Below are 208,581 nucleotides of genomic sequence, written 5' to 3'. Positions count from 1 at the left end.
TCTGATCAAACTCTTAATGAGATATAGCTGCTGTCATGCCTTATTTGTAATTGCATCAATATGTTGAGCCCAGTATAGATCTTCAGAGATTTTGATATCCAGGAACTTGAAACTGCTCAACCTTTCCAATGCTGATCTCACATTGAGAACTGGTGTGTGTTCCCTCGACTTCCCCTTCCTGAAGTCCACAATCAATTCACTGGTCTTATGGATGTTGAGTGCAAGGCTGTTGTTGTGACACCACCCAACCAGCTGATCTTTCTCACTCCTGTACCTGTCCTTATCACCATCTGAAATTCTGCCAACAATAGTTGTGTCATCGGCAAATTTATAGATGCCACTTGCACTGTGCCTAGCCAGACAGTTGTGGGTGTAGAGAGAGAAGACCAGTAGGCTAAGCACACATCCTTGAGGTGTGCCAGTATTGATTGTCAGTGAGGAGGAGATGTTATTTCCGATCAGTACAGACTGTGGTCTCCCGATGAGGAAGTCAAGGATCCAGTTTCAGAGAGAGGTACAGAGGCCCAGGTTTTGTAACGTTGATTAGAACTGAGGGTATTATTGTGTTGAATGCTGAGCTGTAATCAATAAACATCAGCCGGACCTAGATATTATTATTGAGCAGTGATCTAAGGTTGAGTGGAGAGCCAATAAGTTTGCATCTGCTGTGGACCTACTGTGCTGATACGCAAATTGTAGCCGGTCCAGGTCCTTGCTTAGGCAGGAATTGATTCTAGCCAAGATCAACCTCTCAAAGCCCTTCATCACAGTAGGCATGAGTGCCATTGGACGATAATCATTAAGGCAGCTCACCCTGCTTTTGGGCTCTGGTATGACTGTCACCTTTTGAAGCAGGTGAGAACCCCTGACAGCAGCAGTGAGAGATTGAAGATGCCCTTGAACAGTCCTGCCATTTGGTTGGCATAGTTTTCAATGCCCTACCATGAACACCATCAGGGCCTGGAGAGGGTTCACCCTCATGAAATATGTTCTGATGCTGGCCTTTGAGCCAGAGATTATAGGGTCACCAGACGCTGCAGGGATTTGCACAGGGATAGTTTTATTCTCCCTTTCAAACCACGCATAAAAGGCATTGAGTTCATCTGGGAGTGAAGAAACACAACCATTCATGATGTTAGGTTTTGCTTTGTAGCAGTTAATGGCCCGCAAATTCAGCCAGAGCTGATGTGCATCCAATTCCGTCTTTAACCTCAACCGAAATTTTTTATTTGCTCTTAAAATAGCCTTCCATATGTCGTACCCAGATTTCTTGAATAGTTCTGGTTCACTGGTCTTGAATGCCACAGATCTAGCCCTCAGCAGACTATGAATCTTATACTCCATCCACATAGGTCTTGATGAAGTCGGTGACAACTGTGGTGTATTTATTCAGAATCGAAGATTAATTCCTGAATATTGTCCAGCCCACCAACTCAAAGCAGTCCTATAAACAGTCCTCTGTCTCCCTTGACCGTAACTTCTTGGTCCTCACCACTGGTGCTGCGGTCTTTAGTCTCTGCCTATACACTGGGAGTAGTAGTACAGCCAGTTGATCGGACTTTCCAAAGTGTGGGTGTGGGATGGCAAGGTAAGCGTCCTTGATGGTGGTATAAGTGGTCAAGTGTGTTGGCTCCTTTTGTTCCACAGATGATGTGTTGGTGGTAGTTGTTTGGTGATTTCTTCGAGCTGGACTGGTTGAAATCCCCCACAATGATAGGGAAGGCATAAGAGGGTTACACTGTGGAGGCACACGTCAAAATCTCCCTGTACGTGGAAAATGCCACTTTCTTCTGCTTGGATCCATGGTCATTTTGCAGGTTGATCATTACCTGTGACCAGTTTGGGTTGACATCTGGGGCCAGAGTAAACCACAGGAAGAGCAAAGCAATGTCCTTCTGCAACTGATCTGACCAATCCAACATGCCCTTCACCATTAGGGCTGACCACCCGAAGGTGCTGGGGACCTAGTTTGGTGGGACTGGGGCACGTAACAAGATTCGCTGGAAAAGATTGAAAGTGGGTCCGTGGCAATGGTGTTCTTTGTCAATAACTAGAAAGAGCTTGGTCATCAAGTGTGATCTGCCCTCAAGGCTGTTGTACTCGATATGGGTATAGCTTCCCCCTGCTCTTCTGCTTTGATAATCACGGGTCCAACATGGTGCAAATTTGATGGGTCATGACGTACAAGTTCCCTGAGAATTGGGGGGGGGGGAGCGTACTCAACATTGCTCTCATTCGATGACCACCTTTATGTGCAGCTGTATTGTTCAGTGTGTGGAGCAAAAGTACCTGGGCACCAGCTATCACTATGTTCTGAAGTTCTACCTGCCTCTGGTGTTGCAGAAGGTACCGCACAATGCCGCTGTCAGTTGGACATTACTACACTGCCTATGTTTTGTGGAAGAATTCTTCTGAGTAAACATCTTTGACCACAAGTCCATCGGGCAGTGGTCAGGATGGAATGTAATGTAGACACTGTGGGACAGAGATATTATGGACTCTATGACTTTGTTCCTTGAGCAAACAGTCCAAATCATTTGGCAGAACACCTCATTGCCGGATCTGACCTCTAATCAACAAGGTTATGCTTGGCCGATGGTGAGATGAGTCCTCTCAGTCAGAACTTTCCTGTGCAGATGAGATTGCCTCCAATATACACTGCCCTCGGGACAGCTGTGGTGGGGGACAAACGGCCACCCAGCTCTTTGCAGACTGTGGATTTGTTAAGAAGGAGTGAAGAAAGATTCAATGGTCCATGACCCAGTACATCTCCAGCAGCTGCACCACAGAGGACTCTGATCTGTGGGCTGTTTTTCAGGGACACACACTGAGACAAACATCAAGTTGCACGGGGAGGTCATCAGCTCAGTGAATGACACCCTTTGGTCCAAACGAAGCCTGTTGGTTGTCCGACACTGTGAGATATATGTAAAGGAATACTGTAGACTGGCAAAGTCCAAGCTGCAGCTGTACGTGTAGGGGGCAGACTGAAGCTTGTGAAGCCAATACTAAGGCTTTGTGGGGAAGGATCACAGTCTAGGCTGCATTCATGGAGGGTCCAACTGGGGAGGGGGAAGCCCCATAAACAGTCAAAGGGTGTAACACTTAAGAGAGTTTGTTTGTTTTGTTCACTGAAGTTCACACCACTGAATCTAACAATGACAAATATAATGAGTTTTGCACTGTTTCTTCCTTTGCATATATTTTTATCATGAATAAAGTCTTCTTGAAATTAAAAAAAAGAAAAAAGAAGAGGTTTCTCAACTGATTCAATATCTACTGCAATGAGTACCCATAGATCAAGAGAGTGAGGTTGAAGTACAACCAGAACTTGAGAAGCAGCCCCGACAAATACTCAGACAGGTCCTGGACAAACGTAATCATTCACAGACCTAAGCAATGGGCCATCTGTGTGTGCTGAGTGCCTGCTGCTAATCAGAGGTTATGGTCATGCCAGAGTGTTCTTGGAGAGGGAGCACATGGTGCCTGCTAGACTGCTGGAACCACAGGGGTTGAGTGCACCCTGGACACAAAGGCCAACATTTTAATTAGTTTACTTTTTTTTCAAACATCTCTTTATTGTTTTTACGGAATAAAAAAACAATATATATCATTCATAAGTTGAAAATATAACAAAGTTGAAGAAAAAAAATTGGAAAACAAAAGAAAAAATATATATATCAAAAAAAAGATGCAACCATCCCACTGTGGAAGAAAAAGCAGTCAATTTGGTTCATTACTTTCATCATCTTGAACATTATTCTCCAGGAACTTGTAAAAAAATGTTCCATATTTCTCAAAATTTGTCAAGTTTGTTTTTTGTAATGTAGCTTATCTTTTCCGGAGCAAGTTAAGAAGTCATTCCTTTCAACCATTGTGAGAGTCCACTGGTTGATGGTTTCTTCCATGAATAGGCTATGCAGCATTTAGCTTCCAAAAAACAAATGTTAAGCAGAGACCTTACATTTTTGGAGGTTACAAAGTCATTTGGATAAATATTCAGAATACATAATTTAGGATTTCCCAATAATCTGACTAATCCAATCCAGCACCTTCTTCCAGAAACAAATTATCCGGGGGCACTCCCACATACAATGAAACAGAGATCCCTTTTAGTTTACTTTTGATATTTTGATGAGTTTATTTTAAACAACCAAAATGTATTAAATGTGGACTTGGGTTGGGGGGGGGGGAGCCAAAGAGTAATAATTAGTAAATTATTGTCACAAGTACTGAGATAGAGTGAAAAACTTTGACCTGCATTCCATCCATATAGATCATTTCATTACAAGAGGATAGCACAAGGGAAAACAATAGCAGTGCAGAATAAAGTGTTGCAATCAGGCAGACAATACTGCGATACAGGCAGATGATAATGTACAAGGCTAAAATGAGATAGATTGTGAGGTCAAAAGTCCACCTTATACTAGGGAACCGTTTAATAGCTTATAACAGTGGAGCTGAAGCTGCCCTTGAACCTGGTGGTACGTGCTTTCAGACTTTTGTACCTTCTGCCCAATGAAAGAGGAGAAGAAAGAAATATCCGGGCTGATTCAATGTGGCTGGATGCTTTCCTGAGGAAGCAAGAATTATAGATAAGAGTCTATGGAGGGGAGTCTGGTTACTGCAATGTGCTGAGCTGTGTATATAACTCTCTGCAGTTTCATGTGGCCTTAGCCAGAGCAGTTGCCGTACCAAGCCCCGGTGCATCTGGATAGGATACTGACTATGGCACACTGATAAAAATCGATGAGGGTTGTAACTCCATGAAACAAATCAAAAGGGAAACAAAGAGCTGGGAATAACGTATCTACTCTTGGTTTCATTTTACTTTTAGTGAGGTGTGCCCTTAGGACACGGTGGCGTGATGACGCATGCCATTCACGTACTTTTACATTTAACCCATAGGTAATCGATAATCGATGTGCCATCACCAGATGATATCAGACACAATCTCCACTATGCAGGAGAGTGGTCCAGTTCTGTGCTTAATCTTCCTAAGTACCCACTTTTGATCACTTTTGTAGTCCCTCACCAGGACACCAGGACTTCCACATGAACCCTCTGCTCGGGCAATGCAGGCCATTCCCAGAGATGGAGAGATGCTGAACAGTGCATGGCAAGCTGTTCGAGCTGCTGATCTATCCCAGACCACTAGACAAAGCTTCGGACCAATGCTTTCATTCTGACCAGCCTTAGATGACCAGCATGTAGTTCCTCCAACGCTTTAGCTCTCAGCTTGGTTGGTGATGCACCATCAATAACTCTCGGAGACGAGAGGCGAGATATAGGCTTTTATTGGCTGGAAGAAAGAACAAGCAGCAATTGACCACCACACTACATCCTGGAGACTGAGGCCGGGGCTCAGGCTCCAATCGCCTTTATACCGGGGTCTGTGGGAGGAGCCACAGGAGCAGTCAGCGGGGGGGGGGGGGGGCATGTCCAGACAGGTATATGTAGTTCACCACAGTTGGTACAACAACTCTCAAGCACTAATTAAGGCAACCTCTGTCAAGGACAAATTTTTCCTGGTGCTGGTGAAAATAAGGTAAATAGAGTTTCTCCTGCGCATTTCTGATATTTTAGTTTGCTGTGTAGATCTGAGACAGTGTGGGGCCCTTACTGGTTTTCCTTTGGGTCATCTCTGTTGAAACAGCGAGACCTTCAACTTACTTTGAGGAGAATATGTCAAGTGAATTGTCCTCTTTTGTAAATTTTTCAGGATCTCCTTTTCTAAGGGGAAATGAAATAATTCGTCAGCATTTCCATGATTAGTCATCTTCTTGAATTCGATCTTGTAATTATGTCCTCTGAGAAACCAAGCCCATCCATGCAATCGTGCTGCTGCTGTTAGTGGATCACCTTCTGTGGATTGAAAATGGACACCAGTGGCTGATGATCAGTAATGAGGTTAAACTTCCATACAAATACAGACTCAAATGTTTTACTCCTCAAACCAGACTCAAGGCCTTTATCAATCTCTATGTAGTTTTTCTCTGCAATGGTAAGGGAACGTGATATAAAGACTAGGGGGCATTCACTTCCATCACTCATAACATATGGCATGACTGCACATGCCGTAAGGCAAACTTCAGTGGATGATGTGGATCATAATTTATGAGTATAATGTCTCGTGTCACCATTTACTTTGTCATTTGGAAAACCAGCTCACACTGCTTTGTCCATTACCATTTCTTCCTGATCTGTGGTAATGAGCTCAAGGGGTGGAGCACAGTAAAACAGATTTGGCAGGAACCTTCTACAATAATTGACAATCCTAAAAAGGACTGCAACTGTGACATGTCCCTTAGCCTTGGGGCATCCCACCACTGCTTGAATATTCTCAGCACACTTTTGTAGATCTTTATGCATCAATGGTATGACCACTGTAAGCGTTGCTTGGTTTGAAGAATTTTTACTTGTTGCATCATGCTCTGAGACTATAATCTTTTTTTAATTGATTTTTAATGCATTTTCTACAACACTACAAATAGAAAACCAAAATAAAAAATTAATACAGTGCAAAATAAACATACAATAATAATATAATACAAAAAAGATCATTGAGAAAGCACCCAAATTGAAGTCATGTAAAGTTAGTATCGTCCCCAAGCCCCACAACAAAAAAAAACTCCAGCCCACCCACAACACAATATAGAGAATATAAATCAGGACATTCAAACCCCCAAAACTGTAAATACACTTGAAAACAGAAGATAATAATGCCTACTACCAAAAAAAGAGCTGAAAGTAAGGGACTGATAAAAAACCTTAATTAAGAGGAAAGTTATGAAAGTACTCAATAAAAGGTCCCCAGACCTTATGAAACTTTATATCTGAATTAAGAATTGAATAATGAATTTTTTCAAGGTCTAAACAGGACATAATATCATTAAGCCATTGAGCATGCGTGGGCGGGGCAACATCTCTCCATCTCAGGAGGATTAAACGTCTAGACAGGAGAGAAGCAAAAGATAATATTCAACACTGAGTCGAACTCAAACGTATATCTGTCTCACCCAAAAAACCAAAGCCCATAATCTTATAGTCGTTTTAACACTGCCTTGAGATTTCAGATATGTTCCTTGTTATCATTGCTGGTAACACCGAGTGCCTGAACACCATAGGGCACCTGGTCCATAGCTTTCTGCCAGAGTGCAGGTGCAGACGCTCCTCCAAAAATAAGCCTATTATAGTGATAAAACCCTTTGTGAGTGATTATGGTGAGAAACACTTTGGACTCTACTCCCGTCCTTCTGTAGGCAGGCCTCAGCTTTGTCCACTTTGCTGAAGTGTTTTTCTCTAGAAAGGTTTGCAAAGATATCCCCCATCCTGAGCCGAGGGTATTGATCTACTTTCAGTACTGGGGTGATCATCAACACCAGAGATCCTGATAGACACATCTTTCTTGGCTGCTAGAACCACTGGCAATGCGCATGGGCTCCACTCAACATTAAAAAGAATTCCTTCAGCCTCTCTGTGATCTAACTCACTGGATATTTTATCATGAATGGTATAAGGAACCAGATGATGTTATGGTCTGGTCCGGAGCCCGCATTCCGAGTCTTGATCCGGTCCGCAGACTCTGGACTCCGGGTCTTGTAGCCATCCCTCCTTTCACCCTTAAGCCCAAATAGGATCATCTTGGCTTAAGGAGGCGCACCTATCAGCTAGCAAGTGTATATAAGGGACTCTGGGACTGAGACCAGTTGGGGGGGGGGGGGGGGGTTGTTCTGTTTTGTCCTGTTCCTCTGTTTGTCTTCTATGTGCTGGTCCTGCTGTTTGCCTGTCTATCCCGTTTTGACCCCAGTTTGGAGTACCCACTGTTAATCATCTAGTTCTGTAAGTCTGTTCTTGTAGTCACCCTGGACTGAGCTCCCTTCCGATCCTTGCCTCTGTTGGGCAAGCAGGCTGGGCTGCTATTGCCTGGTGGGGGGACTCTGACCCTTTTCTACCCCTCACCTCTGATGGGTTGTGCCCTGCCCAGGTGCTCTGTGACCTGCCCAGGCCCCTGTGTTCCTGCCTGGGAGGCCGGGCCCAGCCCAGAAGTTATGCGGCCTGCCCAGGGGGCTATCTGTGGTGAACTACATATACCAGTCTGGACACGCTGACTGCTCCTGTGGCTCCTCCCACTGACCGTGGCTCCTCCCATGGACCCCAGTATAAAGGCGATTGGAGACACAGCCCCGGCCTCCGTCTCCAGGATGTAGTGTGGTGGTCAATTGCTGCTTGTTCTTTCTTCCAGCCAATAAATGCCTATATCTCACCTCACGTCTCCGAGAGTTATTGATGGTGCATCAATTTTATTGGCTGGAAGTTTTAAAACATGGAAAGCATTTTATGTCTGGAAAAACTGAACATTGATCCTCAAGATTCAGAAGCAGCTCTTGACTTTGAACTCTGGCTTGCATGCTTCCAATCATACTTGGAACAGATTCCCGTGACTGAGCCTGCTATTATGCACAGAATCCTCCTTTTGAGGGTCACCCCGAAAGTTTACTCCCTTATCAGAGACCTGGCGACCTACCAAGGGGCACTGGACACCCTTAAAAGACAGTACCTGTGGCCGGTGAACACCATCTACGCAAGACATTACATAGCGACACAGCGGCAGCGACCCGGCAAGTCGAGCGGGCAGTTTCTCCGAGCCCTACAGACACTCGTGCGAACTTGCGATTGCAAGGGACTGACGGTGGAACAACATTCAGAGCTGCTGGTAAGAGACGACTTCGTTACAGGGATCAGGTCAGTGTATGTGCATCAGTGGCTGCTGGAAAATGCCGATCTTACTTATGCTTGGCGAACGAGACGGCCGACATGCTGGAGGCTGCTCTGCACAACGCTGACACTGTCCAACCACGCAATCCCCCGCCGGTTCCATGGTTGCTGCAGACCCCGCTGCCCGCGAGTGAATTCACCACCGCTGCTGCCAGTCGCGAGTCCACGATCTCCCCGAAACCGACCACAGCTGCTGCCAGTCGCAAGTCCACACGGTGTTACTTCTGCGGACTTGAAAAGCACCACCGAAAACGTAGCCGGCCCAAGAAGTGACCTGCTCCAGCTGCGGAAAGAAGGGCCCTTTCGCCAAGGTCTGTAAGTCTAAACCACGAGCGGGGTCGGGCAGTGCCGTGTGTGAGGCATGGGGGACAGCCATCTTGATCGCCGCCATCTTGCCTGCCCACCTTGTGTGAGGCATGGGGGCCGCCATCTTGCCTGCCTGGATGGGGGCGGCCGTCTTGCCTGCCCGCCTTGTGTGAGACATAGGGGCAGCCATCTTTGTCGGCGCCACCTCGCCCCACCCCCGACCCACCGGTGCTTGCCGGGCACCAAGACGGCGGTTCAACTCTGGCCTTCGTAACCCTTGATCAAAGTGCCCCACACCAGCTTGCAAGGTCAATGATGGACATCCTGGTAGAGGGGCACAGGACTAGCTGCCTGTTTGACACAGGCAGAACTGAGAGTTTTATTGACCCGGACACGGTGCAACACTGCGGACTCGTGACACGGCCGGTAAGCCACAGGGTCACCATGGCTTCTGGGTCGCATTCCACAGACACCCGGGTGGGTTGTGTAGCGACATTGGTGGTGCAGGGCACAGAATATCGGAACTTTGCGTTACTGGTCATGCCTCAACTGTGCGTGCCTGTGCTATTGAGGCTGGACTTCCAGAGCCACCTCGAAAGTGTGACTATGGCATATGACGGGCCCCTCCCACCACTCACTGTCAGGAATCCTCAGTTTTATGGGACTTCGTCATATACCCCGCTACTGACCACACAACCACACCGACCCACACATCCCACCCAGCACCATGCCGACAGCTGCGCTACTGACACCACTTGCAGCCTCTCCACCCTCAAGATCCCTCCCCCAATGCTGTTCGCCAACCTGACCCCCGACTGTAAACCTGTGGCAACTAAAAGCAGGAGGTACTGTGTGGGGGACAGGGCCTTCATTCAGTTGGAGGTGCAGTGGCTGCTCAGGGAGGGGATCATTGAGCCAAGCACAAGTCCTTGGAGGGCCCAGTTGGTTGTTGTTCGGACCGGGCAGAAAAATAGGATGGTCGTGGACTATAGCCAGACCATCAATAGGTTCACGCAGCTTGACGTGTACCCCCTACCCTGCATCGCGGATATGGTCAATCAGATAGCTCAGTACAAGGTGTACTCGACAATAGATCTGAAATTCGCTTATCACCAGCTCCCCATCCGCCCAGAGGACCGCCCCTATACTGCCTTCGAGGCGGGCGGCAGGCTCTATCACTTCCTGCGCGTCCCATTTGGTGTCACAAATGGTGTCTCTGTCTTCCAGAGGGAAATGGACCGGATGGTGGACCAGTGCCAACTGAAGGCCACTTTTCCCTATCTGGATAACATCTGTGGTCACGACTGGCCGGATCACAACGCCAACCTCCAATGATTTTTCCAAGTGGCCAAAGCCCTGAACCTTACTTATAACAGGGACAAGTGTGTGTTCGGAACCACCCGACTCGCTATCCTTGGGTATGTCGTGGAGAACGGGGTCATTGGCCCTGATCCCGACCATATGCTCTTAGAACTCCCTTTTCCCACCACCCTCAGAGGGTGCCTGGGCTTCTTTTCCTTTTACGCCCAATGGGTCCCCCATTACGCAGACAAGGCCCGCCCCCGGTCAAGTCTACCACATTTCCCCTCTCTGCTGAGGCCCGCGCAGCCTTCAGCCGCATTAAAGGGGACATTGCCAAAGCAACGATGCATGCGGTGGATGAGACCATTCCCTTCCAAGTAGAGAGTGACGCCTCCGATTTCGCGCTGGCTGCTACCCTCAATCAGACAGGCAGGCCAGTAGCATTCTTTTCTCGTACCCTTCAAGGCCCTGAAATTCGGCACTCCGCGGTGGAGGAAGAAGCCCAGGCCATAGTGGAAGCTATTAGGCACTGGAGGCACTATCTCGCCGGCTCATTTGCATTCATGTTCAGCAACCAACAGCAGGGCAAAATCAAAAATGATAAGATTTTGCGGTGGTCAATGAGCCCCCTGATGCCCTATCCTGGGGAGCGTGTGCCAGCGCACAGCTCGACCAGCTATATGCCCTCCATGCAGATCTTTGCCACCCGGGGGGGGTCACCCGATTTTACTAGTTCGTGAAAGCCCGGAACCTGCCTTACTCCCTTGAGGACATCAGGAGATGACCAGGGACTGCCAAGTCTGAGCTGAGTGCAAACCGCACTTCTACTGTCCTGAAAAGGTGCAACTTATCAAGGCCACCTGCCCCTTTGAGCAACTGAGTGTTGACTTTAAGGGCCTCCTTCCCTCCACCGACTGCAATGTCTACTTTCTCAACATTATCAACGAGTGCCCGCGGTTCCCCTTTGCCATCCCCTGCCCCGACACCACTGCCAGCTCTTCACACTGTTTGGATATCCCTGCTATATCCACAGTGATAGAGGGTCCTCCTTTATGAGTGACGAGCTGCGCCAGTACCTGCTGGCTAGGGGCATTGCTACTAGAAGGACCACGAGCTATAATCCCCGGGGAAATGGACAGGTGGAGAGGGAGAATGCCACAGTGTGGAAGGCCACACTTTTAGCCCTTAAGTCAAAAGGGTTGCCGGTCTCTTGATGGCAGGAGGTCCTCCCCGAGGCACTCCACTCTATCCGCTCTCTGTTATATACGTCCACCAATGCCACCCCTCATGAGCGCCTATTTTCTTTTCCCAGGAAGTCTGCCACTGGGACCACCCTACCGGCTTGGCTGACGTCCCCAGGGCCAGTGCTGCTCTGGAAACATGCGCGGAGCAATAAATACTTCCCGCTGGTCGAGAGGGTTCACCTACTTCATGCGAACCCCCAGTATGCCTACGTGGTCTTACCTGATGGGCGGGAGGACACGGTCTCCATCCGCGACCTGGCGCCCGCAGGAGCAGCAGACCACTACCCCGAACACTCCACGGTAACTATGAACCCTGTACCCGAGGTGACACTGCGCACACCAAGCCCGACACAGACTCCTCACAACACTCCTATACCGGGTGTCTCGTACGCGCATATACCAGGCGCCTCGCACACGCGTGAGGGATCACTGACGCCTAGTGGGCTGACACCTCCAGTTAGGCCGGAACCAGCACAACCACTGTCTCTGGTGCAATCACCACCGGTGCTACGTAGATCGCAGCGACAGATTCGACCACCTGATAGACTTAACCTGTAAATATACTTGTAAGAAATTTCGACCCATGGGGACTCTCTTTTAAAACAAAGGGGGGGGGGGGAGTGAATGTGGTGAACTACATATACCTGTCTGGACACGCCCCCCCCCCCCCCCCCTGCTGACTGCTCCTGTGGCTCCTCCCCTGGACCCCGGTATAACAGCAATTGGAGACACAGCCCCGTCCTCAGTTTCCAGGATGTAGTGTGGTGGTCAATTGCTGTTTGTTCTTTCTTCCAGCCAATAAAAGCCTATATCTCGCCTCACGTCTCCGAGAGTTATTGATGGTGCATCACTATCCTCCCAGCATTCCTTGTCCCATGGACCCATCCTCTAGCCTAGCCGAGATCCTGCCTTCGCCAAGAACTCTCTCTGAACCCCAGGATCACCTTTGCATGCCATGGTCTCCCCATCTTGTTCTATCCTTTAGTTGTTCCTGTCCTGCCCCTAGTACTTCAGTGCCTGTGTCCTGCATTTGGGTCCAGTCTCCATGTCTCCATGTGACAGATGAGCTTTGTAAACCTTGGGTCTGGCATTTTCATTTAATATTATTTTACCCTTGATATGTTTGAATTTTCCAATGCCATCCTTGAACTCTTCTGTAGCATCATTCAGTAACTTTCTTAATTCGCTTTCAGTTGACTCTATTGCAGGACATGTGGCATGCAAATGGTGGATGGATCTCCAATCAAGTTGTAGATGTTTCAGTGAATCATGCCCCCTTAATTCCTGCCCTCCTGTTATACCACATACAAGCCCAAGTGGCTTGTTGGTTGTTGTATTTCACTGTTACAAATGTCATTCCCTCAGGAATGATCTCTTCTCCAGTATAGGTTCTTAATTCGATATCTTCAGGCTTCAGTTCAGTATATTTGAAATGCTGTTCAAACTCATTTTGTGGAATAATTGTAACAGTTGAATCAATGTCCAATTTCATTTGAATTAATTTGCTATTCTCTTCTGGTGTAAGCCATATTGTTTGTCTCTTGTTAGTTTTTGCATTGTAAGTCTCAAGGCTAGTCATTCCTGTGTCACTCTCATCACTAGCAGATTTTTCATCAACAGCGTGCAGATTAGTGCTCTGTTTGAAACTGCAACTTGACTTTTTCTTTTCCTCTTCCCTGTGCAGTCCAGTTATTTTTTTGTCTTCCTGTCATGCTCTTTGTATGTGCCCTACTTTGTTGCATTTTCTGTAAGCTTTGTCTTTAACCCGGCAGTTGTCTGGTGTATGTGAGCCTCTGCCACAATGGTAATGCAATTTGTTCAGCCAGGAAGGTTCCTGTTCAGAAGTTACACTTTTGTTCACGCTCATGTGTATTTCTGATTGCAACCCAATCGTGTCTTTGATGGCAGTTTCCATTGACACAACGATTTCAACTGCTCTTTTAAATGAGAGTTGTGCTTTAGTTAGGAGGCCATTTTGAATGCTTTCTTGCAAGATTCCACAAACTAAATGATCTCTCATAGCATCTTTAAGACTATTATTGAACTGCCAATGCTCAGACAATTTCTTCAATCAGGCCATGTAAGCTGAAATCGACTCTCCTTCCTTTTGATCCCATTTATGAAACCTAAAGTGTTCTGCAATCAACAGTGGTTTCAGCATTACTGTACTTGTTCCTGCATTACCTTCCTAGTATCAACAAAACACATTTCGACTGGTTTGGTAGCAGACAATCTTCTAAGCCAACCGTATGCTTTTTCACCTACTGCACTCAGTTACACTGTCATTTGTTTCTCATTAGCTATTCCATTTACTTCAAAATACTGCTCAAATCTTTCTGTATACATCACCCAGTTACCTTTTGTGCAATCAAATGCATCTCTCTTTCCAGTGTAGCCAGCCATTTCTGCTTTTTTTAAAAAAAAATTATGATTATAAAACAAAAACAACAGTCAAAAGTTTTGGATTATATTTCTCAAATATTACTGAAATATTAAATATGCAACAAAGGTCAAAGGTCAAAGAACATTCTCTTAGCCTTCTGAGGAAGTACAGGTGCTAATGCACTTTCTTGGACATAGCACCTACACAGCCGGACTAGTTCAGTCTATTGTTCACTTCTAGAGGCTTTCAGCTGTCTCAACCTCAGCACTGTTGGTGTGCACAACCCTCTTCCTGAAGCCATGATCAGCGGTTTTGTTAACATTGAGGGAAAGAGTGATGCCAAGATACCATGCCACCAGGCTCTCTATCCACTTCCTGCACTCCAGCTCATTGTATTTTGAGATACTGCCCAAGCATCAGCTACAACCTTGTAAATGGAGTTGGAGCAGGACCTGGCCACACAGTTGTGGGTGTGTAAGGGAAAAAGTTGAGGGCTGTGGACACAGCCTTATGGCCACCAGAGTTGATGCCTTTTCCTACTTATCACTGTCAGTCATGATCAAAGATCCATTTGCAATTTTGATACCCAGGTTTAGGCATTTGTAGGTGAGTTTGCTTGGAAACGTACTCTGAGGGAGCGCTGCAGAAATTCATCAGACTAGTTCCTGGGATGGCAGCTCTGTAATCCACATTAGAGTTGAGGTTTGTTTGCATCTATTCTCTAAAATACAGAAGAACGGGAGACGATCTAATTGAAACACACGGTTCTTAGATGGCTTAATGGGGCAATTGTAGGAGAAATATTCCCCTGTCTGAGGAGAAGGGCACAGCACCAAAAAGAAGAGGTTCCCTCCATTGATGCTGCCTGACTTGCTGAATTTCTCCAGCATTTTGTGCGTGTTTCAGAATCAGGTTTAATGTCACTGGCATATGGTGTAAATTTTTTTTGTTTTGCAGCAAAAGTACATTGCAATACTGTTACGAACCCCGTAACTGGGTCACTTACCAGCAAAGATAGAGAGGTCCATTGAAGTCTGATGGTACTATTTTTAACAGTATTTATTTGTAAAAATACACAAAAATAATATCAATGCAAACATACAGATGATGTACGTCGTCAATACTAAATCTAAAAGTGTGGGTATAATAATAATCAATAAGAAATAGCTCTATCGTTGTCTAGGGGATAATGTATTGTCCGATGGAAATATAAAAGTTACTCAGTTCATGCAGGCTGCAGCCTTTGGTTGGAGAGAGAGAGATATTTTTGGGAGAAGAATTTGCCGGCTTTTCCTTTTATGATTTTGATCCGTCGGGAGTCCCGTTGGTGTGGCCGCTCACTCGTGGCCTCTCCTTTAGCTGAAGCCGTTCTCCTGTGGCAAGGCCCGCCAATTCCGAGGCAAATTGAAAAGGACATACGTGGCTTTCCACCGGCTTTCGCTATTAAACGCTGTTACAGGATTTTGAGCGTTTCTTCCAGTGCGTCTGAAGGAGCTATTCCCCAGACCCTCTTTTATCCTTACTCACGGGGTCTCAGATGTCAGTCAGGTTGGGATGATGCAATCCCTCCACCAGCCCACTCTGGTCATCCCCTGAGGGGCTTCAGTGAAAAGTACAGTACTCAATACACAATTCCGTCTCCAAAATCAGTGGCTTTGTTTCGCTGAGGCCAGGACACATTTCAAACCTTTTGGATTCTCTCTCTCATTTCCTGGGTCACAGACACGAATTAATAGCGATCTTGCGATTCTCAAAAAGGAGGGGGCGACTTCGTCCCCTTCGGCCCCTCAGAGTTGTGGCACATTCGTAACAATACATAATAAAAACTGTGAATTACAGTAATTATATATGCAATAGTTAAATTAATTAAAATTGATTAAGTAGTGCAACTGTTTCAGATTTCCAGCACTTACAGCTTTGTTCATTGTCACTTAAAGATGAATGCTTAAGCCAGTGGATGGGTTTGTCCTGGACAGTGTTGAACCTCTTGAGAGTTGTCAAATCTGCACCTATCCAGAGAAGTGAAGCATATTTTCCATCACATTCCTTCTTCTTGCCTTGGAGATGGCAGAGAGGCATTGGGGGTATCAGAAGACAGGTCACCACCATGAGATATACAGCCTCTGACCTGTTCTTGTAGCCAGAGTATTTATGCAGCTGACCCAGCTGAGTTTCTGGCAATGACGACCCTCCAGTATTTTGATGGTGGGGGTCTCAGTAATGACAATGCCATTGAATGGTAAGTCATCAGACAAAAATTCTGTGGTGCAAATGTCACTTGCTTTTTATCAACCCATTCCTAAATACTGTTCAGGTATTTTCCCCTTAGGAATTCCCTGAAAGTTGAAAATGACTTAGTTCCACTCCAGTTCTGTGGGTTCCAAGTGGATTGACAAAACCAATGTAGGATCAACAGATTCTACCGCAGGCTGGGTCAGACTTTGTTCACTGGCTGGGAAGACGTGCACTTACTTCACCATGTTTCCAGGTGCTCCTGAAAAAAGGTAGACAAGCGAAGCAAAAATAACGTAGGAAAAGAGTTCAGTGGGATAAGAACAGGATAAACAATGAATCTGCCAATAATGTCTCATTTTTCAATCTTAGGGAGGAGGAGAAAATGGGCTGTTGGGAGGGAAGATTACTTGAGAAAATTCTATCTTTTACTGTTGTTACGTATCCCGTAACTGGGTCACTTACCAGCAAAGATAGAGAGGTCCGTTGAAGTCTGATGGTACTATTTTTAACAGTATTTATTGATAAAATACACAAAAATAATATCAATGCAAACATACAGATAATATACGTCATCAATACTAAATCTAAAAGTGTAAATCAATAAGAAATCTAAAAATCTAAATCAATAAGAAATAGCTCTATCGTTGTCTAGGGGATAATGTATTGTCCGATGGAAATATAAAAGTCACTCAAGTTCATTCAAGCTGCAGCTTTTGGTTGGAGAGAAAGATGGATGTTTAACTTGCCCATTCCTTTTATGATGTCAATCCTTTGAGAGTCGTTGGGGGTTGATTTCCCCTTTGTTGTTAGCTAAAGCCGTTCTCCTGTGGCAAAGCCCACCAATTCCGAGGCAAACTGAAAAGGACGCACGTGGCTTTCCACCGGCTTTCGCTATTAAACGCTGTTACAGGATTTCGAGCGTTTCTTCTGGTGTGTCTGAAGGGGCTGTTCCCCAGACCCTCTTTTATCCTGACTCACAGGGTCTCAGATGTCAATCAGGTTGGGATGATGCAATCCCTCCACCAACCCCCCCTCGGTTCATTGCCTGGGTCTCCCGACCTGACTTAATAACGATCTTGCGATTCTCAAAAAGGGGGGGGGGGGGGGAAGCACAGGCGTAACACTATCCATGAAATCAGGGTGAATGAGAGGGAGGTAATGAGGAAGTATCACAGAATAAGCTTTCAAAGCCTGCAAAATAGACACCGTTGTTTCAAATAACAATGGCATTGCCCTTGCAGCCCACAAGACTTAGGCCACTTGGCCCATCGCACCTACTCCGCCATTTGACTATGGCTGATTCATTATCCCTCTCAACCCCTTCCTTGTGCCTTCTCCCTATAACCTTTGACACTTACCAATCAAGAACATATCGAACTCAGCTTTAAATATACCTAATGATTTGTCACCTGTGGCATTGTATTCCATAAGTTCACCACCCTCTGGCTGAGGAAATTCCTCTTCATCTCTGTTCTAAAGGGATATCCTTCTATTCTGAAGCTGTGCCCTCTAATCCTAGATTCAGGCACTTTAGGAAATATCTAATCCACTTCCACTCTACCTAGGACTTCCAATATTGAATCAGATTCTGTGACGACAGTGTTGTGCTTGTTCATTAGAAACGGTCACATAGAAAACCTACAGCACAATACAGGCCCTTCAGCCCACAAAGCTGTGCAAATCATGTCCCTACCTTAGAACTGCCTAGGCTTTACCCATAGACCTCTATTTTTCTAAGCTCGGTGTAGCCATCCTGGAGTCTCTTAAAAGACCCTCTCATTTACACCTCCACCACCACCCGCCGGCAGCACATTCCACACAGTCATAACTCTCTGCGTAAAGTAACTCACCCCGGACATCTCCTCTGTACCTACTTCCAAGTACCTTAACACTATGCCCCCTCATGCTAGCCATTTCAGCCTTGGAGGAAAAGCCTCTGACTGTCCACGTGATCAATGCCTCTCATTATCTTGAACACCTCTATCAGGTCCCCTCTCATCCTCCGTCGCTCCAAGGAGAAAAGGCCGAGTTCATTCAACCTATTTTCATAAGGCATGCTCCCCAAACCAGGCAATATGCTTGTAAATCTCCTCTGCACCCTTTCTATGGTTTCCACATCCTTCCTATAGTGAGGCAATCAGAAATGAGCACAGTACTCCAACTGGAGTCTGACCAGGGTCCTATATAGCTGCAACATTACCTCTCAGCTCCTAAACTCAGTCCCACGATTGATGAAGGCCAATGCACCATATGCTTTCTTAATCACAGAGTCAACTTGCGCAACAGCTTTGAGTGTCCTATGGACTCGGACCCCAAGGTCCCTCTGATCCTCCACACTGCCAAGAGTCTTACCATTAATACTATATTCTGCCATCATATTGACCTACCAAAATGAACCACCTGACACTTATCTAGGTTGAACTCCATCTGCCACTTATCAGCCCAGTTTTGCATCCTATCAATGTCCCGCTGTAACCTCTGACAACCCTCCACACTATCCACAACACCCCCAACCTTTGTGTCATCAGCAAATTTACTAACCCATCCCTCCACTTCCTCATCTAGGTCATTTATAAAAATCACAAAAAGTAGGGGTCCCAGAACAGATCCCCGAGGCACACCACTGGTCACCAGCCTCCATGCAGAATATGATCTGTCTACAACCACTCTTTGCCTTCTGTGGGCAAGCCAGTTCTGGATCTTCAAAACAATGTCCCCTTGGATCCCATGCCTCCTTACTTTCTTAATAAGCCTTGCATGGGGTACCTTATCAAATGCCTTGCTGAAATCCATATACCGTACACTACATCTACAGCTTTACCTTCATCAATGTGTTAGTCACATCCTCAAAAAATTCAATCAGGCTCGTAAGGCATGACCTGCCTTTGACAAAGCCATGCTGACTATTCCTAATCATATTATGCCTCTCCAAATGTTCATAAATCCTGCCTCTCAGGATCTTCTCTATCAACTTACCAACCACTGAAGTAAGACTCACTGGTCTATAATTTCTTGGGCTATCCCTACTCCCTTTCTTAAATAAGGGAACAACATCTGCAACCCTCCAGTCCTCCAGAACCTCTTCTGTCCTCATTGATGATGCAAAGATCATTGCCAGAGGCTCAGCAATCTCCTCTCTCGCTTCCCACAGTAGCCTGGTGTACATCCCATCCAGTCCCGGTGACATATCCAACTTGATGCTTTCCCCAGCACATCCTCTTTCATAATATCTACATGCTCAAGCTTTTCAGTCTGCTTCAAGTCATCCCTACAATCACCAAGATCCTTTTCCATAGTGAATACTGAAGCAAAGTATTCACTAAGTACCTCCACTATTTCCTCCAGTTCCATTCACTCTTCTCCACTGTCCCACTTGATTAGTCCTATTCTCTCATGTCTTATCCTCCTGCTCTTCACATACCTGTAGAATGCCTCGGAGTTTTCCTTAATCCTGTCCGCCAAGGCCTTCTCATGGCCCCTTCTGGCTCTCCTAATATCATTCTTAAGCTCCTTCCTGTAGGCCTTAAAATCCTCCAGATTCATATCATTACCTAGTTTTTTGAACCTTTTGTAAGCTCTTCTTTTCTTCTTGACTAGACTTACAACAGCCTTTGTGCACCACGGTTCCTGTAAGCTACCATCCTTTCCACGTCTCATTGGAACGTATCTACTTAGAACCCCACGTAAATACCTCCTGAACATTTGCCACATTTCTTCCATATGTTTCCCTGAGAACATCTGTTTCCAATTTATGCTTCCAAGTTCCTGCCTGATGGTCTCATATTTCCCCGTACTTAAATTAAACGTTTCCCTAACTGGTCTGTTCCTATCCCTCTCCAATGCTATGGTGAAGGAGATAGAATTGTGATCACTATCTCCAGAATGCTCTCCCACTGAGAGATCTGACACCAGACCAGGTTCATTTCCCAATACCAGATCAAGTACAGCCTCTCCTCTTGCAGGCTTATCTACATATCATCCACAACATCATAGCTCCAAGTGCTGATCCACGTTCTAAGCTCATCTGCTTTATTCATAATACTCCTCGCATTAAAATACTGTAGACACATCTCAAACCATCGGTCTGAGAATGTCTCTTCTCTATCACCTGCCTATCCTCCCTTTCGCACTGCCTCCAAGCTTTCTCTATTTGTGAGCCAACCTCCCTTTCCTCCGTCACTTCAGTTTGGTTCCCATCCCCCAGTAATTCTAGTTTAAACTCTCCCCAACAGTCTTAGCAAACTTTCCCACCAGTATATTGGTCTCCCTCGGATTCAAGTGCAACCCTTCCTTTTTGTACAAGTCACACCTGCCCCAGAAGAGGTCCCAATGATCCAGAAATCTGATTCCCTGCCCCCTGCTCCAATACCTTAGCCACACATTTATCCTCCACCTCATTCTACCCCTATACTCACTGACACATGGCACAGGCAGTAATCCTGAGATTACTACCTTTGAGGTCCTGTTTCTCAACTTCTTTCCTAACTCCCTGTAGTCTGTTTTCAGGACCTCCTCCCTTTTCCTACCTATGTCATTGGTACCAATATGTACCACCACCTCTGGCTGTACTTCCTCCCACTGCAGGATATCTTGGATGCGATCTGAAACATGGACCCCGGCACCTGGGAGGCAAACTACCATCTGTGTTTCTTTCCTGCATCCACAGAATCTCCTATCTGACCCTTTAACTATAGAGTTCCCTATCATTGCTGCCATCCTCTTCCTTTCCCTACCCTTCTGAGCCACAGGGCCAGACTCTGTGCCAGAGGCACAGCCACTACTGCTTACTCCAGGTAGGCTGTCCCCCCCACCCCCAGCAGTACTCAAACAGGAGTACTTATTGTTAAGGGGGACAGCCACTGGGGTATTCTCTAGTACCTGCTTCCCTCCCCTGATTGTTACCCACTTCTCTGTCTCCTGTGGTGTTGGGAATCCCATAGGCTCAGGGGGTAGTAGGTTGAAGTGAGTAATTAGAAAGGTAAAATTAGATTATCAATGTGCTCCCTAATACTGATTTAAGTTCACCAGCTGGTGGCTGCAGAAATGAGTTTTGGCAAATAACATCACACTTCAGAAGGGAAATAGAAAGCAATGAAGGTCAGCTAGCAAGTCAGTGAACAGAGTAGAGTTTCTTCAAAACTGGTGTTCCTGGAAGTGAAGTAACAGTTAATTCCCCTGTAATCTAATAGTGGACTACTGCAAATGTTTGAAATTCAAAATAAAACAGGAAATTCGTCAGGTCAGGCTGAGAATTTGGTATTCTGCTCCGCATAATTGCACCACAGTAATCTTTACCATGTCACTAGTTATGTATCCTTCAGTCTCTCTTAAAGTGAATAGTGTCCTTTATTTTCTCTGCCTCTCCATGTTAAAAGTCACATTTCCATCTTTATAAAGTTATGATGAAAGGCCATGGCTTTGAAATGTTAACTCTTTCCTTGCTGCCAGCGACCGTGCTTTTGTTGTTCTGCAGCTGTTTAGTGTTGAAAGACATGGAGCAGTGTTATTGGCAATTGCTGGCCGTGGCTAAAAGATAAAGTCTGAATTGATTTATTCGGACCTCCACTGTCTCTGTATGTTTTTGCAGTCATCCTCAGTAATCCATTATCCAGTCATCCATTCCTCCCAATTTGGGGTCATCTTCAAATCCAGAAATTTGTGTTTGATCCAGGGTGACACTGAGCATAAATATGAATGGGATCCAGCCCTGATATTTGTGAAACATGAGGAAAAATGTGATGCTTTGAAGTTCTGAATATGCCTGAAAACAAATTTAATAGTAAATTTCAAAGGGGAATTGTGTAAATTCTCGAAGGGAAATCATTTACAGGGGAAAGAAGGGACTTGGATCATGGATGGTTCCCTGCATCAGTCCCACACGCCACGACGTTATTCTGATTGACTGTACTTCAAGAGTACTTCACTCATTGTGGGACTCGAGATAACTAAATCTTTTCATTTAACAATTATTCTTGTACCATTAAGGCAATAGAATCGGTTCCTGATGGTTTATTTAACATGAACCTGATATCCTCAACCCGCTGTCCTTGTCCGGTCCCTCCGAGACCCGGCAAAAGCAATTGATCTGTCCGTCAAAGTCGGAGTGAGTTCTCCGCCCGCCTCTTTATGCTCCGCCGCGTCTGGCTGACTGACTGACGGCTGCACAGGGAGTTCGCGGCTGGCGCAGTGGCAGTCCACGGTCTCGATGGGTGATTGCCGAGTGGGGAACGTTTACCTTCTAGGTGTGGGCTTTATGCTCATTTTCACCGCGTTCACCACTTGTGGGAACGTAGAGGTGAGTTTGATCACGGTTTAATGAAGTGGCATGTCAGTACTTACATAGATTTAGAGTGACTGTATTAAGACTACAGGATTAGGATATGAATTAGATTAATACTGGAATAGATTCTTACTGTGCTAATTTATGAAATTAATTAGCGGTAGAGGCTGTGAGATTTACAGAGTGGGCCAGAGTGGCTGAGTAATGGGACTGAAATAATGCATTGTTACCAAATTTGAATTCAAGTAACGGTGTATGTAGTAACTCTGTGTCCAGAGTGTATAGTTGAAGTAATAATCGATAGTTTGATAAATCAGTTAACAATGTATCAGTTACAGTGATACTGTACTGACTAAAGTAATGACTAAGATAAGTCAAGTTTATTGTTATATAACTACATACATGTATATAACGTACATAACCATATAATGTATATAGAAACAAGACAATGTTTTCTCCGAACCAGGATGTAAAACACATACAGTAACTTATGATAGTAAGGATAAAATCTACAGATGAATTACGCATAAACAACAAACTAAAGTGCATAAATTAAATATTGTGAAGTACGGAACAGATTCACCACTAACTCTGCGAAAGCAATGCGACAGAGTTGAGAGCCTGACGACCCGCGGAAAGAAGCTGGTTCCCATCCTGACCCTTTTTTATGCATCAGTCTGATGGTAGAAAGTCAAAGAGGATGCTGGATGGATGGGTGGGACCTTAATAACACTGAGGCCCCTACGTATGTAGCGCTTCTGATAAATGTCCCCGATGGATGGTAGGGAGACCCCCACGATCCTCTCGGCTGTTCTCTCAGTCCCTTGTAGGGACTTCCGGTCCGATGCTCGGTTGCTCCCACACCCGATGGAAACACATCGTGCCAGGACACCCTCAGTGGGGCTCAAAGAAGGTACGATGGTATTAAAGGTAATAACCCGTATATTAGCTTAGCAAGAAGCCGGGTAGCTTGCCGTGACCTGGACCGAGTTGCATCGTACTGAAAGATGCAAGACTCCAGAGTCCAACTGTTCACTGATACTCAACATGCAGGCTAATGAACTGAGAGGGTTAACAAAGGGAGAGCTGGAGAGGGGGAATGAGAACAACACAGCAAAAACACAGCGACCAGTTGCAAAGACAGAAATAATTGCTATTTACTCATAGATTTACAGCATGTGATTCCAGGACTGGGGCACAAACGGAAACTTGTTCTTCGGATAACTTTATCTCCAGCAAGTAACCCATGATCATGAACTAGCTTCAATCAACTCTCTGTTCTGAAATGTTTACAGCACAAAAAGGGCAGTTTCCCAACTACGTCTTCAACTGCCATTAGCTAATTACTTCTCAGAGACTTTTACCAATCTGAAACAAATCCTTCTGTCATTCTCTCTTCCCCTAGCCCTATATCAATTCTGCTACCCCATTCTCCCTAGCTTGGTATCAAAGCCAAAGGAATCCTTTTGTGCTAGTCCCAGAGTCTATGCAATCCAGACCATGACTGCTTCTTAGGCATGCCCTTGGGGGCAAGCTTGATGTAGCCCCAAGATAATCCCAGTGCACCAGTGTTTAGCTTTGTATCAGTCTTAGGCTATTAACACTGCCCTTTTCTCTCCTTATAAACCTGCATGAACCCCAAATCACTCACCGTTTTCCCATTTTCTATCATTTCTGTATCAATCCCAAACTGTTCCCATCGTCTCACTTTCTACATTGGAGTCATAAAGTTATTCAGCTTAGTAACTGAGCCCACAGCCTACTGTAACCATAAAACCATAAGATATAGGAGCAGAATTAGCCATTTGCTTGGTCCATGGCTGATCCATTTTCCCTCTTAGCCCCAATCTCTTGCTTTCTCCCCCTATCCCTTCATGCCCTGACTAATCAAGAATCTATCAACTTCAGCCTCAAACATACCCAATTACTTGGCCTCCACAGCCTTCCATGGCAACAAATTACACCGATTCACCACTCTCTGGCTAAAGAAATTCCTCCTCATCCCCATTCTAAAAGGACACCTCTATTCTGAGGCTGCATCCTCTGGTCTTAGACTCTCCCACCATAGGAAACAACCTCTCCACATCCACTCTATTTGTGCCTTGATAGGTTTCAATGAGGTCACTTCTCATTCTTCTCAATTCCAGTGAATAGAGGTCCAGGGCCATCAAATGCTCCTCAAATGACAAGCCTTTCAATCCTGGAATCATTTTTGTGAACTTCCTTTGAACCCTCTCCAATGTCAGCACATACTTCCTTAAAACTAGGGGCCTAAAACAGTTCACAGTGCTCCAAGTGAGGCCTCACTAGTGTTTTATAAAGCCAAATCATTACATCCTCTCACAATGAATGCTAACATTGGCCCTGTCTTCCTCACCACTGATTCAACCTGAAAATTAACCTTGAGGGAATCCCAAGTCCCTTTGCACCTCAGACTTTTGAATTTTCTCTCCGTTTATAAAATAGTCTACCCTTTTATTTCTTCTACCAAAGAGCATGACCATACACTTCCTGACACCATATTCCATCTTCCACTTCTTTGTCCATTCTCCTAATCTGTCTAAGTCCTTCTGTAGCCTCTCTGCTTCCTCAAAGCTACCTGCCCCTCCACCTATCTTCATATTGTCCGCAAACCTGGCCATAAAGCCATCAATTCTGTCCATTGATGTATAATGTAAAAAGAATTGGTCCCAACACGTTAGTCACTGGCAGTCAATCAAAAAGGCTTCCTTTTATCCCACCCTTTGCCTCCTGCTAATCAGCCAATGCTTTATCTATGCTAGTGTATTTTCTGTAATACCACAGGCTCTTATCTTGTAAAGCAGCCTCATGTGTGGCACCTTGTCAAAGGTCTTCTGAAATCCAATTACACACATCCACTGATTCTCCTTTGTCTATCCTGCTTGCTACTTGTTCAAAAAATTCCAACAGATTTGTCAGGCAAGATTTCCCCTTAAGGAAACCATGCAGACTACAGCCTACTTTATCATGTGCCTCCATGTACCCTGAAATCACATACTTAACAATCAATTCCAACATCTTCCTAACTACTGAGGTCAGGCTAACTAGTCTATAATTTCCTTTCTTCTGCCTCTCTCCTTTCTTGAAGAGTGGACTGACGTTTGCAATGTCCATTCCTCTGGAACTATGACAGAATCAATTGATTTTTGAGTGAACATTACTAATGCCTCCACAATCTCTTCAGCCATCCTCTTTCAGAACTGTATACCATCTGATCCAAGTGACATATCTACCTTCAGACCTTTCAGTTTCCTAAGAACCTTCTCCCTAATAATGGCAACTTCACACACTTGTTGAACTTCTGGCATACTGCTAGTGTCTTTCACAGTGAAGACTAATGCAAAATATTTACTCAGTTTGTTGGGTAGTTCCTTGTCCCCCATTACTACCCTCTCCAGCATCACTATCCAGTGGTCTGATATCTACTCTTGCCTCTTTTTACACTTTATGTATCTAAAGAAACTTATGGTATCCTCTTTAATATTCTCGGCTAGCCTACCTTCGTATTCTATCTTTTCCTTCTTAATGACTTTTTAAATTGCCTTCTGTTGGTTTTTAAAAGCTTCCCAATCCTCTAACTTCCCACTAATTTTTGCTTTATTATATACCCTCTCTTTGGCTTTTATGTTGGCTTTGACTTTTCTTAGCCATGTTTGTATCATCTTACTGTTAGAATACTTCTTCCTCTTTGGAATGTATATATCCTGCACCTTCCAAATTGCTTCAGGAATTCCAGCCATCGCTGCTCTGCCATCATCCCCACCAGGGTTCTTTGCCAAACAATTTTGGCCAGCTCTTCTCTCATGCTGCTGTAATACCCTTTACTCCACTGTAATAAGATACATTTGGATTCTCCTCAAATTGCAGGATGAATTCTATCATATTACGATCACTGGCCCCTAAGGGTTCTTTTACCTTAAGCTCCCTAATCAATTCTGGTTCATTGCACAACATCGCATCCAGAATAACTAATCCCCTTGTGTGCTCAACCACAAGCTGCTCTAAAGAGTTATCTCATAGACATTCCAGAAATTCCCTCTCTTGGGATCCAGCACTAACCTGACTTTCCCAATCTACCTACATGTGGGAATACCCTATAACTGTTGTCACATTGCCCTTTTGGCATGCATTTTCTATCTTCCACTGTAATTTGTAGACCACATCTTTGTTATAGTTTGATGGGCTGTATACAAGCTCCATCAGGGTCTTTTTACTCTTGCTGTTCCTTAGCTCTACCCACAATGATTCAATACCTTCTGACACTAACGATTTTTCTAATGATTTGATTTCATTTTTTACTACAGATCCGCGCCACCCCCTCTGCCTACCTGCCTGTCCTTTCGATACAATGTGTATCCTTGGATGTTAAGCTCCCAGCTATAATCTTTCGACCATGATTCAGTAATGCCTATGGTCATCATGCATGTCCATCTGTTACTATACTACAAGTTCATCTACCTAATGCTGTCCATGCTGACCGTTTTTGCTAATCCACCCTCATTTGCTGTATTAGGACAATATACTTACATACTTTGCATATTTAAGTACTTGTCTAAATGATTCCCGTCAAACTTTACTTGGGCCACATTTGGGGTGCTGTGTGCAATTTTATTTGCCTCATTACAAAAAATGATACGAAGGCTTTGGAAAAGATGTAGAAGAGACAGTGGGGTAGCCACTGGGTGTATGTTTGAGGGCTTCAGCTGCTGCAGCACCTTCATTCCAAGGTCTGATGTGTTGTGCATTCAGAGATGCTGTTCTGCACACCACTGTTGTAACATGTGTTATTTGAGTTACTGTCGCCTTCCTGTCAGCTATAACCAGTTTAATCATTCTCTAACTTCTCTCATTAACAAGACACTTTGGCCCACAGTACTGCAGTTCACTGGACATTTTTGTTTTTTGCACTATTCTCTGTAAACTCTACAGACTGTGTGTAAAGATCTCAGGAGATTAGTAACTTCTGAGATACTCAAACCACCCCGTCTGGCACCAATCATCATTCCGAAGTCAAAGTCACTTAGTTCACATTTCTTCCCCATTCTTATGTTCAACCTGAACAAAAACTGAACCTCTTGACCATGTTTGCATACTTTTATGCATTGAGTTGATGCCACATGATTGGCTGATTTGTTTAATGGACAGGTGTACCTAAAAAAGTGACCACTGAGAATATGTCGGTTGTTTTGTCTGGAGCATCAGAGGCTGAGGGGAGGTCTGTCAGTTGTTTATAAAATCATAAGAAGCACAGTAAACATTGTAAGTTGACATAAGAGGCATAGTAAAGTTATAAGTAGATAGATTTTTTACACAGAGCGGTATGTGTTTGGAACAGGCTGCTGGGGGATGGATGAAGAAGTGGTGGAAGCAGATACAATGGTGAAATTGAAGAGGCTATTAGATACAGTATACAGGAATGGGAAGATATGGACCATATACAGGCAGAAGGGAATTGATTTATTTTCCCATCATGTCAGGTGCAGATATTGTGGGCTGATGAACTTGGTCCTGTGGTACACTATTCTATATATCAATCCCAATTTAATCTCACTGGCCTATAACACTTCCTATAACACTATATCAATTTTAACTAATCTACTATTTTGTTTTCTCATATTTGCAAAAAAACTGTTAACAAAACCTGAAATAAATGTTGTCAGCCATTTAAATCTAATTGAATTTGTTACAATATCTCTAACGAGAATCAGATTTAGTATCACTAGCATGTGTCGCAAAATTTGATGTCTTTGTGGCAGCCGTAGAATGTGATACAAAATAATAGAAAAAAATGTGAATTACACTAAATATATTAAATAGTTAAATTAAGTAGTGCAAAAACAAAAATAAAAAGTAGTGAGGTAGTGTTCATGGATTCAATGTCCATTCAGAAATTGGATTGCAGAGGGGAAGGAGCTGTTCCTGAATCATTGAGTGTGTGTCTTCAGGCTCCTGTACCTCCTCCCTGATGGTAATAATGAGAACAAGGCATGTCCTGAGTGATGGGGGTCCTTACTGATGGACACTGCCTTTTTGGGGCATTGCTCCTTGAAGATGTCCTGGATACTATGGAGGCTAGTGCCCATGATGGAGCTGACTAAGTTTACAACTCTAAAATCTCAAGAAAACAAAGTAAGATCAATCTGGCCTAAAAAGTGTTTTGAAAAAAAAGCTCTAAAAATCTGAGAAAGTTGCAATATAACTTCCACCAAAATTACACCAGAGATGACAGATCTGAGCAAAAGTTTATAAAATCTCGAAGATAAATTCTATGAGTTTAGAAAGTTGGTTATTTTAACAATCATAGAGAACTCTGAACATTGAAATGTTTATTGGTAAGAAGGCATGCTACTTAGGATTCATTCTGGTACGTAAGTAGGTCAGAAGAACCACAACTATTGAATCTGATCAGAATTTACTTCAGAGTTTAAATGATTCTTCTGCAGAATTTTGCATTCCTAATGCCGGTTAATTTGTAATAAACCAGTGTCAGTTTATACGGTAAGTTGGTGACCAACTTCATGGATTGAGCACGTAATCTAGAGTGTATTGCAGCAATGATGTATTGACAGAGGCATTGTTCGCTCTAAGTGATATTAAACCAAGGCCCAATCTACTAGATGGGGTGGATGTCAAAGATTGCTTGACCATTATTGAAACAGAACTTTCCCCAGTCCCTGGTTAAATATTCTTCAACGATGCAACACCCTCAAAAACAGATGGCACTGCTGTTCGATCTTGCTTTGCATTGCGTGACTGCTGTGTGAGTCTTTGAAGCAATATAAGAGAGTACATTTTAATATGTAGATGTTTATAGGAGAGGAATAAAAATAACCCTTTCAATGTTCTTCTTTTGCAGCAAACAGTAGTACGGAGTTTGACCAACACCAGTTTCTCTGGCAGTGGTTATGACAGGTACTGAGGATTGTATCTCTTTCCTATTGATTGGACTGATTTCCAATGTTTTGTATGCACTGATAGATCAAAACCCCTACTCTTATCTACCTGCTTTCTCCACTGCTGCCTCAGTCAATCTATGCAAGTTATGGGAAGGGAGTGTGGTTAGATTTTTTTTGTCCAAAATTGGTAGTTCCCACTGCTCTGAGTTTACTTGGCATCAATCCAAGTGTGCTTCATTATCCTGTTTCTTCCTATATGGTAATCTGGTTTTGTACTAGTTCAGTGAATCTGAAGACCTTGCTTTCAGAGCAGAGGAACTCTTTGCTGTGTGTATGCATATTTAGTGAGGCCATGTTGAACATTTATAACACTTTCCTACCTCTGTTAAATAATTTTCTGATCGGGTAACATCACTGGAGATAGCTGCTTTTGCTTTATGGTAAGGCGTCCATTTGCATCTCTATGGTGCTTTTAATACAGTAAATATCCCAAAATGATTTACTAATTCATTTTCAGACAAACATGACATTGAACATTGAAAGACCAGAGGTGGTTTGAGGAGAATCTTGAGTCAAGAAAGATGAACAGAGGCATAAAGAGGAAATTCCAGTCCTTTGGACCTAGGCATTGATGGAATGGCTTTGAAAGGTGCAGAAGATAGCAGGAATCAGAAATCTCAGGGTACTGGAAGACTGCAGGAAGTTAGGGAGAAGGAGTGGAAGGAGATTCCGTGCATCCATGATGGGAGAGGATATAAATAGAACATAGAAGGAGATTCAATATATGTGTGGAGTCCACGACAGGGCGAGTGTACACTAGGCATGAGGGGTGATTCAGTGGGTGGGTAGAGTTTATGATGGGAAAGAGTGTGCATTGGGTGTGGGTGGAGGTTCAGTAGGTAGGTTGAATCCAAATTAGCTTCACCGGTGCATAGATAGTGCAGGATGAAGAAATGAATGGAATACTCTAATATTACATTATCTTGTTTTCTTTCCAAGTCTTGCCATTATCTATGGAGTGTTTTCAGCTTCTAACCTCATTGCACCATCTGTGGTCGCAGTTGTTGGACCAAAGCTGTCTATGGTATTAAGTGGAGTTGTTTACAGGTAAGGCCAGTCCATCATTTTGTTTCAGTTTCTTGCATGGAATCAATAATAAAGTTTGTCACTGCATGGTAGATTCCCCTCTCAACCCCATCCTCTCGTTGCTTCATCCTTCATCTCCCTTTATTCAGTTAATGCACCACTGGCTTTTACTTTCAAAGCTTAGAACATTATTCTGGTAAGATGACAGATGCAGACGCAGCAGTTGCACTAAGCCAACCAAAGATGCTACTGTCTTTTAATGTATTTTTTACGATCACAAGACCCTTCTGGAGATTAAGAACTTACAGTACTGCGGGTCTACCCCATCAGCCAGTTGTTTGTTGGCAGAGAAACTGAAGGAGTGGGACGTGGTGTGGATTGTGATTTTGCCTACGTCAGAGAGGCATCGAAGGAGTTGGTGAGCCAAGGCAGTGTGCAGTCTAACAGCGAGTCTCAACAGTGTGCAGTCCAACTGTCTGAACTTAGTCACTTTTCCTGTGATCACAAGACCCAGTTGGACATTGCTAATGTGGAAGGCTGCAAGTCCGATTTATTGGTGGGTGCAGAAGGCAGGTGAATTCATTGTGTCAAGCAACATCTACAAAGACAAAGGGATGATGCAGGGCCTCAGCCCAAAACATCAATCATCCTTTTGCATCCACAGATGCTACTTGACCTTCTGAGGTCTTCCAGTAGTTTATCTTTGTTAACTTTGTGTATCCTGATCCCACTGAACAGCACCATTGTGTTGTTACACTTTAAATGATTGTCTGCTTTTCTATCTTACTAAAGTGGATAAATCTATGAGTTTCACCCACCACCTCCTCCTACCCATAATTTACTGTGTATTAACTGTTCAAAATTATAAGTAGCATTGGTAAGGTGGATGGTAACAGTCTTTTCCCCAGGGTAGGGAAGTCCAAAACTTGGGTGCATGGTGTTAGGGAGAGGGGTAAGATTTAAAATGGACCTGAGGAGCAACTTTTTCATTCAGAGGCAGATGGGTATATGGAATGGACTGACAGAGAGAGTGTTTGAGTGGCCTGGCTTAGAGGGCTATAGCCTGAACACAGGAAATTTGGACTAACTGAAGGGGTATTGTGTTTGGCTTGGACTCGTTAGGTCAAAGGACCTGTAATCATAGTCTATGCTTTATCTATACATTCTTTTACATTTTTCTTCTGCTCACTCATTTAATCTGTTTGTATCTCTTTATGGACCTTACAATCTTCTTTGTCTTATTTTCTGGAAAGCTAACTACAAGACCCTTCACCGAGGTCATTTATATAAATTATAAGTAGCCAAGCCTTCTTCTGGAACGTCACCAGTCACAATTTGCCAATTTGAAAATTTCTCATTCATTCCTTACTCCCTATTTTTTTGTCAGTGAAACAATACTATTCTTGCTAATTGATTACCTTCAACGCCAAGAATACCTTCTCGGCCTGAAACATCAACAGTGCTTCTCCCTATAGATGCTGCTTGGCCTGCTGTGTTCCACCAGCATTTTGTGTGTTGCTTATACCTTTTTAATGTGCTCTTTATCAAATGCTTATTTGTAGTCCTACAACACTACATTCACTAGGTCCTCTTCATGCAACTTGATAGTTACATACTTAAAGAACAGTAATAAGTTTCTCAAACACAACTACTCATTAACAAGTAAACACGAAGAAATCTGCAGATGCTGAAATTCAAGCAACACACACAAAATGCTGGCGGAACACAGCAGGCCAGGCAGCATCTATAGGGAGAAGCACTGTCAATGTTTTGGGCCGAGACCCTTCCTCAAGACATTAACATTAACTCATTAACAAAATAACGACTCTGTCCATTCATTTTCTAGATGACCTATTACTACTTAACTAAATATGTATTCCAGTGCTTTCCCAGTGATCGATTAGTTCTCTGATTTCTTTATGTCTCCTTTCTTGAATAACAGTGTTATGTCCTTGGATTTCTGCTCTGCTGTTCTGGGATTGAGGGAATTTTGAAAAATGAGTATATCAACTTCTTTGAGAACTATAGGATGAGGCCATCAAGTTCAAAGACTTGTCAGTGTTCATCCTTTAGTTGGTATGTTTTCTGTTGTGATAATTGTTTTAAATTCCTCCTTTCACTGTTACAATAGATGAAAATAGTTGTTTACTATTCCTCATTACTTTTACTGTCCCTTCTGAGGGATCAGAATTTATTTTTGCTTTAGAATTTTACTTTCTCTTAATCTGTATTAACATTTTTAAAGTAATCCTTTGGTTTCTAAATAACTCCCAATTCGCAGGCCTGCTACTTTTGTTTTGCAAGATTCTAAGCCTTTTCTTTCAGTCTAATACCATTCTTAATATTAGTTAGTTATGAGTGAATCCTTTTTTGTGAAGATTCTTCATTCCTTAATAGCTCCCATTATTTCTTGAGCAGTATTCTATCCAGTAGTATGGGGTTGGGATAGTGGCCATAGATTTCTCTTATTGTTATTTTCTTTCTTTTGTTAAATACATTAATTTTTGTTGTTTATAATACTAGTCAATAAAATTCATTAGTTTCATTTGGTCTTTGTATGTCCAATGTTTGTCCAAACATTGTCTAAACTTGTCCTATGTTACAACTAACATAGGAAGACACATGCTGATTTATTATGACTGTATTGACTCTCAAGTTGTTAACAAAATTATGCCATGAATTAAAATGCTCTTTTTTTAAAAAAAAAGAGAAATCCCTACCACTTTCAGACATTGTGATGGGTCCCAACCTTAACTCCACTTTCAAGGAAATGGTGTATTTCATTATTTAAGTGACTGGTTGAAGCAAGATTGTAATCTTCCAGGAACTGGATTTAGCACCAGAAGGGGCATCAGACACAAAATCTGGCTTTTTTTCCTTTTTCCAAGGCTTTTAATTGAAGATAAGACATCATTCACCAAATTTCTGCACCACTTCACAGCTGCTGGAGCAACACTTCCCAAACTGAAATTGATGGCAAAGTCTTAATTTTATTCATTTAATCGTGTACAGCTTTTAATTTTTGCCTCATTTTGCCTTTCCCTTTTCTCTGCACCATTATAACCCTTTGGACAAGTGGAATTAATCAGTCATCTATGTACACAACTTGGAAGCTTTGCTCACCATCTTGAGAGCCAAATACAAATTATCTGCTGTTTTCATTTATAGCCTGCATCAAGTTTAAATGTAGAAAAATGAAGCTTGCCCAAATATAATCTGGGGGGTGGGGGAGAACACAGAATGGCTATTTGACTTTTATCAGTTAGAAGTTAAAAACTGAAGCTTCACCTACACTTTTTTTTCCACCCAAGTTGATCCGATTTCTGATTTACTGATCAAGATCATTCACCGTTTCCCTAGATATGAATAATTTTTGTAATGATTTGTCACTGCATTGGATTTGCAGTCCCTATTTTCTTACACTGTGCATTGTAAATCAAAATTCTTCAGTTTTTATGTAATGGTGGAAGTGGGGAGGTTGCTAGAGATGTGGTGTGGAAACAAAGAGGGCTGATAATTTTAGTAAACACAATACAGTAATTGTTGATTACTCGAATTGTCTGGATAAATTATATATGCAAAGATAGTCTTGTGGATAAGTTACGGAATGCATTCGAGAGAATTTCCTCAGACAATAAACTGTGGACAAAACAAAGGTCAAAATATTTTAGATGTGATCTTGCATGGTACTTTGAAGGATGATCATAACATGGTAGAACTTCACATTTAATTTGAGAGTGACTACAATAGGTCCAAAACTGGCATCTTACAGCATCTGCAGATTTCCTCATGTTTGCACTGGCAACCCAAAGAAGTTTGGAAACCATTGTCCTAAATCCATCCTTTATTATTGGAACCACTCCATCTCCCATTTCCTTCTATATCTTCTCTAAAATGTTAAGTAACCTGGAATATTCAGTTTCCAGCTTTGTAGCTGCACCACGCTGATGGTTTTAAGTTCATACCCATTTCTTTCTATTTCTACCACCTATAATTCACCTGCATTCACTAAGAATCCCAATCAGGTTTATTATTATTGACATGCTGTATGTTGTGAAATTCATCATCTTGTGGCAGCACCACAGTGCAATGCATAAAAAATTCTAAGGGTTGCAATAAGAATATAAAAATAAATAAATAGTGTGAAAAGAGGGCAAAATCATGACATAGTGTTCGTTGGTTCATGGACTGTGAGAAATCTGATGTTGGAGAGGAAGAAGCTCCTACTAGAGAAGAGGCTCCTGTACCACCTCCTTGATAGTAATGAGAAGAGGGAGTGTCCTGAACAGTGAGGATCTTTCATGATAGATGCTGTCTTCTTGGGGCACTTCTTGGGGCCTTTTGAAGGTGTCCTCAATGACTAGTAGTCACAATAGGTTACGGGTCTTGGCAATGGGAATGCTACTAAATATCTAAGGTGCTCTAGATGGGCAGATTCTTAGATGTCCTCAATGGTGGAAAGATTCGTGGCCACAATGGTTAATGGGACTTGACGATGGGAATGCTATTAAATATCTAAGGTACTCTAGATGGGCAGATTCTCTCATGTTAAAGATGTCATTGTGTAGTGCTTCTGTGTTGAAAATGTTAACGTACAGTGGAACATAGAACTGCACAGGCTATTCAGCTCACAATATTGAGTGACCTTGATGTCTTGTGCATCACCTATATTCCTCCATTCCCTTCATATTTATGTTTCTATCTAAAAACCTCGAGCTCCACCAAACTGTCTGCTTCCACTATTACCCCATGTAACCCATTCCAGGCACCAACTGCTTTGCTCTGTGTAAGAACTTGCCTCTCGTGTCACCTTTCAACTTTTCCCCTCTAATCTTAAAAGCAAGTCCTCTGGTGTCTGACATTTCTACCGAGGAAATGATTCACACAGAGTGGTGAGTGCGTGGAATGCACTGCTAGCGATGGTGGTGGAGGCGGATACAATAGGGTCTTTTAAGAGACTCTTAGATAGGTACATGGAGCTTAGAAAAATAGAGGGCTATGTGGTAGGAAAATTCTAGGTAGTTTCTACAGTAGGTTACATGGTTGGCACAACATTGTGGGCTAAAGGGCCTGTAATGTGCTGTGGATTTCTATGTTCTATCATTCTGACTGTCTACCCTATCTATGCCTCTCATAATTAAAAAAAAGACTATTCTGTCTCCCTTTAGCCTCTGACACTCCAGGGAGAACAACTCAAATTTGTCCAGCCTTACCTGATAGCACGTGCTCTTTAATCCAGGAAGCATCCTGGTTGGAGCATGGTAGTGTAGTGGTTAGCACAATGCTTTACAGGTGTATGTGACCCAGGTTCAATTCCCAGTGCTCTCTGTAAGGAGTTTGCATGTTCTCCCTGGGACCATGTGGGTTTCCTCTGAGTGCTCCAGTTTTCTCCAACATTTCAAAGACGTACCGGTTAGTAGGTTAATTGGTCATTGTAAATTGGCCCGTTATTAGGCTAGGGTTAAATCTGGGGATTGCTGGGTAGTGTAGTTCGAAGGGCCTATTCCGTGCTGTATCTCAAATAAATAAACCTCTTTTGTATGCTTTTTATACTGAAGGTACAGCATGACTTCCTTACTCATATAGTCAACACCCTGCTATTGAATGCAAGCATTCTGTGCACCATCTTTACCAAGGGACCTACCATGACTTTCCTTTCATTTGACCTCCCAATATGCAACAGTTCACACCTGCCTGGATTAAATATCTGCTGCTTCTCTACCCATATTTATAATTGATCTATATCCTGCTCTATTTTTGATAGACTTACAACTCCTCCAATCTTGGTGTCATCCACAAACTTGCTAATCCACCCATCTACATGTTCATTCAAATTATTGATACATATCACAAGACAGGTCCCAGCTTCTTTCCACTTGTGTCTGAACAATGTCCAGGTCTTGCTGCATGCAGCCCATAAACTGCTTCATTTGCTGAGAAGATGCAAATGGAATTGAAAATTGTACACTTATCTGAGAGCATCCCTACTTCTGATGTTATGAAAGTCATTAATAAAGTAACTGAAGATGTTTGGGTCTGAGGCATTGTCTGGGGAACTTTTTGAGTGACATCCTGGAGTTGGGATGATCGACCTTCAAACATTGGAGTGTTTTCCCCTTGATGCCCAGTTACCAGGGATCCTCAGTGTCAATGTGTCCCTCCACATCTGGAATGTAGCTCTTTAATCCAAGCTTGTATCAAAGCTGTAATGAGGTCTAGAGCCAAAACTCAAACTTGCCATTAGTGGGGAAGTATTTTAATAAGAAGTGCTGTTTGATGCCACTGTAGTTGACACCTTCCACCACTTTGTTGATAATTTGGGAGCAGATTGGACCTTTTCTGCTCTATGTGAACTGGACACACGTGGACATTTTTGTTCCACATTGTAGGGCAGATGCCAGGATTGTAACTACAACTAAATGCACATCTATTACTGGAGCACAGATCTTCAGTACTCCAGCCAGACTAGTCCTGTAGACTGCAGTTTCCAGGGTTCTTAGCCATTTCTTGAAATCATGTGAAGTGAATGAAGACTTGCTGCAGTGACATTGACGAGGTGGACCATGAACTTAACATTCCCAGAAGACTGGGTAAGGATGCATATTCTCTCCCTGAAGAACATTAATGAACCAGATTGTACAGTTTATTTCAGCTTGTTCAAACTTGCTAGCAGGGATTTGAACTTGTGATTTTACAACTTCGGACGAGGCTCCTGGATTATCTCTCCAAAACTGCAATATCTTCACACTCATATTTCTATGGAGTAAATTACTTTCCCTTATTACTAATTGAACAGGATCAGTGGCTCAGTTTCCTCTTTCTTGCTTGCAATGAGCTCAATTGGCTGAATGGCAGTCACTTATTTTAATGCAACTGTCTCCAAGAGCTAATGATCTTCTCCCATTCTTCTGTAACATGGTCTGAGGGCTGGACAGCCTCTCTCTGTTCCTTCTACCTGGTTGAGAGGCTGAATAGCCACCTTTCCTAATGTGAGCTGGAGGAACTGAAAGGCCGTCTGCAGTTGCTGAGGTAGACTCGGTGAGAAGACCTGTGACGAAGCCCTCATGTTTATCTATTTGCAGTGGTTATGTGATTTCCTTCAGCCTGCCAATGACATGGTCCGTATACATTGCCTCTATCCTCATTGGATTTGCAGCCGCTGGTGAGTATTATTTGCAAGTCTCAGTACCTATATATTTTCCTTTCTACCCTTTAAAATTCTTCCACCCCCATCAACTGTCCTTCCAACGCGAAAAAAAAACACTTCCAACTCCACTGTTCCCTCTTTACTAAAAGTAGGCGCAGCTGGTAGAGGTGATATCTCATAGTTCCATAGACCTGGTCTCAATCCTTATGCCTGGTGCTGTCTGTGTGGAGTTTGCATGTTCTCCCTGTCACCATGGGTATCCTCTCATATTCCTAAGAAGTCTAGATTAGTAGTTAATTGACTCTAAGTGACCAACTTGTAGGTGAGTGGCAGAAGCTGTTCTAAATTGTGGGACAATCTGATGGGCTGGCTGGCTTTTTACTGAGCCTATGTACTCACTGCATCAGCACATTAGAACAACGATGACTGGTGGGCTATTGAACAGTGACAGGAGAGAGTGGGCTGGGGTTTGTTGGGCCTGACCATGACCTCCTCACCCATCCCCAGCTGCCATATGTGCACACTTTTCATTATTTGAAACAGCAGCATTGGTAATACTAACAATTTTGCTGAAGCTCTCTCCTTAAGTCACTTTGTAGAAGGTTGTAATATCTCACTTCAGTTGAGCAAAATCATCACTGGCTGGGGAAAGAACTAAGGGCATTTCTCCTCTTCTGCTTCTCTTTCAGTACTGTGGACAGCCCAGGGGACTTTCCTTATCTTGAACTCCGACTCCAACAATATCAACAAGGACACTGGGATCTTCTGGGCTCTCTTGCAGTGCAGGTAAGGGAAGTGTGGTGCCGAGTGATCTAAACACAAAGGGAAAACCTCTCCAGACATGGCAGTCCTGTGGTTGTAGTAACCTGGTGAGCGTGAGATCCAGAACCCGGCAAGGTTGACCTCAGGAAATGCGGCTGCTTTTTAGATGGATTGATGTCTGTAATTGGGCCATATTAGGGTGACGAGAACAAGCTAAAGGTGAGTGAGTGACAGAGAGAGAGTGAAAGAAAGGTGAAGGTAAGGGTGTGAGAGAGAATGGCGTGAAGGGAGCATGAAGATGAGTGAAGAGGAGGGACAATGGGTGAAGCTGAAGATGAGGAGGGGAAGCCAGGGTGGTGGTGAGTGAAAGAGGGGGAAGCACAGGACGAAGCTGATAAACACAGATGGAATGAGCATTATGTTAGAAGTGGTGACATAACATACAGTATGTAGGGAGTGGTGTGAGAGAGAGACGGTGGACGATGTTTTAGGGGTAAATCATGGTCAATGCCTCCTGGTGAAGTGAAGTCTTTCCCATCCCACCCATGGTCTAAATGTGAAGGGCAGACAGACAGCTGTCAGGTGACCGACCTGAGTGGGAGGAAACGTGTGTTAGCTCAGTGTCAGAGGCCCAGTTTTGCTGGGAAACTTGTTTCTAGGTTGTGAGTGCCCGAATATTGATCCCCAACACACCACCAGTATGGTGGTGTTGATTTTACTGCCTCACCCTGTCTGGGACTGCTGTTCTCCTGGGGTGATGGTTCTGATATTCTCTGGGTGCCCAATGCTGTCAATCTGACTGGGCAATGCTCTTTTTGTTTTTGCAGCATGTTGTTTGGGAATCTCTACGTTTACCTGCAATGGAGAGATGTGATGGTGATTTCAGGTAAATACGGACTCTGATTTGTGCTTTATCACATTGCAGGGGAGAGGTGGGTTCCCCAGAGGACTTGGCAGGCTCTACACTGGGCAGCACAACAGTACCAGCAAGAGCTATCTCATAGCTCCAGTGAGCTGGGTTCAGTTCTGACCTCCGGCACTGTCTGTGTGGAGTTTGCACGTCGTCCACGTGACTGCATGGGTTTCCACTGATTGTTCTGATTTCTTCCCAAGTCCCTAAGACGTGGGATGGTAGGCTGGTCAGTCACTGTAAAATTGCTGCTCGTATAAATGGGTGGTGGCGTTGAAGGGAAAGTGAGAATAGGTTACAGGGAATGAGATTACAAAAACTGGGTGGGCCACATTGATTCCTCCTCTACATTAAAGTTTCAGTTTGGAATTCAAAGCATGATTAAGTTGAACTGGGTCTACGTGGCCACATTATTCTGGATACATTCAACACTCAGCAGTCTACAAATTCCAACCTCTCGTAGTGTAGTTGGATGATTCAGTCAGAACCTTCGGCAGTTTGGGTGCTTAGAGATGTGTGAGCAAAAGGCACTTGTTAACAGGTGAACTCCACAAGCTGAAGTTTGGGGCTTGTGTCTTCGGAGCCCCGAATTCATGGCTTTGAGCTCAGCTCCAAAGACTTCAGCCTGTAATGCAGTTCTGAGGGGAATTGAAGTTGAAGTTTCAAACTGAGATTCCATCTAAAGGATTCTGAAGCACCATTTTGAAGATGATTTTTTTTTCTGTTGTCCTAGCTGTCACTTATTCCTTAATGATCTTTGATAATGTGGTCATCAACAAATTGCTACTTGGGGTCTTGCTGTGCCCAAATTGTACACTGCTTTCTCACCATCACATGTCGGTCAACACTGTAGAGTGTTTTAGGATGTTATCAGATGATGGAAAACATGAGAGAAGTGCAAATCCTTTGTTCTGTGCTGTCAGATGATGACGGGAGGATATTGTTCATCGTGCTGACTGTGATCTCTCTTGCTGGCACGGCCATTATACTAATGCTGAAGAGCACTGGTCATGAAGACACCAGCTATGGAATCACTGAGCCTTTGCTTCCAACTCGGACATGGTAAGTTAGAGAGTGGAATAACAACAACTTCAGTTATAAGGGACTTATAATTTTGCAAATATATTCCAGGCTGTACCCAGGTGTGGTTTAAAAAAATTTAAAAACAATCTTTTGGCTTGGAGGCTTAGATGTTTTGGGAGATTTCTGGAGTCCAAGATTTTGAACATCTTCGGGTATGCTGAAGAGGAGAAATTGGTATTCAATAAATCTCCAATAGCCTGGTATGCTCAAGACCTTGGTGATGTTGGATTGGTGGATTTTTAGAATATTAGACATTATTTCTAATAATACCACCAAAAAAAATTTAATTCACTTTTTGTTTAGATATTACACAGTACAGTACTATAACAGACTTGGTGAACTGGCCACTTTGGACAAACTAAGGTTGTTTACATGGCTGATATCTGAATCCCAAACACTTAACTCTAGGAAGAGATCGCTAGACAAAGTAAAGGATTCAAGGATGTGCTTAGAATTTCCTTGAACACGCACAAAATCTCCACTGACCCCTGGGAACCTTTCACCTATGATCATTCAAGGTGGAGAAGAAGCACTGGGAACCTTGAAGCCATGAATAGAGAGCCTAGAGAAGCCCTGTATTAGTAGTAGACAGATTGCACCATCACTCACTAACACACCCACATACCTTGTCCAGTAGCAACCTCCTGTGAGTCTGTGGTTCCCAATGTTGCCTCACCTCATTACCTCAAAATCAGATTGGAATCAAAGTCACCATCCATTTCAAGGGAATGCCGAAGAAGAATAGAGTGGCTGCAAAAAAAACAGGCATGCAAATTCAAACCAAGTATAAATCAATATGCCTACAAGAAACTATTGCATCTTTCCCCAGGGCTTTTCTGAGTCCTTACTTCTGTGTTACAGTCCATCTCTGGCAAGCTTCCTGTGGAATTGAAGCTAATTTTCAGCACGAATTTGAAGCTGTTCGACACTCTAAAACTAAAGTCACATGAACCTCGGTAGTCAAGCAGGTATATACTGTACATACGAGGAAAACTGCAGATGCTGGAAATCTGCCCTCATCCCATCCCATCGGCCCACCACCCCACTCGGGATAGGGTTCCCCTTGTCCTCACCTACCACCCCACCAGCCTCCAGGTCCAGTGTATAATTCTCCGTAACTTCCGCCACCTCCAACGGGATCCCACTACCAAGCACATCTTTCCCTCCCCCCACCTTCTGCTTTCTGCAGGTATCGCTCCCTACGCGACTCCCTTGTCTATTCGTCCCCCCCATCCCAATCCCTTCCCACCAATCTCCCTCCTGGCACTTATCCTTGTAAGCGGAACAAGTGCTACACCTGCCCTTACACTTCCTCCCTCACCACCATTCAGGGCCCCAGACAGTCCTTCCAGGTGAGGCGACACTTCACCTGTGAGTCGACTGGTGTGGTATCCGGTGCTCTCGGTGTGGCCTTTTATATATTGGTGGGACCCAACGCAGACTGGGAGACCGTTTCGCTGAACACCTATGCTCGGTCCGCCAGAAAAAGCAGGATCTCTCAGTGGCCACACATTTTAATTCCACGTCCCATTCCCATTCTGATATGTCTATCCATGGCCTCCTCTATTGTCAAAATGAATCCAAACTCAGGTTGGAGGAACAATACCTTATATACCAACTGGGTAGCCTCCAACCTGATGGCATGAAAATTGACTTCTCTAACTTCCGTTAATGCCCCTTTTTCCCTTCTTACCCCATCTCTGACATACTTAGTTGTTTGTTTTTTTCTCTCTCTCTGCCCATCACCCTGCCTGTTCTCCATCTCCCTCTGGTGCCCCTCCCCTTTCTTTCTTCATAGGCCTCCCGTCCCATGATCCTTTCCCTTCTCCAGCTCTGTATCACTTTCGCCAATCACCTTTCCAGCTCTTAGCTTCATTCCATCCCCTCCGGTCTTCTCCTATCATTTTGCATTTCCCCCTCCCCCCACTACTTTCAAATCTCTTACTATCTTTCCTTTCGGTTAGTCCTGACGAACGGTCTCAGCCCAAAACGTCGACAGTGTTTCTCCTATAGTTGCTGCCTGGCCTGCTGTGTTTCACCAGCATTTTTTGTGTGTTGCATATACTGTACATGCCAAGAGACCTTGGTTTCAAACCATTGTCAATGCTTGCACTGAGGCATATGAAATTATGGCCCTTACACTAGCTATCCACAGGACAGATGTCCTCTACCAATCTACCCTGGCTGCAACACTCACATTCTGACAATTAAAGTTCACATCAAGCCCTGAGAAAAATGTGGATGAGTTCCTCAATGGTGGGAGTCATATTTCACTGAAAACAGACATCAGTGATTGGATTCTTCCCTGCCTTCAATGTATCAGTACAGCTTTTATCCCATTTTGGGGAAATGATGTTTGAAGAACTTAAGGCCTAGCACAAAACTTCAGGCTTGGTATGAAACTCACTGTATGCTACACAGCAGTAATGCCTGCTCTCCTGTTTGCTTTTGAGACCTGGGCTGCCTACAGCAGGCATGTCATGGCACTTTCATTAGAAGGACAATTGAAAATTCCTAATACCGCGGCCCTGATTACAATCTATGAGCTATTTTGTATAGTTCATACAATTTGCATGCCTGATACAAACTCCTGAGACACATTCAAGTCATGGGAAGAGATGACCAGGTGGACAGAGGAAAAAAATACAACAATCTGCTCACGGCTACTTTCAAGAAATGGAACATCTCCCTGGTTCATGGCCACTCGAGGTGGAGAAGGAACATCCTGCATGATACTGAGAACTTTAAATCTATTCATTGGGAACACACTGGACTCTGATGTAAGTGGCAGAAAAAGTGTCATTCATTCACTACCCCCGCCCCACTCTATCTGGTAGCTCCTATCCTATCGGAGGAAGGGTCTATAGTTCCCTCATTAGCCTCATCAGCTCCCACAAGGAAGGAAGTTGTGCCCATTTCTGAGTAACTCCCTAAGAAGAAGACAAAGAAGGTGAAAAGGACTGAATTATCAATGAGACTGAGATTATGGGTTCAAATTCCTCTCCACATGCTTGAGGGCAAATTTAAGATCAACTCCTAGTGTAGTACAGAAGGAGTACAGCAGTGTTGGAAAGACCTTCTTTATGATAAAACTAATAACTGTCTGCTTTACCTTCTCAAATGATATAATATCCAATGGTGCAATTAAAATATTGCTCTGCTCAATATCTATCACTCATACGGTTAAAGCAGACCACCTGGTGATGATCAGATTTCTGTTTGTGGGGCACTCAGGTGCCCTGACAGGTTGTTGCTCTTCCTAGAATAAAGAACATAGAAATCTCCAGCATAGTGCAGGCATTTCGGCCTACAATGTTGTTCTGACCATGCAAGCTACTCTAGGAACTGCCTAGAATTTCCCTTCTGCATAGCCCTCTATTTTTCTAAGCTCCACGTGCTTATCTAAGAGTCTCTTAAAAGACCCTGTTGTATCCTTTTCTGGCAGTGCATTCCACGCACCCACCACTCCTTGTGTGGAAAAACTTACCTCTGACATCCCCCTTGTACCTACTTCCAAGCACCTTAAAACTATGCCCCCTCATGTTAGCCAGTTCAACTATGGGGGGGTGGGGGGGGAGCCTCTGACTCTCCACACGATTAGTGCCTCTCATCATCTCATACACCTCTACCAGGTCACCTCTCATCCTCCATCGCTCCAAGGAAAAAAGGCCACGTTCACTCAACTTATTCTCATAAGGCATGCCCCTAATCCAGGCAACATCCTTCCGGTAGTGAGGTGACAAGAACTGAACACAGTATTCCAAGTGGGGTCTAACCAAGGTCTTGTACAGCTTATGTTATATCAGTGACTACAGTCTTTATGGAAAGTGTTTTCAACATTTTGAGGTCATGACAGTTGCTTTCACTTTTGAAGTCATCACAGTTTTAAAATTTACCTCTTTTGCCTAGGTTTAAAGAGAAACTGACCTCAACCATGAATCAGATCGCTGCAGAGTTCAGTAAGTTCCTTTAATGCTGGCAAGGCTGAGGCTGCTGAGCTTGTATGCTTCTGGTATGGAGATATATTTTGCATCATGCTGTGATTAAGGGAGGGGCTACATAGACTTGGATGTGTGGAGAATGTATAGGTGGGAGGGGTGTGTAGGGTAGTAGGGTGTGGACTAGGAGGTGCAGTGATTAATGATGAGGGATTAAGGATCGTGGGATATGATGAACAGTGCATTTGATGGTGAGGCAATTCTATTTCTGGAACCAAAATCAACAAACTGTTTTTGCAATCCGACTTTGAGAATTTGAATTCATTTGGGATGAATCAGAATCAGGTTTATAATTACTGACATATGTTGTGAAATTTCTTGTTTTGTGGTAGCAGTACAGAGCAAAACATGAAAAATTACTATAGGTTACAATAATATTACTATAGGTGGTGATACAGCCATTGTTGGTAGAATCTCAGGTGGTGACGAGAGGGTGTACAGGAGTGAGATATGCCAGCTAGTGGAGTGGTGCTGCAGCAACAATCTGGCACTCAGCATCAGTGAAACAAAAGAGCTGATTGTGGACTTCAGGAAGGGTAAGATGAAGGAACACATACCAAACCTCAGAGGGGTCAGAAGTGGAGAGAGTGAGCAGTTTCAAGTTCCTGGGTGTCAAGATCTCTTAGGATCTAACCTGGTCCCAACATATTGATGTAGTCATAAAGAAGGCAAGACAGCAGTTATACTTTATTAGGAGTTTGAAGCGATTTGGCATGTCAACAAATATGCTCAAAAACTTCTGTAGTTGCACTGTGGACAACTTTCTGACAGGCTGCATCACTGTCTGATATGGAGGGGCTACTGCACAGGACCAAAAGAAGCTGCAGTAGGTTGTAAATCTAGTCAGTTCCATCTTGGGCACTAGCTGATGCACCATCAATAACTCACTCTGAGACGTAGGGCGAGATATCGGCTTTTTCCAGCAACCTCTGACGCACGTACACTGACCTCAGTCCTGTCACAAAGGTGTCTCGTATTAGCACCTCTGCATGCTGTTCTGCCGTGAGCGTTTTGCAGTCACAAGTTCGGACGAGTGTCTGTAGTGCTCGGAGAAACTCGGCACTCGATTCTCCAGGCAGCTGTCGCCGGGTAGCTAAACGATGTCTTGCGTAGACGGTTTTCACCGGCCGCAGGTACTGTCTTTTAAGAGTGTCCAGTGCCCCTTTGTAGGTCAGCAGGTCTCTGGTAAATGAATAAACTTTTGGGGTGACTCTTGAGAGGAGAATTCTGTGCATAACAGTGGGGTCAGTTGCATGAACCTCCTCCAAGTATGATTGGAAGCATGCAAGCCAGAGCTCAAAGGCAAAAGCTGCTTCAGGGTCTTGGGGGTCCAAATCCAATCTTTCCGGACGTAAAACGGTTTCCATGTTTTAAAACTTCCAGTCAATAAAATTGATGCACCATCAATAACTCACTCTGAGACGTAGAGCGAGATATCGGCTTTTATTGACTGGAAGAAGGAACAAGCAGTGGTTGACCACCATACTACATCCTGGAAACTGAGAGGCCGGGCTCAGGCCTTGATCGCCTTTATACAGGGGTCTGCGGGAGGAGCCACAGGAGCAGTCAGCAGGGGGCGTGTCCAGACAGGTATATGTAGTTCACCACACTAGCCTACAAAGTACCCAGGACATCTTTAGGAAGCGGTGTCTTAGAAAGGCAGCGTCCATTATTAAAGACCTCCAGCACCCAGGGAATGCCCTTTTCTCACTGTTACCGTCAGGTAGGAGGTACAGGAGCCTGAAGGCACACACTCAGCGATTCAGGAACAGCTTCTTCACCTCTGCCATCCGATTTCTAAATGGACTTTGAAGCTTTGGACACTACCTCACTTTTTTTTACTATACAGTATTTCTGTTTTTGTACATTTTTTTAATCTATTCAATATACATAAAGGATTTACTTGTTTATTTAGTATTGTTTTATTTATTATTATTTTTTTTCTCTCTCTCTGCTAGATTATGTATTGCATTGAACTGCTGCAGCTAAGTTAATGAATTTCACATCGCATGCCGGTGATAATAAACCTGATTCTGAAGAAATGTAAAATAAATAGTGCAACAGAGGGCAAAATAGTGTGGTAGTGTTCATGGGTTCTTGGACTGTTCAGAAATCTGACAGCAAGAGGAGAAGAACCCATTCCTAAAACAGTGAGTGTGCGTCTTCAGGATCATCTAGCCCTTCCCTGACGGTATTAATGAGGAAAGGCACGTCCTGGATGGGGGAGAGTCCTTCACGATGGACGTCACCTTAGGAAATAAAATGCTGGCCTCAGTAAAAGTAATGTGAGAGTGTTCTAAAATCTATTTGATTCATTGTTGGAGAAGGCAACCTTAAGTTGTTAACTGGTGACCCAGTGTGTGTCCTGTCTCCTAACAACATGGCTGGCTTTGTCGATGCCCTTTGTTGTTGTCAGGGAAGACATTTTAGGCTACGTCCACACTAGACTAGACAATTTTGAAAACGCCGGTTTTGCGTATATAAAAAAAAGATAGGTGTCCACACCAAATGTTTATGAAAATACCTCCGTCCACATTAAAACGGGTATTTGGGCGATTCTCCTCCTACCGGGCATGCGCAGGACACATCTACAGAAAACAAGTGAAGAGGAAACAGTTTCCGTGGCGGCGTTGTGTTATTTCCATTGCTCAAACACTAGAGTACCTACAACAACAGCGAAAGGAAGTTTTCAACAATGTCTTTGAGGAATACAAAGAAAACGTCCGCTGGAAAAAGCAATCCGGACTTCTTCGTTTGGACAGACGATGAATTCGAGCTGCTTCTGTGAGCTACAAATGACTACAAAGTTAGCAAAGCAGTGGAGAATGTGGACTGGGAGTTGTGCCCAACCAAATACAACAACATCCTCGACCGCTATAAAGAATAGTACCTCGCGGCAGAGCGGTCGGAATCTCTCGGTAAGGACTATCTGCACAAATTGGACAATATAACCAAGACAATTATTGTAACCAAACTTAAGGCGACTCGCCACAAATACCAGCACATCTTTGGTATCAAATCTCACCGTGAAAGACTGGATGCACGTTTGTCCAGTTACAGACTAGAAAAATTTAAAAGAAAATTGCCAAACGATGGACAGCTGTTGGCTGTCATGCAGGAGGACTTAAGACTTAAAAAAAAACAAATACTGGGGTGTATGGAGGCAACCAACAGGGAGTTCATGGACAGTATGACCCGGCTGATGACAAACATTGAAAAACTGCCTCACTCCATTGCAGAGGGGTTTGCAATGATGAGGAAGTTGATGGCTCCCCCCAGTACTTTTCACCGCCACAATATCAGCCACACAGCCACTACAATAGCTACACATACGGATACACAGACCCCGGGGTGGCCCCACCAACATCTTCCCCACTCCCACAGAGGGGAGTTTTTCCTACAGACATTGTCTCTTCAGCAATGAAAGGGACGACAGCTACAACTAAATGCAAGAAGGCTTGTTACTGGGCAAAAGTGTAATTTGCTGTTACCTCATTTGTTTGCCTTTACTTTTGCCACGTCTTTCTGTACTTAAAATGTGCAATAAAATGAGTTACTGGGCAAAATTGATTTTATTTTTACCTGAGTAAGAGTGAAACTTACAATTTTCCTTTTTTGGCCTTAACATTTTCATGTCTATGCCAGACATAAGCTACTACTTAAAAATGACATTTTGGAAGTAGCAACAATTGCATCTATTGAATGTTTACACAAGCACTACATTAATAAAGCACTTTGTTAAATGTATAAAACTTGTCTGCATCAGTGTTATCTTGCATTTCCATACAATGTTACATTAGGCTGTTACACATCTATTGTCAGAGAATTACTTGCATAAATAGGTAAACCACCTTCATACAAGCAAGGACAGAAAACAGGGCAAAGTGAGTATACTTACTTATTTAGTAAGTTATGGGTCAAAGTATTTGGTGAGTACATTTCTAACTCTTCTGGCTTCAGTCTCGTTGCTGTCTGTCCTGAAATTGTCAGGTTATGTGGGGGGTTGAAATTCTCTGTCATACTGCAAAGCTGCAGCAACATTTTGCTCAGGGACAGTCTCCTTGTTTGTCTCACAGAAACTGCGCAGCACAAAGCATGCATAAATAACAAAGGGAAGGTCCTCCGTATTTATGTCCATTGCTCTGCACAGAGCACCAAATCTTGCCTTCAAACGTCCAAGAGAGCATTCAATTACCATTCTCGACTTGCACAAGGACATGCCAAAGTACTGTGCCACCGTTAGTGCACTCTCTCATAACATAAGGCATTAGTGGGTATGCAGGGTCTCCCAGCAAAAAGACAGGAATGGCATGCTCACCCTCCACCACAACTCGTCTGTAAGAGGGGATCCTCTCGTCTTTCAAGTAGTCATTAATTTTACAATTTGCAAATACAGGAGCATCATGGACACAGCCTGGCCATTTCACAACAACGTCCATAAAGCAGTAATTGTAATCACATGCAGCCTGTACGTTCAAAGGAAATCTGCCTTTTCTGTTCAGGTAATCTGTGGAGTTTGTTGTAGGCTGTTTCACTTCAATGTGTGTGCAATCAACCGCCCTCAACCACTGTGGCATTCTGTGAGCATGGTGGAAATTGGTTACAAGGTACTTCACCTCAGACTCTGTGCGTGGGATCTTGATATATGCAGGGCCCAGATGTAGTTATAGCCTTGCATACTTCTCTAATTATCTTGCACACCAGCTGCCTTGATAATCCAAACTCGTTAGCCATTTTCCTGAGCATTCCTTCGTCACTTAGGTAGTCCAAAGTGTAAGCAACGTTTTTAACCACATCCACTGGGTGATCTCATTCGTGTTGTCTGGCCTTCGATTTGAGGACGTAATAGTTCACTTAGACGAAGCAAGGAGCTCCTGGACAGTCTAAAGTTATCACACCATTCTTCAGGAACCACAACTTCATTTGCAAAATTGTCCCACCACTCACTGGTTTGGCCGGGTTGTCTCCAAAACCACCAGTCTTTGTACGGTTGATAACGATGTTGGCGTTGTGCAGATCCATTGCAGACAACTGTGAGTACAAAAGGTGCCTTTTTGTATGTAGATATACTACCTGTACATGGTAGATAGCTATGTTTAACTCCAAACAAGCTATTGACGTAGACAATAAAGTAAACAACACACGCATGAAGCTGTCTGCCATTGTTGTTGTGGAGTTGGAGGTTGCGTTCAAGAAAACAATGAAATGCCACGCTGCTGCCACCATCTGTTCCAGCATGTCATGACAGCGTTTTTAAAAAGCTCCGGTTACCCCGTACACACTACATCACCCAGCCGGCGTTTTCAGATTTACACACTCTGGAGAGCATTTCAGAAAAGCTCTGTTTTTGGGGAAGGATGGAGGGTCAAAATGAAGAGAAAAAGCTTTGGTTACGGATTTACCCGGTCTAGTGTGGACGTAGCCCAGCCACCAAACCTGGGCAGCTAAATGCAGACAGTGAATGTGAAACTTCTCAGCAGAGCCTGAATTTGGCTGTGTTAACTACTGCTAAACTACACACTGATTCCAGTATGCTCCTTCAGTAGACCAACTTGGAGGCAGCAGTGGGAATATGAGATTGATCCAGCTCAAAGGATCACTTACCCAACAACATGATCACACAATGAAAGGATATTTGTTAAATTTATTTCCCAGGTTCTGCATATCGGTGCTGGTTAATGCCTCCCACTTATTGCTCAGTAACTGAGATGATTGCTTAGGCTATTTGTTCCCATGTGTAAAAGTCAACTGCAGGGCAGATTTCCTCCCCAGAAGAACATTAGTGAACCAATCGGGTTTTCACAAGTTTTGTGGTCATTATTCCAAATGTGTTTTATTTATGTCAAATTTTAATTGAATTCAGAACTGCTGCAGGGCAATTTGAAATCAGGGCTTTGGATTAATGGTCTGGTAATTTTAGCTCTGTTGTCAACATGGGCGTAGACTTGTGTTTAATAGGTGTGGGGTATGTAAGCCTTAGGACAGGCTTGGCCCTGAATAGAGAATTGCAGGTATACCACCCTCTGAGTGAAGACATTTCTCCACATCTGAGACATTATTAGACCATAAGATACAGGCACAGAAACAGGCCATTCAGCCCATCGAGTCTGCTCTGCCATTCAGTCATGGGTGATCCAATTCTTCCAATCATCCCCACTCCCCTGCCTTCTCCCCATACCCTTTGATGCCCTGGCTAATCAAGAACCATCTATCTCTGCCTTGAATGCACCCAATAACTTGGCCTCCACAGCTGATTGTGGCAACAAATTCCAGATTTACCACCCTCTATCTAAAGTAATTTCTCCGCATCTCTGTTCTAAATGGACGTCCTTCAATCCTGAAGTTGTGCCCTCTTGTCCTAGAATCCCCTACCATAGGCAATGTCTTTTCCATATTTAATCTGTTCAGGTATTTTAACATTCAGAATGTTTCTATGAGATTTCACCCCCCCCCCCCAATTCTCCTGAATTCCATTCCTGAAACCAATATAGTGAATCTCTGTTGCACTCCCTTTAAGACAGGAACATTTGTTACTTAGGTAAGACCAGACTATCCATGATATTCTCATATAGTTTAATAGCTGCAGTAAGACATCATCGCTCCCATACGTAGATCATCCTGTAATAAAGGACCATGTACGATTTGCTTTCCTAATTGCTTGTTGCACCCATATGTTGCCTTTCATGACTCGACGTACACGGGCACCTCTACCATTTTGAACATCAATATTGTCCCTTCCATAATGATTGTAAAATATTCTGCTTTCCTGTTTTGTGATGATGTGATATTTTCCATTTTTTTTACCATCTACCACATTCTTGCCAAGTCAACTAGCTTATCTGTATATGTTGAAACCTCTCTACATCACTTAATTTCATGCCACCATCGAACTAGGAAGTGTTACATTTGATCTCCTCAACTGAATCGTTGATGGAGCTTGTATACTGTTCAAAGATCAAAGTACGTATGCAGTACACAACTGTGGTGAACTACATACACCTGTCTGGACACCCCCCCCCCCCCCCCGCTGACTGCTCCCGTGGCTCCTCCCACAGACCCCGGTATAAAGGCAATTGGGGGCCTGAGCCCTGCCCTCAGTCTCCAGGATGTAGCATGGTGGTCAATTACTGCTTGTTCTTTCTTCCAGTCAATAAAAGCCGATATCTTGCCTCCCATCTCAGAGAGTTATTGATGGTGCATCAACAACCCTGAGAATTGTCTTCCCCACAGATAGCCATGAAGCAAAGAAAACCGTGGAACCTATTCAAAGAAAAACATCAACCCCTCTCCCGAGCAGGAAAAATAAATCACACAAACAGCGACAAAAAGAACAAGTGAAAAACACAGAATAGAAAACACAAAACTGAAAGAGTCCATATTCAGTTCGGCTCAGTGTTCATGACCTGGTGGCCACCTCGCCCAAAGTAGCAACAGAAAATGGAGTGACCAGAAAACACAAAATGTGATCTACAGTCCAATCCACAATCTGCAGACCCAGAAAAGATTTAAAACATTCAATCCTTTTTTGTACTCCTAGTACAGATGGTCAAACATCAGGCAGGAAACTTTTCTCACTACATTCAGATCTTTTTTTTTCAGGGTCGATGTTAAGGCTGTTACACACAAAGAACATGTTGCTGCTGAGTGTGACCATAGTGTACAGTGGTGAGTGTGTTTATATATTGCAAAGAATTTGAATGTGTGCACATGGAGTGGCACAGTGGAGCAGCTAATAGAGATGCTGCTATGTAACCCGAGTTCAATCCTAACCTTTGGTGCTGTCTACCTGCAGATTGAACCGACTCCCTCTTGAAACTAATGGGAATGTAAGGGGAGTAAACAATGGGATTAATGGAGAGTTGGTGTAAATGGGTGTTTGACAGTGGATGTGGTCCTATTTGGCCAAAGGGCCTGTTCCCATGTTGTGTAACACCATGTTTCGAGGACATGTTGAGTTTGAGTGACTGAATGTGTTTAGTCTGGTGGATTATTGAGTTCATGAATGTTGCAGGTGGGGAAAGCTTGTGGGAACATTGGTGATTGAATGTTACCAAAATAAGCAGGGCGGATCACATGGCCACTGTTGTAATTATGTTTTCTGTATAATGCTTTTCATGATCTGCATCTTTAGTACTCTTTCACTATTTGTAGTGATCTTCCTGCTTCTCTATTTGAGACAGGAGTCACGGGAGAAAGGAAATGTGTCAATGCTTGATCCTATTTCATTTCATATTTTTTTGAATCTTTGGTTCTCTATTTGAGACAGGAGGCCAGGACATAAGAGGTGTAGGGCCATGCTTGATCCTATTTCTTTTCATAAGCTGAAAATTGAAATGCTTAAACTATAGGAACACCTTCACAGCAGGACAAAAATGGTCCAAGAAGGTCACTCACTAACACCTCAGAAACCATCATCTATAACCACATTCCACAAAATGTAAAAGAACGTGTCTTTGATGTGTGAGTGAATGCACATCAGGCATGTGACAGTATGAGTTTTTAATGTTGATAAGTAATGAACTTGAATACAGCTGTGACTATGCTTGTGAATTTGGAGGATTCCACAGGAATGTTTGAGTGTGTGTGCTGTTGAGTGATTATGTATAACTGTGACTGCATTCATAGCTTGAAGCTGAGAGGGAGTGTGTGACAGTTTCATTCATGTAAATGTATTCTGCACTCTCACAAAGGCAGTGCAAGTCAAATACAGTATATTAGCAGAACAAATCCTAGTACTGAAGGCAGTCAAACCAATTCTTCCTATACTCAGTGTAACCTTTGTCACTTTGTACTCATCTTCCCATCCAGTAAACATTACATTGTCCCAAATGTAACATCTACAATGGTTATCATCTGAAAGGCACTGCACAATAACATTAAACAATTAGGGTTACACAGCAATATCTATGCAAATGTTCAGAAAGCCACAGTACTAAACCACCAGAATAGTCCAAAAGTTTCTATCAATTGAGAAGTGAGTGTGCTTGGCTATATCCGTCCCTCAGGTGTTACCAGCCTGAGATGAGAAATAACAAACAAACAAACAAACAAACAAATAAATATTATTATTAAGCAAAAAGTTAACCAGTAGAAGAGCATGACCCTCCATGGAGCTTATCCTGTAATCTGAGCAGACGACAGGTCGACAAGGAAGTGTCGAACACTTGACTCAGAACTGAGACCTCTTCCGAGAAACAGAGGGGTTCCTTGTGGCAATACAGGACCATGTACTCAACACACAAAAAAAATCAAAAATGTATAATAAAAGAGCAACAAATTCAAGATGATGAATGCACAAAATGCCAATAGAAATCAGAAACAATCCAACACATGACAGGATCCTGCAGCAGTTTAACTCAATCTGATTAGTTACAAAGCACAATCATGTGGCAAACATCATTCACCAAAATCTTGCCTTAAAACACAAACTCATAAAGGACACCATATTTTACAATAAGTACAAGCCTGATCCAGTTTTAGAGTCAGGGTCCTTTGAAATATTTTATGACTGATTCATTATTGAAGATAGCACAATCTATAATAACCATCCAGTTATAATATTTCTGGATAAACAAGCAATTCCAAACACACATAACATTTAGAAATCAATAAGGGAAAATCACCAGAAATATGCTGAATTAGAAGAGGAAATTGAAAGACTACGAGAAATGAACAAGGTATACGTTGCCCTGATAGTAATATCTACGAGTGGTATCATCCCAAAGGCACTACACAATAGCATTAAACAATTAGGGCCACACAACAATAGTAATGAAGACCTCCAGAAAGCCACAATACCAAATACCACTAGAACAGTTCCTAGCAATTGAGAAATGAGTGTCCTTGGCATTGCCTGTATCTCAGGTTTTACCAGCTTGACCTGAGAAAAAATTAAAATAATAACTTATTTCTAGAGCTCTTTTCATGCAGACAGTGTAGTTCAAAGTGCTTTACAGTGGGATAAAGTGCAAACATGAAAATACACGACAAAATGTCAGTTAAAAGCAGGAATAAATGAATAGCTTTTGAGCTGGTGTCTGTAAGTGTCAACTGAGTCTGCAGCCCTTATATTGAATTCCACAATTTAGGGGTGCAATTCAAAATAGCGGACCTGCCAATTATCTTTTGAGGAGGATTATTTAAATTTAAGAGACCGGGGTAGAAGAAGACCTGAGAGCTCAAGCAAGATTAAAGAACAAAAACATTAAAACAAAGCCAATAATATCCCTGTATTGGAGCAATGAATTATGTATTGGAAGAAGTTGATAGCTGCTGTGGTTAAATACCTCAGATGTGATTTATGACATTTTTTCAATGTATGGTATATAAATGCTAAATTAGTATAACCAAATTTTTCTCTCATCCAGAAACAGTTAATAAAATAAATAACTTCCTTCTACAAATTAATCTATAATGCAGTCTAACTTTTCCCCCGAACTTTATCATGCAATTTAGGCAGTGCCTGAGGCACAACCTCCCTTCACAATTCCAAGCCGGCCCTCTCTGATCAACCGCAAATTTAAAGGATCTTCAGTCCTTCTAATCTTTCTTAAGTATGCTAGAAATTTCTTGATGATAGATGTTTGACGTCTGGTGTCATTTTCCCTCTATATTTTTCTCAAAATCACTGTGTAATATAATTTTCCAAAATAAATTTTTCCTGAACTGAGAGGAAAGGGACCTGCAATGTTCTTACCAATTTCCTTAAAGTCTTAGTGAGGGACCTTAGCGCCATACTGGAAATGTATGATGAAATGTTGTAGAAGGAATATTACTTTGTGTCTACAGGTCCTCCCCAGAATACCCGACATACGTACATACGAATGAGTGTTTGGGTGACTGGTGGGATGGAGTTGTTGGCTACTACAAGGCTGCAGACATCCTTACTGGGTGCAAACTCTGAGCCAACATCATTGCATCTTACAGAGAATTCTGAATGTTTGAGTTACATGCCTTGCTTAATATGCATTGGCTTATAATTTTACTTAAGTAACTTACAAATTGCTCTGCTTACAAACATTCCTCAGGAACAGAAAAACTCAAAGTTGGGGAGGATCAGCCTTAGAAGCCCTTTGTTTGGACAGTTGGTGCATAACTCTTGTTCTGGGGCTTGTTGTTGTTCCAGGACTGATGTTGACTTTCTACAGTGGTGTGTACGGGACATGTATTGGAGCTACCAGAGAGTTTGGGACTCAAGCTAAGGGCCTCATTGGACTTTCAGGGGTATTTATTGGCATTGGAGAGATTCTTGGTAAGTGTGAAAATATCTATAAGATTCAATAAACTTTGGCAACAGCTGCTGACCAGAATCTTCCCGGGGCACATTCCATAACAAACACTGTCATGGATGTAAGGTGCCTGTGAGAGGAAGGTGTGTTTGAGGTGTCTTTTAGAAGGTGGTGTGCGGGATGTATCTCTCAGAGGAAGGTGTGTTGGGACCAAAAATGGAATTAATTAGAACCTGCTACTCTTAGAAAACGGGGATTAGTACAGCCTTGAACCTCCTCCCCATAGAAATATACAAATTGCTACTGATTGATGAGTACTGAATCGCTCCCTTGCAGGAGCCCTTTCAAATCTGAAAGGAGCCCTTTCAGAACCTTGCTGCCCTGAAAGGGCTCCTTTTGTTCCTATATAACAGTGTATATATAAGTAGAAGGCATACTCTCTTGTAAGCCTCCTACTTCCACAGCAGGGGTAGGGGTTTACTGGCTGGAGAACAGTGAACCACTGCTCTAACTCTCAGACCTTCAGGCAGTAGATTCCTTGCCAGTTTATAAGTTAAGTGATCACTGTAAATTGCCTCCGTGTTGCCAGGTGGCGGGAGAATAATGCAAAAGGAAAAATAGGATGAGAGCAGCTGAGCGATCTATGCTCAGTGTGGCCACAGTGATCTGGATGGCTTGATTGATTCCACATCCATGACTCTATCGGTTTATGGGGGCTGATGGAGGGTCATTATTTGGCAGGTTTGAGCGAGACAGTGGGTGTCCAGGTGCTCACAACTAAGCTCCAGCAGTCGCCCTCCTTGCCACACCATCTCCAGCTAGAAAGGAAGAAGGTGCTGTGGGAGTTGATGTCCTGTTGGTTTTTGAAGTGTTGTTTTGGAGCTGGTGAATAGGAAACCTGATGCACTGGCACATTTATATTGTTACATTTGGAGCTCCGGCCAGTGGGTGACTGGGGGGTGGGGGGGCAACAGCCTGGGAATCTGAATCCTGTGCTTCTCTCATTTGCAGGGGGTGGGATTTTTGGGTTGCTCTGCTTCAATAACCATTTCCGACGCACCTCTGCCATCTTACTGGGAGTCATCGCGCATCTCCTGGGATTCTATCTAATTTTCCTCATGATACCAGATGATGCTCCGATCACCAGTGCCGACAGCAGTCACGACAAGCCTTACCTGTTTCCCAGGTAAGTCACCATTGTGAACCTTTGGTCATGGCTAGGGCCATCCTTTCCCAGCACCTCTTCCCAACTCTGTACACTGTGCCCAATTTCTAACCCTTCAGTTACGCAGTAATGCCTCAAGATCCACATTGCCTGATGTGACGTAGACCAAGGTTTGTCTCAACGTTCAGTGGAGAGGAGCAGAGGTTTGATGGGACAGTGCTGTGGGCAGAACAACGGCAGCAACAGTAGAGCTGCTCCTTACAGATCCAGTGACCTGGGTTCAGTGCTGTCTGTGTGGAGTTTGCACATTCTCCCTGTGTATAGGTTTTCCCCCACATCCCAAAAGTGTGTTCGTTTGTAGGACAATTGCCTCTGATGGTAGAATCTGAAGGCAGTTGGTGAGAATGGGGTTAGAATAGTCTACAGGGAAAATTACTTGGGGAATGGAATTGCTCTGGGACCTGGATTAAACTCAAAATGGCATCTTTCTAATGCATAGGTGTGGCAATCTGTAATGGAGTGTGGAATGGTGGCAGGATTAGGAGAGGCAGTTGTGAGCTGGTCAGGCTGGTGAGAGCTGCAACTGGAGGGAATGGGGACAGATTCCCTTACTGGGCGAAATGCCCACTACAAGTTGATCACAAATCCCTCTGTTTGAAAAAAAATGCTACCTTGTTCACCCACATCCTTCATTAAAGAAAATCTGCAATTATTCCAGAGCCTGGGTGCTTACCTGGCTTGTAGCTGAGAGGACGGCCCATTGCGAAGTGACCGAGGGTAGAAGTCACATTATCAGACCAGTGCAGTGGGTCAAGTATAGAGCTTAGCGTGACTATCACAGAGAAAAAGCTGGACAGTATCACCAAACGGGCCTGTATTTATAAAAAGAGAGGCAGATGCTGGAATCTGGAGCAATTCGAAAGGTGCTGGAGGAATTTAACATGTCAGGCAGCATCTATGGAGGTAAATTGTTGAATCTCTTTTTCCCTCCATAAGTGCTGCTTAATCCGTTGAGTTCCTCCAGCACCTCTTTGTTATAAAATAATTCTAGAAATACTCTACAGGTCAGCTGGCCTGTGAGGAGGGAAGTTGAGTTAATACTTAAGGTCTGATTATCTTTCACCTGAGGCAAATGTTATTGTTTTCACAGTCCTGCTGTGGCATTGGTGATTAGCTTCCTGCTAGGCCTGGGTGACAGCTGCTTTAACACCCAGCTCTACAGCATCATTGGTATCCTGTACTCTGAGGAGAGTGGGCCTGCTTTTGGCATCTTCAAATTTATACAGGTAGAGTGAGTGGAGATATAATCTGTGAGTATACAGTTACTGACTTCATTCTCATTGGCGCATGATGCTAACAACAATATTGCTACAGCATCTGGCATACACAGTCCCAGGAAATGTAGAGGAGGGTTGATCCAAAACAGAGCAGCAGCGATGATTTAGCGGTGAGTGATAACTTGAAAAAAAAACAACAAAATAATAAGCCCGAGGGACCACAAAACAAGTGAAAAAAGGTATTAAACACCACGGGCAACAAGGTGAGGAGCAACTGGTAGAGGCTGGCCGGTTCATTGGGTGAACAAGGACTGTGGATGAGAGCTGGGTTTAAATAGGTTGCAGGTGATGTGCCAGGTGATTCCTGTTATCTGGGTACAGACTGTGAGGGGCAGGCCTGACCCATGACTTGCCGATGTGTGATTCACATTCATGCTGTGTTATGATTCCTATCACACCAAGCTGAGATGCATATCTGCAAGGAGGTTTGCTAATGCTATTGGGGAGGGTTTAAACTAAATTTGCAGGGGTTGGGAACTGACATGAAGAGGCAGAGGATGGGGCAGTTGGAGCACAAGTAGAAACAGCTTGTAGGGAGTTTGTGAGGAAGGATAGGCAGATGTTAGAGCAAAGATGCACTCAGCCTGATGGTTTGAGATGTGTTTATTTTAATGCAAGGAGTATCATAAACAAGGTGGATGAACTTAGAGCGTGGATCAATATGTGGAACTGTGACGTTGTGGACATTACAGAGACTTGGATGTCTCAGGAACAGGAATGGCTGCTGAGTGTGCCAGGCTTTAGATGTTTCAAAAAGAACAGAGAAGGAGGCAAAAGAGGTGGGGGGGGGGTGGCATTGCTGATTAGGCAGTGTGTCACAGCTGCAGAAGTCATGGAGGGATTGTCTGCTGAGTCAGTGTGGGTGGAAGTCAGAAACAGGAAAGGGGCAATAATTGTACTGCGTGTTTTTTGTAGACCCCCCCCTCCCCCAATAGTAACAAGGATATCGAGGAGCAGGTAGGGAGGCAGATTCCGGAACAGTGCAATAATAATAGCATTGTTGTGATGGGAGGTTTTAACTTTCCTAATATTGATTAGCATTTCCTTATCGCAAGGGGTTTAGATGGGGTGGAGTTTGTTAGGTGTGTTCAGGAAGGTTTCCTGACACAATATGTAGATAAGCCAACAAGAGGAGAGGCTGTACTTGATCTGGTATTGGGAAACAAACCTCCAGGTCTCTCAGTGGGAAAGCATTTTGGAGATAGTGATCTCAACTCTATCTCCTTCACCATAGCATTGGAGAGGGGTAGGAGCAGACAATTTGGGAAAACGTTTAATTGTGGTAGGGGGAAATATGATGCTATTAGGCCGGAACTTGGGAGCAGATGTTCTCAGGGAAATGCACTGCGGAACTCTTGCACGGAGCTCTGCAAATGTATGTTCCATTGAAGCAGGGAAAGGATGGTAGAGTTAAAGAACCATGGTGTAAAAAGTATGTAGAAAATCTAGTTAAGAAGAAAAGAAAAGCTTACGGAAGTTTCAAGAAACTAGGTACTGTTAGAGCTCTAGAAAATTACGAGGTTGCTAGGAAGGAGCTTAAGAATGGAATTACAAGAGCCAGAAAGGGTCATGAGAAGGCCTTGGTGAGCAGGATTAAGGAAAACCCCAAGGCATTCTACAAGAATGTGAAGAGCAAGAGGATGAGCCGTGTGAGAATAGGACTGATCAGGAGTGAGAGTGGAAACGTGTGCGTGGAACCGGAGGAGGTAGTGGAGGTACTTAAAGAATACTTTGCTTCAGTATTCACCAGGGGAAAAGACCTTGTCAATTGTGGGGATGACTTACAGTGGATTGAAAAGCTTGAGCAAATAGACATTAAGAAAGAGGATGTGCTGGAGCTTTTGAAAAGCATTAAGTTAGATAAGGCACCAGGACCGGATGAGATATACCCCAGGCTACTGTGGGAAGCGAGGGAGGAGATTGCTGAGCCTCTGGTGATGACCTTTGCATCACCAATAGGGGTGGGAGAAGTACTGGGGGATTGGAGGGTGGCAAATGTTGTTCCCCTTTTCAAGAAAGGGAGTAGAGATAACCCAGGAAATTGTAGACCAGTGAGCCTGACTTCAGTGGTGGGCAAGTTGTTGGAAAAGATCCTCAGAGGCAGGATTTTTGAGCACTTGGAGAGACATAATCTGATTAGGGATAGTCAGTATAGTTTTGTCAAGGGCAGGTCGTGCCTTGCGAGCATGATTGAATTATTTGAGGAAGTAACAAAACACATTGATGAAGATAGAGCAGTGGATGTAGTGTATATGGATTTCAGTAAGGCATTTGATAAGATTCCCCATGCAAGGCTCCTTCAGAAAGTAAGGAGGCATGGGATCCAAGGAGACCTTGCTTTGTGGATCCAGAATTGGCTTGCCCACAGAAGGCAAAGGGTGGTTGTAGATGGTTCATATTTTGCATGAAGGTCGGTGCCTAGTGGTGTTCCGCAGGGATCTGTTCTGGGACCCCCTCCCCTTTGTGATTGTTATAAATGGATGAAGAAGTAGAAGGGTGGTTTGCTGATGATACAAAGGTTGGAGATGTTGTGGATAGTCTGGTGGGTTGTCAAAGGTTACAGCGGGACATTGATAGGATGCAGAACTGTGCTGAGAAATGGCAGATGGACTTCAATACAGATAAGTCTAAAGTGGTTCATTTTGGTAGGTGCAGTTTGAAGACAGAATATAATATAAATGGTAAGACTTTAGGCATTGTGGAGGATCTGAGAGATCTTGGGGTCCATGTCAATGGGACACTCAAAGCTGCTACGCAAGTTGACAGCGTTGTTTAGAAAGCGTATGGTGTGTTGGCATTCATCAACCATGAGATCAAGTTCAAGATCTTTGAGGTAACGTTACAGCTATATAAGAGCTTGGTCAGACCCCATTTGGAGTACTGAGTTCAGTTCTGGTCACCACATTACAGGAAGGATGTGGATACTATAGAGAGAGTGCAGAGGAGACTTACAAGAATGTTGCCTGGATTGGAGGGAGTACCTTATGAGAATAGGTTGAGTGAACTCGGCCTTTTCTCCTTGGAGTGATGGAGGATGAGGGATGACCTGACAGAGATATATAAGATGATGAGAGGCTTTTTCCCAGGACTGAAATGGCTAACAGAAGGGGGCGTAATTTTAAGGTGCTTGGAAGCAGTTACAGAGGGGATGTCAGGGGTAAGTTTTGCACACGGAGAGTGGTGGGTGCATGGAATGCACTGCTGGCAGCGGTGGTGGAAGTGGATACAATAGGGTCTCTTTAGAGCCTCTTAGATAGGTACATAGAACTTAGAAAAATATAGGGTTACGCGCTAGGGAAATTTTAGGCAGTTTCTAGATTAGATTACATGGTCGGCACAACATTATGGGCCGAAAGGGCACCTAATGTGCCGTAGATTTCTATGTTCATATCAAAGTGAACTATTACATTGTACACTGAGTGATTTTTTTATATCACTCAGCTGAAGTATGCAGGACTCTGAGTTTTAATAAATGTCACACTGAGCCGAGCTGGAAGACTCCCCACAGTGAGGAGACATTTCAGAGCTTAAAAAGGGGCCATGCTGAGCAACAAGACAGGACGCTCTGATCTAAGCCAGGAATCACACTGAACTATGGAGGACAGCATATCTCAGTATGATCTCTATCAATTCTCAGTTAATCAGAGCACTGTGAACGAAGGTACATCTCACAGTGCTCGAACACTTATCACTGAGCTATCACATATACCACACTGTGCCACTACTGGTACCAGAGTGTCACAGAACTACAGAGCAGAGAAACAAGGGCCTTTAGCCAAACTTGTCCATGCCAACCAAGGTGCCTGCCTCTGTGAGTCCCACTTGTTTGCTTTTGGCCAATATCCCTCCAGATATTTCCTCCCCATGAACCTGTTCAAATGTATTTTAAATTTTGTAGCTGTACCTCCCTCCCAGTTCCACTGACAACCATACACCTACCACCCTATGTGTAAAAACTTGCCCCTCAGATCCCCTTTAAATCTTTCCCCTCTTTCTTAAACCTATCCCCTCTAGCTTTCACCTCTTCTACCCTGGGAAAAGGGCTGTGACCATCCACCTTATCTCTGTCTCTCACGATTTTATAAACCTCGTGAGATCATCTCTCAGCCTCCTATGCTTCAGGGAAAATTTATCTCCAGCGTATCTACTGTGGTTTCTGCTTAGAATTTAAGTCCTCTAGTCCTGCCAACATCTGTGTCAATCCAGCTGTGTCCTCTCTGGCTGATTCACATCCTTCCTAAAGCACAGTGACCAGTACTATGTACTCCAAGTGCAATCTCACCAGTGTATTATACAATTGTACTCTATGTTCCCATCAAACACAGTACAAGTTAAGATCCCTACCACACTGGACTACAATACATGTCCAGTAACTGCTTCCTAGGTTGATATCTTCCTGCTGTACCTGGAGATGATCTGTTATTATTTAGATTATTGCAGTGACATATCAGAAAGAAACCATTTTTAGCTTCCTGCCAGAGTGGGTTTATGATTTTAGGGGTGAACTGCATTTGTAAGGTTTATGCCTCGTCGGAGGATTTTCTGTTTGGATGATGATGCTTTAAGTGTTGAGACTTTATATGGCCGTGTTATATCTGGATATCCTACACTTATGGCAGCACAGTAGTGCTGTGGTTAGCACAACACTTTACAGTACCAGCTACCTGGGTTCAATTCCCACCACTGCCTTTAAGGAGTTTGTACGTTCTCCCCACGAGCATGTGGATTTCCTCCCAGAGTCCAAAGGTTGGTAGGTTAATTGGGCATTGTAAATTGTCCTGTGATTAGGTGAGGATTAAATCGGGGAATTGCTGGGCAGCATGGCATGAAGTGTTGGGAGGACCTATTCTACATTGTGCCTCAATGAATAAATACAGGTTAGTGGATGTGTCGTTGGCTCCGGGGTGTGTCGTTGGTTCCGGGGTGTGTCGTTGGTTCCGGGGTGTGTCGTTGGCTCCGGGGTGTGTCGTTGGTTCCGGGGTGTGTCGTTGGTTCCAGGGTGTGTCGATCGCTCCGGGGTGTGTCGTTGGTTCCAGGGTGTGTCGTTGGTTCCGGGGTGTGTCGTTGGTTCCGGGGTGTGTCGTTGGTTCCGGGGTGTGTCGTTGGCTCCGGGGTGTGTCGTTGGCTCCGGGGTGTGTCGTTGGTTCCGGGGTGTGTCGTTGGTTCCGGGGTGTGTCGTTGGTTCCGGGGTGTGTCGATAGCTCCGGGGTGTGTCATTGGTTCCGGGGTGTGTCGATCGCCCCGGGGTGTGTCGTTGGCTCCGGGGTGTGTCGATGGCTCCGGGGTGTGTCGTTGGCTCCGGGGTGTGTCGTTGGCTCCGGGGTGTGTCGTTGGCTCCGGGGTGTGTCGTTGGCTCCGGGGTGTGTCGTTGGCTCCGGGGTGTGTCGATGGCTCCGGGGTGTGTCGTTGGCTCCGGGGTGTGTCGATGGCTCCGGGGTGTGTCGTTGGTTCCGGGGTGTGTCGTTGGTTCCGGGGTGTGTCGTTGGTTCCGGGGTGTGTCGTTGGTTCCGGGGTGTGTCGTTGGTTCCGGGGTGTGTCGTTGGCTCCGGGGTGTGTCTTTGGTTCCGGGGTGTGTCGTTGGTTCCGGGGTGTGTCGTTGGTTCCGGGGTGTGTCGTTGGTTCCGGGGTGTGTCGTTGGTTCCGGAGTGTGTCGTTGGTTCCGGGGTGTGTCGTTGGTTCCGGGGTGTGTCGTTGGTTCCGGGGTGTGTCGATAGCTCCGGGGTGTGTCGTTGGTTCCGGGGTGTGTCGATTGCTCCGGGCTGTGTCGTTGGCTCCGGGGTGTGTCGATGGCTCCGGGGTGTGTCGTTGGTTCCGGGGTGTGTCGTTGGTTCCGGGGTGTGTCGTTGGTTCCGGGGTGTGTCGTTGGCTCCGGGGTGTGTCGTTGGCTCCGGGGTGTGTCGTTGGTTCCGGGGTGTGTCGTTGGTTCCGGGGTGTGTCGTTGGTTCCGGGGTGTGTCGTTGGTTCCGGGGTGTGTCGATAGCTCCGGGGTGTGTCATAGGTTCCGGGGTGTGTCGATCGCTCCGGGGTGTGTCGTTGGCTCCGGGGTGTGTCGATGGCTCCGGGGTGTGTCGTTGGTTCCGGGGTGTGTCGTTGGTTCCGGGGTGTGTCGATAGCTCCGGGGTGTGTCATTGGTTCCGGGGTGTGTCGATCGCTCCGGGGTGTGTCGTTGGCTCCGGGGTGTGTCGATGGCTCCGGGGTGTGTCGTTGGTTCCGGGGTGTGTCGTTGGTTCCGGGGTGTGTCGTTGGTTCCGGGGTGTGTCGTTGGTTCCGGGGTGTGTCGTTGGTTCCGGGGTGTGTCGTTGGTTCCGGGGTGTGTCGATAGCTCCGGGGTGTGTCGATCGCTCCGGGGTGTGTCGTTGGCTCCGGGGTGTGTCGTTGGCTCCGGGGTGTGTCGTTGGTTCCGGGGTGTGTCGTTGGTTCCGGGGTGTGTCGTTGGTTCCGGGGTGTGTCGTTGGTTCCGGGGTGTGTCGTTGGCTCCGGGGTGTGTCGTTGGTTCCGGGGTGTGTCGTTGGTTCCGGGGTGTGTCGTTGGTTCCGGGGTGTGTCGTTGGTTCCGGGGTGTGTCGATGGCTCCGGGGTGTGTCGTTGGTTCCGGGGTGTGTCGTTGGTTCCGGGGTGTGTCGATAGCTCCGGGGTGTGTCATTGGTTCCGGGGTGTGTCGATCGCTCCGGGGTGTGTCGTTGGCTCCGGGGTGTGTCGATGGCTCCGGGGTGTGTCGTTGGTTCCGGGGTGTGTCGTTGGTTCCGGGGTGTGTCGTTGGTTCCGGGGTGTGTCGTTGGTTCCGGGGTGTGTCGTTGGTTCCGGGGTGTGTCGTTGGTTCCGGGGTGTGTCGTTGGTTCCGGGGTGTGTCGATAGCTCCGGGGTGTGTCGATCGCTCCGGGGTGTGTCGTTGGCTCCGGGGTGTGTCGTTGGCTCCGGGGTGTGTCGTTGGTTCCGGGGTGTGTCGTTGGTTCCGGGGTGTGTCGTTGGTTCCGGGGTGTGTCGTTGGTTCCGGGGTGTGTCGTTGGCTCCGGGGTGTATCGTTGGTTCCGGGGTGTGTCGTTGGTTCCGGGGTGTGTCGTTGGTTCTGGGGTGTGTCGTTGGTTCCGGGGTGTGTCGTTGGTTCCGGGGTGTGTCGATAGCTCCGGGGTGTGTCATTGGTTCCGGGGTGTGTCGATCGCTCCGGGGTGTGTCGTTGGCTCTGGGGTTTGTCGATGGCTCCGGGGTGTGTCGTTGGTTCCGGGGTGTGTCGTTGGTTCCGGGGTGTGTCGTTGGTTCCGGGGTGTGTCGTTGGTTCCGGGGTGTGTCGTTGGTTCCGGGGTGTGTCGTTGGTTCCGGGGTGTGTCGTTGGCTCCGGGGTGTGTCGATCGCTCCGGGGTGTGTCGTTGGCTCCGGGGTGTGTCGTTGGCTCCGGGGTGTGTCGTTGGTTCCGGGGTGTGTCGTTGGTTCCGGGGTGTGTCGTTGGCTCCGGGGTGTGTCGTTGGCTCCGGGGTGTGTCGTTGGCTCCGGGGTGTGTCGTTGGCTCCGGGGTGTGTCGTTAGCTCCGGGGTGTGCTTGGCCTAAATGTAACCACTGTCCTCAGTGATGTGACTCTGTTTCTTTGACTTTCAGTCCGTTTCTGCCGCAGTGGCTTTTGGATACAGCAACTACCTGGCATTGTCGCTACAACTGCTCATCCTCACCATCTTCTGCTTCTTTGGCACAATCTCCTTTTTTATCACAGAGAAAATTGAAGCCAACGCGCCGGACCTGCTAGATTTCTGACCTTAACTATGCAGCCATTAAGTGCAAGTGAAAGGCACGGCAAGAAAACAGGGACTTCCAGGGAATAAAATGGGGAAAATTCTCTGAAGCAGATTGTCAGGATGTATCAGCTCTCTGGCTGTAGTGGGATCACCGATGCCCACTGCTGGCAGAAAGAGCATTTCCAACCAACATTTTGCAGACACTCAATTGATCAAGTGGTCTGGTGTCTCTGTTTATAATGACGAAGCCAGAAATAAGTAGTAGTTCAAAGCATCTGAACTGTTTTATTATCTTCCCTATTGCTGGAAGGGACAGGAAAACTGAAGGACATAGATATATGGTGTTTGCTAAATGGTGTGCAACAACAGAAAATGCTGTCAACACTCAGCAGGTCAGGCAGTATCTGTGGGAAGAGAAGCAGAGTTAATGTTTCAGGTTGGAGACCCTTCATTGGAACTGGGGAAGAGAGAAAACAAGTTAGTTTTAAGTCTCAGAGAATATTAAGGGGCACAAAGTAGAGCAAAGGGAAAGTGAGGGTGAGGTTCGGGTTGCTTGATTTTGGATTACTCCAGCACATACATAGCTGACAGGCTAACGTTGCAAGTTGAAAACCCTTCATCAAAACTCTATTTCTGTTTCTACAGATGCTAACTGATCTGTTAAGTGTTACAGCACTCTTCTTATTTCAGATGTCAATGTCTTTTAACAGCCTCTTCGATAGGTACATGGAGCTTTGTAAAATAGAGGCTATGTGGTAGGGAAATTCTAGGCAGCTTCCAGAGTAGGTTACATGGTCAGCACAACATTGTGGGCCGAAGGGCCTGTAGTGTGCTGTAGATTTCTATGTTTCTATGCTTTATTTCCATTATCTGCAGCTTTATTTTAAATTTTCACTTTAAGCAGTGAGTAGTTACAATCTGGAACCCTGTCTCTGCAAAGGAGCAAAAAGCAGATTATTAGCAGCCTTTTTTTAAACTTTGTTTGTAGAGGGTACAACAAGGAAGATCACCATGTTACAAGTTGGAATGATTGTATCGAGATAAATTATAACCTGGATTGCTACTCCTTTCAAGACAGCAAATAAATATACACTGTTGTAAAAGCTCCAAATTACCATGTTTTACTGTCAAGCACAGCTGTGTATTGATGGTCACCTTTCCTGTGGATTCAGCTGACTATTGCTTATTATGTGACTTAAATAACACATTCAGTTAACTAAGTTCGCAAGTTATAGAATAATATTGCATTTGTTCCTGGAATGACCTCCAGGGTCTGCTAGGCAACCCCACAACTTAAAAATTCTTACTTTTACATAATTCAAATCTCTCCCTCGCTCTGTAATCTCCCTCAACCTGACAATCTCTGAAATATATCCTCCACCATTTGTCCTCTATCACATTAGCTATTGTAATCATGGCGCTATTGTTGCCTCATTTTACAGAGGAGCTTTTCATCATTAGTGTAAGGTTGTTGCTGCAACACCATCCAATTGGACAATATACCTCATTCCTGTACACCCTCTCGTCACCATCTGAAATTCAGCCACCAATAGTTGTATCGTCAGCAAATTTATAGATGGCATTTAAGGATACAGACTCAGTTTTTCCAACCTTACCTCACAAGTCTACCTGTCCATACAAAATATTAGTTCAGTAGCCTTTTCTTAACAGCTTCCATCACATTAACATCCTTCCCTAAATAAGGAGACAGGTATTACACACAGGAGTAATCACACCTAATGCCCTGTATTCATACGTCACATCTAATCTCCGATATTATTGAAGCATAACTTTCCTACTTTTGGATTCATTTCCCCAGTGGTAAGCAATAGCATTTTGTTACTTCTTGTACTTGCCAATGAGTCTTTTGGTGAATCATGCACTGGATTATCCTGACCCTCTGCATCTCAGGGATTCGCAGTCTCTCACTGATGACATTAAAAGTTTTTTTATTTGGTTGGAGATCCCTAGCACCGAAGGCCCCAATGGTAATCATTCTGTTCCTTTCAGGAAGCCAAGCAATTTGTGTTGCGTGATACAAGACTCTCCAAACAGACATTGCATTCCGCATCCTGCTGCAGCAAGAGCTTAGCAGACCTTCTTGGAAAAGTGCTTTATCCCTGCTGACTCCTAGGAACCCGATTCAAAGTGAGCGAGTGGATATTTCCATTAGTGGGGGAGTCTAGGACCAGAGGGCACAGCCTCAGAACAGCAGGATGTCCTTTTAGAACAGAGGAGGAATTTCTTTAGCCAAAGGGTGGAGAATGTCAGAGTCATAGAAAAGTGCAGCACAGAAGCACATCTTTTGGCCCTTCTAATCTGTGCCAAACCATTTAAGCTGCCTAGTCCCATCAACCTACACCCTGACCAGAGCCCTCCATAACCCTCCCATCAAGTACCTATCGACCTCACATGTCCCACTTGCACTGACAGCTTGTTCCACACTCTCATGACCCTCTGAGTGAAGAAGTTTCCCCTCATGCTTCCCTTAAACATTTCACCTTTCACCCTAAACCCAAGACCTCAAGTTGTAGTCCCACACAACTTCTGTGGAAAAAGTTTGCCTGCATTTACCCTATCTATACCTTTGATAATTTTGTACACCCCCATCAAATCTCCCCCCAATCATCTACATTCCAAGGAGTAAAGTCCAAACTTATTCAATCTTTCCTTACAAATCAGGTCCTCCAATCCTGGAAATGTCCTTGTAAATTTTCTCTGTACTCTTTCGACTTTACTTACATCTTTCCTGTAGGTAGGTGACCAAAACTGCACACAGTACTCCAAATCAAGCCTCACTGACATCTCATAGAACTTAAACCATATGATCCCAACTCCTGTACTTAAAACCTTGATTTATGAAGGCCACTGTGCCAGAGGTTTTCTTTACCCATCTACCATTGACACCACTTTTCAATGAATTATGGACCTGTATTTCCAGATCCCGTTTGTTCTACCACACTCCTCACTGCCCTACCTTTCACTGTGTATGCCTACACTGGTTGGTCCTACTGAAGTGCAACATCTCACACTTGTCCGCATTAAATTCCATCTTCAGCCCATTTTCCAGCTGGTCCAGATCCTGCTGAAAACTCTAATAGTCCTCCTTGCTGTCCACTACATCCCTAATCTTGGTGTCATCTGCTGATCCAGTTAACCATATTATCATCCAGATCATTGATATAGAAGAGGACAAACAACAATGGACTGGACAGCATTGATCCCTGTGGCACACCACTAGTCACAGGCCTTCAATCAGAGAGACAGCCATCTGCTACCACTCTCTGACTTCTCCCACAAAGCCAATGTCTAATCCGATTTACTACCTCATCTTGAATGCCAGGCGACTGAACTTTCCTGACCAACTTCCCAAGCGAGACCTTATCAAAGGCTTTGCTGAAGTCCATGTGGACAACATCCACTGCCCTGCCTTCATCAACTTTCCTGGTAACCTCCTCGAAGAACTCTATAAAATTGATTGGACATGACCTATCATACACAAATCCATGCAGACTATCCTTCATTTGTTCCTACCTATCCAAATAATCATATATCTAGTTCCTCAGAATACCTTCCAATAGCTTCCCATTACTGATGACAAGCTCACTGACTTATAATGTTTAGGGGCTTTCTTAAAGAGTGGAACAATATTAGCCATCCTCAAATCCTCCTGTATCTTACCTGTCACTAGAGCCCCTGCATTTTCTGCACTTGCCTTGCTCTGGGTCCAGGGGAACATTTTGTCAGGCCCTGGGGATTTATCCACCCCAAACTGCCTCAAGACAGCAAACACCTCTTCCTCCGTAATCTATATAGGGCCCAGGAAGTTGAAGCTACTTTGCTTCACTTCTATAGACTCTGTGTTTGTTTCCTCAGTAAATACAGATGCAAAAAGCACTTAAAGTCTTCCCCATCTCTTTTGGCTCCACACATGGATTACCATTCTGATCTTCCATCCAGGGGACAAATTCTGTCCCATCAATCCTTAAGATATCTGTAGCATCCCATGGGATTCTCCTTCACCTTGTCTGCTAGAGCAACCCCTTCTTTTAGCCCTTCTGCTTTCTTTCTTAAGCGTTCTCTTGCTGTCACAACCACGGATTCGGCAGCACAATAGATACGGCAATTGCGCTTGTGAATTTGCACGTCAGCTAATTATTATTTCTTTGTGATAGTATTTAACTCCATACTTGTTGTCGTGGTGCTTGTCGAGACTTGGACAGAGCACAGCAACGCTTCGCTGCCTGTTTGCCCTCGGCCTTGCCTGAGAAATTGGACTGTCGAGGCACTGACTCTGAAGACCAGTGGTATTCGTTTAATGTTCAGTTCTTTTCAGTCGCAGTGTAGGCTTCGTTTCCCATTTGAAGGTTTTAGTTAATGGCCCTGTTTGGCATAACGTTTATTGTTTTAATTTCCCTTTTGATACTGTTCGCATTAAAGTCTGTGAACTATCGACCTGCTTCAGTGTCTCTCACTCCGCACTTGGGCCGTATCCGAACTTGCATTTCTTACACTCCATAAGCACCTCATTATTTCTGACCTACCTATACCTGCAATGTACCTCCTTTTTTTCTTAACCAGGGCCTTAATTTCTCTTGAAAACTAAGGTTCCCTAAACCCATTATCCTTGCCTTTTATTCTAGTAGGCTTTATACGCTCAAAATTTCACTTTTGAAGGCCTTCCACTTAGCAAGTACACCTTTGCCAGAAAGCAGCCAGTCCCAAGCCACAGTAGCCCAGATCCTTTCTGATACCATCAAACTTGGCCCTTCTCCAATTTAGAATCTCAAACCTTGGACTGGACCTTTCTTTTTCTACGACAAACCTACAGACTCCCACAGCCACTTAGACTATTCTTCCTCCCACCCTGTCTCCTGCAAAAATGCTATCCCTTTCTCTCAATTCCTCTGCATCTGCTCTCAGGATGAGGCCTTTCATTCTAGGACAAAGGAGTTGTCTTCCTTTTTTAAAGAAAGGGGCTTCCCTTCGTCCACTATCAACTCTGCCCTCCATCGCGTCTCCCATATTTCACACACCTCTGCCCTCTCCCCATCCCCCTGCCAGCCCACCAGGGATAGAGTCCCCCTGGTCCTCACCTATCACCCTACCAGCCTACAGATCCAACGTATAATCCTCCGTAACTTCCGCCACCTCCTACGGGATCCCACAACCTCCCCCCACCAACTCTCAGCTTTCCACAGGGATCGCTCCCTACGCAACTCCCTTGTCCATTCATCCCTCCCCACCGACCTCCCTCCAGGCACCTATCCCTGCAAACAGAAGTGTTACACCTGCCCCCACAGTCCTTCCCTCACCACTATCCTCAAGTGAGGCACCATTTCACCTGCGAGTCAACTGGGGTGATATACTGTATCTGGTGCTCCCAATGTGGCCATCTGTACATTGGGGAGACCCGCTGCAGACTGGGAGACCGTTTCGCTGAACACCGGCGCTCAGTCCTCCAGCAGTGGCAGGATCTCCCTCTGGCCACACACTTCAATTCCACAGACCACTCCCACTCCGATATGTCTGTCCATGGCCTCCTCTACCGTCAAGATGAGGCCACACGCAGGTCGATGGAGCAGTACCTTATCTCCTGTGTAGGTAGCCTCCTACCTGCCGGCATGAATATTCAACTCACAGACCTCCGTTGATACACCTGCCCCCCTTACCCCATCCCTATCTATAATTTTAGTCTGGTTCTCTTTCTCTCTCTTTCCCCCCTCACTATAATCTCCCCCCAGCCCTACCTTTCTTTCTCTTTCATTTCCCATAATTCTCTAGCCATTTCCCTTCCGCCTATCACTTCCCAGCTCTCTACTTTATCCCTCCCCCCCCCTTCTTATCCCCCCTCAACCATCCCATGTTACTTCACTCCTGATGAAGGGTTTCCGCCCGAAACGTCATCACTACCTCCTCCCATAGATGCTGTCTGGCCTGCTGAGTTCTGCCAGCATTGTGTTTTTCTTTCTTTTTCTATATTTACTTTGCAATTAATGGCATTGTGATTACTTGATGCAAAAAGTTCCCTACACAAACTTCTGTCTCCTGCCCTGTCTCATTCCCTAATAGCAGATCAAGTCTCGCACACCCTCTTGTTGGGACTTTTATATAATGATTAAGAAAACTTTCCCAAACACATTGAACAAACTCTATCTAGTTCTTTTACAGTATGGGAGTCCCAGTTAATCTTTGGAAAGTTAAAACCACCTACTATAATAACCTTGTTTCTTGCAACAGTCTGTGATCTCTCTACAAATTTGTTCCTCGAAATCCCACAAACTATTGGTTGGTCTGTAATCTAGCCCCATTAATGTGGCCATACCTTTTGTTACTTCTCATTTCCACCCATAAAGCCTCACTAGACAGTTCTCCAGTCTGTCCTGACTGCGCACTGCCAAGACACTTTCCCTGACTAGCAATGTCACCCCTCCTCCTTTAATCCCTCCTGCTCTGTTGTGCCTAAAACAATGGAAGCCCAGAATGCTGAGCTGCTAGACCTGCCCCTCCTGCAACCAAGTCTCACTAATGGCTACAATATCATAATTCTATGTGTTACTCCATGTCCTGAACTCATCTGCCTTTCCTACAATACTTTTGATTCCTGACTTCATCTAATGCAAGGGTGTCAAACTCATTTTAGGTCATGGGCTGGATTGAGCAAAATGCAGTTTCATGCGGGCCGGATCAGTCGGACACGTGCGAACGCAGCTTTCGTTGCCTCCATTTTTTCAGCCTGCTCTCATGTGTCTCAGTCTCTGCTATAACTACAAAGTGTTTCACTTTACAAATTCCGTTTCTTATGAAGAAGACTGCCGAATAAACACTAAAAACCCTGAAAACCTGGTACCTGAATAAACTCAGCATTAGCCATATCATACGCCATAGGCGCTTCGATTACTGGGGCCAGCTTTAATAGTAATTAGATATTATCTCGCGGGCCAAAGATAATTCCACCGCGGGCTGGATTTGGCCTGCGGGCCTTGAGTTTGACATATATGATCTAATATCTTAACAACTCGTCTCCATTCTGGCACTCTGGTTCCCACCTCCTGCAACTCGAGTTTAACACCCCTCTGCCCCAGTGAGTCTGTGGAATTCCTTGCCAGAAACAGCTGTGGAGGTCAAGACATTGAGCATACTTAAAGCAGAGAGTAAGTTCTTGATTAGCAAGGTGGTCAAATGTTACAGGGAGAAGGCAGGAGAATGGGGTTGAGAGGGAAAATAAATCAGTCATGAGTGAATGCAGCAGATTTGATAGGCCAAATGACCTAATTCTGTCCCTACTTCATATGGTATTGTTAAATACCTTATGACTGTTTGTTTGGGATATGGAGCCTCACAAAACACCCACCCACACTGCCCGGCTAAGCAGCAGCACTGGCATTGTCTGTGAGCCCACGATGGATTCACCAGCTGCATTAAAACCCATAGAATGGAAATGGAAGCAAGCCATCCTTGACTTCAAGGGACTGCTCAAGAAGAAAGAGTAGCCTAAATATAGTAAACTTTCCACAAGCACCCAACAGTTGTGGTAACAATCAATATCTGCAAATCAAAAGTCTTTTATCAACTTTCCCTAGCTACCGTGCATGCTCCGATGACAATAATAGTTCAGAGTGAGGAAATAGAAATTATGGACTACTTACCATATCACGGAAACTATTCCTCAATGAAGACAGAAATTTATTAGTTTTCAGTGTAACAACACAGCCATGGTCAATTGAGGAGAAGTGTTTCAAGATCAGGACTTTAGATGTGGTTGAAAACTCATAGTCTACCAGATAGTGGTGATCCCTGCCTTCCTATATACTCCTCAGACCTGAATTACCTGCAACAGGCACCTTAAGGAACTGGAAAGATACCATCTTTAAAATGTCTCTAAAATGTCTTCCACACCCATTGAAACTATAAAGAAATTTCCCAAGTAATTCCTCCTCGACCAACATCCCCAGTGATCTGTCCTGGGCCAGAAGTCACTTGCTTGACTTCAATCTCCCAAATCCACCTCTTTATTCCAAGTTCTGTCATGGGAGGAAATAAGAGTTGAACTGAGGATTCAAGGATGTTCAAAGTAAATTTATCATCTGTCCATATGTGTCACCATATACAACCCTGAGATTCGTAATTTCCCTTTAAGCAATGTGCTTTTAAACTGCCTTAGTGAACTAGCGATTTCACGATCTTCTGAAGGACCCAGTGGACATAACTCTCAGGCATGCAGGTACAGCACCTTTAAGGTGGTTGAAGATATGTTGCCATGGCTGAAAGAGACGGAGAAGGAGAGGACTCTGAGCCAGCCTGAAACACAGATGAAGGAGTGTCCCTCTATACAGCATCTTGTTAGCAAATGTACAGTTGCTGGAGAAGAAGATTAACGACCTTAAGGGCAGTATTGCTGTATTGGAGGAAATGAAGAATTGCTGTGTTCTATGTTCCACAGAGACGTGGTTCACTCCAGACACATCGGATGCATCAGTAAGGATGGCATCCGTTAGTCTCGCGAGTCCCTAGATCTGCACCTGGAAAGTCTTGCTTCAGCCTCTCCAGGGTGCAGACCTGGACAGGGTTGTATGGAAGACCGGCAGTTGCCCATGCATTGAGTCTCCCCTCTCCACGACACTAATGTTGTCCAAGGGAAGGTCCAGGGCTGATACAGCTTGGCACCAGTGTCGTTGCAGGAGTTGCCAGAGTGAGGTGGAAGACAATGCTGGACTGCCTTAGGGACTCCAGCTCCAGATTTGTCCTCAGGGTTTACTCCCGAAGCTTTTCCCATGAGTGGGAATGGCCACAGGGCAGTGGAGTTTTGAAATCAGAGTTTTCCCTCTCTTAGATGGACTGCCTTCCCAGGCTGATGAGCTCCGTCTACCCAAAGATTTCTTAATACACAGAATGGATCGAACTGCTGATTTGGAGAAGGCAAAAGGTGGGGGCCTGTGTTTCATGATAAACTCCTTCTGGTGCTTGAACAGAGTGGTTTTGCCATATTCTTGTTCCCCCAACCTGGAAAATCTAACAATTAAGAGCTGACCATTCCACTTACCTAGAGAGCTCCGGCCACAGTTTACATACTGCCAAAAGCTGGCATAAATTAAGCACTCGAGATTTCGAATGCTGCCATTACCAAATGAAAAACAGACCACTCTTACACATTTCAAGTCATAGTCAGGGACTTCAGTCAGGCTTGTTTGAAAAAAATCTCTGCCTAATCATCATCAGAATATAACTGCAGCACCAAGGATTGCAACACTGGACCACCGCTCTCCCACAATAAGGAATGCCTATAGTTCTATGCCGAGACCGCATTTCAGGAAATCTGATCACTTGTCTCTCCCACATTTCTCGATCTCTCTCACCATTTATCTCATTCACAATCTCTTCCTCACTCTTGGTTTGCTTCAAATTCTTCACCTTTCTTAATATTTCTCTCTCATAGTATTTGGCTCTCTCTTCTTCGTGTAAAGCTTAATGGCATTTGGCAGACCAACACAAGGGCATTACCGACACCTACTGAGCTGGAGTGAGGAACAAACAGGAAATAAACCCATTAAATTTCCCCCTAGAAAAAAACAAATAATATTAAAACATCTCACACAAAATGCTGTGGAACACAGCAGGCCAGGCAGCATCTATAAGGAGAACAACTGTCGACGTTTCGGACCGAGACCCTTCGTCAGGACTAACTGAAAGGAAAGTTAGTAAGAGATTTGAAACTAGTGGGGGGAGGGGGAAATGCGAAATGATAGGAGAAGACCGGAGGGGGTGGAAAATTCCCCCTAGAAAAAAACAAATAATATTAAAACGTCTAATGCTTTTCAGAAAGTCAAGTATGCTCTGATATAATGTACATTATGTTTACAGTGATGTAACAACCGTTCTATATGAAACACCTCATTGGAACTGCATTCTAATATAGAGCATGCTGTACTGTTTCTTGATAAGTGCACTCCCTACAAAAGCCTAGATCATGAATATTAATTCTGAACAAGGAAGTATTCAAACTAGTATGTCCAGTAATGTAAACATGTAGGTATTACTTGTTTCCTCCTCTTACACCAGTTGGGTTCCCACCATCCTCTGAATTTTATATAAATGCTGCCCTTCCTTTATCTTATCCCAACTTTATTGCCACAGTGACTGAACACTTTTTAATTTTGGCTTTCACCTCCCCTTATGCAACTATATGTACATGCGACACACACAAAGTTCTGGAGGAACTCAGCAGGCCAGGCAGCATCTACAGAAAAGTGCATTGTCGACATTTCTGGCCGAAAACCTTTGGCAGGACAGGAGAGAAAAGAGATTTTAAAAGGTGGGGGTGTGAAAGAGAGAGAGGGAAACACAAGTTGAGAGGTGAAAACTGAGGGGGAGAGGATGAAGTAAAGAGCTGGGAAGTTGATTGGTGTGTAAAGGGGATTTCTTCTTTTTTCTTTGTTACTGTGTATGTAATCAAAAGGGCTTCTTTTGTTTTGTTAAAAGCAGGAATGTTTCTTTGTTGCGAGAGAGTGCTGGGAGAATTGTATTCCTTTGTAAACCAAATGGGGATTAATGTTCTTTCTTCTGAGTATGTAAACTTTTGTTGACGGGCTTTTGGGGAGATCGGCGCGAGGGGGTCGAGAGAGAGGACGCAATGCTGTAAGCTGGGCGAGGATCGGACCCCAAAGGGGGGTCCGAGGCAGGGAGGTACTCCGAGGAGGGGGGATGAAGCTAGATGTGCTTGGTTGACCACTCGGAGGGCCCTGAGCTGCAAGTCGAGGAGTTCGGAGGGTCCTGAGCTGCGAGTCAAGGAGTTCGGAGGGGATTGAATGGTGGCCAGAAGACTTCTGAAATTGAGCTCCAATGGTTGTGCACGAAGTGGTTTGGACTTTGATAAGTTTGGCGCCTTTTCTTTATTTTTTCTCTTCATATATACTGTATCGTTATTAATCACTTAGTTATAGTAACCTTCATAAATTGTACTCATTTAATCGCATATGGTGTACTGTCTGTTTTTGGGCGAGGCGGGGACATCACACAGCATCCACACCAGCTGATTACCCAGTTTGGCGGGGCCGAAGGCTGCTCCCCCTAGACGAGAACGAGCTGAGCGAGCCTGAGGTGACCCAGGGGGTTACAGGTGGAAGAGACAGAAGGCCATGGAAGAAATAAAAGGAGGGAGGAGCACCAGGGGGGGGGTCGATGGACGGACGAGGAGACAAGGCGAAAGGGGGAAAAGCGGAATGGGAAATGGTGAAGGGGGGGGGAGGCATTACCAGAAGTTTGAGAAATTGATGTTCACGCAAACAGGTTGGAGGCCATCCAGACGGAATATAAACCTGAGCGTGGCTTCATCACAACGGTGGAGGAGACCATAAATTGTCATATCGTAATGGGAAGTGGAATTACTGGGAGGTCCCGCATGTTCTGGCAGATGGAGTGTAGATGCTTTGTGAAGTGCTCTCCCAATCTATGTCAGGTCTCGCTGATGTACAGGAGGCCACACCGGGAGCACCAAATACAGTAAGTGAGCCCAATAGACTCACAGGTGAAGTGTCACCTCAGCTGGGAGGACTGTTTAGGGCCCTGCCTGGTAGTGAGGGAGGAGGTGTAGGGGCAGGTGTAGCACTTGTTCCGTTTGCAAGGATAGGAGCCAAGAGGGAGATCAGTGGGGAGGGACAAATGGACAAGGGAGTCACGTAGGGAGTGATCCCTGCGGAAGTGGGAAATGGGGCGGAGGGGGGAAGGGGAAGATGTGTTTGGTGGTGGGATCCCCTTGGAGATGGGAATTACAGAGAATTATGTGCTGGACGTTGAGGCTGGTAGGTGAGGACAAGAGGACTCCCATCCCTGGAAGGGTTGCAGGAGAGTGGGGTGAGGGCAGATGTGTGTGAAATGGAAGAGATGCGATTGAGGGCAGTGTTGATGATGGAGGACGGGAAGCCCCTTTGTTTGAAAAAGGAGGACATCTCCTTTGTTCTAGAATGAAAAGCTTCATCCTGAGAGCAGTTGTGGCAAAACAGAGGGATTGACAGAAGGGGGCTGGCGTATTTACAAGTAACAGGGTGGGAAGAGGTATAGTCTAGGACGGTAGCTGCGGGAGTCCGTGGGTTTATAATAGGTAGCAGTGGATAAACTGTCTCCTGAGAAAGAGATTGAGAAAGGGGAGGGAGGTGTCGGAAATGGATTATTTCTACATTTACATCGCTATTTGAAGTGATTGCTTGCCTAGGTTTGGCACCTTGTTTCCTTCAAACCCAACATGGGCAGGGGACCATGTACAAGCCCAGACACTGCAGCCTGTCTGGTTTACAATCTGAAATACCAGTATCAGGATTTGTCAAATCGAGAATCAGAACATGGAAGTGCTGAATAAGGGTGAACTTCTTTGACCCATTTTAAGGCTGAAATGAGAGCAGCCATCTCAACTGTGAATGCTGAAACTTTTGTCTAATGTTCTATCTTGCTATTCACCTGAAACTGTGGAACAGAAACACCTGACCGACCCGTCACTGGATCTTTTGAACCATCTGTGCAGATATGCAAGAAGCCATAATATTTGCTCTACATGTATTGCTGAACTGACTATGCTACAGATATACAATCACTCCATTTTGATCTTTTCTTAACCTTTTAAGTTACCAATAAGGGGGAAAACTTCCATGGAGGAATGACAGAAAGGGGAACACTGGGATCATATTCCACATTAAGCAAGCCAAGATTCCTCGCCCATTCATTTCCCATTGACCTAAAACTGAAGACTTTACCAAAGCGGTGCTCCGAACCGTTCCCAATATTGGATGACCGATTTTATGTCCTCTTACATTATGTCACCAGGTTTGGATATGGCCCAAGTGAGAGATAGTTCACAGACTTTAATGTGAACAGTGTTAAAGGTAAAGAAAACAATAATTGCTAGGCCAAACAGGGCCGTTAACTAAAACTCTCAAATGGAACACGAAACCTACACTGCGGCTGAAAAGAACTAAGAATTAAACGAATACCACTGGTCTTCAGATTCAGTTGACGCGACAGTGCAATTACTCAGGGAAGGCCGAATGCAGACAGCCAAGAGTTGCCGTATCCAAGTCTCGACAAATAGTACGACAGAATGAATGGAGTTAAATGCTATAACAATGAAATAATAATTAGCTGACACGTGCATATTCATGAGCGCAGATGCCGAATCCGTGGTTGTGACACGTTAACCCAATAAACCATTGCTAACTGTAACCTGCATAGGTATAAAGGAAAACACAAGGAAAGTTGCAGACGCTGGAAAGTTCAAGCATTCTGGGGCCGAAACGTCGACTGTACTTCTTCCTATAGATGCTGCCTGGCCTGCTGCGTTCCACAGGCATTTTGTGTATGTTAAGTGTAAAGGAATTTCGCCCACTTCTACCCAAAAAAAAGAAATTGGGGATGATTTAAAACACCACAACATAATCTCAGTGCCTGAGCTTGAACTTTATCCAGGGGATTTAAGGCTGCTGGTGAGGCTGACCCATAAGCAACACATCCACAAACACCAATCTGATTAGAGCAACATACATTTGTTTGAGTGACCTCATAATCGCATCCCAATCACACTCATCTAACCATATCGGTACATTAAAGGATTTTTTACACTTGCCGAGATTTTTATTCACACGCACCTTTCATGTCTGCCTCGTGTCCACCCACGTGCCTAGAAACTTTGCCACTGACTCCTAAGAAATTTACCATATAACCTGGATCAACTCAGAAAGAAAAAACAAATAAATAGAGCCTTTGCAACAGAAAACTTAACCCCCCCCCCGGATCCCCATTCCTCTGTTTAATAATCTGGCTCTTTCTCTTCCTTGTCCCCATTCACAATTTCACAGAGCCAGCCTCCAAGGGGCGTGACCGGTGACGCAATGCCGCCGAAGCCTCGCCCACCCGTGCGCATGACCCGGAAGTTGCTGCCGCGCCGCGGACCGTGAGCGCAGCGATGTGGCTGAATGGACTGAGTCGCCGCTGGCGGTTGCTGGGCGACTGGGCCCGCGTTGTCGGGCCCGCGGCGCGGCGGAGGACGGTGTGCAGGCAGGGCCTGTGCGGGGTGGCCTCCCGTGTGGGGGAAGCCGGCAGCGGGGTGAGGGTGCGATTCGGGCCGAGCCCCACAGGTACCACGGTGGGAGGGTAACAACTGTAATAGGGCCCGTTTGGCGTGTGAATGTTTGATGGATACTCACCTTTGACCAGAAATGCTGTTCCTCGTAATGGATGTGCAGTCCTTATTTTCAATATTAACCCAGTGTCCACATGGAATCATCCTGGTCTTTGTATAAACCTTCCCCGGGAATTCTCCCACCATACATACTGCCCTTCCCTGATTAATCAGCATAGCTCTCTCCCCTTCCCTCTGCACATATTTCCTAATTTCCACCTTTCCCTTTGTCTCCTGTATGCTTTTCCATCCCGCCGCCTTCGTTTCCGCCAGCTGCTTCCCTTCCCACCATGGCGTTTTCCCCTCAAATCTCGATTTTCATGCTGTTCTCCCCCATTTTCCTGGCAGTTTTCATTCTTCCTGTGATCTCCCTGATGAAGAAAACTGGATGCAAGTAATGTTAAACACAAACGAGTCCGCACGTACTGGTAATCCAGAGTAACACATAATGCAGGAGGAACTTGGCAGGTCAGGCAGCATCGATGGAGGGGAATAAAGAGTCGAATTTCAGGCCGAGACTCTTCAGCTGCACCGGAAAGGAAGGGAGGGGAAGCCAGAGTAAGAAGGTGGAAGAGGGGAGGAGTACAAGCTGGAAGCCAGGTGAGGGAGAAGGTAGGTGGGTGGGGAAGTGAGAACTTGAAGATGACAGGTGGAGAAGGTAAAGGGCTGAAGAACCAAGAATCTGATTGTGGACTATGGGAAAGAGGTAGGGGACAAGAGGGAGGTGAAAGGCAGTTTAGGACTAAAAGGAGCAGAATTAGGCCATTTGGCCCATTGAGACTGTTCTGTCATTTCATCATGGTCGATCCATTTTTCCTTTCAGCCTTGGTCTCCTGCCTTCTCCTTTCATGTCCTGATTAATCAAGAATCGATCTGCCTCTGCCTTAAATATACTCAATGGCTTGGCCTCCATGGCAGCTCATGGCAACAAATTCTGCAGATTCACCACTCTGGCTCCTCCTCATCTCTGGTCTAAATGGATGTCCCCCTAATCTGAGGCTGTATCCTCTGGTCCTAGATTCCCCCACTCCAGGATACATCCTCTCCACATCTACCCTATTGAGTCCTTTCAACATTCGATACATTTCAATAAGTTCCCTCCTCCCCATTCTTTTGAATTTCAGTGAGTACAAGCCCAAAGCCATCAAATGCTCCTCATACAATAAGCCTTTCAATCCCAGAATAATTTTCGTGAACCTCCTTTGAACCCTCCCCAATGTTAGCACATAATTTCTTTGATAAGGAGCCCAAAACTCTCAATATTCCAAGTGAGGCCTCACCAGTGTTTTATAAAGCCTCAGCTTTGCTTCCTTGCTCTTGTATTCTAGTCCTCTTGAAATGAATGCTAAAATTGCATTTGCCTTCCTCACCACCAATTCAACTTGTAAATTAACCCCTTTTGACATGCATCTTCTATCTCCTGTTGCAATTTGTAGCCCACATCTTTGCTACTGTTCGGTCAATGTATAACTCCCATCAGGGTCTTTTTACCCTTGCAGTTTCTTAGCTCTTCCCTCAATGATTCCACATCTTCTCATCTATGTCACCTCTTTATAAGGATTTGATTTCATTTTTTACCAGCAGAGCTATCCCACCCCCTCTGCTGACTTGCCTGTCCTTTCAATACAATGTGTATCCTTGGATGTTAAGCTACTAACAGTAGTCTTGTAGCCATGATTTAGTGATGCCCACAATGTCATACCTGCCGATCTCTGACTGCTCTGTTCATTTACCTTATTCCATGTACTGTGTGTATTCAAGAATAAAACCTCCAGTGCTGTATTTGTCCCCCTTTTACATTGCAACTCATTGACTGCAATTTTGCCCTGTCCTTACTAGCAGTCTCACCACACGCTGCCTTTGTAAAGCTACTGCCGCATGCTCAGGCCTCTCACACTAATTCCCATCCCCCTGCCAAATCAGTCTTAACCATTCCCCCCTGAACAGCTTTAACAAACCTGCCCACAAGGATATTGGCCTTGCGCTCCCCCTCCCCCCCCGGGCTTCAAGTGAACCCATCCATTTTACAGGTCGTACCTTCCCCGGAAAAGATCCCAATGATTCAGAAATCTGAAACCCTGTCCCCTGCACCAGTTCCTCAGCCACACATTTATCTGCCAAATCATCCTATTCTTATCCTCATTGGCACGTGGCTCAGACAGCAATCCAGGGATTACTACCCTGGAGGTTCTGCCTTGCAGCTTTCTACCTAGCCTCCTAAAATCTCTCTTCAGGACTTCCTCGCTTCCCTACCTGTGCCATTGGTGCCGATATGTACCAAGACTTTTGGCTTCCCCTTTGGAATGCAGTGGATCCAATCCGAGACATCCCTAACCTTGACACCTAGGAGGGAACATACCATCTGGGTATCTATCGCGTCCACAGAATCTCATCCTTGCTCCACTAACTATGGAATCTCCTATTGCTTCTGCAGTCCTCTTCACTTCTTTTCTCTTCCAAGCCACTGCACCAGACTCAGTTCCAGAGACCTGGTCGCTGAGGTCTCTCCTGGTATGCCACTCCACTCACCAGTATCTCTAAATTTGTATACTTGTTATTGAGTGGAATGAACGCAGGGATACTCTGCACTGGCTGTGCAGTTCCCCTCCTGACAGTCACCCAGTTACTTGCCTTCTGCAACCTACTTCCCTGTAGCTCTTATCTGTCACTTCCTCAGTTTCCTGTATGAGCTGAAGGTCATCGAGCAGCAGCTCGGTACATCTGCTGCAGATGTGGTTATCTGGAAGGCTGGAGTTCTCCCAGAATTCCCACATCTTACACAAAGAACACAATACAGCCCCTGGAGCCGTTCTTACTTCACAAAACTGAAGGATGAAGAGGTAGTAGTCACCAGGTACTTAGCTTGTCTCAGCCTGATGAGCCAAAGCCAAAACCCACCCACTCTTAACACTGGCTCACTCACACAATGGCTGTTCTGCCTGCCCCTGCCTTATTTTTATTTGCCCATGTTCACTGATTGGGCGCTGTTCAAACTCCAAAAACTGCCGCAAAGCACTGCTTTGTTAGTCTTCAGTTTTCCCAAGAGAAGTGGTAAGAGAGGAGCCAGAATGTGGAATGGAAAAAGATAAGGAGGGGTAAAAGGGATGAGGGGGAGAAATTGCAGGGAGTTAGAGAAATCGATGTTCGTGCCATCAGGATGGTGGCTACCTATTTGGAATTTGAGGTGTTGCTCCTCCAACCTGAGAGTGTCCTCATAGTGACAGTGGAGGATGGACTGTGAATGGGAATTGGAATTAAAATGGTTGGCCAACCAGAAATCCTGCTTCTTGTGGATGCAGAGCAGGTGCTTGACAAAGTGGTCCCCCTTTCTATGTCAGGTTTCACCAATGTAGAGGAGAGGGCATGGGAGCACTGGATACAGTAGCTGACCCTGACAGACTTGGAGGTGAAGTGCTGCCTCACCTGGAAGGACTTTTTAGGGCTGTGAATGATGGTGAGGGAGGAGGTGAATCGGCAGGTACAGGTCCACAATCCCTTATCGGAAATTCTGAAATCCAAAAAGCTCTGAAGACCAAAGTTTCTTTCGCCAACAGCTGACGTCACTCAGGTGTGATGTGGCAGCACTAGCAGAGGCCGCCAGACGTCAGTTGTGGCTCAGCGCTCGTACTGGTTACACGTGCATTTGCTGTTCACTGATATTTGTGTTCACTGTTGACTTTGTGTTTAATTTCACTGTGAAAATATCAAAAAGAGCTGCAGGTACCCCTATGGGTAACAATGAGGAAAAGAGAAGGAGCATCTATCATTATCAAAAATGCAGAAAGTGGAGTTATTGCAGAAGCTTGATCGTGGTGTGTCGGTGCAGCATCTTACTGAAGAATATGGTGTCAGAACTACCACTGTATATGATTTAAAGAAACAGAAAGACAAGTTACTTAAGTTTTATAGTGACAGTGACGTTCTACATTTATTCCAATAAGTCATTTACCATGTGTTTGATTCAGTTCGTTTGAAGCTGTATATTTTTATGTTTTATTGAATGTTTTTATTGGAAATAATTTTTTCTTGTCATTATTCCCCAAACAATACAGTATAACAGCTATTTACATTGTATTAGATATTATAAGTAATCTAGAGATGATTTAAAGTATACGGGAGGATGTGAGTAGGTCTGGAGCTCCGCTGGGTCCTAAAGTCCACCCGCACTGTTACAGGTTAAATAATGGACTTGAGCATAGGTGTTTTTTGGTATCCGTGGGGGGTCCTAGAACCAATAAGGAGGGATTCTGAATTCCGAAATGCAACTGGCCCCAAGGATTTTGGATAAGGGATTGTGGACCTGTATAGCATTTCTGCTTGCAGGGATAAGTATTAGGAGGGAGATGAGTGGGGAGGGAGGAATGGACAAGGGAATCATGAGTAATCATTAGTGTGTGTCACCATGGCTGTTCCATCATGTCCCTTACCTGGCTTGGCTTAAATCCAGATTACATTGACTTGAATGGATAAGGTTGGCTAGCTAAATTATTTCTTCACTCCAAGATCAAGTGAAGCCACTTGTTTATTATTCCAGGATCTAGCTAAAATGTAAAGGTAACCCTCATTTTTTTCTCTACTGCAGTTTCTTCATAACATCTGCCTCATCTCCACTGCTGCTACTAAGAGAGTTCCTGTTCTACTGCCTCAATTCTCTCACAAATAAACTTTTGACTTTGTTCTTGTTAACCATTGCCCTACCCTTGGTATCCCATTTCTTTTCAAGCTATTGTTGTCACTATCTGTGCAGATCTTTTCCAGAGATCCATGTTTGAATCTCTCCAATCTAATTTTTCCCCAGTCCTAGTACAGAATCATAGAAAATGGGGTGGAGATACATCTCTACCAAAGGAGGTGTAAGGCGCTCCTTCCCTCCGCTAGCCTGCAGGTCACCTTTGGACAAGGTGTATAACCTGCTTAATCCCCTGATCAGGGTTGTGTGAAGCCATGGGAGCAGGTAGTTAGTTGATGGTCGCATGAGCAGATGGTGCACATCACAAGTCCTGGTTACGTGATCACTGACGCCAGATGGACAATCTCTGAAGTGTTTTGATAATGGCTGGGGTCACCCACCTTGTAAAGACACAGGCCAGAAGAAGGCAATGATAAACCACCTATGTAGGAAACTTTGCTGAGAACAGTCATGATCATGGATAAAGCAATAGCGTGAAGGGAGTTTTACCCCACAGTCGGTGATTCCTCGCTCGGTAGACAGATGGAAAACCATGATTGCCGATGTCATATGACATAGCATATATTGAGTACAGAATCATTTCTCATGAGACTGTTAACCAATTCCTCCTCTTCCTTGGCATGCTTGTCCATACTGTCATTTATCCAGCTGGGTGGGCAACAATCAATTTCTATGGTTTCTCTTACCATCAGGGAGCTCTCTTCGGTTGCCTTTTTGGCAATGTCATTTAACAATAATGAACATCAGTATGTTGATGACTCATGCCTGTCCCACACTTTCTAGGTGACTGTGCTGCTGTCTGAAGTGAGCTACTGTGCAGTCCTAGGTACAACATGGGAACAGGCACTTTGGGCCCCTGTGGCAATGAGCTGTTTTACCTTACCCCACCCTCAATTTTACAGGCCAATTAACCTACTAATCTTCATGCCTTTGGTATGTGGGAGGAGGCTAGAGCATCAAGAAAAAGAAACAATGGTCCTGGGTGACTTACAAACTCCACACAGGCAGATTCATTGGACGTCATTCTCTGGTCTGTGAGGCAGCAGCTTCACTAACTGTGTCACGGTGCCAGAGGAGTGACTGCCTCTGCAGACCTGGGCTGTTGCAACTGTCCTTGGAGCCTTCTGGAGGATGGTCTCTTGTCTTTCCTTTCCATTGATCCTGGTAATTGTTGGTATTCTCTATCCTTATCTGACCCCGGAATGAAGTATGAAGCATATATGCTCCCTGATGACCCACACTTTGATGCTTTGCCGTGACAAAAGGTTTAATGTAGACTCTCTAACAAATCCATGTTCATAAGGTTGCCTATACGTTACTCAAAGGTGAATCAATCAATTAATACGCTGCTCTTCTTGCTTCCCTGAGCAGGCTTCCTGCACCTTGGTGGACTCCGCACAGCCCTGTACAATTACTTATTCGCCAAAAAACACAGAGGCCAGTTTATCTTACGTATAGAAGATACTGATCAGAGCCGTCTTGTACCTGGAGCAGCAGAAAATATTGAGGATGTTCTGGAATGGGCAGGTATGGCGCATAACTCTGTGGTTGTAGGGTGTAATAGTCTCCCTTGGTATCAGTTAGATCTCTCGCTCTCTCATATATCCTGAACTAAGCATAAGCTTTCAATTATATTAGAGCCTCTCCCACCCAGCGAAAGAATCTCACTTATAACCCATTTTCAGTTTACTGCCTTAGGCCCTTAGTTATATCATTTTCTTTCTTATAACCTGCATTCAGTTTAACATCCTGTTGCATATTTGTACTATGGTGCAGTTGACCTTGTGTTATAAGACTCTTGTCAAATTTGTTCTATTACACATCCTTATATAAGTCCCACACATAAAACTTCAATATACTCCACCCTCATTGCAATTTAAAGAACGTAAGAGGTAGAAACAGGAGTAGACTCCATCCATCCTGCTCCATCATGATTGACCTTTTACCACTTTTCTACCTCATCCTTAAGTTCTTTAATATCTAAAAATCTATTAATCTCTGAATAGGGTCTTGCTGTCTGAATCAGATTAATATCACCAGTATATGTTGTGAAATTTATTGCTTTGCAGAATCAGTACATTGCAATTCATAGTATTAAAAATTATAAATTACAATAATAAGTATGTTAACAATAAATTAAATAAGTAGTGCAAAAAGAGTGCGTAAATATTGCCAAAAATACTGAAGAAGTTTTCTTGGGTTCATTGTCCATTCAGAAATTTGATGGCGGAGGGGAAGAAACTATTCTTAAAATATTCTATCACTTGTTATACAGGTATCCCTCCTGATGAAAGCCCCCGTAAAGGCGGCCCCTGTGGACCATATCAGCAATCAGAGCGACTGGATCTGTACCTGAAGGCTGCTGAGACTCTAGTGGAGAGGAATGCTGCTTACTATTGCTTTTGCACTCCCTCACGTCTGGAAATGCTGAAGAAAGAAGCACTGAGATTGAGGCAAACACCGAAGTAAGTTTAAAGTGTGTGTTTAGAGGGACGGCATCCATGTTGAAGCACGTGCCTTTCCTCCAAATAATGGCTTTTAACAGTTTCTATCAGTGCACACAATAGGTATTGTTCCATGTGAACTCTGTTGTTTACTTGCTCATGAAAGTATGCTCTGCCCCCTGATAATCCCTCTGCCTTTTATTTCCGAAAGTTAGAAATTCTTATAGCACCTCCCGTTACCCTGAGATGCCTGAAGTTAGTTTACAACCAGTTGCAGTTATTGTTAAAAAGTAGGAAGCTGATTTGTGCTTAGCAAGCCCCAGAAAACATTCTAGAGGTACTGATACAGTCGGAAATTTCCACCTGTTTCAAAAGGGCAGCAGTTGTAGCAGTGCCCAAGAAGAGCAGTTTGATCTGCCTGAATGACAATCATCCAGTTGCACTCACGTCTCCAGTGATGAAATGCTTTGAGAGTTGGTCATAACTTGACTGAACTCCTCACCAAGGACCTAGACCCACTGCAATTTGCCTATTATCATAATAGGTCTATGGCAGGTGCCATTCATTGGCTCTCCACATGGCTTTGGATCACCTGGACAAATCAAATACCTATGTCAGGATGCTGTTTATTGACTATAGCTCAGTGTTTAACACTATCATTCCCACAGTCCTGATTGAAAAGCTACAGAACCTGGGCCTCTGTATTTCTCTTTGCACCTGGATCCTTGACTTCGTCTGTGCGTGTTGGTGATAACATCTCCACCTCGCTGACAATCAACATTGGTGCACCTCAGGGATGAGTGCTTCGCCCACTGCTCTACTCTCTCTTCTCCCATGACTGTATGGCTGGCCATCGCTCAAGTGCCATCTAAAAATTTACTGATGGTACAACCATTGTTGGCAGAATCTCAGATGGAGACGAGAGGGTGTACAGGAGCGAGATATACTAGCTAATTGAGTGTGTCGCAGGAACAACCTTGCACTCAACATCAGTAAGACCAAACAGCTGATTGTAGACTTCAGGAAGGGTAAGACGAGGGAACACACATCAATGCTCATAGGTGTGGAGAGACTGAGCAGTTTCAAGTTCCTGGGTGTTCATATCTTTGAGGACTTAACCTGGTCCCAACATATCGATACAGCTATAAAGAAGGCAAGACAGTGATGAGTTTGAGGAGACTGGTATGTCACCTAAAGCACTTGAAAATTCCTACAGATGTACTGCGGAGAACCTTCTGACTGACTGCATCACTTCCAAGTATGGGGGGGGGGGGGGCTACTGCACAGGACCGAAGTAAATTGCACAGAGGTGTAAACTTAGTCAGCTCCATCATGGGTACTAGCCTCCATAGTATCTAAGATGTCTACAAGAAGCGGTGCCTCAAAAAGATAGCGCCATCATTAAGGACCCCCATCGCCCAGGACATCAGAAAGGAAGTACAGAAGCCTGAAGGCACACACTCAACACGTCAGCAACAGCTTCTTCCCCTCTGCGATCTGATTCCTGAATGGCCATTGAAACCATGAACAGTACCTCACTACTACGTTATTTCTGATTTTGCATGACTTAATTGATTTAACCATTTAATTTATACATACACACACACACTCTCTCTCTCTCTCTCTTAGTGTAATTCAGTTTTTTTTGTGTTATGTATTTCATTGAACTGCTGCCACAAAGTTAACAAATTTCACAACACAATGCTGGTGATATTAAACCTGATTCTGATAAAGAAATCCAAGTTAGAGATGGCGAAAGATCAATATTAGTGGCGACATGGGAGATTTCTTTGCATGAATAGTGTCACAGAATCTCTTATCTACTTGAACATTGATTAACAGATTACTATCTCGTTTATAAAGTATATAGTGCAGGACTCTGTCGTTAACATTGCAGTATCTCTTCAACAGGGGAATGCTCTCTCAGCACCCGTGACAGTGAAGCATTCCTCCGGTACTTCTCCTTCATCAGTGCAGTGTTCCCTTCATACTAGCCTTCCATAGTTAACATTTATTCAGTTCTTGCTCTCTTAATTTATATATATGTTATGTTGTCTGAATCTACATGCCTGTGATGCTGTGGCAAGCAAGTTTTTCATTGTACTTGTACCTATGTATATTGTACATGTATGTGTACGTGTCATATTCTCAACTGTGCTTGCGTATCTGATAATAAACTTGACAGTGCAGTGCTCTCTGAAAGAGTGATTGATTCCTTCACTAAGCATCTAAAAGTGCAGCATTCTCTTGGGGAATCTTGTTTTACATAGAACCATATAACAATTACAGCGCAGGAACAGGCATCTCAGCCCTTCCAGTCCGTGCCAAACTCTTACTCTCACCTAGTCGCACTGACCTGCACTCAGCCCATAACCCTCCATTCCTTTCCTGTTCATATACCTATCCAATTTTTTTTTTAAATGACAAAATCGAAACTGCCTCTACCACTTCTACTGGAAGCTCATTCCACACAGCTACCACTCTCTGAGTAAAGAAATTCCCCCTCGTGTTACCCCTAAACTTTTGCCCCTTAACTCTCAACTCATGTCCTCTTGTTTGAATCTCCCCTACTCTCAATGGAAAAAGCCTATCCACGTCAACTCTATCCCCCTCATTATTTTAAATACCTCTGTCAAGTCCCCCCTCAACCTTCTATGCTCCAAAGAATAAAGACCTAACTTGTTAAAACTTTCTCTGTAACTTAGGTGCTGAAACCCAGGTAACATTCTAGTAAATCTCCTCTGTACTCTCTCTATTTTGTTGACATCTTTCCTATAACAATATAACATAGAACAATACAGCACAGTACAGGCCCTTCGGCCCACAATGTTGTGCTGACCCTTAAACCCTGCCTCCCATATAAGCCCTCACCTTAAATGATAATGTGCTCAAGCCTTTGGAGTAGGACTTAAACCCACAGTCTTCAAACTGTTAAATGAACGTTCTCCATTTTCAGGTATGACAATCGCTGCAGGCACCTTACTTCAAAACAGATCGAGGAGAAATTGGTACAAGGGTGCCCATATGTTATCAGATTCTGCTTGGACAAGGGTACAGTGTCCTTTGAAGATCTGGTGTATGGAACAAACAGGATGGAGCCGGCCAGTGTGGAAGGAGACCCTGTTATCATTAAGGCAGATGGATTTCCGACCTATCACTTGGCGAATGTTGTTGATGACCATCACATGAATGTCAGCCATGTTCTGCGGGGTACCGAGTGGCTTACTTCCACTGCCAAACACGTGTTGATGTACAGAGCCTTCGGCTGGGACCCACCAATTTTTGCTCACCTTCCTCTCCTCTTGAACAAGGATGGCAGCAAGCTGTCGAAACGTCAGAGTGATCTGTTCATTCAGAACTTTTCCCAGAATGGCTACCTCCCAGAGGCTTTACTGGACATGGTTACGAACTGTGGGTCAGGCTTTTCAGGTATTGTTCTGTTCCGTTTGGATACCTTATACAAGGGACTACAAATCGACTGGGCTATGTTGAGGGAGGGTTGTGCAGAGCCTCGAGTGTGTCAGATAGAGGATGTTTTAAATTGAGCCTGTTGCAGGCAGGTTTATGTACAGAATGGACTGAGTGTTTACAGGTTTGGCATATTATGGACAAACTGGGGTATGGTGTATGTAGGAGTGAAATGATAGTAGCGGGGTCTTGTTCTTCTGGGCACTCATGAAAAGGATCAGTAAAAAGAGTCAGAGAGAGCAGCTGGAAATCAAGGAACAGGCTTAAAGCGAGAGAGAAATATTTAAGAGAGACCTGAGGACTAATGTTTTCACACAGAGGATGGAGGGTGTATTAACTGAGCTGCCAGAGGAATCTGTAGGGGTGGGTACAATGACTCTGTTTAAAAGATAGTCTGACAGTTATATGGTTTGGAAAGGTTTGGAGGGATGTGGGCCAAAAGGAGACTAATGGGACGAGCTAAGTTAGACAATTTGGTCAGCATGGATGAGTCAGGCTAATAGCCCTGTTAAGCTGTATAACTCTATGACTCTTTGTGTTTGTAGGAAATCGGCCTGGTCGAACTCTAGAAGAATTAGTGAGTGAGTTTGATGTGACCAGGATCATAACTCACTCTGCACTCCTGGACCTTGACAAACTACCGGAGTTCAACAGGTACATAAGGATCCAAGTGTGAGCACACACATGCTCGTCAGTGTACTTGTACTAATAGTAAAGCCATTTTGTACTGTGGTGAACTTAATCTTTACTCTATCAGTAACTTTGAAATTTGCAGCCTCTGATAAAGTTCAAATGGCCCTCCCAATGTGGTACAACATTAAACAGAGTCTAAAGAGGAGGGTGTCAGATGTTTCCTGTATTTGAGGAAGTGCAGGGAAGCTCTCCCAGCCAGTTGTTTAATGGATTGACGGATGGTGTGGTAAGGTGCAGTGGAGAAACAAGTTTCTTGCTGCTGAGCTACTCAGACCTTGACTGCCCCAAGATTGTCTCAGTCTGTTCTGAGCTGGTCAGTTTTGCTGGGGCATCATATCAGCCAGCATCCTTGGTTTCAGGAGAGTAAAAGTCAGCCAGGCAGAACTGATTGGCATGCAATACTTAGTGTAGTTGATGAATAATATGGAGGTAGAGACACAACTAATGAGTTAGGTATAGAGGAAGTGGTGACAAGGAGAGAGGGGATGCTGCTGGTGTTTATTAGTGTTAACCTATGAGAAGGTGCACACAGCATTGACAGGACTCCAGCTGAGATTAGGTTGATATGTTACACTGCAGACAAATGATTTGGATATATGACTCACAACAACTGAACCTGCCCACTCAGATCCTTTCCATGCTCTTCTCATTTGGCAGGATTCACTTGTTGCGCTGCATCGAGAATAGTAGCTCAAGGCAGCAGTTGGTGATGGAGCTACAAACGCAGTTAGAGAAGGTGTACAAGGACAGACTGCCAGAGGGTAAACCCCTGAGCACAGACTATGTGGAACAGGTGCTGGTACACCGGAAGGTAGGAATAATACTGATTTATTCCCAGTTTCAGCTCCGACTGAGTCTCAGTAACTATGAGTTGGGATGGGTTGCCTGTTGTTGAGTAGTGGCTGTGTCAACTTCCCACAGGGAGATTGATACTAAAGAACTGTGGGTTCGAAAGGAGAAAGCCCGTGTAGGAGCAGACCAAGAGGCCACACAGAGTTGGTATTTGAGAATACGGGCAATTTATTAAAAACTGGTCTGCGTCATTAGACCAGTCAAAGTTGATCTACCTGAATATGAACTGGGTACAACTCAGTTGACAACATTACCAGTGAAACTACATTTTGATTTTAATTAAGTAACAGACTAGGTCCTGATTACAGAATAACATGGTTATCCACAGGTCTAACAGTAAATGTATTTTTCTGTTACAATGGATGCATGCTATAACATAATCAGTGAAGTCCCTGAAACTTGGGTGTTGTTACTGTTGCATTCCATGCCTCGATTTCTAGGCTTTGTCCGTGATTCCCTGTTACAATATTAGCACCATCCACATCCCTATTTCCAGTTATTAGCCCTCACTATCACTCCCCTACAAGCTGAAACCTCCGTTAATGAACTGTAAGACACAACCATAAGATCCTGTATTTGACAGGGGCACATCACTTCTTTGCTGGACTTACTAAAACCCGACTACTCTTACCTGTGGATCCGCCCTCCTGTGCCGCGAGAGCAGATGGAGGATCTGACCACAGAGGGAGAGAAAATCTGCAGCATGGTGTTAAGGTAAGCATCTTCCTCCCCTCCCTATCCTCCTAACCTGTCTTCCCATTCATTCTCCCCTCACCTTTTCATCTCACTCTTCTGTCCTCCCCTTTTGCCCTCTCGTTTTGCTATTGTCTCCTGTCTCACCCTTTCTCCTGTTACCTCTCTTGCTCTTTCCCTCTTAGTCCCTCCACTCTGTTGCCCCCACTGACCTGCCAGTTTACTCTTGCACTCCCCCTCATTGCTTAGCCCTCTCCTCTCAACCCAGAGCTCTTCCCTATGGTCTCTTGTGGTCCTCCTGTCTCACCTGCACCCCTGCTGCCCTTGATCCCTGCCTTTGCCCCCCCCCCTCCAATTCCCTCCCTCTTCTTCCCCTAAGGCTTGGCCTTCCTTCATCTCATCTGGTTTCTCACCCCACCACCCACTGTCACCCTCATTCTCAGCTCTCTACTCTTACCCCTGCTGTACCTTTTTCTGCATACATCTCCCACCACCACCTTCTCCTCTGTCACCCTTCCCTAGTGCACTTACCTTTTTGTCCAAACTCTTGCCCTCCTCGAAGTCCACCCTGGCATTTCACAGTACCAACTTTCCTTTCTGCAATCCACGCTCTTCGACCCTCTCATTTTCTTTAATCTGTCACTTTGAAACTTAATCTTACAAAGAAATCTATTAACATTTTGCTGCCTTGGATTCCAGCCTATACCAGAACTGTCCAAATGCTCATGGGACCCCAGCAGATCTGAATTCAGAGCTGAGATCATTACAGACACAGTTGACAACCACCAAATACAGTGCCATGATGAAGCTCCTTCGACTGGCTCTCAGCGGGCAGCAGGTAAGGAGCATCAGGATTAATAGCACCAGTGAAGAGGGATAGAATATTTGTGGAGACTGAAAAGTCTGGGGTAGTTTTCTGAAAGACTGAGCATGTGCAGAGGAGATATAATACATGACTGATAAATTCTGAGAAGTTTCCTCAGGCTAATGATGGAAATACTGCCTTCACTGTTGGCAAGTTAGGTATCCAGGCAAAAGCGATTTGTTAATTGGAAAAAGAGCTTTAAGGGGAGATGAACACAATGTCTTGTTACCACGTGGAATTTGCAGGGCTGTCATTGGCAGTGGGTGGTGGGATTGGAGCTCCCTTTCAAAGTCTTGCCTTTCTGCAATGTTTATTCAAGTGCCTAGTGTTGGTTCTGGGGAAGTAACCTATATCGTTTTGGAGTATTGCAGAGAGCGGACCTAATGAGGGAATTTTAATGGGGTAAATTTGGTGTTTTAATGCTTTTCCTATTTCTTTTGGAGGATCTGATAGTATGTTGCTTTCTCCACAGCAGGGACCAAGTGTAGTTGAAATGATGCTGTCCTTGGGACCTAAAGAAGTGTGCGCGCGGCTGCACCGAGTGATTGCTGAGTGAATGCAGGTGGCCTTCTACCAGCTGTACGCTTGACAGGTTGTCCATGATGTATGGCCATACTTCACTGCTGACAGAATATCCAGGAAGGGAAAACGTGAATGTCCAAACAGTTTGGGCTTCTGGGTAAATCTACCTGGTGCGATGAGAAGCTCCATTAACGGCGCTGCTTTGTGATTACAGCACACTGGTCAGGGGAACTGAGCTTCAGCTGGATTGGAGTCTGGCAGAGAAGGGGAAGACTTCCATTCCCACAGGGTAATCCTTATGTTACTCCTGTTCTTGGAGGAGCCTCAGACCCACGACTTCAGGATCACATGTTGCTCATGGGGCTTTGATCGTCTGATAACCAAGAATAACAAATTACTTGCTCTGAGGACTATCGGTATCAATGGATTAACAACAGAGATAAATATCATTTAATGCAGCTGTTCTGTGCTCCGCACCAGCCTCCTGCTTCACATTGCCTTTTATTTATTTCTTTCTGTTCTTTTTTCCCTTCTGTCTTCCTATTAAAGACATTGTTACCATTTCTAATGCCCTAAACACCAGCAGTGTAACAGGCATAAACGAACTAACTCTCTGTAAAGAGAAACACAAACTTACCATGCTTTGAGTTAAATAAGTGTCTGGTGAATTCCTTACTGGATTTATTATAAATAATTTATATTTATTATCTGTGTTTTTCTCTTTTTGTGTCACTCTCACCCTTCCCACTAGTGAAAATACTTTCTCAAGTTCAAATTTATTGTCATTCAGATGTACACGTACACTGCCAAACGAAACAATGTTCCTCCAGACCAGGGGTCGGCAACGTTTACCACTGAAAGAGCCAATATGGACCCATTTCCCACAGAAAAGAAAACACTGGGAGCCACAAAATGAAATAACACTGCATACAACGGTTTTTTTTTGCCTTTATGCTATGTATAAACAAACTATAATGTGTTGCATTTATGAAATTGATGAACTCCTGCAGAGAAAACGAAATTACATTTCTGCATGCAACAAAAACATTTTGAACTCCGAAAAAAAGACGTTGGGTTGAAGGTTACTCCATAGTTAGCCTACCTTGGATCGAAGAATTAAAAGAATGCGCGCACTGGCGGGTGTCAGGCATTGGCAGTTGTGATGTATATTAATAGCGATAAAAAAACACGTTGTAGCGGTGTAGCGCTACACGCAGCGCTAAAATAAAGACTGCAGTCAAAGGTAACTTTATTCGAACTAAACAGCCTTGCTTTAAAGCCTCCCTCAACCCGTCCCCGTAGGCGCGGATGCTCCAAAAGACACGTACTCACAAACCCCCGTAGGCTATCTCCTTTAGCCGGAACGGTGGCTAATTGTGAGCTGGTTCGGATGTGCCAGGAAACGGTGTCTCCACAAAGTTTTCAGATTGTACAAGATCACCATAATCTTCAAATTTCGAATTACATTTCAAAAGCTAACAAACCACGGGGAGCCGCATCACAGAGATCAAAGAGCCGCATGTGGCTCCAGAGCCGCAGGTTGCCGACCTCTGCTCCAGACCAAGGTGCACAACGCAGTACTAATAATTCACATACAACATATAAAGTAATATTAGCACAAACAAATTAACAAATAATAAAGTGCAGTTAAATCACAACTAAAAAGTAACCAGTATAATGCTATTGCTGCTTCCTGCGTGGTGACAGCTCGGTGTTTGCAGGAAGTTCAATAGTGTTACAGCCGGGAGGAAGAAGCTGTTTCCCAACCTAACAGTTCTTGTCCTAATGCTCATACCTCCTGCCTGATGGAAGGGGGTCAAAGAGATGGTTGGATGGATCATTGACAATGCTAAGGGCCTTGCATAAGAAGTGTTCCTGTTAAGTATCTGGTGGGTGGAAGAGAGACCCCAATGATCTTCTCAGCACTTCTCATAATCCTTTATAGGGTCTTGCAGTTTAATGTCCTGCAATTCCTCACCCAGCTGGTGATGCCAGTACACTTGATTTACACAGGCAGTCCTGGGTTTTTGTAAGTGTGGTTATTTGTGGTTCTTGTAATTTCAAGAACTTGAAGAAGGCCAGTCTGCAGCTTTCCTTCCATAAAGAAAAGAGCCTCAGGTTAATCAGATAGCTGATAGTTACATCCTTCCAAACATAAACATTGGAATGAATGAAACGAGTAAGTTTTATAGGTGGCCTCTTTAGCATGTATCAATGACTTACAGATATCCAGGACTATGGAATTAGGAGTAAAGTGTGCTGGGAGCTGAAGTTGAGGCAGATCCTGTGCTGGGGAACATGGAGTGGGTACGACTGAAACAGAGGAGATGAGTGAAATGGGAAGGAAATGAGGGAGGACTGGAAGAAGGGGAGGGTGCTGAGAGGAGTTAATGAAAATGGAGCTGAAGATTGTGTAGGAAGTGAAGTATAACGAGATGGAGGGAATTTGAAGTGAATAAAACTGAAGGATGGGATAAATAAAAATATCAAGCTGAGAGCAGTTAATGAAGATGAAACTAAGATGATGTGTGAACTACAGGGTGGTTAGGAGTGTATGAAGGAAAAAAGGAAGAGGGCAAAGGAAAGTGAATTATAATGAGAGGAATAAGGTGGGGAGTGAAAGATATTTGTGTGCGTGTGAGATCAGATGTTTGCTTAGGGTAAATAGGCATTCATGTATCCCACATACAGATGCCATGTCTGTGCAGAAAGGATTAGACTCAATTCACTTTGGGCTTCCTTATAACTGAATCTGGCCTCACTTTGTCATGTCCATGTGGACCACTCCTTGTTAAAAGGCTTATGGACACTGGTATCTTCCACCCAGAACTGGCATAAAGCAAGACTCTGAAAGGACTGGGTACAGACCCAGCGCCACACACTGGAGTAGAATCAGATTCTTTAGATATTGCCCTGCATTGGGAGTCATGGTTCATGATGAGACCCCAGTGGTAGGATGCCTGAGAATAGAGGACAACCTGAGAGGAAACTCCCGGAAATGGAATCTGATATGTGTTGGAATCCCAGGGATAGAAGTCAAACCAGGAGAGAGGTCAGATCCTTGGAGTGGAATCCCCAGGAATAGGTCAAATCTTTAGTGAGACTTGGTTGTGGGAGGAGCAGTACTGGCAGATCAATATTCTGCGGTTCCGTTTTAGATGTGACAGAGCGGGAGGGATTGAAAGAGGAGGGGTGGCATTACTAATCAGGGAAAATGTCACAACAGATCTCAGGACAGACTAAAGAACTTGTCTAGTGGGTGGAACTGAGGAACAAGAAAGGTATGACCACTTTAATGCTGTAAAAGGACTAGGTGGGATAGAGTTTGTCAGATGTGTTCAGGAAAGTTCCCTTAGTAAGGCCCTGGTTAAGAAAAAAAAGGAGGCACATAGCAGGTCTAAGCAGGTAGGAACATATGGGGTATTTACAGAGTATGAGAAATGCAAGAGAACAGTTCAGAAAAAAAAGGATGCCTAATAGAAGAAATGAAGTTGTCCCAGCAGACTAGGTGAAGGAGAATCCTAGGGATTCTACAAGTATGTTAAGAGCAAAAGGAATACAGGGCACAAATTTGGTCCTCTGGATTAGCAAATGTGTGGATAACACCAAGAATAAAGGGGTAGTGGACGGTGAAGAAGACTATCAGAGCTTGCAGTGGAACCTGGAGCAGCTTAGAAAATGGCGGATGGAATTTAATACAGACAAGTGCAAGGCGTTGCATTTCAGTAGGACCCACCAGGATATTTTGATATATTGGGGTTCATGAATCAGTATTGAATACATCAGATGGAATATTATGTTGAAGTTGTATGATACATAGGTGAGGCTAAATTTGGAGGTTTGGTCACCTACCTTCAGGAAAGATGTCGGTAAGATTGAATGAGTATAGAGAAGATTAACAAGGATAGATATTTTATTGGTCCCAAGGAAAATTACAATGTCATAGACACATTACCAGTTCACAGATACACAAATCCTGGATATTGCCAGGAGTTGACCTGAGTTATGGGGAAAGGTTGAACAGGTTCGGACTTTATTCCCTGGAGTTTATGAGAATGAGGGTAAATTTGATGATCGTTATACAGTATTGAGGGTATAGATAAGGTAAATGCCAGCAGGCTTTCTCCACTGAAGTTGGGTGAAAGTAGAATTGAAGGTGAAGTATTTAAGGGGAACCTCGGGGGACTTCTTCACTCAGAGGGTGGTGCGAGTTGCCAAAAGAACTGGTGAGTGTAGGTTTAATTGCAACATTTAATAAACTTTGGATAAATACATCGATGAGAAACGGGCTGAGCTCCTAAAACGGAGAAGACTGCGGGCAGATTCGACAGAAGTGTACAAAATTATGAGGGGTACAGATAGGGTGAATGCAAGCGGGCGTTTACCACAGAAGTCGGGTGGGACTGCAACTAGAGGATTACGAGTAAAAGGTAAAATATTTAAGGGGAACATGAGGCGGAACTTCTTCACTCAGAGGGTGGTGAGAGTGTGGGACGGGCTATTAGCGCAAGCGGTTCACGTGAGCTCGATGTCAACGTTTAAGAAAAGTTCGGATCGATCACGGATGGGAGGGCAGGGCCAGCGAGAGGGCGGGTCAGACCTTGGGGACGGAGCCAACCCTCGAGTCGAGGGCCTCGGGGTGGGGTCTTTCGGCCCTGCTGTTATGTTTTATAAAGGGGGCGGTGCGGGTGCTTTTGGGGAGGAGCTGAACAGCGGGTCTGAGAGATGGCGACGGACCTGGAAGCAGAGACGTTGGAGTCGTGGCTGAGTAAGTGCGGGGCCGGAGAAAACGGGGCGAGCCGCAGCCCCTGTCTGAGAACCCGGACCTATCGTGGTTGCTGTTCGGTAGTTTGTAACTGCCTACAAGGGAAGAGGCGGCCGCGTCTCCTGGTACACGCTGGCCACCAACCCCCCTACCCGGTCAGAAAGTGATCGACTTCTGAGTGGCCCGCAAATCTCTTGCCATTCCACTCCCCGTGGGAGCTGATCCCTACCCCACCCTTCCCTATTAGAGTTCCCCGTTGTTGTCACCGTCTCCCGTTCTTGGGCCACTTGCTGTCCTCCCACTATCCTTCCCATCTCCGATTCAAGACCCTCCTCTTTTAAGTTTCAATAACACAGTTTGATTCATACAGTATAAATCTGCCCAAGCTACCAGTGCCTATGCATTCCCAACTGGACCTACCTGGTGTCCTTGTCCCGCTTCTGACTACCTTTCTGCATCAGCCTGTTTGCTTTAATCTATCTGTTGTGCCTAACATATCTCCTCTACGGTTGATGGCGATCTCTCTACCCCATATTGTCTGGAGGGGTTTGCTTACTTTTTAAGATTTCCTCACATGCGGGGGAGGAGGGGTGGGTTTAAACCATGGCAGGCTCCTGAGATACATGACCAGATGTTGGTTGAAGAATAAGTATTCACTAGGGGGAAAAAACTCAGTGCTCTTCTTGAAATGCTAGTACTGAATTCTTCAAATCCAGTTCAGAAGATCATAAATGAATGCTATGGATCTTTCCATTGCCGCTTCCTGGCCTGCTGAGTATTTCCACCTTTTTTCTGTTCGGCGATAGATTATTTTCATATGCTGGTGGTTTGGGAGAGGTGGGTTTCACTGAACCACAACTGACACCAAAACACAAGGTTAGTGAGGAACACCGTGATGTGTACAGGGTGTTAATCTAGCAATGGAGTTCAAAAACTCCACTTCCTATACAGATATTTAAAAATTATCATAGCTTCAGAATTTACAATCCAGTTCTTTTTGATTTTCACAAAGTACCAAAGCAGGGTCTCCGTATGTTCATGCACTGAATTAGTGCTAATAGTAAACTATATTGCAACATACAACATCTGAATTAATGGATCAGTTCAATCAACTTGGCCTTGTGCCTCAACTAGATGGTGCTTTTGGTTCATGAGTCCTATTTTAATCTGCTGCACTAATTGAGTGGGTTATTGATTGTGTGACATGAAGAGGAAGTAGATTTGCAGGCTTGATGTGCTTAATTTGAAGTTGTGACTGTTCAGGGTTGTAAAATGTTTCACTCTGGAAATTGAACTGAGAACAGCTATAGCCGAAGTTAGCATTTCAGTAAGTCATGGGGAAGTCACAAGACAGACATAATGACTTGTGACATAACCCCTCCCACACTTCAGCAGCATGGTTGGTTCTGGGGAAATTGACTGTGCAGAAGAGGGCAGATTTTTTTTTAAAAAATGACTCTTATGTAATGATTTTGTTTGGCCCCAATGCTCGCTGAGTAACTGTGAGTGTGGCAGTGGCTATATAGTTTTAGTTATCTGCATTCAAGAGAATAAACATTACACAGTAGTTGGAGTGATTAAAAGCAGAAATTGCTGAAAACAGCATGTCAGCCAGTAGCTGTGGAAAGAGTAGCAGAGTTAAGGTTTCACTCCATACTCCGTTTCTCTTTCCACCAATGGTGCCAGACCTTTTACATGTACCCAACACTTACTGCTTTTAATTCCCACATATTCAATCAATCATGAGATACTGGTGGAGTCTAACAGCAGTGACACAACCTTTTTAAGATGTCAGGATCACACTCTATCCAAGTATATAAATCAAGTGTTAAGGATCTAACTCTAAATAATCACTGGGGGGGGAGCGCGGGGGTGGCATCGAGCAGAATTGGTGACAATAAGCTTCAAAAGACGAAGGGAACCTGGCACCAGGAGTATTTGCTGCTGGCCTCTGGCAGCTCATGTGAATGAAGGTACTTCATTTCTTTGCTGGCGTGACACTGCCTTGCAGGAGGGTAATTGCCTTCCTCCATCCCACATGTGGAGGCATTAGTAGTGATCTTCCAAGAATCATCAGAGTCAGGAATGGTTGCAGAGGACTGGAAAACCACAGCTGTCACTCTACACTTTAATAAGGGAGGGAGACAAGACTATAGGGTGGTTAGCCTGACGAGTGGTTGGTAAGATTAATAAGGATTCATTAAAATATTCATCCATTATCATACTCTTAAGGATAGCGGAGTCAAGGGATATGGGGAGAAGGCAGGAACAGGGTACTGATTGTGTATGATCAGCCATGATCACATTGAATGGCGGTGCTGGCTCAAGGGGCCGAATGGCCTTCTCCTGCACCTGTTGTCTATAAAGGATGAGGTTTCAGACTACGGAGTGCACGATAAATAGCTCAAGGCCAAAGTGGTTTCCTTAATCTTACCTGACAGTCCTTTGAGGAAGCAACAAAGAAGAGTAAGTGGATATTATTTTCAGAAGGCCTTTGACAAGGTGCCGCACAGGAGGCTGCTGAACAATATAGGAGCCCGTGTTATTTTTGGAAAGGTGCTAGCATAGATGGAAGATTGGCTGACTGGCAGAAGGCAAAGAGTGGGAATAAAGGGGGTTGGCTGACAGTGCCTCGTGCTCCTCGGAGATTCCTGTTAGGTCTTCTACTTCTCAAGTGATCTGGATGGCTTGTGGATGATACAAAAATATATGGAGGGGTAGGTAGCGCTGAGGAAGGAGGGTGTCTGCAGAACTTGGACAGTTTGGGAGAAATAAGTGGTAAATGGAATACAGCATAGGGAAGTGTATGTTCATGCACCTTGATAGAAGGAATAAAGGTGAAAGGTATTTTCTGAATGGGGAGAGAATTCAGAGGTGCAAAGAGACTTGGGAGTTGTAGTATAGGATTCCCTGAAGGTTAACTTATAGGTAAGGAAGCCAAATGCAGTGTTAGCATTCATTTCGAAGGACTAGAATATAAAAGTGAGAATATAACGGTGAGGTTTTATAAGGCTTTGGTAAGATCCATTCGGAGTATTGTGAGCAGTTTTGGGCCCTGTATCTAAAGAAGGTTGTGCTAGCGTTGGAGAGGGTTCAAAGGAGGTTTACAGTAATGTTTCTGTGAATGAAAGGATTAATGTATAAGGTGCATTTAATGGCTCGGGGTCTGTTCTCGCTGGAGTCTAGAAGGATGACGAGGGATCTTATTGAAACCTCTCAAACATTGAGACTAGAGTGGATGTGGAGAGGATGTTTTCTATAGTGTGAGAGTGTAGGACCAGAGGGCACAGCCTCGGAATAGGAGGACGTCCATTTAGAACGGGTGAGGAGGAATTTCTTTAGCTAGAGGATGGTGAATCTGTGGAATTCATTGCCCAGATAGCTGTGGAGGCCAAGGTATTTGATATATTTAATGTGGAGGCTGATACATTCTTGATTAGTAATAATGTCAAAGGGTATGGGGAAAAAGCAGGCAAATGGGATGCGAGGGAATAATTAAATCAGCATTGATGAAATGGCAGGGCAGACTTGATGGGCTGAATGGCCTTGTGGTCTAGCGTGCAACATCTGTGATGTCTAGGAACACCAGACTGCAGATGGTGGAACCTAGAGCAAAAAGTCAAACAGATTGAGGAATGCAGTGGGTCAAGGAGCATCTATGGAGGGAAATCGACAGCTAATGTTTTGGGTTGAGACCCTTCGTCTAGGTTTAGTAAACATTTCCCTCTGCAGGTGCTGAATTCCACCAGCAGCTTTTTTTTGTGTCTAATTAGATTATTTTACTATCAGGATCCAGTATACTATATGAACCTGAAGAGAAATGGACTACATCAAGGGATTCTGCGATTTGGTCAATTTGGACTAAGAAAGGGATGGGTTACTTGATGCTTCTTTCCTTGGTTTCTCACAGAGTTTGGGTTATAAATGAGTTGGATGAGTAGGTGGAGCGATGGATTAGTGTATTTGCAGATGACATGAAGGTTGGAGGTGTGGGAAGAATGGAAGGCTGCTGTGGGAGAAATGTGATGTTGACAGGATGCAGAGCTGTGTGGAGTAGTGGCTGATGGATTCAATCTGGAAAAGTGTGAAGTGATATACTTCAGAAGATTGAAGTTGAAAGTGGAGCTAAAGCTTAATGGCAGGATTATTAGCAGTCTGGATGAATAAAGTTGCCAAACAAGTTGTTAGGGTGGTTAAGAAGGCATATAATGTGTTAGCCTTCATTAGTTGGGGGATTGAGTTTCAGAGATGCGAGGTAATGTTGCAGCTCTATAAAACTTGAGTTAGACCACATATGGAGTATTGTTTTCAGTTCTGGTTGCCTTATTACAGGAAAATTGTGGAAGCTTTAGAGAGGACGCAGAAATGGTTCACCAGGATGCGGCCTGAATGAGAGGACGTTAACTGAGGAAAGGTTGAGTAGGTTTGGGTTTTTCCCTTCAACATGATGAAGGGTGAGAGGCAACTTGGTAGAGGTGTATAAGATTGAGAGGCATTGATGGAATGGAGAGCCAGCACCTTTTATCCAGGGCACCAATGGTCATTACCACAGGACATTCATTTAAGGTGAGTGGAGAAAAGTTTAGGGGAGCTAATCAGTCAGTAGAACATCCTGGGCTGAAGGGCCCATACTGTGCTGTACTGTTCTGTGTTAGTCATAGAAAAGTTTAGCATAGAAATAGGCCCTTCAGCCCATCTAGTCCATGCCAAGCCATTTAAATTGCCTACTTCCACTGGCCTGCATTGTGAGCAGAGCCCTCCATACCCCTACCATCCACGTACCTGTCCAAACTTCTCTAAACATTGAAATTGAGCTCACATGCACCACTTGTGCTGACAGCTCACTCTACAAACACTCATGGCCCTTGAGTGAAGTTTAAGTTCCCTCTAAACTTTTCACCTTTCACCCTTAACCCATGACCCCTAGTTGTAGTCCCACCCAAACTCAGTGGAGAAAGCCTGTTTGCAGTTACTCTATCTATACCCCTCTTAATTTTGTATACCTTCATCAGATCTCCTCTCGATCTTCTACATTCCAAGGAATAAAGCCCTATCCAATCTTTCCTTATAACTTAGGCCCTCTAGAAGTGGCAACATCCTTGTAAATCTTCTCTGTACTCTTTCAGTCTTATTTGGATCTTTCCTGTAGGTAAGTGATAAAATCTGCACACGATGTTGTTGCTGTTGTTGGTGGAAGGTTAGAATATATAGAGAACACGAAGCACATGAACAGGCCCTTTGGACTATGCTATCTCAGACTGATAAAGCTAATGTCAACTAATTAAAATTAAACTTCTGCCTGCTCGTGATCCATATCCCCCTGCCCTCTGCATGTTCATATCCCTAACCAAGAGCTTCGATTTTATCTTCCTTCACCACCACCCCTGGCAGTGTATTCCCGGCATCCACCAGTCTTTTTAAAAAAAATATTTCTCCCTGATACCTTAAATGCATTCTCTCTCGTAGTAAACATTTCTACCCTGGGGGAAAAAGATGCCCGCTATTTGATCTGTCTGTACCTCCTATAATTTTATAAATTTATATAATTTCATAATTTAGCAAATCTTAACTTCAATACTTCATCTATAACACAAAGGCCAACACTCCAGGTGTTGCTGGTCTGAAACAAAAGCAGTACAGCAGAAAGACTTGGTAGGTCAATCAGTATCTGCCATGGAGGAGACCAGGTAACGTGGAGTTTTGTCAACACACAGTTTCTTCTAATTGTGTTGTATGTTTTTCTTTTAAAGATAAAGCTACCAACCCTCTAAATACTGAAGAGAAATGGGAATACATCAAGGGATTCTGCGATCAGGTCAATCTAGAGATGGAGGGGTAAGAAAGGGATGAGTTACTAAAGTAACTTAAGTATCTAAAGAGAATTTCAGTACCCCGTGTCTGTTACCTTCCCCGTGATCTCTGTGTGCCGTTAGTTCTGGCCTCTTCGCCCTCCAAACTGCACCAATAGGAGGCAAAAGCTTTGGTTACTACATTGCTAACCTTTGAACCACACACGTAGTTCACTGAAAGTGGCATTGAAGACAGATCGGCTAGTGAAGAAGACATTTGGCATGTTGGCCTTCAACAGTCAGGGCAAAACACAAGAATACAACTGCAGATGCTGTGGATCAAAGAATACATACACAACGCTGGAAGAACTCAGCAGATCAGGCAGCATCCGTGAGAAAAGAGTAGCCAACGTTTCGGGCCCAAACCCGATGAAGGTCTTTCCTGATGAAGGGTCTCGGCCCGAAACGTTGGCTACTCTTTTCTCACGGATGCTGCCTGACCTGCTGAGTTCTTCTAACAGTCAGGGCAATCAATGTAAGAATTAGGACATAGTTTTGCATTTGTGCAAGATGTTGATAAGGCCACGCTTGGAGTACTGTGTATGGTTTTGGTCTCCATGTTATAGAAAGGATGTAATTAAACCGGAGAGAATGTAAAGAAGAATTACATGGATGTTGCCAAGATTCAAGGGCATAAGGGATAGGGAAGACTTTATTCCTTTGAATATTGGAGACCGAGGGGTGACCTTTTAGAGGTGTATTAAATGTTCCATGTTGTATTAAAGGCTGTAAATGAGGGATATAGATAGGGTGATTGGATATCGAAAAGTTTTAAAGGGATCTGTGGGGCAACTTCATGTCTGTATATGGAGCAATCTACTGCCCGTTACGCTGTTGGCATTTAGGGCAGAAATAAAGGTCCTCCATCTTTTGGCAATGTTTAGGGTTCTCTTCATTGTAACAGTAGTTTGGTTTTCACTACTGTTAGTCATGCGAGTCTTGGGTGGAGACTCAGGAATACCATCACACTCAGATGTAGAAGAATTCTTTGTTGCTGTTTCTGTAACAATTTTGTTTTACGAGTCAGGGTTATTAACCCTGAACCTGGAGGGCTGGTGGACCACTCTTAATCTGGCCTCTACCCTTTGACCTGTTTGGCATGGGTGACCCTACAAAAAACCAATGCGTAAAGCCCCGACTCCAGCCAACATAGCTCTCTGGATCATTGAGATACACAGGACTCCAAACCACAACAAGGTTGTGGTCCTCTTGGAAGATAGGGAACAAGTTGTCAGAGAAGGTGGTTAAGGCAGATAAATAATTTTTAAAAGATTGGATAGGAAAGGCTTAGAGTAGGGGTTCCTAACCTTTTTTATGCAATGGAGCCTTACCATTAACTGAGGGGTGTGTAGACCTCTGGTGGGGAACCCCTGGTTTAGAGGGATTTGGGGCAAACATGGGCAAGTGGGTCTCGCTTTGATTGATACTTTGGCGTGGATGAGTTGAGCTGAGGTCCTGTTTCCATGTTGTATTTCTCTAAGATTGTTAGTTTGTGCTGGTATGCAGTTTGGATCAACTAGACGGGCCTCATAAATACCATAACTACATTGCGGGCTTCTCTGCTTTCACCAATTCACCTCTGAGTCCCTGAAAATTATACAATGCATTGAGTAAAGAACAGTGAAATGGGACTGGTTGAATTGTTTTTGTCAAAGAGTCACCATTGTTAAAATTGGCTGAATGGCCTCTCTTCACCCTGAGTCTTTCTACAATATTAACATCATAGCAGAAGTAACAAAATGGCAGTTTGAGGCCCTGAAGGTTGGCCTTACTCTTTTTAAAATTAAAAAAAAACTCTTTAAGAGAAAGGTGTTAATTGAAGAGTGGGGAAATGCATCCAGTAAAATGTAAATTCCTCTCTTAAGCCCACAGATTGCAACTCGTCTCCTGGGTCACAAAATACGGTCGCCACAAGAAAAGGAGGCTCTATATGCGCTCACGGTGAGGTTTTCTGTTGATTATTTGTATAAATTTTATATGGAATGAGCAGCAGGACAACGTTAATATAAACTCCACCAGGGTAGTACATCACTGATTGTACAGGAAGTGTCGCTACACTAGCCCATGCAATGATCCAAGGGCAGCTACAGCAGAAGTTGGATGTGGATGAAGCTGTTTTCCAATATCACACCAATTACTCCCAAGGCAACTGCAGTTTAAATTTGTTACAGAGTAAAATTGCTTTATATAAATGTTGTCTTCCTTACGAGAGGAGAAAAGACCAACTTGGATCTCCTTCATCTTCTGCATCCTGGTAGTTGCATTATAAAGTGATAATGGAGTTGTTGGCTGTTATCAGCAGTATACAATAGGTGCAGACATAAGGGAGATAGACCTCTTTAGGGAACCATAAATTTGAATTTGCCTCCTGCACTCACCACTCTTCATAGTTCATTTTACTTACAGTATGAATCCCAAATCATCCCAAAAACTCCAGATTGTCTGAATGAATCAACACTGTCTGCTACCATTGTTCAACCTTTAGTGTCCTTGCATGGATGCAACTTCGACTTTAGCTGGCTGCCATTGGTTCTACTTTTAGTTATGTGATAGTCGTAGAGTACTACAGCACAGAAACAGGCCCTCTGGCCAATTTAGTAAGTGCTAAGTTACTATTCTGCATAGTGCCATCGACCTGCAGCTGGACCATAAACCTCCACAGCCCTCCCATCCACATACCTATCCAAATTTCTCTTAAATGTTGAAATCAAACCCACATTCACCACTTCTGCTGGCAGCTTGTTCCACACTCCCACCACCCTCTGTGTGAAGAAGTTTCCCCTCAGGTTCCCCTTAAACACCTCACCTTTCACCCTTAGCCCATGACCTCGGGTTTCAGTCTTGCCCAACCTCAGTGGAAAAAAAACCTGCATACCTCTATCAAATTTCCCCTCATTCCCCTACACTCTATGGAATAAAGATCTAACTGATTCAACCTTTCCCTATAATTTAGGTCTTCAAATCCTGGCAACATTCTTGTAAATTTTCTCTGCACTCTTTAAATCTCATTGATATCTTTCCTGTCGGTAGATGACCAGAATTGCACACAAAACTCCAAATTAGACCTCATCAACTTCTTGTACAACATACTATCCCAGCTGTTGTCTTCAGTAATTTGATTTATGAAGGCCAATGTGCCAAAAGTTCCCTTTACAACCCTATCTACTCATAATACCACTTTCAAGGAATTACGGATCTGTATCCCTCCAGATCCCTGTGTTGTACTGAACTCCTCAGTGCCCTACCATTCATTGTACAAGTCCTGTCCTGGTTTGTTCTCCCAAAGTGCCCACTCTTATCTGCATTAAACTCCATCTTTGATTTTTTTAAACCTACTTCTCCAGCTGGTGCAAATCATGCTGCAAGCTTTGATATCCTTTTGCAGTGTCTGCTACACCCCCAGTCTTGGTGTCATTTGCAAATCTGCTGATCTAGTTCACTACATTATCATCCAGATTGTTGATACAGCTGACAAGCAACAATGGAATGAGAAGCATTGATCTCTGCAGCACCTGACTAGTCACAGGCTTCCAGTCAGAGAGGCAGCCATTTGCTGCTGCTCCTTGGCTTCTTCTGCGAAGCCAATTTCTAATCCAATTTACTACCTCATCTTCAAAACCAAGCAGCTGATCCTTCTTGACCAACCTACCATGTGGAACCTTGTCAAAGGCCTTGCTAATTCCATGTAAGCAACATCCACTGCCTTGCCTTTATCAACTTTCCTGGTAACTTCCTTGAAAAAGTCTATAAGGTTGGTTAGACATGACCCTCCACATACAAAGCCATGCTGACTGCCCCTAATAGGTCTGTGTCTATCCGAATACTTACATATCTGGTCCCTTAGAATAATTTCCAATAATTTAACCACTGCAGATGTTAGACTCACCGGCCTATAATTTCCTGGCTTATTCCCAACACCACACCCATTGCTAAGGATATTTAAATATCTCTGCTGGGCCCCTGCAGTGTCTGCACTTGCCTCCCACATGGTCCAAGGGAACACCTTGTCAGGCCTGGGAATTTATCCACTCTAATTTTTCTCAGTACAGCAGACACCTCCCCCTCTGTAATCTGTGTAGAGTCCATGACTTCACCACTGCTTTGCCTCACTTCTATAGATTCTTTGTCCGTCTCCTGAGTAAAGATAGATGCAAAAATCCATTTGGGATCTCCATTGTTTTTGGTACAATGCATAGATAACTACTCTGATCTTCCAGGGGATCAATTTTATGTTCCCTTGCATTTCTTGCACTACTTAAGAATCTCATTTGTTCCTTCCTGCCTATACCTACTGTGCACCTCCTTCATAACCAAGACCTCAATATCGTTCGAAAACCAAACTTCCCTAAACTTGTTATCCTTGCATTTTATTCTGACAGGAACATACAAACCCTACACTCAAAATTTCACTTTTCACTTACCAAGTACACATTTGCCAGAAAACAGCATTATAATGACGAGATGCAAAGCGTACTCCTGGACCTGCTCTGTCTCATTTCCTAATAGTGTCACACTTTCTCTAATTGGGAACTCTGTGTTGATTAAGGAAACTTTCCTGAAAATATTTGACAAACTGTATCCTATCTAGCTCTTTTACAGTATGGGAGTCCCAGTGAATATGTGGAAAGTTAAAATCACCCACAGTCATAACCTTGTGTTTCTTGCAATAGTCTGCGATCTCCCTACAATTTTGTTCCTCTAAATCCCATTGGGTATCGGGTTGTCTATAATGTAAGCCCATTAATGTGGTCAGCCCTTTCTTGTTCCTCAGCTCCACACATTTAGCCTCTGCAGTCTTTCCTGTCTGAGCACGGCCGTGATATTTTTCCTTCCCCTTTAACCCGTGCTGCTGAATCACCTCCAAAAACAACGGTAAGCTGAACCATTGAGCTGCCAGTCCTGCTCCTCCTGTAACCAAATCTCACTAATGGCTCCAGTGTCGTAATTCCACCTGCTGATCCCTGCCCTGAATCAGGATCAGGTTGATTATCACCGGCATGTATCAGGAAATTTGTTAACTTAGCAGCAGCAGTTCAATACAATACATAATACAGAAGAAAACAATAATAACACATAGGTAAATCAATTACAGTATATGTATATTGAATAGATTAAAAATTGTGCAAAAAGAGAAATAACATATTTAAAAAGTGAGATAGTGTTCATCCGCCTAACAATATATTTCCCCACAACCACTCCACTATCAGCTCTGGCACTTTGGTTCCCTCTCCCTGCAACTCTAGTTTAATCCCCCCTCCCCTGCCACCGTGTAGCAGTAGCAAACTTTCTGCCAAGGATATTAATCCTCTCCAGTCTCTACCATTCCCCACTTCCCCAGAAGAGAGCTCAGTTGTCCAAAACACTGAACCCTCCCTCTGCACCGTCTCCTTAGCCACATGTTAAGCTGTTCCATCTTCCTATTTCTGGCCTCATTAGCATCTAGCATGGGTGACAATCCTGAGATCACAGCCCTGGAGGGCCTGTCCTTTAACTTGGCACCCAACTCCCTGAACTCACTTCGCAGGACCCAGTCACCCTTCCTAACGGTGTCATTAGCACCAGTGTGGGCCATGACCTTCGGCTGCTTACCTCACTTAAGAATGGCGTTGACTTGATCTGAGATGTCCCTGATCCTGGCACCCAGGAGGCAATGTGCCATCTGGGAATCTCATTCTTCTCCACAGAACCCCCTGTCTGTTCCCCAACTATTGAATCCGCTATTACTGCATACCCCACCTCTCCCACCTTCCCTTCTGAGTCACGGGTGGAGACCTGACTGGTGTGGCTTTCCTTTGCTAGGTCATTTTGCCCCAACTGTATGCAAAGTGGTGTACCTGTAACTGAGGATATGGCCACAGGGATACTCTACACTGGCTGCCGATCCCCTTTCTCCCTCTTGACGTTCACCCACTTACCTGTGTCCTTCATCTTGGATGTAATTACCTCCCTGTCTTGCCTGTCAATCAACCCCTCAGGCTCCTGAATGACCTGGAGTTCGTCCAGCTCCAGCTCCAACTCCTTAATGTGGTCTGTAAGAAGCTGCACATGTAGTCATCACGGATGCTGGTGGTCTCCCTGCTTCCCATGTCCTGCAAACGCAGCACTGCACGATCCTGCCTGGATTCCTCACTGCTCTAAATGTGCAACGAGAAAGAAAGGAAATTAAATTATCTACCTGTAGTCTCTCTCTTTAACGTAATCTTTTCCTGCAGGTGTTGGATACGTGCATGAACAATTGTGGCAAACGGTTTCAGAATGAAGTTGGAAAGTTTCGATTTTTAAATGATTTAATTAAAGTCTTATCACCAAAGGTACCTGCTTTCTTGATCAATAATGAATCTTGAGTTTTCTGCTAACAATGTATGTTCCTCAGTTGTGGCTCCATTTAGTTTGCTGCTGCTCTTTAGGGAATGCAACCTGTCTGTATAGTTGAACCCTTTTGATTCTCGTACCAGCTCAGCTACAGGCTTTGCAGGAACAATATTGGGTGTGCTGTCAAGTGCTGAAGGCTGTTTTCTGGTGGTCCTCTGCCTTTGTGGACATTTCCAAACATGCAGCTTGCTGAAAGAAACCCATTATATAATTGTTTTGGGTGAGGGGCGTCACCGCTTCCCCATTCCTGGAAACCCGGATGGTATTATAAATGGAATATAACTCCTTGACTGAACTGTGCAATTGTGGTTCAGCTGAATGATGAACAGGACTGTGATGGTAGTGGAATGTGGGTGGCCAGGACGAAGATGACCTCTTTTGCTTTGCTCCCCCCCCCCCACCCCCGTAGTACCTTGGCTTGTGGTCCTCAGAACGGGTGAAGTCTAAGGTGATAGAAATGTTGTACAGCTGGACAGTGTGCCTACCAAACGCAATAAAAATCCGAGATGCCTATCAGATGCTGAAGAAACAAGGTAGGTGATAAGAGACGTGTGTTGCGTGCGCATGTGTGTGTGTCTCTCTCTCTCTCTCTCTCTCTCTCTCTCTGAGGAAATAAGAACATGTATTTCCATAGTGACCTTTATGGCCTTTTTATATTCAATGGAAGTGTGGTTACTATTCTGTGTAGGAAGCATAACATCAAATTTATGTACGTCATCCTGTCATTTATAACTATAGGAGGAAACAGTCAGGGAAACAGTCAGTTTTAATGTGTGGATGCCAGGGTAAATACTGGGTTCTAGGAAGGCCTTTCCTATGGAAAAAGTGCCATTAGATCATATGCATACATTGGAGAGGGCAGGTGGGTTCTCATTAACATATCATCATTAGGGATGGATGGTTCCTTCCACACATGGATAAAATCTCCCCCAGTTTAAAAAAAACAATTGCTGGAGGAATTTAGCAGTTCTAGCACATCTCGAGAGGGAAATAGACTGTTGACATTTCAGGTCCAGACCAGGTGAAGGTTCTTGACCCAAAACATCTACCGTCCATTTCCCTCCATGGATACTGCCTGATCCCATCAGTTCCTTTAGCGGTTTGGGTATTGCTTCGGATTCCTGCATCTGTATTCTCATGAGTCTCCAAAATCTGCCCATTGTGAGCCCTTTTCCATTTTCTTCCCATGCCACATTTACAATCTCCCGTAGAGGCAGTGGAACACTTTGAGAAAGGTGCCCACACAACATAGATTGCAGTAATATTAGGGGCGCAGGGAGTATAACATGGTGGTTGTCTGTCATGTCCAATGATGACAGGAGACCTGTGCAGGCGAGTTTTTGAAGTGGAAAAGCCATTGCCTTGGGGCACGTCCACGCTGTCAACCTCAGAAGTTGGGGTCCAGTGGTATGAGTAGTTGTTACAAACTGGGGTTTGACCTGGTTGTAGTGGATGACCATGATGTTTTATGTGCCTTGTTGTGCCCTTCACTCTCCACGGAGCGTTGCAGAACTGCCTCCCTGGCCATTGGATCTCACCGTTCATTTCACCCACGCAGTCTGTCGGAGCTGACTTTGCATGCTAGGACGGACCCTATTTCATCAGACAGCTGCCCTCACCTGGCTTAGCTGACCTGTTGCATGCAAACAGGTACTTGGAGCCACAGGTGAGAGCCGAGTGTCTGGTGGGGCCCAAAGGTGAGTGAGCTGCCCCAGAATAGACACGACAAGCCCCTTCACTAGAGGTGTTACCCCTCCCTGGACACCCCAATAAAGTAAAAAGCACAGAGGGCAAACTTCTTTAAAAAATGTCCTCTTCCTCAGGTATCATCAAGCAGGATCCCAAGTTACCAGGTGAGAAGCCTTTGCTATCCCCTTCCGCAGAAAAGAAGTGTTCCTTCTTTGATGATGATGAAAAATCGAAGGTAAGGAAGACCCACTACACTCGCAATGCGCCTCTGCTCCGACCAAGGATTCCTGGCATCGCTTAGCACTGTATCTGAACTTTGCCTGACTCTTCTTGAACTGTACCTCCCTTCTTCCTCATCCTTCATTTCCATCCCAACCTTTATCCTTTTCCTTTTAGTTTACCTGGCATCCCCTTGCGGCCTGATTAATTGATGGATGATCTTCCGCTGGAAGCAGGCTTTTCAATCCTGGAGTTTGCTCTGCTATCCATCACTGATCCTGAGACTCACCTCCTTCCGGCGCGATCACTCTTCCGCAGGACTCCTTCCATGAACATCCCTTGAGACAGAGATTCCACTGCTTTACAGACCCCTGTTTATAGCTAGTTCTGTCCATTCTAAATGGCTGACCTCTAATTCTGATGTTATGTTTCTGCCTTATCTCTCACCCATCTCTGGAAATCGCAGTGGAAGTTTGGCTGGCTTCCCTTCTGGAGCCATTGATAAATACAGCACAAAATAGGCCATTCAGTCCATCTGGTCTGTGCTGAACCTTTATCAAACTTGAGATCACCTGGAACTGCACTGACTTTGCCCCAGTTCATTCTGGGTCTGTTCACCCATGTGTCCTGTACTTGTGACTGACATTGGCCTTCTTACCTGAATCATTTCTTGCAGTCCTCCATCCCACTATGGTACCGTTTTTCACTGATTCTGGACAATTCATCATCCTTAAATACAGTTATTTTATCATTGGTTGCTGCCTTCTAATATCAAGGGACCAAGCTCTGGAAATTCCCTTGCCCCTCTCTGCCTTTCCAGTTTGTCTTTCCTCCTTAAACCTTGCTACTCTTCCGAAAAAGGCTACTCTTTCGAGAAAGATGTCCGTCTAATTTCAGTGGTTTGCCATCCTTTTTATTTTCTCACTCCAGTTCTTCAGATATTGTGCAATATTGCAGTGTTTGCTTTTATAAATGAAAGTTAACTGTTGTCAACATGAATGCAAACCTTTTTCTCTCTAAGCTGATAAATGCCATCACTTATGCTAAGGGCCAAATCAGGAAAAGTAATATTTTACTTTACATTTAAGAACATACCCAAAAAAAATAAATCTTTGTGGCAGATAAGGAAAGTGTATTAGTAATTTATGGGTTTTGAGAGTTCCTAGTTTGTAGCTTGTAAATGGGATTCTGTTTTTTTTTAAAGAGCACCCAGAAATATTAACCAGCATTTTCTGCAAAATCCTCACCCACAGCTCCTTGCGAGACTTCTCAAAAGCAACCACCCAGAGGACTTGCAGGCTGCCAACAGGTTGATCAAGAGCGTCATCAGGGAGGTAAGTTTATTCATAGCAATTGGTGAATCAGTCAGCAATTTGGAATTTCAGTAAAACACAAACTCTTGCTGGAACAATGTGTCTCTCCTGATCCAGTTGTATGTCTCCTCACTGATCACATGAACAGTAGTTTTTAATTTATTAATGTGTGTCTGACGGCCCCATTAATCCCACAGAGCATGTTCACAACCTTGACTGGTTTTGTCTCCGTTGACCTCTTTAAACACTATGCACACCCAGGCTAATTCATGTGCGTCTGAAGTAGTCCTGATGCAGCATCGTGACCTGAAACGCTAACTGTCTCTTTTCCTGCCTCTCTCCATGTACTTCCACCAGTTCCCTATTTTTGCATCAGCAGTCTCTTGTGTATCAATTTTATCAGCAATGTGTTCACAAAGCCAGCTTTTATTTTCTGTTTTCCCCAGTTCTGATGAAGATTCTCTGAATTGAAATTTGAAATCTACCCACGTGTGCCATCTTATTTGTATCTAGCACTTTTTGCCTTAATTTCAGATTTGGACTGTTGGTTTAGTGGAAGCAATGATGTGTAGCTGGTGGGAGTAGTAGTGTGAGCCACTGTAATGATGACATGTCCATCCCTATCCATATAAAGGATATATAGGACCCACTTGCTGGGAGGCTGTACATTGCCAGCATTGGGCAATGGCCTTTCTACAGTTTTGGATGAGCCCTGGACCCGCATCAGACAACTTGACCCTAAGAATAGGGGAGGAGTTTATTGGCCAAAGTCAGACACCCCTTGAATAGCCAACTACTCCCCCAACACCCGCTGGTCAGAAGATGCAAAGTACTGAAACCCCATAACACCAGGCTCAAAGACAGCTTCTGCCTCAATGTTATAAAGCTAACGCTTGACCGCACAATTTGCCTCACTATCGCCTTATTGTCTACCAGCACTGCACTTTGTCTGTAAATATAACGCCCAATTCTGCATTCTGTATTGCCTTTCCCTTGTCCCCGCTCTGTATACCAAAGCATTGAAATGATCTCCATAGATGGCTTTTCACTGTAACTCAGTACATGTGAAAATAGTTACTAATTAAAACCTGTAGACTTGCTTTGGTTTCTACTAATCTCATCATCACATCGTTAACATTTTGTGATGTTTTTCCTGGGGCAGCAGGCAGGGAAGACCCAGGAAGGTCACTGAAAAGAGAATGGATGGGGGGGGCATGCCTTGAGAAGGGAATGGACATCAGTGACTATGCGAGTGAGGTTATGGAGAGTGGAAAGTTTAGGAGAGATTTTAAAGCTGAGGGAAGCGAGGTGCCCATTGACGAATGGGTGGATTTTTCTGGAGGAAGTGTTAAAGAGGAGGCTGTTGGTAAGGTATCTCTGTGTGGGTGGGTGTTTGTGTGTGGGCAAATGTGACACGTATGCATGTGTACATTTTGTTTCATGTAAATTTGGATGCAGAGTGTGGCCTCTTGAATCAGACCCTCCCCCCACCCCCCCACCACCTGCACTTACCACTGGACCCTGACCTCATTCAGCCAAACCTGTGTGGTAGTTGGTACACCGGCCAACGTGCATTAACTCACACATCTTGACTTACAGGAACCAGAGTGATATCGTTGAATAGGAGAGGGGATAGGGAAGGAGCAAGCGGAAGCCGGCGGAGGAACTTGTAAGATTAGGCGGGTTAAGAAGTAGATAGTGGGGAGGGGATGTGGGAAGGAAAGGAGTAGAGGTAGAGGAAGAGATGGGGGGGGGAGAGAGTAAAAAGAGGATGAAAAGGGGGAGGAGACCAGATTAAATCCCAGTGCTCATAATATACCAGGTGAATGTTACCCCCTCCTCTGCAGCGATCCCAGTAAATCAGATGTATGTGTCTCTCACTTGCTTTTTTTAATGAGGGGGAAGGTCTCTCATTGTCGGATGTTGGTGGATGTCATCTTTCCAACAAGTTGGAATAACCTCCAACAAACAACTAGCAGAGGAACACAGCAGGTCGAGCAGCCCTTGAGGGGAGAAAGGAATTGTTGGATGTTTTGGATCAAAAACTGGCCCCAGCACTGCAGTAATGAGCAATTTGACTTCACTGGGTTTTCTTTTTCTAGTGTGATGAGATAATGAATTTAATATTCTGCGGTGTTTGTGCCCCGCCCCTGGACTGATGATCAGCTGGGGTCCAGTGTGCTCACCTTTGTCTTACTCAGGAAGATCAGCCTTTTGTTCTGTGAAGGTGGCCGTGGCTGAACCGCCCATCGCTCTCTGGTCCTATTGGATAACTTAGTGAGAGGATATTGATTCAGATTGCATGTTCTCAAATAGCAGTTCTTCACAGGATGAAGAGAAAGCTGAAAAAATCAACAAGAGGATTCGTGTCATTGAGGAAGTGACCAACAGTATGAAGTTGCTGAATGAGATGTTGGCCATATACCAGAAAGACGGCCTGCCGGAAAACCAGATCGAAATTCTGAAGGTAATCTTCCACAGGTCTAAACCCTTTGATAAAATACTCAATCCTGTATATCTATCAGATTCTGGCTCATCCCAACAGTGTGCATGAGTGTGTGTACTGCATCCTGTTTGGCTGTGCTCTCTCACTTGGCTCGTTGTTCTTTGTGCACAGAACCTGTATCAGCGCTGTGAGAAGCTGCGGCCGACACTGTTCCGACTTGCGAGTGACGCTGCGGAAAATGATGAGGCTTTGGGTAGGTCTGTTCCGTAGTAGTATGTGGATGGTTAAACAGGGCAGCTGATTAACAGAGGATGAATGGGTTCAACAGATGGCTGAGTAATATTGATTACGTTCTGTCTCTCTGCAGTGGAGATTCTGCAGACCAACGACTCACTTGTGGATACAATCAACTCGTACAAGAAAATCATTCAGGGGCATGAAATCAGTGTGGCCCCCAGAAGTTCAGCCAAAACAGGTAATCCTAGGCAGAGCATACTAGTCGCTATGATTGGCAGACTCTACCAGAGGGTCTGGCCAATGTTTGTTTGGCAAGTGTGACTTAGACTACAAACTAAATGTATTACAGATATTAGGAATTCAGAATAAAATCAGAAAATTCTATAATCAGGCAGCATCTATAGAGAGAGGATAAAGTTAAGGTTTATCACTGAACTTTCTGTAACATTTGCTTTCTACCTATCAGACTTCCCTTCACTGACTTTGAATCTTCTGCCTTCAATTATCCCCACTTTTAATTAATGGTCATTGACTTGAAACATGAACTCTATTTTCATCTTGCAAAGATGTTGCATATTTTCAACATTTTACATTATTGTTCTATTTAGGGGAGTTTTGGTTGATTCAAAGTGGTTGAACTTGTTCTGAAATCCAGGCTGTGAAGTGGGCTGATGCTTCTTGAGTGTTTGTCAATTTTCATTGGAGTAGTGGGAGAGGATGAGGATGGAGGAGTTAACTGTGGGAAGGTCAGGCTCTGCTCAGTCAGGGTGTGTTTGGTGGTGAGGAGAATGATATTATTTGAAGATGGTGCTCATGTTATGAGTTTGAATTAACTTGTGATTTTTTGGAATTGAGATTTAATCTTCATCATTTTAATTTCAGAAGCGTCTTCACTACTGTTCGATTTATCTGATTTGGAGCTGGACTTGGGAAAACCTGAAACCAATGAAGGTTTAGGCTGCGAGCAGCAATTGCCGTGTTTGCTTGATGAAGAACTGGTGTCTCTGGGTGGGTAGCATTTCTCAACAGCCCCACATCCCACCTTACAGACAGGAAAAGGTGTTTGCTCATCTGTAGCCTTGATCCATGTGTCCCATAGCCTCGACTTAGTTTTATTTCCTCTTGTCCCTTCTCGCTTTGACCACTTATACCCAAGTAATGGCCTTGCTATGTACCTTGGTAACTTTAAATTGTTCACCTGCCATTTGGCCTCTGCTACTTTGCTCCAGATTATAATTATCTCCTCCAGAGGGCAAAGCAAACATTTCTTGACTCTTTTAGCACCCCAAAGTAAAGAAAGAAGCTGATGCTATAGCTCAGTGAGATCTTTTATTCATCTACAAACATTTGTAGTAAGATGGCTTGAAAGTTTTGATGCACACTCCAGTTGATGCAACATTTAAATTATGATAGATATTGTTGAAGGATCACCACATTGGTTGAGGAGCTACAACAGCAGGGTATTGATAATGTCTTTCCAGTGAAACCTTAAACCCAAATCACCATTTGAGCTCTCTGATTGTTACAGTACGATTAGAAAATGGGAGGGTTTATGTTCAGAGATTTGAAATTGGTTAAATGATTTTGTTGTCCATGTGATATAATTACTAACATCTTTCCCTATTTTTTAAGCTTAGACTAATCTAGGAAATTAATTGCAATTCATTGGGAGTGGAAGTAGTCTCAGTTTTAATGAGAGACAGACAGAGCTCCCCTCCTGCCATCAATGAGTACATCCTCAGTGAATAGCAGAGTGTTTGGGAGAATGAGGATGGGCTCTCGATGATTAACTGGCACTCTGCTCTTCCAGATCTGAATGTTCCCCCATTAATGGAGCAAGCTGTGAATCAGAATACATCCCAGGTAAGGAGGTGGTAGCACCACGCCTACTGCAGAAAATGGAAGGTAATAGTGTAGGAGGTAACATTTGGTGTGGGTACAGATATAATTGAGCCTTTGGATGGTAAAATATAATGACTGGTTTGCCATTGGATTAGTGCTGTGTTCTTAACTTTTGATAGTTTATATAAATGACTAGAATGACTGTAGTGGGACTTGGTGTTCTAATGCATGATTCTCAGAAGGCAAGTATTTCAGGTACAGTAACTAATTGAAGGCTAATAACATATTGCTGGGGAATTGAATGCAGTATGAGGGGTGTTATTTTTCGATAATATAGGGCAGTGCTGAGACTGCATCTGGAGTACTGTGTACAGTATTAATCGCCCTGTTTAAAGGACCCTGTTAATGTATTGGAAGTAATTTAGAGAAGGTTTATAAATACCTGGAAGGGTCAGGTAATGGCATGAATAAATGCTGAGAAACTGGACTTGTATCTGATGGAGTTCAGAAAAGTGACAAGAGACGAGATTGGAACATACGATATTCTCAGTGTTCGATGGAATGAATTTCCCCTAGTGTGAAAATCCCTAACCAGGAGCCACTGTTAAAAATAATGGGTTGCCCACTTAAGATAGAGGTGAGGTTGCTTTTATTTTTCCTACTGGGCTGAGTCACTGGAATGTTGGAAGGAGAGGCAGATTCTGGATAACTAGTGGAGTGAAGATTCTGCAGTGTACAGTACCAGAGTGCAGAGCAGGCGGAAGGGGTGAACGCATTATTCCTAATTCGTTTGCCTTTGCCATTTTCTCTAATGTGAGACCTGCTTTCTGAAGTCCGATCCTCTTGCATTTCTGGCAGGGAGCGGGCCAGCTAAGTTCAGTAGGGTTTGTGTAACTGTATAAGGTTGATGAACCAATTTCACACCAGGTGTATGCTCCCTTTTGATCCCACTACAACTGCAGTGTGCGCTGTTGAAAGTCCATATGTAGCCCAGGCTGACCTGAACAAGATGCTATGACTCTTGTGTTCCAGAAAGCAAATCCAGCTACAACCACACCAAGCTCTACCTCCAGTGGGAGCAGGGACTTGGACAGCTTGGACCTACTGGGGTCAGCGTTGATGGAGCAGTATCTTAGACACCAGAAACAGCTAGTACAATGGTGAGTGACAGAAACTATTTCTACTCTATGTCCGAATTCCGCTGCCCCACCCTCAGTACTCCTGTTGCTTATGAAAAAGATCTTTGTTTCATAAGCAAGTAAAAGATTATTACTTATCCAGCCCAACAAGCCACACCATGCAGCGACCTACCTATTTAACATCAGCCTAATCACAGGACAATTTAAATGACCTACTAACCGGTACACCCATGCACTGTGGGAGGAAACCAGGGAACCTGGAGGAAACCCACACTGTTTAGGGGAGAACGTAGAAACCCCTTACAGAGGAACTTCCGAACACCCCAAGCTGTAATTCTGTGGCACCCCATTCTCATATCCTCCAGCGCGATTCACTGGTACCAAAGGCAAATGATTATCTGTAATGAAATGTAGAACATAGACAAGGACAGCACAAGAACAGGCCATTTGGTCCACAATGTTTTGTAAAACTAAGTTAGTAATCAAATTGCCACCTAAACTAATCCCTTCCGCCTACACGATGTCCATATCCTTCCATTTCCACACATTCCTGTGCCTATCTTAATGTCTCTTAAACGTCTCTGATGTTCCTACCTCTACCACAACCCCAGGCAGCAGTTCCAGGCACCCACCGCTCTCTATTTAATAAAATAAAAAGAAAACATGCCCCATACAAATCCTTTCAAATTTCCTTCTTTCAACTTAAATGCATGTCCTCTGGTATTAGATGTTTGAACCCTTGCAAAAAGATATTGTCTGTCTACTCTTATCTTTACCTGTCATAAACCTTATCATATCTCCCCCAGCCTGTTGCAGGGTGGTGTCACGTTCTGAGAAACTTGTACGCCCTCTCCAAAGCCTCGACATTCTTCCTATAATGTGGCAACCAGAACCGTATGCAATACTCCAGGTGCAGCCTAACTAGAATTTTATAAAGTTGCAACATAATTTCTTGAACTCGATTTTTCAACTAATAAAGGCAAACATGCCATATACCTTCTTAACCACACTATCAACAAGACCTTGCCTTTAACAGTGTACCATTTCTTCTTTATATTTGACCTACCAAGATGCAGCACTTCACATTTGGCGGGCTTAAACTCCATCTGCCATTTCTTTGCCCATATTGGTCACTAATCTATACCCTGTTGTGTTCTTTGCCAGTACTCTCCACTATCCACAATGCCACCTATCTTCATATCATCCACAAACTTACTAATCCACCCATCTGTTTTCAACAGGTGATTCATAAACAGTGGAGGCCTCGGAACAGATCCCTGTGGTTAGATCTCTAGCTAGAATAAGACTCTTTGACCACTACCTTCTGTCTTGTATGAGCTAGCCAGTTCTAAATCTAAACAGATAATTTACCATGGATCCCACGCATCTTAATCTTCTGGACAAGTCTCTCATGAGGAACCTTGTCAAAAGCCTTACTAAAATCCATGTAGACAACATCCACAGCTCTATCAATTACCCTCATCACCTTGTCGAAAAAAATCAAGTTAGTAAGAAACATGTGGAGGTGTGAGGTTTGGACTTGCCTGAAAACAGCTGTTCCCAATTACCTCTCCCTCATTCCTGCCAAATGTTCTTGTAAATTGCCTTGCTCCAATGTAATACTCTCCCGCAAGGTCTATACTTATCTACAGATATCTTAAAACTTAAGGAGTTGTGGATACTGTTCCCTAACTGTTCATCCACTGAAAAGTTGGTCACCTAGCCAAGCTCATTACCCATCACTAGGTCTAGTACAGTGCCTATGTACATAATGATTTAAGAAACCCTTCTGGATGCATCTAACAAATTCTGCTCCATCTAAATCTCAATGTCCTTGTTTACACTAGACAACTTGAAGTCCACTATGACAACAATCCTGTTGTTTTTGCACCTTTCCTTAATCTGCCTGCATATCTGTTTCTCAGTCTCCTGGTGGCTTTTTGGAGGATTTATAATACAATTTCATCAGTGATTGCAACCTTCCTATTTTTTAGTTCTACTCGCATAGAGTCAGTGGATGATCCTGCCTGTGATATTGTCCCCAATTAGTAGTCCAACATCCTCCCTTCCCTTTACCTCCTTCTCTATCTTTTCTAAAACATTCCTGTTCCCCCATCCCTCTTTCAACCAAGTTTCTGTGATGCCTACGACATCGTCCATGTTCTAAGTTCATCATGTTTATCCAGAACAGACCTGCATTAAAATACACACACTTCAAACTATCTGTCCCATCATATACTTTGTTTCTCCCTGTTCTTACTGGCCCTGACATCTACGTTAGCTTCATCTCAACACTGTCTGACCTCCTGCCCCCGCCAAGCCAGCTTAAACCTTCCTGAGTAGCACCAGCAAACCTCCTGGCCAGGATATTGGTTATGGAAACCCCAGTTTTACTGGGCATCTCTGGAAAACCAGCTTGCTAATCCCTTGCTAACAGCCACTGGATTCCGCAGTGATAACCTCGCCTTTCTCCGACTTTGTACTTCTGCGATGTCTACAACTTTGGTCCTGGCAAATCCATGAGGTTGGGATGTCTCGCCCACCCAAACCCTGGATTGGGTGAATGTTGTGTGATTTACTGTGCCAGCAAGAAATAACAGATCGTACACTGCATACAATTACAAATAAGTATATTAAAGAATGCTAATTTAAACAAGCAGTTATTAAATGAAGGAAAGAAAAAAAACAAAAAGGGCCCATTACTCTTAAATAGTTAAATGTGCACTTGAGTTGGAGCTCATCTTGAACTTGTCTGTCACTCGTGCGCTGGACACTCGGTCTGTGTAAAAGCACACACCACTTTCTAAATGTTGCTCAAAATCCATCTTGAACAAATGGGTCTCCCACGGGAGTATTGGTCGTTCCTCCATGAAGCCATTCATCTGCACAAAGCACCTTGTGCAACAGGGATGGCATCCTCAGCCGTCTTGTTTCCCCTGTCTTCCTCCAGCTCCTGCCAACAGAGACCTCTCTGGCTACACCCTCCAGAACCTCCTCCCAAATCTGCCATCCTGACAGGCTGACACCACATTCCTAAGCTGAATAAGAAAACTTCCTATCTCAGCTCAAACCCAAACACGCTGAGAGTAGCAGACTGCTCTTACAGAACTGCTAAAATGAAATACCTACAGCAGAGCAGTAAAAGTCTTAACCTGGGCATTACACTTAACTTCAGGGAACAAGACACCAAGAAAGTGAGTGAGAGATTTAACAATTTGTTTGGAAGTAAAAGTATTCTTTCTCCCTAGGAAACAGCCGTGCCTCAAACCTACACTGATGGATCTTCAGAACCAGGCACCAGCCCACACTCTCCCTGCCTCTTTGGACCCCTGTTGTCCTGCCACCTGCGCTCCACTTGCGGCACCAGCTCTTTCTCAGTCCGCAGTGCTGCTGGAGCTGATGCAAACTTCTCCCTCTCAGCTGCAGCACCAAGCACCTGCTCCACGTGGGCCCTCGATTGTGGGGAGTGAGGAACTCCCCTGGAAGACGCTGTTTGTGCCAGTGGAGACCATTCGGACAAGTAGGTGCAGCAAGATTGGTGTCATTCATCATCCACCGTGGAGAGAGGGTGGATTTTTGGAGTCTTGACGTTGGGGGGGGGATAGTCCGAGGTGTAGGAGAAGGTGGTGTGTCATGGCCGGGTTGAAGGATGATGTCACTGAGTCATTCAGAGATACAGCACAGGAACAGGCCCTTTGGCCTGTCAAGCCTGTATAACCCATTTACACTCAACCTACATACATCCTGTCCCGCTCGGCGATGCAATAACATCAGCGCCAGACTCCGGAGCAAAGGTTCACGAGTTCGAATCCAAGTCGGGTTGAGCGTCGAGCTGGCAATTCGGCCTCGTAAAAACAAGAATAGCTTGCTATGGAAACACCGTCATGATGATGCCCCAATAACTCCTCTGCCCAGTTAAGGGCTATTCTTCTACATACATCCTGTTTTCTGTAGGGAGTCTCATCAACTCCCCACAGATTCTTTAAATAGAAAGAGCTGCCTGGATGGGAAGTAAACAAAAGCTTTTTCCATTGTATCTTAGTATATGTGAGTGTAATAAGGCATGACCAATACCTTTCAGCAATACATCAGTGGCCAATTGATCAACCTGCACGTATTCTGGAAGAAGCCAGAGCACCTGGAGGAAGTGCACGCAGTAGCATGTGGCACCAGAGGTCAGGATTGAACGTGGGTGCCAGGCGCTGCGAGGTTGCAGCTCTCTGAGACAGCTCCCAAAGGACGAGGAATCCATTCCTGTTCAAAATGGTAAAGCTCATGTTTTATTGCTGAGCTCAGGACTGTGTTTGAAGCAAGCACAGCTGTAACAGGTCCACGTAAGGGAGTGGGAAACCTGTGGTTGACCTCCTCTCATTTGTGGGCATATGTAGTACCTGATCCAACAGCGTTTTGTGTTTGTATCGCATTTTTAGTCTAGCCAAAATTTCCTGAATGCTTGGCAGGTCTGTGTCAGATAGCATGTGACGCCACCCTGCATAAGGAGATCATAGGGCAAATGAGCTCAGCACTCAACAAAGTTCAACAGAGCATCTTGAAAGAAGCAAGAGATGTAGAGGGAGAATATTTCAGAGGTTTTGCTTTGGAACCTAAAGACTTGGCAGTTGATGGGGCAGTGACTTAGACCAGAGGCAGAAGGACAGGTGCTACAACTTGTGGGACGTAGATCAGCTCAACATTTGTACAAAGGCATTACAGCCGAAAGAGGCCTTCCTTCATTCACTGAATGCTTCGACAGTGGTGGTGAAGGAGGTGGGTGCACGGATACTGAACTGTTTGAGGGATGGTTTATCCTGCCAAACTTCTGCCTTTATCAGCACCCTCTCCGCCAATCCCCCCTGACTCCCCAGCCATGTCCTGAACTGCCAGGGTCCATTTTAATCTCCTGAGTATATAAAGAAATAAGTGAAATAACTGGAAATTTGATTAAAACTGGAAAGTACAAAATCTGATGAGGGAAATTACTGACCAAAAGCATACTTGGATTTTGTGTTTTTATTTTTCTGATTTTCCTGCTGCCCTGGGTGGTGGACTGGTGGTTCAGTGACTGTACAGGGGGCACTGCAGTACCCTCATTAGCTCTACCCATGCTGCATCTGCAATTACTTCCTTCCACAGGTCATATACCGCCTGTCACAGTCTACGACAAAAATGGCTTCCGAGTCCTCTTTCACTTTGCCAAAGCCTCGTCCTTGCCCTTGCAGAGGCTGGACCTGTTGGTTGTCGTTATTTCTCTGCTGAGCTCATTGCCCGAACCAATAAAGGGCATCCTTTTCCAAGCTGCTGTGCCAAAGGTAAGGCTCCTCGATGCAGTCGTCTGTGGCTTCACGTGTGTTTTACCATGCTAGTAATTTCATTCCGGTTTAACTTGTTGCTAAATTGTGGTTCCTCTGTCTCTGAGGCATTCTCACCTGTAGTGTTGACTTGTTATTTCACACATATTTCAGCTCTGGTTGTGTGCTTGTTTCCAGGTGATGAGGGTGAAGCTACAACCTGCCTCTGGCACAGAGCTTCCTTCATTCAATCCCCTCCTCCCACCGCCGGTCATCTCACAGGTCTTGCTCATTCATAATCCTCGCAAGGTAGGGTACTGGACATCCTGCTTTTCACCCAGTAATATAACCGTGCTCCAGAAGTGTTAAGTCGGGCTGTATTCTGGGGTGTTTCTACATTCACCTCCTGCCTATTGATACAGGCTGTCCTGAGAAAACGATGGGATTCTCTTCCTGAGAACGGTTTGTGATTCGAACTGTGTGTGGGAGAGGGTCACAGTTACAGTTGTGGTGGTGGAATGAGGAGGTGTGGGAAGAGAGGCTGCCACTCAGCCCCACTGACACTGAGAAAGTCTGCTTCGGGCTCCCAGCTCTGCTGGGCTCAGCTCAGCCCTCAATTGTAATGGGTCGGTGAGGTGTGGGTGGAGCACTGGCTGGGGACAGAAGGTATGTGAAAATACCTCCTTTCCACCAGCAGAAGATGCCAACAGCCCCACTGCAGCCTGCAAATCCATCCCCATCTCAAGTTTGACAAAGCTGCAAACTGAGTGGATAAATTAGAGCAACTTGTAAACGGGCTGGTGGAAAAGGCAGGTGAAGTTTAATGCTGAAAAATATGAAATTATTAACTTGATAGGAAGAAGTAGGTGAGGCATTGTAGAATAAAGAATATTCTTCCAAAGGGAGTGCAGGAATAAAGGGACCTGGGGTATGGGTGAACAATTTCATTGAAAGTCCAGGGAAGGTTGTGAAATGGGCAGGTACATTTTCTGGGTTTTATCAATAGAGGCATAGACTATAAAAGTAGGGAGGTAATGCTGCACTCTTATAAAACACTGGTCCAAACTCAGCTGGAGTAATGTGTTTAATTCTAGTCATCATATTTCAGAAATACGTAAAGGGGTCCAGAAAAGACATGAGAATAGCTCTGGAAATGAGGGGTGACTACAAGAGAGACTGGGCCTGTTTTCGTTAATGAGATGGTTGAGAGGTTTGGACAGAGAGATGGACAGAGTGGATTGGGGAGGTAGTGTTGGGGATGGGGAGGCTGTTCTTGCTGTTTGAGGATTTGAGGATCAGTGGTCATGGGTCTAAAGGGGATAGAATGATATGAGGAAGAAAAAGCCTTTATATGCAACGGCACTGGGCTTTGGGATGCACTATCTGCAGATCTGGTAGAGGCAGGTTCCATTGAGCAAAAAGCAGAAATAAACAGTGAGGGAAAATCAGGAAGACTAAGAAGAGAGTTGTTCCCTTATGCTCTATAACTATACCCTGATTTAATACTCCCATTCCAGAACCTATCTGCAAAATTGTTCCCATTTTGCATTCTCTGATGAATTGGGTTTCATCAGTCTCATTTTTTTCTTTTGATCCATTTCCTAATTTTAAGCTGGTTTTCATAAATGGGAAAAGAAACAAGCTGAGCTTCATCGCAGTTGTACTGGTGGAACAGGGGCAATTCCACTCAGGGTGCCAAGGTTAGTTGAAAATTGAGTGGCCAAGTGACTTTCAAGGTTACCAATCATGGGTGGACAGTCAAAAAGTTTTTTTTTAAATCATGTAGTGCCCTCCTGTCTTTGGCCAGTAATATGTACACCCTCATGAGGCCCTTCCCACACATTGTTGCCTTGCTTCCTGTATACATTCGCTTCTGTGCTGCAGTCACCTCGCTGGTTCCACCTTGGGTCTAACCTCCTCGCTTTCTTCATCCATACCGAATGCACTTGATGGTCAACGTTTATCATCTCCCATCTCTTGTCAAAGTTGGATCTTGGACTGTCAGGTCTTCTCAATTCAACCACCTTTGCTCCATCTCTGAAATCATAAAACTACAATGGATTTCGATTAATTGGGTTATCAGTTAATTGGGGTAGCCATTTATTTGGGGCAACTCAGTTGGGATTCTCTCTGTTTAATTGGGACAGGAATTGTTGCTGAACAATTTTGAACTAGTGCCAGTCACGTGTACCTGTGTGCCCATTAGACACTATACCCTGCTTAGTGATCAGTTTTGAAATAGCCTTTGTTGCACGTGTTTATCTTCAAAATGCAGTGATTTTTGTTGTTAATAGTTGGCGAGAAATAAGCAGTAAGACAATTCAGAACTGTTTTGTTCACTGCTGTTTCAAGCATTCAGGCTTGGAGATATGTCAGTACATCGGGAGTGAAAATGAAATGATTTAGTACTTTGTCAAGTTAGGAACTACGAAGAAATTGAAGGTAGCGACAATCATCTTGGTTGTTATAATAAAATGAAGATTTAGAGGATGCAATTGTTGAAAACATTGCATGTAGACAGTTTGTTATCTGTACAAGGTGTCTGTGCTGGTTTTGCCGATTTACAATCAATCAAAAGAAGATGGCAGCATACAGTGGATGAATTCCTCTGTCGATAACAGTTGGTAACTAATGCAGTTTTATAGTACTGTAGTATGATCGGTAGTGTCCTAATCTGCCCTGTATTTCATTTAAATACAAAATTTGTTACTCATTTAAACAGCAGTTTCTTTTTTTAAATACCTTAACTATTTCCTTGAAACTTTGGTGAATTAGGGCAGCTGCATAATTGGGCCAAAATGTACTGGACCCAATGTGTCGCAGTTAACTAGAATCCACTGTATTAAATATGCATTCAAAGCAAATAAAATAAGTGAATGTTTTGTTAATGCCACAATCATTTTTCTTGTTGACTCAGCAGAACTGTGGAGGTTAATTACTTACTTCCAGAGACCCAGTTCTGCCCTGGAGAGTTGGCTTTTATATGTGGCTTTGTTAATTTCCGTTGCCTGTTCTGTGCTTGGTTTCAGGAGAAGGTCCGTTTGCGATACAAGCTGCACTACACCTTGGCTGAGCAGCCCTTCACAGAGATCGGGGAGGTCACTGCGTTCCCAGCTGTGGAAACCTGGGGTACTCTTTGAGGAATGAGAGAAGGTCACAGAAAACAGAAAACTTGAAGGAGTTTGATGCCATACACCCAAGCACCAGGACCATTGTTTGGTGATGCCAAAATACAACAGAATTAAATTGGATTCCTTAATAGGAGCAGTGACTGTTGGGACAGATGACACAAGAATTTGAAGGATGGGATCCTAATTTTGCCAAATTGCATTTCATTTACCCCCTCTTTCTATAATGTTGCTGGCTGGAACAGAAGAACAGTCCTGATAATTAATGCTCATTTATAGTTCCTATTACTTAACCTAAGTGGCCTTGTCCTCTGTCACATCTGCACACACCACCCCAATAATATTTTTAATGAGTGTGGCTCACACTGTGAGGTGTCACTTGCAGGGGTTAGAAAGCCTTGTTTGTTTTAACAACCCTTCCAGTACATCTTTGTTAAAAAAGTTTGTCAATGGCAGCAGAGCAGATGCTGCATATTTGCCTTTTCACTCCAGTGTTTGCGTTTCCAGACAATTAGCCATGGAGAAGTTAGAATTTGGAACAGCAGCAAATTGAAGAATACTGTTCAAATTGTCTTTCACTGCATAGAAAATGCAAACAGTGGAAATAGGTGGGATTATTTGGACTGCTGGAGGCTTAGTAATTTGGGTGTTCATCTTCACTGTAAAACACAAAGTTCAACATACATTTACTATCAAAATGTACACTATACATTATACAACTAGTCTCCTTACAGCCATCCATAAAACAAAGAAACCTTAAAAGAACCCATTTCAAAATAGACTGTCAAACACCCAGTGTGCAGAGGGGGAGAAGTGTGCAAACAATAAAAGTAAGCAAATGGCGTTCAGAAGTTCAGTTTCACGAAAGTGAATCGCTTGGACCTGGAATTGTTCTCTGTGGAAATGCATTCATTGGAAGGGAAATGGGAATGACATTTTGCTTCCAGGTCTAAGTACCAAAGTTGACCCTTCCACCCACAAGATGCCCCAACTCTTCACCCTTGCAAAAACCATAGCTGGCAGTTTGTCACCACATAATGAGGCAGTGAACAGAGAGAAAATAGCATTAATTTGAAGGGAGTAGTGGAATTCATAAAGTCCACCAAGTCCCTTAAGCCCACTGCAACTCATCTTCAGCAACAATTAGTGGTCACCTGCCACTGAAGGTCTATGGTGAGGGTTGGTCACCTGGGTAATGGTGACACCTAGAGACTTAAAATCAGTATTGCACCCGTTTTTAAATCACACTCACAGACCCAAAGTATTAACTTTTCCTCCTCAGAACGGATGTGTCCTGACTTGCTGAGCTTTTTTCCCCAGTATATTCTTTTTTTTTGTTTCAGATGTCAAGATTCTGCAATTTTAAAAAATTTTGATTTAAAATTTACTTACCCCTTGTTCATTTTGTCTGCGTGTATCTTTTTCAATATGTAGGAGGTAATGATTTCTACAATCTAAACAAAAAAAGTATTCTGTTCTCAGAGGGCTTATCATTATCTTAAATAAAGAAATGATCTTTCTGTTGGAAAGAATAGTGAAGAAGACATTTGAAAATATTCCCTGGGAATATGACAGCTTGTTTTGAGTGAAGAACTTATTTACAATTAAGAACATTCTTGGAAATTAATTATGGGAAGAGAGATTGGTCTTGCAAATATAATTCAAATATTTATATTTTTGTAATATAAAAGCATGATACGTTTAAACTTTGTGCCTGTAGAAGCAATGACTTTCCAATTCAGGGAAAGTAAGATAAATATCAAAGCATTCAAACCGATGTGTGGGAAGTCTGAGCCTAGAAATTGAGAAAGATTTGCATTTATAGAAAGGACCTTTCAGAACACCCCAAAACAGTTTACAGCTAATAATATAAATTTGATTGCACTGTTGTAATGAGTCAAAGTGAAGGGTAATTCATGTTCATCCTGATGAGCAGTACTGAAAAATGACCTAGTAATCTGATGAACAATTATTGGTCAATTACCTCTTCCCTGAACAGTGTGATGGGGTCTTTGATAAACAGATAATAGTAATAAAAGCCCTCATTTGAAAAGTTGCATCTCCAACAGAGCATTGAACATTGACCAGGATTTTTGGGCTCAAGCCTTTGGTGTGGACGAGCTATCTGCTTAAGAGGTGAGATTGCAACCAGCTGGTACTTTACATTAATGAATAAAATCTAGAACTGCCTACTTCTGAAAATGTTCCTGTGAAACAGTGAGACATTTTACTATGTTAATGGCACTTCTGAGAGCAAGTTAATAAGGGTATGTGCTTTATTTGTTGATGCTACTTGTGCACAGCCACAGACAATGCAATTGTGGGAAAGGTGTTAATTTACTTTTCTGAACCAGTTTTAGAATTTCTGTTTTAAGAATGGTAAAATAAATCTTTTATATTCCTCAGCTTTTCTGTACCTTGTCGCTCAGTTCAATCTCCGTGTCGGATGGATCACAGAGGTTCAAACTTCTCACTGTGTCCATTTTTTTAAAAAAGGTTTATCATGTAACACAGAATTGCCAGAGGAGCTCAGCAGGCCAGGCAGCATCTATGGAAAAGAGTAAACAGTCGATGTTTCGGGCCGAGACCCTTCAGGACAGGAAAGGATGAGAAGTCAGAGTAAAACGGTGGGGCAGATGAGGAGTAAGTACAAGGTGGCAGGCGATAGGTGAAACTGGAGGGAGGGGTGTAGTAAAGAGCTGGTAGGTTGATGGGTGAAAGAGATTAAAGGGCTGGATGGAGAAGGAGAAATCTGAAAGGACAGAAGGCCGCAAAGTAAAGGAAGGGGGAGAAGCACCTGAGAGGTGATGGGCAGGTAAGGAGATGAGGTAAAAGAGGGGAAACAGGAATGGTGAAGTGGGGGGGGGGCAATTACTATGTTCAAGAAATTGATGTTCATGCCATCAGTTTGGAGGCTACCCAGACCGAACACAGTACAAGGTGTTGCTCCTCCAACCTGAATTTGGCCTCATGGTGGCAGTGGACTGGCATTTCATAATGGGAATAGGAAGTGAATTTAAATGGTTGGCCACTATATAACTCTTTCTACATCCCACTGCTCAATTCACCAAAAATCTCAAAGCCAACTCCAGTTATATTTCAGTGACATAGACTATCATAAGAAGGCACTTCAAATCAGTGAAGAGATATCACCAACTCTGTAGGGTCATAGAAAGCATCCTAAACAAACACATCACAAGTTTGGTATGGCATCTGCTCTGCCCAACATACAAGAAATTGCAGAGTTTTGAACAGCCCAGGCCATGATGCGACCAGCCTTCCCTCCATCTGTACTTCCTGCTACCTTAGGAAAGCAGACAATATAGTCAATAACCCTCACAACTTGGTTATTCCCTTTCCTCCCAAGGGGCAGAAGATAACAGCTGGAGAAACACACCACCAGGCTCAAGAACAGCTTCTATCTCCCAGTTGTAAGACTCTCGAACAGCCCTAGTGTACAACAAAGACGAACTCTCAGTCTACCTCACTGTGTCCCTTGTACTTTGTACGTCTACACTTTCTCTATAATCTACTTTTTGCCCTCTTATCTCTGTTTGTACAACCTGATGTCCCTGTGTACAGAATGACATATAAAGAAAAGCTTTCGCTGTTTCTCAGTACATCTGACAATAATGAACCAGTGAGCGATATGAAGAATCAGCATGGAAACAAGCCTGCCGAGTCTGTGCTGGCCACCAGGCACCCGTTCTGTGCTGATTTTCCCCCACATTTATATCATCAGCCCCAAGTTCTTCACAAGCAGAGGGTCTTCCAGACAACTGTGCAGCCCAGTGCTTTGCTATCTCCAGGAATGGCCTGGAAATTGTGTGCTCTCGGGGCTGAGAGGTCGGAGGGCAAGGGAGTGGCCCCATGGGCGACCCAGTTTTTGGCCGATTGAAGCATCGAGGCCGGGACAGCTGACGGTGTGTTCTGCTAATCACTGGCTCCTGTCGGAGGAAGGTCCCCGTTCTCGAGTGATTTCCCCCGCTCTCTTTCAATGGTGAGAGAGAGCCTATCAGAGAGGTGACGCAGAAGATTAGTAACATCAAATCCGCTCTCATTGTTGCAGGAACACCCTCGATGGGGAGAGGGCAGCATGTCGGTTTGTGAGCTGCAGTTTGATGGACTGATCAATGGACTCTAGTGCTTCTGCTACTCGCAAAGTGAGGGAGTGGGTGGGTCAGTGTTTCTGGCACTGGTGAGGGGGAGGAAGTGGACGATGCTTTCACTGGTGCTGTGCAAAGGGGGGTTCCAATGTTTCTCCCATGGGGTTTCTTTGTTTTGTGGTTTCTGTGAAGAGGATGAATTTCAGGTTGTATACTGTATACTCTGACAGTAAAAGTACTTTGAAATTCTACACCTTTACACTAACAGCATTTTACAACGGCCAATTACTTACAACAGCCTGTATGTTTTTGGGATGTGGGAGGAAGCCCACGTGGCCATTGGGAGAAAGTGAACTTCACAGAGACAGTGTCAGAAATCAGGATCAAACCAGGGTCTGCGAGGCACCAGCTTTGCAAACTCCTCCAGCAGGATGAGGGAACCAATGTCAAGAGTATTTCCCCCTCACCAACAGGCCAATAATTACAATCAGCTGTCTCTAGAGGTCAGGGCCAAAGCTCTGCTCTGAGTGATAGATCAGAGCAGATCCCAAGACCAGCTTATGGGAATCCGTGGCCAATGACCACTCAAATTACAGAAGCTTCAGGGCTAGAATCTTACATGTTAACCTCATCTATCTTGTCAATCACCTCCCACCCCGCCTGGAGACTCTATTGTCCTTATTAGGGTTAAACACACAGAAACTGGAATAGAAATAAATGATCCCCAAACTCAAGGGACTGTCTGTGGGGAAGAAGTCACCTCCCTCTGAACCAGAGGGCCGTACCACAAATTCATTGATATTGGTGCTGGGACAAGACTGGTCCATGGGATGGTCCTCTACTTCCAGCTGCCCCTTCTCTGGTTTACTTCAGCCATGGTTGAAAGCTGATTCTGGGGTCGTTCCTAGATTGTGGCTGCACTGTTTCTGAGAACAACCAGCATTATCACCAATTAAACTTTCTGGTTTTTACCATGCAAAAAAAAGTCTTCAGCAATTTCCCACATCAAAGCCTACATTTTAAGAGCACTTCACTAGCTTCAGCTCTTTACGGAGAGTCCTTGGGGCGATGGGATCACCGCCACTGGCTAAGTCATTCCACATTTCATTGAAGTGGCAAATAAACTTCATCTTTCGTCACGCCCAGGGACTTGCCCTCACCAAGATGGCGGCCACGAGGTCCCGCTGACCACTTTATGGCGATTATTATTTTGCGACTGCAGTTAAGCTATATCCGGTTTCCGCATGTGTGGCGGCGGATTTTACGGTCGTTCCGAGGCCGTGGCCGCGCTGTTTCTGTGGGGGCTGGCGGAGAGGGTGAACGGGGTAGGTCGGGCCGAGCTACGCAGGGAAAGAGCCGAACCGGGTACCGGTAAGGGCGGCGATCGAGGCCTACTATCCTCCGGCCCCCCTACCCGGTTCAGGGCTCCGAGCTGCCTGAAGCAATGAACCCGGAGGTTGTGGCTGCGAGGCCGAAAGAAGGGAGTCCCGTACTGCCGAAGCAGTGCTGTAAACCCCCTTCTACTGCTGTAATGGACTGAAAGGATCCATTGCACCCGGGACATTCTCCCACTTGTCATCACTGGATAGGTCGTCCGTCATGAGGTGCCGTGTCCTATGACATTGGCGATCATGGTCTATCCACGACCATAATTGTTCTTGGCAAATTTTCTGCTGAAGAGGTTTGCCAATACCTTTATCAGGGCAGTGCCTTTACAAGACGGGTGACCCCAGCCGTTATCAATACTCATCCGAGATTGTCCTCAAATAACCAGGACTTGTGATATGCTTCATACCACTATCCACCACCACCTCCTCCCGTGGCTTCACGTGATCCCGATTGGGGGAGGGGGATTTGCAGGTTGCTCACGTTAACACATTGCCCATGGGTGACCTGCAGGCTAGTGGAGGGAGGGAGCACCTTGCACCTTCTTTGGCAGAGATGTGGCTCCAGCCTGCCACCCATATTGGATAGGTAGTCTGGCCATTATCTCTTTGTTGGCTGTGTTCGTTGATGCCCCATTGCATGTATATTGTTGTGAATAAAGATTCAAACAACAATCAGCCAAAAAGGCTTATTGGATAGAATGAACTTCAGGTAGTCATGGAAGATCTGGACCCGAAATGTTGATGGTGTGTTTCTCCCCGTGGGTTCTGCTTGAACTGCTGATATCCTTGAGCATTCCGACTTGCTCCAGGTTCCAGCATCTGTGGTCTATAGTGGCTGCAGTGTTTCAAACTGACCCCTTCTCGTATTGCTTTTGTTCAACAGCTGACTGACTGGCACATTCGTTTCTCTTGTTGCACAGACGAATGCTTCCTACTGGACACAGAACAGCATCGAATGATTGGGACATTCCCTGAATTGAAAGTGGATTAAATCCTTCAGGCCACGTGAAATGGATTTCTCAAAGTTCTTGGATGACAACTTCGATGTGAAGGACTGGGTGAATGGGGCTTTCAAAACAGTTCAAAAGGAAGCCCCGGGGAAGGTTGACAGTCACGCAGCCACCCTGGTGATGAAGCTGCAGTTGTTCATTCAGGAGGTGAACAATGCAATCGAAGGTGAGTAACAATTGAATTTATCTGGGGCTTCAGGATTATCTGTTAGTTACATGGATTCATGCAAATGATTGCAGTGACCAATGCGCACACTGATGCACAAAAGATTTGTGAAGAAATTTAATGGGAGGGGCAGGAACACGCACACTGGTGACCCAGGATATGGGAACGTTGGCAAGGTTTCTCCGAAAATAAATCAGTGTAACATTAAATACAGTTCACTTGTGCCTTGTAAAAATAAAGTTGGAAGTCACTGGGATAGGGACGGAGTCTGTCCATATTCACTGGGACAGGGACGGAGTGCGTCCGTGTTCACTGGGACAGGGACGGACTGTGTCTGTATTCACTGGTGGGGGAGGGGGAGGGACATATAGAGTGTGTCCGTATTCACTGGGATAGGGTGGAGTGTGTCCGTATTCACTGGGGCAGGGACGGAGTGCGTCCGTGTTCACTGGGACAGGGACGGAGTGCGTCGGTGTTCACTGGGACAGGGACGGAGTGCGTCGGTGTTCACTGGGACAGGGACGGAGTGCGTCCGTGTTCACTGGGACAGGGACGGACTGTGTCTGTATTCACTGGTGGGGGAGGGGGAGGGACATATAGAGTGTGTCCGTATTCACTGGGATAGGGTGGAGTGTGTCCGTATTCACTGGGGCAGGGACGGAGTGCGTCCGTGTTCACTGGGACAGGGACGGAGTGCGTCCGTGTTCACTGGGACAGGGACGGAGTGCGTCGGTGTTCACTGGGACGGGGACGGACTGTGTCTGTATTCACTGGTGGGGGAGGGGGAGGGACATATAGAGTGTGTCCGTATTCACTGGGATAGGGTGGAGTGTGTCCGTATTCACTGGGGCAGGGATGGAGTGCGTCTGTATTCACTGAGATAGGGACGGAGTGCGTCCGTATTCACTGGGATAAGGACGGAGTGCGTCCGTATTCACTGGGACAGGGACGGAGTGTGTCCGTATTCACTGGGACAAGGACGGAGTGTGTCCATATTCACTGGGACAGGGATGGAGTGTGTCTGTATTCACTGGTAGGGGGGGAGGGGCATATAGAGTGTGTCCGTATTCACTGGGACAGGGATGGAGTGTGTCCGGATTCACTGGGGGACGTACAGAGTGTGTCTGTATTCACTGGGGTTAGTGCATCATGCAGTGTTATTTCTGTGGTTGTCAGTTATATCTCGTTAATTGAATTGTTGTGTGGGTCATTTGTAGTCTGCCTTGATTTACTGGGGCTTTCTGGAGGTGTTCAAATGTTTTCATTAAGAAAACCTGGGGTTTTTTGGATTTATCAGGGAATAAAGTAATATTTATAGTATTTTCTACCGTGTGCATCAGTATCTACAAAGCATCGTGTTGGAAGTATATCAGTTTTTTATGGAAGTTCCCTGAGTGTGTCAGTATTGATGAAAAATTCTTTCCAAAGTATGCTGATATTTTCAGGTGATTCTGGGTGTAAATCTTCGATTACCCTTTCATCAAACAAGGAGACTGTGCATGACAGTATTATCATTTTCAAAATGTCCCTCTTCTATTTAGTTATTGATTCTGTGATTTTCCCAATAGCAGATGTCAAACTAATTGTATCAATATTTCCAAAATTTCTGTCTCCCTTCTTTCTTGAAATCACTTTCATGATTCTCCAGAATCTTAGAAAGGATGAAAGATGAAATATGATGAGTTCACTCTGCAGCTGTTTCTTCCACCACAGTTGGCTACAAAGTGGTTGCATTAGTTCTTTTGGAGTGATGCAGAGATGTTCTAACTGGATGCCCAGAAGTGTTTTGGCGACATTTGAGCCTTCAGTGTGAATGGGAATCATGTTTATTATCATTGACATGTGCTGCAAAATTTGTTGTTTTGTAGCAGCACCTCAGAACGAGGTATGAAAATGACCATAGTTACAAGAAGTAAATTGTGTGAAAGTGCAATATTGTGAGGTAGTGTCCATGGAGCATTTGGAATTTGAGGGAAGGAAGCTGTTCTTAAAATGCTAGACGTGGGTTTTCAGGCTCCAGTACCTCTTACCGGTGGAGATAATGAGAGGAAGAAACATTCCAAATGGTGCAGGTTTCACGATGGACACTGCCTTCTTTGGGCATTGCCGTTTGGAGATATCCTTGATGGTGTGGAGGGTTGTTCCTGTGGTGGAGCAGGGTGGGTCTACCACCTTCTGTTGGCGCTTTTGATCCTGCATATTGGAGCCTCCACGCCATGTGGTGATGCAACCAGTCAGAATGGTCTCCACAATACATCTGTAGAAATTTGTTAGGGTCTGTGGTCTCCTCAGAGTCTTAATGAAGTATTGCTGTTGGCACGCCTTCTTGGTGATTCCATCCAGGGGTGCAGTGCTTGTTGGAGTGAATCTGGCACCTCTATAAAAGCCGAAATAAACAAGCTAATTAAGTAGGTGCCGCCCAGGGTGATTTGAGTATCTCAGAAACTGCTGACCTCCTGGGATTTTTACACACAACAGACTCTGAAGTTTACAAAGAATGGTGCCAAAAACAAGTGGATTTAACAAAATGTTTTTGCTCACAGAACAGGCACTCACTGGATTTTTTTTTTGTTTTACACCCTTTTTATTTTTGTACCTGACAGGTAACTGGAATTGACTGGTGTCAGCACAGGTCTGTCCTCTCCGTTCACTCCCAGTTTTTCTTGCTTTCAGAGACTAGTCATCAGGCTTTGCAGAACATGCCCAGAGCTCTCCGCGACATGGAAGCTCTGAAACAGGAAGCTTCCTTCTTGAAGGAACAAATGATACTTGTTAAGGAAGATATTCGGAAATTTGAACAGGAGACGACACAATCTATGCAGGTGAGGCTGAAAAGTATTTAGATTGTGGGATAGCTTGCATGTTTCCTCGGTGATGCAGTTTTGAAATACTTTTTACCTTTTCTAATCTCTCTCCCTCTGAACACACTGTCCTCCACTTTCTCCACACCAATCCCACCTTCAAACCAGCTGACAAGGGTGGTGTTACAGTTGCCTGGAAGACTGACCTCTACCTTGCCAAGGCCGCGCGGCAGCTGTCAGACACCTCTTTTAACACTTACCCCTGGAATAGTGCCCCACTGAGGAGTGCCTGCTCATCGTCTCCCACACCATCAGCAATGCTCATTGACTCTGGAGATCTCCCATCCTCTTCCACCAACCTCAGAGTTCCCTTACCCTGCACTATTCATCTCTATTTCCTCTACACGGTCCACAATCCAAACTGTCCTAGTAGGCCTATTGTTTCTTCCCGCTTCTGCTCTGCTGAACTTGTATCTTCGTACGTCAACTCCATTTTGTTCCCCTTGGTTCAGTCCCTATTTACATTCATGACACATCACATGCTCTCCATCACTTCAGTACCTTTAAGATCTATGGCCTTCTTGTCACTATGTTTGAACAGTCTATACACACTACAATCTCTCTTCAGGAAGGCTTAAAGCTCTCTGCTTCTTTCTTGTCAACAGACCTACCAGTTCCCCTCTACTATCACGCTCCTCTGTTTGGTGGTGTGGATCCTCACCATCTTTTTCTAAACACCTGGGCCCCAGCTATACCCATTTTTTTCGTCAGTTACAAGGAACAGTTCCCAAGCTTTTCCTCCTCTCATTGACAACTGTAGTGGTGCTGCTTTTGCATCCATTTTAAGCTCATCAATTTTGTCGACTTTCATTTCACTCTGCTCTCAAATTTACTTGGTCCATCTGTGACACAGCTCTCCCCCTTCAATCTCTTTGTCTCCATCTTCAGAGACAGACTAACTACTGATATCTTTTACAGGCGTACTGACTCTCACAACCAAAGAGGGGGCATATAATAACACAAAAATTAGTGGGCAGTTAGAGGATTGGGAAGCTTTTAAAAACAACAGAAAGCAACTAAAAAAATCATAAAGAGGGAAAAGATGGAATATGAAGGTAAGCTAACCAATAATATTAAAAAGAATACCAAAGGTTTCTTCAGATATATAAAGAATAAAAGAGAGGTGAGAGTGGACAATGGACTGCTGGAAAACGATGCTGGAGAGGTAGTAATGGGGGACAAAGAAAAGGCAGGTGAACCGAGTAAGTATTTTGTATACTGTATGGAAGGCACTTAGCAGTATGCTAGAAGTTCCAGAGTGTTGGGAGCAGAAGCGAGTGAAGATGCCATTACTAGGGAGAAGGTGCTTGGGAAACTGAAAGATCTGAAGGTAGATAAATCACCTGGTCCAGATGGTCTACGCCCTAGAGTTCCGAATGAGGTGGCTGAAGAGATCGTGAAGGCATACTGATTTTTCAGGAATCAATAGATACTGGCATGATTCCGGAGAAATGAAAAAGTACAAATGTCACTCCATTCTTTAAGAAGGAAGAGAGGCAGAAGAAAGGAAATTATAGGCAGTTAGTCTGAACTCTGGTTGGGAAGATGTTGGAGTCGATTGTTAAGAATGTGTTTTTGGAAGCACGTGATAAAATAGTTTGACTGTCAGCATGGTTTCCTTAAGAGAAAATCTTGCCAGACAAATCTGTTGGAATTCTTTGAAGAACTAACAAGCAGAATGGACAAAGGGGAATCAGTGGACATTTTGTACTTGGATTTTATGAGGGCTTTGACAAGGTGATAAGCACATGAGGCACGTTATCAGGATAGATACTAGCATGGATGGAGCATTGACAGGAGGCAAACAGTGGGAATAAAGAGAGCCTTTTCCGATTGGCTGCTGGTGACTAGTGGCATTTCACCTGTGTTGTGACTGCTTCTGTTTACGTTATATGTCAATAATTTGGATGATGGAATCGATGGCTTTGTGCCCAAGTTTACGGATGAAACGAAGATAGGTGGAGGGGCAGGTGGTGTTGAGAAAGCAGAGAGGCTACAGAAGGTCTTAGACAGATGAGGAGAATGGGTAAAGAAGTGGCAGATGGAATACAGTGTCGGGAAGTGTATGGTTATGCACTTTGGTAGAAGTAATAAAAGCGTAGACTACTTTCTAAATGGAAAGAAAATTAAAAATTCCAAGTGCAAAGGGACTTGGGAGTCTTCGTATAAGATTCCCAGAAGGTTAATTTGCAGGTTGAGTCAGTGGTGAGAAAGTCGAATGCAATGTTAACATTCATTTCGGAAGGACTAGAAATAAAAAAAGGATTTAATGTTGAGGTTCTGTTAGGCACAGGTGGGGCCTCACTTGGAGTAATGTGAGCAGTTTTGGGCCCCTTATCTTAGAAAGGATGTGCTGACATTGGAGAGAGTTCAAAGGAGATTCATGAGAATGATTCTGGGAATGAAAGGGTTGCCATATAAAGATGGCTCTTGGACTGTACCACTGGAATTCAGAAGAATGAAGGGGAAATATTGAAACGTATCGAATGTTGAAAGGCCTTGATGAAGTGGATATGGAGAAGATGTTTCCTGTGGTGAGGGAGTCTAGGACAAGAAGTCATAGTGTCAGAATAGAGGGGACATCCATTTAGGAAATGAGGAGGAATTTCTTTAGCCAGAAAGAGGTGAATTCATTGCCACAGGCAGCTGTGGGGGCCAAGTCATTGGGTATATTTAAGACAGAGGTTGATAAGTTCTTAACTAGTCAGGGCTTGAAAGGTTATGGGGAGAAGACAGGAGACTGGGGCTGTGAGATAAATGGATCAACCATGATAAAATGGCAGAGTAGACTCAATGTGCCAAATGGCTTAATTCTGCTCCTGTATCTTATGGTTATCTTGTCTATATTTCTTCTCGCCATGTCACTTGTAAAAATACTATTCCCTTTTCTTTGTTTCTCTTTGCGCATCTGCTCTTAGGATGAGTGTTTCCATTCTACAACATCTAAAATGTCCTTTATTTAAAGAAATGGCATTCCCTTCTACCACTATCGATGCTACTCTCACTGTTGTCATACAGTGATATGGTTCTCCTTGTCTTTGCCTGCTGTCCCTTGAGCTTCTGTGTCCAACACATCATTCTCCTTAACATCTGCATCTCCAATAGGATCCCACCACTTAGCATATCTTTCCCTCCCCCGCTTTCCATGGGAATTGCTCTTTACGTGGCTCCCTTGTCCACTTGTCCCTGCTTATTGATCTTCCTCCTGGTATTTATCTCTGTAAGCGTGGTAAGTGCTACATGTTCCCCTATCCCTCCTCTCTCACTACCATCCAGTGCCCCAAACAGTTCTTCCAGGTGAGATGACACTTCACTTGCTAACCTGTTGAGGTTTTATTGTATCTGGTGCTCACCGTGTGATCTACATCGGTGAGACCCAGTGTAGATTGGAGTTCGGCTTTGTGAAGCACCTTTGCTCTGTCTGCTGCAAAAGGCAGGATCTCCTGCTGGCCATCCATTTAAGTTTGACTTCCCATCCCGTTCAGACATGTCAGTCCTTGGCCTCTTCTACTGCCATGATGAGACCAAACTCAGGCTGGACGAGCAACACCTGGTATTCCATCTGGGTAGCCTCCAACCTAATGGTATGAACATTGATTTCTCTAACTTACAGTTGTTTCTCTCCCATCCCTCCTCTCTTTTTCCATTCCTCATTCTAGTTACCCTCTTACCCCTTTTTACCTCACCTTGCCCATTATAACCATCTGGGGCTCCTCTCCTTCCATTTCTTCTTTGGTCCACTGTCCTCTCCTGTTAAATTTCTTCTTCGTTCCTTTACCTTTTCCAAATATTCCCTCCCAGCTTCTTACTTCATTCGCCTCCACCACCCATCCACCTATCCCCTCATCTGGTCCCAACTATCACCTGCCAGCGTGTACTCCTTCCCTCCCCCTCACTATCTTATTCTGGTTTCTGCCCTCTCCCTTTGCAACACACACAAAATACTGGAGGAGCTCAGCAGGTCAGGCAGCATCTATGGAAGAGTAGCAGTCAATGTTTCAGGCTGAGACCCCTCTTCAGTACTGAGAGCGAAGAGGGGAGATGCCTGAATTGAAAGTTGGGGGGAGGGAAAGAGGTTAGCTGGAAGGGGATAGGTGAAGCCAAGTGCGTGGGAAAGATCAAGGGCTGGAGAAGAAAGAATCTTTTCCTTTCTAAATCTTTTTATTAATATTAGTAATATGGACAGAATACAGATGATATATTGATAAAGAAATTACCAACATAGACATTCCATTACATATGAAAAAAAAACATACAAAATAGTTACAATATAAATGAGTTTACCAAGACATAAGCCATAAGATATATGTATGGACATAGTAAATCTAAATATTTCATAATGTATAATATAAAAAAAACAGAAAAAAGAAAGAAAAAAAAACAAAAAAAAATTTATATAATGCAGAACTATCTAATCTAATAACTATAACTAATAAGTAATATAAAAGAAAAAAAACCAAAAAAGAAGGAAAAAAAAACGGGCTGTTTATAATATCTCACAAAAATAAGTATTCATCAATGCCGTCACTTCCGATCCTCTCAAAATACATAAGCTGAAAACTGGGAAATCAAATGAACTTGGCACAGGGTCATATTACATCATATGAAAATGTTGAATAAATGGTCTCCATAACTTTTCAAATTTAATAGAAGTCTCAAAAGTACCACTTCTAATTTTTTCTAAATTTAAACATAACATAGTTTGAGAGAACCAATTAAATACAGTGGGAGGATCAATTTCTTTCCAATTCAACAATATAGATCTTCTAGCCATCAGAGTTAGAAATGCAATCATTCGACGGGCTGAAGAAGATAAATGCAGTGAATCTAACATTGGTAAACCAAAAATTGCGGTAATAGGATGAGGTTGTAAATCAATATTCAAAACCGCAGAAATAATATCAAAAATATCTTTCCAATATTTCTCCAAAAATGAACACGACCAAAACATGTGAGTTAAAGACGCAATTTCAGAATGACATCTATCACAAATAGGACTTATATGAGAGTAAAAATGAGCTAATTTATCCTTGGACATATGGGCCCTATGTACGACCTTAAATTGTATTAGTGAATGTTTGGCACATAACGATGATGTATTAGCTAATTGAAGAATTCTATCCCAATTCTCACTAGAAATACTAAAACTAAGCTCTCTTTCCCAATCCTGTTTAGTCTTATAAAGAGGCTCTGAACGTATCTTCATAATTATATTATAAAGTTTTGAAATAAGCCCTTTTTGAAAAGGGTCTAATTCAAATAAACTCTCCAAAGTATCTGAAGGCACAAAATTTGGAAACGTAGAGAGTACAGAACTTAAAAAATGTCTAATCTGTAAATATCTAAAAAAATGAAATCTCGGCAAGTTATATTTGTTGGATAATTGTTCAAAAGACATGAAACAATTATCTAAAAATAAATCAGAAAATCTTAGTAATCCCTTAGTTTTCCAAGCTGAATAAGCTTGATCTATAATGGAAGGGTGAAAAAAACAATTAGATACAATAGGACTATTTAAAACGAATTGAGTCAACCCAAAAAATCTCCGAAATTGAAACCATATACGCAATGTATGTTTAACTATCGGGTTGTCAATTCGTTTCGGCAATTTAGAAAGAGCAAAAGGGAGAGAAGTCCCTAAAATAGAACCCAAAGCATAAGCTGATACCGATTTAGTTTCTAAACTCACCCAACAAGGGCCAAAAGATCCACCCCCATCTTTCAACCAACATAACAAATATCTAATATTAACTGCCCAATAGTAAAATCTGAAATTAGGTAATGCTAACCCGCCTTCCTTTTTTGTCTTCTGTAAATATGTTTTACCTAACCTGGGATTTTTATACTGCCATATATATGAAGAAATTTTAGAGTCAACATTAGTAAAAAAAGATTTCGGGATAAAAATTGGTATCGCTTGAAAAATATATAAAAACTTATCCTACCTATTAGGGATAGAGACAAAGGTGACCACTTAGTCACCTTTAATCTGATCAATTAAGGGTAAAAAATTAAATCTAAACAAATCTTTATGGTTTTTTGTGATTTTGATCCCTAAATAAGTAAAAGAGTCATTAACTAATTTAAAGGGTAAATTTCCATAAATTGGGACCCGTTTATTCAATGGAAACAATTCACTTTTATTAAGATTTAACTTATACCCAGAAAACTCACTAAATTGAGCCAATAATGATAAAACTGCTGGAATGGATTTCTCCGGGTTAGAAATGAATAATAATAAATCATCTGCATACAAAGATAACTTATGAATATCTATCCCACGATTAATACCCAAAATATCCTGTGATTGTCTGATGGCAATTGCCAAAGGTTCTAAGGCAATGTTAAATAGTAATGGACTAAGAGGACATCCCTGTCTAGTGCCCCGAAATAGTCGAAAAAAGGGAGATCTTTGATTATTGGTAACCACTGAGGCTACTGGAGTATGATAAATCAATTTAATCCATGATATAAATATCGGACTAAAATTAAACTTCTCCAACACATTAAATAAGTAAGGCCATTCAACTCTGTCAAATGCTTTCTCCGCATCTAATGAAATCACGCATTCTGAAGTATCATGTGAGGGAGTATAAACAATATTCAACAATCTCCTAATGTTAAAAAAAGAATAACGATTTTTAATAAAGCCAGTTTGATCATCTGAAATAATTTTGGGTAATACCTTCTCCAATCTGGATGCCAGTAACTTAGAAAAAATCTTGGAGTCTACATTCAATAAAGATATAGGTCTATAAGAAGCACAATTAGTAGGGTCTTTATCTTTCTTCAATATTAGAGAAATGGAAGCTCTATAAAAAGATTGTGGCAAATTCCCTAATCTAATGGCCTCCTCAAAAACCTTACCTAACCAAGGGGAAAGAGTAGCGGAAAAAAATTTAAAAAATTCAACTGTATAACCATCTGGACCCGGTGCTTTCCCAGAATTCATTGAGGAAATAGCCCCCTTAATTTCTACATCCGTAATAGGAGTATCCAATATCAAAAGATCATCAGATGATAACCTTGGAAAATTTAATTTTCCAAGAAAATCAGACATGGTATTATAATCTTGAGGAAATTCAGATTGATACAGGGAGGTATAGAAATCTTGAAATGCCTTATTTATCTCATCATGATTAACTGTCAGATTCCCATTCTGCTGACCAATCTTAGTGATTTGACGTTTAACCAGAGCATTCTTCAATTGACTAGCTAACAGTTTACCAGATTTATCACTATGTATATAAAAATAAGATTTAGTTTTCATTAATTGATTTTCAATCGAGGATGTAAGTAATAAACTATGTTCCATTTGAAGTTCAACCCTTTGTTTGTAAAGCTCCTTACTAGGAGCAATCGAATATTTCTTATCAATCTCTTTAATTTTATCAACCAATAAAAGAGTTTCCATCTTGATACGTTTCCTCAAACCAGCAGAATAAGAAATAATTTGTCCACGTATATAAGCTTTAAAAGTGTCCCAAAGTGTTCCGCAGGAAATATCATCTGTAGAATTAGTTGAGAAGAAGAAGTCGATCTGCTCCTCCATAAATTTTATAAAGTCGGAGTCTTGCAACAAGGTAGAGTCAAATCGCCATTGTCTAGCATTAGAAGCTGTATCCGTAAATTTCATAGAAAGTAATAACGGAGCATGATCAGAGATAGCTATAATATCATAGTTACAACCGATTACCAATGGAATAAAACAAGAGTCTACAAAAAAATAATCAATTCTTGAATAAGAGTGATAAACATGTGAGAAAAAAGAAAACTCTTTGTCTTTAGGATACCGGAATCTCCAAATATCAAAAACTCCATTGTCAGTCAAAAAAGAGTTAATACAAGTGGCCGACTTATTAGGTAAAGTCTGAATAGATAAAGATTTATCCATCAGAGGATTTAAACAACAATTAAAGTCACCACCCATTATTAACTTATATTCGTTTAGATTCGGTAAAGAAGTAAATAAAGACTTAAAAAAGTCAGGACAATCCACATTTGGAGCATAAACATTAACCAAAGCAACCTTTTTATTACAAAGTAAACCCGTAATTAACAAAAATCTACCATTCGGATCCGAAAAAATATCATGTTGAACAAATGAAATAGAGGAGTCAATAAAAATTGAAACTCCTTTTACTTTAGCATTCGAATTTGCGTGATACTGTTGACCCCGCCAAAATCTAAAAAAACGAAATTTGTCCTCCCTCCTCACATGAGTTTCTTGTACAAAAATGATATGAGCATTAAGTCTTTGGAATACTTTGAAAATCTTCTTTCGTTTAATTGGATGATTTAAACCATTAGTATTCCAAGACACAAAATTAATGGTCTGAGCCATAATTCTAAAATCAACCCTTTGGTATAGAAAGGGTTAACCAACTTATAAACTCATGCACCCGGAAGAGGAACAAAAGTAGTGAGAAAACCCGGAAGTGACAACAACACAGACATATTTGAAGTTCAAAAACAGCCCGAATAAAAAAACTAACACAAACTGGTACAAAAAAAATAGAGTTAGAAAACAGACCATCCCCCCACCCCCCGAGAAAAAGAGAAAAAGCCAAAATATGACTTAAAAAGAGAAAAAGTAAGACTAATCCTACCCCCATGTCAGCTGAAGAACATTCCATATAAAAAGGATATATATAAAAGAATCACCCCAACTTTAAAAATAAAATCGCTATAATAAAAACCATATTTCTAAGTATAGTTAGTTGTAAAAAGAATAAAAATATAATCACTAAAAAACAATTATAACTCGGGCTCTGGCCAAGACAAAACAAAAAATATTTAAGCTGAGATAAGCGATGCATTGTACGGAAGAAACGCGAAAAATATAAACATAATGCCATCTTAAGCAAAACCAAAAATCTTTTCCAAAAAACCACCATCTTACTCAAGGAAAAATTTACCTTCAAAGAATTAAAAATATACCTTCGAAGGAACAAAATTAATAGACAAGTATGTAGTTAAATGATTAAAGTGTGTAACACTTACCCAACAGGCTGGTATATGTCTAGGGGAAAAAGGGATCCAGCCACTCTCCAACCCACCTCCCGTACACGCAGGTGCTGTGAGAATCGAGTTTACGCCTCGAGCCCGCTAACAGTATCAAATCCACAACAAATACCGTTATGAAATACACTTTAAAGAGTTTACTAAAATTAGAAAGAGTAGTAAGCAATACAATATATATACACAAGGAAAAAAAACAAAAGGCGCCACTTAAGTTCAGTCTGTTTAGTGCACTCGTTGGAGCTCAATCAACGAACCAATCGACCCATCCGGCCGTCGCACCTGGGACCACCCCGGTGGTCTTACGAGCAGTCCAGCACACGTCCACCTTCTTCAGTGTCTTCCTCGGCCTCTCCCAAAAAACCCGCGAAAACCCCTCCCCCAAGTTCCCAGCATCACAAGACACAATGACATCCCCCATTGATTAACAAATGAATACAATTACCTTATCAGCCATTCTAAAGTGAAACAACAGCTAGAGAAACACTTATCCGACAAAGAAACATTCCTACTTGTAACAAACCAAAGAGGCCATTTTGAGTAACAAACCCAGGACATTGTACAAGTGTATAAGGCAAAACAATTAACATGACGCAAACACACTTTAACTTGAGTATAAAGTGTAGGATGAACCTACACCAATAACCAGATTTTAATTCTGGTTTAAGAGATCGAGAACCATCTTACACGATCAAAATCATTCATTTATTAAAGACTAGTGTCTGTAGCAGTAGGGAAGTTCTCCTCCAGATATTTTCTCGCTTCTGAAGTTGAAATGAAAACCTGTCGTGGAGCATTCGACGGAGAAATTCGAAGCTTCGCAGGGTATAGAAGCGCAGGTTTCAGATTTTTCTCATAACATTCAGCCATCAACGGTTTAAAAAGAAGCCTTCTTTTTAAAAGATCTGAACTAAAATCTTCGATCAGGCGGAAGCAAAAATCTTTGATTTTAATCATTCCTACCCGACGAGCTGCTCTTATAACTTGTTCTTTGTCATGTACATAATGGAACCGGACAATTACCACCGAAGGTTTGTCTGTAACACTCGGTGATCGACGCCGAATTCTATGTGCCCGATCCAATAAAGGGGGGTTATTCGGGAAAATCGTCGGAAACGCTTCTTTTAAAAGTTGAGCAAAATATTTCGAAGGGTCATCTTTTTCTATGCCGTCTGGAAGACCAAGTATACGTAAGTTCTGTCTTCTGGACCGATTCTCAAAATCGTCACTCTTGGCTTTAAGGGCTTCCTTCAGCTTAATGGTCGAAATTAAATCCTGTTGCAGTTTTCCAATAGTCAAATCTCGCTTCCGAGCTTCTTCTTGCAGAGACGCAATAAGAGCTTGTTGCTGTTTAATTACTGAATCCGTCTTAACCATGTACTCTTGAAAAGCCTTTATATCTTCTTTAAAAAATTGTTTTAGTTCAGCAAATTTTTCATCCAAAACCTCCATAAACAATTCAAAAGTTAATGGTGTTTGTTGTGTCGGAGCCTGCTTTTTTCCGTTACCGTTCGGATTACGTCCGGGATCCCGTCTCTTAGACCTGAGAGACATTTCTGTTTGCATATCTTCAAAAGTTCACAACAAACTCTTGGCAGTAAATCCAAAAAAAAGAATAAAGAAACTTTCGATATAGGTAAAAATAAGCTGAATAAGGGTGATCAAAGGTTAAAAAAAGTAAAGGTTATGGAGCGAATCCAAAACGGTACTCACTCCATGAGCGTCTCCAGCTGACTCCGCCAGAAAGAATCTGATGGGAGAGGAGAGTAGACAGTAGGAGAAAATGAAGAAGGAGGGGACACAGGAGAAGCTATGGGCAGGTGAGAAGAAGTAAAAGATCAGAGTTGGGAATAGAGGAAGGTGGGTGTTATTTGGTTCACCAAGAGGAGAAATTGATATTCATACCATCAAGACCTCTACCCAGAATGAGTATTTATCCTCTTCTATAGATGCTACCTGGCTTGCTGTGTTCCTCCAGCATTTTGTGTGTGTTAGAAAAATTTCCGTTACTATTGTAATAAGGAATTTCTCTTCTTGCTGTGAACTGAATGTCTACGGATAAAGTTTAGATTTAACAGACAATTTCCAAGTTGGCATGTGCAACTGGTGAGGTATTTTTGTGATTAGTTCTCACATCGCAGATATTTAGTATTTATTTTATTAACTGAAAAGAAGGACCAAGTGTAATGTATCCAAGTTTTCTTGCATAAACATTAGGAAAATAAAATACAAGGAGCTAACAGAATCTCCATTAAGATGTTAGCTGAACGGGCAAAAGTTTGGCAGATTTTTGAAACGAAAAGGTAGGAAGGAAAGCAAAGTACAGTAAAATGCCAATATTTCAGCCGATTTTCTAGACTACTGGATATTACTCCTGCTAACACTGCAACCTAATTTTCATTTTTTCTTGATACTGTGGAGTAGTACAATCAATGTAAGTGAACCAGGTGAGTTTAGAGGGAGTGAGGAAAATGAGGTCCTGGTGAGGAAGCACTCTGCCACGATGAGCCAGGTGCCAGTCCATCGGCATCTACCAATCCGATAGTGGGGTATTAGATTACTTAAATCCAATGAGGTTTATGTGCTGAAACACAAAGGGTCCTGGGGGTAAGATGTAAAGTAAGATGCAAAATGTTAACAAACATTTTGGCAAGTGACTCAGAAAGCAAATGGAATATTGCTCTTGTGGCAAGGAGGATGAACTACAAGCAGATGGAGATTTCTTTCCTTAACTTTGCTGGACTTGACTGTGAGTGCATCAGAAGTACCCTGCACTGCATTGGTCTCCTTATTGATGCTAGGCTTAGTGACAATGTAGCAATGGTTTTGTGGATAGTTCCTGGGATGAAGAAAAACTGTAGTTGAGAGAGAAAAGAAAATTGAGTTTAATGGACCTTTGTTCCAGAGACGAGAAGAGTAAGAATGGTTTGACTCAAGTAATTATTTTGTAGGCTGAGATAGATTTTTAGACGGTGGAGGAATCAAATGATATGGGGATTAAGCTTGGAGGCACAGCTGAGGCTAAACATGATATACTCAACCCACCTTGCTTCCACTGTTTGTCTTTGAGGGTGACCATATTGTATTACACACTGTCACCAGGTTCTCACCATTCTCTACATAAAAACGATTTATTGATGACCATTGCATGTTTATGGAGCCCATTTCTATTCACCCCGAAAGCAGAAGCATCTCATGTCGGCTGTGTAACACACACAAAATGCTGAACAAACTCAGCAGGTCAGGCAGCATCTGTGGAGAAGAATAAGCAGTTGATGTTTTGGGCTGAGACCCTTCATCAGTCCTGTTTATTCCTCTATAACTGCTGGCTGACTTGAGTTCCTGCAGCATTTTGTGTGCGTTACTCTCGATTTCTGTCATCTGCAGAATCTGTTCTGTTTGTGTCAGCTGTGGTTCAGTTGAGAGCACATTCACCTTGTGTTAAAATCCCTCTAACAACTGGAGTGCAAGAGCCTGCACTGAAACAACATTTTTGCATAGTTGAACGTGCTATTTTATAGGTGATGTGCTGAACTGATTCCCCACCAGGGGGACATAAAAGCAATACATACTGAAGAATACGTTCTATGGAAATTTACCTTTACAAACCTCTACCATGATATTGGCATATAGAATAAAAAATTCCTATTACAGAATTTATGTGAGGAAAAAGTAACTAAATAAGCAAAAAGTACAAAAGAAATGGCAAATATTGTCAATTTTTGTCAAAGGTCGACATTATGGAAAATCATAATATGGACAATTTGCTTGGAATGAAACCCAACTGTATTGCAGGAGGTTTACTTTGTTTCACAGAAGATCCAAGGTATTTATTCCCAGTGTTTTGCCCAATATTGATGTCTCTCTCAACTGGTGAGTCCTGAAATGTCGACCAACCCTTTTCCTTCACAACTCACTGAATTTGTCCAGCAGTTTATTTTTGAAGTCAAAAGGTACGTTTGGCCAAACTAGCCTTGGTTATTACTTACAAATGTCTACACTTGTAAAATACTTTATGGTTTCCATGAGAAGTGCTAAATAAATGTATGTTCCTTTCTTTTATCATGTTATCTGTTAACCTTCCTTTATTAAGGGAAACTAGCCACCAGTTAACTGCCGTTAACGTGGCATGGTAGTGTAATATTTTACCTGCTGTTGTCCGTAGGGAGTTTGTTTGTTCTCCCCTTGACCCGCGTGGGTTTCCTCTGGGTGCATTTCCCACATTCCAAAGATGTACAGATTAGTAGGTTACTTGGTCACATAGGTGTGTAAAGAGGGTTTCTTCTTTTTTGTTAACTAGCAGGAATGCTAATTTACTTATAAGAGAATGGTATTCCTTTGTAAACCAAATGGGGATTAATGTTCTTTCTTCTGAGTCTGTAAGCTTTTGTTGACGGGCTTTTGGGCAGATCAGCGCGAGGGGGTCGAGAGAGAGGACGCAATGCTCTAAGCTGGGCGAGGATCGGACCCCAAAGGGGGGTCCGAGGCCGGGAGATTCTCCGAGGGGGGGGGGGATAAAGCTAGATGTGCTTGCTTGACCACTCGGAGGGTCCTGAGCTGTTTGGAGAGTCGAGGAGTTTGGAGGGTCCTGAGCTGCGAGTCGAGGAGTTTGGAGGGTCCTGAGCTGCGAGTCGAGGAGTTTGGAGGGTCCTGAGTTGCGAGTCGAGGAGTTTGGAGGGTCCTGAGCTGCGAGTCGAGGAGTTCGGAAGGGATCGAATGGTGGCCAGAAGACTTCAGAAATTGAGCTCCAACGGTTGTGCACGAAGTGGTTTGGACTTTGATAAGTTTGGCGCCTTTTCTTTAATTTTCTCTTCATATATACTGTATCGTTATTAATCACTTAGTTATAGTAACCTTTATAAATTGTACTCATTTAATCGCATATGGTGTACTGTCTGTTTTTGGGTGAGGCGGGGACATCACACAGCATCCACACCAGCTGATTACCCAGTTTGGCGGGGCCGAAGGCTGCTCCCCCTAGACGAAATGAGCTGAGCGAGCCTGAGGCGACCCAGGGGGTTACAGGTGTAATTGGGTGGTGTGGGCTCGTTGGGCCAGATGGGCCTGTTAGTTGTGAAAATAAATAACTCTTGACATTTATCTCTTTTATGTAATGTCCTCGTAAATCTTTTGTAGAACCTCTTCTTTGCTGGCAGGTGAGCTGAGTCAAATCTAACCTGTGTGAAACTTGCTGAAAAAAGATAATTGCAAGTGAGTCATCAGACTGGACCCTCTGCTTTTTGTGTCGCAGGTTTTGATCGAGATCGATGAAGTGAAGTCAAGAATGCAGATGGCGTCAGAGGCACTGCAGGAGGCTGACAAGTGGAGTACACTTAGTGCCGACATTGAAGAAACACTGAAGTCGCAGGCAAGTGTGGTGACTTTGAGATCAGAGCTGACTGACACAAGTATTACAGTGTGTATATTAAACGTTCCAGTCTCAAAGGTGTAAGTTGTTCATTTTGCTGCAAGCTAAGTTCAGGGCTTTGTACTCCGTGTGGCATGAATCACTGATAGTAAGATGTCTCTAAACCAACCTTTTTTATGCTGTGGGCCAATGCCATTAAACAAGGGGTCACTAGCTTGGAAACCCCTGCTCTAAACTCTTTGTAATCTGTAATTGGATTTCAGTGTCACTTCTAAATCTGAATGTTGAGGTTTTATCACCGTTTCAGAAACCTGAGTATGTTATCCAGTCTAGATACTACACTGTAGAATGAGTGAGTGCTGCATTGTTGGAAGTGATGCCTTTTTGGATGATATTAGTTCTTTTGGCAAATACACTGCCTATGGAAGGGAGTATTTGGAACCTTGCTGTGTGATAAGTTGTGTAGAAAATTAACTATGGAATCCCTGGTGTGGCAAACAGATAGATAATGGTTTGGTGCTTCATCCATTCTGTGTGTTGAATAAGTTATAGCAGCCCATCTTGCCCTTCATTTTCTTCCACAACCCTCACCACCAGCACCAGTACCACATTCTACACCTCTGCTGGATTGCAACCTATACTGCTCACTGCTGCAGAAGTTGCATCAGGTGCCACCGGCTTGCATGCTCTGGGTTTTAATTAAGTATCAGTTTTATTTAGCAATACAGCCCTTTGGGCTCCGTCAACCCAGCAACCTCTGACAACCTCAACTGACCCCTAACCTAATCACAGGACCGTTTACAATGCCCCGGTACATCTTTGGACTGTGGGAAGAAACTGGGCATCCGCAGGGAAACCCACTCATTCCACGGGGTGGATGTACAAAGGCTCCTTACAGACGATGCCAGAACTGAACTCCGATGCCCCAAACTGTAATAGCATCGTGTACCTGCTATGCGACCATGTCAGAGCTTTTTGTTTACATGACGACGTGTAAACTAGTTAATATAACCTGTTGGAAATGAACCTTACTCCTGCAGGACATTGAAGCCATTTCGGCCAAGTTGACCAGTATGCAGAACAGTCTTGCGATGCTGGTGGACACGCCTGATTACTCTGAGAAATGCGTTCACCTGGAGGCATTAAAGAATCGGCTCGAGGCTATGGCTAGTCCACAGATTGTGGCAGCATTCAACTCTCAGTCTGTTGGTGAGCCCCCTTAATTGTTAATGGGACACGTATCCACTTTGTGTGCAGTAGTACCTTGCTCTTGTATTTCAGGTTTCATTCAGGCACACCTCTACCCTTCTGTCATTCAATCTCCTGGTCTCCATCACATCAAAGACTTTCCCTTTTTTGCTTGTCACCTCTTAAAGCTAACTTTCCAACTTTCCCTATTTCTGATTAAGGGTTAATGAACCATAGAACATTACAGCACAGAAACAGGCCTTTTGGCCCTTCTTGGCTGTGCCAAACCATTTTTCTGTCTAGTCCTACTGACCTGCACCTGGACCATATCCCTGCATACACCTCTCATCCATGTACCTGTCCAAGTTTTTCTTAAATGTCAAAAGTGAGCCCGCATTTACCACTTAATCTGGCAGCTCATTCCACACTCCCACCACTCTCTGTGTGAAGAAGCCCCCCCTGATGTTCCCTTTAAACTTTTCCCCCTTCACCCTTAACCCATGTCCTCTGGGTTTTTTTCTCCCCTGGCCTCAGTGGAAAAAGCCTGCTTGCATTCACTCTATCTATACCCATCATAATTTTATATACCTCTATCAAGTCTCCCCTCATTCTTCTATGCTCCAGGGAATAAAGTCCTAACCTATCCAACCTTTCTCTGTAACTCAGTTTCTCAAGTCCCGGCAACATCCTTGTAAACCTTCTCTGCACTCTTTCAACCTTATTAATATCCTTTCTGTAATTGAACTGAAACATCTTCTCTGTTTCTTTGTGCACAGATGCAGCCTGACTTGCTGAGTATTAACAGTATTTTCTTTTTATTTCAGTTTTCCAGCACCTGCAGTATTTTCTGTATCTCAGTTTATATAGTAAGGCATCTCAAGGTACTGCATGGAAATGTCACTAGAATTTGTCATTTGGCCACTTGACTAAAAGCGTGGCCAAAAACTGCAGTATTGGGAGTGTTCAAAAGAAGATGAAACAAGTGCAGTTGCTAAATTGCTGGAGACCCGAGTTCAAATCTTATGATGGAAGATGTGGCATTTAAATTCAGATTAGTAATCTGAAGTAATGATGACAGCAAAATCATTTAAAAAAACTTGACCACTTTTTTTATATCCGGTCAAGAGACGTGGGCTTTAAAGGCTGAGCTGGCAGCTTAGTTGCTCATTCCTAGTTGCCCTTGAGAAGGTTGGAACGAGCAGCCATCTTGAACCACTGCAGTCACTGGGGTATACCTTCAGGGAGAGAGTTCCTGGATTTTGACCCTAAGACATTGCAGGGAAGGTATCTGTCTTCCCACCTGGATTGGCCTGTTCTTGACTCCATATCACCAAGCATCAAGTCCCCTTTGAAGAGGCATTTGGAAGTGGGCAGTAAATGGTGGGTGTTCTGGTGGTGTCCAAATCCTGAAAAGTTAGAGTCGTGTGGTACAAAAACTGGCCTTTTGCTCCACCACATATGTTCTGGCTATCAAGTATCTATCTACGCTATTAGTTATGTACTCAAATCCTCTTGAATTAAGGCCAATATACAATTTGCTTCTAATTGACTGTTGCACCTACATGTTAATTTTCAATGATTCGTGTACATGGACACCACAGCTGACAATTCCACAACTTTTGAAAAATTCTCCATCTCCCTGTGTTTCCAACCAAACTAAATGACCTTGTGTTTTTGCATATTTTCATTTGCCCTGCCCTTGCTTATTTATGGTCTGTCAGCTTCTCTGAATCCTCTTCACTGTCTATTTTGTTGCATAAATTTATATAAACATCAAAATAGAATAAATACATGATTTTCCCAAGCAGATTATTGAAATAAACTGTGACCAGTTAGGGCCCTGTCATCAGTCCCTACTGCATCCTGCTGGTCACAGCCTTGAATAAATGTGCCATTATCATGTTCCTGTTCTCTTTCCTTTCTGTTATCTAAATCTCAATCCATGTCAGTAGATTATTCTCAATGCTATGTGTCCTAATTTTATGTAATAAGCTCTTGTATGATACCTTATCAAAGCCTTTCTCAAGATTAAGATCCACCACATCAACTAGATTACCATTATTCTGCCAGTAATAACTTTTTAAAATTCTAGTGGATTTGTCAGACATAATTTATTGCTCCTTTCTTAATCTCTCTTGATCCTCCTCTGTCCTTTTCTTATTTTTCCCAGGGCCCTGATACCACTATCTTCAAAAAAGATTTCACCGTTTCGTCTACTAATGATTTAGGTTAACTACCGTCTTTGCTCTTTCCCTCTCTTAAATAGAGGGTAATTTCTTTGAGGTCTTCTTTACTCTTGACGTCTTATCACTTAATAAAGTGTCCTCTTTATTAGGTACACCTGCTTGTTAATGTAAATATCGAATCAGCCAATCATTTACCAGCAACTCAGTGCATAAAAGATGTTCAGCTGTTGTTCAGACCAAACATCGGAATGGGGAAGGAGAGTACTCTAAGTGACTTTGACCGTGGTATGATTGTTGATACCAGACTGGATGGTTTGAGTATCTCAGAAACTACAGATTTCCTGGGATTTTCATGCACAACAGTCTCTAGAGTTTACAGAGAGTGGTGTGAAAAACAAAACAAGCCAGTGAGTGGCAGCTCTGTGGGTGAAAATGCCTTGAGGTCAGAGGAGAATGGCCAAACTGATGCAAGCTAGCAGGAAGGTGACAGTAACTGAATTATGTGCAGAGTTACTGCACAAGACCACACTCCTGTACCTAATAGTGGCCATAGAGTGTATGGTTCACTATGTCTGGCAGGCTGTCTGTGTCTTGTTCAGCAGAGAGACACAAACCTTTTTCAATCTGCTTCCAATGGCTAGAAGCTTTAGGTCAACTGGAATAGATGCTGTAGTATCGTACTAATTTGAAAACAGGGCTAGGAATTTTGAAATTGAAAAGATTGAAATTTAGACACCATAAGTTAATATGCATTAGGATAATGGGTGAAGAGAACAAAGGGAAATGGAAAGATAGGACTTTGAGAGAGGTACGTGGCCTTTAACTATTTGCATTTTGTATGAAAATCTTTATATCAGCCAGCAGAGGGCAGCAGTGAGTAATAGTTAAAACCAACACTGATTTCTCTTGTCCTTTCCAGCATTGGGTCAGGTTAGGGGAGAACAGAAATCACAACATCTCCATAGTTTTTAAGGGAAATATGAAATAGAGAAATGTGTGCTAGATGGCTAGCATGCCAACAATACTTCCCCAATTCTAAGTATCTAAAAAAGCATCTGAGGATAGAGATGGATTCTGTAGTATTTTCCTGTTGAAAGATAGGTATGGGACCTTATTTGTCTGCTCCATAGAGAAGTTAGTAATCTTAATCCAAGCCTTGTGGTATTCCTGAAGAAAGTCTGATGATAATAGCCGGAAACCCGATGACCTGGACGGTTTGCAGCTGGAGAAGGAGCTTCCCCTTCCCCTACTATTCCTCTGTTCCTTCTACCCTTCCCCTTTGTTCCTTCAGGAAATATTCTGTGACTTGCATTCATCCAGCATTGTGCATGGCCCAAGACATCCAAAGAGCTTGTTAGACAGTGAGTAGGTTTGAAGTGTGGAAGAGAACAAAAATGGCAGCTAATCACAGACAGCTGTGTAATACATGATCCAGATTTGGTTGACTTTCAGGGATAAATGTTTACCAGGATACTGAGGGGATCTCCATCTTTTACTGTTACAGTGGAGAGAACAGATAGCAAGAATGAGGCTGGCAGGGAGAGAGAGAGCAGGTATAAACAAAGCTGAGACCCTTCATAACCAACATTTAACTGTTTTTGTTGTGTTTCAGATCAGGCCCGCCTTTTTGTGAAAGTGTTTGTGGCTGTGGATAGAATGCCTCAACTCCTGACCTACTACTACAAGTGTCACAAGGTAGGTTGCAGCACTTGCTCTCAGAGCAAACGCTGGGGGACATTGTGTGGGGGGAGGAATGGTGTGGGTGTAGGCATGGGTGTGAGTGATTGCTTGAAATCTGGAGAGTAGACTGGCAGAGATATTCTGAGAGATGGAGAATCATTGCGACTACTTTTGTTGAACTGGGTGAGGACTTCTGGGCAACTCTCCCCTGTTGCCCGCTCTCCCACCTCTCTCCCCCCTCTCAGCCACCCCTCCTTTGCCCACCCTCTCTCGTGATTGTCCCCGTCTCGATTCCACTCTCTCTTTTTCACTCCCACTTTCTCTCTCTTTCTCTCCCTCTCTCGTCCCATTCTCTCTCTTACTCTCTCTCTCTCTCCCTCTCTCCCTCTCTCCCTCTCCCTCTCTCCCTCTCTCCCTCTCTCCCTCCCTCCCTCCCTCCCTCTCTCCCTCTCTCCCTCTCTCCCTCTCTCCCTCTCTCCCTCTCTCCCTCTCTCCCTCTCTCCCTCTCTCCCTCCCTCCCTCCCTCCCTCTCTCCCTCTCTCCCTCTCTCCCTCTCTCCCTCTCTCCCTCTCTCCCTCTCTCCCTCTCTCCCTCTCTCCCTCTCTCCCTCTCTCCCTCTCTCCCTCTCTCCCTCTCTCCCTCTCTCCCTCTCTCCTCCCCCCCCCCCACACCCACCCACCCACTACGAGTTTCCTGTGGATGCAGAGGATCCTTTACTTAGGACAGTGTCTATACTTAAATCCTAATTGGGATCTCTCTCACCTGAGCATTTTCATTGGCTATTACACGTAAAATGGATACTTTGCCGTGTTAACTATTCATTCTAAAATGTGGCAATTGAATGAGGATGAATTAATAATGTAAATATAGCAGTAATTTTGCTGGTGGGTGAAGGTTGTTCACTGTGGAGGACTCCATCGATTGAACTGTGCTGTCCTTCAGGGCCAGTTGGTCTCGGTGTGGCAGGAACTTTGCCAAAGTGACCTCAGTCTGGATCACCAGCTCAGAGAGTTCTACGACACCCTCCTGGTGACTTGGCACTCCCAGATACAATGGACCTGTCAGGTAATGACTTATACCACAGATCATGACTTTTAAAAATAGGAAAGCTGTGTATTTCTGTAGTACCTGGTGATTTCCCACAGCACTGTACAGTAAATGGTGCTTTAAATTGGGATAATTTTGTAATTTAGGAAGCATAGCCATCACTTCAGTCACAGTGTACTCCCACGACCAGCAACATGATAAAGATAAGATCATCTGTTTATGGTTGTTGGGTATTAAATGTATCTCTTAGTCCAAACCGTTTTTTTTTCTCTTTTTAACAGTGTTGATAGTTCAGTAGCACAAATCTCATGGGGGAGAAATTTAAAGTAGTTTTCCCAAGCTCTGTTTCCCATCTTCTCCCAGTCCAGTGCTTTCGCTCAGTGTTGATTCTCTTTACTTTTTGACTTTGTAGTGTGTTTTCAATGTGCATCAGTGTCAGTTGGAAATAAGGACCTTGCCTCACCCACTTATCATACCTGGCTATGAAGCTCGTTTTGTCTTTGTCCTGCATGCTTTTGCACTCTTGATGCACAGAGAAAATGAACGACACTGGTTTATCTCTCTGATGACTTGATGAGTATGTGAACTAGTTAGCTGAGCTTGATATCCTCAAGTCTGAACTTTGATGCATGATCAGCCCTTGATCCATCATTATCAAAGAGTTCAGCATGGGTGATAATAGGAGTGGGAAAACTCAGGATGGCTGGTGACTGAGTGGCTATGACTCTGCCATAGTCATAGAGTAACCTTGGAAGCAGACCCTTTAACCCAACTTGTCCGTGCAGACGTTGAGGCAATATCTTTCTAATCCTTTCCTATCTATATACTCCTGCGACGACACTGGTGCCAAGCTGTATCGGCCCTTGCCCTTCCCTTGGACAACATCAGTGGCGTGGAGAGGGAGACTTGCTGCTTGGGTAACTGCTGGTCTTCCATACAACCTTGCCCAGGCCTACACCCCGGAGAAGACTTTCCAGGCGCAGATCCATGGTCTCGCGAGACTAACAGATGCCATACTTCTGTAGGGTTAACTCTATGTCTGTTGTGTTCCAAGGAACAAAGTCTTAGCCTGACCAACCTCTATTTATTTAATTTATTTATTGAGATACAGCTCACAACAGGCCCTACTGACCCTACGAGTCACACTCCCTAGCAATCCCATGACTCAATCCCAGCCTAATCACAGGACAATTTACAAAGACCAGTTCCTGTAATTCAGGCCGTTGCGTCCTGCCAACATTCTCGTAAATTCTCTTTGCAGCACCCCCGTAGAAGCATTAACTACATTCCAGCAAGAGTGAACTTGAGATGCATGGACTGTGTCTTGGGGGCATGTATCTTGGGTAAAGTTCCCTTTTCCCTACGAGTCATCTATCTGAGTAAGGAATCAAGCAGCTGCCTATCCTGCTGTGGGGTTAGCTGTATTCCATCAAGTTCTAGGGCTGTTGTTGCTTTTGTGGAACATGTGTTTGTACTGGGCGGAGGGAACGTGCGTCTGTGAAGGGTAGACCATCGTGGTGCAGTCTGACAGGTGTGCTCTGAGGTGCTAAGTGTGATACTGCAAGGGCAGAATAGGTCTCAGTTGCCTGCAGGTATTCCAATGTTCCCATTTTTATGTTCCCATAACAGTAAAAATGAACAACACCGTGTCAGTTTAGCTTCTGATGAGATCTAGATAAGAAGTTCCATTAACCACCAGACTGCGCGAATGGAATTTATTTAATGACAATCCGTGTGCAGTGCCCTGAAAAGGCATGATGCTTCACAGCTCACTTCCTTCCTCCCTCCAGTTCTTTCTCACCTGCTCACAAAATCACCTAAAACGGTACCATAGCAATCATCCCGATGAAGGCAAAGCTGAGCCCCAGTTGGCCTGAGAGTCTGGGTTCCCCACCACGGTGGCTGACCTCTAGCAAGGTCGGGATTGGAATTCTTCAGAGTGATCTCCATTCTGAGTTGGAGGGCAAATAAGATTGGCAATGTTCCCACATTGACCATTCTAACAACACACAATGCTGGAAGAGCTCAGCAGGTCAGGCAGCAGCCATGGAGGTAAACGGACTCTCGATGTTCTTGGGTTAAACCCCTGCATCTGAGCCCTTAATCACATTCAGGTGGTTGCGGAGAAATGAGTTGCAAGTTTGGGTGCTAAAGGCTGGAGAGAGAAAATCTTGATTTTTCACTGTAGTTGAGTAATTGTACTCCTTGGAGTTTATTTCATAGTCATTACTGGAAACGTTTGCCCACCCTTCTCACTATGGATTGAAAAGTACTTGCCTTTTTAATTGCTTCCAACAGACAGGTCACCATTTTGTGTGTTGCTTGATATTACACCATCTGTTTCCATGTTGACCATTGCATCACTGCTGTCCAACATAAGCTGAGTTAACAAAGTCTCACACTCCCATTATTGAGAGGGTGTGAGACCAATAAAAAAATTATTGCCGTGCAGTCACTCGTTTAGTCGTATACAACTTCACCGCATTTCCCATGTTATTTCCAGTTCCGCCAAAGGTGGTACTGGTGTTTATTGTATGCCTAGGAAAGGAAATACGAAGTTAGACAAATTCATTGATCGTGTCAGTGCATGTAAAATAGTTTGCACACAATATTTCATGATTAATATCAAAGGAGCATGAATCATTTATTCCCACTCTTTTGTAAAACAGTTTGTGATGCGTATCTATTAAATGTCAACATGGTTTCTTTTTCAATCACTAATACTGGGAATATATTACAAATATGAGAAATCTGCAGGAGCTGGAAATCCAAAGCAACACACAAAATGCTAGAGGAACTCAGCAGTTCAGGCTTCAGCAGATGTCTGGCTTCACCAGCAACCCCCCTAAATTTCACCACACATGCCTGTGATAATAAACTTGTTTCTGATTCTGATATTTTTATTCAGGCATCTCCCCCTTCCTTCTCAGCCTGAAAGGTTGATTGTTTATTCAGTTTCATAGATGCTGCCTGACCTGCTAAGTTCCTCCGGCAAGTTATGTGCACTGCACTGGGAATATATTGTCTGCATTATTCGTGCATTCTACAAAAAGCTGCATTCTCTCAATTTTGTCTGCTCTGCACGTGGGATTGTTTTAAGGGGAATAGTGGAGAGCATTAGGAAGAATTTAGTGAAGAGAGCAAAGTGAAATAAGCCAAGAGAGAGTTTTGATTTCTGACCTTAATGGAATATTTATACTCTCCAGGGTTTATTTCTTCCTCTTTAATGGAGATTTTAAGCCCACCACGGATTGAAAAGTACTTGCCTCTGTTGCCATTTTACACATTGTTTCCCAGAAGCTGTGGCCCTCAGTTCAGTACGATTTGTTACAGCTTAATAAATGTTCTGTCTTATCTCTGATCAGTTTCCAGGAATAACTTTGTGTTAGTAGATTAAATGTTAAAATGTTCTGTCTTAAAAAACACATAATTGTGATTTGTCGTGTAAAATATCTCAGGTTCTGGCATGCTATGTTCCATAACTGCAGGCAACATTTTTAGGGTGGTCAGCTATATCCATACTGGTGTTGTTCCGTTCCTTAAATGATTTGTAGCATTTTATGGGACCTTGAGCAGACAACTGGGTTGGAAAATAAGGGAAACCAATAATCTATAGATTAATTTGTTGGCACTCCTGCTCTCTAACTTGCTGCCGAGACTCAAGCACATCGAACAGCTGAGGCATCAGCACAGTACTGAGGGAGTGCTGCACTGTCTGCGATGGTGAATTTATGTCGGCATATTGACTTTCAAAGGTTTTCATCAACTGCATGTCTTTTTTTGGAAATGAGCGATAAAAGAGGTCCAGTTGCTGCACCATATGTTGATTTTTAAAAGGCATTTGATTTGGTCTTTTATAAGAGGCTAATTCATGAGCATTGAGGGTGGTTGTGAAAGGTGGTAGGAAAGCAGTGGTGAGCAGAATAAGTGAAAGGACATGTGCAACATAATGGGTTATGAGATGAAATACAAGGCAGGAGAATATCTGCTCAATAGAAAGGTGAAGATATACTAAGATGGTTTCAATTGTAGAATTCCTTGAATCTGTGAGTGCAGGAATTGAATTGACATCCTTCACATACATGAAAAGTAAAAATCTTCACGTTACGTCTCTGTCTAAATGTGAAATTTATAGTAAATTGTAATAAATAGTATGTACAACAGGACAGTCAGTATAACATAGAAATACAATTGTATCAGCGTGAATTAGTCAGTCTGATGGCCTGCTGGAAGAAACTGTCCCAGAGCCTGTTGGTCCGGGCTTTTATGCTGTAATACCACTTCCTGGATGGTAACAGCTGGGACAGTTTATAGTTCGGGTGACTCCGGTCCCCAATGATCCGTTGGGCCCATTTTACGTATCTGTCTCTGTAAATGTCCTGAATAGTGGGAAGTTCACATCTACAGATGCGCTGGGCTGTCCGCACTACTCTCCGCAGAGTCCTGCGATTGAAGGAGGTACAGTTTCCATACCAGACAGTGATGCAGCCAGTCAGGATGCTCTCAATTGTGCCCCTGTAGAAAGGATCTGGGTACTCATGCCAAACTTCTTCAACTGTCTGAGATGAAAGAGGTGCCGTTGTGCCTTTTTCGTCACATAGCCGGTACGTACAGACCATGTGAGATCCTCGGTGATGTTTATGCAGAGGAATTTAAAGCTATTTACCCTCTCAGCCCTAGATCCATTGATGTCAATAGGGGTTAGCCTGTCTCCATTCCTCCTGTAGTGCACAACAGACTCCTTTGTTTCAGTGACATTGAGGGAGAGCTTATTTTCTTGACACCACTGTGTCAGGGTGATGACTTCTCTGTCGGCTGCCTCGTTATTATTTGAGATAAGGCCAATCAATGTAGTATCATCTGCAAATTTAATTAGCAGATTGGAACTGTGGGTGGTGACACGGTCATGGGTGTACAGAGAGTAAAGGAGAGGCCTTAGGACACAGACCTGCGGGGGGGGGGGGGGGTCTCCTGTGTTGATGATCAGAGGGTAGAGGTGAGGGAGCCCACTCTTATCACCTGCTGGCAACCTGACAGGAAGTCCAGGATCCAGCTGCACAAGGCAGGGTGAAGGCCAGGACCTCTGAGCTTCTTGTCAAGCCTGGAGGGAATTATAGTGTTGAATGCTGAACTGTAGTCCAAGACCAGCTTTCTCACATAAGCATCCTTTTCAAGATGTGTAAGGATGGTGTGTAGAGCTGTGGCTATTGCATCATCTGTTGTGTCAGTTTGTGAATTGTTGGGGGTCCAGAGTGGGTGGTAGCATGCTGCAGGTGTAGTCCTTGAGCAGCCTCTCAAAGCATTTGTTTATTATTGAGGTGAGTGTGATAGGACACCAGTCATTCAGACATGATACCTTGGTATTTTTAGGTACAGGGACGATGGTGGATGTTTTGAAGCAGGAGGGCACTCTACACTGGGAGAGGGAGAGATTAAAAATGTCCGTAAACACACCTGCCAGTTGTGCAGCACACATCCTGAGTACTCACCCTGGGATGCCGTCCGGTCCCGCAGCCTTGTGACTGTCCACTTGTTGGAAACACCTGCATACTTCAGCCTCAGAGATGACCAAGGTGCAGGTTGTTTCAACAGCTCTCCTCGGGTTTCAGCGTTGGCGACATCAAACAGAGAGTAAAAAAGATTTCGCTCATCTGGGAGAGAGGCAGCAATGTTGGCAGCATAACTGTGCTTAGCTTTGAAGTCTGCGATGGTGTGTAGACCTTGCCATAAGCTGTGTGTGTTGTTGGTGGAGAGTTGCGTCTGGATCTTGACCCTGTATTTTCATTTCGCTGCCTTGATGACTTTGCATAGATCGTATAGCTGCATTTCTTGAGTTCCTGCTGATTACCAGCAGCATCAGCTTTATCTTTGTGATGAGTGCTGCTTGCATGGAACTCTTGATCCAGGGTTTCTGGTTTGGATAGACCCTGACCATTTTTTTGGGTGGCAACATCCTCGATGCACTTATGAATGAAGCTCACGAACCCATCCTTGAACTTGGAGACATCCTCATCGTGAAAGACGTTCCAGTTGATGTCATCAAAGCAGTCCTGTAGCATGGAGACCAATTGATCGGACCAGCACTGGACGGTTTTAACTCTGGCCATCTCTTGTTTCCAGCTAGAACAATTATAAAAAAGTTCAAAGCACTTGAGGCCGTAATCATAAATTAAGGAAGAATGACTAATTTCAAATGAATGTATTTTGTTTCAAGATGTGAGAGGGGGTCATTCATGCCATGAGCTGTCAATGGCAGCTCAAGGAATAATCTCATCAATACCATTGTCCCACTTGCCGCCTTGGACAAGCCCATCAGACCCACCTCCTAGATTCTCCTCTAATCCACCCATACACCAGGGTCAACTTGCAATAGACATTACACTGAACACCATGTGATCACAGAGAGGGTGTTCAGACAGCATCTGAGGTCAGGAACCTGACTCCAGCTGTTGGAGTCATGGGACCACTGAGCTACCAGCAGTGACTACAAGAGAAAATGTTTTCTCTGCTTCGAGGTACCCATTTATTGTTATCATTGAAAGTGGTTAGGGGATATTTCTTTACATATAGACTAAAACCGTTGTATGTTTTATCACAGGAATCGCTTGAGGCTGAGACCACTGTAAGTTTTAAGAGGAAATCAGTTAAATGCTACCAAGGAATATTATGGGTTGGAGGATGCCTGGATGGGGGAATGATGTTAGGATTAAGAGAGAGGGTTATTGTGACTGCTCGTGCCAGTGCAGACATGGGGTGAATTGCTGTCTTCTGTTGTGGCTCATACATTAAATTATTGTAAAATGCAGTGACAACTAAGTTAGTTGGTTAGTTGTATAAGGACGATACATGTTTGGATCATGTCGTTTACTGAAAAGTTGCACAAGATAAAGTAACTCCAGTTGAAATTAGCTTGGAGATATTTTATGGAAGATGTTTTCTTTTTGTCCATTGGTCACCAGTCAATGGAGCTACAAGTGCACAAGAGTCCATACTCACTTGGCTAAAGAAGAATAGGAGATGATCTTACAGAGGCATATTAGACGTGGTGAGGTTTGAAGTCTGTATTGTCTGGCTGGAGAATATTTGTGTCTAATCTTACACTGTTTCTCCTCCTGGGATGTGATGGCTTTAGAGTGGCTGCAGAGCTACAAGGTTGTTGACAGGAATGGAGAATGAGGAGAGTATCCAGACTGGCTTTGCTTCCTTTGATCAGAGGAAACTGAGGGTTATTCAACTAAATCTTGATAGGAGAAACAAGACGAGCTTAATTATATGAAGCAAATGAAAGTTTATTGAGTAGGGAACTCAGTAATTAGTGGTAGAGTTTCGTCCGTGCGAGGTGGAGATCTGAAACTCATTACTTGAAAGTGTGTTGGAGACAGAAGCACTTAACGATGTTTAAAAATGCTGGATGAACACTTGTGGACCAAGAATTGAGAAGTGGAGTTAATTGTAATATCCATTTTTGGCCAATATCAACATATGAATAAAGGGAAAAAAAATTCCTTTTATACTGTAAATTACTTTGATTTTTAAAGAACAATCCCTTTACTATCTGACCAGAGGACATGGTAAATGTTTTCTTAATATGAAGAACAGAACATGGAAGGGGTTTTCTTAATATGAAGAACAGAACATGGAAGGGGTTGGGTCCTGTCTCCAAAGCCAGCACAATTATAGCATAACCTTTTGTAGTATAGCTACCTTGCAATAAAGACCAACAAACCACTTCTTTATGTGCCATTGTACCCCCATGATAACATTTTATGTTTCATGAAACAGCATGCTACAATCTATCCATCACCAATATTTACTAGTTTCTTTTAATTTGACGATTATCCCATCTCCCTACCCAGTTATTCTCCATCAGCTATCTTACTCGCTTATTTAATCTGTCCATGTCCCAGTCCGCATTCTGCTTATTCTTGTATTATCTTTGCACATTGTATCACAGTATATCTGGAATATAACTTGCAGTTTTCATCCATTTCATAATATAAACTGTGAATAGCTGAGGACCCTGTATGGTAATCCTTTTGGCATCACACTGGAAAACCTGCCAACTTGTAAAAAACTTGTTTATCCCTACACTGTTCTTTGTCCTTTAAGTAATCCTATTTTCATGCCAGCATGTTGCCCTTATTCTCATAAGCCTGTATTTTATGTGAATAGTATTTGTGGTGAAACTAATGCATTTTGAAAATCCACAATTTTTACCCATTATACACCCTGCTTTTCAATGCTCAGTAGACTGTAAGACTAGTGAAGCATCATTCTTTTCATAAAGCCATGTTAACTGTGTCTAATCATTTTAATTACCCTGTTATCATATTCTTAATAATAGATTCTAATATTTTTCCACTGCCTCATATCCAATTAGTCTACAGTTTTCTCTTGAAGAGATTTTCTTGAATAATAGTGATAATTTACCACCACCTCATCAATTGGGACTCTTTCAGAATCTAAGTTACAGGTTTCCCCCGCTATCCGAAAGTAGAGTGTTCCTATGAAACCTTTCATAAGCCGAAATGGCGTAAAGTGAAGAAGCAATTACCATTAATTTATATGGGAAAAATTTTTGAGCATTCCCAGACCCAAAAAATAACCTACCAGATAACACATTAAACCTAAAATAACACTAACATATAGTAAAAGCAGGAATGATACGATAAATATACAGCCTATATAAAGTAGAAATAATGTATGTACAGTGTAGTTTCACTTACCAGAATCAGGAAGATTTAGCCAAAACTGATTTGTAGAAAAAAATCACACATACTCACATGCGCACACACCTACCTGCGCAAGGCTTCACAGTCATGGTAGTCTTTCTCAGGGTAAACACAAGTTTAAAGCGGGCGCCTTTTTTTGTAAAAGCAAAAATCCTCTTCAGATTTCTTTCAGTTAGCGAAAACAGGTACTAATGTAGGTCTTTTGTAAAAGCAAAGTGGCATAAAGCGAACTTTTGTAAAGCGGGAGACAGCTGTATTTGGAAGATTAGATCTAATGTAGATACCTCAGCTGCTGTACGCTATGAGATGTACTGTATGCACCTCTCAGTTATGATATAGCTATCTGATAGAACTGTTTCAGCAGTTGTCACTTTTAGAACAGATACAACTACCAGAGTACAGTGACTTGTTGGTTCTCCGTCCCCTTAATTTCCCCACACTGTCTCTTTAATAATATTATTTATTGTTAGCAACACACATAAAATGCTGGAAGAACAGCAGGTCAGCCAACATCTATGGAAAAGAGTAAACAGTCGACATTTTGGGCCAAGCCACAGCTACTAATGAAAGGTCTCGATCTGAGACGTCAACTGTTTACTCTTTTCCATTGATACCTCCTGACCTGCTGAGTTCCTCCAGCATTTGTGTGTTTTGCTCTGGATTTCCAGCATATGCAGATTTTCTCTTGTGTTTGTTATTTATAGTTAGGTTCCTTTCTATCATCAAGCTCTTGGTTCACCATTATTCTTGTTTGCTAATTGTGTTTTCTGTGTGCCATAAATATTTAGGTATTTCTACATTGCCCATTATCACTAGTCTCTATTGGGCCCATTTTTATCTTTGCTACTCTCTGGAGGGTAATGTCTAAGTTGGGAAACAATTAGTTTTAAATAGTCATAGAACACTACAGCACAGGAACAGGCTGTTCTGCCCAACTAGTCCATGCTGAATTATTATTCTACCTGGCACCATCGACCTGTACCGGACTATATAAATGAGTAAGTAACTACCTGTTGAAACAGGTTAAGGGGATGAGGTAAAAATAATTAGATTATAGAGGGACTTTAATTTGTTAACAGACAGAAATATTTTGGTCATTGATGCTTTAAGGGAGAACTTGGGGAAGTCCGTCAGGCAATGGCTGGCTTAGTGACAATTAAGAAGAAAATGTGACAGAACTGTAGTTGTTAGATTAGTTTTCAGAGGTCTTGGCTGTTGACATAGTGACATGTTTTAATCTCACCATGGCAGCTAATAAACTTAAATTCAAATTGTTCAACTTCTGCTTCGGGCAAGATGGCAACACGTGTGAACTGGGGACAACGGAGGGTGCTTTTTTTTCTTTGTAAAATGTGTCTTTTATGATCACAAGATAATTTTACTCCAAGAACATCAGGGCTACTCTATCATACTTCTCATACATATTATAGTGCCTTTTTGATATAATTCAATGGATAGGATGAGGATTTATGGTGCAAACAGAGTTAAAATTAAATATTGTCACATAAGAATTTAAGAAATAGGAGCAGGAGTAGGCTATCTGGCTAGTTGAGCCTGCTCCGCCATTCAAAAAGATCATGGCTGATCTGACCATGGATTCATCTCCAGCTACCTGCCTTTCCCCATAACCCTTAATTCCCCTACCATGCAAAAATCTATCCAACCTTGTCTTAAATATATTTACTGATGTAATCTTCACTGCTTCTTTGGGCAGAGATTCAGAGATCCACAGATTCACCACTCTCTGGGAAAAGCTGTTCCTCCTCATCTCCATTCTAAATCTACTGCCTCGAGACTATGTCCCCCAGTTCTAGCCTCACCTAACAGTGGAAACAGCTTTCCTGCCTTTATCTTATCTATCTCTTTCATAATTTTATATGTTTCTGTAAGATCTCCTCTCATTCTTTTGAATTCTGGTGAGTACAGTACCAGGCGATTTAATCTCTCCTCACAGTCTAACCCCCTCATCTCTGGAATCAACCTGGTGAACCTCCTCTGCACTGCCTCCAAAGCCAGTATGTCCTTCCTCAAGTAAGGAGACCAGAACAGCACGCGGCACTCCAGATGCGGCCTCACCAGTACCCTGTACAGTTTTTGCATAACCTCCCTGCTCTTAAATTCAATCCCTGTAGCAATGAAGGCCAACATTCCATTTGTCTTCTTGATAACCTGCTGTACCTGTAAACTAACCTTTTGCGATTTATGCACAAGCAATCCACTACTCTTGGTGACTTCGTATGCACAAGCCTTCTGTTTGATGCCTTCTTTTATTTCCTTTGTTATCCAAGGCTGGCTTTCCCCACCCTTACTGTCCTTGCTTTTGACTGGAATATACTTTTGTTGAGCAGTGTGAAAAATATCTTTGAAACTCTTCCACTGTTCCTCAACCATCCCACCATATAGCCTGTGTTCCCAGTCTACACTAGCCAAATCCTCCCTCATCCCTTTGTAGTCTCTGTTGCTTAGGCATAATACACTGGTTTTAGATCAAGCTATTGCACCCTCCATTTGTATGAGAAACTCAATCATACTGTAATCACTGTTTCCAAGAGGATCCCTAACTACAAGATCACTAATTTTACCTGTCTCACTGCACATACTAAGACCAACAGATCTAAGATGGCTCGTTCCCCTGTAGGTTCAGTAACATGCTGTTCAAGAAAGCCATCATGGATGCATTGTATGAGGTTCTTCTCAAGACTGCCTTGACCAACTTAATTCAGCAATAAGTTAGCTGTAACTGTGATGAACTTGTTCCTTCTGTGATGCTGACTTTGTAACCAACATCCAGAACTTCCTGTGAAACAGGTCTTCAGGAATCCTTATGAGATTGTTACGGTGCTACAGATCCAAACGCTTGGGGCCATCGTTCCATCAATCCCTGTCTGCCTCAGCACTGCAATTGAGAAGGCAAGCCAGGAGGATAAGTTGAGTGTGCTGCTGGATCTCTACGACAGCACCGCTCACTTTGCCAAGAGCCTGGAGGCAGCAATGCTACCACACCTGGGTATGTTAACACAGTAGAACTGATTCTCTACAGAAACAGTAGGGACAACAGAGGATCTTTATATAGTCATAGAAAAGTACAACACATAAAGCAGGCTCTTCTAGTCCATGCCAACCCATTCAAACAGCCTACTCCAGTTGACCTGTGCCAGGACCAGAGTCCTCCATACCTCCACCATCCATGTACCTATCCAAACTTCTCTTAAGCATTGAGTTCGACCTTGTATGCACCATTTGCATTGGCAGCTCATTCCCCACTCTCACAACCCTCTGAGGGAAGAAGTTTCTCCTCATGTTCCCCTTAAACTTTTCACCTTTCACCTTTAACCCATGGCCTCTTGTTGCAGTCCCACCCAATCTCAGTGGAAAAAGCCTGCTTGCATTTATCCTATCTAGATCCCTCAATATTTTGTATACTTCAATCAAGTCTCCTCAATCTTCTACATTCCAAGGAATAAAGTCCTAACCCATTCACTCTTTCCTTATAACTGAGGTCTTCCAGATCCAGCAACATCCTTGTAGATTTTCTCTATACTCTTTTTACCTAATTTATATCTTTTCTGTGGGAAAGTGACCAAAACTGTACAACAGAACATCTGATTTCCTGTACTCAATGCTTTGATTTATGAAGGCCAATCTTTACAACCCTATCTACCTGTGATTCTACTTTAAATGAATTATGGACCTGTATTCCTTGTATTCCCAGGTCTCTTTTGTCTACCACACTCCTCAGTGCTCTACTGTTCACTGTGTAACACCTACCCTGGTTGGTCCTACCAAAGTGCAATTTTTCAGCCCATTTTTCTAGCCGATCCAGATCCTGCTACAAATCTTGCTGTCCACTACACCGCCGATCTTGGTGTCATCCAAAATTTGCTGATCCAGTTAACCACATTATCATCCAGATCGTTGATATAGATGACAAGCAACGATGGCACACCACTAGTCACAGACCAACAGTCAGAGAGCCAGCCATCTACTGTCTCTCTCTGGCTTCTCCCACAAAGCCAATGTCTAATCCAATTCCCTACCTCATCTTGAATGCCAAGTGACCGAACTTTCTTGACCACCCTCCCATGTGGGACTTTGTGAAATGCTTTTCTCGTTCAGTATTTTTATTAATGTATACGAGAATATATAAAGTCCATGTAGACCACATACATCCACTGCCTTGCCTTCATCAACTTTACTGGTAACTTCCTTAAACTCTATCAGAATCATTAGACATAACCTGTCATGCAAGAATTCATGCTGACATTCGTAATCAGTCCATGTCTACCCAGATACTTGTAGATCTGGCCATTTAGAATAACTTCCAATAACTTTACCACTACTGAGGTCAGGCTCACTGGCCTGTAATTTCCTTGTTTATTTTTTGAGCTTTTCTTGAACAGTAGATCAACATTGGCTGTCCTCCTATCCTACAGTATCTTATTTGTCATAAGGATGATTTAAGTATCTCTGCTAGGGCCCCAGCAATTTCTGCACCTGTCTCCTGCAGGGTCCGAGGGAGCACCCTCTCAGGCTCTGTGGATTTAGCCACCCTAATTTGCCTCAAGACAACAAATACCTCCTCTGTAATCTTTTTAGGGTGCATGAAGTTGATGCTGCTTTACCTCACTTCTATAGACTCTGTCCATCTCCTGAGTAAATACAGATGCAAAAAAAAATTTCAGATTTCCCCTATTTCTTTTGGCTCCACACATGAATCATCATTCTGATCTTCCAGAGGACCAATTTTGTCCCTTGCAATCATTTTTCTCTTAACATGTCTGTAGATCCCATTGATTCTCCTTCACCTTGTCTGCTAGGGCAATCTCATACTTTTAGTCCGCTTGATTTCTTTCTTAACTTTTCTCTTGTATTTCTTGTGCTCATAAGCACCCCATTTGTTCTTACCTGCCTATACCTGCTATCCATCTTTTTTTTTCTTAACCAGTGGTTTCTATATCTCTTGAAAACTCCTTACACCTGTTGAAGGGAAGAAAAATGTGGTACAAGCTGGCGGTGAAATTTCTTACACCTGTTATCTTTACCTTTTATTCTGACAGCTACATAGAAGCTTTGTTCTCTCAAATTATACTAGATACAACAGTGGGTAATTTCATATTTGGAGCTAAAGGACAAGAAAGCCACTCTTTTGCCATTGAAGTAGAAAGAAAGAGGATTAGCACACTCACTCCTTTGTGTATGTCAACTATTCAGTGTTGTCATTGGCTGATTCTGCATGATTCCAATTTCCTGCCCTGTGGCTACGTTTCCAGATTCCTTTCGTACCTGAGAACTATTTGTCAGCTGTCTATGTACTCAATTGCTGTCCATCTACACCCTCTTAGTTCAGGGTTCCAAAGTTTTGCTACCTTTTGTCTAAAGCAACTTTACTCATGTTAATCATGTATGGTTGGCCTCTTCATTTTTGGACAATAATATAACTCGGCCTGAAACATCGACTGTCTATCCATTTCCATAGATGCTGCCTGACCTCCAGAATTCCTCCAGCATTTTGTGTGTGTGGATAACTTGTTCTAGCCAAGTCTTGCCATTGAAAACTCCAAAGTGGAAAATGTGGACTGGAAGGAGTGTAAAAGAGAAAGAGGGAAGATGTAGAAACTATTTTCACAATGACACCCAGCATCAATTTTTCTGGTTTCAGCATGGAAGCAGGTCCTTCAAATCACTGACTCTACACTGACCATCACCACACATTCAGTTTAATCTTACAACTATCCCACTTATTCTCCCAACATTCCCATCAACATCCTCAAATCTACCCTTACCTATTAGGAGCATTTTACAGTGGCTAATTAACTGAATGGCCCATGTCTTTGGGATTTGATTTCAACGTGGTTGCTCAGTTTAACTCATTTTGAGTCTTGTCCGCAAACTGAATGTGATTAAGTGTTAGATCAAGTTCTGGCAACAAGTTGCAAGTCTTCAAACCATTATTACTGTTATTGACCACAGGTGAGACCAACCTGGTGAAAGTTACGGAGCTAGTTGCAGCAATCCATAGTCCTTACGTGCCATATCAGCTGCAGTATGGTGACCTCGAAGGTTCAAACCTGCTCATCCAGATCAGTGCGATCCCTCTGGTAAGACCTTCATTGCATTCTGCTGGCCAAGGGGTGCATGATGAAGACTGGCCAAATAAAAAGGAGTAATCAAACCTTCATGTGTTAATCATTGCCAATTTGGTCTAAAATCTGTGAAGAATAACTTCCAGTAATTTAGCTGTTGGTCTACTGCATGTTGTACTGTGCACTCACTGTCCAAATGTTGGACTGCAGTTCAAGTTTGAATTTTGCAATGTAGATTTGAGTATAGGCTGTGTATCTGCAATCGTGAGAGCATTCAAATTTAATTGTTATATTTAAAGCCTTGGGCCGCACTGACAGACACCAAACTTTAAAACGATCAGAGAGAAGGGAAAGTGAACGGGAAATAGGTGCTGTCGAATGTAGAGATTGAGGACTGGAGGAGCAGGTTAGGAAAGAACATTTTCACTTTTCATCTGGGTGGAGTGCTGGGAGGCAAAGCAGGTTAGGTGTGTTCTTGCAACTTGAGAGGAATGATCGGAATAGAGGAGATAGCGATGGTGCAAAATAGAGCAAAACTGGTTTAGGTCCGTTCGTACACCCCAACACCCCTTCAGTAGAATGTGTACTTCTCTGTTGCAGTGAAACACTTTTGTGTCTTTTTTAGGAGCGTGTAGAACTGATTGACTGTGTGCAGGAGCTCAGTCAGTCTGTGAATAAACTCTTCAGCCTGGCTGGAGGTGCAGTGGATAGATGCGTGAAATTGACTGATGGGCTTGCATTTTGCGGCTTGCTAAAAGCACTCAAGGGTCTCTTCTCGAAGTGAGTTCCCTTCTCTTTGCTATGATCATGTGTTTCTTTGTTCACCAGTGACTGTTACCCTGCTATACACTGCCCTGTCATATAGTGACCATGCCCTGTTCACTCACGCATCATCATGTCTTTTGTCTGGTTGCTCTTTGTACAAATTGTTACTCTTCCAGAACACCTGAGATGTCCTCTTTTTCAAAGAGTGAGGTTTTCCTTCCTTTATCATTGACGCTGCCTTCACTCGCACCTCCTCCATTTCTGGATATCATCTCATCACGTTACCAGAGATAAACTTTCCTTTGACTTTCCCTACCTCACCACGGGCTTCTCCATCCACCTCATCATTCTCCGTTACATCTGTCATCTTCAATGGGATCCTATCATTAAACACATCTTTCCTTTCCCTCCACTCTCCGCTTCCCACACAGATCGCTCTCTACATACTCCCTTGTCCACTCGTCCTTCCTGGCATTTATCCCTGCAAGCAGGAAAAGTGCTACACCTGCCCCTACACCTCTTCCCTTGCCAGCATTCAAGGTCTCAAACAGTCCTTCCAAGTAAAGCCACATTTCACCTGTGAGTCTAACAGGGTCATCTACTGTATCTGGTGCTCCTGATGTAGCCTCATCTACATTGGGGAATCCTGACATAGATTGGGAGACTGATTCGTTGAGCACCTTCACTTTTTCCACCACAAAAGGTGGGATTTCCGGGTGTCTTATCTATTTCAGTTCTTCCACTTGTTGGTTATTTGTTGGTCTAGGGTCTCTTCTATGGAGAGGCCATTCTCAGGTTGGAGGAGTAACACTTCATATTCCATCTGGGTAGCCTCCAACCTGATGGCATGAACATCGATTTCTCTTAACGTCCAGTAATTTCTCTCCCCCACCTCTCTTTTTCATTCCCCATTCTGGCTGCCCTCTTACCACCTCTCTTCTCAGCTGCCTCCCTCTGGTGCCCCTCCTCTGTCCCTTTCTTCCATGATCCACTGACCTCTCCTATGAGGTTCCTTCTCCTGTAGCCCTTTATCTCATTCAGCTATCACCACCCTACTTCGCTCTTCATCCTCCATCTTACCTGGCAGCTTGGACTCCTTTCTCTCCCTTTCAATCCTGATGAAGGGTCTTGGCGTGAAACATTGACTGTTTATTCCCCTTCATAGATGCTGCCTGGCCTGCTGAGTTCCTCCAGCATTTTGAGCGTGTTGCTGTGGATTTCCAGAGTCTCTTGTGTGTATGTCACTTTGCCCAATTGAGTGCTGCATTGCACAATCCTCAATGCACTTTTATCCCCTCTGGTCACCTTTCCCAAACTGGGAATATAGTTTGGAAATCCAGAGGACAATGCTGAAATCTTTTCCTGTATTGTTTGTCGATCTCTCTGATTTTTACCCAGTCATTTTTCATTTTTGCATTTGGATCATTTACATTTCACCCTCCTGTGGAATATTATTAACTCTGTTTTTATTCTATCATGTTACATAGTCGTTTAGGACAGTATTTGTGTTGACCATCTGAATTAGCCATCGGCTGTGTGCTGAGCAGGTTCTGATGCAGGTTCTCCCGTGTTGTATGATTGGAGTTTGAGGATCTGCTCCTGGCTGATGTTTAACTCTCTCTGCCCTAGGTATGTGTCTGACTTTGCCAGCACTCTGCAGTCCATCCGCAAAAAATGCAAACTGGAGGAAATTTCCAATGACTCCTTGTTCCAGGAAGACTGGACTGCTTTCCAAAACTCTATCAGGTGATGACCCAGTGAGCCATATAGAACATTCATGCTTATAACCCCATCTCACTCCGCCAGTACACTTCCACCTCCATGCTGGCAATGCATATCCCTGACTTAGATATTATGTGCAAATGTGCAACTTTCCTCCTCCCAGATTGCCATGTAATTAAGTCATGCCTGGAAGTTATCCTTTGTTATGACTCTTGTCCTGTCCTCACTCTCCTCCGGCCCCATCCGCACCAGCTTAATGGCTCACTGATGAGATCAAAATTTACACAGTATAGTGCAAAAGCCTTAGGCACAGTACTTTATTACCACTCAGCGGATGGGGAACAAGAGTTAATATTTTATGACAGGTATTCTTCACTACAACTGGAAGAGCGCAGACGCAAGCATATTTTAAGTTGTGCATAAGGGAAGGGGTGGAGAGAACAGATAAAATGTTTCTAATCAAGTATAGACTGAAGTATCACTAGCAACCAGCAGTTTCCAGCATTTGCAGGTTTTGTTTTGCTATCAGCTGAATCACCTGTCCATTTATGCCGCTGGCATTTAGGGTGGCATTGAAGGTCCTTTGTCTCTGCCGGTGTTCAAGGCTTCCTTGATCATGTCAGTAGCTCGGTTTTCACTACTATCAGTCACGCAAGTTCCAGGTGGGGACTCAGGAATGCCCCCAAACTCAGCTGCAGAAGGGTTCTCCATTTCTGTTTCCGTAACAGTTTTGTTTTACCAGTCTGGTTTGTTAGCCCTGAGCTAAAGACCTGAACCTGGAGGACTGGTGGACCACTCCCGGTCTGGCCTCTAACCTTTGACCTGTTTTACGTGGGTGACCCTACCAAGTGCTAAAGCATAAAGCCCTGACTCCAGTCAGCATAGTTGTCCACCCAAGCCTCCAAACCACGACAAAGTTGTCCTCTTGCAGGATCATCTGAAAGCTTCCAGCATTTTCTATTTCACATTTCCAGCATCAGCAGATTTTTTTTCTCCTACTTCACACCACTACTTTCATTCACTCCCCCACTGCATCTAAATTGTTACCTGTTTCTTTGGCATTTAGTTTTGGATGAGCAGAAGCTTTATATACCTGAATATTGCGTCAAACAGTTCTTTGAAAACTCTGTCACAGACCGATCCCTATTGCACGTTCTGACAACTATCAATGAATCAGATCATTCAGAGTCTTAATCAATCAGAGTCGTATTCTTTTGTCCATAGTATCATTAAGACAGATTATTTCCAAGTATGATTCATCCATCATCCTGTTGCTGAATTGGACTGGCTCCCATGTCTTGATTGTAACATTGTAACATTCTTCAGGGATTTTCAAATCCTTCGAAGAACGTGCCCCACCCCATCTCTGTAATTTCCTCCAGCCCAAATCTCTTTGCTATATCTTGATACCTTTTCCTTTAACATTTTGCTGCATGTTGATAGTCATCCAGTCAGCTATGAAAACCGATGCTCAGCAGTCCCTCCTTAACCACTTAGCTTCTGTACCACTCTCCTTTTTTAAGATGTACAGTGCCTTGTGAGAATATTCAGCCTCCAGCCCCTTGCTGACATACAGTAAACGAGTATTACAACCAGGAATTTTGATTAATTTAACTGAGATATTTGATTTGTTAATCACATGCTCCTTTTTTTCACAGGAGAGTTAAAAAACGGAAAATTTTAAAGTATGAAAAGTAACGGTTCAAAAACTGAAATATCAGAAATTCAAAAGTATTCATCCCCCTTTGCTCAGTACTTAGCTGAACCACCTGTCATAGCTTTTGCAATTAGTAGTCTTTTTGGATAAGTCTTTTTTAGCTTTGATGAAGCAAGATCTGCCCAGATTGCTCAAGCTGTGGCAGGTTAGCTGGGGAGCAGTTGTGGACAACAATCTTGAGGTCTTGCCAGAGATGTTCAATCAGGCTAAGGTCAGGACTCTGATTGGGCCACTCAGGGACGTCAGTTTTCTTCATGTGAAGCCACTCCATGCTTGCTCTGGCAGTGTACTTCAGGTTGTTTTCCTTCTTCCCTACCTCAAGACCTCAAGCTTGTTGGCAGAGGCTAGCATTTTTTATTCAGGATCTCTCTGTATTTATTAGCATTCATTTTCCCATCAGTCCCGACCAGATTTCCAGTCCCTGCTGCTGAAAGGCATCCCATAGCATGATGCTACCTCCCCCATACTTTGCAGTAGGGCTGCTGTCACCTGGCTGATGTGCAGTATTAGATTTGCACCACGTGTACTGCTTAGTGTTGAGGCCAAGAAGTCCCACTTTAATCTCATCTGACCACAAGACCTTCTTCCACGTCTTTAAAGTATCTTCTAAATGACGCTTTGCAAAATCCTTAAAGGGCAGGGATACTTTTTTTCCCTACCCAGGGCTTCTTCCATAAATACCCTTTTCATGCCAGGTCTTAGAGATTGTGGAGCCATGAACTTCTGTTTCAGCGACTGACATCTGCCACTCACTTTGAGTGACTGTTGGCATCACAGTAGCCTCTCTTACAAGTGCCATTCTTCTCTGGTGATTAACTTTAGAGAGGCGGCCTGATCTAGGCTATGTGACTGTGGTTTCACATTTCACGATGGACTGCACTGAGCTCCGAGCTATATTCACTGCCTTTGAGATGATCTTGTACTGTTCCCCAGATTGTGCTTCTCTATTATCACTTCCCTTACTTGCCTTGAATGCTCTTTTGTCTTCATTTTGGTTTGATTTGTTGAAAATCTACCAAACTGCTGGACCTTACAGAGAGAAGGTGATCCTCCAATTTTCTACATCAACTAATTGGGTGAGTTGGGAAGGTAATATTGCACCTGAGGAAAGTTAGCATCGTAATTACAAAAGGGACGAATGCTTTTTCAGCCTCACAATTTTGATTTTTAATTTTTATTAATTGATTGGTTAATTTATTATTTTTAATTATTATAAATTAATTTATTGATAGGTTTTGGAATTTTTCTTTTGATTTGACACGATGCACAATGTTTTGTAGATTCGCTCAAAGATTCCTACTTAAATATATTTTAAATTTAGAAAATGAAACAGTAAAATATGAAAATAGTTGTGGGGGCTGAATTCTTTTTCAAGGCACTGTAATTCTTGTTTTATACCCTTCCTCACACTAACAGCCCACCAGTTTGATATAAAGGAGTAACGGTGTATTTTATTTAATAAAAGTTATACCAAGCAGACATATTTTAATATTTTATTTGTTGCATTGGGACATGATCAGTTTTGTGGTTTGCTACAGACTGACCCTGTAATGGACCAGCTTTGCAGCAGAGCGGGAGGAATCTGCTGCAGGTAGGGTGCTGATGTTTGGTTCAATTGCACCCAGTATTTGGAAGCTCTTTCCCCTCTCATAGGAGTCTCTGTGTATGAATGTGAACATTTTCTGCATGTGTTTTTGGTCTAGTCCTCTTCTAGCCAAGTTTATAAGTTGTTTTCAACTGTCTTGTTGGTTTCTAACACCCTCCTTTTAACTTCCAGAATTATAGCGACCTGTGGTGAACTATTGCGACAGTTTGGAGATTTTGAACAGCAGCTCTCCAACAGGTCAGCCATGAGCAACGTATCTGCTTCTATCACGAATCTAGTTACGGGGCGGGAAGGAAGCCAGGGTGCAGGAAGGGGCACTGTTAACGCAGTGAGGCTTACAGAGGTGTAAGGTTGGACGGTGTTACTTCACCCTTTCAAGTCACAGGTCAGGCCACTAAGCCAGGAGGAGAATTGTTAAGAAAGGGAGTTACCTGTCAAATTGGTGGCTATACAACAGTTCACACCTAAGATCCTGCATTTTGTGAATACGTGCATAATCTTTAAAGGTTTTTTTTATCCTTTGCTACTTTTCAGCTCTGGCCCTTTCTGATCCCTCCTCTTGTACTTTGCTAAATTTGGCAAATATCCATAGAGAAGACTAGATGGTGAATGTGAACTGCTGATTTAATTTAGAGACCTCACAACTGGATTATGTCCTTCCCCTATCTTTTACTCTATATATAGTTCCAACGTATGGGATGCAGGAGACGGAGCCCTGCCAGTGTTTTGTTCTGCCCTTCCTATACCAGGATGCTGATTCCCCTAATAAGACATCTACCACTCCTTTGGCCTCAGCTATAATCAGCCAGTTTCCTGTGTGAATGAGCCAGCAAGTTGCTGCATTGACAAGCTGAATAACTGGAGAAGGATCTTAATGCTCCCTATATTAAACATGCATGATCTTAAGTGACTAATTCAGTCTTTTTTTTTGCTGCGGCCAATCTACAAAGTCTTCAACTTATATATTATGGATTGATTTCACTAGTTAACAACGCAAAGTCCCAAGTTGAAATAATGAAAACGGATAGAAAGATGTCTATTCCTATAATACATCTCACAAGCTCTGAACATCCCAATCTGGTTTGCATGTAAAGTGTGATCCTGATCTGGTTCAATAACATGGTCACTAAAGGTCAGAACTCCCTCAACTGATGATAAAGTCATCTTCTTCTTGGGCCCTTAGGTCCTTGGAATTAATCAGTGTTTCTGTAATCCATTGTATACACTCTAGAGGGGATTGGCCTATACAGTTTCACCCGAGCCCTGTTGGCCAACCTTACCTGTTTCCACCTCTCATGAGGTGATCAAGTCACTGGAACTGGATTTGAACTCAAAATCTTTATGACTTAAGGAGGGCATACTTCCTACCAATTCACAATTTTCTTTTTCATAGAATTCCATTATGATGTGGAATGTTCTTATTACAAGCCACTGGGGAAATTGAATCTATAAGTTCTTCTATCAATGGTAATTTGGTTGTACAGTTATTGGCAATATTATTGATGACCTGGCAGATTTAAGATAGGTTGTGAGCAGTTTTCCAATCCATTGGAATCTCTCTTGCAGAATACTGTCCACTGCAGGGAAATATTTATCAGAATCGTACAGTCCATGTAGTTTGACCGGTATACAAGAAACCAGCTGTTCTGACAAAAGATCCTCCACTAAGAATCCTTGGCAAGAATACAATTACTTACTGAAGGGAAATCCAAGTGAATATGCTAGTCTAATGGAAATGCTTTACACCTTGAAGGTAAGACTGACTTTCTTACAGCAGAGCAGTAGAGAAAGTGCAATAGAAGACAGATCAATTGTCTTTCAAGTAAATTGGCTCTCTGGTCAAGTAGTCATGCTAAAATTTTTCCGTGCGTTGCAGGAAAAAGGAACAGGGAACTACAACCTGCTGTCAGAGCCTCGAGCGACTCTGGGCCGTCTCAACCAGCAAGCACATCAGCTCGCTTTTGACTCTGTGTTCCTCCGCATCAAGCAGCAGCTTGCACAGGTGCCTAGGATGGAGGTGAGGTGCGAGCAGAGAGTGGCTCAATTTATTCATGCTGATCTGGGTAAGGTGTCTGTGATATATGATCTAAATAATACATTTCCTGGCTCCAACAACTTCCTAAAGACAGGAAACTCTAGAGAAACTCAGCAGGTTCAGTGGAGTTTATGAGGAAAGAAATTAAGGTATCAATTCAAACTGTTGACTTCTGGTCAGATTTGGATGTCTCATATTCATTTTCTCTTCACGGATGTTTACGTGGAGTTGTACGAAGATGTAAGTTTAAAATTCATTTGAAACAGTTTTTCACTTCAGCATTGTGGAGCTTAGATTTCCACTCACCCCCAACCACCCACCCTATTCTGCCAAGAGTGAAGTGTTCTGATGCATCGTGCCAGAAATTCAGCCAGGCTCTTCTAGCTATCAGTGCATGGGTGACTTCATTCCCCATGTGATTGTGCTTCAAAGCTAAAGTTGAGTTTATTGTCATGTGCACGAGTGCGTGTATGGATAGATACAATGAAATGCTTACTTGCAGCAGTATCATGGGCAAACAGCATCAGATAAGCAGCATTCACAAGAGCAACAAAGGAGAGCACGGTTAGGACAAGGAAGTGGTGCAAAGTGGTCATAGTGTTTCTGTAGTGCTTAATGTTGTGCAGGTTGTTTCAAGAACTGAATGGTTGAAGAGAAGTAGCTGTTCTTGAACCTGGTGGTGTAGGACTTCAGGTTTCTCTACCTCTTGCCCAAAGGTAGTTGTGAGAAGATGGCATGACCCAAATGCTGGGGATCTTTGATACTGGATGAGGCAGCACCTCATGTAGATGCTACTAGTGGTAGGGAGGTGTACCCACGATCTGTTAGGCTGAGTCCTCCACTCTCTACAGCTCCTTATATTCCTGCACATTCAAATTGCCGTACCAGACCATGCTGTAACCAGGATATTTTCAACAGTATATCTGTAGAAGTTTGTTAGTGTTTAGTGATGTGCTGAATCTCTTTAACTTTCTAAGAAAGTAAAGACACTCATACACAGTTTGAAGTATTGCAGTAAAACTTATTCTGCTGTTTTGGAAGTGCCCGTCACTAGTGCTTCTGGGGCTTTCTGGACTGGGATGCCTGCTATATGAATGAAAAGGCCCCGTTATGTTTATGTCTTCTTGAATCAGTTTCTGAGAGAAGTACTAGGCCAACTCTGGAAACAATGTAGTTTTTAGAGGAAATGTAGTCATCAAATTAATGCAAGTCAATAAGTCACATATCTGAAGGAGGTATTATCTATTAAGGTTAGTTGAAATTAATAATCTCCTTTGAAGCGGTTAGTGTTTCCAATACTTGATTTTATCTTAGGTTTAAGTATTATTGATTAAAACCTAACTACCAAATAGAATAGAAAACTTCTGAAAAAGTAAAAAAGTTACAAATGTTGTTTGTTGTGCTGGCTCAAATGCGTATGTTGGGGTTATCATTGCATCACACCAATGTCTGGCTACTCTATGGTTCAAATTGGTTCATGTATTCTTTCTTCTGAAAAGACCTGGAATGCAGGGACAACAGGAGAGACACTGACTGAGGATCTTCCAACATTCAGCCTTGTTCCCCTTGAATACATCAGCAACGTAAGAACCTTATTTTCTCAAACTCATTTTGTTTTTCTTTGTGCATCTCTTGTCTTTAGTTTCTGCCTTCAGCCAGACTGAAATTTTCACAAGGAAGTGTTTTATTAATTGCTGGCAAGGCCACCATATACTGTACACTGAACTGCAGCAGAAGGCCATGTCTTGAACTCCAGTCAGCATGGTGAAGGTACTCCAGCAATGCTGTTCGTTAGAGAATTCAGCGGTAATGAAGGAGACCCGATTCTGTTGCACTCAGAATGGGGTTAACGTGCATGTGGGAATGTCCCTTATATAATTACAGTGGGAACAGGTTTGAGAAATGCTGAGATTATGTGATTATATGCATCAGTTTGTTGAGTTTGACAGCACAAGATCATTGAAACAGAAAGGAGAAATGCGAGAAATTAGCATCTAAAAGGATGATCCAATCAAAAACGAGAAAGTCTGCAGATGCTGGATATCAAAGCAACACACACAAAATGCTGGAGGAATTCAGCAGACCAGGCAGCATCTATGGAAATAAAGTAGAGTCGACTTTCAGGCCAAGACCCTTCAGCAGGACTGGAGAAAAAGAGAAGATTTCTCCAGTCCTGCTGAAGGATCTCGGCCTAAAACATCAACTGTACTTTTTCCCACAGATGCTGCCTGATCTGCTGAGTTCCTCCAGCATTTTGTGTGTGTTGCTTTAAAAGGATGAAATTGTTTTGGTTGAAATTGGAGTCCGGATGAAAAGAGACAAAAGAGACTGCTGATGCTAGAATGTGCATACTGCAGGAACTCAATGGGTCAAGCAACATCTTTGGAAGCAAATGGTGTAAATCAGTATTTTGGGTGGAGACCCTGAAGGAGGATGTGGTTTCATGCCTGAAGTGATGACCTATCTGTTTCAAAAGCTGTTCAGCTTGTTGTACTATAGTGCTAATCAGTACGAAGTTTATAAATCAACAGGAAGTTACCCTGTTGCACAGACATGTAACTCTCCCACAAGAGGTGTCAATTGCAACTCGGTCAGTACTTCTCGTCTCTGTCAGCTGTTGTAGCGCCAGAACCCTCACCAAAAGACCTTAAGCACAAATATCTCATCTGATAATCTAGTGCACTTGTTAGGGATTGTTGCTGTATTTTTCATTGAAGTTTTTTAGATGAGGCTTATCATAATCACGTGAGTGTACAATATTTGTTTACTCCAATTCACATTGGAGAACGTATTACCAAGCAAAACGTTTTGGTTTTCATCACTTGATAGTGTGTTGTGTTCTTCTCAGATTGGGCAGTATATCATGTCCCTGCCTCTACATCTGGAACCCTTTGTGACACAGGAGGATCCGGCACTTGAGTTGGCACTGCATTCTGGAAAACTCCCATATCCCCCAGAGCAAGGTAAGGAGAGATGGGTAATTAATTATGAGTAAAGTCAGGTAAAGTAAATCCAGAACTATCATGATCATGTTAAATGCTGGAGCAAGTTGAAGAGAAGTTACTCTCCGATCCTTGTGCACTTGAGCAAAAAAATACATGCTTCTGTTTGGTTCAGGAATTTCACTACAAAAACATTTTATCCTGCATAATCAAATCAAAGTCTGCAGTATTTGCTCATTATCCACTTCAGATAGGAGTTGGTGAGGACCTAGGCTCCTGTGACTGCTGTTTAAAGTTGCTTAATTCTCAGTTGTTATGTCTGCATGACAGAGTTCTTGTTTGAAAAGGATTTGAGTCTTATTCAAGGGTCTGGGTTTGGATGGAGTTCTAACAAAGTGGAAGTCCTTCATTATTGCAAATGTTAAGTCAGTATCCAAATTTCACCAAAATGCAAAAGCTTGCATTTCTGAAGCACCTTCTAAAAATGAACTATTAAGCAACAATATGAGAAGTGAGGGAAGGGGAGATAAGGAAGATGGGCTTGAAGAAGGATTTTGAAAACATCTGATAAAGCAATGAGTGTTCAAGGACAGAAATAGGCAAACTTTGATAATAGTGGTTTTGGAGGACAAACACAACTTTCAAAGATCATTACAGACTGGGGTTGAGGGGTGGTGTGCAGAGGTGAGAACCAGGATGTAGCATGAAATAAAAGCAAGGATAGTTATAAACTAGATAGTTGGGGGAGCAGATGACTTAACCTAGGTGAACACAGGGAGGAGTATGAGTATCTGTCATTCAGTATTTGGTTTGCTATACGTGAAGATCTGAACTCAAAAGAAGATCTTAAGTCCTATCTGAAATAGATGGCTACGGATAGGCTCAGTAAGGAAATTTTATACTGTAACCACCTACTCTTCAAAGGCTGGATCACTTCCCTGTTTAATCTCCATGGTGAGTTTATCTGCCAAAGACACTACTTGAGCATTGGGCTCCCCCCTTCTTACCAAGGAGGATATACTTCCAGCTCACAAAGTAGTTTAAACACAGTTAATTTGTTTTTAATACTACATGTTTAAACCCAGACAAAATTCTTAAAACACATTTAAAACTCACAGAGGAGTTCTATCTTGTAAAAGATTTCCAAATTACAAATAATTTCTAAAACACACAGGATTTCCAAAATACAGGCACACTTCTGATAAGCTAAAAGGACACACCAGTGAGCTGTAGACAAACGATTCAACATGTCACAGATAGTGAAGACAAAGGAACAAAGTATAGTCACCACATCTTTCTGTCATTCTTCTTGCTGTTCCTTAACCATTCCTAACAAGGCTGACTGCTCTCTAACATTTGTACTGTTTTTGTGCCACTTGTGTGACTTCACATAGATGGTCTTAACATCTGCTGGTGACAGAAATCCCAAACACCCACAATTAATCCTGTTAGGGCTGATTCTTAAGTACGTTAGTTTTCCAACTATTAGTAAATCAGCTATTTGATGTGCTAAGTGATAGCATCACTATGGTCTACAAACTTTCTTAAACTAAATAGCATAGCCAGTGTTGTATGGTTTAATGCAAGCCAATTAACATAACCCCGTTGTCCTGCATTCCATCTCTTGAGCAGTCAGTCCCATATAGTGGGCCAGCAGTGTGCTCTATAGGCAGTACTGTCTGTTTGCAAAGCTGGCCTTTTAACTTCAGACTAATTATTGCTTACCATTTACATTAAGAACTGAAGACTGGCTTCTGTTTATGACAAGAAGCTGAACAAAGAATATTGGCTGGAAGTTTATTTTACTCAAAAAATATCTCTTTGGTCTCTAGAAGTGTCAACTGCTGTGTTAGAAAGCTGAGCTTGGCCAAAAGACTGGACAGTGAATCTCCATCACATTGCAAGAAGAGCCAGTATGGTCAGTGAGCTGATGGGAAACCAGTTCAATTACTGTAAGGTGGGAATCAGTGAGGTGAGATTTAGACAGTTTTGAGGTATTTGAGGTACAGGCACAGAGCCTGTACATATCATTGTTCCAAGAGGGAACCCATTGGAATTTACTTATCATGTGTGATTGTTGATCCATTAGTGAATGCATCAACAATCACACAAGACTGAAGTGGAAAGAGGGCATTCTGAAGGGTGAGAGCGAACAGCTAGTGACTGTGGTATGCTTCATTACTGACAACATGTAGAAAAATAGATGACATCCTGCAACGTGCATTTAGGGAGTCAGGGAGCAAACTAAAGGGCAGGGATGTAATCTCTGGATTACTTCCAATGCCACATGGTTCTGGAATCAGAATCATTTTTTTATCACCAGTATGTGACATGAAATTTGTTAACTGAGCAGCAGCAGTCCAATGCAATACATAATCTAGCAGAGAGAAAAAGAATAATAATAAATAAAATAAAACATAATAATTAAACAAGTAAATCAATTGCATATATTGAATAGATTTTTAAAAATGTGCAAAAACAGAAATACTGTATAGTAAAAAAGTGAGGTAGTGTCCATTTAGGAATCAGACGGCAGAGGGGAAGAAACTGTTCTTCCCCTCTCCCATTTAGGGTTAGATGAAAAGAGATGGTATGGGAGGGAGGACATTAAATTCTTGGATCATGTGGGAATGTGTCTCGATGAACTGGAACCTATTCAAGCAGGATAGGTTGCACCTGCACCAAAATGACTCCCATCTCCTTGGAGGGAGGTCTGCATGTGCTGGTGGGGAGATGGTAGTCTAGGTTAGCAGGGGGTTAGGACACAGTAGGTGTACTGATTGGGGTGAGGTTCAGTCAAACATAGATTTAAAAAAAACTAGGTCATTCTTGTAGGCAGAGCAGGCACAGGCATGACAAAGACACATAGGAAACCAAATTATATCTCTTTTAAAGCAAGAGATTTGTATTAATCAGTAAATGGAAATATCACATTGTTGCAATTACTGAGACATGGTTGCAAAATGTAGGAATAGCAATTCAACATTTCAGAAGTTTTAGGCATGATAAGAGGTATGTAATAGAGGACAGGTGTTATATTACTGACCAAGGTGAGTATCACTCTTGTAAAGAGGGAGGATATCTTCAAAAGCTCTTAAAAATGAGATATTATGGGTAGATCTTAAAAACAAAGAATGATCACTACTACAGACCTCTCAATAGTCAGCAGGAAATAGAAGAGCACAAATGTGCACAAATCACTGAGAGGTACAAGATGAATAAGATTTAGTGGTAAGGAATTTTAGCTTCTCAATATAAACAGCAATGACCTTGGTATGATTTTTTTTTTGTGGTGGTGTTATTATGTGATATTGATGCATCTCATCAGGCTCTGAAATTCATCCAGCTTTATGCCTAAGCTGGATAACTTCCAGAGCCTGACAAATACATTCTTGACAGCTGTGTTAGGTAAGGAAGCAGATTGCAGCTGCCCTGACAGAGATACAGTGCTTATATGAAGTTGTCTCTCCTCTTGGAAGTTTTCATGGTTTGTTTTACAACATTGAATCACAGTGGACTGAATTTGGCTTTTTTGACACCGATCAACAGAAAAAGACTCTTTTGTCTCAAAGAGAAAACAGATCTCTACAAAGTGATCTAAATTCATTACAAATATAAAACACAAAACAATTGATTACATAAGTATTCATCCTCTTCAAGTCAGTATTTAGTAGATTCACTTTTAGCAACAATTACAGACATGAGTCTGTGTGGATAGGTCTCTATCAGCTTTGCTCATCTGGACACTGCAATTTTTCCCCATTCTTTGTTACAAAACTGGTCTACCTCTGTCAGATTGCATGGGGATTGTGAGTGAACAGCCCTTTTTAAGTCCAGCCACAAATACTCAATTGGTTTGGACTCTGACTTGGCCACTCCAGGGCATTAACTTTGTTGTTTTTAAGCCATTCCTGTGTAGCTTTGGCTTTGTGCTTGGGGCATTGTCTTGGTGGAAAAGAAATCTTTTTTCAGGTTGCAGTTCTCTTGTAGACTGCATCAGGTTCTCCTCCAGGATTTCCCTGTATTTTGCTGCATTCATTTTACCCTCTACCTTCACAAGCCTTCCAGTGTCTGCTGCAGTGAAACATCCCCACAGCATGATGTAGCCACCACCATGCTTCATGGTGGGGATGGTGTGTTTTTGATGTGTGGTGTTCGGCTTATGCCAAACATAGTGTTTAGTCTGATAGCCTAAAAGCTCAATTTTGGTTTCATCAGATCGTATAACCTTCTTCCAGCTGATTTCAGAGGCTCCCACATGCCTTCCGGCAAACACTAGGTGAGATTTCATGTGAGTTTTTGTCAGCTGTGGCTTTCTCTTTGCCACTTTCCCATAAAGCTGCGATTGGTGAAGCACCCGGGCAAGTTTGTTGTATGTGCAATCTCCCATCTCAGGCACTGAAGCTTGTAATTCCTCCAGAGTTGTCATAGGTCCCCTTCTTGCACAGTCACTCATTTTTTGAGAATGGCCTGCTCTAGGCAGATTTACAGCTGTGCCATATTCTTTCCATTTCTTGATGATTGACTTGTCCAAGGGATATTCAGTGACTTGGAAATTTTCTTGTACAGTGGCATGCAAAAGTTTGGGCGCTCCGGTCAATATTTCTGTTACTGTGAATAGTTAAGTGAGTAGAAGATGAACTGTTCTCCAAAAGTCATAAAGTTAAAAATGAAACATTCCTTTCAACATTTTAAGCAAGATTAGTGTATTATTTTTGTTTCATACAATTTTAGAGTGGGGAAAAAAGGAAAGGAGCAACATGCAGAAGTTTGGGCACCCCAGGAGATTTGAGCTGTCAGATAACTTTTACCAAGATCTCAGACCTTAATTAGCTTATTAGGGCTGTAGTTTGTTCACAGTCATTGTTAGGAAAGGCCAGGTGATGCAAATTTCAAAGCTTTATAAGTACTTTGACTCCTCAAATCTCGTTCCAACATTCAGCAGACTGGGCTCCTCTAAGCAACTACCCAGCACTCTGAAAATTAAAATAAGTGATGCCCACAAAACAGGACAAGGTTATAAGAAGATAGGAAAGCATTTTCAGGTAGCCGTTTCCTCAGTTCGTAAAGTCATTAAGAAATGGCAGTTAACAGGAATGGTGGAGGTCAAGTTGAGGTCTGGAAGACCGAGAAAACTTTCCGAGAGAACTGCTCGTAGGATTTCTAGAAAGGCAAATCAAAACCCCTGTTTGACTGCAAAAGACCTTCAGGAAGATTTAGCAGACTCTGGAGTGGTGGTGCACTGTTCCACTGTGCAGCGACACCTGCACAAATATGACCTTCATGGGAGAGTCTTCAGAAGAAAACCTTTCCTGCATCCTCACCACAAAATTCAGCGTCACAAATTTGCAAAGGAACATCTAAACAAGCCTGATGCATTTTGGAAATGTCCTGTGGACTGATGAAGTTAAAATAGAACTTTTTGGCCGCAATGAGCAAAGGTACGTTTGAAGAAAAAAGGGTGCAGAATTTCATGAAAAGAACACCTCTCCAGCTGTTAAGCACAGGGGTGGATCGATCATGCTTTGGGCTTGTGTTGCAGCCAGTGGCATGGGGAACATTTCACTGGTGGAGGGAAGAATGAATTCAATTAAATACCAGCAAATTCTGGAAGCAAATATCACACCATCTGTAAAAAAGCTGAAGATGAAAAGAGGATGGCTTCTACAACAGGATAATGATCCTAAACACACCTCAAAATCCACAATGGACTACCTCAAGAGGCATAGGGTGAAGGTTTTGCTGTGACCCTCACAGTCCCCCAACCTAAACATCATTGAAAATCTGTGGATAGACCTCAAAAGAGCAGTGCATGCAAGATGGCCCAAGAATCTCACAGAACTAGAAGCCTTTTGCAAGGAAGAATGGGTGAAAATCCCCTAAACAAGAATTGAAAGACTCTTAGCTGGCTACAGAAACTGTTTGATACTTGCCAAAGGGGGTGTTACTAAGTACTGACCATGCAGGGTGCCCAAACTTTTGTTTCGGGCCCTTTTCCTTTTTCGTTATTTTGAAACTATAAAAGATGGAAATAAAAAAGTAATCTTGCTTAAAATACTAAAGAAATGTGTCATCTTTAACTTTATGCCTTTTGGAAATCAGGTCATCTTTTACTCGCTTAGCTATTCACAGTAACAGAAATTTTGACCAGGGTGCCCAAACTTTTGCATGCCACTGTATCCATCTCCTGACTTGTGCTTTTCAATAATCTTTTCGCGGAGTTGCTTGGAGTGTTCTTTTGTCTTCTCGCTGTAGTTTTTGTCAGGATACAAAACAGTTGGACTTTCCAGATACAGTTCTGTTTTTACTACAACTAATTGAGACACCTTGGTGATCTCCATTTAACTAATTATGTGACTTCTAAAACCAAATGGCTACACCAGTGATGATTTGGTATGTCGTATTAAAGGGGAGGGAGGGGTTGATTACATAAGCAATCAATTATTTGGTGCTTTGTATTGTAATTAATTTAGATCACTTTGTAGTGATCTATTTTCACTTTGGCATGAAAGTCTTGCTTTGTTGTTCAGTGTCAAAAGAGCCAAATTAAATCCACTGTGATTCAATGTTGTAAAACAATAAAACATGAAAACTTCCAAGGGGGAGGTGAATACTTTTTATAGGTATGTACTTTATATTCAAGAAGGTAACCATGTAATTATCGGCCAGTTAATGTTGGTGGTTGGAAAATAATTGGGACGTTTAACCCACTCTTGAAAAGACTGTACTTAGTTAGCAACAGTTCACAGATTTGTTGGTGGGAGATTGTCTGAATGATCTAATTAAGTTTTATGAAGAGGTAACTAAATATTTTGATGAGTCCAGTGCAGTTGATATAATTTACCATCAAAGGCCTTACTGAAGTACAAGGTGTCACATGGTAGGCTGGTCTAAAAAAATTTAAGGTCTATGGCAAGGGTCGGCAACCCGCGGCTCCGGAGCCGCATGCGACTCTTTCATCTCTGTGCTGCGGCTCCCCGTAGTTTGTTAGTTTTTGAAATTTAATTCGAAATTTGAAGATTATGGTGATCTTGTACAATCTAAAAACGTTGTGGAGACCCCACTTCCTGGCACATCCGAACCGGCTCACAATTAGCCACCGTTCCGGCTAAGGGAGATAGCCTACGGGGGTTTGTGAGTACGTGTCTTTTGGAGCATCCGCGCCCACGGGGGGCGGGTTGAGGGAGGCTTTAAATCAAGGCTGTTTAGTTCGAATAAAGTTACCTTTGACTGCAGTGTCTTTATTTTAGCGCTGCGTGTAGCGCTAGACCGCTACAATGTGTTTTTTATCGCTATTAATATACATCGCAACTGCCAATGCCTGACACCCGCCAGTGTGCGCTTTCTTTTAATTCTTCGATCCAAGGTACGCTACCTATGGAGTAACCTTCAACCCAACATCTTTTTTTCGGAGTTCAAAATGCTTTTGTTGCATGCAGAAATGTAATTTCGTTTTCTCTGCAGGAGTTCATCAATTTCATAAATGCAACACATTATAGTTTGTTTATACATAGCATAAAGGCAAAAAAAAAACCGTTGTATGCAGTGTTATTTCATTTTAAATGTCAAACGGGTTTTGTGGCTCCCAGTGTTTTCTTTTCTGTGGGAAATGGTTCCATATTGGCTCTTTTAGTGGTAAACATTGCCGACCCCTGGTCTATGGGATCCAGGGCAACTTTGTAAACTAGATCCAATATGGGCTTGGTAATAGGAAACAGAGACTGGCGGTGGAGAGTTGCTTTTGTGCTTTGAAGTTTGTAACCAGCAGCTTAGCACAGAGATTGATGCTGGAATCATTGTTTGCGATCAACATTAACAACCTGGATGTGAATACTAGTTTACAGGTGATACAAAAATGAGTGATGGTGCTGGCTACAGAATTATATTAATCTGCTGTTAAGATGGGCAGGGCATTGGCAGATAGATTTTAGTTCTGACAAGTGTAAGATGATGTATTATGTAAGGATAAGACAAATACCATGAATGATTGGATTCTGATGAGTATTGTGGAACAAAGGAATTTACTGTAAAGATCAAGAATCCTGAAATTGTAGCACAGGTAACGAGAATGGTGGAAAAAGGCATATGGAATGCTAATCTTTATTTGCTGGGACATGGGGTGTAAGAACAGGGAGGACTTGGTTTGATATTATCAGACATTGGTTGGGCCACAGTCAGAATACCCTGTGGACAGTGACCAGTGTAATGAGAGCTGTTTTAGATCAGCGAGGAGGTGTGTGCATGGGGAATGTAGATGATTTAGGGCAGTAGTCGAACCTGGTGGGGAGAAGTGAGCTGGTTCTGATTGGTATGACATTGAAGCCAGGAAAATTATCACAGTGAGGGAGCTCAATGCTGGTCTTTGGGAATGGGGTAGGAAGAGACATTATTGGTCAATGGAGTAAGAGAGTACCGAATGTATGAGAGTCAGGAGACAGTTTTAAATCGAGAGGTGGGAGAAAAAACAATGTGGTTCTGTGAGATGATAGGTACCGCAAATGTAGATGCATAAACAGAGGGTACGCCAATGTAGATCAGTGCAGCCACCAGAAGTGTGAAGGTTGCCACGGTACACGAGTAGATTATAGGAGGAATCAATGTCTTTATTTAGAGAAGTAAGCCACAGTGGGTGAGAGCATCAGGGAGGATGGTATTGACAGTGAATAGGTCAGTGAGGTGAGTTGGGATTCAATTTAAATCATGCAATGTGGCAATGCTAATCACTGGCAAAGGTCAGGCACTGATAAGAGGCTGTTAATGTTGGCCAGTGTGAGGAGCAGGGAACCAGTATTGGTGCATGGGGACCCATTGTTGGTCAGTGTGTGAGCAGCTGGGACCTGGTGTTTGTGTGTGAGCAGTGATCCATTATTGGTCGATAGTGAGCAGGTGGAATGTCAGTAATGTTGAGTGCATAACCATTGTTCACGAATGGGAAACCAGCTCAGGTCTGTGAAGTGAGCATTTCAGTGTAATAGAAAGTGTGCTATTCTCAGTCTTTGATTTCACATTAGAGTTGATGTAGTTCAGTTGTGCAGGTCAGTATAAGAGTCACGAGGTGGACCCTTCTGAAAAACTGGAATCTGGATAAGCTGAAATTGGTCTGTGGTGTCAACATCGGTGTCAGGAGGAACAATGGGATTATTTGTGTTTGGAGGGTGGTAGATGAATGGGTAGGATGAGGTTGCCAATAGTTTGGGATAAATTGCAAAATAGATTGAATGCACTAATACTTACATGGAAGCTTTCTGTTGCTGTTCATTTACTGATGAAATGTTACTGTTTGTTCAACTTATGCATTTCAAATCTCTCCTAGGGGATGAGGTGCCAGAACTGGACAACATGGCTGATTACTGGCTGGGCTCCATTGCCAGGGCAACAATGCATACTTACTGTGAATCCATTCTGCAGATCTCAGAGCTTACACCACACGCAACCAAGCAACTCATCACAGACATTGGTGAGAGTCGTAAACAATGAGAAGCATCTCTGTTGTGTTCATGAAGTTATTATAGCACGCAGCTGGCCATTTGGCCCTCATACCTTGTGCTGGGTCTTCCAAGAATTCATCTGATTAGGAGAGTTTTTCTAAGCTTTCAGTTCTTATTTCTTCCAGCATTTAAGTATTCTATCTCATGCTCTCACTGTAATGGTATGCCCCAACCTCAACTATTGAGCTTAGAATCAGGTTTGTAATTTTAAAGCTTTACTTTATTGAGATACTGTGCAGAATAGGCCTTTCTGGTCCAGCAATCCCCTAATTTAATCCTAGTCTAATCATGGGACAATTTACAATGATTAATTAACCTTCCAACCGGTACATCTTTAGACAGTGGGAGGAAACCAGAGCACCCAGAGGAAACCCACTCGGACACGGGGAGAACATACAAACTCCTTACAGGCAGTGGTGGGAATTGAACCCGGATCTCCTGTACCGTAAAGCGTTGTGCTCATCACTGCACAACTGTGCTGCCCATTTGTGAACTTTGCTGTTTTGTGGCTCATCTTCCAGTCTCCCAGAAGCTTTAGAATTCCAAAGCTAATGTGACTTTGAGTCTTCATTTAGATCTTTTCTGCCTTGATGCTGCACTGCACTGTGTGCGCAGAGTACGTGGACAGCTCTCTAATCAATCTCCTGTGTACCTTCCTGTTCCCAGATTACCTGAGCAACGTAATGGATGCTCTTGGCCTGCAGCCATCCCGAACTCTGCAGCAGATTGCAACGGCTCTGAAGGCAAAGCCCGAAGAATTCAGACAAGCAACAAAGGGGCTTCCACGGAGAATGACGAGTGCAATCACATCCATGAGGAGTATCCAGTACTGACCAGCAGATACAGTTCTCTATTTTTATTTATTTAGTGATACAGTGTGGAGTTGGCCCCTCTGGCCCTTCGAGCTATGCCGCCCAGCAACCCCCAACAAACCTGATTAACCCCATCCTAATCACAGAACAGTTTACAATGACCATCTCATCTACCCGGTATGTCTTTGAACTGAGGTTAGGAAACCGGATAATCCAGTTCATTCCACGGGGAAGACATGCAGAGTCTCCTGACAGAGCGGTGCTGGAATTGAACTCCATACTCCAGAACACCCCAAGCAACACTACTGTGACGCCCTAGCGCTATTTTGAGAACACTACTCACAAACACAATCTCTTCCATTCTTATGTGAGAAGACCATCATTCTGGGTGGCTTACAGACCAAGTTTGTGAGTCCTCTGTCCTGGTACAATGGTCCCTTCATGCTGGGTTGTTTGATACTGAGTATCTGGCATGGGTTCCACACTCCAGTCGTCAGACAATTTGAAAAGGCCAGGATTGGTGATTAGAATATTGCAAGTGTCCTGATAGTGGGTCAGGGAGGTTAAAATGAAGCAGCACCATGATCACTATTTGTACACATTTCAGCCACACCAGTGCTGGAGGTATATTTGCCCTTGGCTGTTCGACCTGGGAGAATGATAACTGCACCAGAGCAATCCTGGGTACCCTCATAAGCTTGTATGACTGAAAATGAACCTTCAACGGTGACGTAAAGAGCCAAAGTCTTTGTAAATGATGATAAGGAAACCAGCAAGAAGAGACTGAATGTGGAGGAAGCGTTTGAGAGACTAAATGGCACGAAGAGGTCTGTGAGCGTGTTTCAAGTAGCTCACGAATGCACTTTCTCAGGTGGGTCTTCAAAGTCCTCCCAACTGGAATCAATTTACTCATGGCAAATTAATTTGAGAGCAGAAGTTCCAGTGGCCCTTCTCACAGCCCCACAGAGCAATAAAAGGAAGAGTACACAACCTCACCAAAACTATGCAGGGTAGAAGGACAAACCTGCATGATACATTGCAGGCAAGCAACATAATGAGACTTGTTAACTGTATGGACTGCAGTCATCGGGTAATGAATTGGGGGTGGACTATTTGTATCTTGTAGACATTGAGAAATGAAGTAAATAATTTTTCTTGAAAATATGTTTAAAATGTATTAATTTATCTTGAGGTTGTGTATCTTTGCAAACAATATATGGAGAAATATTTTAGCTGCATAACTCCCTTCCTCACTAGAATTCCCACTAGTTCATTTTTGGACCATTCACTGTGCTAAAGGCACTATATAATTGCAAACGTTGTCAATTTCCTTTGACAGCTCCTTGCACAGGTCTTTCTGGAAAGGGCGGTGGTAGCTGGTTTGTAAGGATTGTGTGTGCCTTTTTGCAGCCAATAAATATAGCAGTTATGCCTGAGTCATTCTAAAGCCCATACAGAAAGGAAGGTCTGTTGTTTCTGTGTCAGTTCTAATCAATGAGATAATTTCAGCTCTTCTTTTTCCATGTTTACTCATGAAGCAAAGAGCTACCAGTGAATCTCCTTCCCTTTTTTCTGGAATGCATGACTAGGATGATAATTTAGAAAAATATAAAAAGTATGTGGATGCCATTCATGGTATGACTGGGGGCCAATGTCATAAGAAGGGCAGGACCAAGAGCTTTCCTTCTCTTTTGATGAAAGCCTTGTCACCTATTTGATGTGGTGAGAGGTGGTTTCATTGTCTGATTCATCACCAGGTAGCTCTTCCTCTCTCGCAGATATGGGATTAGGAAGTCCAAAACACTGAAGTCAATAAACTGGATATCAGTCGTAGCTCAATGCATAAGAAATTCACCTTAGAAATGTGTATGCAATTAATGCCAAGACTTTAATTGTCCTGCTGAGGTCTCAAGTTTTGGATGAGGAGTTGAATTTAAGTCCTTCAAGTCCAAATTGGTGGGAGCAAAAACCAATAATCCACATGGCAGGAATCAGGACGTGAAGGTTTCCACTGCATTCCAACAAGGCCACAAGTGTTACTAATAATCTGTCTGATGACTCGTCATTATCGGACAAAATCTGATGATCTGGCCAGTGCTATATTGTGTTTGCAGGACTTTGCTGTGCACAACTTGCTCACAGTGTTTCCTGCATTGCACATTGGTGCAGCTAATAGAACTGCTGCCTCCGAGTTCCAGCAACCCAGGTGCAACGCTGACTTCCTCTGTTCGGAGCTTGCTCTCTCCCGCTGTGACCTCCCACATCCGAAAAACATGGTGGCTGGTAGTTTAATTGCCCCAGCATGCAGTTTTTAAGGACAATTTACAAGAATGTGGAGAGAATAAGTGCTTAATTGAGGTTGCAGACCAGGTTGGCATCAAGACTGTTTCTCTTTGACATTTGGTAAGTATCTCATTGCTATAAAACACCTTGCAAATGTCTTCAGGTGCTGAAAGGCACGACTTAAATGTTACTGGGGAATTACATTTCCTAATGTGAGAAGATGCCTCAGCATGAGCAGCATATCACTGTAAATGTAAACAGTTATGAGCCACCTCAGTAAAGGCATCAGGAATTTATTCATTAATGTTATGAGTGGTGCAAATCATCCTGTAGGTGAAGATCTTGTTATGTGGGTACCCAGTTTATTTGGTGAAGTGTGTGAGCATCAAGTTTGTAATGATGTGGAGGTCATGTGACTGTATTGAAGACTATGATTTAGGAGCTTGAGAAATTTGATTCCCTAGGCCCAGGAATTCGATGCTTTCTGCCACGATTTGAGGCTTTTGGTGCGTCTCTGGGACTTTCACCCAGTGGTCTTCGCTGCTCCTCTTGTTTCAGCTGCTCCTCAGTCTTCACCTCACCATCCTTGGCTGCAAGGTTTTGTGTGTGTGCTTTCTCTGTCTGGTAAGGTTGCTGACCAGACAGCACAATATGATAACGTCTCTGCACCTGCTGGGCATGTACTCACTGGCTCTCAGCTACTACGGTGGGAAAGTGAATTAATATGAGAAGCCAGGCAAGTCGAGAGTAGCCCCTGACCCAGAACCCACCTCTCTGGACAGAATAAGATGTGATAAATGGCTGACAGTTCATTCTCCCTCAAAAGAAGCCATTGCGTGTGTTCACAGAAATATGGCATTCACCATAAAGATTTTTTTAATGATTTACAGCCGCCTCCCCTCAGAAGCAGTAGGAACCTTTTGGAGGAAAAGTCCATCATGGGACTCCAAACTAGTAGGAAGCCAGTGGTGCCAAGGAATTCAAGGGCCCGAGATGCCACCTGAACTACAGCAGAATCTAAATAACTAAAATCCTTTCCAAATTGTGTCAGAAATGGTGGTAAGCAGCAAAATGGAGATAGTCGTAGAAAGAAACACCGCACAAGCAGGCTGTTCAGCCCACTGAGTCTGTACCAACCATCAACCATCTGTTCACACAGACCCTACTCTTATCCTTCTTTCTGTCCTCATATTTCTGTCAACTCTCCCTAAATTCCACCACTCACTTACACGTTAAGGGCAATTTACAGTGGACAATGAATCTACCAACCCACACATCGTTGAAATGTCAGAGCAAGCCCACACGGTCACTACAGAATGCAAACTCCATGAAGGCAGAGTCCTGATGTGACCTTTTAAATTCTGATAAATACAAGAATCTAGCACCCCTACTTGCACTGTGACCGTTCAGTCAAGATGGTGGATTTAATCAAAAAACTCCAGTTTATGTAGGTATAAATGAGATGAAAATAGTGATGTCTTTAGTTGCATTTTTTTTACGCTGGAAAACATCAGATGTACTATTGTGAAAGCACATGCAGTTCCCAGTTAATTTCCCAGTGAAGGCCGTTTGGAACGTAGTCACTAGAGCTTGAAAAACAACAGCCAATTTGTATAGTCATTACCTTTTGTGCCTCTTGTATTGCTTCCAGCTCAATGTTTAATGGGATGATTATAGAAAGCTTTACTCCATGTGGAACCCTGGTACATTTTATGGAACAACGTCAGTGCCTTTTACTCTCTCTTGCGTTGCACCTGCTCTGGGATATTTGAAGGCTCAGTGCAGAAGAAACTTTACTATGTAAATACCTTGTGTTATATCTGCTTTGGGGTTATCCACTTGGATAGTATAAAGAGATGTTTACTTAAGTGAGGTAGCTTGTCAGGATGGTAGAAGATGCATTAGATCTTGTTAGTGTTAGATGTCTGTCCATCGTGGACTGGGTGTATTGTTGAGGGAACATTCTTTCTACTGAGTAGAACTTTAGGACAGTAGGGCTAACTAACCCGAGCTATTAGCAGAAACAGAGACAGCATTGGTATTTGTGTACCTATAACTTTTAATTTTGAATTAATTTTCTTTTTCATCACAAAGGCATGATTCAGATGCATTCTGTTCCTTAGTTGAAGTGAGAAAGATGTGCAGCTGAATATGAATTGTAACCAGTGCATGGTCATGTCATTATCAAACATCCTCGTGCATAAACATTCCAGGGCACTTTGATGAGAGTAGTCATGATCTGCAATCTGGCTGAGTTGCCTAAATCGGAGCCAGTTAACACCAAAAGTGGCCTGTATGCTGCAGCTCCATTTCACTAAGCCACTATCACCTTTGGTAACTAAATAATAAATAGCTTCACTCTATTTTGTCAATACCCCATATGGATTGGAATGAGCACAAGGCCATTTGCTCCTTATACGTGTGCCATCTGTATAATCGGAATGGTTCCGACTTTGATACAGGCTGGGACTTTGATGTATCAACTGGAATTGACTGGAGGGAATAATTATAGCTTTAGTCTCCATTCATTGCTCCAACATGAGTTCACAGGTACAGAAATCCCAGACCTCCTGAAAAGGCTTTGTTGCCTGAGTGCCATCTAGCTTGATCCAGGTCAAATCTGCTCTCACTCAACCCCTCAGTGTGGCTCAGTCACGGGTTTGTTTTGGGTGGTCCCTTTAACCTCAGGGCAGGAAGGATGTATTGCTACCTTAAACCAGGTTGAACAATTGCACAATACTGTCAGCATAGGAAATATGTTGTTATGCTTTGTCTGAAACATAGCAACAATAACACCAAATTTGCAGATACGGTTTAAACAGTACCAAACCTGATTCAGTTTGAAGCAAGAGTCAAATTACCATCTTGTGCTGTAGTCTTTTAAAACATTTAATTCAGCCGTAGCATAGGAGGTGATTCAATGTAATTGAAAGACTTGCTAGGCCGCTTTCCAGACTCTAACTGTAACTCACTTGGGCTGTACCTGTTCTGGAGTGCTGGAACAATGTAGCTTTACTCTGTATTTAACCTTTGCTGTGTTTTGCTGGAAGTTATTTAAGCTTTTCTGGATCTGGGAGTTACTGGGAATATCAACATTAATTGGCAAGCTCTAATTTTCAGTGAGAATGTGATGGTTAGCTGCCTCCTTGATCCATTGCAATCCAGATAAAGGTTGTTCCACGGTGCTGCTGGGCAGGGAGTTTCCAGATTTAAACTCCGTGACAATGAGGAGAGGTTAAAATGGTATTATTAGTGTGGGAACATGTAGGCAGCAGGGATCCCAAGCACCTGAAATGCTTGGCCTTCTAGGTAGTGCTGGTTGCAGGTTTGGGAGATGCTGTCCTAAGGCTTAAGTTATCTCCAGCAACCGTAACCATTTTCCTTTTCACAAAGTATGACCTCAGTCACCTTGAGGCCCATTGACTTCAGTTTTGCCAGAGATCTCTGGTGCATTTGGTCAGATGCTGTCTGATGATCGAGAGTAGACTGGTTGGATAATAATTAACTGGATTGGATTAACTTTGCTTTTTGTGAACAGAACATTCTTTGGCAATTTTCCACATTTGGTGTTGTAACCATACTGGAAAAGCATGGTTAGAGATACAGCTTGTTCTACAAAGTTGGTCTTTAGCACTTAAGATGGAGTATTGTTTAATCCCATAGTCTTTACTATCTCCGCCGTTCTCAACCTGCTTCTTGATGTTACATGGAATGATTTGAACTGGTTCCAGGTCACAGGTCCAGTATGATAACTCCACTACTATGGCACCCCATATGTATGTGTAAAACTGTTAAAGACCTCAAGAAAAAAACTATAGAAGATGGTATAGTAGTTCAAAAGTATTTGTTCAAATGTGCTTGTGATCTGTTTATGTTCATTGTTACTCTCTACAAGCACAGGCTTCTTTAAGTTAGTTGCTTTTTCTGGGTACATAATTTTGAAAAGCTTTGAGCCATGTCATCGTTCTGAACTGATTTACAGTGGATGCATTCCATGTTGAATTATTGCAATCTTTAAGTCTGTAACTGATAACAGATCAATAATTCTGTAATTTATATTGATTGAAGTTTACTTACACAAAATTGAAAAGCATCACAGGGATTGTTTACAAAAGTAAATTTTGATGGATTGCAAGTTCAAAAATGCAGCGCCTGGTTGTAAAACAGTTTGAACTTTTTTGATTTTATTAGATGTTGGATAAAAATTCCTATTGCTTTATGCATTGAGTGAGAAACATGTGGCTTCTGTTTAAATCAATTTGAACTTTCAAATGAAAATATTTTCATGACTCATTTACTGCAAGACCAAGATCTGTTAATATGATACTGCTTCCACAGCAAGATCTTGACAAGTGTGACGAAAGAAGAATTACCTCTTGGGATTCGAGGTGCTGGCTTCAACTAGGCTGATCCAGTGGGTTCTGGCAGGGCCACAAAGGCAATAGATGGTCAAAGACGTAGCTCATTTCCATAAAGTCTGAAGTAATTGCAGGGTGGGAGCCCTTAGATTAAGTCATCGTAAAGCCACCAACAACAGTGAGTCTTTATGATGCCATTAATGCTTTTCACAGAAAGGCATTTTTTTGAGACTTCCATCTGATTCAGCATTTACTTCCAGCAAGGTGCCTGTTTAACACGATAAACAGAAGATTGTAGCTGTATGTATGGTTCTGAAATGTGTCTGATACAGAAATGCAGCTGCCAGTTTAGACACAGCAAGCTCCCACTGCCTGTAATGTCATGCTGGCCAAATCATCTTGCAATATTAATGCTAATTTTCTTTGGAATCTATGATATCCTACAGTAAGCCAAGACTTGAAGGAAGTTAGGGTCTTAGTTTAATATCTTTTAGAGACATAGTGCACTACAGCACAGAAACAGTCACTTTGGCCTGTCTAGACTATGCCAGACTATTACTCTGTCTAGTCTTATCGACCTGTACCTGGACCATACTCATCACATCCATGTACTGATTTGAAAGGACCTAATAGGTCCTGCCAAAGGGTCTCAGCCCCAAATGCGGACTACTTTTTTCCATAGTTGCTGTCTGCCTGCTGAGTCCCTCCAGCATTTTGTGTTGCTTGGATTTCCAGCATCTGCAGATCTTCTGTTGTTTGAGGTTGGTCTGAAACCCATAATTATTCAGGGATAAAGTGTTAACAACTGCACATGACAGAGCACCAGTAAGGTGACTGCTGGTCCAAAACGAGTAGCTGTAGTCACTTTGAATAGGTAAAGCTGTGAAAAACACTGTTATTGACTTCCTCATATCAGGCTCAGGATTTATAAACCATGTTTCAAAATCCATAAGCCAAGGATTGGTAAATTTTTGTTAAAATGAAGAGGCACTGATTGACCTGAATCTTTAAAAAAGGGTTCAGGCCAGTCATTGCCTCTTCATTTTAACAAGCCTTTATCAAATGAGGCTGAGTAGCAAACATCAGGAATTTTAAAGTGGCTTGAAATAAAAAGGATCAACTAGACTGGTAGATTATGAGGAGTTGATAGATATGATGTATCTGGGCTTTAAGGGAGGTTTTGATAAGGTAGCACAGGCATGGTTATTGTGTAAAATTAAAATACATGGGATTAAAGATAATATACTGGAATGGATCGAGAGTAGTTGGGAGGAAAGAAAACTAATGGGCCTTTTTCAGGTTGCAGGCATTAACTAAAATTGGGGAGGAGTAGTTGGTGCTGTTTTCAGGAATCGGTGCTTGGGCCCCAGCAATTCGCAATATATATTACTGTTTTGAGTGAGGGAACTAATTATCCTTAAGTCTAATTGACATGTGAAGGAACTGCAATAACATTTAAATAAGTTGAGAAAAGGAGGGCCCGGGAAGGTAGAAGGAGATCTGGATTCCCGTGTGAGACACCGTATGGAGTTTTATGTGCAATTTCAGCCCATTCTCTTATTTTCCAAGCTCATTCTAAACTTACTGTTGCTTAGCTTTATAGTCAAATAAATTCTGGGAGTGGTCTGGAAGTACAGTCGACTTCATAGGGGCACCCTACCAGTGTTACCCAGTCTGTATTATGTACCCTTTGAGAACTGTAGCAAACAACCAGCTGCTCTGGTCATTGTTATAAATGTTTCAGGATGAAGTTGGGAGAACTGCTCTGCTTGCAGAGAGAAACTCATTTTAAGAAATGCAGCTCTTCTTTCTGTAGATTCTTTTGTTCATTTAAATTACCAGTTACTCTCCAGTACCTTAGTGAGTGAACTAGAAATATTGAGACGAATAGAGTAGGTAATTGATCGTGTGGATTGCCAGAGGCTTTTTCCCAGGACTGAAATGGCTAACACGAGGGGCGTGGTTTTAAGGTGCTTGGAAGTAGGTACAGAGGGGATGTCAGGGCTACATTTTTCACACAGAGAGTGGTGGGTGCGTGGAATACACTGCCACCGAAAGTGGTAGAGGTGGATACAATAGGGTCTTTTAAGAGACTCTTAGATATGTACTCGTCTCTTTTTAGACCTCTGCATAGTTCCAGCCTCCAGTGAGAGCGACTGCTTGCAATGTGCTCCCAGCTCTCAACGTTCATGTTCAGTGACTTCACGTCTCCGTTGCAGACATCTTTGAAACAAAGATGGGGCCGCCATTGTGCTGTCTTGTCAGAGACCAGTTCTCCGTACAGCAGGTCTTTCAGGATCCTCCTGTCTGACATGCAGTGTACGTGGCCCAGCCAGCGAAGGCAGCGTTGTTGGAGCAGGGTGAAGAGGCTGGGTATCTGGGCGTAGGAGTTTTATGCAGATTTGCTGCTTTCAAGACACATTTTCCTTGGTGTCAACTCACAAATTATAACCTTCACCAATTACAATTTAGCTAAATCCGAAAGCCAATGCTTTGAGAGCTAAATCCCTCTGAATAATGACACCTTTCAATCTCTTTTCAGTTTAGAAAACACTTCCCATTTAATTAAATAAAGAAATGCAACCATTTCACCTCACTTTGCTCTTTAGTGTAAATTGACAACTCTTTCAAAATGAACAGGGCTGCTTGCTCTGCTGGTGTAAGTGTACCTGGCCATTTTGAGGGCATCTAAAGAGGTCACATGAGATCAATGTCACCCTGTTTTCTATACTACCTGCTGCAGTGCACAGGAGCGTACGTCCAGGCATGTGCACTCTGCTGACCAGTGGTTCTCTCTGCAATCTCTGGATTAAAGTTAATGTGTTATTTCTGACCACACCATAACTTAATATTGTAGAGAAATTGTCATAGAGTTGCACAGCAAAGAAACATGCCCATGTCATCACCAGTCATTCATTTAAAATAATCCTAGATTAGTCCCATATTTTCTCTCTATGCCCCATCTCTCCACTTATTTATAACTCTCACACATTAGGGACATCTTACAGCAGCTGATTAAGACCATAAGACATAGGAGCAGAATTGGGCCATCTGGCCCATTAGTCTGCACCACCATTCAATCATGGTTGATCCTTTATTCTATCTCCTCCTCAACCCCAGTTACTAGCTTTCTCTCCATAACCTGTGATGCCATGTCCAATCAAGAACCTATCAATCTCTGCTTTAAATACACCCAACGACCTGGCCTCCACAGCTGCATGTGGCAACAAATTCCACAAATTCACCCACCCATTGGCTAATGAAATTTCTCCGCATCTCTGTTTTGAAAGGGTACCCCTCTATCCTGAGGCTGCCCTCCTGTCCTAGACTTCCCACCAAGGGAAACATCCTTTCCACATCTACTCTGTCTAGGCTTTTCAACATTCAAAAGGTTTCAATGAGATTACTCCCTTATCCTTCTGAATTCCAGTGAGTACAGACCCAGACCATCAAATGTTCCTCGTATGATAACCCTTTCCTTCCTGGAATCATCCTTGTGAACCTCCTCTGAACCCTCTCCAATGTCAGCACATCTTTTCTAAGATGAGGAGCCCAAAACTGTTTACAATACTCAAGGTAAGACCTCACCAGTGCCTTATAAAGCCTCAGCATCACATCCCTGCTCTTGTATTCTAGACCACTTGAAATTAATGTTAACATTGCATTTGCCTTCCTCACCACCGACTCAACCTGCAAGTTAACTTCAGGGTGTTTTGCACAAGGACTCTCAAGTCCCTCTGCATCTCAGATTCCTGGATTTTCAATAGTCCGTACATTTATTTCTACTACCAAAGTGCATGACCATGCATTTTCTAACATTGTATTTCATTCGCCACTTTCTTGCCTATACTCCTAATTCTGCATCCTACCTGTTTCAACACTACCTGCCCCTCCACCAATCTTCGTATCATCTGTAAACTTGGCAACAAAGACATCTATTCCATTATTTATATAATTTATATACAGTCTATAATGTCCCTTCTGCAGCTCCTTCCAATTTGTTTTGGCCAACTCCTCTCTCATACCACTGTAATTTCCCTTACTCCACTGAAATACTGCTACATCAGACTTTACTTTCTCTCTATAAAGTTTCAAGTTGAACTCAATCATACTGTGATCACTGATTCCTAAGGGTTCTTTCACTTTAAGCTCCCTAATCGCCTCTGGTTCATTAATAACACCCAATCCAGTATAGCTGATTCCCTAGTAGGCTCAACGACAAACTGCTCTAAAAATGTACCTCTTAGGCATTCAACAAACTCACTCTCTTGAGATCCATTACCAACCTGATTTTCCCAATTGACCTGCATGTTAAAATCTCCCTTGACTACCATAACATTGCCTTTTGACTCGCTTTTTCTCTTTCCTGTTGCAAACTGTGGTCCACCTCCCAGCCACTGTTGGGAGGCCTGTATATAACTGCCATCAATGTCCTTTTACCCTTGCAGTTTCTTAACTCAACCCACAAGGATTCAACATCTTCCAATCCTATGTCAAATCTTTCTATTGATTTGATGCCATTCTTTACCAGCAGATCCACACCACACTCTCTGCCAACCTTCCTAACCCTTCAATATAATTTGTAACCTTGGACATTCAGCTCCTAACTACAACCATCCTTCAGCCATGATTCAGCGATGGCCACAACATCATACCTGGCAATCTGTTATATTGAAACAAGATCATCCATCTTATTTCTTATACTATGTGCATTTAGATACAACACCTTGAGTACTGTATTTGCTGTCCTTTCTGACTCTGCATCTCTGATGATTTGATACTCAGCCTGTTGACTGCAACTAAGTCCCATCACCTGCCTGCCCTTCCTGACAATCTGACTGCACAATATCTTTACTTTCTTACCATTTGCCCTTTCCTGAGTCCCTTCACTTCGGTTCCCACCCCCCTGTCAAGTTAGTTTAAACCCTCTCCAACAGGTCTAACAAACCTGCCTACAAGAATATTGCCCCCCTTGGGTTCAGATGCAACCTGTTACTTTTGAACAGGTCATTCCTCCCCCAGGAGAGATCCCAATTACCCATGAAAATGAAGCCCTGCCCCCTGCACCAGCTTCTCAGCCACACATTTATCTGTCAAATCATCCTGTTTCTACCTTCACTGGCAATCCAGAGATTACTACCTGTGAGGTCCTGCTTCTCAGCTTTCTACCTAGCTCTCTCAATTCTCTTTTCAGGACCTCAGTGTTTTTCCTTGCTATGTCATTGGTACCAATATGTACCAAAGCATCTGGTTGCTCCCTCTCCCTCTCCAAAATGTTGTGGACGTGATCTAAGACATCCCTGAACCTGGCACCTGGGAGGTAACATACCATCCGGGTGTCCCGTCCACGTCCACGAAACCTCTTCTCTGTTCCCCTCACTATTGAGTCCCCTATCACTACCACTCCCTTCTGCACCCTTCTGGTGCTTGTAACCCAGTCGCCATCATGTTCTCCTGGGATGTCATCCCCCACAAAAGTATCCAAAGCAGTCTACTTGTTTTTGAGGGGAATGGCTACAGGGGTGCTCTGCTCTAACAGCCTATTTCCGTTTCTCCTGACAGTCACCGAGCTACTCGCCTCCCGCACCTTCCCTGTAACTTTGATCAATTATATCCTCGCTCTCCCGTACAAGCCAAAGGCCATCCAGTTGCTGCTTCAGTTCCCTAACACAGTCTTCCAGGATCTGCAGCCGGATGCACTTCACGCTGATGTAATTCCTCAGGAGACTCTGGGTCTCTCCGTTCTCCAACACCCGGCACAAAGAGCACACCACAGCTATTTAAATGGTACAGTAAAAGAGGGAGAAAACCCCGAAAAAAGAAACCTTAACAGGCGCTTTACACAGAGCTGATGCCTCTTCTGAGCCAAAGCCTGTTGCTTCTACTCTCGTCACTGGCCTCTTCCCGACAATGACCACCCCAGCAATGGCTGCTCCACTTATCCCTTCTGTACTTTTATTTAGTTCGTAGACCTCCATTGATGCCGCTGACAGGCCATGTACAATGAGAAATCTCTCCTGGTAGAACCACACTTATTGAACAATGGCTACACTAGCTGTGGTAACTGGCTTCTCAGCTTAGTACATATTATCCCTGGACTCAATAATGGAAGCCTGCAACCTGCTAAAGTCCAGTTCTCTTACAGGATAAACTTATCAACCCACAGGTCTTGTTAAGAGGAAACCAATGCATCCTGGTGAAACCCATGTGTGGTGTTGGTGGGGGAGGGCGTGCAAACTTGACACAGAGCTGTGAGCCTGTGCAGTTCTTTAAACTTACAGTGGACCTCATTGGAACAGTGCAGGAGGCCACAGACCAGACCACTGGGTGTGGTCTAGAGAATGAAAGTGACAATCAACTGGAAGTTCATGGTCATCTCGGTAGAGCTGCTTTTAGAGCAGTCCACATTGTGAGCACAAAGTATAAACCACTAAATTGGAAGAAGTGCAAGTGCATCACGGCTTCACCTGAAAGGGCTACTTGGCTACCTGGCAGTGGAAAGGGAAACAAGATCATGCTGATTCTTCTGAGGTTGCATGGGAAAGTGCTGTGAGAAGGGAAATGATTGTTGGAGGAGGGTGAGTGAACAGATAGTCCTGAAGGGACTTGGAATGTTGAAAGTGAAGCAGAGTGTCCAGTGATGAAATCTTGTTGGAGCCATGGGAACTGCACAGGATGATTGATTGAATGTGGAATCTAGGGGGCTGGAAGGTGGGCATCTCTGTTCTTGGACTGTTGGAGGAGAGAGGGTGAGAAGATAGCTTAAACGTGCTCAAGAGTTCTATCAACTACAGCAGAGGAGAAACTTCAATTAAAGAGAAAAGAACTATAACTTGGAGGAACTCTGCAGGCTAGGCAGCATCTATGGAAAAAAAGTACAGTTGAAGTTTTGGGCTGAGACCCTTCAGCAGGACATCGCTGTGGGACATACTTGTAATGAATATTGGACAATATTTGATAACTTGCTTTTCCTGACCAGTCCTGCTGAAAGGTCTTGGCCCAAAACTTCAACTGTACTTTTTTTCCATAGATGCTGCCTGGCCTGCTGAGTTCCTCCAGCATTTTGTGTGTGTTGCTTGGATTTCCAGCATCTTCAGACTCTTGTTTATAACTTAGAGGCAGCTGTAAAGAAAGTATCATCTTTAGAGACGTTACAACAGAGACTGAAAGAGTGGAATGGAATCCTTACAAATGGCAGGGTGGAAGGAAGGATAACTATTGAGATAGCTGTGGGATTCTGTGGACAATATTTGATTATTTGCTCTTCCTGACCAGTTCTGCAGAAAGTTTATTACAATTGCAATAGCAACACATTTCTCCTCTCTCAGTTGTTACTACCTGATCAACTGGACTTTCTCAGCATTTTCCTTTTGGCTTCAGTTCTCTGCAACAATTCTCACCTGTATTTTATTGCTGATATCCTGTATGTCCTTTTATCTTCGTGTCACAGTCACA

At 43.4% G+C, this 208,581-nt stretch overlaps 4 protein-coding genes and 1 long non-coding RNA gene across 7 annotated transcripts; 4 read left to right on the top strand and 1 right to left on the bottom strand.

The window, feature by feature from the left end:
* Positions 1-16,285: 16,285 nt before the first annotated feature.
* Positions 16,286-79,583, bottom strand: LOC132398845 (uncharacterized). The gene is made up of 4 exons (XR_009513823.1): positions 79,516-79,583; positions 57,558-57,696; positions 41,059-41,183; positions 16,286-16,507 (listed from the first exon to the last, which is right to left on the bottom strand). It is a non-coding gene; the product is annotated as an uncharacterized LOC132398845 (long non-coding RNA).
* LOC132398844 (UNC93-like protein MFSD11) lies at positions 22,454-66,955 on the top strand. The gene is made up of 13 exons (XM_059978681.1): positions 22,454-22,543; positions 29,406-29,461; positions 30,445-30,552; positions 37,614-37,693; positions 38,368-38,464; positions 39,268-39,326; positions 40,274-40,412; positions 44,343-44,392; positions 52,031-52,096; positions 55,557-55,682; positions 56,671-56,845; positions 57,975-58,110; positions 65,751-66,955. The coding sequence occupies exons 1-13, from the start codon at positions 22,454-22,456 to the stop codon at positions 65,901-65,903; spliced, it is 1,335 nt and encodes a 444-aa protein (XP_059834664.1). The 3' UTR covers positions 65,904-66,955.
* A 215-nt stretch (positions 79,584-79,798) lies between the features above and the next one.
* ears2 (glutamyl-tRNA synthetase 2, mitochondrial) lies at positions 79,799-95,560 on the top strand. Its single transcript, XM_059979725.1, has 9 exons — positions 79,799-80,004; positions 86,110-86,265; positions 87,014-87,203; positions 90,139-90,611; positions 91,196-91,304; positions 92,001-92,154; positions 92,779-92,909; positions 93,588-93,726; positions 94,226-95,560. The coding sequence occupies exons 1-9, from the start codon at positions 79,833-79,835 to the stop codon at positions 94,307-94,309; spliced, it is 1,608 nt and encodes a 535-aa protein (XP_059835708.1). The 5' UTR covers positions 79,799-79,832; the 3' UTR covers positions 94,310-95,560.
* Positions 95,561-98,891: 3,331 nt separating this feature from the next.
* LOC132399414 (ADP-ribosylation factor-binding protein GGA1-like) lies at positions 98,892-130,969 on the top strand. Its single transcript, XM_059979719.1, has 17 exons — positions 98,892-99,043; positions 104,791-104,875; positions 106,755-106,830; positions 111,102-111,200; positions 111,671-111,794; positions 113,085-113,185; positions 114,423-114,503; positions 116,812-116,949; positions 117,100-117,181; positions 117,296-117,403; positions 118,048-118,173; positions 118,976-119,028; positions 120,040-120,167; positions 123,395-123,666; positions 125,280-125,455; positions 125,633-125,743; positions 128,464-130,969. Exons 1-17 carry the CDS (start codon positions 99,001-99,003, stop codon positions 128,572-128,574), a joined length of 1,914 nt encoding a protein of 637 aa, XP_059835702.1. The 5' UTR covers positions 98,892-99,000; the 3' UTR covers positions 128,575-130,969.
* A 2,889-nt stretch (positions 130,970-133,858) lies between these two features.
* cog7 (component of oligomeric golgi complex 7) lies at positions 133,859-195,647 on the top strand. 3 transcript variants are annotated; one of them, XM_059979716.1, is made up of 18 exons: positions 133,859-133,993; positions 134,977-135,232; positions 137,906-138,054; positions 152,366-152,482; positions 153,523-153,691; positions 157,469-157,551; positions 158,479-158,601; positions 170,124-170,322; positions 173,286-173,413; positions 174,024-174,178; positions 175,793-175,909; positions 179,380-179,445; positions 180,775-180,961; positions 181,085-181,225; positions 182,743-182,826; positions 184,092-184,206; positions 193,499-193,642; positions 194,340-195,647. In XM_059979716.1, exons 2-18 carry the CDS (start codon positions 135,067-135,069, stop codon positions 194,504-194,506), a joined length of 2,310 nt encoding a protein of 769 aa, XP_059835699.1. In that variant the 5' UTR covers positions 133,859-133,993; positions 134,977-135,066; the 3' UTR covers positions 194,507-195,647. The 3 variants fall into 3 exon arrangements, with proteins under 3 accessions (XP_059835699.1, XP_059835700.1, XP_059835701.1); XM_059979717.1 differs by having other exon boundaries at positions 133,872-133,993; positions 134,940-135,232; XM_059979718.1 differs by having other exon boundaries at positions 133,904-134,039.
* Positions 195,648-208,581: the final 12,934 nt, after the last annotated feature.

Source organism: Hypanus sabinus, chromosome 9, assembly GCF_030144855.1.
Source record: "Hypanus sabinus isolate sHypSab1 chromosome 9, sHypSab1.hap1, whole genome shotgun sequence".
NCBI lineage: Eukaryota > Metazoa > Chordata > Chondrichthyes > Myliobatiformes > Dasyatidae > Hypanus > Hypanus sabinus.
Note: the sequence above shows the minus strand (reverse complement) of the source record. Positions and strands in the feature narration are given on the sequence as shown.

Excerpts from the sequence above, each read along its gene's own strand:
- LOC132398844 (XM_059978681.1), top strand. The coding sequence starts at position 22,454 with ATGGGTGATTGCCGAGTGGGGAACGTTTACCTTCTAGGTGTGGGCTTT. Across the intron at positions 30,553-37,613 it reads TTAAGTGGAGTTGTTTACAG|TGGTTATGTGATTTCCTTCA; the intron begins GTAAGGCCAGTC and ends ATCTATTTGCAG. Across the intron at positions 39,327-40,273 it reads AGATGTGATGGTGATTTCAG|ATGATGACGGGAGGATATTG; the intron begins GTAAATACGGAC and ends CTGTGCTGTCAG.
- ears2 (XM_059979725.1), top strand. The coding sequence starts at position 79,833 with ATGTGGCTGAATGGACTGAGTCGCCGCTGGCGGTTGCTGGGCGACTGG. Across the intron at positions 87,204-90,138 it reads AGATTGAGGCAAACACCGAA|GTATGACAATCGCTGCAGGC; the intron begins GTAAGTTTAAAG and ends CTCCATTTTCAG. Across the intron at positions 93,727-94,225 it reads TGGCTCTCAGCGGGCAGCAG|CAGGGACCAAGTGTAGTTGA; the intron begins GTAAGGAGCATC and ends CTTTCTCCACAG.
- LOC132399414 (XM_059979719.1), top strand. The coding sequence starts at position 99,001 with ATGGCGACGGACCTGGAAGCAGAGACGTTGGAGTCGTGGCTGA. Across the intron at positions 123,667-125,279 it reads AGTGGAGACCATTCGGACAA|GTCATATACCGCCTGTCACA; the intron begins GTAGGTGCAGCA and ends TTCCTTCCACAG. Across the intron at positions 125,744-128,463 it reads TCATTCATAATCCTCGCAAG|GAGAAGGTCCGTTTGCGATA; the intron begins GTAGGGTACTGG and ends GCTTGGTTTCAG.
- cog7 (XM_059979716.1), top strand. The coding sequence starts at position 135,067 with ATGGATTTCTCAAAGTTCTTGGATGACAACTTCGATGTGAAGGACTGG. Across the intron at positions 158,602-170,123 it reads AGATACAATGGACCTGTCAG|GTCTTCAGGAATCCTTATGA; the intron begins GTAATGACTTAT and ends CCTGTGAAACAG. Across the intron at positions 175,910-179,379 it reads GCTTTCCAAAACTCTATCAG|AATTATAGCGACCTGTGGTG; the intron begins GTGATGACCCAG and ends TTTAACTTCCAG.